Source organism: Liolophura sinensis, chromosome 10 (assembly GCF_032854445.1).
Source record: "Liolophura sinensis isolate JHLJ2023 chromosome 10, CUHK_Ljap_v2, whole genome shotgun sequence".
Classification (NCBI taxonomy): Eukaryota; Metazoa; Mollusca; class Polyplacophora; order Chitonida; family Chitonidae; genus Liolophura; species Liolophura sinensis.
Window position 1 is genome coordinate 15315905 of NC_088304.1, and position 232471 is coordinate 15548375.

A 232471-nucleotide genomic window follows, 5' to 3' on the forward strand; every position below is an offset into this window, starting at 1 on the left:
CTGATAATTTGGGTCATTAACTCGACACTATTCAAATACGTAAATTGTCCTGATTATCTGCCGTCCTGGAGGGTTCTTTCCAGGAGAATGCCTTTGATTTATGATGTATACATATGTAGGTATATGTAGGTAGAAACTGGTGTCCAGGGTTTCCATGATTTTGTGTGGTAGCTATAAAGGCAGTTTACGGCTCAGTTTCACAAAGATTAGGGTTAGGGTTAGGTTATGATGTGATGTGTGATCATTATGTGGTAACGGTGACGACAAATGTACGATAAAAAAAATGCCACTTTGTGAAAATGGACCCAGTAATCTCCCTTCTTCTATGTTAATCCTCTTAACTTCATGTAAAACCACATGAAACTATGCACGCACTAAATTTCCTCTGCTTATACCGTAAACTTTAATTCTTGTGCGATATGCATAGACATGTATGTAGTCAAGTATCCAGGAGCCTCTTACCATCAGTGTGAGTTCAAGTCCAGCTCATGCTGGCGTCCTTTTCCTGCGGATGGTCGTGGGTTTTCTCTTCGTGGCTTTATTCGGTTTTCTCCCACCATATTACTGGCCATCGTTATATAAGTGAAGTATTCTTGAGTATGGTGTAAAAAATAAATCAAATATATAAATAAATATACAGCCATATACTCTATATTCTCCATTTGTGGGAATGAACTGCTTTATTTGAACTAAAAGAATTGGTCTCAGATGTTGTTTGCTGATTTCTATCTGGATAGACTTTATAAATGATAATATTTATACTATCAGCGTACACCTAGTGTGTTATAAATGTGTGCAGCTTGTCATGTCCAGAGTCTGTGGGTTAATGCGTCAGAATTTGCATACGCTTCATGACCTATTAACATTTTGTCCTGGATCACACTGGACTGACCAGATTTTATTCTGAAAGTGGATAATTTGAACAATTGACTGTACAGAGGTGACCTTTTGTCTGCTGTACTCATACATCCTGTCAACTTGTCAGCTTCATGTACTGAAGGCTTTTGTTTGTCCTAACCATGCTAACCTCCCCCCCCCCCCCCCAAGATTGTGCATGAGCAGGAATTGAAACAACAGACGTAAATAATAAGTCTTTGTGATGCACTACACATTTATTGAAGCTTTATAGAAAATATATGTACATGTACATATACTGTAATTATTTTATATGTAAATTAGATGTTCATTTTGATTGTTTTTTTTGCTGCATGCATTTACTTGTTCATCTGTGCACTTTGTAACCTTGACACTTGGGACAGGTGAAACATTTCTGCACATTTTATTATCCCAATGGCATATTATGCAAGTTTTCAAAATTTGATGAAATCCGGTGCTGCATTCTCATAATTATTAACATGCAGAGCTAATCTGATCTGATCAAAGTTTCAAGTTGTGTTTCTGATGGAAATAACCCATTTATATTTCTGTAAATTTTGCAAATGTCAAGCTATTAAACCTGATGGGATTGTGCAAGTGTCAGGCTCAATTCTTGTTTCCGCCGTGCACTTCTTTAGTGTCCTGTGTTAACTTGGTCAATTCACAATATCTATTCTATAGCTACCTACACTAAAGCCAAGAAATCGGCTGTTACTTTTAATATTGAGTAATTTCTAGTTCACAGCCTGAAAAAATGTGATAAAATATCTGTAAATCGGAACAGAACCAAAACTTATGTGCCGTGTGCAAAATTCTGGTGAATTAATACATCGGCCGACGGCTTCATATCTCATTGTCTCATTCTGTATATATGAGCGATCAAAGCGCCAATTTCTTGTCATTTTAAAAGCATCTTGCACTTCATATTTTTTCATTCTAGAAGAAGCTATCAAAACAACATCGTTGTCCACTTACGTTTGTTGATCAAGCTGTTCTATAGCTTGGAATACTTATACACAAGGTTGTGACATATTTTTAGACAATGACAGTTTCTCAACATGATCGACAGTAGACATGATCGGATAGATATGGCGTCAAGTAGAAAGCAGCTCAAACCAGACCTTATTTTTTAATTGGACGGAGATTTCTGAGGATGCTTAAGATGCACGTGTGCATGTATGTTGGTTGTTGTCGTAAACCGGAAATCAGGTGGGGATCAATTTGAACCCAGTCTTGCATGAAATTGTGTGCAATGTAGTAACAGAATAGATGCAAATGTACCTCTCTTGTCATTAGCGTAAACTTTAGCTTTGATATTAATGCCTCCAGGTGCAAGTGGGTTACAGTTGCACCTGTTGATTTTAGTTTGAAAAAATATTTGTGTAACAGGCTTTAGGTGGCATGTAATGTAGACAGTATGCTGAGGTAAGATTGAATGTTCTAGACCTTCTATATGTGTAAACATTGTGAAGGTCAAGGCCATCAAAGCGAAGGTCAAGGCCTTCATGGTGAAGGTCAAGGCTTCATGGTGAAGGTCAAGGCCTTTATGATAAAGATTGAACTCCAGAGAGTTTGTATATACCTGGACTGCTGGATGTAACAGTATACAGGAAATTTTCAAAAATTTGGCACCATAAAGTATTACTTTTTGGTGCTGGAACTTATATTTTTCTGTTGGTAGCTGTTATGGTGTTGCATTCCTGGAACCAGGAGAGTGGGCTTTATGGATGCTAAGTGGTGTATTACATCTGAAGTTTGACCACTAAAGATGGACTTTCAGAAGTGTATTAAGGCGTTAAGATGATACCTTTGATGCCAGCATCCATGTTTTTTGTGGATAAATTAATCTAACCACAAAAAAAGACTCTATAGGGCCTATGGGCGATTCAAGTTCAGGGGAGTTCCCTGTGGGGGCACTCAAGTGTATACCAGAAGTATCCGTGGTTAGAACCCTGGCGATAAACAGCGCATGAGCGTTTTTCTAACCCCAACTTCTGGTATATGCGCGACCACCCCCCACCCCCCCCCCACCCCCCCACCCCCCCACCCCCCCCACCCACCCAACCCCCCCACACACCCACTTCAGAAATACTGGGAACGTCGCTCATAGGCCTTATAATGAAGTAAACGGTGTGGTTTACAAAAATAGCCCGAACTTTTAGGTGAAATACAGTAATTAAAGTAAAGCCACAGAAATGTTTGGGTTAATGTCAGACGTGGTGGTATTTTTTTCCACTTATGTAAACACCAAGTTTAAAGGGAAACTCCATGTAAAGGTAAAAAAAAACATTTTGGACAATCTGTCATTGCAATACATTTTATGGAGACTGATTTCTGACACACAACTGAAAGCACATCCAGGCTTCCTTTTTGACTGATCAGGATAGCCCTCAGACAGGACTCTCCTGTAGCTGTACAGTTTTATAAAGCAGTGTGGCCTAGAGTCTGCTTTAGATTGATACCACATGTGCTAAGTGGCTTATCACTTCAGACAGGGCCAGAGGGAGTTATTAGGACAGATCTAGTCTGCCTTCTCCAGATGGTGTCAGAAATGCTCTAGGCTGTTATCTTTGTTTGCAAAAATGGACATTATCAAAGCTACACTTGTATGAAAATGTATTTCATCTCTTAAAGATATAGACAAGAAGTTGTTTTGGTGTTGTAACAAACGATTATTGAGCACCGTGTAACTTGAAGAAAACAGAAATCTTTTACTGGCAGGATCATTTACATTTATATATGCTTCCAAGCTTGTATTAATAGCTAGTCTTCTTGCAGTATTAAAGCTACAAGTCAAATTCTCTAAGGAGATGTTGCTTCAATGTTGGTAAATATTCGAGGTCTAGGTTTTCAGACTCGGCATGTGGAATGGATATTACAGGAAGGCTGTTTTTGTGTACTGTGGTGTACCATATTTTTTTTTTATTATGTTCAGGGTTATTTGGAGAACATGGTTTAATGTCTACAGACAGTGTGCAGGTTACATTTAGATGGACTACTTTACCTTCCGGTACACGTTCTAGTAGGGTCCTTAACATACATTGAGAGTGGAGATATCATGTGGGGTGAAGTTTTATCTGGGCATTACCGCTTTTTCTCCCACTGTGTTAGGTAATACGAAAGAAATAATTTTTGTTTTGACAGTATTTTGTGTAAATACTTTGAAAACCCTGTATCACCGAATACACATAAGCATAAGTTTATCCGCTTACTTGGATCATTACAGCCCTGATGTTTGCTTTACCTATTGACTTATGTGCGAACCAGACATCCACATCTGGCAGAGATATTTTTTTCTACATCATGTGGCAGAGATGACGGGGGAAACTGCCCCAGTGACCGGACCGCTGTGGAGGTTGTGATATTACATAATATGCTCTAGTACATACATATGTGTATACGTTTATACAGTAGGTACTGCATTTCGTCTCAAGTTTAGCATTTTTCAGGTGCAACATTTTCATGTACTGGTAAATAGACAATGTACATTTATATATGCATGTGGGTGTATTCCTGATGCAAGTGGGCATATTCCTGATGCATGTAGGCATATTCCTGATGCAAGTGGGCATATTCCTGATGCATGTAGGCATATTCCTGATGCATATTCCTGATGCATGTGGACATATTCCTGATGCATGTGGGTGTTTTCCTGATGCATGTGGGTGTATTCCAGATGCATGTGGGCATATTCCTGATGCATGTGGGCATATTCCTGATGCATGTGGGCATTTTCCTGATGCCTTTTACAGTGCGTGTTTATTGTTATGGTGAAAAGCAATCCCATATACAGTTTGTCACCAGTGTGGTTGATGGGAGTTCAAATCTCCAGTTGTAAATTGGAAGGTCTGTAAGCAGCCTGCGAATTGTGGCGGGTTTCCTGAGGAATCTGCCCGGTTTCCTCCCACCATAATTCTCGCCGCCGTCATATACTGAGTGAAGTATTCTTGAGTACGGCATAAAAACAACTTATCAAATAAATAAATACATGTGAATAAATAAACAGTGTGTACATGCTTTCAAAGCACAAGCAATTCTAAATGTGCACTGTTTGAACATCGCAGAAAGATGTGTGTAAACTTGTTGTGTGACTACATTTAATCGGCATTTGCGTTCAAGGCTGAGCCACTTAACAGCAGATGTATGCGCCCTTTATGGCCTAAATGGGTGTAATCGTATAGGCAGTATACTGTATATTTTAACCTGTATGTTGCCTTGTCGCTGTGTGAAGGTTTAATTGTGAAGTGCCGTGTTAATTGTTAACAAAGCCACTGTGATGACATATAGCCTATATTAATGGGAGACGCAGATGTCAAATTACATATACACATGTACCTAATCGTCAGGTTCTAACCTGATCTCTGTAAGCTATAGTTGCACACCAGTTGTAGGCCTACATTATGTAACTGTGCACAAGTCATATAAACTATTAATATGTGCCTTATAATTAAGACGTACGTGCAGATATTTAACTCTTGTGGTGTGACCTTTAGTGACCTGTGGGCTTGTTGCTTGTCACAGGCATTGATTTCTTCAGTGCATGGATTAGGTTTTGTTCTGTTCTGTTCTGACCCTAGAAATTTTCAGGACGACATATATTAAACTATACTGCTGTAGTCTATAATCAAAGTACAGTGCATATACACTTTATAATTAGAACCTCTTCCAGGGCCTTATTACAGGAGCGTCTGCCTTGAAGGCTTGAGACCCGCGATCAAGTCTGCCTTGAAGGCGGGAGACCCGCAATCAAGTCTGCCTTGAAGGCGGGAGACCCGCAATTAAGTCTACCTTGAAGGCGGGAGACCTGCGATCAAACCAGGGTAGGGTCATACCAAAGACTTTAAAAAATGGTACTTGTTTTTGCCTCGTGTGGCACTCAGAGGTTAGAGCAAGGAAACGGGACTTGCTGGCCCAGTGGCTCTATAATGCGATTGGTCGGGGGATTGGGGGGGGTCACGCCTGGTGTCTTCAGGATGATACTTCAGTGGCGGCAGCACTTTGGGGGCATGGACTCGCCCTGCCACAAGAAGACACAATAAATGTATACACACGACTAAGGACTTCTTCTTGTCATATTACTGAAAAATTGTCACGTACGTGTTAGACCTAAACCTCAAGCATACATACCTGCATGATTCAGGAGAGCAATCATTTGGCTCAATTAAGGATTCATTAAAATAAAGCTTGCATGAACTCTTTGAAGTAATTCGCATTTAGTCTTGTATGGTACATGTATTTTGGTTTATGTGATTGTTTTGGCTTCCTGAAATGGATTTTTACTTTTTATTAAAAATCATTTTAATATTTTGAAAGAAACCTGACCTGTACTTTGTAGATCATGTTTTTTCCAAAAAAACTGTACAACAAACTGCGAGCACCTAATAAACCAGCCTGTAGCTGTATATTTCAGTCACACATGTGCACATGTACAGTTTCTCAGCTTTCTGTAGGTACATGTAATTTACATGTAATGTCAGAGGTCAGAGTAGGTCAGGTGACCTCACTGTTGCATGATGGGCAATGTGATGTCAAAGGTCATGCTGTGATGGGAAGATGCCAGCTGGGAGCAGCTCTTAACTAGTAACAACTCAAGTTCATGCTATCTGGACCTTGGAACAGGTCATTGTGATACGATAGTGTATGTACAGAGCAAACTGACTTTGTACATGTACTGTATTTACCATAAAAATTCATCAAGAAATGTACATTTTTTTGAGGTAAATAAAGCTTTTAATATTTCACTTTTGGTGAAAGTCATCCTACTTTCCAAACAAACAGTAAAAACCTCAAAGCACCTCTCTGAGATAAATAGAACTCGCGGAAGCAGGCAAATTGAGTGACTTAATCGTGAGCAAAATTTGAAATCAATTAATGCATATGTATGTAATCCATGTTGCTGTAAGGCTATACAGTAGCCAAAACTTACCCATATCACCTTGCACTGCGTGGCTGAGGGGCCATGCAGGCTTTAGGATACATGTACTTCTTGTCTTCCATTTGTGCTATAGAATTTCCATGAGAGGCAAACCATTTATTAATTTACATGAACATCTCAACGTATTAGTTACTGTATTTGTTACAGTATTTTATGCTTTAAAAAGGTTCATATTCCTCATTTAGATTGATTCACGATAGATGCGTTATATACATGTACATATTTTAAGTACAAGAACTGTTGTCCTTCACAGTACAGACCATCAAATACCGACCCTAGCTGGCAGACTTGAACAGACTTTAGCTATATGTTTATGTTGAATTATTTACTTATTTATATGATTGGTGGTTTACAATATACTCAAGAACATTTCACTTATACAACAGCGGCCAGCATTATGGTGGGAGGAAACCGGGCAGAGCCCGGCGGAAACCCACGACCGTCTGCAGGTTACTGACAGACCTTCCCACGTAATGCCAGAGAGGAAGCCAGCTATTTTGAATTAAGTATTCTTCATTATGCATAGTTTAAACTATTGATATGGTTGAAACTATATTGCCCTGTATGTAAATATTAAAAAGGCCCTTCTTTGTAAAAATATTTAAATCTCCTTTGAAAGACTGAAAAGTGAGTAACACCTGTTTAGATCTTTCGAAGCTGCTGTATTTCACCTATAGTACGTTAGCTGCTGTATTTCACCTATAGTACGTTAGCTGCTGTATTTCACCTATAGTACGTTAGCTGCTGTATTTCACCTATAGTACGTTAGCTGCTGTATTTCACCTATAGTACGTTAGCTGCTGTATTTCACCTATAGTACGTTAGCTGCTGTATTTCACCTATAGTACGTTAGCTGCTGTATTTCACCTATAGTACGTTAGCTGCTGTATTTCACCTATAGTACGTTAGCTGCTGTATTTCACCTATAGTACGTTAGCTGCTGTATTTCACCTATAGTACGTTAGCTGCTGTATTTCACCTATAGTACGTTAGCTGCTGTATTTCACCTATAGTACGTTAGCTGCTGTATTTCACCTATAGTACGTTAGCTGCTGTATTTCACCTATAGTACGTTAGCTGCTGTATTTCACCTATAGTACGTTAGCTGCTGTATTTCACCTATAGTACGTTAGCTGCTGTATTTCACCTATAGTACGTTAGCTGCTGTATTTCACCTATAATTACGTTATGTAAACATTACGTTGCTCCAGCATCGAATTCCATCAATATGACAGTGGATATGTAAGGACATCTGTGACCTGTGAATGTTTCAGGAGTGGGTTATGTGCTAAGGAAACTGGCCTCCACAGCCAAGCCCGAACAACATATCAGTGTTGATGGTGATAACTGGACCATTAAGACAACAAGCCTGGTGAAAAATACAGAGATCAAGTTTACTCTGGGTCAGGAATTTGACGAAACTACTGCCGACGGCAGGAAAGTCAAGGTATTGGGTATGGGCTTTAGTGTGAAAATAATTGTGGTGTTATAAACAGTTTGGGTTGTTTGCCCATATACACTGAGAAAATGTACATTTAGGTCTACATATATGTAGACATATGTACAACAGGGAGCTTCAACAAACTCTACATGTATGTATATTCTGCGTAAGGGGAAAATCATTGAATAAAAATAGTTGACTGCAGGGCCAAAAGGGGAGATCCAAAGTTTCAGGCCTCAAAAACCGATCTTTGTTACAGCATAGCTGCTGTCATGAGGCACGAGAGATGTCGAATATTATGTACAATTACAAAACTAACAAATTTGTGTCGTGTAGAGTGTGAGGAAATCAAGCAACCCATGACCATTTTGTTACAAAATTTACTACAGTCTTGAATTTATGTCCCTAAGGTAAATATTAATCTAAAAAATTACTCATTGTATTGGGCTAAATCGGTGAATTCCCGTGTTTCCTACAGGTGAGCTCTTTGGTAGCCATGCTAACTTTTGTGATTGCTCTGTAACCTTTTGACCTCTGTTCCCAGACTACAGCGACCCTGGATGGTAACAAGCTAACGATGAACCAGACGGGAGTGAAAGTGCCCTCCATCTTGACCCGGGAGCTGCAGGAGGATGGCAAGACCATGGTGATGGTGGGTAAAGTTAGTCCAGTACCCAGACCCTTCTTATCTCCCCTTGTTCTTACAACATAGGGTCCAGTACAGATAATCACCATTGCTCAGCTGACGCTGTTTGATTGGCTGAGATATTCTTCAGGCAGTTAAAAAGGGAGTAAATTCAAAATTGTGAAAACTGCTAGGCAGAGTGCAATTTTTTTTAAAATTCTTCTTGCAGAAATGTAACTATGCTAAGAGACTGCACCTCATTTTTGCAAGGTGAGATTCCCTTTTAACTATTACAGATGGGATAGACTTGTAAACATGGCGGACAACACACATAACAACATTGTGATAGTCAATGAGCTTCAAGCCAATTGCTTGTTGCTGTACTGGGCTATATTTCTAAAGATATATGTACTACTGTAGGCATATGTAGGCAACTTTGTTTTCCTATACTTTGCTTGGTTTTATATCCCTTTTGATCAGAGTGGTTGTTAAAAAAAAAAATAAAGTATATTATTCAAGTGTATGGCATAAAACTTAAATAAATTAAATTACCTGTTCATCAAAACTTGTCATCACTCTGATTTTTTGTGTTGTTTTTCAGACATTAGTTGCCAAGAAGGATGGGAAGGATGTGACATGCATTAGAAAATACAAACGAGCGGAGGAGTAAATTACTGACTGCAGGCGCCACTTTTCATCGGTGTAATGATAATTTTATTTTGACCAGTTGGCAGACTTTGGGCCGACTCAAGTATTTTTAACTGTACAGAAGTATTTCTGGATTTTTTTTTTTAATATACCATTACATTTGTGTATTTGGCATTTTAAGCCTTGATATTGATGTATTTTAAAGCATGGCATTGACATTTTTTTCTGTTTGGGCTAGACAGTGAGGGTAATGGTGATAGGTACACAGTATTTAGGAAGGGAAGAAACTTTTAGCATTACTGATTTACTCAGTTGTCTCCCTTGATTTAGGGTTAGCAGGTGATCTCTAGCTACTTGCATCAACATGAGGATTTAATTCACTCTGTCATATTAACTGTGACTTTTGGAAAGGTTGTGTTTATTTGCCTAGCATGATTTTTATATTTGGCTAAATCTAACTCGAAAAGCTTGAGAATCCAGGAAATGATCAAAGAAAATTGACTTTTCAGCTTTAGAATGAATATAACTTGAACAACCTTGGGATTAATAACAGAGTCGGAACACTCAATAAAACATTAAAGTGCAAAAAATGGTGAAAGTCTGTGTTTGCATTTTGCAATTTCTCTGGCATTACTGCTAAAGACCAGACGACTTAAATTATTTGTAGTGAAAAAATATGGTTGATCGCAATACTCACTCCAAGAAAACTCATTTTGATCTCTAACACAAAGTTAAAGGGTCCTTTTTTCCAGAGTATTCGACCCTGGGGAATAGTTTTTGTGCTGGCGTGCAGAAAGGGTGTAGCTAAGCTCACTGAAACATCAATGGACATAATTCATCTATTCCAGCCTGTAACAAATCGACTATATGAATATTCGAGTACCAGACTGGGAAATACCCATAAATTTGCCTTACTTGGCTTAGGATAGTTGCCCCCTGTATGTACAAGGCAGTTGTCACCCTGATGAACTTGTTGGCATTCGGTTTCATTTTTGAATTCAATTCATTATTGACATTTCTTAAAGTACTTAATGAGATATTGTGCATGTAATGAGATTTTTTTATGACTCCTTGTGAAAGTTGTGAATGTCACAGTTTTTAAATCTAAGAAAGAAATGACAGGGTAATTCTTTTGTAGTACTTTTGGTTACAAGTTGGTGCTGCCAGAAAACAGTATTCAAGGGGAGTAATTCTCAGAGTACGTGCGAAGTTTCCAACTAGATTGGAGTTGTCTCCCTTAGATTGTTTCTTTTTTTTTTTTTTCTTTGTTGTAGATCGTTCATATCTAGTCATTTTCTTATGAAACGCTTTAATTTACTAATTCTCATTAGTATACATTTACTGTTATTTGCGGCCTCATACAAGCATTTGGCATTATAATATACTTGTACTCTCATTTAGTATGTATCTATATGCATTAAAAATGCCTACTGATAAAAGAAATTCTATTGAAATTTATTCATGCCCTCTTATCAAAAGAATCAATTTTTTTACCTTAAAAGACTTGTATCAGTTGTGGAACATGTGGAAAATTATATTGTCATTCCGTGTACTGACCAATGAAATAACCTTTCTGAAACATATTTGCATTTCTTCTTATGTCATCTTGTGGCCTTGACCTTCCAAAATTTTGAAAAATAAGATGTATTGTTTGGAGGTAGGGGGGGGGGGGGGGGGATGAGCCCCGGTATCTGTCCAGAGCTTTAACACTCACTTTGTACTTACTGCTGGGATTTCACAGGATTTGTGTTTGCTTTATGGGCATTATTTTAAAGACGAAATGAAGTGTGTTCATTTTAATGATAGCATTGAATAGCGTACGGTACTTAAAATTTGTAGTATTATAAGTAATGAATTTGTCATTCACTTCTGTATGAAATGTTGAATGAAATAAAAGTTTACAGAGGTATGGAAAAAACTTTGGATATTCTGTGATGAATTTCTCCATTTCAAAAAAAGGAAGCAAACTTTTTTGGGGTATCAAATACTCTAGTTTGGTCGTGAAGAAGGATGAAAAAAGCACTAGTGCATGTTATCTTTCAGTGCAGAGACCAATTCAGTGCACCTGAGCAACAGTAGTTGTAAGTATACGTGTATCAAAAATGTTCAGGTGAGTCATTTTTACAGTCGCAAAGAAAATGTATCGCCATGGAGATAAATATAAATGGGGTCAAATTTAGACAGCCTTGAGTTATGAGAGTTATAGAGTTATGGGACCAGTCATTGTTTCAGTGGGTATAAAATGCTCATGTGTTGGAACACTGTTATTGTATGACAGTTGCGGAGCCTCCGTGGTCTGGTTGTTAGCGTGCTAGTGCAGCACGAAAAAGGTAGGAGTTCAAGTCCAGCTCATGCTGGCTTCCCCTCCAGCCGTTTGTGGGGAAAGTCTGATAGCAACCTGTGGATGGCCATGGGTTTCCTCCCACCATAATGCTGGCTGATGGTGTATGAATAAAAATATTTTTAAAAGGTGTAAAACCCAGTCGGATAAATAAATAAATAACACTGACAGTGGATGTTTGGCCCGCAGGCTCAAAACCATTATTCAGGAGTTTCTGTTGTTGCTTAATGTGAAAAATACAAAAACAAAAAAAACTAGTATATCGTTTGACGTCAAAAATGTTAAGTAAACTTTGTTGAGGTTAATATATTGATCACCTGTCTCACTGTGCTCAGAAGGTACAGGGGCCTCCGTGGCTCAGTTGGTTAGCGCGCTAGCACAGCGTAATGACCCAGGAGTCTCTCACCAATGCGGTCGCTGTGAGTTCAAGTCCAGCTCATGCTGGCTTCCTCTCCAGCCGTAAGTGAAAGGTCTGCCAGCAACCTGCGGATGGTTGTGGGTTTCCCCTGGGCTCTGCCACGGTTTCCACCCACCATAATGCTGGTCGCCGTCGCATAAGTGAAATATTCTTAAGTACGGCGTAAAATACCAATCAAATAAATAAATATATCAAATAAATCAGAAGGTACAAATGATACTTCTTTCATTCAGGAACATATCAAGTTCACAATTCAGCTCCTCGATTTTTTTCCATCATTCAACAGCTTTCAAGAATTTATTTGTGAAACTTTTTCCAGATGCCATGTTATACTACACTGTATTCAAGTGTAATCAAATATAGATACCTAACATTTTTGAGAGGTCACATGGTACTGTAGGGCTTAATATAAGACTATATATTACTGGCCTTATGAAGAAATCAGTTTAGACAAACAACATGGAAATTTAATATTCGAATTCTAGACAGATTAAATCAATCACAAAGTTATGTTAACATACATGAATATCACACCCGATGAGTATGTGTGGCAATCTAACTCAAGAACTCTCTGGTAAATGAGGGCCTACATTGGCTCAGTTTAAATAGCTTGCTCACTGTGAAAGTTAGGCATGTGACGAATAAGATAAGCTCTTGCTTTGATTGCCGATTTTAAGTTAGGAGGCTTGTCGAATACCTTTCAAAGGGTAGTGGAGCACTCCAGATTTCCTCTGTCCATAAATACTGGTGTTAAACACTAGTTAAATTAATAACTAATAGTTTTTTGAAGCATGAGCTTTGTTTGTGAGGCTTCATGGAATTCTGTGTGTACCAGTCAGACCAATTACTCATTCTCTGTACAATCATGATCAGACAGAACACCCATTCACTGTAGAGTCAGGGATCAGACAGAACACCCATTCACTGTACAATCAGGATCAGAGAGAACACCCATTCCCTGTACAGTCATGATCAGACAGAAAACCCATTCACTGTAGAGTCAGGGATCAGACAGAACACCCATTCACTGTACAGTCAGGATGAAGCAGACCACCCATTCCATGTACAGCCAGGATCAGACAGAAAACCTGTTCACTGTGCAGTCATGATCAGACAGATCATCCATTCACTGTACAGTCAGGGATCAGACAGAACACCCATTCATTGTACAGTCAAGATCAGACAGAACACCCATTCACTGTACAATCATTATCAGACAGAACACCCATTCACTGTAGAGTCAGGGATCAGACAGAACACCCATTCACTGTACAATCAGGATCAGAGAGAACACCCATTCACTGTAAAGTCAGGATCATACAGAACACCCATTCACTGTAAAGTCAGGATCATACAGAACACCCATTCAGTGTACAATCAGGATCAGACAGAACACCCATTCACTGTGCAATCAGCATCATACAGAACACCCATTCACTGTACAGTCATGATCGGACAGAAAACCCATTCCCTGTACAGCCAGGATCATACAGAACACCCATTCATTGTACAGTCGGGGATCATACAGAATACTCATTCACTGTACTATGAGGATCAGACAGAACACCTATTCACTCTGCAGTCAGGATCAGAGAGTCCACTCAATCACTGTACAATCAAGGATCAGACAGAACACCCAATCACTGTACAATCATGATCAGACAGAACACCCATTCACTGTACAATCATGATCAGACAGAACACCCAATCACTGTACAATCATGATCAGACAGAACACCCATTCATTGTACAGTCATAATCAGGCTGAATACCCATTCACAGTACAACCAGGATCAGACAGAACACCCATTCACTGTACAGTCATGATCAGGCAGACCACCCATTCACTGTACAATCATGATCAGACAGAACACCCAATCACTGTACAATCATGATCAGACAGAACACCCGTTCACTGTTCAGTAAGGATCAGACAGAACATCTGTTCACTGTGCAGTCAGGATCAGACAGAACACCCATTCACTGTACCATCATGATCAGGCTGAATACCCATTCACTGTACAACCAGGATCAGACAGAACACCTATTCACTGTGCAGTCAGGATCAGACAGAACACCTGTTCACTGTGCAGTCAGGATCAGACAGAACACCTGTTCACTGTGCAGTCAGGATCAGACAGAACACCTGTTCACTGTGCAGTCAGGATCAGACAGAACACCTGTTTACTGTGCAGTCAGGATCAGACAGAACACCTGTTCACTGTGCAGTCAGGATCAGACAGAACACCTGTTCACTGTGCAGTCAGGATCAGACAGAGCACCCGTTCACTGTGCAGTCAGGATCAGACAGAACACCCCTTCACTGTGCAGTCAGGATCAGACAGAACACCTGTTCACTGTGCAGTCAGGATCAGACAGAACACCCGTTCACTGTGCAGTCAGGATCAGACAGAACTCCTGTTCACTGTGCAGTCAGGATCAGGCAGAACACCCGTTCACTGTGCAGTCAGGGATCAGACAGAACACCTGTTCACTGTGCAGTCAGGATCAGACAGAACACCTGTTCACTGTGCAGTCAGGATTAGACAGTCTACCTAATCAGTGTACAGTCAGGGATCAGACAGAACACCTGTCCACTGTACAACCAGGACCAGACTGAACACCCATTTGCTGTACAGTCAGGGATCATACAGAACACCTGTTCACTCTGCAGTCAGGATCATACAGAACACCTGTTCACTGTGCAGTCAGGGATCATACAGAACACCTGTTCACTGTGCAGTCAGGATCAGACAGAACACCTGTTCACTGTGCAGTCAGGATTAGACAGTCTACCTAATCAGTGTACAGTCAGGGATCAGACAGAACACCTGTCCACTGTACAACCAGGACCAGACAGAACACCCATTCGCTGTACAGTCAGGGATCATACAGAACACCTGTTCACTGTGCAGTCAGGGATCATACAGAACACCCATTCACTGTGCAGGCAGGATCAGACAGAACACCTGTTCACTGTGTAGTCAGGATCAGGCAGAACACCCGTTCACTGTGCAGTCAGGGATCAGACAGACCACCTGTTCACTGTGCAGTCAGGATCATACAAAACACCTGTTCACTGTGCAGTCAGGATTAGACAGTCTACCTAATCAGTGTACAGTCAGGGATCAGACAGAACACCTGTCCACTGTACAACCAGGACCAGACTGAACACCCATTTGCTGTACAGTCAGGGATCATACAGAACACCTGTTCACTGTGCAGTCAGGGATCAGACAGAACACCTGTTCACTGTGCAGTCAGGATTAGACAGTCTACCTAATCAGTGTACAGTCAGGGATCAGACAGAACACCCGTCCACTGTACAACCAGGACCAGACAGAACACCCATTCGCTGTACAGTCAGGGATCATACAGAACACCCATTCACTGTACAGTCAGGGATCATACAGAACACCCATTCATTGTACTGTCGGGGATCATACAGGACACCCGTTCACTGTGCAGTCAGGGATCATACAGAACACCTGTTCACTGTGCAGTCAGGATCAGACAGAACACCTGTTCACTGTGCAGTCAGGATTAGACAGTCTACCTAATCAGTGTACAGTCAGGGATCAGACAGAACCCCCGTCCACTGTACAACCAGGACCAGACAGAACACCCATTCGCTGTACAGTCAGGGATCATACAGAACACCTGTTCACTGTGCAGTCAGGGATCAGACAGAACACCTGTTCACTGTGCAGTCAGGGATCATACAGAACACCTGTTCACTGTGCAGTCAGGATCATACAGAACACCTGTTCACTGTGCAGTCAGGATTAGACAGTCTACCTAATCAGTGTACAGTCAGGGATCAGACAGAAAACCTGTCCACTGTACAACCAGGACCAGACAGAACACCCATTCACTGTAAAGCCAGGGTTCATACAGAATAGCCATTCACCGTGCAGTCGGGATCTGACAGACAATCCACTGACTGGGCAATCCTGATCAGACGGAACATCCATTCACCGTGCATCAGCTTTAGGCTATCCGAAAGTAAACCAATTTACATGTATTTCAAGTTTGAGAATTCCATTAAACTTCAAATGCAGTGATAACAGGAAAAATGAACAGAGAAAACCTGATGACGTACGTAGATCCAAGCTTAAAGAAGATGATGAAATCAGCAACATGTTTCTTTTCATTCCTTCAGTGAGGCATTCCGATACGTAAATTATGTTCACAGGACTGGTTCACTCCAGGTTCTGTAGATTCTAAGCAATGCAACGAACCCTGTATCAAGCATTGCCTGATCAGTATGGGTTCTTGTTATGCACAAGTCTGCCAGCAACGTGGTCGTGCATGGATGTTTGCGGGTTCCACCGGGGTTCTGCCCGGTTTCCTGCCACCATAATGCTGACCGCAGTCCTGTAAGTGAAATATTCTTGAGTAAGGAGTAAAACACCAATCAAATAAATAAATAGTTTGCACAACCAGTTGTTTCTAATAGTACAGAAGCAGATTCAGAGTCTCATACTTCCTTTGTCTGCACAGCCCTGCTATCGTGGCAAACAGTCCCAAGATATTCAGAAAATTGATTAATGAGGTCGTATTTTCAAATTCATTTCCCGCTCATTGAGCTCTGGTCTGTTCATAGCGTAGTTATATCTCCAGGCAGTATATTTCTGCCTTCCGTCTTCAACAGGCAGCTGAATACATTAAATGTTTGCATTTAGTCTCGGTCTGTTTCGGTAAGGGTTTACGGCTTAACTGTTTTATGCTGGGGTACTAAATATAATCCTTTCGGTAAACGGACAAAAATGTGTACATATGTACTATACAGACCCTTATGTCAATAAAAAAAAACCCAACCCTATATAGGGATATAGGCCTACGTAATAGCCGAAATTCGGTATACTCATTGAAACACATTTACCAACACATTTAGTGAATGTAGACTTGTATGCTATATTTAATCAGCACTGGAAGTATAAATATTTCTCTTTCCAAATATAACTTTTAATGAATATATAGCCCTATGTATATATGTATTCATAAATATGAATGTTAATACACAGCATGTCACTGTGTGAATCACCAAACGTCGGCCTACTGGCAATACTTGCTGTTACATGTATACGGTAGGTTTATAAATAAAAATGTAAAATATGTTAATTGCATAGATATGAATGTTAATGTAACGTTGGACATTTATGGAATGAATGATTATGGCTTAACGCCATAAATACGTATACCTTCTTTGAAGTACCAAACTTAACACTTAGGTAGGGGCGTAAGAAGGTGGGGGGGCAAGGGACTCGTCAGTCGACTGAAATGGAGCTGCCTGACAAACCTCGTCGAGTTCAACTTTAAAATATATCCAGCCACCTGAACATCTACATGTCATGGAGTTTGACATATAGTTCAGTTTATTGTTTTCCTTTTTTATGAGAGTTACTTAGCGTTGGAGGTTTTTGAAGTACAAATGTTCATGTCACATGTACTGAAATAATGGTCTTTTTTAAATAACAATTTTTCTGCAACGTCGGTTTTGTATTTTCTGCATCCATGCAACCATGCCTGCAATTGTCGTAAGGTTGTGAATTTTGATTATTTCTCAAAGATTTTGCTCTTCCAGATCACATGATATAGTGTCACGAAGTTATACATACCTGTTGTTCCAAACTGATAACGTGCCAAAATTGCATAGATTTATGTAGGTTTGCTTGTTTTAACTTTCAATACACATATAGAAGTAACATATATTAATATATACAATTCTCCCATGGAAGGGCAAATCATCTACAGTGTCATTTGACAAAAAAGTGGACTGATTTGTCTCCAAACACAAGTTTTTTTTCTAATTTAGTGACTGTGCTTCAATGCGATGACGTTACAGTCCTATTCAGCCCAAAAAGCAGAATAATTAATATAATATATTTGTACAATATATGCACTCATCGGTGTTGAGTTATTTATTTCATTATGGTTTATTGTCATTCCAAGATCATTTCACTTAAGACGGGTTGCAAGATTCATCAGTGAAGGAAAGATAAGTAACCCTTGTAACCACCGACTTTGGCGCCTTACTGGAAATTCCCCTAGATCAGACGCACGCCTTTTTTCTCAGCCAAAGGCCTGATCAAAAAGTGTATGTATAGATGTGAATGACATTGATTTCAATCAAAAGCAAGCCAGCGGGAATAGGCCAGGAAGTTTACCACCAAGACCCAGCAAAAACATGGATGTTTCTTTCCATCGATCCTCCTTCATTCGAATTAAATGCTTGTATTAGTCAATCTACACCAACCTTTCTCCAACATGCGTTAATTTAATGTTGAATTCTGGATAAATTCTTACAATGTTCTTTGTTGAACCATGGTTCTCCAGGCAAAAGCGTCAACAACTGAGCTCAACGTCTTTTTCAATTTTTTCAGTCAGACCTAAATAATCAAAAACACCTCAATTGGCTTATATAAGACACGGCAAATCGTCTCTAAGACGATGTACCTCCTTTAAAACTTCCAGGGCCTTAGCGACCCCTCGACCCTCGCCGTTTTTGATGAGACTCTTGCCTCCCCCCCCCCCCCCCCCCAACTTTGAAATTACTTCCTACGCCCCTGTTAGGCTACGATTAGGGTGCATTTCTTCAGCGGTAACTAGTTAAAAATGAGTAGTCCTATGTAGGCATACGTAAGACAAACAACTGAGCGATAACTTGCTCATTGTAAATACCGCAACTGCAAGGAATTTACAGGCCATGAAACACCCTTCATAAGGATTTATTTATTTGTTTGATGGTGTTTTACGCCGTGATATTTATATGAATGGAAATGCCCTTAATTACATGTATTTATGGATAAGCTTATGTAAATAACATCTGTATGTTACGCTGTGTTTACTCATGCATTGACCTTGAACAAGGTCTTAACTCAAAGTAAAGCACATGTTCTAGTTCTGGCATTCGCATTTTGTCTATAGTGCGATTAGCATACATAATTGCAGGCGTCATAAGCTATACAGTTATAATTACGTAAACTGAGATGTTCGTATACCTAGTTGCATATATATATATATATATATATATATATATATATATATATATATATATATATATATATATATATATACACACATACTTAGAGATTCCTCCTAGCCTATATATAGCCTTATATATCGCCTATATATGTACACGCAGTATAATTAATAATTATTGGAGAGGCAATGCAGCAATGTCAAACTTGTGTTGAATGTTGATTCGGTCTATATTTGTCACAAGTGTGATTTGCAATTGGGTAAATTAGAATGTGCTCTCTTTTTTTTTCTTGACCACAGTGACATTTTGTAATCACTCATACATGTATAAATAAGCATAGTCATGTATATATGCATGAAAAACACCGACATCGGAGTATACATGTGTGTGAGACGAACTGTGAATGGTATCATATGGATACATCATTAATATTGAATTATATTTCTAAACTCTTCGGCCTTAGGTGTATAGATTTAACTGAAGAACACTTTCAGTTTCTAGAAATAAAACAGTTTCACATCTTTTCGGAATTTTTTAGTTGTAAGTAGTTATGAAGAGCGTTTTGTGTTGTTTTGTTTTTTTTATTGTGTGTGTATTTTCAGCATTTGAACATGACCGTGTAGACCCTCGTCGTGTGCACACACCAACACCGGAAGTTATCGTATGGCCGATGGCCCGGATGAAAGTGGCACAAGTTGGTGAGGTTTAGGGCAGGTGGCATTGGAAAATGCTCAACTTTGTTAGCTGTGTATAGAAGCACTTGTGTATGCGATCACAAAGACATAGTGTGCGAGTGTCGCGAATGACGAAATAAGCGGGAATCACTTTGTTATCATTTGTGGGCGTGATCTGTGGAAGCGATGTCAGACTGGGGTCGTCTCCACTACAGTTGTGGGACGAAAACAAACCCTGTGCTTCTCGGACTGAACACTGCGGAAGTAATCTCTCCCTATTGTAAGTAGAAATTGTCTCCGGTTGATTCGTGCTGGTTTTCTGTTTTCATTTCGCAAGGGACGCACCACCCGGATATTTCTGGGCTGGTCAGTGGTTTGTGTCTTCACTGTTTGGCAAAGTTCTTGGTTCCTATTACTTGTCTTGAACTACCGCAACAACAACAACAACATGTTCAGTTTTATGAAGAAAGACAAAGACCGGGAAAAGGAGAAAGACAAGAAGGAGAAGAAAGAAAAGGAGAAGAAGGACAAAAAAGAGAAGAAAGAAAAGACCAAGGAACGTCAAGGAATTACGCAGGAGGAGTTGAATAGACTTGAGGAGGTGAAAAAAGGTGTGTTTCGTCGATTCAGTGACCGCGACAAATCTCGAAAACGTAAAGAAGCTCATGGGGAAGGTGGCAGTGGAGATGGGACAGGCATCCCTACTGACAGTAGTGACAGCAGTCTCAGCTCAAACACACGGTTGTCACCATCACAGGAACTCCCAGATAGTCAGATGACAGCCGAGAAACCTGTTCTTAGCAAGCCTGTAGCTGCCCCACGGTCTCATGGCAAATCGTCCCATAAAGAGAAGATGGGGCCTCCACCTGTCATGCCCAAGCCAAACAAAAGCATTCTTAGAGGTGGCTCAGCTCCTGTGTCCAACAGTTACCACCAGAATGGGAACGGGCAAAATGGAGATGACTCGAACTTACTGCAGACCAATACAAAACTTAATGAACAGATGTCTGGTCCGACATCATCTGCCAGTCGAAAGACCATTCCGCAGATAAACGAGCCAAGTCCAGATGTGATTCCTGCTCAGGAAGATGTCATTGACAGCCCTGTTGAAAAGACATTTAAGGCTGATCTCCAGTTACCGGAAATAATACCTCCCAAGGCTCCAAAATCTAGAACTGTTTCTGTGAAACGTCAGCCTGGCGGTGACTTTGGATTTACCCTTCGTAAAGGCGTGATGATGGATGGTGATCGTAAGAGGAATGTGATATTTGCTGAGCCTGGGGGAGGGACACGAGGCTCTCTTACTGGGTTACTCCCTGGAGATCGGCTGGTGGAGGTGAACAATGTCAATGTGGAAAATAAAACGCGTGAAGAAGTGGTTGAATTGATTCGCACATCCGGAGATCATGTGACTTTACGCTTGCAGCCGATCCCGGAACTGATCGAGCTGAGTGTGCGCCCCGGGAGTGATGGGGCAACAGTTGATGTCGGGGAGCATGTTGTCAAAGGCGGCACCCTGAAGAGAAGCGGCAGTATGAGGTACAAGAAAGCGGTAAGTCTTGATCTGTGTTAAGTTTATACTTACCTGTATTAGACGGGTTGCCATGGTAATGTGTAAAACTCATGTAATGGGAGAGTATTATTGTCCCTTGACCAGTAGTCTTCTTCTATTAGATGTACCGAACCATAAAAAACAATATACTGACATTTTTCATGAACCTTTTTGCATATTTGTATGGTCTTTAAGCATATTCTGAAGACATTATTCTATGTAGAATGGTAAAGTTCCACTTTTTGTGAAGCCCTGGAATTGGCAAATCCAACCAATGTAGTTTTGTCTCTGAAATCATCTTAAAAATGTGTATAAATTGCACTTTAAGTTGCTCTTGCATATACGAAAAGGTTGAGGAAATGAAGGATTAACGCACATCACAATTTTAAACCACGATGTTTAAAGATAAACATACATGTACATACACATAAATCTGTATCCTTGCATACAGTAATGTTCATGTAGGTCTTTCAGACATTGATTAGCACATTCGTTTGCATATGTTTTGTGTACATATGTATGGCATGCATATGGAGAGTTGAAATATTTTCAAGTTGACTTTGGTTAAATATGTAATGTATTTCATTGACATTTTATTTATGTACATGAATGCATCCATATAGATCTATATGTCCATGTTCAAATATACCTGCCAGAACACTTACGATACTGTAACTACTTTGTAACTATTAATGTAACAATTTGTCCTATTTCAGATTTTAACACTGATTAATTTATCTTTTCGATCATCCATCACAGATATTATCTGTGTGCTTCAAGCTAAAAGCAGATACATGTATATGTTGAAGCCTGTTGCTTTTGATTTGAAAATTTGCCGATTAGAATCATAACTGTGAGATGGTGGGTGTGAGCTGAATATCAGTTGTGGCACTAGTTTATATTTACAATGAGTGAAGTTTTAACTTCCTGCACATGTACATATGACTTGAATAGCCTCTCTCCTGTGTTATTGTTTTTACCACTTGTGCTGTGATTGAGCCGTCAGCGGTAATCAGAGGGTAGAGATGGTCCTGCCTGATAGCTGGTCCCACAGTCTGACACTACTGTATTCTCCTATCCCTACTGCTGGCTGGAGGAGGAATGTGCAGTGAACTGTGTAAAGTCATGGTTGGTTAGGCTAGTGTTAATTCCTGTGCTTATTACATACCAGTAGTAACCCTTGTCACAGAATGGCCATCTCTCGCCATGTCAAGATATGTCATGTTTTCTGATCAATGTAAACAGACGGCTAGACATGTGCATGTACTGTAATTGTACTTGCCTACTATCAATATTTTCCCATATTAAAGCCCATATTAAAGGCAAAAACTGCTAAAAAGCAATGTAGGCATCACTAAATAGACCACTTAAAACTATGCATAAATATATTTTCATTTATTTTTTTATATTTTTGTAAAGATAGTTCAAACATTTGAATTCTAAGGTCTTTACAAACCCTGAAACCAGAGTTTAGGAAGTCTGATGTCACAGTAAGTTTTTTCCAACTCAAATCACGACATTTCAGGTGAACATCAGGAAAAAGGTGATGTGACGTCCAGAGTTCCTAGATACCGTCAGTGTGGCCCATAAAGCCCATCTTACTATTCAAATATTTAAATGCCTTTCAACACTTTACAAAAAATCTGACAAAATAAATCAAATTATTTTTATGCATAGTTTCCAGTTGTCAGTATGATGAACTTTATTTCACATTTTAGCTTTCTTTTACTTTAAAGAGCTAGAGTGAATTGTATTTGACCTTTCCCTAATTACAGTGTACAATACAGCAGCCACTATCACATGAACACATGGACAAATTTGTCCATTATGTTTTTGTGTGATGATCTCCAGTTACAATGCAGTGCTAGGATTTACAGGATATTAAGGATGTATGATATGGACGTGGAAGATTGGTGAAAGTGTGTATAACATGTATTGGTCACTGTACATAAAAGTCATGTTGTTGTCCATTTGCATGGATGTGTGTAGGTTTCTCCTATCATTTGGGTGGCATGATATCTATGGTACCTTCTTAGCTGGCATGCACACTGTTTTGTACCTAGGAACCATCCCTCTTGGGGATCCTCTTGGGACTGTACATGTATGCATGACATTGTGAGTGTAAGCAGATGTAGAGGGGCATCTGATGTAGAGAAAGCAGGCATGTATTGGTTCAAGTGGCACTGAAGCTGGTATCTGTAGATCTGCACAACAATGCTTGAACAAGCAAGATGATCTTGAATGGTGCCCGAATCTGCCAGGCCACTGCTGCTTCCAATAAAAATGTACTTGTACATGAAACTGCCAAGATGTTGTTATTCTCCAGTCTGTCCTGATTTGCTCCACCCAGAGGCCTGACCATGCTCAGAGGCCTAGTATTTATTTCCTTAGCCAATCAGTGGATAGTACATGTGAAACGACAGTCAGGTCCAAATTGTTTCCTTCACTCCCAAGACCTGACTGCTGTTGTATTAGTGAACTAAATCATAAGATATAAATTCTGTATAATATTGAAGTAAAGTACTATATACATGTATTAGTACTTAAAAAAATAAAAACAGATTAACCTGGCTCTAACCATATACATGTTTATTTGACTGTTTAATATCATAAGTAGATATACAAGTAATTGGATCATGGCAATTAACATTTAGTGCAGTGCTGGAAGCAGTTCATAACATTCCTGAGTGTGGACTGGGATTGGATGATAACCTTGTGTGTTGGGTGGAGAAACAAACATCAGTTAGTAGAGGAGGGAGGAAAGGGGAGGGGGTGGGGATTGTAGTTGAGAGTCCACTCATGCCACTTGCCTATGAGTGGGGTCTGTGACAAGGAGAGAGAGCAACCACATGGGCAGAAACTACATGTGCTAGCCAGAAAATCTGGTCTATTGATGGCTTATAGTTATTGATACGGTAGAGACCGTATTGATAGGGTGTAGACCGTATTGATAGGGTAGAGACCGTATTAATAGGGTTAGAGACCGTATTGAAAGGGGAGAGACAGGTGGCTTCATTGGACATATATAACCCAGTTTATTAAAAGTTTACAGCTGTTTTCTCGTCTATAGCTGTGCATGTATACGTGTGCGTGTTCTTGTAAATAATTATACAAGTTAATCATCTGCTAAATGAACATGTTTAAAGTAGAAAGTAGAACCTGAACAGTGGCGAAGGAAATGACACCTTTTGAATCAGAAAATCTGCATTCTGGAGCACCCATCAAAACAAAAAAAAATGCTGATCTGGTCCCATATTCACAAAAAAAAAAAAATTATAAGTCTCTTGTTTTCTAACTTTTCTGATGATTCACATTTGCTGCATGACATGAAAACTTGTCACTGACAGAGAAATTTGTCACTGTGGGCCCTGAGTATCAGCAACCTGATGTTCCTTTTCCCTCCCTCTGCAAAATCTTAGCCCAACAGGCCTAACATGCACTGTGAAATTAGAATTGTACAAAATGATTTTCATTGTGTATGTGTGGGATTCAGAAAATGCAGAGAAAGTGCGATTTTCTCTGTTGAGCTTCTGTGTTACATGTACGTGCATACAAGCCTGTTCTACTGTAGGCCTCTTGATCCAACATTCCTCGCTGTCAGCCTGACGACACATTTTCCTGTTCCACTTAATACAAGTAGCTTATAACCATATACATACCAATATTAGACATATTACAATATGTACATTTGGTTGTACAGTACGTGAACAGTGCTGTACAGGAGTACATTTGTATTTTAGAATGATTATTTTAAATCATCTAATATTACATTTACATTTATAAATGTAGACATGTAATATTACCCGGAGCCATTTTAGTTGTGGAAAACATTTGGGCTCCCAGTCTGTTGGTCAGCCAAACTGATAAAGTAAATTGAGCAAAAAAAAAGATGGTTTATCAATAAAAGGTTTAGTTTCCATACAAATTTCTTTTATGTACAGACTTAAAACCTCTCGATTTTAGCATCGTTTTGGGTTGCATGTTATAAACTTCTCTATGCGCAGTCACAATGTCCTCTTTAAAGTTTCAGATCAAAATGTTCAATTTTTTTTCCAGATATGTATATGCATGTATCAAGTATACATATATAGGGGCCTTTGTGGCTGAGGGAATTAGCACACCAACACGCTCAGCTCATACTGGCTTCCTCTCCGACCATATGTGGGAAGGTCAACCAGCAACCTGCAGATGGTCATGGGTTTCCTTTCACCATAATGGTGACCGTCATTGTATAAGTGAAATATTCTTGGGTACTGTGGGAAACACCTAGATGAGTAAATAAATATATGTATAAATCGGCAGTCAGCATTATGGTGGGTAGAAACCAAGCAGAGCCCGGGAGAAACTCACAACCATCCATAGGTTGCTGACAGACCTTCTCACGTATAGCTGGTGAGGAATTTCCAGATATGACCCAGTTACGGATCTTGTTACATGTACTTGTATTTGTGCAGTCTACAGTATTGAAGTGATATAATCTACAGTATTGAAGTGACATAATGATCTACAGTATTGAAGTGACATAATGATCTACAGTATTGAAGTGACATAATGATCTACAGTATTGAAGTGACATAATGATCTACAGTATTGAAGTGACATAATGATCACAGTATGGCTATGCTTTATATTCATCAGGCCATCAACCCTAATGTACCCTATACTGACATGTGCTGTCATGCCTATAGAAGTGTAATTACCAGCTATGTGTATGTGTACATATGTATCTGTTACATAGCCCTGGTCTGGTCTGCTGGAGTGGGACAGAGTCATCATGCTCCCCTCACACACCTGTTGATAATGTCAGTAGGAGTGAGTGAGTGCTTGGGGATTAACCGCGTACTTAACAATTTTTCTGTCGTAAAAAAAGGAGTCCTTAGAGTGCATATAATGTGCCTCCTCATTGCAGGACGGATTTCCACCGCACTTGTATCTAGGGCTGCTTCACTGAGACAACTTACCGAAGGCAAGTAAGCCCCCCTACCCGAGCCATTATACTGATACAAGTCAACCATCCCTTAATGCTGAACGACAGGGGAGATGATACAACTTCCTCTTTTAAAATGTCAGTAGGAGGGAACACCATCTGGCAGATACACGTACATGCATGTAGGTCATGATCAAATGATGTGACTTACGTTGTAACAGTGTTTATATCCTTCGTACTTTCGATCACTCTGTTACAAGGAGTTTCTATTGAGACCAACAATAAACGTGTTATACATTTGTATGCGTGACTGTATATTTGAACACTGTTTCCTCATTTGATAGACATGGCGCATGCATGTAAACAGGAAACTGGTCTTTTACTTAAAGGGAGGTAACTCAGTCAGGGCGACATTTATAAGATTTGTGTTTGTATGCAGTCATTTGTGCTTTTCTGTACTTTTCAATATTGTAATATTCATTAATGATGGCCAGATTTACATCATAATGTACACATGTATTGAGGAAAACATGAAAGGCATATTAAGAAAGATATGGTGAAAAATTGTTTCATTTTGAGACATATTTTATTTTTCATAATAACCCCTCTATTTTGTGCATGTTTTCCGTCAGTGGCTGCAAACATGTGGAGATGACGTCATTGTTGAACATACTGGGATCTTGGGACCAGTCTAGCCCCTTAATTAGGGCTGTTCCCCATTCCCCCCACTCCCTCCCTAACAAAGTTGTTCTGATACCTATGTCACCATGCTAAGGCCTGAACAAAACAGTAGATTAAAGATAATTTTATGCCCCAAAAAGAAAGCTGAGAACCGTTTTTGTACTTTATATTTTAGGCCACATCGTATTCTCTGTATTAGAAAAATACAACATACATGTGTTAACCCACAACATAATTGGCTTGAGGTAGATTGGCGCACCAAACGTTAAAGGTAGAGGTGTGATCGGTTGAGGAGAGTGTGAAACCCGGGAATGCCCCAGGATGTACATGGACTGTACATCATACATGTAGATAGTCATATCTGAGTGTAGTCATCAGTTTCCATCATGAATTTCTGTCCATTACCTAATGTTTGTACATCTGCCTAAGGTCAACAAAGCTTATCTATACGCAGTATTTGATTACCTACTTGTACATGTACATCATTGCAGTACCTTTTACAGCTGCTAATTTTAAAGTGAAACATTAGTTCAGGCCATGAAATTTGGGTGATTGACGTTACCAGAAAAGTAGATTAAGGGTTTTTAGTCTTGAATAACTGATCATTCGATTTCGCCACTGCGCGAAAACAGCCAAATCATTCATGCAAATTGGTTACGTGAACATATGCTAATAAAGTCAGCTGCAGTACTTCCTAGCAAAACCTATTAATTTGTGTATGAAGTTGTTGCATTGCAGTACAGTCCGCCATCATACACGTCCAGCAGAATCCTCGGATAGCACAATGGCTACATGGGGGGGGGGGGGGGTGGGCGCACTGCATGAACGGCGATCAGCATAGATCAGGGTGGATCAGGAAGCCAGTATAAAACATATTTGTAATACATGCTGAGAATCACATGGCCTCCCAAGGCCAGACTAGCATGTGTTATATTCCTGAGTATTTTTATTTTCTTTTGGTGATTAATAATTAGTTTTACAGTTAGCGGCTTGAAGTGTGTGTAATATCCAACTGGCTTATGGAGCTATCACCATCCCTGTCTGATAAAATGGTTTCATCCACAGGGTGAAATAATATACCCGTAGACACGACGGAATGTCAGCGATGACGAGTTCATGGAAAGTTGTTTTCTGGTGAAAGTTCAAATTAATTGTCATCTTTGTCCGCCAACCGCTAGCTCGCCAAGAGCACAGTATGTAACTGACGGATGCCGCCAGCTAGCACGTGTTGTGTGCATAACAAAGGAGACATATAGTGCGCATAATCACGGTGGGAAAATGTGACTGAAAGTCCAATAGTACTTTCTTAGCCCAAAGTTCTCACATTTTGTTTTAACTCGGAAGCCTTCTCAAGAGTAACCTTAGTTAATAGGTGGCTTGTAGACTGGATTGGACAGCACAAATCACAGAAGACAGTCCAAATGCTTCAACCAGATTAACAAATAGAGCGCAGACCTCAAAGAGTGGAAAGCATAAATTTTAGTGCATAATAGCATTGCGATCAAGTTTAATGCAACACTTTGCAGCAGAGAGCTTTCGTTCACAGTCGTATTTGCGCTTGTTTCTTGCCAATGGACAAGTATTAAAACAATGTGAGAAGAGGTAGCTGTAACAATGGACATGACTTCTACCTTGTGGTTCATGTAGCTGTTACTGAGGATGGCCGGCAACCTTGTGTATGTAACTCTAATACTTGTACATACCCATTTAGCGCTGTGAACTTTGTGGGAATGTTCTAGGGGACAAATCAGCATAACACATTTATCGGTCTGCAAAATTACACTCCACGCAATCGACACGCAAACGATGGTTTTGTTAGAGTCAAATTTCTTTGCCTATTATTCGTTATTTATACTGTGTAATAAAATTACTGCTTGCACTATAGTGAGTCATAAAACCAGTCAAACAATTGAGGCTGATATATGTACATGTACATTGTTATAAATACATGTATTTGTGAAATAATTTTTCTTTTCTGTAGTTAAATCTGGATGGGTGCAGCAGTTTGATAATTGCGAAAATAAATGTTACATTGTATATATTAAGGGCACATTGCCAGATTAAATTCCATTCTTGATCGCCATCATATGACTGAAAAATTGTTGAGCATGATCTTAAACCCCAAGCACTCACTCATTCACTCACTCACCATTCTTGATAATCTCACAGTTAAGCTGTCCAGACCTGCCAAAGTAAAATCTAGGCTGAAAAGGAGACTAGATATGTTTCAGTTTCATTGATGACAAGTTGTGGAATTGTGTAGAGAGCTTTGATTCTGTTGAATTATGTACATGTATATGTTTGTACATGTATATGAATGTCATCCATGTAAGGTATGTACAAGTAAAATATTGTGGGTTAAACTAAGGACTGATCTTTGAATACAGTGTATTTGTACATCAATGTTAACGAGATACTAATCAACTTTCACCTGTATCATGGATACTGTTCATTGTATTTAAACTATATGTACTCCTAAGTGTATAATACACTTTGCCTGTAGGACACATGAATGGTTCTGGAGACCCTGCGAATGCCTGTAACATTCTCCCTACCCTGTTACATGTGAGACCACTGCCTGTTGCCCCAGGAGCCTCGCCTCATTGTGACTCACCCCACACCAGACTATGGCCTGGGTTGATAAGACAAAGGCCGCATGTATTAGCTGCCTTATATCAGAGAGAGCTCAGCCTCTGTGGTCGTTACAAAATACAACTTGGGGATTAGCTTTTGGAACATCGTTGGGTGTGCTGTACTCAAGGGATACGTGTTTGTTTAGTTTCGTTGTCATGGTGATATAATCAAAAGCCCCCAACTAAGACTGACAAGGTTCCTAGTGCTGTTTTGTGGAGATACAGTAACTGTGATCGTTTGTAAAGTCGATATATCTAACCTATTATAGTTAGTACTGTTTGTCCTGCACTTGAAAATTGTATAAAAAGAGGATGTGGGAAATCTTATGAAATGCACATGGGGGTCAGGATTTCAGGTCAAGGTCCTGCATATACAGGAGACATGCATACTGTGGATGCTAGAAGTTTTGGGTGAATTAGAGGCCTCCGTGGCTCAGTCGGTTAGCGCGCTAGCGTAGCATAATGACCCAGGAGCCTCTCACCAATGCGGTCACTGTGAGTTCAAGTCCAGCTTATGCTGGCTTCCTCTCCGGCCGTAAGTGAGAAGGTCTGCAGCAACCTGCGGATGGTCATGGGTTTCCCCCGGGTTGTGCCCGGTTTCCACCCACCATAATGTTGGCTGCAGTCGTATAAGTGAAATATTCTTGAGTACGGCGTAAAACACCAATCAAATTAATAAATAAATTTTTTATGTGAATTCATGAGTACAAATCAATCATTGGGTCATTGATTCAGTCAAGAAATCAGAGTCTCATCTTTTCAATTGATGATGCCTATCAAACCCATTCCAAATCAAAGAGAAGACAAATTGAATAATGTAGACAGAAGACTTAAAAATTCAACCCGAAAAAAAGAATTTCCCCAGAGAGGTACATTAATATGTTCTGTAAAAACAAGTCCATGCTTCCATGTACATGTAGCTATATTGGACAGTGAATAATAAATTCATCCAGTCTACCTGCATGGCCTACATGTAGTATACTATACATGGTTCGTGCAGACCCAGGCTGTCAAGGTTTGACACCTGCCCTGTCTATTTAAAAAGCTGTATGATCCATTTGAAGAGGCACCTCTATATCTGCAGGGGCCACACGAGGTGCAAGTATGCCTCAGTCAAACACTGGTGATTTTTTAAAATTTATCTTCAGCCTGATAGGCAAAAAAAAAATACTTTCAACCACTTCATTTCTTGTTAGGTATTACTAACAGGGTTAGTGCATTTAAATCTATCACACCCGACACACACGTTGATTGTGAACGACATCTACATTTCAAAATATCACACCTGTTTGGATTGAAGAGTGGATTAGACCTATCCTTAAACCAATGCTTTAAATGCAAATTTTGCAACCTCATGCAAGCCTGGAAACAATAAGTTGGTGTGCATTCACATTATTAAAAAAGTTACAGTGTTGTTTACATTGTAGTTTTATGCTGAACTGAACAGTCAACCGCGGTCAAAATACAATTTGGTGCAAGACAAGGTCCTTGCTTTGCCACTTATTTCCAGGCTTGTAATGTTACGAAAATAAAGACTAAACTACACGTGCCTGGTTGGGTCAGTTTTATGACTCTACAGACAGGCTTCAGACACTATAAAAGGCTTTCAGGTTACATGTGTCTCTAAAAAAATTAAAACTATATGTTAAATTGTGTGAAAGACATTACCGTTTTGTGCGTTTTGTTGGAGTGCAAGGCTTAGGTTTTAGCATTTTTAGCCCACAATTGAATGAGGTACCAACTAGGTACATATTAAAAATGTGAAGGCCATTCCACACATTGATGGAATTCCTAAGTTTCAGGGGACTTTGAGGACAGTACTGTGTAATGTATAGTGTGGCTTATTTCTGCTTTCTAGCCATGTTAAAGGGACGACTAATGTAGACATGCACATGTCCTTATTTCACAATCATTAAAGTACTTGTGATGCTTTTTATTTTTCACCTGGGCTGTATTTTTTATTTGAATCCAGGAATCTGGTTCTCATAAAACCAAAAGGATGAGAATCTGCTTGGATTCTTGGAAAAGATGAACATTCTCAGGCTTTTCTCATAACAGAATATACATGTACATTGTTCCACGCCGTTAAAGATACGTGTATAGATACATCTCCGAAAATCTGTTTACGATGCCCTAAATCTTTCGTCGTAACTGCTCTATTTATGGGCCTGATTCTGACAAAATTACGGAAATGCACTTAGATACTGATAAAAAAACGATGAAAATGAAAGCCTGCTCACTATAATTAGCATAAATGTCAGGATGGCAGTTTACAGTATCTTAACGTATGAGTGAAATATCTGATATCACCGTACATGATATACAAGCTTTTTCCTAACAAAATTTGTATACAACAAAGGTGTGGCATTGTACACAACAGAGGTGTGGCACTATACATAACATAGGTGTGGCACTGTACACAACAGAGATGTGGCATTGTACACAACAGAGGTGTGGCACTGTACACGTGCCTGTTCATATGCATTTTTAGTAGTGTTTATTAAATAACTCTTGTTAAGCTAAAAAGGCAGGCTTTTTTGTTTTCATTGTGCATGTGTATTGGACAGCTTTGTTTTGAAAAAAAAGGCACCACATACATTTTTGGAAGGCTAGGTTGGGTGCTGACCTGTAAAATGTACATGTATATACAGTACCACACTTGACGAGAGGGTTTGGGATATTTGTGGGTGTTTCTGTAGGTGTAATAAATGCAAGACATATTTTAATACATGTTCACGTGTATTTGTACTGAGTTATAAGTGAACTGGGTTCAAACCCATATCTCATCCCAGTGCCCTGGACTGACCCCAGATGGAGGCCTTTGTCAGATGACACACCCCAAAGAAGATCAGCCGCAGGGAACTAATCGATTCTGAAAGCCGAGGTCATAAAAATTTACTGATATCTAAAATAAAACATGCAGTACGGTAATGTTGTGCTTTTAGGTAAATAGGTGCAGTGTCTGTAAGACTAAGGTACCCACACATATTTTATAGATAGGAGCTTTGCTGGGGAAATGTTAGCCTGTCAGGCTGGAGTTAACACCAAGATCACTACACCCTTTCTGTCCCACTTTACTCCCCTGCCTTCAGGTTAAAACACTCAGCAGAGTTTACATTTACAAGTTTGAAGTCAGTACTCTGATATTGTGCTTCTATCCATTTAACTGTCAAAGTCGGTCAACTATATGTGTAAGATACATCCTATTGCACATAATAACCATCCATGTTAGTGTATGTACATATACAACAGGTATGGGAATTTTCCTGTAGTTGGCTGATTTCAGACTTTTTTGATTAAAATTAAAAAACAAAACAAAACAAAAGCTGCTGAATTTGTCAGAACAGGTGATAGCTAGTGTAATTTGGAGGTAGGGTGAGGTATTTTCAGCCTTTTTTTTCTGGCCATCATTTCCCATGTGTGATATAGTTGTACAGTGTATAAGTGTACTGGAACGCCTCTAGCTATTATCAGACAGTACAGAATCTAAACGCTCACTTCAATGACTTCAGATTTCGCTCCCAAAAAGTGAATGTTTAGGGGCAGATAAAGTGAAATATTACTTTTGGTTCTGAAACTGACATTTTTGCCAGTAGCATATACATGTATATCATCTTCTCTTCCAAACAAACCACAAATCACCTTTCAGTGAAACTGTCAAAATCAGGCAAAATGAGTCCTAGAACAGGATGAAAGTTTAGGTTATTTTGATTTCAGTACAAGTCAGTGTACTTCTACCTACATATAATGTACATCCCTTAAGCCCCCCCCCCCCCCCCCCCCGAATAATATTAAACATGTAGATGTTTGGTACATTATATATCTGCAGTGTTCCAAGTTACAAAAGAAATTGAAAAAGTATGTGTGTATGGCTGTTCTACAAGTTTGGGATTATTAGCATGTGTTGTGAAAGTACGAAGGTTTTGAATCTCCACAAAGACCTGTCCGGTTTGTGAATTAGACTAAAGTGTGTTGTTCTGGCCTGTCATCTATTGAGGTCATTCTGTCCAGTCCAGCTCTAACATGTGGATGGCTGTAGCTTTATGTCAGTGGGTATATCACATACCTGATGGGGGTTGTGGGAAGTTTGCTCTCAGCACGAAACAGATAAAATACATGTACCTTTGCTGATTTATGTTCTTGTAGCACTGTACGTATGTGTACATGTACGTTTGCTGATTTACGTTCTTGTAGCATTGTAGGTATGTCTACATGTACGTTTGCTGATTTATTTTCTTTTTTGGCACTGTACTTATGTGTACATGTACGTTTGCTGATTTATGTTCTTGTAGCACAGTACGTATGTGTACTTGTACGTTTGCTGATTTATGTTCTTGTAGCACAGTACGTATGTGTACATGTACGTTTGCTGATTTATGTTCTTGTAGCACTGTAGGTATGTGTACATGTACTTTTGCTGATTTAAGCTCTTGTAGCACTGTAGGTATGTGTACATGTACTTTTGCTGATTTAAGCTCTTGTAGCACTGTAGGTATGTGTACATGTACTTTTGCTGATTTAAGCTCTTGTAGCACTTTACGTATGTGTACATGTACGTTTGCTGATTTAAGCTCTTGTAGCACTGTACATATGTGTACATGTACGTATATTTTTCTTAAATTAAGTATTTGTATCCACTGTGCTGTTGTGGTGGTTGGCCATATTAAACCACCACCACAGGAAAACCACAATGTTGACTTGAGCTTCCCTCATTTGGCCCATACGGTATCTATATCCAGCCCACATGTACAGTATGTACCTGTTGTTTGTGTTGAATTTGCATAGCCAGGAATCTAACCATAATGGGCAGATTTAATTTAGTTAAGATGTGTATGTGTGTTTTTTTTCTAGCTCAATGTGTACATGTATATGTATGCTACCATGTTTACCGTGCATGCTCAAGTCTGCTTGTTCGAGTTTTTATTGTCTGTTAATTCTATTCGCACTGTCTGAGAATCAGCCTAGATTTACCTCTCTAACTATAATACAGCCAATAACAAATGAAAATCCTGTTTTTATCCTTCATACAGTTGTACGTGCACATGTACATGTGCATACAAGGCCATGACGTTTGTACCTTTCAGATTCCTCATACAAGAAGAAACAAAGTCAGTGACCTTGAAGAATAGTTAAAACTGATTGTGCTGATATACAAGGACTTATTTATGGCTGCATTTGTATTTACACTCACCTGAACACTGACCTGTAAATGTGGTTTTCTTTGTGTGACAAAGTTGACTTTCATATACTGTCCTATACCTGCTGGCTACAAATTCCAGTTGTGGTTATGAACAACAGAGCTTAATTTCCTCTCTTTGTTATTTGTTTTGTTCGTGTTTGGAAGGGTGCCCTACTTTCTGCCTGTCTGTATACAACTATGCATGTATTGTAGATTATATGGATAGTGCATGCCGTGGGGTGGGACATCAGGAATTGTCAGCTCGACAGAAGTGATATTCAGTAAGGGAGAAGTCCGAGTTGAGTGTAACTTGTTGAGAGTTGACAATTCCTGATGTGCCACCCCACAGCATGCACCATATATTTCATTATGCCGAAAAAAAACAGCACCTTTAAATTGCCAAATTTTTATGTCGATAAGGGAGCTATAACCACCATCCGGTTGTTTACTTTACGAACAAGCAGACGCCAGAGAGCTCTCAAAGGGAGATAACTGCTGTGGAATAAATGTACGTGATCGTTGGATATTAGCACAAGATCATTGGATATTGCCTTGCAAATGTAGGATAATCCGTTGTGAGCATGACATTGCATTCCTTGGCGCGCGATCATTGTACATCATGTTTGTGGAATATCATGTGACCGTCTCTTAACCAATGGTAACTGAGAATTATCTTATGAGGTATAATAAAATTTTTTCTACAGAGTGGTGGCATGTCCTTGCTGAAGATCACTAACTTGCCTTTGGCGAGTGCCATTTGCTCAAATCTACCACAGGCCATTGGCCTGTATCATAAAATATAAATTTTAATTATCGTAAATATTTATAAATAAACAGTTATATACATATAGATTTCTAGATAAACTATTTTTAAAATATGCTGATTTTCGAGTTTTAACTGTAATTTTTCTTTTGTCTGATTTTAAACATGTCTGAAAGTTTTGTTTTACTTTTGATATTCACATATCATATCGAAAACCTTAACCGTCTCGTGTTGTCACTTTGTTCTCGCCACGATATGGCTGAAATATTGCCGATGTGGGGTTAAGCCATAATCATTCATTCATTCATTTAAATCTACCACAAGGTGTTTGAAAATGATGCAGTATACCCTTATTCAGGGCACAGTTTCTGCAAGTCATGAACATGACTGCTGTAAAAAGAAATTCTTAAGTGTGGCATTAAATGCAGTTAAATGAATACATGTAAATAAATACATGTAAATAAATATTTCCTCCACCTGTAAACTTGACCTCGGTCATGCAAGATATAAGGTCAGCATAAAGTCAGTGACATAAATAAGGAAACTAGTAGTTTAGTATTTGTTGAGAACATACATGTACATGTAGCTGTTATCCAGATTCTTATGAAAAAAATTGTGCATGTTGGGAAAGTTGCATTCCGAACAAAGCTCAGTGGCCTGAAAGTTACTTTCATAGCCGCTCCGATCTTCACAATGAGTCTTTTAGAAGTGAGTGTCTGATATCCTAGTGAAAAAAAAACAAAGTTGTCTTTCTGGCTGATACATGTAGATTAATTGCAGCATGCAATTTTACAAAGTTGATGAGTGGTGAAACCACAGAGTGGGATTTAATTAGATGTAGCAAAAACAATAGGCACATGTAGTTGTTCCTCAGGGCTATGACATGCTATATACATGTACATGTCAGTTGTTGCTCATAGCTATTACAGACTGCATGTATGTGTCAGTTGTTCCTCAAAGCTATTGAAAGCTACGTGTTCCTGAGGTCTGTTACAAGCTCCATGTACATGTCAGTTGTTCCTCAGAGCTAGTACCAGCTCCGTGTATGTGTCAATTGTTCCTCAAAGCTATTACAAGCTGCATGTACAAGTCAGTTGTTCCTCAAAGCTATGACAAGCTCCATGTACATGTCAGTTGTTCCTCAGAGCTATTACCAGCTCCGTGTATGTGTCAGTTGTTCCTCAAAGCTATTACAAGCTACATGTACAAGTCAGTTGTTCCTCAAAGCTATGACAAGCTCCATGTATGTGTCAGTTGTTCCTCAAAGCTATTACAAGCTGCATGTACAAGTCAATTGTTCCTCAAAGCTATTACAAGCTGCATGTACAGGTCAGTTGTTCCTCAGGGCTATTACAAGCTACATGTACAGGTCAGTTGTTCCTCAGGGCTGTTACAAGCTGCATGTACAGGTCAGTTGTTCCTCAAAGCTATTACAAGCTCCATGTACAGGCCAGTTGACTCGCTGTCATGGCCACACATACAGTACATGTACGTGTCTTTTAATATGTTAAATATGTTATTGGTTTATTTGATTGGTGTTTTACGCCATACTCAAGAATGTTTCACTTATATGATGGCGGCCAGCATTATGGTGGGGAGGAAATTGGGCAGATCCCGTGGGAAAACCCATGACGATCCGCAGGTTGTTGGCAGACCTTCCCATTTACGGGTGGAGAGGAAGCCATCATGAGCTGGACCAATTAATTTAATGATATACAATGGTGTAAATCTTTTCAGCTGCTGTAATATTTCATGAAGTTAATGTGAGCAAAACATTCAGCTGTATACACCTCCCAGATCAGGTTGTGATAATTAAGTTAGCTGAGTCTGCAACCTAGATTCAGGAACGGCACCACCCAACTACATGTACATGTTGCGAGTTAGGTTGACCTGATGACATGTTGAAGGGGGTGAGGGATGGTATGATTCACCAGATGAGGTCATGGAGACTAGGGATAGTGTCATGTGCAGGTATACATGGTATAAGGGGTAGGAAGTTGTGAGGGACATGGGGAAGGGAAGGGGCGCGCGTTACGTGTATGCCATGTACTTACCCCATCACCTGTTAACGAGGCTGTCTGCTACTTAAACCTCCCCCACTTCTTGTTTAACAGGTGTGAGGCGTCTTTAATTACATCTCAGGTACATGTGGAAGGCGCTTGTATTTGACAGTGCTACAAGCAAGTGCGCTCCACCTGATGTGTGTAATTAGTTGCCATGGTGACATGCTTAAGTTTTAAGTGGAGGGTCAGGTCAAAGATCTACATGTAAGTCACTTCATCATCAGTCAGGCTCAAGTTAAAATTGACATTCACTACTGTCAGTTTTGAACTTTCACCACGTCTGTGTCACGCACATTCATTCTGTTGTATCTATTTCTCTCTGCAGGCTCATTCATTAACACTGCAGTATAAACCTCAAAATGAGTTGGGACCAAGAAAGATTCTGATCTCAAACATTGAAAATGACATCTTCACTGCATGCAATTTTTTTTATGAAATACAGCTCAAAATGATGCTTTCTGAGAGCATGGGTGGATGAAAGAAATTCGTAAGGAAATTAAACTTTTATTGTTAAACCGTTTCTGTTCAGTTTTAATACTTGTTTTAATACAGCTTGATCAGTTTGGGCGCCAAACGTTTTGGTCGCCCAAAGCTCGAAATAAATAAATACAAGCCTTACACACTGTTGACAGGTCTTTGTTTGCATAGTGCTCTATGGTACTGACAATCCTTGCATTTATATATTTGTCTCAGTGCCTTTATATATATATATATATATATATGTATACTTGACTTCTTGCTGTGGATGAAAATTTGTGACAGTTTGTAAAGTTCGTCTGTTTGAATTTAATATATATACACATATATGTACTTGCCAAAAACCAAGGCATAGTTTACTGCCCAAACTGGTTTCTTCCACTGATATATCTGACAGCCACCCTGTACTAAAACTTTAAAATCATTACACTGTACCACAGCTACATTTAAACATAATTCAAAACTAAGAGTAAAAGTAAAAGTTTTGAATGAGCAGCCGTAGATATTTAAACAAATATATCCACTCAGTGAGCACTTGTGGATTAGCTCAGCCCTGAAGTGATTCATGCAATTGACGTGTTGTTTGACTCCTTCCATGCTCAGGTGAGCCTTACCTGACAGGTACATATTAAGTCGTTAATGCTTCGTTATCTCAGGCTTTCATCCCTGATCACCGGTTGAGATCCTGTAAGCATTATCACATTTTAACATCTGTGTGGAGATCAGTTCAATAAATCATCGAAATAAATTGATCTACGTCTTTGATATCCATTGTGATCAGCCATCTGAAAACATTCACAATGTGTAAATCAGATAATATTTTTTTGGTTTTCCTCAGTCATCTTTCACACATTTATATTGTATACTGAATACTGCCCTGACTGACTACAAGAAAGGGCCTGGCGACCTGGAGTTTTTATCTAGAACGGTGAATGAGGAGATATGGAAATCTGTGAATTCTTGTTGATGTGGCTATGAATTGAATAGCGTGATTATCCTAAACGACCTAAGAATTTGTCCATGACTAACTTACTTTATTTCGCCAGATTCTGCGAGTTTTATTGATTTTTAGAAAAGTGCTTTGAGAGGTGTTTGGAAGATAGGATGATATCCTGCTAGGAAAATGTAAATTCTAGCACCAAAAGTAATATCTTATGGCATTTATTTGCCTCCAAAAATTCTTTTTTGTGGAGGAGTTTTTTGGTCAATTACAGCATCTAACACGTTTATTATTACTTATACGTGTGCTTAAGTACAATTCATTGAGCCAGCCATGTACATGCACATCTTCCATCTTAATCTACTTCTCAACTAGATCTGTGTTACTTTTAATGACAACCATGTACCCACCTGGAGTTACTGTGTGTATACAGTATACTGTATTCATTGAATATTAGAGACTTCTAGTTAGAAGGTCTCTAATATGTCATGCCATCCTTCATGTACAATGTCATGAAATTAAAATGTTCACAACCACTGCTGTAGTTGTCCTCCAAATATAAACAAGGCTGCAGTGAGGTACAAGGAAAAATTTCTAGGCCAGTATAGGCAAAACTGGCAGTGTTTTTGTACATGTTTTGTACATGTGTATACATGTTTATATATCTGTACAATTGTAACCTTGTAAGTACTTATTGAATATTATATGTGTATGCATATACATGTATGTAACTCTTGTTGGAGTTTTCATACAAGGAGTTGTCCTGAAGACATTTCACCGCTGATCAGACAAGGTCAGTGCCCACTTTCACAAAACATTGTAGATCAAATTTTTCTAGTAAATGACGTGACTTTATGGGACTATAACCTGTAGATAACGTTTTTTTGCCAGCAAAGGTATGAGAAATATGACTTACGAAGTCTTGTGAAAGTGCCGCAGATGTTTGAATGCAATTCTCAGAGGGTTGGGTGTGACCTGCATGATGTCAGGAGACTTGTCAATGTATATATACGTGTACGCGTCATTCTGTTAGCCAGAGGGTGCCAATGCCCTGTTGAAAATTAATTCTGGTTAAATGAAAAATTTGTAAAACTCCTTCTCGTCTGTATCAAGATGGTCCAGAGCTGTGAACTCATTTGTTCTCCACATAATTACACCCCAATTATCGGTGTACGTGTGCTCAGAAAACATTGATGAAGTACACACGCACTGCAACGTCACAGAACAAAATGATGCATTATACTGTCATTTGGACCTTTCGTGTAATTTGTCCTTGAGTCTCTCATTCCTGGACCACTCTTTGAGTATGATGGAAAATTCATGTTCCTATCAAGTAAATAAATAAATAAATCCTGTTTTACTATTGATGTCATTCTTATTATCTCATCCTGAAGGTTGGTATGTACTGTACATTTCTACCTCTTGCAGTGCATGTACGTGCACATTTGTTATCAGCATGATCTATGTCTATGTAGGGCTGATGTTATCATCAAGAGTTGCCTCCCCTGAAACAGGCATAGATACCTTAACTTCTCAACCATTTCACCTATGAATGGGCAACTTTTAGTGCAGTTTACACACATTTTGAGACACAGAATATGCTTGAATAACACCTGGCAAACAGTCCAATATTTTGAAGAATTGCAGTGTGTGTATATATATATATATATATATATATATATATATATATATATATATATATATATACACACATGTGTTATAAAAGACATTTAATACAAGGTTACCAGCTACATATACAGTACTGCAAAAATAGTGATCACTATATTTTGGGCATATCTTTCACATGTGATCTCCGTTCTACGTGGGGTACATATTTGCGGTGATAATCTCTACTTTCTTGTAGTACTTGTACATGTTTTTATCAGTTTATGATGGATAACATGCACACAGCCATGCTTGATTGCCGTTCATGGAAGATAGAACTTAAAGAACCTGTGTAAAATAGATGTGATTGAGTTTATCATGGCATTGTTTAGTTTAAGATTCATTTCAGCCAACTTCCTAACAGGCTGTTGATCTGGCATAGAAGTGTAGGCATGTTTATGTATCAGGGTGTCCAGTAACTGCATGGGTATTTACCGTGACTTGTGGTTGATAGTACTCTCAGTCTTCTAGAAATGAATGTAATCAAGAATGTTTCAATTAAAGTTTGACTGACTGAGTAGTTGGGCTGTGCTAGGGAAGATTTGTTAATGTAGAATTTCTGGTAATAGAAATGAAATGCACATGACAGTCATCAAAGTACCGACAGATTCTGTCGGGGTTTTTTTGATCAAGCCTTCAAATACCATTTTACAGAACTATGCAGAATCAGTTTTCAGTTTTCTAAGCTGCTTTAATACATGTATGTACACGCTTTTAGACATTCATGTAGACATGTGCTTGCGTCTGTTGTCATGTTTTAATAATGGGAAAAGTTATAAACTATGGACTCCTTAGCAAGGCTGTTCCTTGTGACTTTCATATTTTCATGTAGCTAAATGTATTTATTTCGCCTGCTAATAGACACATAGTAGAGAACGTGGTTTTATTAATTGCCTACTGGACTAGATGTATTTTATAAATAATACGTGCGTTCATTTGTTAAATGAAATAATGGACTTGCACTGTACATGTGTGTATTTGTGTGTGTGCAAAATTGTAATTCAGGGGGGACAACTCTGATTGACATCTTAATAGTTTAATAGACTTGGCAGTCAGCAATCCATGTATGAAGTACAGTGTTTTTTTGTAAAGTGTTTATATTTTATATTGACATTGCGTACATAATGTACATGTGCATTTAAACACAGGCTTGGTAAACAGTTCTGCCTTGTGTAGTGGGTATGTGTGAGCATAGCCTCAGGTGGCTACTTCGACTCCTCTTTGTATTAAACTGACAGAGTATCACAGCCACTGGGGGAACCAGTGGTAAACCATACACCAATTCACGCCGTGTCCTCTAAGTCCTTTCCAAACAATCTCTGCAGTCCAAAAGTGGTTTTTACATCTCAGTTCGCCCGCCCATACAGCGTCTCATGTATATTCCACTTGATAAGGACACACGAAACCCAAATTCACCTCACAGTCATCGGTAAAGCAGCGGCCATTTTGCCTTCGCCGCAGTTATGGGTCTTGATAAAGTTATTGTTCCTCGATTGGGCATGTGCGTTAAACCCGAAAAGACAAGCCCATTGGCTGCCTTGTATAGAAATTGTCTGTGTATGGTTTACAATTGGTTCCCCCTGTGGCTACAATACTCCACCAGCCCAATGTAAAGAGATGAGCTGAAGTAGCCACCTGGGGCTAGTGTGAGCAGTGCTGCATTACCAGGAACAATGTATTACTTTAAGATCACAGCTTAGCTATGTACACATCCCCATCATCCTGTCTTGTACAGTGTCTGATTTCCTAAACGCTGTATCTGTGAATGTATTGAGGGCCAGCTGCACAGCTGGTCCATCTGTCAAGGCGAAAGACAAGAAAAAGGAGATATTAGTCATGTGAACTCCATCAGTATGCATTCCATCACCTGTGTTTGTGCGTCCGCTTCAGGGGAGGTAGATTCAGGGTCAACCAAGGGGGGTGGGGTGGGGGGTCACACCTACATGCACAGGTAAGACTTTAAAAAAGAGGAAGTTATAGCTTCTTCACTTGGCGTTCAGCATTAAGAGGATAGTGCATCGACAGGTTGACTGGTATCATTTTAATGGCTCGGACAAGGCGTTCCTTCTGTAAGTCGTCTCATTGAAGCAGCACTAGATAAAAGAGCGATGGAAGTCCATCCTGCAAGAAGGAGGCACATTACATTTACTGTAATGGCTCCTTCCTCATCACATGGCTGTAAAATTGTTAAGTATAACATTAAAACCCCTCAGCACTCATTCACCTGTGTTTTTCAGTGAGAGAGAACATGCATTTTTTTGTGTTCATTTTATTCATATGTGTGATGTACATGTAAGTAGAGGACAATAGTTGCATTTTACATTTTTTAAAAAATGTAAAATAGTATGAAATACTGTTTATAATGATTCATGTCACAGCTTATACATATATGTATACACAGTATGTACCTCCGGAACAGAAGAGTGTCAAGAATACAGTAAATCCTGTGTAATAGCATGGAATTTATAACCAACGAACTAATCTCCTTGCAATACTAAATTGTTGAAAAAAAACCCAACTTATTATGACATTGAAAGTGATCAACGGTAAAACACACATCACTTTATGAGTATGCAGAACGTATGAAAAACTACATCAAATTATCAAGGTTTTACTGTAAGGGTTTGATGGCCAGAAGAGATGGCTAAACCTTATGTCGAGGGAATTCTACGCACATACATCAGACGTTCAATTACTTGTCTGTCTTCTTGGCTTGTGCCTCACTGTTCATAAAAAAAAAAGAATGGTACACAGGATTGCACCATGGCAACAGATTCATGCTCTATGGGGCTCCCTGACTTAGTCAATGTGGGGTGCTTTTTTTTGGGTGGGGGGAACGCGGATTGTTTGATCACTACAGACACCATGGCTCATGCAGACTTGTGGTTTAGTAATTGACGTCTACTGTTGTGTGCATCAGCTATGTGTAAAACAGACCAGCTGGATAACTGATGTAGTCTTTATATTATTGAAGAATGTGGAGAAGAATCCAGCTGCTCTGAGATATGTTAACACAACCTGAAATCCTTACATTACACATGGACATTGACGTCAGTTTGTAATGTCAGAATTCACAGCGGAGACTTGTAACCATGTGTATTTTTTGGGGGTGCCATGACGGTGTCAGCATTGGAGCACATGTCAAATGGTTTACCTGATGAATTATAGCAAGAGTGTTTAATACTGCAATGTACAATATAAAAATATGTAATAACGTTTTATTGCTTTTGGCCGTTAACTTGGATGGACCTCACATTTCTATGTATACACATGGGAAAAAAAGTGAAATTGATTATATTCCTGTAGTTATGAAGTTTGCTGGAGTTTTTTTACAGAATACATTACGTACAAGTGACAGTCACATTTACCGTCATTGTCTGTATTTATCAGTATTCCCTGAACAATGGTAACACTATAAAGTGAAAGGATCAATTTTTAGGGCTTTCTGTGGAATTGTATGTCAGCTTTTGTACAAAAAATGTGTTTCTTTTAGTTTTGACTCAAATTACTGCTGCCATTGGTTACAGTACAAGAAGGCTCAAATCAATATACCTCTGCACATACATGCAATTCATACAGTATCTTATTCCGATATACTGTATGTCAGGAATATACATTGTATATTGTGAAGAAAGCGTGTAATACATTCAGGCTTACGGTGTTTCCTTGAGCACAGTATCTTATAATACTGGCCGCTGTTATGTAAGTGAAATGTTCTTGAGTGTTGTGTAGAACATAAATCAAATAAATAAAATAAATAAGGCCTCATTTTCTTCTGAGAGAGAATGAATGAATGATTATGGTTTACAGTTCACAGTTTTCCAGCCATTTCGTGGCAAACCTTTTGAGAGAGTGATAACGCTGTATTTTGAGAGTAAATACCTGTGCATCCAGCTGCTGTCAATACTTTGAGCATACCAGTGTACATGTTTACATGGCATACCAGTGTACATGTCTATATGGCATACCAGTGTACATGTTTACATGGCATACCAGTGTACATGTCTACATGACATACCAGTGTACATGTCTACATGGCATACCAGTGTACATGTTTACATGGCATACCAGTGTACATGATTACATGGCATACCAGTGTACATGTTTACATGGCATACCAGTGTACATGATTACATGGCATACCAGTGTACATGTTTACATGGCATACCAGTGTACATGTCTACATGAGATACCAGTGTACATGTCTACATGACATACCAGTGTACATGTTTACATGGCATACCAGTGTACATGTCTACATGACATACCGGTGTACATGTTTACATGGCATACCAGTGTACATGTTTACATGGCATACCAGTGTACATGATTACATGGCATACCAGTGTACATGTCTACATGGCATACCAGTGTACATGTCTACATGACATACCAGTGTACATGTTTACATGGCATACCAGTGTACATGTTTACATGGCATACCAGTGTACATGTCTACATGGCATACCAGTGTACATGTTTACATGGCATACCAGTGTACATGTCTACATGACATACCAGTGTACATGTCTACATGGCATACCAGTGTACATGTTTACATGGCATACCAGTGTACATGTCTACATGAGATACCAGTGTACATGTCTACATGGCATACCAGTGTACATGTTTACATGGCATACCAGTGTACATGTTTACATGGTTGACGACATACATGTATTCGCCTGTTGCAGATATAAGAACATGGATGTGTTGATTGCAAACACTAAAAGTAATGTACCTAAATTACCTCAAACTTCGTCCACAAAAGTGCATTTTTAGAGGCAAATAATTGTCATAAAATACTATGTTGAAACTGAAACTTGCAATTTCCAGTAGAATATCATCCCATGGTACAAACAAACCTCATAACACCTTTCTACAATCAATAAATAGCACTCTCAGGAATCAGGAAATATGGGCAAGCTAAGTCCTGGACAGAATTTCTGGCCATTTACGGAATATTTATGTATATATTAAGTTTTTCATTTTAGATAAGCTGAAGACTTTCTGGTGCTTACCCATAAACGTTGTTCATAAAATCAACCCAGGAAGTGCAATGAGCTTTCTTTCCTTCTCTTTGGTAAACAGGTACTTCCTTTTAATTCCCCCTGCTGAAGACCACAAGATTTATTGGGCTAATAAACTTGATTTACTGCTAACAAATGGTTCTTAAGACCAACCCTGTTTCCACTGGACAACTGGCTTGTTGACTAATCTAGACTTGACTTGAGATAGTGGCCAGTGGCCTGTTTTCATAGACTTCAGAAGCTTTCCAAATAAAACTGTAGATAAATATACCACCAGTAAAAAGGGGGTTTGATTCTCAAACACTCAAGAGAGAGTTCACAATACGGGTAACAACCAGGTAGCACCCACCCATTGATACCCTCAACGACTTTCTGAGGTCAGTGTTTTGGGTTTATACTTCAGCCACTGTTAAAACATGTTTTATTTTTAGCTGAAGTCTGAGCCTCTAATGACAGTTTTCCATTTCTCATTTGGCTGTATCATGTAAAAGACTTCCCCTAATGGGCTTAAGCACTTTGCTTGATAATTTTGACAGCTGTGACTTAGCCCTGCAGGGGTTTTATTGCATTTTGACAACTAAATAATAGTTTCTATCTGAAGGATAGATTATGATAGTTTTAAAAATTTTAACCATGGGTACATGAAATACATTTATTAAACTTATTTATGACTGTCCAGTAAAATGTAGACCATATTCAGTTGAGTGTGTTACTGTTGAATAAGTTAAGCTTGTATATATATATATGCACATATGTATGTATATATATATATATATATATATATATATATATATATATATATATATATTCATATAGGTACGTTCATCTACTGCTACTTCTACATGTATGAGTGGAGTGCACCCCCCTCTCTGTAGCCTCAGTGTACTGATCATGAATGGGGGTTTTCTGAAGATGCTTGTCTTAAGTTGATGGGTTAGCTAGGTCTGGTGTAGTGGACGGGCCTTAGACTTTGGGTACACAGCACTGATCCGTGGACAGCCCGTGGATTTAGGGTTAAGGGCAGGTAACAAGGCATCGTTGCCTGGCGTGTCCAGATATATTGATAAGGTGTTTTGTTGTGTACAACATACAACTGTATGTGTACATATAGAGGGCACTTGTCTGGGACAACAAGTTAGGAACTTGTGTTAGAATTCATCTAGTGTGGTTGTTAAGTCTTATCAGGTTTGGAGCAGGTATAGAGGAGGCGGCGGCCAGGTAATTTACTGTCACAACTGTCAGATGTGTCCTGAAAATGTCACCAAAGACGTTGGGATAAGCATCTACACTGGAATACGGGTAGCTGAGAAAATGTAGCAGGACATGACAACACCTGGTTAAGCACCTGAAGTTTGGGAGAGATTACATGTACCTGTCAGCTGTGATGACTGTCATTACCTGGTGAATTACAGAATAGTTGTTACCGCAGAGCGAAATGTGACTTGGATACAGAAGTCTTGGGGATGTGAACCGGAGTGCTCCCATTGTGGCTGCTCTAATGAAGTTCTTCAAGAGATTTGTCAAAGTGTGATTCTTGTGTCCGTGGAATCGTGGAACACCTCCGAGTATTGTTGGATGTTTTGGAATCAGAAAGGAGGATCTGTCTGATATATGTTAAAGATTTTACTGGCTTTTATTTCTACTAGGTGTAACCTACATGTACAAGTACCTGTCAGACTTGACACTGATGCTCCCTGATTTTCACCCCTGAGGCTTTGAAACCTGCCCGTTTAGGATGATAATGTACATGTACATCAGTAAAAAAAGAGATTTTTTTATATCTGCACAAAATACATGTCAACCAAAAATGTATTTTGCTTGATGTGTTAAAAGAGTTTCATCCCAAAAGGAAATAATATCTTAAATATTGACAAGTGTGAAGAATTTTGTATAATATCGTGAGAGCATGGCAGCGGCTACTGTCAGTCCCAAACAAGTGACAAACATGAGGTCAAAGGTCAAACCAAAGCCTCTTGGAATACCAAAGAGGAAATCCTGGGTAAGTTTGTCATGTATGGTATCACCAATGAGGTGCAGGCCTTCCTATCTTGATGTGTAAACATTTATAGCGATTGACAATTGCTGCCAAAGTACATGTACATGTATATATAAGTATTTTCCAAATATATATATATATATGTATATATTTATATGCCTTCTCAACTTTCTACATTCTGTTATATTCCAGAAATATAACAGAATGTAGAAAGTTGAGAAGGCGTTTTATTATTTTTTTCGTATGTAAATTCTCCTCACCAAAGGGTCTTTCTCTGTTTCTTCAAATATATTTATATATATATATATACATATACATGACATGTGCCGTTGAAATTTCATTGATGTATGTAGGTTATAGGAAGATTCCTCTTGAGTAACTGACTAGAGTTGCATAACAACTACACTAAATTGAAAGTGAAACTAAATGCACAGTTGCAGTCCACCATATTGCATGTGTTTTTAATTTGTGAATTATTCAGTATGAGCGTTACACACTTCGGGTGTGCTTCAGCGTTTGAAATTTGAGCTATGACAGACTCTTATGTTTCCAGTATAAATACAGCATGAAGGTTAAAATCTTTGAGTAAAGTCCTGCGTATTTATTTCCTTACCTGGAGCCGTCAACAGCTTTTAGACTAATTAGCAACAGGTCAGCAGACGAGCGCACAACCCACAAGTTTTGAGCCGGCTGTCCAGAGTGTTCGTGTAATTGAGAAATAGTTGGGGATTTGCGCTCATACATTTATGGCCAGGGGAGAAAGTTTACTTTGGAATTGTCAGAGGATAACGCTAAGATGCTGACAGAGCAACCACGAGTTTCCATGGAAACCCGCCAAAACAGATTGGCAATTTTTGTTGAGGTCTTGGAGGATTTGGTGTATCCATGTTAATGTACCTGTAATCAGCTGATGTAAGTTTGTTGGGGAGCAGGTGAAAAATATCAGGATAAATGGCCTTTGGAATGAGGATATTCAGGTTTTTGTCTCTGCTCTTGAAATGTATCCACAGGATTCTTGTGTTGATTTACAGCTTTGTTTTTGCTCGTAGAGACAAGGATTGGGTCATTATAAAGTTAAAATATATGCATGCATGTGAAATAGTTCTGTCAAAATGTACATTTATCCTCAGGAAAAGAAATAAGGTGGGGGAATTTTTTTTTTTTTTTCAAACAGTTGTCTGGCTATTTGTCACCTTTAAAAAATTCACGGCCACATTTTGCTGCAGAATTTTAGCTAGTTTTGTTGAGACAATGTTTTTGCATGTACATCTACATGTACATGTAACTGTCATGTGCAAAACAGATGGGGTTTTATACATTCTGCTAGAAGGTCCCTCCAGATGATAACCTGACAAACATCCCACACTTGGGCCTCAGCTGTACCCCCTCCCCAGCAGCATCCCTGCCCCTCCCCAGCTGTACCTGTCTGTCTGAGGTCAGTCTGCTAACCTGCCCTGACAGCTTGCCCTCAGGCTGTACACCCCACTATTCTGGGTGCTCAGTTATCAAGATCTACAGCTGTGCAGGAGGAATGAGGTCATGGGCGAGGGGGTTTCCACATTTTGACCATATGCATACCTATATATACATGTATATACCCCTTTCTTTGGCTTTCTGGTACAACCACATAATTTTAATATATGTACATATAACCATGCTTGACACTTCATACATGTACATGTAGCCGTGCTTGACTCTTCATACATGTACATGTTACCATACTTTATACTTCATACATGTACATGTTACTATGCTTGACACATACATGTACATGTTACCATGCTTGACACTTCATACATGTACATGTAGCTGTGCTTGACACTTCATACATGTACATGTTACCATACTTGATACTTCATACATGTACATGTTACTATGCTTGACACATACATGTACATGTTACCATGCTTGACACTTCATACATGTACATGTTATCATGTTTGACACTTCATACAGCAGTATTATTAGGGTTGTGTACAGCAGTGTTATCAGGGTTGTGTACAGTAGTGTTATCAGGGTTGTGTACAGCAGTGTTATCAGTGTTGTGTACAGCAGTGTTATCAGGGTTGTGTGCAGCAGTGTTATCAAGGTTGTGTACAGCAATGTTATCAGGGTTGTGTACAGTGGTGTTATCAGGGTTGTGTACAGTAGTGTTATCAGGGTAGTGTACAGCAGTGTTATCAGGGAAGTGTACAGCAGTGTTATCAGGGAAGTGTACAGGAGTGTTATCAGATTTGTGTACTGCAGTGTTATCAGGGTTGTGTACAGCAGTGTTATCAGGGATGTGTACAGCAGTGTTATCAGGGAAGTGTACAGCAGTGTTATCAGGGTTGTGTACAGCAGTGTTATCAGGGTTGTGTACAGCAGTGTTATCAGGGTTGTGTACAGCAGTGTTATCAATGTTATCAGGGTTGTGTACAGTAGTGTTATCAGGGTTGTGTACAGGAGTGTTGTCAGGGTTGTGTACCGCATTGTTATGAGGGTTGTGTACAGGAGCCTGTTTGTATACTTACTTCAGAAAAACGAACTGGTATACATGTACCGGGTAGGTCAAAGGAATCTTTAGATTTATGAATTTTGAGAAGTAAACATCAGTAATTTTTCTTAAACATATTCAGTTGATTTCATACTTGTGTCCTTTCTGAGGACACCAAAAGGGACACTCAAAAAGGACACCATAAGGCCCTATATGTACATGTAAATCAAGTACTGTTTGTCCAGTTTAAGTTTGTTCCAAAAGACCAGTTTTTGCACGTATCATTTTTGGGAAGGGCAGTTTGGGAGGCCTTGGTGCTCCTATTTCAGCAGTGTGACGAATGTCATTTTTAACTTTCCTGAACAACTCCACAGGTGAAGCTGTGCGTGTTTGTATTTTAGACGGCTCCTATTGTCTACGACTATGTAAGGCATTCAGAGGGATTAGGCTTGCATGAATCTAACATCTCAGGTCATAACTCATGTGCTGCTATGGGTAGGGGACCACCTGCAAATGACACAATGATCATAGAATGTTCAGTGAACAAGGAACAGGTTTTTCAGTTAAGTTTCTTTCTCTTTAAATGTTGCATAGGGGGTAATTTGCTTTTGTCAAAAGAAAAAAAAGGAGGTCCTTTATTTCATTTAGTTCTTTCACGAGTACATGTTACTGGCTACTTTTCCAGGATATAAGTTTGGTACTGAAAACATAGTGAAAATCTTAGCTGTAATATCTAAGATGATGCTGCATTTGTTGAGTTCACCAGATTCTGACGTCCACAAAATGTAGTGTTAACCATTTTAGACTAGCTGGTCAATACAACGTAATAATGTGTGTAAATCCACAACATTAAAAACCTGAAAACACCTGAAGAAACATGACAGTACTGTCATGGCACACAAGTAAGCTTGTTAAGTGTATTCAGCTAACTGTTGGCACTAAGGCAATCAAGGTATGATGATGAGTGTGGAGACGTGGTGAGTCGATCAAGGTGTTGTGATGAGTGTGGAGAAGTGATGATTCAATCAAGGTCTGGTGATGAGTGTGGAGAAGTGGCGAGTCGATCAAGGTGTGGTAATGAGTGTGGAGAAGTTGCGAGTCGATCAAGGTATGGTGATGAGTGTGGAGAAGTGATGAGTCGATCAAGGTGTGGTGATGAGTGCGGAGAATAGAGGAGTCGATCAAGGTGTGGTGATGAGTGTGGAGAAGTGTTGAGTCAATCAAGGTATGGTAATGACTGTGGAGAATTGAAGAGTCGATCAAGGTGTGGTGATGAGTGTGGTGACGTGGCGAGTTGATCAAGGTGTGGTGATGAGTGTGGAGAGTGGATCAGGGCATGGTGATGAGTGGTGGAGAAGTGGTGAGTCGGTGCCTGGTTAGACTTATGTGTTTTCTTGGGTTGGGCCTATACAGTGCACATCTATGTACAAGTTGAGGTTTAGAGTTTCATTTCATTGTACGCGTAGTTTCTTGTGCTCAAGGTTAGAGGTAAACTACATGTACATTTTTCCTAATGGCTGGGTTACATATTTGTTCTCATAAATCCATAAAAAGAAAACGGACTTGTTTAAATTGCTTACATAGTTGGCAAACCACAGTTTTCTACTGCTTCATTGACTGTCATAGCTTTTAGAACTGTATACTTAGGAAATACCAGTACATGTACCTGTTTCTTTGTGATAATTTTTTTCACTTCTCCTGTTTTAGTGCATGCATTTGTCAGATGTACAGATAAGATCTTGTAATAACTACATGTACCTTTTTGCTCGCATTTACATTCTCAGATATTTTGAGATGGCCCCTTGTGTACAATAGGTAATACTATCTGCCTGTGACAATAAAAGAAATGGGTCAGTAATGACTACAGGTAACAATGTACGGGGAACAGGTATTTGCCCCCACAATTGAGCCAATTGCCTTAGGGGTATCAGATCACTGCGGTACATTCTAAACAATTCGGGGTGTAACATATCACGAGTAAGGAGCGATAGGCTCTCGGAAGTGCAGATCTTCACCTGTCAGGCTGTAAGCTGGCTTTGAACGTGGGTAATTAAGGGATTAACTGTTCCACACTGGGGTACATTTTCACACCTGTGATATCGCACAGTTGTAAAATTCACGTGTTTTATTATGACCTCTATTATGTCGTATAAGTGAAATATGCTTGAGTATGGTGTAAAACGCCAATCAGATAAATAAACTGCCTGTACAAGACTGTATAAACATAAGCAAAGTTAAAGAATTTGAAGTGACTTTCGTGAAAACTCACCTTAAATGTGGTTTCTTATAAGTTTTCATCAATGACAACTTGGATTAATAATGACATGTAAAGGCCCATAAAATGTGGGCTATGTGTCAGCAGGCTATTAAACTTACATGTAATGTCAGTTTTAGAGCAGAAAAGGTAAACTTTTAGAGGATATACGGTATTTTCTGTCTGTTGGGCCATTTCATTTATGGATTAGCTAAGTCTGAACAAGTGTGCAGTCATCAAGTCTGGTAGGAATTTGGGAGGATACATGTCAGTATTGGTGTGTAATTTATCCCTGTCTAGTCTCTAATCAGCTTCGTACGTGGTCAGCCAGCTGCCTTAGGTATTAACCCAGAGATATTGATATAATATACCTGTACATGAACACAAGTGTGATTTAATACATTTGTCAGTGTATGTATGCCCCCCAGCAGAGTCATGTACATGTTACCTTGTGGGGTTTTAAATTAATTAGTATCTTTGGAGAGATAAGATAAAAAAAAATTAATTTGCTGAGAATTAATAAGTTTGAAGGTTATGTCAAGGTCATCAGATGCTGTTTCTCTCATGTTCATTGTATATGTGTAAGTTCTCATATGAAAGGAAGAATTCACCTTTCGAAACATTGAAATGTGTGTCAGGTTTTCTTCCAACATGCACATATAATATGCAACTGATAAAATTGTTTTAATTTAAGAATCCTGATTATCAGAACTAGGAGATTTGATTCACTCCCCCAAAATTTTTAAAAGTGCAATTCTTGGTGTTTTTCCACTAAATCCCCTTGCCTGAAGAAATTAAAAAAAAAAAAAATCTGTGATAGTGAATATACGAACATTTAAGATCAACTTGTTTCATTCTTATTTGGAGGGCACAAATGACTTACAGTTTTGTCTGAATCCTACGATATTACTGGCTCTGATGTCATGCCTGGTTAATTCAGCAGTCCCAAACTTGCAAATGAACAATCAGCAAAATAGTCATGTATTTGACATGGATATCAGGCCTAGAGCTTGTACGTGTAGTTGGAATTGCATATTCATGTACAGTATCTGTTTCTGTCATCAACCTTGCCAGCTTCAGGTCACCAAGGTCAATGTCTTGACCCCCCAGCGGTCAGAGGTTAATGAGGTCAAGGGGTAGCAAGGTCACTTCGTGTTTGTGACAAAACCTGCCTAGGGTGACCTTTTGGGCTGTTGATCAGCGCTTCGCCTGAGGAGAACATTGTCAGCATGGCATAGGTCTTAGCACTGTCAGGTCTGACCCTACCCCAACAGATTGTTACATAGAGCTGTCGGGGGAATTTGTACATGTACCTAAACTTGAGACGGGGCGTGTGAAGTGACATTGTCACCCAGAAATTGGTGCTTGCATTCTTACTTTAAGTCTCTTACTTTACAGTAGACGTATGTTTACATTCGCTTTCTAAATAACTGTACGTGTAGGCATGGTGATCTTGTGCGATGCAGAAATATGTATTAAAGCATGAATGTGCAGCTGTTTTTCATGCTAAATCTTAGACATGTGCATGTACACCTGTACTAATTACTTGGGGGTAGGAGTCTTAAGGTTACTTCAGTTGGTCAGCAGTTGAACTACACGTATACAGGTGCAGTATCTTTATAACAAGATGGGGTCTCCGTGGCTCAGTTGGTTACCGCGCTAACGCAGCGTAATGACCCAGGAGTCTCTCACCAATGCGGTCTCTGTGAGTTCAAGTCCAGCTCATGCTGGCTTCCTCTCCAGTCGTATGTGGGAAGGTCTGTCAGCAACCTGTGGATGGTCGTGGGTTTCTCCCGGGCTTTGCCTGGTTTCCACCCACCATAATGCTGGCCGCCGTCGTATAAGTGAAATATTCTTGAGTACGGCGTAAAACACCAATCAAATAAAGAAATAAATAAATAAATAATTATAATGAGATAAACCCTGAGAGCTCGCTTCTTTTCGCTTAACTACGTGTAGATACATGTAGTTCTTCATGTAATCGTGCATGGAAATATTTTGTTTACTTTACCGATAAGACTAGAATTCCAACTTGCTTGTGCATGGTACATACATGTAGTTCATACAGTGTAATCCAAAATGGTTACTACTGTACCTCGTGCATTCTTTGAGCCTTTGTCAAATATCATTGTTGTTCTAACGTAAAACCTCGCCTGACAGAGGGGAAGGGTTGTTGTGAAGAACATGTCAAGAGATTGCCGTGAAGGTTTCATTGTTTGAATTGTCATGCTGGTCCCATGATAAATGATCCATTGAGGAGATCATTCTTTCTGCGAGTTGTTCGATCACGCTCAGTCTGTGGTCAGATCATGTGGCCTGGTTGCCTGAAGGCTTCACGCGTCAATGGTCACAGCTACACAGGTTGTGTACTTTTCCGTTACGAAAATCGTTTTCTTCCTGTCCCCATGTTGCATGTAACAAGTACAGTTAAAATATATATATATATATATATATATATATATATAAGGACTTTATACACTCTATACATGTATATAGGATGTATATGTATATATATGTATATGTAAATTTGTCTCAAGCATTTGAGTAAAATTAAATGATCGTTTCATGCACATAACCATGTGGTTGATTTCTACGGCCTCACAAATTGCACATTGTGCAAATTTTCATAACAATGCACTGTATAAAGAAAACTGACTCAGTGACATTGACTTTCGGGTTTGTCAGATTCTCATTTCTATATGTATGAATCATGAAATCATTCAATTAATTAATAAATCTTTCTTGTAGGCTTATGATAGGTACCTAGTACAAAATTAAAAACAACCGTGGCAGCCTGTAGTGTAGTAGTTGGTACGACATTTATACTGGCTGTATGTTGGATTGACTGGGGCCTGTTTCACAAGGCACGTTTATCTCTGATTGATTGATTATAGCTTTAGTAATGCTTCTCTGCAATATTCCAGCCGTGTCGTTGTGAGAACGTGTTTAAAACGGCTGGCAGTGAAGGGTTTTTGATATGATAATGAGAACATTCAAAATAAAAACAAAAATAGATAGACATGTATAAAACCAGTTAAGGAGAGCCAAGCCTTGGTTAAGGCTAGAAAAATGAAGCATACTTCTGTAAAAATCATACACTGTATGTACATGTACATGTACAAAATATGTATTTGTGTACAAAACATGTAACGTGGGTATTTGTGTACAAAACATGTACTGTGGGTATTTGTGTACAAAGCCTATATATATTTGTATATATGACATGATTTTCTGAAGTGGCTACTTTTACATGCTTTTGTGTCCTTGGTTCACAATTGTTGATGTATCATTTTGAACCCTTAGTAAACAGAACAGTTAATATTGATATGGTGTAATAATGGGGGTTCAGTCAACGGATCACTCAATATCTACCTGTACCATATGTCCACAGGCTAAGAGTGAAGATGAAGTGTTATCTGAGAAGGCATGGCTGGATGCTGAACAGGTGTGGCTGGTTCATAAAGGTGGGTTTGCCGGGGCTCGTCTCCTCAAATCTAACACCAGCATGTCACCCATCCCCGAGGGGCGCGTCAAAATCAAGCTGGAGCAAAATGGTGAAGTCCTCGAAGTCGATGAAGATGACATCGAAAAGGTAAGCAGTATGGTTGAGAGAGAACTGTAAGGTTTAGCAGTGCAGGGAATTTGTAGATTTCCCCCACCCTCACTGCTGGTGATCCCTGGGGATAATAAGTTGTTGATATGTCTCTGGGGGTGGCTGTTTGTGCGGTAATAATAATTATAACTTGTCTTCCACAGGTGTGGTGTGAGTATACATGTATATCTGTATGTCACATATGGGAAAGTGCGTCAGTAACTTGCTCAAGTTGGGTGGTTTACCCAAGGCACTCTAGTTTCCTCCAGCCGTATTATAAATGGACTGCCATTGTACAGTTGATATTCTTGACTATGGGAGAAACAAATAAATGTGTAAAATATGGTACATGTAGAATTTATTTATGTAAAAAGTGCATCTTTCATCATGATGGTTTATTTCCTACTGCCTCAATTAACTGTCATTGAAAAAATATAAAGGCACAAATATTTGATTATCAGTCTCTGTATATTATCAACGGCTGTGATATTCATACCAGTATTTTTAAACAATATGTAATGTTATGGGAGTCAGTGATCAAATTATCCACCAGTTTTGGAGTTGTAAAGTTATATACTAAGAATTCAGATTACATTTAACTTGATGAGTCTTGGCTTTTGCCTGTGAAGTACATACACTTGTAAATCCTGATGTTTCAATATCATCTACTCCAGATAAATCCAGATAAATCCAGATCTGAATCTCAGTGGTCCCTGCTCTTTCATGTTTTAGGTCATCAGTAGAGGTTTTTTTTTCTAGTGATTTTAAGTTACCAGTAAATAACCACTGTACATTTACAATTGCTTATGTCAATAACTGTTGTTTTTATCGATGCATTTTTTTCTTTCCGTCTTTGATTTCTCATCCATGTTAATAACTACAATTCTCTGAGTTGAGCCATATGGATTGAACAGCTTGAATGATCTGATAATGTTCACTAACAAAAGAAGCAGAAAACTCACTGATGATGTTGTTGTTGTTGTTGTTGTTGCTGCTGCAGGCAAACCCACCTCAGTTTGACAAGTCAGAGGACCTGGCCGCCCTGAGGTACCTGAATGAGTCCAGCGTCCTGCACACCCTCCGTCAGCGCTTTGGTACCTCTCTCATCCACACTTACGCCGGCACATCCTTACTGGTCATCAACCCCACCAACCCACTGTCCATCTACTCAGAAAAGGTCGGTATTAGTTCATATTACAAGGCCAGATATAAGGCCACATTTATACCCTTTTGGAGCAGCCTTAATTGCAGTATACCCTAAAAAAAAGCCCATCATGGGGAGGACAAAATTTGGAGGTCTGCCCTTTGAGGCCATAGGCTTGAAGACAGCTCTAAATGTTCTTTAGAAAACTAGATCTTTGGCATGTTAATTCAGTGATGCAGCACTATATTGGAACAGTGTCCTAGCCATTGAAGTGTCTATTTCATGTAACAATGTGTTCTAAGTGTTTCACAAATTGTACTGGGTGTATATGTATACATATATACATATATATATATATATATATATATATATATATATGTATGTATGTATGTATGTATATATAAGGAATGTTCAGGTTGTGTTTTGTCAACTGTTCACGTTGTGGGTGTCACCCCAAATAAGTCATCTCTAGGGTTGGAACTACAGATGCAAAACAGGGTCTCGTTGAGTTTACGCTTGTTGTAGTATTACGTGGGGATGACATTACTTCAGTTTGTGCAGCATTTTTTTCCCACTATGTGTATAGATCGTTATACCTAGCCTTTAAAAGACTCCCTTCATCTTTATGTTTGACCACTTTTGTACATGTATAAATTATTGAGAAAAGGAAAACAGCTAATGATGTGATTAAATATTACCAGTAAAAACCTCTTTTTCAATGGAACAGGTCATTCAGATGTTCAAGGGTTGTAAGCAGGAGGACCTTCCACCTCATGTGTATGCCTCAGCTCAGATTGCATATAGAGAGATGCTGAGCTCGCGACGGGACCAGTCCATTGTCCTTATGGGGAGGAGTGGTAGTGGCAAGACCACCAACCTCAAACATGTGCTGAATTACCTGACAGTGGCAGCAGGGACTGTCGGAAATGTCTTCACAGGTAGATCACAAAATGTTCAGTTTCATATTAATTGCATGAATAAAAATAGCACATATGTATGTGTTGGAAAGTAGACTGATTATCTGTCACACTAATATTCATGGTTTTCTAACCAGTAAACACAATCAAGCATTTGAAATCTCGCTATCATATAATATAAAATCGCTAAGGGCACTGGGATGGCCAAGTGATTAAAACTCCAGCTTAACATTAGTTCAGCAAACCTCATGCTACTGTACATCTAGTGTAAGAGAAGAGACAAAGTATTTTGAATATAACAACAACATGCCTTTCAATTTTGATTGCGTGGTGTCAGTATGGAGTGACCAAATGAAGGTGTCATGGATGGTGTTTCTGGCCTATTATTTTAGTGAGGCAGCACTTGACATGTCATTGCTAGGTCAGGCAGTTACAATTATACATAATAGTACATGTAATTTTTGTACTTTTACAGTTAGTAAGCTGAATGCCATCAACACTCTCCTGGAAGCCTTTGGGAATAGCAGGACCATCCTGAACACAAATGCCAGCAGGTTCACACAAGTTACCTCCCTTGATTTTGATCATGCCGGCCAGATTGTTTCTGCCTCTATACAGGTAATTTATGTTATAATTTAGATGTAAGAATTTGCCATTATTAAATACCTATGACAAAAAGGTAAAGCTAGTTAGAAAATATTAATCGGAAAAGTCCCTGGTGTAGCAGGTAGTTACAAAATTGAATATCGGAGTTTCGAGTTCGAAAATATTTTTGACTAATCTTTCGATTAGAAACTTCTCAAGTTCACAAACGTTTAGCTCCCCAATTTTCTCTATTGTATTGTACTCTGAATAACTTTTTGTAAAACTTTTTTTCAGATGCCCATATTAGAGTAAATATAATCAGTAATAGTTGCCTAACATTTATGACAGATCTCATGAAACAGTAGGACTTTTTCTTATCTTTGGCTGTAATAAAGAGTTTCAATTCAAAACTCCCCTATCCTGTTTTATTATCCTTCCTGTGAGCAAGGATATCTCTATTACATGTACCTGTGTATTTATGCTAGAATCTGACTCTCATTGTGTAAGTGAAATATTTTTGAGTATACACCACTCATCCAATCTATTATTGAACTGTGTCTACTAATCTGTGTACAAAGGCCTTGATGTTTGAGAAAAGTCGTCTGGTGAGGAGACCAGAGGGAGAGCCGACATTCCATGTGTTTTATCAGCTTCTGGCGGGGGTTGACTCTGAACTCAGGTGAGATATGTACATTCATTTTTCTGTGGTTTTGACAGATAAGAGGCTGAATTTGAGTGCAGTTTGCCTTCCAGCATAATGCTGGCCGTCATATAAGTGAAATATTCTTGAGTAAAACACCAATCAAATAAATAAACTGAATGCAATTTGTGCACCTTAGTCATTATAGTGAGGTAACAATACCTTTAAACGTGAATGTCATCATATATTATCCAGTATTAAATTTACATCAAACAAGTAAATATATGTTCGATTTGCAAGGAGGCCTCCGTGGCTCAGTTGGTTAGCGCGCTGGCGCAGCCTAATGACCCATGATGTGTCTCTCACCAATGCGGAAGATCTGCCAGCAACCTGCAGTTGGTCATGGGTTTCCCCCGGGCTGTGCCTGGTTTCCACCCACCATAATGCTGGCCGCCGTCATATAAGTGAAATGTTCTTGAGTATGGTGTAAAACACCAATCAAATAAATAAATATATAAATCGATTTGCATGTATGCCCTCTTATACTAGTTCAGTTACAATCAGTTGTTTGGCCAAATTATGTTTTTTTTTATCTGCATACAAGTGTTTAGGTTAACATGATTCAAAAGGGTGATGTTTTCATTTATACATTTGTTTAAGTTTCCATAGAGAGATTGGTTCTTTGTCTTATTGTGTGTGACCTTCTCTCCCTCCACAGAAAAGAGCTTCAGTTGACGGTACTGAATGAGCCCAACATCTTCATGACTCCATTACAACGAGTAAGTACAAATACTTCACACATAAATGGCATGTAGCTCCGCTTGTGAAAGGAACATCAACATTGTCCCCATTTTTTCCCCATCACTAAAGCTATTTAAGACACAATCGCTTGGCTCAAATCAGCTGTTTTTATGTGGTCTTACATAAAGTTTTCATGGCGATAACTTGAAGCTGAATTCTACGAATATGGACATACAGGCTGAGGTCTCTGGTGGTGACGATGTGTGTATCAGATGGAAAGTATGCCAATATTTTGCCTGAGGCTGATGGTTCACCCACGGGCCTATGGGTTTCACCCGCCCATAAATCTGATCACTGTTGTATAAGTAAAACATTACTCAGTATTTCTTGAAGTTAGACAACATACAAGCAAATGCCTTAAATGACCGTAAATTTCGTCCAGGACTATAAACTTGCCCATATTTCTTGATTTTAAGAATTCTGTTGATTTTAGAAAGGTGTTTTAAGGTTTGCTTTTTAACATGGGATGATATTCTATGGAAAAAAAAATGTAAGATTCAGAATGAAAAATAATATTTCGTGGCTTCTGTTTGCTTATAAAAATGCTCACTTTTAGGTCATTTAGGGTAAATAAATAAACCCTGCTTAACATTCATTTTTTTTCTCAAATGTTTAAGTTTATAATGAATTTCTTTTTTTTTGTCTTGTTAGAATGAAGATCGTCAGAAGGCTGCAGCTCAGTGGGCTAAAATCCAGAATGCGTTTGACACGCTGAACTTCACAGACATGGAATCTAAGGCAATCTTCTCCGTGCTGGCTGCTATCTATCATTTAGGGGTTGCTAGTGCTGTCAAGGGTAAGAGTTGTCTTCCTTGTTACAGACCGTTAAGTAGTTAGCATCTGTACATAAACGTAGATGTAAGTGTATGTGAATCCGTGGTCAATCAAAGTAAGCAACTGAAAGATAAAAAAATGCTTTATTCCACGATTCTGATGAACAGTGGTAATATCAGATATCATACGCCATTTCTAAATGAGCAGTTTCGCAGATAACCTTTAAGTTATAACCCAGAGGTCGGTGGTTTACTCTGAGCAGTCTTTTCCCCCTTGCATAAACTTGATCACTGTCATTGAGTGAAAAATTCTTACGCATGTCTTAAAAGCTAAGCAACTAAATGAAGATAATCATTTATCCTTTTTAGGTATCTAACAGCTAAATCAATAGTGTGACCTTGTTATGTACATGGATCTCTCTCTCTCTCTCAGGTAATAATAACAAGTCTCAGTTTGCTCGGCCAGCGTCTGCCCAGAGGGCAGCAGCTCTATTAGGGACCAGTGTAGAGGAGATGGCCCGCATGATCTTTATCCCCAGCATGGGTGGCACACTTACTCGCAACCAGTCCTTCAGGTGAGCTTCACTGTACGAGTGATCGATTGCTCGGTGCGCCTTGAGTATAGGTACATAAGAGATGTGAATGAAATTAGTTGAAAAATGATGATTAGGCATATTTCACCTTGTAGTTTTATTGTTTTGTGCTGGAGAAAAATTCCTTTCAGTTTGTTTATTAATTAGTTTTAAAGGAAGTCGTGTGTTTTGTGACAAGATCATTGTCCCAAGTATAACTCAAATTTACATGAATGTTGGTGCTTATTTTAGGTCTAGTCCCGGAGACAGGTCAGGAGGAGATAACTCTTCAGCTGTGGAGTGCCTGGAGGGATTTGTTATAGGCCTTTATAGTGATGTATTCAATGCTGTTGTCTCCCTCATTAATAGGTAGGTCTACAGTGTTTTATCTTCCCTGGATTGGCACTTTGTTAAATAAGCAATGGTGAGTGCATTTCATGATCAGTTTTTCATCTTCTCGGAAATCTGTTTTCCAAGGTACCACGACATCAATTAATTTGATTAATGTGAGTGCTGTGAAGCTTGAATTGCACATGGGTATTTGTTACAACATTAGCAAAATTGGAATCCTCACAGTTGATGCGAGTTCATTTCAGCAGTTGTGTGGATTGCATGTCATTAACATGTGAATTTGGGGCCTCCGTGGCTCAGTTGGTTAGCGCGCTAGCGCAGCGTAATGACCCAGGAGTCTCTCACCAATGCAGTCGCTGTGAGTTCAAGTCCAGCTCATGCTGGCTTCCTCTCCGGCTGTACGTGGGAAGGTCTGGCAGCAACCTGTGGATGGTCGTGGGTTTCCCCCGGGGCTCTGCCCGGTTTCCACCCACCATAATGCTGGCCGCTGTCGTATAAGTGAAATATTCTTGAGTACAGTGTAAAACACCAATCAAAAAAAAAAAAAAAAAAAAAAACGTGAATTGTCAGTCCAATAACTGATTGTCATTTGGTTCCTCAGGATGTAAGAAATCTATTAAAATGGGCCAAAAGCTCACGAATTGATGTGTATTTCATACCTTTTGGGTGGAATTTCAGATTACAATAAGTGACCTATAATTTCAGTTTTTGTCACCCAGCTGTTCATTGTGCCGTGTGAAGTGCAGTATGAAAGATGGTTGGCCGGTGAAAAAAAATCGTGTGCACTTTTATCTGATTGCTATAAATCATGTTTTATTTCTTTCAGTATTTCTTCAACTCAGAACAGCAGGGTGATTGGTAGGACAAAGATTTCATGAAATTTTTGGTGACTTACTGTATACCTTTTCTAGTTCTGTCACTTCTAAATGTTCACCATTGATGTGATCTGTATGTTAATACCTTCATTCTGCTGTTGTTGTTGTTGTAAGGTCGCTGTCGTCTAACTACCGCTCCCTGACCTCCCTCACCCTTCTGGACATGCCGGGCTTCCAGAACCCCTCGTCCTGCGGTCGTAGTGGGGGCGCCACTTTCGAGGACCTATGTTACAACTACTCACAGGAGCGGCTGCAGCTGCTATTCCATGATCTGACCTTCACCAGTCAGCAGGACAGGTATTCACAGGTGAGAACGCTTGGTCTGGCTTTCGTGGCAATTCTCGATTTTCCAAAGAAATAATCAGTATTAGGGAGGCGGAATACTTATTAATCGTGTGATATGCCACTAGTGTGATGCGGGACCTGGAGCCATTGTGATCTCAAAAAATGACAACAGTGTTATTATGTAATATTTATCTATCTACTTAATTTGTGTTTTATGCCACACTCAAGAATATTTACAATGTAATAAGGTAATAATTTCTGTTGTAATGTCAGCTCAGTCTTAATGTGACGTCATGATGATGAGCTGTGGAATGGACAGCTAAAATGGCTTCGAGGCTGCTGCTGACAGGCGTTTGACAGGTCTTCCACTGGTATTTAGTTGATTACTGATCAAGCAGATCTGACCACCATCCCTTGTGTTTGCACTCTCTCTCCAGCAATATAAATTGGGCATACTGTGTGATTTCTTCAGCCCACAAGCCTGACTCTATGACATCTTTTCACTGAAAGACTCTTCATTGCCGAATATTCATTGCTGTATATAAGATAATGTGACAGATACAGTGTGAAAAAATGTCTTAAGTTTTGTACATTTTGATTTCTGTGAGAACAGAAATTTAAGGGCTGAGGCTGTGTTAAATGGTTACTTTGCTAATCAAGGTATTTGAATGAGTGAATGAATGAATGATTATGGCTTTATGCCAAATCAGCAATTTTACAACCATATCGTGGGGAGAACAAATTTTAAAGTGGACGATATTTAATTGAAGGTGTATTTATTAAAGGTAGTTGTTAAGTATGGTACTGTGCTCTTGTCCTCGTACCCAAAAATCAGAATGTCGTGCGTTGTTGAATAGAATTCTGTTCCTGTCTGTATGCTGTAAAGCAAAAGCCTGGGAAATAATTCTGATCAATGTTGAACTTGTGATGCATGTCGATAAATAATTCTGATCAACGTTGAGGTCGTGATGCATGTCGATAAATAATTCTGATCAATGTTGAGCTCGTGATGAATGTCGATAAATAATTCTGATCAACGTTGAGGTCGTGATGCATGTCGATAAAGAATTCTGATCAATGTTGAACTTGTGATGCATGTCGATAAATAATTCTGATCAATGTTGAACTTGTGATGCATGTCGATAAATAATTCTGATCAATGTTGAGCTCGTGATGAATGTCGATAAATAATTCTGATCAACGTTGAGGTCGTGATGCATGTCGATAAAGAATTCTGATCAATGTTGAACTTGTGATGCATGTCGATAAATAATTCTGATCAACGTTGAGGTCGTGATGCATGTCGATAAATAATTCTGATCAACGTTGAGGTCGTGATGCATGTCGATAAAGAATTCTGATCAATGTTGAACTTGTGATGCATGTCGATAAATAATTCTGATCAACGTTGAGGTCGTGATGCATGTCGATAAATAATTCTGATCAACGTTGAGGTCGTGATGCATGTCGATAAATAATTCTGATCAATGTTGAGCTCGTGATGAATGTCGATAAATAATTCTGATCAACGTTGAGGTCGTGATGCATGTCGATAAAGAATTCTGATCAATGTTGAACTTGTGATGCATGTCGATAAATAATTCTGATCAATGTTGAACTTGTGATGCATGTCGATAAATAATTCTGATCGACGTTGAGGTCGTGATGCATGTCGATAAATAATTCTGATCAACGTTGAGGTCATGATGCATGTCGATAAAGAATTCTGATCAATGTTGAACTTGTGATGCATGTCGATAAATAATTCTGATCAACGTTGAGGTCGTGATGCATGTCGATAAATAATTCTGATCAACGTTGAGGTCGTGATGCATGTCGATAAATAATTCTGATCAATGTTGAACTTGTGATGCACGTTGATCTCTACCACCGCTCACTCTGATGCAAGGCTTGTGATGAAATTAGATAAATAGAACAGTGTTGTCAGATTGTTGAAACTTAGTGACTGACTTTGTTCTATGTTTCAGGAGAACATTGAGTGTGACTTTGAATTTGTGACATCCAGTCCGCAGGCCATGGTGTCACTGATTGACAAACATCCTGCCCAAACGCTGGTCAGTTCTTCCTTGGTGACTATAATCGAACCTGTTATATGCTTACATATTTGTATGTTTACTTATATATGTATTTAGTAATTTCATGATCTAGACTAATGGAATTCTCTTAACTGCATGCATCTGAGCTTATTTCTGTGATTGAATGTTACGGGATTAGAAACAAAATGTTGAATATGTGTGGTAAAATCACATATAGTTTGGCATAACATAAAATTGAACAACTGGCATGATCATGTAAGTGAAATCTGAAAAAAATGTGCTTAAAGAAATGGAAAGATATTTAGAAATTGATAATGAAGCTTTTCCAAATAAATCGGCAACCTTTTTCTCAAACAGGTAAGAGGGACGGGTGGGGATCATTCCAAAGACATTGAGAAGAAAGGGTTGCTATGGTTACTGGATGAGGAGGCCATATTTCCGGGAGCGTCTGATGACTCGTTCATGGAGCGACTCTTCACGCATCATGGAGAGCAGAAAGCCAGGAGTAAGTCTTGTACTTAAGAATGAATGAATGATCGTGGGATTGAAGTCACATTGGGAATATTGCAACGGTATTGTGGTGACCCGCCTTGGTGATACTCATTTATTGTTATGTCAACTTCATTCATAACACACGAAAGGTGGGAGGGGGGTGAAGAAAAGGAACAAAACAAAAATTTAGAATCAAAATACCAAAGTGAAAATTGAAGCAGAAATGTACATGTACTGTATTACAAAGAAATTAGCCTGCAATTGAATATGTGGGATGGGGATGCTTCAGTTTAAACATTCTTGTTTTAAAATTTCTATGAAATATGGAAAAAAGCAAATGTCCGTTCAGTCAGGAGAAGTTCTTGAATGACCTTGGGATTCCTGTTTTGTAATTTGTTTTCAGAGGACAGCCTGCTAAGGAAGGGATCGCTGGGGGCATTCTTTATGCTGAGTCATTTCCAGGGGACAAACACAGTGCAGTACAATGCGACAGGCTGGCTGAGGATGTGTCGTGAGAACCCTATCACACGAGTGGCCACCGCAGTGCTGCAGGACTCCAGCAGGTAACAGTACTAATAAAACACCAGCTTTGTGGAGTGCCTTGTCAGCACCAGGGAGGGGCTTTCAGTTGCTTAGTCTGGTTTTCTTGTATGCACTCACAAAATGATATGATATCACAGTCAAAATGCACTATTGACAATAATAATAGTAGAACATAAAGAAATATGCAGTAAACTTCGATATCTTATCCAAGAAGGGACAACGTTGAGCTGCTAGACATACATGTTTGTGTTAATTTACCTGCAGATATTGGTAAATTTTGCCTTTATAGTCAAACTGGCTTGCCCTTTCACAAGTTTGCATAACATGTGTAATGATTTTGCAAAAAACTAAAAAAAAAAAGACCAGTGTTACTGTAGATCTTCAAAGTTTTCAACCACCAAAGCACTTTTTTTCAGTGAAATTTATCCACACTACTGTGCAGATTATTTCTCTACACACCATAGTCCTCAAAGAATGTTTCAGAATATTGATTGCAGAGGCATTTAAAAAGGTTGAAGAATTAGGGTTACTGCTAAAGTGCCACTGTAAACCAGAATTTTTCTTCGATTTAAATTGGGAATGTAAATTTAAGTTTGGAATGTAAATTTAAATTGGGAATGTAAATTTAAGTTTGGAATGTAAATTTAAATTGGGAATGTAAATTTAAATTGGGAATGTAAATTTAAATTTGGAATCTAAATTTATTTCCAAATTCTTGTTTGTCTATCTAGCAAACTAATGAACACTCCAAGAACGCTTCAAGATTTTTTGTAAAGAATCCAAGAGTGAAATCTCTGCTCAAGTAATAAGTATTAAGAACTTGAATTCCAACAAGTTAATGAACACCGAGTTATGTCTTTCCGCTGGACAGGTGTCCGAAATTTGGTCGAAAACTCAGCTTCAGTGGATACAGTGTTCTGATCATGATTTCTTGTTTCAGACCTGAGCTAAGTCAGCTGTTCACCTCTGTGCGGGGTCCAGTGTCCAGCACGGTTAGCGGGTCAATCGTAGGGATTGACGGATCGTCGTCGCTGCGCCGTGCTTCCAGCATGCGCAGAACCTTCACATCTGGTCAGGCGGGACTCAAGAGGAAATCTGTCTGTCTGCAAGTCAAGTTCCAAATGGTAAGTCATTGAATGTGCAAACTGTTTCCAAATTGTAAGTCACCTACATGTGATGTGCAAACTGTTTCCAAATTGTAATGTAATGTGCAAACTGTTGCCAAATTGTAAGTCACCTACATGTCATGTGCAAACTGTTTCCAAATTGTAAGTCACCTACATGTAATGTGCAAACTGTTTCCAAATTGTAATGTAATGTGCAAACTGTTGCCAAATTGTAAGTCTCCTACATGTAATGTGCAAACTGTTTCCAAATTGTAAGTCACCTACATGTAATGTGCAAACTGTTGCCAAATTGTAATGTAATGTGCAAACTGTTTCCAAATTGTAAGTCACCTACATGTAATGTGCAAAGTGTTGCCAAATTGTAAGTCACATGTAATGTGCAAACTGTTGCCAAATTGTAATGTAATGTGCAAACTGTTTCCAAATTGTAAGTCACCTACATGTAATGTGCAAACTGTTGCCAAATTGTAAGTCACCTACATGTAATGTGCAAACTATTGCCAAATTTTAAGTCACCTACATGTAATGTGCATACTGTTTCCAAATTTTAATGTAATGTGCAAACTGTTTCCAAATTGTAAGTCACCTACATGTAATGTGCAAACTCTTTCCAAATTGTAAGTCACCTACATGTAATGTGCAAACTGTTGCCAAATTGTAAGTCACCTACATGTAATGTGCAAACTGTTGCCAAATTGTAAGTCACCTACATGTAATGTGTAAACTTTTTCCAAATTGTAAGCCCCCTACATGTAATGTGCAAACTTTTTCCAAATTGTAAGTCACTTACATATAATGTGCAAACTGTTTCCAATTCGTAAGTTCCCTACATGTAATTTGCAAACTGTTTCCAAATTGTGAGTGCTGACCTATATGCAAATGTGGTCTGGTAGTCAGCAATATATTAATCACTTTTTAGTGGCTGATTTTAGATGCTAATTTTCCAGCCTCAACAAGGTTTAAATCATGTCATCAGATATGGCAGATTTATCCAAATGGGCTGACCACAGATTCAAACATGTCTGTTCAAAAAGATGCTTAAATCAATATACAACATTTGCTACTATAATTCTTTAACTTTTTCACAAGTTTGCAAGGTGTTCATTCAAACACGTCTCCAAAATCAAGTTTAAAATGTACATAAAGAAGGCTGAAAAATGCTCTTTTATATGTGAAAAGTTTGAAAAATTAGGGAACAGCTTTTCATGAAATTTTCAGGCTTCTTACCAAATAACAGATTAATTGACATAGCAAGCTCTGTACGTGTAAGTTGTAAATAGTATGTTGATTGATCTTAATTTAATCCTCAATTCTTTTTAATCTTATTATATGATCAATTCTTTCGTTTCATAATCGTACAACATTTATGTATTTTTCAGGATTCCATAATAGACACTTTAAGGAAAACCAAGTGCCACTTTGTACACTGTTTGTTACCTCAAGCTAACGCTGGCCTTTGTGAGCTGAAGTCCGCACAGTCGCCGGCCAAATCCTCGGGTCAGGAGGACTTGACACTGAGCGTACCCCTCCTCCGCTCCCAGATACGCGGAGCTGAGATGGTGGAGGCTATTCGCATACATCGCCAAGGTGAGGGCACTGCCAGACTAGTACATGAATAGTAAATCAGCTAAAGTCGCACCCATGACTAAGGTGCGCCATTTACCTGATTCTGAGAGTTTTCTGGATCTTAAAGGGGTATTTTAAGATTTGCTTGGAACATAGGATGTTGTCCTACCAGAAAAAGTAGGTTCAGCATCATAAGTAATATGGTACGTTATTTATTTGCCCCCGAAACTAAACTTTTTGTGGCAAAATTTTAGGTCATTTAACGTTCTTCATACTAGTACTGTCTAGTTAGACACTGATGTTGCCTTCAGTCTTCAGCCCTACGAAATTCGTTAATTCTTGCTTGTTTGATTTTATTTTGTGACTTTGATGAAAGTAAAGGAATGAAACACTATGACAGAGTTTAAGGAAGAGATAACGTATTCATGGCTGTGATGCAGATGTTTGTTTTGAACTCTTGGACTGATGTAACAAGAAGATTGGAATTCCGATTCTTCCTGCCACAATAATGGCTGATATTTTAAAGTATCTTTAATTGTTTCAGTTTCATTTTTGTCAAAATCTTGGTGTATCCTAAATGGTGTAAAAATGTGCTAACAAAAAGGCATTTTCAGAGGCAAATAATAAGTCATGAGATATTAACTCTTGTGATCAAATTTACATTTTCCCAGCGGGATATCATCCTACCTTCCGAACAAACCTCAAAACACCTTTCTGAAATCAATAAAACTCCCAGAATCTGGAGAAATAAACAATTTAGTCATGAACGAAATTTTATGTCACTTAGGACATGCATGTGAAAAAAAACAACAACAACGGTGAATAGAAAAGTTACTGTGTTAGATGGCAGTTTTCTGATTTTCACGTCTGCTCTGGAGAAAAAAGACTACATCCCTTTTTTATATTCATTACTTTGAATATTTGAATTTTTAAGTTAATGTTAATACACTCAAGATTGTCTTCGTAACAGACCTGTTGTAATATTTTTGCTCAAACATCCTCACAGGCTTCCCAGAATTTATTCCATTCAAGGACTTCAAGACAAGATTCCATGTGTTACTGCCTAACGACTGTAAGATTAATACCTCTTCTGGGGATGATAGACAGGTGAGTCCTTTGGATTGACAGGTATGAAGACAATACAAATCATGAAAGCCTGCTTTCACTTCAAGGACTTCTACATTTATTATCCTAAGTTGCAGTATGAAAGTTTTCCCGTGCTTTCTGGGAAAGTAAATAAAGCTGTATGATCATTCAGTAGACATGGTTCGCTTGCCAGGCCATTGGCTTAGCCAAATTCTAGCTCTTTCCAACATGCTGACAGTTTGTTTTCCTTCCAAACGGTTGCCACTTGACTGTGTAAGGGAACACTGTAAACTTTTGTAGGTCGAATTTTTTTTAATATAGAATCATCTAATATTTGGTGATACAGAGTATTTCCTAAAATCTTAAAAGATACTAAAAGTTGTTTCTTTTCACTGAGTGATGTATTTTGGGTTTGTCTTGTGGTGATATCTTAAATGTAAATTTGTGATAAATTTGTGGTTTTTCTTCAGGGGGTGTATCTTAAATATAAATACATGAAAGTTTTTTGGTTATCTTTAAATTGGCATCTCTAATGTAAATTTATGATACATTTTTCTTTTTTTCAGGTGGTATCTCAGATGTTGGATTACCTGGATGTGGACAAACTGAATTACAGGATAGGCTTAAGTCAGGTGTGAGGTCAAAACAGCACAAGATATCTTTATTGCACCCTGTGTAATTTTAGTAGTTTTGCACTATGTACATTCTTGCAGGCCTTGTGAATTTACTGAAGTTGGATTGGATTATCTCCCTTTGACCTCTCTGACAGTGGAGCATTAAATCTGATGAAGCCCTAAATTTTGACACAGTGGTTATGACAGATGTTTAGTCAACAGAACGAAGAGAACTTTACTATGGACTTTGTCCTGTTTAGTTGGAGTTTAGTTGTAAATTACATGTATGTATCACTTCAAGGGGCCTCAGTGGCAGAGGCTGTGCCAGTGCAGTGCAGTGCAGGAAACAGCTGGCTAAACTCAGGGTAATGAAGGGATTAAAAGCCTCTCACCAATGCGGGTGCTGTGAGTTCAAGTCCAGTTTGTGCTGGCTTCCTCTCCGGCTGTATTGTGAGAAGGTCTTGCAACAACTTGTGGGTATCTTGGGTTTCCCCCAGGCACTGCCAGGTTTCCTTCCACCATAATGCTGTCTGCCATCGTGTATCATAATAGTTTTGAGTATGGGGAAAGCACCAATGAAATAAATAAAAAATGTATCATTACATGTTGCTCTTCCTGGTTTATACAGGTATGGTGTGCTCTGCATTGACAGGTATTTTTCCGCTCCGGCGCGCTGACGAGTCTGGAGTTACAGCGAGATGAGAAGATCACGGGAACAATGCAAGCCTTCCAGGCTCTCTGTAGAGGCTACTTGGGCAGGAAACAGCTGGCTAAACTCAGGGTAATGAAGGGATCATGGGATAGGAGGTGGGAAAATTCCTAGTGGGAAGGGAAAATGGGAAACTGCGGGGCATGACTGGATCTAGTGTGTGGTAGGGGAATGGTGGGAAAACTGGGGCGTATGATGGGGGTGGCGGGAATGGTGGGAAAAATATGGATTTGATGGAGTGGTGGAAAACGCAAGAAAACTGTGGGTGTCCGGAAAACTGCAGGGATGATGGGGTGTCAGGAATGGTGGGAAAACTGGGGGGTATGATGGGGTGGCGGAATGGTGGGAAAAACTGGGGGTATGATGGGGTGGCAGGAATGGTGGGAAAAACTGGGGGGTATGATGGAGATATGGGGTTGCAGGAATGGTGGAAAAACTGGGGGGTGTGATGGGGTGGTGGGAATGGTGGGAAAAACTGAGGGGTATGATGGGGTGGCGGGAATGTTGGGAAAAATATGGATTTTATGGAGTGGCGGAAAACGCGGGAAAACTGGGTGACAGGAAAACTGCAGGGATGATGGGGTGGAGGGAATGGTGGGAAAAACTGGGTGTTTGGTGGAGTGGTGGAAAACACAAGAAAACTGTGGGTGGCAGGAAACTGCAGGTATGATGCAGTGGGTGGAATGGTGGGAAAACTTGGGGTATGATGGGGTAGAGGCAATGGTGGGAAAACTGTGGGTTAGCTAGGAGTGATGGAAAACTCAAGAAAACTGTGGGGTGGCAGGAAAACTGCAGGTATGATGGGGTTGGTGGAATGGTGGGAAAACTTGGGAAAATTTGAAAAATGGGGTATTTGGGGATGAAGATAAGGGAAGGAAATATGGGGGGGAGAGGTTTGAAAATACTAAATATATTGAAATCAAGAGGCACTTACATGTATGATACTTTGAAAGTCAGATGGGAAAACTAGAAACACTAATAGGATTTGATGAGGGAGAAGACAAGAGCTGTTAAGTGGAAAAGTGATGATCAGTCAAAAAGGGACAAAAATAAGTGTATAATTTGATTCCAAATCAGTCAGTTTTTGATTAGCACTGCCTAGCACTTGGTTACTGAAGGTGTACATTCAGTTATGGCTATCAGTGCACCTTGGTCATGGTTTTTCCATGCTAGACACCTACGTGAAATATTATGGCATAAAGCATGAATCAAATAAATAAATAAATAAATTTCTGTCCTTAGGTGCAGCATATGGCTATCAGGTTGCAATCCAGGTGAATGTGAAGAATTTCATGCAGATCAGGGACTGGGGCTGGTGGAGATTGTTCCACTAAGGTCAAGCCTTTGCTTAACGTTCACAGGACTGAGGAGGAAACTCAAGAGCAAAAGAGGTAACTACTTCATCTGTTACAGTAGTTGGTTCTTTTGTTTATCTACTACAATTCTAGGTCCCTCAGCAACACTGTGGATGGTCGTGGGGTTTCCTCCCCCGGGCTGTGCCCGGTTTCCACCCACCATAATGCTGGCCGCCCGTCGTATAAGTGAAATATTCTTGAGTATGGCGTAAAACACCAATCAAATAAATAAATAAATATAATACTACAATTCTTCCAGCTTTGTTCTTTGTGTTTTTCCACCCTGGGGCCTCCGTGGCTCAGTCGGTTAGCGCGCTAGCGCAGCGTAATGACCCCAGAAGCCTCTCACCTATGCAGTCGCTGTGAGTTCAAGTCCAGCTCATGCTGGCTTCTTCTCTGGCCATAAGTGGGAAGGTCTTGCAGCAACCTGCGGATGGTCGTGGGTTTCCCCCGGGCTCTGCCCGGTTTCCACCCACCATAATGCTGGCCTGCCGTCGTATAAGTGAAATATTCTTGAGTACGGCGTAAAAAAACACCAATCAAATAAATAAAATAAATTTTCCACCCTACATTTTTGTATATGGCTAGACTGATGAAGACACAATTTCAGACATTCACATGTAGGCCCAGAGTTTTCACAATCGACATGATGATCATATCTGATATTACATTTACATTTAGCCTATTTGTATACATTAATTTGAGAAAGGTCAGAAAAATTGAGTTAAAGTGTTTATTTATGAAACACATTGTAGCTGTGAACAACATTTATAACCTCCCAAAAAGCACAGAAAGTACTAACCTGATGTATATGTCAGAAGAAAGACCGTTAGACACTCTCCGTGAAAATAGTTTCATTTATTTTTTTTAGAATTTTTTTCAACCTAGTAGAGTGCATTTGAAAGTTTGGATTCTACGATGGCCTTTTCTGAACCATTGACGTCACATCAGGTGTTTACCACTTAACACACATTCACTGCTGAATTTTATTATTAAAAACGCATATGCGCATATAGATTTATGAATGCATTCGCTGAGTGAATGTTCAAACAAGCTATTTCAAGACAAAAACATGGATGTGAAGTCACTGATACCCTCTGGTTTACTATAGGTCATGGTAGAATCTGATGTTTTTAAACAGTTTTACTCGGCTAGAAAAATTGTATAGAAATAAGTCGAGATTTTTTCCTGCATTGTGTCAAACGGTCTCTCATCTGATATATACTTCATTGTAGTGTTTTCTCCGCCCTTAATGTACGTGCCACAGAAGGGGTTTGCCTTTGACTTTTATTCAGGATACTTGCTCCAGACATTTCCGTTTCTTCAGCCCATAAACCTAACCTCTGTTGTATGAATGAAAGTCTAAGTATGATGATGTATTAAATGAAATAAGCGCATTCCTGTCACAAACATGGCCACCATCATGTGTGTGGAATTGAAAGTTTGTTCAGTTTGGGGTAAAACACAAATCAAATATATAAATGAAATATACATTTAAGTACCCATTGTATGATGAACCAGATAAGGGTTTTGATAGAAATTTGCCAAACAGCAGTTTCACATGAGGTTCCTATGGGGAGTAGACTAGGGTGAATTGTCTGTATACATATACTATAGAACATTACCATTTTTTCCCGTAACATTCTCATATTTGTACTCACACTTCAACAACAAGATGCTGACCCATGTGGCAAATCTCTTCCATGCAGGGTAATTTTTTCCAAAATATGGGAGAGAAGAAATTAGGTTCATAAAAAGGTTGTTTGTAGTTGAAGCACTTTAGGCAAGCCATTGAAGAAAAACAGCTTTTTATGCTTCCCTTCTGAATAGCTTGTTAATTGACCAATCAGACTGGAGGAATTCATTTCTCATTTGCATACTTCCTGAGAATATTCAAAGCTCATGCATATGCATGTACATATGCCTTACAATTCATGTATGCTGTATTAGGGTCTAGCTTACAATAGGGTGCATGTAATTTGTGTCTCTCAGAGCTGAGTGGTCAGTGAGAGCTGATAATGCGTCCAGCCATCTTTGTGTCAATCTCAGCGTGTGCTGACCACTTCGGATGACTGACCACAAAGTAAACCTCTCCCTTAATTACCATATCTTGATCACAGGCATGCCATTCAGGTTAAATAGTTGTAGTACGTCTACATGTCTTCCCCGTTGAACAGTTTATGGGTATTAGTGCTGGGTACATGACTGGTGTCCACGTCTATAGCTCACACTCAAAGCATGCACATGAAGATTTATCCCATGATAATGACTTGAATGAAAGGTGAAAGGTACTGGAATTAAAAGAGAAATGTGAATTTATGCCCATTTCCTGAAGTTTGCTGATAGAAGTTTTTTTTTTTTTTTTAAATATTGTTGTAGATATGAAGTTTATTTAAATATTTGTTATGTAATATTTTTTTTTTCATAAGAGTAAAAAGTTATTTTAAGGAGATAAATCTTGACTAAGAGAAAGTTTTTCAGTATGTAATGTATACCTGTATACATAAACTAATTAAACATTCCATCAGATCTATGTACGCGCTAGCACAGCGTAATGACCCAGGAGTCTCTCACCAATGTGATCGTTGTGAGTTCAAGTCCAGCTCATGCTGGCTTCCTCTTCGGCCATACATGGGAAGGTCTGCCAGCAACCTGTGGATGCTCATGGGCTTCCTCTGGGCTCTACCTGGTTTCCTCCCACCATAATGCTGGCTGTCGTCGTGTAAGTGAAATATTCTTGAGTACGGCGTAAAACACCAATCAAATAAATAAATAAATACTGATATGTACTGATATGGTTTGGGAGCTGTATTTTGTTTTCATGTTTATTACTCACAGTAAAGTTACATGTATGACTTGTGTGTTACAAATCAGACTAGTGCTTATAAAGGCACATTGAGTATGTCCATACACAGATACATGTGCATGTGTTCAAACATAGGGCTCAGGTGAAATGTGTTTGTGCTCATGTATACGTGAATCCCAAATTTGCATACTACATGCATGTATTCATTGATAATGCTCATCACATATGCCGGTTTCATTATCAGTGTCACAGATCAGTTTGCATGAGTACATGTACCTGTGATTTATAGATTAGACAGGAGGGTGATAAGAAAAACCGTAGCTTCCATGTAACTGTGTTACCTGACCAGGTATAAACTTCGTTAGTGAATTCCAACTGATCAGCTGAGGCCAGAATCAACATGTTTTATGTAAATTAATAATGGATTGTCATTGTGGCTTTAATTAGAGAAAGGTGACAGAAGTTGTGTGGTTATAGAATATTCATAAAGAGCAGGCTGGGTGTATTTTATAATCACCTACCCTGTACAGTGCCCAATTTATTGCAGGTGATATGTAAATTTCCTGCTCTGTTCATGCGATGTGACATAAAGCTCCTCCAGTTTAATTATTATAAAGCCACCTGGTGACAGTACATGTTAACATATGTTTCTGCAGCAGTAGTTTTGTTATGGTGAACTACAGATTTTGATACAAAGGCTTTGCCAGTGTGTTGCAAGGAAAGCTGAGTGCAAAGTCATCTGGCTAATCCCATGTATGCATGGACATGTAGCTGAAGGCATCTTGAGGGATATGTGCATGGGACATTTTCCTGTAACAGTGAATTGTAACATGTGTCCTGGCACTGGATCCTCTTGTGTTACATATCAGGAAATACTGGAACCTGTGATGTTATGAACCTCACTCTGTACACAAGTTACCACTGACACAGTGCCACTGAGGGTGATGTGTTTACAAGAAATTTACCACCCCTTTGTGGTGTCTAGGATAAGAGCTGTTTTAGGTGTCCATCAGAGCAGTGTCTGTGATTTTGGTGTCTAGTCTGATAGGATCAGATGCGGTTGGTGTCTGTCCAAGCAATGTCCCAATGTGAAGTTCTCCTTCAGTCAATAACCAAATATATGAAGGGTAATTATCATATATACAGGTACTGCAGTTGCTCCTCAGAGAAGACACAAAGAATGAGAAAATCTCTTTTATTCAGAAGCATTGGCTGTATTAACAGTAAACATCTGCTGTAACAGTAAGTGGTGAGAAGTTTTCCACTGCGATTGTGAATTTGAGCAGTTGAACTGACACACTTCTGATTTCATTGTTTCTGTAACAGTGTTAGTTATTTATTCTGGTGTCTAAGTTCAGTAGACACAGGATTCCAATAGGACAGTGTTTTCAGCATGAGCTACTCCGGGCAAATGTCATTGTCATATTACGCATGTGCTCGCTGCTTTTGTTAGGGATGCAGTGAAGAAATAAGATTGATTGTGACGATTTGCCACCCAGTTGTAGTACGTGAAAATCAACTGTTCAATCCGACTTCAGCGTGGTTGTGTAAGTGTTGAGCCCAAAGTTGAGGTGTCTGTTTGGGAGTCTTCTGGCAACTCTGCTCTCACTGTGCATAGCCTTGGTGTCCAGTTTGGTGTCCAGTATGTGGGTGAAAGTTTGTCAGAAGTTTGAGTGTCGCTGTAAGAAGTGTGAAACGTCACAGATCTACAACCATGTCAACTGGTACCAGTTCAATGGTTCTCCAGATTTGGCTCTTACAGAAAGCCCGGTAAGATGTCTAATCGGTGGCTATGCATTAACAAAAGATTTGCTCATTTATGTTTCTATGGGACAAGAATTAAAATAACATATTGGTATGCTTAAAAATATTTCGCGTCCACATTGGCGATCAGGTTTAGGGTAAAGACAGGGAAATTGGGTCATTCACGTATCTGAAGACAGATTATAATTTGGCTCACAAGGAGGCATATTACATGCAATCTAAGGACTCATTCGTCGGCATGTGACTGAAGAATTGTTAAGTATAATGTTAAACCCAAAGCACTCACTTGCTCACTTAACAAGCCACAGCCATTTAACTGCTTGGGGCTACAAGCAGTTAATTCTTCGGTAAGGTTTCTTCGGTAATAGAAATGTATGTTACAATATAAATAATGTGTCAGTTTGGGAGAGGTTATCAGACACGTGTGTGGGAGAGGTTATAGGACACGTGTATGGGAGAGGTTATAGGACACATGCAGGGGAGAGGTTACAAGACATGTGCACGGGAGAGGTTACAGGACACGTGCATGGGACAGGTTACAGGACACGTGCATGGGAAAGGTAATAGGACACGTGCATGGGAGAGGTTATAGGTCAGTTGCATGGGAGAGGTGACAGGACATGTGCATGTGTGCAGACAGACCATCCGATATTTTAAGAGTCGGCACATGCTTGTACATAAAATCTCTAGTTAGTAGATGATTGACTGGAAGGCAGAATAAATTCTATCAATCTAATGACTCGTTTACTAATTCATGGTTTGTTATATTTATATATATATATATATATATATATATATATATATATATATATATATATATATAGTATAAATTAGATGAAAATATTTTAGATACAATAGCATGGCTTCCCATTGGGTATGGTGTATTTCTGTGAAGGGAGAAAGGTAAGGTTGATGCCTAACATTTGAAATTTTACTTTACCTAAAGTTTAGCATTTTTCAGATGACACATTTTGCATGAGACTAATCAATTCATCCACCTTATAGAGCAACTTAAATAGTTTTTGTGTGAAGTTTGATTAATTTTTCATGGCAAAAGACTTAAATGTTGCCATCAAAGGTATCATTTTCAGGCTTTCATTTGCATTTTTTTGTACGTACCAAACTTAAAGTGAAATAAAGTAATTATATACATTGGTTGTATAGTTTATGTACAGTCAGATGTCTGAGCTATGCTTGATTTAGGTCAGGTGAATTGTTAGATATTTATACTGTATATGTAAACTTTATTAAAAGGGAGAATGACTGTAAGAGAATTTAATAACTCTTCACAAAGTGAAGTTAGCAATGTGCAACTTTCTTACACAACATCTTGCTTTTGTTAAACCTGGGAAGGCGTGGGAAGGACTTCCAGTAGTTTTGTCTGACAAAGTCTTGTGGTAGGGCTACGTTTACTCAGTATTGTCTTAGGTTAGGTTTGGTTCTTTTTAACTGCCTTTAAACATGTTCATACATTCGGTCGTTTATTCTCCCAAACATCAGTCATGTACGTACATGTGGGTGCGTCTGTTATTCTTTGTTTACATGTATTCTGGGACAATTAAGTCACGCAATTTTCCAAGGATCAGTGTAAGGCTCCCGGAAGTTGCCAAAGGCTTGAATGTCTTGTTGTTCATTACTATGAGAATCTTTCATTTTGATTGGTATTACTTAATGTTGACACCTCAACGTTGTCTTCAACATTTTGTAAAATGTCAGTTGAACTGTTCTTCAGAATATTCAATATTTTTCAACTTTATGATTTAAAAATTCTGTTTCTGAAAATGTGAACTATGTGAAATAGAATGCAAGAATGACAAAAAGATTAGAGCCTCCTCCGTGACAATGTTAAGGGTGTACATGGATGTACTGGCAAAATCTTGCCCGAGAAGAAAATTTGTGCTATCAGCTGCCATTGAAATACAGAGGTTTCAATTCCTTCCCATGATTTTGTTAGGTTACTTATCTGCACCTGTGGGGGCCTCCGTGGCTCAGTTGGTTAGCGCGGTGGCCCAGTGTAATGACCCAGGAGCCTCTCACCGATGCGGTCACTGTGAGTTCAAGTCCAGCTCATGCTGGCTTCCTCTTTGGCCGTACGTGGGAAGGTCTGGCAACAACCTGCGGATGGTCGTGGGTTTCCGCTGGGCTGTGCCTGGTTTCCACCCACCATAATGCTGGCCGCCGTCGTATCAGTGAAATATTCTTGAGTACGGCGTAAAACACCAAATAAATAAATAAATAAATAATTATAACGAGATAAAACCTGAGAGTTCACCAATCAAATAAATAAATAAATCTGTACCTGTGGTTTAGCGTTTTACATTTACACCATATTTAATCTTTATTTTTTCTTGATATGTGATGGTGATCATGTTAAATTATTGTTGAAGTGCAGTTATGTCCGGCAGAAATGAGGGCACCTCTTTAGTTATGGATATGTCTGTGGAAATAAAACTGAATGGGGAGATTTAAAAGAAGGGGATTAAAAACCTTTGACCTCTTTGGTCATGGGCTGTAGTGGCCTCAAGTGTAACACACACTAAAGTGCTTAGCCAACAGAAACTCTGTATGTGTTCGTAGCTGACAGATTTATAGTGTATAGCAAGGTTTCCGGTACTCTGGAGACAAAATTCTTCTAAGACATACACGTGTATATGCATACATTCCTCTTAACTCACTGTGTACCATTGATTAGTACACATACAACCTAAGCTTACCATGCACACCACTATTCCATGCGTCAGCTATTTCTGCATGGCAATCTCAAAGTTATACATAAAACATTATAACCTGCCAACTCCCTGTGGAAACTTTCAAGTAAGTGGACTGGAATGTAGGACGGTACACAATGCTCTGCTATTAGTGCGGCAGACTATTGTTCAGCTTCGTTCATGTTTACTATGTGTGTGAAAATTAATCAAGGATGTCCAAATTGAACTTAAGACTCTCAACTGAGGGTCTAGTGGGGTGGGTATACACTGATACCGGAACCCGCTTTAATCTGCAGCCTTAAGATATACAGTCTTTATTTGGTAGTAATTAGCCTGGGATTATAGAAGCTAAGAACGTGTTCTGTTATAAACTCAAACAAACTTCTGACCTGGTTTATAACCAGGGTAGCTGGCTGAAGGGATTTACAGAATGTATAATTTATAATATAAGCTAAAGAGATATAGGACATTGTATTTGTATGAGTTAAGGAAAAGTTAATACCCTCCGTGGCAAAAGGTTTTGGAATGGTAATGTTTTTGTGGGGAGCCCTCATTGAGCCTCCATGTAACGTTTACATCTCAGTCACTTCCCCTTTACTTCTTTAAAACTTCGTCTCCCCGGTAACCGTAGCACGTGTATGATGTACAGATGAGCCTGAATTCGTCAGCAACGATGACAGATTTTTTATTAATGGGCTTATGATTTCATTATTACCTGGGTGTGAGGATATGATGTCTGTGGGTTCAGTACATCAGAGACATTTGGTGACTTCAGAGGACTTTGGTTTTGTGATTCAGGTGGAACTGGAACAAATGAAGATGAAGTCCGAGAAGCTGGAAAGGGAGAGGAACGAGTTGAAACAGCACTGTGACAAACTGGAAACAAGGGTAAGAGCAAGCAGTTAGGGGCGAGAGGGAGGGGTAGGGCTGTTCTGCAGGTAATCTGGCCATGGACTATGGGCCCCTTTCACAAACGTTCATCAATCAAACATTTCTGAGCTTTTGTATTTTTGAGTTAATCTAGCTGTACTTGTGGACCTTCTACACAAACGTTCATAGATCAAATTTTACATTAATTCTTTCCATAAGTATTGTTGTGTGGGTTATAGCGCTGTTTTATGACATGATTAATAATGTATAGGAAACATTCATTAACAAATTTGGAAAAGTCTTTTAATACTTACACTTGTTTTGGACTTTCATGAAAAGAATTTATGTTTAATTTCAAGCTCAGGAAAGAACATGGTAAACTTTTACTTGTACTGTTTTTCATATATTGTTTCAACGAAGTTGGCCAGAGGTCTTTTGAAATATGTCTTAGCTTCCATTTGGTAATTTATATTCTCTAAATATTTTCTAAGTAGGTGTCTGGAACTGTAATGGTTGTACTCTAATCAGTAAATGAAGAAACCAGTATCTCTCCACAGATCTTCATGGGAATTGTGTGAAGGCAACTGACTCATTATGTTCACCAAGATTTGTAGTCCTGTCATGATGTCTTCCATGATCTCATTTTAGATACTAATTAGTATTCAGTGTCATTGATGCACGTTGCTTTCATCTTCTTATTGCATATGCTATATTAATCAGTGCAAAGCTGTTCCTGATTTGCAAAGGCAGGTCATTTTTTGTAGTGCATCTTAAAACATTACAAAGTTTCTAGGTACAGTTTGCTCACCCTTCTTTGTACACCCCCCCCCCCCCTCCCAAAAGGCAATAGTGCTTTTGTTATTGCAAATACAGTGGAAAATGGAACATTGTTGGGAATCTTAGGAACTTAGATGTCTCTGCTGGTAATGTTTTGTGGTAAAGAATAGTAGGGATAAAAAACAAATCATTCTGCCTATAAAAACAAATACCTTGAACAATCATGGTTGTTCAACAACCAGTTAACATCACTTTTTAGGCACCAATTTGTAGTTCCCATTGACAGGTGGACAAGAGATTCTTTTGACCACTCACTGACCATGCCACTCTTCAGCATCTGAAGGTGTGAAAAATGTATTGAAGAGTTGTCTAAATATTAACACCTCCAACACTAAAGAACTACCATCTGATTTTTTAAAAAATCCATGCATAGATGAATATCCACACGCATAGATATAGCTCAATCCTTGAAGTAGTGAAGAAAGCCTTGTTTATTCTCACACCTGTTTGTTCATTGTCTATTTTTTTGCTGTTGTGCTCGGTCAGTATGATTATTGATGAGTAGACCTGGCATTACCTGAACACCATGAATACTGCATGTTGATTATTTTGGGGAAATAGGTCATCTGGTAGACATCCAACATGTATTATATAGTACATGTTACATACATGTATGTATTAAATGCAACCAGAACATCCTGATTTTATCGAGGATAACATTGCCATTGTGATCAGATTTGAATCCAGTGCGAAACTAAGATGTTCAGAATTCACACTGACAATCCCTGTTATTGAAGCCAACTGTGATTAAACCACGATATTTGCAGTTTACACCTACATGGATGTGGCTTATTATTCAGTTTTGGTTGGTATTACGGTATTTTTTATCAGGGTGTGGTGCAAGCATGAATAAATAATTTTGTTTGTATTGTGGGTCATCAGCTGTCTGAGATGACGGCAGACCTGGCTGAGGAGAACACAACATCAAGTCACGCGGCGGAGATGCTGGAGGTGGAGACTGCCGAGCGGATGAGGCTCGAGAAGGAACTCAAAGACTTGCAGGTAACTATGACAACTGTCTCCTGTTAATATTAGACAAGAAAAAAAATCTGTTTGAACTGCAACGTTTAATTTAAAGGAGAAGCTGATAGGTTTCCGGTGAGTTTTGCCAGTGGTTGCCCATGTAAACTCTGCTGAAAAGTGGACCAACCAAACGGATGATGCTCAAGAAGCAACTCAAAGACTTGCAGGTAACTATGACAACTGTCTCCTGTTAATATCAGACAAGAAAAGAAAATCTGTTTGAACTGCAAGGTTTAATTTAAAGGAGAAGCTGATAGGTTTCCGGTGAGTTTTGCCATTGGTTGCCGATGTAAACTCCGCTGAAAAGTGGAACTACTTTTTGGTACATTGTATACATGGTTTTTGAGAGTTTAGTGCAAAACACATTTGCTAACATGGTGCGAGATGATTTTGTTTTCCAAAAGAAGTGCATGTACATCAATCATTTTAGACAACAGGCCTATTTTGCGGTCAAAATTTTACGCTCATGTAGACAAGATAATTTTGACAGCAAGGTTGAAATATTGGCATTAGCATATACATGTACTTGTTTTGTTCATTTTCTTTCATAGTTGTTAGCTTAACATAGAACATATGGTAATAAAATGTGACCTAAATTTGTGTTGATTGAGCAACTGGACTTAGCTATACTTGACAAGCTTTTAAATGGTCAACTCTATATTTTTATTATCTTACAACATTGCTGGCCTGGAAAGCTTAGTATGGTACTGAATCAGTTTTTTTTCGGCCACTTGTTGTTGATCATAGCTGTTATCCTGTTGTGTTGTTGTTGTTGTTCAGGCCAAATACACGGCTGTAAAGAGACAGTGTGAGAAACATGAGATGGAGCTGATGCAGTCGCGACTGTGGCAGGCGTCGCTTGTGGAGGGGGACTTGGAGGATGATATTGACGGTCAGTTTCTATTGCAGGGGGAGTAAAACTCACGAGTGATCCATTTAGACATTTGTCTTTTAGTTGTTCATCACACTAGGTGTCTGTTTAATTTCATTTCAAATTGAATTTCCAGATTTCGCTGCTGCCACCAAAGGTGCACAGTGCTAGCAGGGCTGTTCGGGCAGTCTTACATGAAGCTTATGGAGACAGCTTGCCTTTCACTAATACGTACTGTATACATCTGCGGATGGAAATCTATGAATCACATGTGGGAAAGTTTCGCTACTTTATACTTGTCCATGACATGGCATCAGGCTCGCTGAGTTCATACTGACTTCCTCTGGAGCCGTACATGAGAAAGTCTTCCAGTAACCTGCTGATGGTCGTGGGTTTCCCCTGGGCTCTGTCTGGTTTTCTCCCACCATAATGCCGGACGCGGTCGTATAAGTGAAATATTCTTTCGCATGGCGTAAAACACCAATTAAATAAGAAAACAAACAGTTTACACACTAAAGTTCTCTACAGTTTTGGTGAGATGCTCAGATGTACATGAATATAATGTACTGTGCACCAGAGAACAAGCCAAGATTATGCAACAGTTCACAAAACACACCCTCCCCCAGACTCTTAAGTGTTAATAGTATAAACGTAAACAAAAACTTACTGCGTGCTTATGTTGTTCGCAATGGGCAACTGCTCACTGTGCATTATGCTGTGGTTGACATTTACATGTACATTGATTTATTTATTTATTTATTTGATTGGCACTGTAAGTCCAGCTCATGCTGGCTTCCTCTCCAGCGGTAAATAATTTATTTGATTGGTGTTTTACGCCATACTCAAGAATATTTCACTTATATAACGGCCGCCAGCATTATGGTGGGTAGAAACCGGGCAGAGCCCGTGGGAAACCCACAACCATCCGCAGGTTGCTGACAGACCTTGCCACGTATGGCACATGTACATTGAATTTGGCCTACGTATGTGGATTGTTGTAGTTTTAGTAGACATGTCTTAAATGTTAAGTATGATTTCTCTCAGCAGATATATGTACCCTGTATGAGAAGCTTCTTAAACTGTTTACGTTTTTCCTGTAGGAAATGATTCTGTGTACAAAGACAGATATGAACGGATCGTCCGCGAGCTAGATGTGACGAGGAAAAGATTACAACATCAACACAATGAGAACCTGGAACAAGAGCAGAACAGTCGGAAACAGGTGGAGAGGAGGGTGAGTTTGGTTATTTATATTGTTGAGTGGTGTTTTGCACCACTGTCAACAATGTTTCACCTAAACAGGGTGAGTTTAACCATAAGCTAACGGTAAAAGCCCTATCCCAGAAGCATGCCTTACCTGTAGATATGTGTCTCCCCCTCTCTCCCCCAGGTATATGACCTAATTAATTTGACGTGCTGCCATGTGTATATTTGATTTACTCAAGCGTGAAAGCCCTCAGAAAGTCAGGCATCCATATCAAAGTAGTGAGAAACAATGTAAAAAAAAAATTATCTTAGTATAAGAATATTGATGGACTATGGATGAGCGCACAGATAGATTAAGGCCACTTTAGGTAGTATGTTAGGTTCTGGTGATGGGCTAGAATTATGATCTTCATTGTATTTCTCAAGGAGTTGGGTTGGGTTGAATGCATCAGGGTGTAAGTCTGTGGTAGGCTACATGGATGATTTTAGAGGTTCTGTCTTATTTTTAGATGTGTGATGTCGGTATAGGGAGTCCAAGGTCAGAGTGAAAAGGTGTAAACCAAACTTTTGCTTTCACATGGCCTTCACCTTTTTTCTTACCAGTAATCAAGACCGTCATGTCAATTTTTACCAGCGAGAATTTATATATATATATATATATATATATATATACATATATATATATATATATATATATATATATATATACATAGCTAGTTTTTACCAAAGTGCATTAACTTCAGGTAGTATGTAGATTGTGGAGCTGGTGCTAGCACTGTGTGGTAGACCAGAGTGGACAGTGGATTTTTACCTTGTGGTCTGGTCAGGCTTACCACTCAGCCATAACCCGAGGTGTAAGGAGTCATTTTCACGGAATTGTGTGCGTAGAATTTCCAACCATGACGTCTATGTCTCATCCTATCATACGTCCCCAGCTTATCCCCGACCCTTTACACCTCAAACAGGTAATATTAATTATGTGTTGATTTGGTAGCTAATGAGCCAGATAATAATGTATCACTTGTTCTGAAGTTAATGACAGGTTCTGTGGGTTTTGTATGTACAAGTGGGAAGATACAGGTAGAATGGATTTGTCTTCAAGATTCTGGATGTCCAGTTGGATTCATGAATTATATTGCAGTGTTACAAGAAGCACAATGTCCTTTTAAAAACCTAATATTTTACCAAAACATGATTACGCCGCTTTCCTGTTTTGTAAACAGTATGTTTGTAGGTTCAGCATGTCAGTGGGAAACAGGACAAGCTTGTTTTTCTCACATAATTTTTAACTTCGGCAAATATTGATTGGCACACTACATCTGAAGCCAGTGGATATTTTACAAGATAAAAGCTATTTACCAGCTGGTTCATAGGCAACATGCTGTATTTTAGTCAACAGTACTGTGCTACAAGTAAATTGGCTTTTAGAGATGTACAAATGTAAAATGGTACAGTAAACAGGCTTAGTGATCTATCACACTGAAAGAATCATGGATGTATGTATTAGCAATGTACAGGTGAGCAAAACTAATGGGTTGGTGGATTAACTAATGTGGACGCACTCTTAATCGGTTGATCATGAAATGAAGGTTAATTAAGACATGTTCAGATGTCGAAAGTTGCATGTTTTGAGGACTGAAACCAGTTGAATATCCGCTTGATCACAAGACGGGTACATTTCAATTTTCTTTAATGGTCACTAAAACGTCTCAATAATGGAAGGCCAGCAGTACTTCAATTAATATATCTAATATATGTAAAATTTTGTATTTTAGCATAATACAACAGCATAAATACAAAAAAAAAACCAAAAACAGATGGAAAACAAAATTCCATTGAAATATTGAAACATTAAATGTGCGACTTCTCAGCTTTTTCGGAGTATCTATGCTTTTGCACTGTGGCACCCTTCTCAGTTTTTTCGGAGTATCTATGCTTGTGCGCTGTGCACCCTTCTCAGTTTTTTCGGAGTATCTATGCTTGTGCACTGTGGCACCCTTCTCAGTTTTTTCGGAGTATCTATGCTTTTGCACTGTGGCACCCTTCTCAGTTTTTTCAGAGTATCTATGCTTGTGCTCTGTGGCACCCTTCTCAGTTTTTTCGGAGTATCTATGCTTTTGCACTGTGGCACCCTTCTCAGTTTTTTCAGAGTATCTATGCTTGTGCTCTGTGGCACCCTTCTCAGTTTTTTCGGAGTATCTATGCTTGTGCACTGTGGCACCCTTCTCAGTTTTTTCGGAGTATCTATGCTTGTGCACTGTGGCACCCTTCTCAGTTTTTTCGGAGTATCTATGCTTGTGCACTGTGGCACCCACTACTTGTGCATGCACGCAGTGCTTGTAAAGTGTACATTGTACATGTACAGGATTTCAGGTCCATGGAAAATGGAGTATAGTATTAAAATAAGGTGCGTATTAAAACCTCAAAATTTCATTGGAAGGCTCTGTATGGAGGGAACTGGCATTGGAAAATTCTGATGCACTCATATAAGAGAGGGCAACTTGACAAGGAATCCAAAGAAATCATTGTTGTGTGATGGTTTGGGGGCTCAGGCATTGTCACGCCATAATGTAGATTTAACCTTTTATAGTAATTAGCTTGCGTATTTTTTTTTACTAGTGGTTAATGGGATTGCCTAGTGGCTTTGCCTCAGTAAACACTGTTAACTATCGATGAGGCCGTCTGAGTTGGTTAATCAGTCTGTCCATAGTCTGTTATAACTGTGCATTCAGTAGGCAATAAGGAAAAGTGACACTGTAGGAGACGAACTGCATGAAGTATGTTTTTATTGTGTTATGACATAGAAGGTATTCGTCTTGCGTATTCCTCATGTTTAAAATTATGCGTACGTGGACCTCATAGCATACAGCATCTCCTGTAGCATATTTTTGAGCGTACGTACGTGAACAGCTGTTTCCCATGCCTGTCAATACTGAACACGTTTCTGGGCATATACATGTAGTTTTTGATTTCCATGCATGGTTCAGAGGGTGTAGGATGTCTGTCTATGCATCTTTCAGCAGAAATCTGATAAAACTACGGGTAAGATTTTATAATGCAAATGTTACAATTGGCCGAAGTTACATTAAGCTCCTTGATTTTGCAGCTGATGAAAGGCTTGTTCCAGATATCATTTCGTTCTTCTTTGGCACAAAGAAGATTGAAATGCTTAAATCTACATCTTCACCATTACCTTATTCCCCATTGGTTAATGCTGTCCTCATTTGCATATCCCAGCTACATGAGGCTCAAGAGGAGGTGGAGGAGCAGAGAAGGCTGGTGACAGCGACCAAGAAGAAATGCCAGCGCTTAACTTCAGAGATGCAGGATCTCAAGCTGCATCTGGAGGAACAGATGTCCCGCAACAATGACCTGGAAAAGAAACAGCGCAGGTATGCATTCAGCATTCATTTTGTCATTATACCTATATCTTCTGTTCGTCTGAGCCTTAAGTAAGCTGCATGTAGGGTTGCTTCTTTCAAAGTGTCTGCAGACATTGATGTTTCTTAAATGATGTTTTTAAAATTGATGTTTTTAAAATGAGAATTCAGAATTCTTGTCTTGCTTCTGTTCCGTTGACTTTCTGTGGTAAATCTAGGTTTGCGCGACCTTCATTCAATTGTAAAACATTTTCTGCCAAAACGTTTATTTACACCTACTGTCTAGTGCATGCTGTGTATAGAATGGCCTTGCATGGAATAGTTAAAGCCTGTTTGCTTGTACACTCTGCATATATTTGATATATGTGGTAAAACCATATCTTAGTTTGATAGAAAAAAAAGAGAAATAAATTTTCAGCATCTCTTTTCACACCCTTTAACGTTGTACATGTAGCTGTCGTACATCTTTGTTCGAGCTTGTCTGTATTAACTCGCATGCTGTCTTTGCTTGCACTTTTTTTTATTAGCTATGACAGGAGGTAAGTTGGTTGTCATTTGATGTTAATTTCAAGGTCACGCCTGAGGTCAGCCCATCTCCTACATGTACATGCATATTCATGAGCCATATCCTGCCAATACCTAACACATTGCTACATCTCATTTTGTACTAGAGCGTTCACTTTGGAAAACTTAAGGTACATCACTGAAATACATGTAGCGAATACCCCCCCCTTCCACATCTCACTTAAAAAAAGGCAAAGTTTAACGAAATGAACTCTTCCAAATATTTTTATCTCTTTGGAGACGAGCCTTTTTTTAAGGGCACATTTTGCTTGACTCTGATTGATTCATCCAACACATTGAACCACAAGATTTTTTTTGTGTGCGAATTTTGATTAGTATGTTATCAGAGAACTTAACTGTTGGCATCAAAAGTAGGCCTATCATTTGGAGGCCTTTATAGGTCTTTGAAAGGGCATTTTGACATGGCAGACTTAAGCTGAAATACATGTATAGTAAGCTAAATTATGAATTACATTTTACATATACTTTAGCTGTAAAATTTTATAATTTCTGTACACTTGACTATTGGTACTCTTTGGTTTGAGTTAGTGGGAAATCATTTGTGTGTTGTGAATCTAAGAATAGCACCTTCTATATGCCACAACACCTTCTGTGTGCCATTCTTTAATTTGTGAATATGAGAATTTATTTAAAGCTTGCAATTTTCTTTCTTGATTTTTTCTATCTTCCAAAACTCTTATAACATTATTTGTTCTGTAAGAGAAAATAAGATAAGTTAGATTGATTGGTGTTTAGAGTGCCGTGCCCAAGAATTTGACTAATCGTTATGTGACTGCGGTGAGGTTTATGTGTGGTGGACACTGCAGTGCCCAAAGTACAGGCCCAATTAGGAAATTGAAATATGTTTTGCAGCAGTGACATTTGTCATACATCCAATGAAAAGAAAAATGCTTTCACTCCCTACATTAAATTTGCTTGTTTGTTGAAAATTCTTGAGAAATTTATTACTCAGGAAAAGAAAACCTAATATGCCACAATACTTTCTGTTAACCAAGAGTGTCTTGATTTCCTTGTGACCAGTTACAGTATTGGATAGCATCTATTAAATCTCCCCATGTATATGTAAGGCATTTTATAACAGTGTGCCATAGCCGTCACCCCTACAACCCACTTACCCCGTGTTGTCTTTTAGTTTTGGCGCTTGAAGATCACGTGCCTCCTCTCTCCAGAGATTGTCCCTTCATGCGTTCATATTACATGCACCATTTATATTATAAACCAAATACACTTCAGCTGGAAATGGAATTGAAGAAAATTAGGCTGGGTACACGAGTGTAAATTCTGGCCTTATTAGTTTTGGTGAATTAAAGGTAAATGTAACGACTCAAGCGCAGCAGATTTTTGATGAATGGCTGTAGTGCCAGTGAATTTCTCGTTCTGTATATTTTCTGTACGTATTCTAGTTTGTCATGATTAGGGGAGTGATACTGCTTTAGACAATCTTGGTCACTGCACACAGTTGACAAGCATGCCTCTGGTAGGTAATCTGATTGTGACAAGCCCAGTATTTATGTTACATTACATTATTAGCATGTGGACGAATCTCTCATCTAATTATCCTTTGCTTTATTTTTTGTTAGGTTTGATACAGGGAATTCCTTCTCTTCTGAAAGTGTGGTTGTTTTCTGACCGCTCCAATTAATTGTGCTGTGAACTCATGATTTGTCTTTGTAAAATAACATAGGTAACATTGTACATGTACTTATCTGTTGTGTCACTCATGATTACAAACTTGAACAACAAACATGAACTTATGTACCTCCATTCCAGAAGAGCTCATTCTCTTTAAAATGAAGATTTATTGTCTGGAGTATGAACTGATGGTTGTTGTTGTTGTTGTGTTTGCCAGGTTTGATGCTGAGCTACACAAGGTGCAAGAAGATGTCCGAGGTGAGAAGATGCTACGTGAGAAGTTACAGAGAGAGAGGGACGAGTTGATATCAGAGCGGATGAGTCTGGAGACCAGCATAGGGGTGAGTGAAAAACGAGGCTGAAGACCTGCATAGGAGTGAGTGAGTGAGAAATGAGGCTGGAGACCAGTATAGGGTGAGTGAGAAACTAAGCTGGAGAACAGCGTAAGGGTGAGTGAGAAATGAAGCAGGAGACCAGCATAGGAGCCAGTGAGAAATGAGGCAGGAGACCAGCATAGGAGTGAGTGAGAAATTAGACAGAAGACCAGAGTGAGAAACAAGGTGAGAGACCAGCTTAGGGGTGAGTGGAAAATGAGGCTGGAGACCAGCAGAGGGGTGAGGGAGAAAGGAGGCTGGAGACCAGCAGAGAGGTGTAAGGCTGGAGACCAGCCTCAAGCAAGCTATTGGATGACCGATTTGAGCAGATTTGATTTCTCAATCACTGCTCTTCCTCTTGAGGCATCGCTGTGAGAACCTGTAGTATTTGAGCCAGGACCTGAAGGCTAACCTTTCAGGAACAAGTTGTGCAGCATGCTGACATTTGTATCTTTGTCTATTTGCAGAAGCTGAAGGCTGATCTGGAGAGCCAGACTGAGCGCAGTGAACGGCTAGACAGAGAGCTGAGTGATCTGACCCTGACAGGACCCAAGGGAGATCAGGAGGTAAGAACTAAACATGCCACTGTCGGAGTGGCCTCCCTTTAATCAGCAAATGAGGTCATATGTTTGTTTGAAGTTTCTGACACCTTGGTAAATTGTGTAATCCCACTCGCACCTCTGGAAATACATGAAGTTAAGTCTTGTTTAAAAGAAAAGAAGAGGTGGAAATGGAAGGGTTATGCTTAAGGTTACCTCTTAAAATATCGCAATTTTCTGTCAGCAGTGATTGTTATATGAGTATTTAACAGTTAAACATTGAAGACTTAGAAGTCTCCTTTAGGCTGTTATTTTAACACATTACATACATCATCCAGCTCAGCTTTGCCGAGTAGCTCTGCAATGCATGGCATGCCAAACACAGTGTGGCAGACAACACCCACGCATGTAGGCATGATGTAGCCCTCTAGTACATCCCAAACTCTTCCTTTTTAGAGTTGGCTTTCATAATATTCACAATGATCAGGATATATGTACGCATGTAGCTGAGACTGGAAATGCACGTTAATTATATGGTAAGAGTAAAATGTTAAGCACAGTGACGTCATCATGAATATTCAAGAGGAGGAAAGGAGGCTTTTTATTGGACAAGCCTAAAACATGGCGGGACTTTCAGTGTACCTCATATCGGTGGAATTTGTAGAAAAGGACGATGTTTTAATCCGCTTTTCTCTCTTACAAAAACTTTTGAAAATCAGAAAAAGTAGAATTCCACACAGTTTGTACAGCTATTTTATCTAAGATGTAGGTGGTATGCATGTGTTCATTTCTTTTAAGGGTTAACTATAGAGGGATGGGTAGATTTGGATATGACATCATTTCATCATTATATTATTTCCAGTTAATGTGTTTCTGTACGGTTTTTTTTCCCCTAGAGTCCTTGCTGTCTAGCATGGGTGGAAATACTAGTTGTTAACTGATATTTTATGATCTTAAAAATCAATGACAAGAAATATATTGCTAATGATAAGCATTTAATTACTGAAATGCCATTGGAATAAACGTATTTTGCTCAGAGCTGTTTATACTGCTGTTGTTGTTGTATTAGCTGATGGCTCTGAAGAGACAGAAACATGAGTTGGAACTGAAAGTTAAAGAACAAGAGGAAGAGTTGGATGACCAGGCAGGTCACATACAGCAACTGGAACAGGTAAACATGGTGATAAATTAACATGTACAGGTGTTATTAAACAGTCAGAATTGCCAAAACTGTTCTGAAAATCAGTTGGCCCTGGAAACATGAGACTATAATCTTCAAATCAAAACTACCATCATATGGGTGAAAATTTTCAAGTACATGTGTGGTAGTTACCCTCATGTGAAGTAATAAAATGTCACAGTATACTGGAGCTTTCAGGTATGGAGTTTATCAGTTGCATTTCAATTCCCATCATTGTCGTTGATGGTATGTGTGATTGCTTTATTTGAAAAATGAAATAAGGGACAAAATTTTAATTATAATGATAATTAAATTAGAGGTGAGTATAGCTCACAGGAAACAAGAGTGTTATTCTTGAACTTCCATGAGCAGCGCCCACTAGTGAAATAACAAATGTGATATTTACCAGTTTCAGAAATCCTAATATTTAACTTAAGAATAAAAAATACTTAAAAAACATCTACAATGTGCTTTGTTGTTGCTGTTGTTTAGGGTAAGCTGAGGTTAGAGATGCAGCAGGAGAAATCTAGACAACAACATATCAAAGATCTAGATGAGAAAGAAACAGAGCTGGAAGAAATGAGATATACTACACAGAAAAGGGTAAGTATTGTGAAAATATTGAAGAAATTGAATTTGACTTTATATATATATATACCATTTTCATCTTGCAGGTATTTAGGAAAATTTCAAATTACAATGTCTCTTTATCACCTACATGTACCTACTGGGCTTCATTTTTATAAATAGGAGGAGAGTGATAAGTAGCTCTCCTGGTATACCCAAGGAGAGTGATGAGGAGAGCTGAATGTCACTCTCCTCACAGGAGCAAGGAGAGTGATGAGGAGAGCTGAATGTCACTCTCCTCACAGGAGCAAGGAGAGTGATGAGGAGAGCTGAATGTCGCTCTCCTCAGAGGAGCAAGGAGAGTGATGAGGAGAGCTGAATGTCACTCTCCTCAGAAGAGCAAGGAGAGTGATGAGGAGAGATGAATGTCACTCTCCTTAGAGGAGCAAGGAGAGTGATGAGGAGAGCTGAATGTCACTCTCCTCAGAGGAGCAAGGAGAGTGATGAGGAGAGCTGAATGTCACTCTCCTCACAGGAGCAAGGAGAGTGATGAGGAGAGCTGAATGTCACTCTCCTCAGAGGAGCAAGGAGAGTGATGAGGAGAGCTGAATGTCACTCTCCTCAGAAGAGCAAGGAGAGTGATGAGGAGAGCTGAATGTCACTCTCCTCAGAAGAGCAAGGAGAGTGATGAGGAGAGCTGAATGTCACTCTCCTCAGAGGAGCAAGGAGAGTGATGAGGAGAGCTGAATGTCACTCTCCTCACAGGAGCAAGGAGAGTGATGAGGAGAGCTGAATGTCACTCTCCTCAGAGGAGCAAGGAGAGTGATGAGGAGAGATGAATGTCACTCTCCTCAGAGGAGCAAGGAGAGTGATGAGGAGAGCTGAATGTCACTCTCCTCAGAGGAGCAAGGAGAGTGATGAGGAGAGCTGAATGTCACTCTCCTCAGAGGAGCAAGGAGAGTGATGAGGAGAGCTGAATGTCACTCTCCTCAGAGGAGCAAGGAGAGTGATGACGAGAGCTGAATGTCACTCTCCTCACAGGAGCAAGGAGAGTGATGAGGAGAGCTGAATGTCACTCTCCTCAGAGGAGCAAGGAGAGTGATGACGAGAGCTGAATGTCACTCTCCTCAGAGGAGCAAGGAGAGTGATGAGGAGAGCTGAATGTCACTCTCCTCACAGGAGCAAGAAGAGTGATGAGGAGACCTGAATGTCACTCTCCTCACAGGAGCAAGGAGAGTGATGAGGAGAGCTGAATGTCACTCTCCTCACAGGAGCAAGGAGAGTGATGAGGAGAGCTGAATGTCACTCTCCTCACAGGAGCAAGGAGAGTGATGAGGAGAGCTGAATGTCACTCTCCTCAGAGGAGCAAGGAGAGTGATGAGGAGAGCTGAATGTCACTCTCCTCAGAGGAGCAAGGAGAGTGATGTGGAGAGCTGAATGTCACTCTCCTCACAGGAGCAAGAAGAGTGATGAGGAGAGCTGAATGTCACTCTCCTCACAGGAGCAAGGAGAGTGATGATTCACTGTCCTGAATGTCTGTGTGTTGTATCTGTTTAAGAATCAGGTAAATAAATGTAGATGGATAAATAAATCTGATACCTACACATAGCTCAGTAATCATGTCCATTCATTATGACGTCCTGTTTTTTGGAACAAGACTATAAATGACAAGGAGAGACCCATCATTACCACGTGTTGACAGTTTTATGAAAGCATAACGTTACTTTTATGTGTGTTATCAGCAGTTTTTTTTTTATTGGCGAGGGCCACTGAGGCCCGTTCAGTTGCAGTGTCTATTTGTGTCTGTCATGGCATATTGACATTAACATCAGACCAAGATAATGCTGTTACTCACGACACCTACTCCTTGTGTCCAGCACATGTAGCACACCAGTTAAGCCTGTATCAGAATGACATTTTTTGTCCCCCACCCCCACCCCGTGTTACACTGGTCAAATATTTTACGTCACAGTTGTGATGGATGTGATTTTTCACCCCGAATATGACTTGTACACATTCTGTAATGCTGTCCATATAAAGTAACGGGCAAGGTACGCGATATGATTGGGCTGTGGTGATTTGTGGAGGGATTCCGACCTTATCCACTCAGAGGCTTTGTTAAGAAAGTCCCAGAGGCGTACATATTATTTCATAGCATTTCTGTATGAAATATTCTAACATGTTGATCTCGAAGCATGACTTAGGAACATTATTGGTTTGATTTTTGTTTTTTTCATTTTTTGTTATAGTTGAAGAATTTGGAGAGTCAGATAGAGGAAGATTATGAGGAGCGTCAGAACCTGATGAGGGAGAAGAGGGAAGTGGAGCTGAAACTACAGGAGCTGACGAGCAGAGCACCCAACAGGGACAAGGGTAGGGGTGACACTATTTATTTATTTGTTTATTTGATTGATGTTTTATGCCGTACTCAAGAATATTTCACTTGTACACTAGATCTAGTGACACTAGATCCAATGTTCTATGAAGTGTGGCCTTCACAGGCTGTGGTGGATAAAGGGCTGTTCTTACACTAGACAGTTAGCTTCTCACCAATAAATAGATATTAGATCTGGCTTGTTTGTTGGCTGCAGCTTCATGTCAGGAGGTGGTTGGTCAGGTAGTTGGAAACAGGCTGTGATTTACAACATGGACTGTCTCTTGATTCAACCTGACAGCTGGTGCATAAGAGAAATATTCTTGAGCACAACGTTTTGACAACATTCAAATTGAGAAATAATTTTGAATTTGGCAGAGATGCTAATGTTGGAAACAAATGGCCACTCATCTTTCTGGGCTCTTCTAAGTGCAAATGTACATGTAATATAACTGTAATAAACTGTAATAAAACTGGATCTTCTTCTTCCAGAAAGTTTTCTGGTTCTGTTAAATTGGCTTCGTGAACATACACATAAAGAAACTGAGATCTTCATATTGACATTTATCAAACCTTTTCACCCCTAGTTTTACATTTTTGTGTTCGGATTATTTTTTTTACTCTGTCATTTCCTGGTATAGTATACTAAGCTCAGACAGATTTGGTCAAGGGATCTGAATGCCCCTTATTCATTTAAAGGCTGGTTGTGTTCTCAGAGCATGAGAAGAGGCTGCGGCGAGACTTGCGACGCACAAAGGTGCTGTTGCGCGACGCAGAGACGATGCTGCAGAAACAGAGGAGTGGGGAGGGGACCAAGGCTACCATTAGACAACTCAGGAATCAGGTATAAGCACATTGTGTCCCCTCAGAGCAAAATAGAAACTGTACGGTAATATCTTCAACCTCTTCGCATGTTAGCAAGACGTTTATTTCAACATAGTCTGAAGGCATTATTCTGTGTAGACTGATAAAATTATACTTTTCGTGAAGTCCTGAAATTGGCCAATCCAACTGAGGTAGTTTTGTCTTCAAAATCTAATTATAAATGTGCATAAAATGTGCTGAAAGTTGCTCTTTCATATGCGAAAAGGTTGAAGAATTGGGGTATGTACCCAGATAGCAGAATTGCTGTCTTGAAATTAGCTTGTACCTATTGAATCACACCATAATTATATTTGACATGTTTTGACCCAAAACTGCAGGGTTTTGGCTTGTTCTTGTGTATCTGCCAAAGTTGTAAGACAGCTGTGATTTTGAAAGTCATTACGTTCACACATTTTGGGTTTTGATGATTCCACATTGCTTTTGGCATTTCTTGGTGCAAAAAGTTTTGGACACTTGCTTGCAAGATGAATAAGGGTTTTGTTGTTGAAGTTTCAGTATTTTTTGCCTACACTGATTTAGGCATCTGTAGTGTTAATTTGCATCTGCTGATGTTCTGCCAGCATTATTTTTGGTGTGGCTCCCTGTCATTAAACAGATAGGAATAATACTTACCTGAAAATTGAATTAAGAAAATCAAATAGTTTTTCGTTAATAAACATGTTCTCTTCGTTTATGATAGTTGGAGGATGCAGAGTTCACATCGGCTGCAGCTGTCAAGGCTAAGAAAGCGATGGAAATTGAGGTGCAGGAGTTACAACAACAACTGGAGGATGTGTCTAGAGCCAAGCAAGAGGTACGGCAGTTATGTGTCATCCTGTTACAGGACAGAGAGTGACCAGGGACCCTGAGCACAAAGGGATTAGAGACTACAATTTATTGTAAAACCCTACACTTTGCTTTAAATTGACTTTCAGTTGAGCTACACTACTTGCACAAAGGGGCTGTAAGGTGCTGGTAACTTTAGTTATGATTGCAACTGTAGGCCAAACTTGATTCGTTCATAAAAGTTGTCTGTAGAAGTGAACAGTGTACCAGTGAATAGCTTCTTTCTGGCCTTCATTTGCAAAAAAAAAAAAAGAGTCATGCAGTCATACTGTGTTTATCCATAATCCTGTGTTTTGTTTTCAGGTTGTGTCATCTTAACTGGCTTTCATGTCTCATTTTAGCTGTATTTCTTTATGTAATTTTTGTTATGTGTTGTATGTAAGTGTAGTATTTTTCTAGTTTATAATTGGTTGTATGCCTGTTGACCTTTGACATGGATAAATAAACAAACTAACTTATAACGGTACGTGTATCATTGTTTGTTCTGTAGGTTGAGAATCGCTGTATCATGCTGTTACGGGACAAAAGTGACCTGGAGAGTAAGATGGAAGAGAACGAGGAAGACACGGCGGAGATTATGAAGAAATATAAAGCTGTTGTCCAACAGGTAAGGAATTTGGTAAACAGGTGCGTTTTTTTATCCCACTAGAAGATCTTCTGTGAACCAAGCGCTAATCTGAATCTGTCCACCTTTCATCTCTTCGGTTTTTTGCAATAACTGCTAAAAATCTTTTTCAGTCGTATCCTGAAAAATGTTGTGGGCAGGTTCAGTTTATGTAATGTCAGATCAAGTTGAAACTAGCCATATCCATGCATAAGGTTTGTATATTTCTGCCAGCAACCTGCGGATGGTCGTGTGTTTCCCCCTGGGCTCTGCCCGGTTTCCTCCCACCATAATTCTGGCAGCCGTAGTATAAGTGAAATATTCTTGAGTACGGCGTAAAAGACCAATCAAATAAATAAATAAGGAAATCAAATGATGAAAGAATAATGCCGTGACAGGTTGAAGCAGACTAAATCAAAATTTGACCACAGACTGAAGACATGTTTACATGTATATGTATGTGAGAAACAAAGAATTAACTGTTAGGGCCGTTTCTCTTCAGTGGAAAAAACACTTTAGAACTGAATTAAATCTGTATTTGAATTGAACTTGGACATATATTGTTGGAGCTCATGAGAAGACCCCTACATGTAGTTCTGTGTTTAATGGCTCAGTTGTTGTTCTGTCCCCAGCATTCTGTAGACAGCATCACATTATCAGACAGATTACAGCAGATAGAAGAACTGGCCTCAGAGAGGAATATGCTAAGAGAACAGGTACAGTGTCTGGGCGGGGTGTCTTTTGTTGTTGTTGTTGTTGTACATACAGTGTATTGAAGTGAATAAATGATTATGGCCTAACACTAGGGCCTATTTGAGAACATTTGCAGATGAGTTTATGGGAAAAGTGTACTGAACATTTAGAGAAGTTTAGCTGACTAAATGACATGAAAAGACTTAAAAATATCACCAGCTTTATCTTACTGAATCCAAATGTTTTTTGACCCCATGCTTGTGGATGGACTTTCTTTTTTCTGTGTTGTATGTAAATCTAATGTATTAAAATTGCATGTAGCACTTGTGTATTGGTAGGCAGTTCTTTGGTTGCATTCAATACAAGGTTAATTTTTTACATACATGAACCTCAGAATATTAATACATCTTATGTGAAAGAGATTTAGATTGTTGCTCTTCTTGACTCAGGTATCAGAGTTGTCCACTAAGGTACAACTGGCTGAGGACTCCACTGTGGATAAGCATGTGGTGACTAGACTGGAGACCAAAATCAGAGACCTAGAATCCAAGCTTGAGCTGGAGGTCACAACCAAGACCAGGTTAGAGGTAAGGTCACAGAGCAAAGGTCATGCGAAGGTCAAATGTTATGAAATATCAAGGTCAAGGTTAAAATGATGACAAAGGTCATTTATATTCATTTTGCTGACTTACCATTAAAACTGTAAGAGCTGGAAGGTTTCAGTGATACATTGTATGCTGTGAGAACTGTGAGTTTTTGTATGACCCATTAGAATAGTTTGGAATGTAAATTTTGGAATATCAGATGGGTGTATTCGGTTTATGAGTAACATATTTCTCTCCTGTTATTGAGGACGAAAATATGTCGATGCCATGCACAATGACCCCGAAGCCTCTTACCAATGCATTTTGCAGTGAGTTATGTGTCTTTCTGGTCTTACGTAGAAATGTCTGCCACAAACCTGAGAATGGCTGTACTTTTCCCCCCACCATGATGCTGGCCGCTGTTGTATAAGTGAAATAATTCTTGAGTACAGCGTAAAACTCCAACGGAGTACATAAAAAAAGATAATACTACATGCTAACTTTGTAAATAGTGATAAAAGAAATAAAAAAATTACTACAAGCAAGGCTGAGAAATGATTATAAGACTCTTCTTCTTGATTGAAGAAACAGTCTACAGTAATTACCTTCTTTAGAGAAACACATATACATGTTGAATAATGTTGAATATCAGACATCTATGCTCTTTCAAAGCAATGGAACCTTAGAGGTTCTTTTGGGTACTTTCATAATAAGTTTCCTGTTCAGAAAATCCTGACCACCATTTGATCCACGAAATGTTTTTGAGTGTTTCGGGTGTAAAATATCAATCCAATAAACAAACAGATCAACCACTGTTACATTATTTGGGTAATGTGTACAGGCCAGTGTTGTTGATGTTTCTCAGACTCAGATAGTCAGATACAAGGACGCTGTGGAGAAACTGTCACAGGAAAAGGAGGACCTCGCCTCCAGGAGGATGCAGACGGAGGAAGTGTCGAAGAGGTCGCAGAAACAACTGCGGGACCTGAGGGAAGAGTTCACAGACACGCAGCGTCGTGAGATGGAGGCCAGTCAGCGCAAACAGGAACTGGTGAGTGGCATGGCATGGCTATGTGACTGATATCAGTGGTAACTTTTACAGTACATGTACTTAGTAAAGCAAATCTTTTTTTCTTTTGTAAATGCCCTCTGGATTGTAGTGTTATAAAGGTCATGTGATTTATGGGGAAAGTTACAAATTCATATAAAAAACTTCATTTACAAAGTTTAGTGAAAGGAGACCTAAGTGGATTTCTGTGTTGAATGGAAAGTGCATGTGTGTATTTTCAAATGACTTAACATTGATTTCAGTAAGTACAACTCACACTAGTTATGAGACTGGTATTGTGAGACGTACCCGCCCACTGTTCTGTGTGTTCTGTGGGGACCATTGGCTTTTGATAGCCTGTGACATATGTGTGCATACATTACAAAACACTCAGAACAGCACCGGATATTAATTGTGAACAAGTAATCGCTTTCACAGTACCTTCTTGCTCGTATTTGTCAGCATTTTTTTGTAAAGGACATCTTGGTTATAAATCTTGGTTATAAAAACCAAGATTTAAGTGAGGTGAAATACAAGAAAAGCTTAGAAAAATTGGTTTATGAAGTTGTGTGGAATTGAACCATACAGATATAATGTCACGGGACCATACAGATATAATGGCATGGGACCATACAGATATAATGGCACTGGACCATACAGATATAATGTCACGGGACCATACAGATATAATGGCATGGGACCATACAGATATAATGGCATGGGACCATACAGATATAATGGCACGGGACCATGCAGATATAATGTCACGGGACCATACAGATATAATGGCATGGGACCGGACCTTACAGACATGATGGCACGAGACCATACAGATATAATGGCACGGGACCATACAGATATAATGGCACGGGGCCATACAGATATAATAGCACGTGACCATACAGATATAATGGCACGGGACCATACAGATATAATGGCACGGAACCATACAGATATAATGGCATGGGACCGGACCATACAGATATAATGGCACGAGACCATACAGATATAATGGCACGGGACCATACAGATATAATGGCACTTGACCATACAGATATAATGGCACGGGACCATACAGATATAATGGCACGGGACCATACAGATATAATGACATGGGACCATACAGATATAATGGCATGGGACCATACAGATATTATGGCACTGGACCATACAGATATAATGGCACGGGACCATACAGATATAATGGCACGGGACCATACAGATATAATGGCATGGGTTTCATTAAACTACAACATAACTAAGACTCTGATTGAGAACAAGGCACATAATCTTTTGGTTGTCTTTAATGTGATGTTTGAAAGTTTGGTTAACACATGCAGTAACATGTGAGTGGATATTTGGGAGTCTTATTATTTGTAGGTATGTGGAATAAACGATTGTAATGATGCATATTGTAAAAATGAGAGAGCAGAGTACATTTTAGTGCACCCTTAATCTTAGATGAAGTCAACATATTTGCTGATTGGAAAAAACGGCATCCTGGAAACCAAATGTAAATCTGTACCCTTGTGTGATTGTGCAGGAAACGAGGATAGAGGAGCTGGAGACAGACTACGAGCAGAGTCAGTCTGATCTCAAACTGGCCTTCAAGAGAATCGCTGACCTTCAGGCTGCCCTTGAGGATGACATGGATAGTGATGACAGTCTGCTGCTAGACAGGTGAGCAAATTGAGTCTGCGTTAGCAGAAACAAGGACGTTAGAATCCAACCTTATGGATCTTTTGGGTTATCAAGCGTTCACTTTTTTTTATACAGGCTTGACTAGTGAGGTTGTAACGTATGGAGAGCAACTCTTGCTGGTTCGGCTGTTGCTTTTAGTGAAAAGAATTGTCAGGTAGTTGGTGAAGGACAATTGTTTTACTCCCTGACAACCCAGTTTCCCTTGTTATACCAGTGAAATGTTCTCCTTGACTATAGTAGTACGCATCATTCAAATAAATAATAATTCTCAGAGGGGTTGTAAGACGCTTATGGGAGGTGTGCTGATAGTTTTTTTCCATGGACCTGTTTTGTTTTGGTTTGTACTGCTAGACTAATAATGCAGCACAAAACAGTTGTCGAGCACAAGTCAAAGCTGGTACACCCCATTAGCCTGTGATAAACAAGTGTTTTAACCAACTGCTTCTGGAATGACTTGTGTTACCATTGAGTTACTTGGTTTCCTAACCATAATTCTGAGTGCTCTCATGCATAAATACATAGTAGAAACATTAATTTCTGTGCAGTGGCGACTTGAGTGGAATTTACAGTTGGTCTCTGGCAGGAATGAACAATAGAGTGTACAAAACTTGGCCTTGTTTATGCGGGAAAGGTGGTCATGGGTTTCCCCCAAGCTCTGCCCGGTTTTCTCCCATCATAATGCTAACCGCCATCGTATAAATGAAATATTGTTGAGTATAGGGTAAAACACCAATCAAATAAAATAAATAAATAAATTTTACGAATACCAGTCAAATGAAATAAATAAATGATGCGAGAAAGGTTTAGACGTAACTCACCAGTCAAGTAAGATTACATGAATGTGTAGCTAATTCAAACGAGTTTGCAAAAAGGATGGCAATGAATATGATTCTCATGTGTTCCCCAATTTCACGAGTTTCATTTCTAGGAGGCCGTTCATTGAAAATTTGTCATTATGCAAGTCAGTAGATACATCAGGTAATCTGTCAATCTGTTACTGAAGCCTTGCTGTTATCTCCCCACAGTGATGATGATGATGAAGATGACAGTGAGGATGACGGCCAGGACTTGGCCACCTTCATCAAGAACAACACGGGTCACTCGTCGCGTAGCCGCAGCTATGGCAGCAGCGTCAGCTCACAGTACTCCAAGGCCAACTCATCATTCACGGAGTTACAGCCTGACAGCCCCGTGGGCATTCTGCTGGAGCACAGTTAGTGTACAGCCTCGGGAGTGGTGCTGTTGGTGGTAGTGATGGTGGTGGGTAGCCTGCATGGGTTTAGAACTCTGGGTGTGGGCTGATAAACCCTGATTTCATAACCTCTCTTATAATTGTCGTACTTTGTGTTCTCACAAACATGTAGGGGGCTTCCCTGGCTCAATTGGTTAGCGTGCCAGGGCAGCATAATGACCCAGAAGCCTCTCACCAATGAGTTCGCTGTGAGTTTAAGTCCAGCTCATGCTGGCTTCCTCTCCAGTTGTAAATGGGAAGGTCTACAAGCAACCTGCGGATGGTCGTAGGTTTCTCCCAGTTCTGCCCGGTTTCCTCCCACCATAATGCTGGCTGCCGTCTTATAAGTGAAATATTCTTGAGTACGGCGTAAAACACCAATCAAATAAATAAAATAAATAAACAAACATGTAAGCTGAGGAACACCTTTATGTTTTTTTTCCTCTTAAGTAACAGTTACAAAGTTAGGCACCTCAGAAATTGTGTTCTGAACATTACCTCAGTGTTAAATTTTCTTTCTTATGAATTTTTACTTTTCTGAATGATTGCAAGTTTTAAGGAAGTATACTACATGGTTATATGATTCTCATGAATGAGAAAAAGTTTCACACTCGTGAAATATGAAGTTGTTCAGAAAAGAATTTATATTGTTCATATGAAATGCAGTTTTCATCGGACAAACATTGAAAGTCGAATATAAAGCAGCGACTAATTGTTAAACTTTTGAGTTTCACGAGCCTCTCACTTCATATTTAAATTTAATACAGAGAGGTTATATGCGTGGTTGGATAGCTTAGTTGGCCTGGTTATGGTGGCATCTGTTCTGAGGATGGACAATGTTAGGTGTCCAGTCAGTAAGGCCTCAGTGCTCTCCCCCTGGTTGTGTCATTTTGAATAGAGAAATGCTTACCCTTTCATCCCATTGCAAAAGAGATTGCCTTACATAAAAATTGTCAATATAAAGAACCAAAGAAAGAACACATTGGCCATAAAGATGAAGTGTAAAACCACCACTTCGCAGAACATTTGGACAGAAAAAATTATTTTAGTTGAATTCGTAAGGGATTTTTAAGTAGACTCAGTTCATAAAAGGTGAGGATTGTATAACATTGTGATGTAATGGTCTTGAAGGATTGGGCTTTGATGTTACTCTGGCACTTTTTCAGTCATATTGTGCCGAAGTTGGTGGTGAGACGAAACATTTGTGATGTGATGAACGTAATGTTTATGTCCTCAGTTGTATACAGAGTATTAACCTGACTGATGTAGTACATGGCACAATATCTTAACATGTCACCTAGAAATCAAGTACTTTGTAGAATGCACATGTTTAACCCATTAAAATAAGGAGGTAGGTTTCTAAAGCCCCGTTCAGACTATCCAACATCACTCAACATTTTGTTGACTCAACAAGAGTCAATTTAAAGTTGAATGAACAAGTTGAGACGTGTTGAGTAGTCTGGACATGTTCAACAACACTCAACACTATCCCACACAGTTGAATCGGAAACGTGCATGTGTATTTTTTGTCAACAAGTTCAGTGAAGTTGAGTGAAAGTAGCCAATCAGTGGGCGTGTGGAAATAACGTGACCGTCGTAAAGCACAGGAGCTGGGCAAAATGGCGACCAAAAGAGAGAAACTGGTCTGGCGATGAGATGTCCTCTGCGCGGAACAGCCATGACAGTGAGCGCAGCCAATAAACCCACGACATGATTCTTCTGCCTGCTTGCCAGTGTGTCTCATGCATTGGAGAGAAAATATGGGGATGTTTGTAGCGTGGATGGGACACTCAACTTACCTCAACAGCATTCAACTTGCCTTTGACTCTTTTTGAGTCAACAAAAGTTGAGTGATGTTGGATAGTCTGGACTCGGCTTAAATCCACACTGCATTGTGGGTGTTTGGGGTGCAGTAAGGAACAAATATCTGTCTGCTTCTTATCAGTCAACTTCTTAACATGTAGGTTTGATGCTGGTTGTGGTTAGGCGGTGGTAGAAATCTTGATTATTAACATTTCAAAGGGCATTTTCTTTGAAATTGTGCATACTGCAGTGAAATGGGAGCTTTAAATTTGACTTCTAGAAGACTTATTGTAAGGGAGATAACTCTGGAGACATAACAGTATGAAGCCTGTTCAGATTTCATGCAAATTGGTCTTGCTTCTTCAATTATGGTATATATGTTGATAATGGCCTTTTTGTTTTTTGTTAATGTAATTCTTGTTTTCTTGTATGAAATTAACTTTGGTCTTGTTGCTTTGTGTTCACCGTAGTCTTTTTTTCTGTTTGTGTTGACAGACTCCTCGACAGAGGCGTGATGAAGAGCCTGGTAGATCCTGTGTACATACCCCCCTGTCACTACTCAATACTTCACCTTAATCTAGGGCAGTGTGCAAATTCTCTGTTCTGGATTTTCATTGGACGCTTGTCATGCTTGTGACTATGGATTTCATTGGAAAATGCTGCAAGGCTTACACATGTAGTTGTAAATTATAATTAAGGACGTGTGAGAATGCGTGGATTAATGCAGACTCAGTTGAAGGATTTTTTCCACTTTCACAAGTGGAAATCATAGTGTAGTCAGTAGAGCTGACGGAACTCGAGTTCTAATCAGAATCTGCAGTTTCCATTGGTTGGATGGCTCAGCCAGTGGCAGAGCTTGTGTGTTAAAACCTCTGTAGCTTGTATATTTCCTTCCTATATTCTACCCTCAGTGATACATATTTCTTAGGTGCTTTGAATTAGATGTATAGCGTGATTTATTTTGGTGGTAGTTTTTTTTATTCTTTATCATAAACAAAACCATTCTAACTTCAGGGAATTCGCAAACTTGATCCATGTCTCATTTGCATCACTTGTATATTGTTTTCCTTTTTGGTTTTTTTTTTCTGTGTATCGTTTTGTCTTTATTTATTAACTGGTAATAACTACGCAAAGACTAATGACCTATATTCAGAACACATATTTTGCAAGATAAATGTAGATGACGGTTTTACAAGACAAGGATACTTCCTTGGATTTTGTGGAAATTAGTAAATTAGCAAAGAAAGATCTCAAGTACACCGCAGATTTGATCTTTGATTTTGTGTCCTTCATCATAGATTCAAAGTCATTTAATAACATTTCTTTATCAGGAAGGTGTGAATCTTTGAGAATGCTATCTCTTACCTAGAATAATGCTTTCCCAGGAAAGATGTGAAGCTTTAAAAATGATGTCTCTCCAAGTGTCCTCAATTTTAATAGCTGTCTTATTGCCGGAAGATTGTTTGCCCATGGTTAATAATTAAATTAATATTACATGTTCATATTCAATTAAAGATGTACAACATCTAAACAAAATGTATGGGATGTTTTAAACAAGTTTCGAAGGACTTTGGTATTCTATGCAGTTGAATGCATTTAACTATCATTGTTTCTTTAAAAAATATTTAGACTGTGGAGACCTAGTAGACTTATGACTCAGACCATGTAGTTCTCACAGAGGGTAGCGCATTTGCTGAAATTAGTAGAAACATTTGCTTACAAGGAATGATCTGTAACCGTAGTTAAAATATGTTACTGTCCAAGAAGTTTTTTTTTGATTTTCATCTGAAGATGAAGACTTCAATTTGGAAGAAAGACCACGTCTGTACAGACTTGAATTTTATACAAAAGTCGTCAGATCATTTAAATTGTAAATAGTACGTGAAATATATCCAGCCATTGACTTCTACAATATGATACTGCCATTAGGCCTCTTCAAACCAATTATTGTGAGCCAAGGCCTTATTCTCCTCCGTCGTGCCAGTTCAATTTAAAAGGAAGTAGGATGAGTGTGAAATCCTCATGCATGGGATAATGGGTGAAAATCACATTGAATTGAAACTCTTTACCAAAGATCGCCTCTTATCTGCACATATTGCCAGTGTCACAATATTGTCCAAAGATTTATCGTACACAGTTTTTTTTTATGAAGTTACTGCTGAAATTGCATATTTGCGAATGAAAATGACAGGTTTGTTTTCCACCGGCGATCAACTTATCTCCCCTGGTTAGCCAAAGCAAATTGGCGAGCAGCGGAAACGTTGGACTAGCAATTCCTCTACTAACAGAAGGTGCCTTATCGTATCACAAGTGCCAAGTTTAGTAAGATCTTCAACAAAAGGGACTCCCATCTAACGTAACCGTGGCATAATGGAGTCCTCAGAACATCGCTTAGCTTAAATAAGGCGTGCATCCAGCCTCAATTAGCGTGCCAGAGAATGGGAGACTCGTTAACCTGCTTTTAAACTTGAGCAGGCCTGTACAGAACCATGTTCTCTTTGCTTTATTGTGTCACACTTTTTTAGGTGCGACTTTGACCTCTCTGTGTAGCCAGCAAATGTAGCAGATTTAAAGGCTAACACTTCTGGAGTCAAACATAGGCAACATAATTCACCTTAGTAAATGGGATTGACGCATTGTCGTGACTACTTCGTGAAAGAGCCATGATTCTGCCACCATGTTCCAAAAAAACAAACAAAAAAAAAACAACCCAGTCATTCAGTGAATATGCATATAAAATCTTTTGTAACTATACTAAAATACACCAGCCAAAGTGCAGTTATCTGATTCTATCTGAGAAGCAGACATCTGTGCTTTGAATTCCAGGAAACCATAGCTTGTCGTTATAGCTACACGTACCGCTATTTTGCTGCCTCATTTTCATTGGGAATTTTTTTTTTCATAAAGAAAGTTCATTTTTCTCTGGACCAGTTTTTCTGTCGGTAAAACAGCATTTTTCCGTGAGGCCAGTTATACTACGCTTAGCTTACATTAGACAAGACTTGGGTTTTTTTTTTTTATATAAATTTCTAAATGGTTAGTTTTGTAAGACATTATATCCCCTCATTTCTGTGTGCGGTTTGAGAACGGTGGTGTTGTAAGTATCTAAGTTCCTGATTTGCGTTTTTCCTCATTGTTTTCATCACAACGTCGTTGTCAGAAATATTCACGTAGCTGCAAAGCTGTGTGTGCCGGTGGGCATAGGCTGCGTTTGTCTAGTTATTTGTTTCAGTGCACTTCGTGTCAATAGATTTTAACTGAAGCGGACAAAGAAACGATTGATCTGTTAAATGGGTACCGGAAGATGAGTGTTGCACAATTTCACCGAAGCCCAATCAATGTTTCCGGCTTGTCGTTAACTAGATTTGAAGAAATATCCATATGTATTTTTACAGAAGTTGACTCATTCAATATGTTGTGTATGTTCAAGCGGCGAATTTGTTTGGAAAATAATGTATAACTTCGCCAGCTTGACCAGGGTTGGGTCTTCGGACGTGCTGGCTGTAGACGTTTCTTCAGATCTAGTCAGCAACATGTTACTATACAGACAACCGTTACTAGATCTATCTTCACAGTGATATCAGATTATGACGTCTTTCCAATTCAGAGTCACGGTCTCCAGCAGTGTTGATGTGTTTTTATGACAAAATCTTTTACATCTAGGAATCCCTGCTGCTCAATATTGCTGCTTTATAAAATTCCTTGCCAAAACGATTTTTCGAGTCTCTTATGGCTTATTGTTTCCGATATGTTGTTAAAAATATGCTCAGAAAACACGCAAACTTTGACCTTCCATTGCGATTTTTCTTTGTTTTACCAGCAAATGTTTTGTTATAGGATATCTGTTGATAACTTGTTCATAATTCTGCATGATTGTTTTGCATACTTTAACTGCTGTTTGTCTCTTTTTGCCTTCTTGTAGTTATCAACATTGTTAACTTATTGGTTGGTACTACGGAAAGCTGCTCTCTCTTCTGGTATGTTGAAATGGACAGCAACTCTTTAATACCAAATTCACAGCTCAGACATACTGTACTTTTGTATTTTCTCACCCTGATGATATTAATTCCTTATGATTTCAAACGCGGTATCAAAAGAAATCAAATAACCCTTTCAATAGCATTTCTCAACCGGACATCAAGCGTTGGACTCGCAATATTTCAATAAAATGCCAGAAATCGAAATTTTGTATTGGTTGTCTGATTTTCTTTTCCTTTCAGCTTGTATTCTTAAGTTGTTGAGTTTTGCCCGTACGTCTGTATGTTAATCTGAAAGTTTACTAAGGCATGAGTCTAGAATTTTACTTCTAAAGAGAGATAGACAAGCTCAGGCTAGTCGTAGCCTAAGCTGTATGCTAGGTATGTTACATTTAATCAAGCGTGACGACGCGGTTAGGGTTTAACACAGGAAGCCTGATCTCCACTGTCAGCCAATCGGGATCGATTCTGTATCCCTTTAAGAGGGTAAGTCTCGTGACTGGGTGGTTAGGATGCTTGTCTCTCAGTCGCCAGGACACACAATGTGGGGGACGTAACGCGGTTGTGAACAGGGAATTTCTAGATTCCCCAGGCGCTCAGTGTTCGTGGGACCTCGCGATAATAAGCGATTGACGACGTTCGTGTGGCAGTCTGACGTTCATTAAAGATCAGTTGTCTTCAACCAATATGGTGTGTATAACTGTACGTAACATGTGGGGAAGTTTGTCAGTAACAGTTGGATGGATTTCAAAGAGCACTTAACCTGCGGATGGCTGTGGGTCCCCCCATGCTCTTTCCGGTTTCCTCCTACCATAATGCTGACCGCCGTCGTAGAAGTGAAATATCCTTGAGCACGTTGTAAAACATCAAAGAAATCAAATAAATGCCAAGGACTCTCCTTTTTCCCCATCCGCAAAACTGACCACTAATTGCCAGCAACTTGCGAATGGTCATGGGTTTCTCTACTGCCTGTCCGGTTTCCTTCCACGACAATACTGGCCGCCGTCGTATAAGTGAAATATTCTTGAGTACGGCGTAAAACACCAAATAAATAAATAATCCTGCTGCTAAAACTCCACATGAAAGACAGAATTAAGACAACTAAGGTTTAACAGCACATTGGCAACGTTACAGCCATACCGTGCCGACCATATGAAAGTTGCTATATCCTTCTTTAGAAACATCAGTTCTTTTATTTGATTGTGCTGGAAGGTGCTGGGAGTGTACACAATGAAGATTTCATTGTCCGCTGCGATCTTAGACTCTACTTCATAGTAACTTGTATGGCCGGCAGCTTTGGCAGATTCATGTTGCTGGGCATGCTTTTGTAAGTCACGTGTTCGTTGCTTTTGATGAAAATCACGTCACCTTATATGAAATTATAACCCAGATTTCGTCGTTCCCGAAACAATTTCGACGAAATTTTTTTGAATTTTCCGTCGGCTTTAACCCATCATTTAGCTTAGTTCAAAGTAAACAGCGTGTGACTTTATTTTCTGTCTAACTGTGCTCTCTGAACTGCTGTGCGCTCTAGACGCCCAGAGCACTTATTAATGAGAAGCTGTCGTTCTCGTGGCCGTTTGCAAACACAAAGGCCCAGCTGAAATTGCCAACCAGTTTATGCGAAGACTATTAAAGCACGTTTGCCCTTTTCGCATTTGTCTACACCTCCCTCACGTGATCAATTATAGGATTAGCTGATCGGTATGGATCATGCCATCGTCTGACCAGGAGAGGGAATCGTGCCCAGGTCTGATGTGGTACCCAGGAAGTCTAGTCCATTTCGTGTGGCAGGAATTGGTAAACACAGCAGGAGTGGTGTCGGGTTCATGTAGTCACGAAAGATTCGGGTTTTGTCCTCAAATATATCAGTTCATTGCCAATATGAGTAGATTTTCTTAGACTTTCTCATCCAGCAACTGGTGCCGAAACTGAGTAAAGAAAGCCAAACCAGCAACAGAGTTAGAGGGTAACATTTGGTTGTTTGCATTGTATATTGAATAAGGCTGTGTATTGGTTGCAATACAGAAAGTGTAAACAATGCAAGCTTTCTAGATCGCATTTGGTCACTTGAGTTGCAGTTGGATCTGGTTTGTTAAGTATCAACGATTTGTTGGATTGTCAGAACTGATCGCTTGCTCTTTTCCAGCTTTGTTTTTTTCTCCATTAGCCAAAATGGCTCATTTCCCTAGTGGGGCACATATAAAACGAAATGGCTTATTTCTCTTGTGGACCATACTTCAACAGAAAAACCAGATTTACTTTGTGTAGCATACTTGTACTTCAGCCTAATTGTTTCATTTTCCTTATGAAGAATGCCTCTAGCAAACTGCCGTATTCTCCTTGCGCGACATATACCTGTACTGAAATGCTGTATCCTTCTTGTGGAACATACCTCGAGTGAAATGCCGTGCCTCCTTCGTGGTACGTAGACCACTGAAATCCCGTTTACCACGCATGGAACATATCTCAATTTTCAAAATTGGATTGTCGGAAATGATGGCGTGCTTTTTTGCAGCTTTGTTTTTTCTCCATCAGCCAAAATGCCTCATTTCCCTTGTGGGACACATATAAAACGAAATGGCTTATTTCTCTTGTGGACCATACTTCAACAGAAAAACCAGATTTACTTTGTGTAGCATACTTGTACTTCAGCCTAATTGTTTCATTTTCCTTATGAAGAATGCCTCTAGCAAACTTGCCGTATTCCCCTTGCGCGACATATACCTGTACTGAAAGGCTGTATCCTTGTGGAACATACCTCGAGTGAAATGCCGTGCCTCCTTCGTGGTACATAGACCACTGAAATCCCGTTTACCACGCATAGAACATATCTCAGTAGAAATGTCGTATCCCTCCTCGTGGAACATACCTGAACTAAACTGCCGCATAGTATCCCTTGTGAAGGTTGTCTCAACTGAAATCGCGTTTTCGAAATCACAGTCGTAAAACGATATTCCCCGTATGCGGCATGAAGATGGTTTCTCAATTGAAACCGAATTTTCCTATGCATAATATAAACTTTTAAAAATAGTTTTCTGAAAGTTAGCCATAAAGCTGGAGACTCGGCATATACAAGTATATAAACAAATACTGGAGACAATAACACAATTAAGGTCAAGGTCGGACAGTTGGAATACTGGAGGACGACTACCACCTCCGGTGTAGTAAACAGAATTGCAGAATGGTAGCTTTGTTCTAAGATACATCTTATGCGTAGGTGTTCAAATTTGGTGTAGCTGACACACGTCAATCACACGCCCTTTTTACATGAAGTTGTGAATTCTGTGATTGACAGAGAGTAGTACCCGCCCATTAAACTAATGCCAGGTGTGCATTTTCTCCAGGCAATCGCTATTTATGCACAGTTACATATGTTGTTGAAGAGCTTAAATATAAAAGGAAAAAAAGTTAATGCGTGGACAGAATGAGAGTCAAACTGAGCGATTGATTTATTCTCATGTAAAGTCTAGACGTGAACTTGTATGACATCATACACGCTTGGCCATAATCAAAAGGGTATACCATAATCTATCTGGGTGATTAAATTTCACAAGGACGTTTAGTCTCGTGATAGATCGTGCGTTCCTATGTATCTCAAATTAAATCGAAAGTTTGTTGTCTTCCGATAATAGCCCAAACAATTACTTTTCAAAAAATAATACCAGCCTCGTCTGTGCACGTGTCTGTACCATTCAAAATCGGTAAGAAAAGCTCGTACAATTTATAAAGCGGGTCGTTTAAAACTTTTCAAACTTTAGAATAATTATGACACGATAAAGAGTACAGGTACAACAAGTCTGATATTTACTTAAACGCAATAATTTGAGTTATTCTGGGAAAATACTGGAAATTTGATTGGATCAGTGCACCAGTCCCTCCGTGGCCGAGGTGGTTAGCGCATCACAATGACCCAGGAGCCTCTCACCAATGCGGTCGCTGTGAGTTCAACTTATGATACCTTCCTCCCCGGCCGTGCGTGGGAAGGTCTGCCAGCAACCGACGGATAGTCGTGTGTTTCCCTTAAGGCTCTGCCCGATTTCCTCCCAGCGTAATACTGGCAGCCGTCGTATAAGTGAAATGTTCTTGAGTACGACGTAAAACACCAATCAATCAAACAGATAATAAATATATATCGTTCTGGTAAAGATCAGAGCCGATACCGGCATTTTTAGCCTAAAACTAGAATTTCTTTATCTGAGCCGAGATAATCATACGATTATTATTGTTGAGCAGAGTGAGCTATAAGCTATACACCAGCTTATTGATGAAGGGCATTCGATGCTGCCCTCGCCCTTTAATTTGTATTATGTATGGCCATGCATATTCATGTATATTCCTCCGGCAGCGGAAGTGAATCACCTTGTACAGCCCAGACTGCCAACGGGGAAGTAACATGAATATGGAAATTCATTCATAAGGTCCGTTTTCGTCTTATTTACCTTTCATTTTAATGCACTTAAAATACTTTTGACACTTTCCATATTCAGTTGTCCTGTCGTAGGCTATACTTAGCATATATATTATCGACTCTGGATATCTGGCTGGGATGATTTCGTTATAGGTCTAGAGTTGTCTGTGCGCAACAACAGTGTTTCAATGTCGGGAAAAAAGTAGCCCAACATCTTCCGCCGAGGTTACATAACATAGGCTCAGTTAAAAGGAAATGCAGGGCGTTTTACGTAACACGTTTTGCATACATGTTTTTATCGTTTTGTTTGGCAGCAACGAGGAAAAGAGAGAAAAAACTTTCAGAAAAAAAGCACAAAAACACAATGAGTATGTGTTGACACACCGGTCAATCCAGAGCTTCTGTTTTCTGTAAGGAGTCTTCTGCCAGACTGAGGAAGACATTCCATGCGCATGAAATTTCCACCAGTCGGCACGCAGCCTGAGCATCTACGGCCGAACTCCTTCCAAAAGCATCTGGTTCCTTGCCTAGACGTGCAGATGTATGATGCAGATTTGCACTAGATATGATTCCCTAAGGATAGGCCAGTACCTTTACAGTCTGTGTTTCATTTCCGCCTGGAAAACATCAGCAGGGGAAGAATTTAATTGGAAAACGCATCGATATATAAAGGAAGACGTTTAAGGTGGGTCTCAGACAAAGTTATTACTTTCTTTGATTGTTTGTGTGAATTATATATGTGTCTGTACTGTTCTGTTAGGAGACATACCTAAGAACATATGGTATATTCTTTCAGAAGATTGATCTTTTCATCAATCTATCCTGTTTTGCGTTTTTTACAGCCCTTCTCACAGGTTAATCAAGGTATATACCTGATTTATGTCACGTCTCTAACTAGAATTTGTGTGTACTTCTTTGAGTTTTGAAATACATGTTGACTGGCTTCTTTCCGATAACAGATTTGCCAATTTCTTTGGATATCCAAAGGGCTGTACGTGATGACCACAACTGCACAGTGTGTAAAATGTGCATTAATACCATGCATTCTAGATAAACTGTGTTGAGATAAAATGTGGCCATATAAAGCGTGATAATAAAAATGTATAGGATTAAATGTGTTGGGATCAACCGAGTTGAGATAAACTGTTTTGAGATAAAGTGTGGTAACATAAAGCGTGATAATATAGGAATTGCCCATAGATATGTTGATATAAACTCTGTTCTCTGTTGATATCAATACAGCATAATGAAGTGTTCAATCAAGAAGGCTAATCAATACTTTTGCGCAAATCGGACAGTCTTTTTCATCAGCTAGATGCTCATGCAAACAAGCACGTCATGCTATCTGTTACATTCGTTGATGAGCATAAAATTATATGTGAACAAGATAGTTTGTTTAAAAGTTCTTGCGTTGTGTCTGTCAGAGTGTGCAGTTGTATGACCCAGCATCACATATATTGTTTGATGTACTTTAAAACAAAGGGGCTGTTGGGAAAGCTGCAGATGTCTGCCATTGTGAAGTTGTTTACCTGCCTAGCCTATGGCGTCTGACTGACCTTTATATTATGCCTGGATCTAACGGGTTATATCAACGTGACCTTCACCTCCAGATGTTCTTCTTTAAAACCACGCAATATATGACGTTAAACAATCACCTGATCTTGTGCTCGAATATTCGAAACAAAATGTTTAAATATCCATTGATAGGTATAAAATTGACTTAATTCCCGCCAGAATTATTTTTGTAAGCTCTCGCATATATGAACAGTCCAGGTAAGTCCAGGTATGTCCAGGTATGAATATATGAGTTAAATGTTTATACAGGTATTTTCATGTGAACTTTTCACCTGCTAATTACCAGTAGGTCGCTTCGAATACGAGCTCTGTCATTAAAACTTCTCATGAATATTAAAAGGCGTTGATGCTAGTGCGGATTCGAATCGCCTTCATTGATTACACCTGCCGTCCTTATCGTATATAGCCTACAACAGTAATATATGGAATAGCACAATTATCATTGACGAACATGTGCAATCATTAGTACACATGTACCTGTGATAGTGCATACGGACATTGTACTGACAAAGACTGTATTACCAGCTTTTAGATATAGAGTATAGATGTTTATTGATAACCTTTGACCCTATGTTGACTGATTATAAGGAGGAACCTAACCCTAACCCTAACCCTAACCCTAACGAAGATATACTAGGATCAAGAGGAAATCTGTTAATTGAGGGTTTATATAGTAGCAATCATCTCTGCTTTTGGTTGCTTTGGTTGAATTTATTTGGAAGTACATGTACGTCTATTTTGCTTAACTAAGATCACATGTCCATGTATTTTGTGGTCAGTGTTCATTAATATTTTATGTGAGCCCTGCAGTCAGCCACTTTGTGAGAAACAGTTAGGTTTGGAAATCGTAGAACAGAGCATCTAATTGCCACTCCAGTATATCAAAGGTATATACCCAAGCCACGGTATTACTGTCGCTGTTTGCGTGAAACGCTTTATTCCATGCACGATCTCTGACCGGCCGTAAGTGGGAAGGTCTGCCAACAACCCGCGGATGGTCGAGGGTTTCCCCGGGCTCTGCCCGGTTTCCTTCCACCATAATGCTGGCCGCCGTCATATAAGTGAAATATTCTTGAGTACGGTGTAAAACACCAATCAAATAAATAAATAAATAAATAAATCTCCGAATGGAGGGCAATGAATGCGCGCTTTCGATACAAAATATGCTTAAACCAGTTTTAATTAACGTCATTTAATACAGTATGGATACTCACGTGGGTTTGTCTTACGGGTGGGCTGGTAGTGTGTTTTGTGGGCGGGGGGTATTACTCTACAGTATATTTGCAGAAATTTCACAATTTCAAGAAACTTGTCTTAATATATAACCACTTGATTTGATATACAAACAAGAAATACCTCTTTACAACAGTAACTGTGTTTTTTGCTCATTGAACTCTACCGGGACCCCAAAACGCTTTGCACGGTTCCCGCGCCAAGTCCCGTAACTATGGGCGTTTCGTAATTTTGAGGTCAAATTACTCCGCCGACGTCTTTGATTCAATGTCAAGATCTCAAGACTCTCGACAACATGCATGGGACGTTGTATACATCGCGATGGTTTGATGCAGCACACAACGTACTATCCTATGAATGTCTGGCAGTGTTTGTGCCCGTTTGTCTCATGCGTCCCTCATGATGTATAGCACACGCCTTAATACCTAAGATCGGAGGTAGATCTTATAACCGTATCAACAGACAACGTCAACTGCTAAACCAGACTTTATCTGTGTTGGCATCATCTGTAACATACGCCATGCTGATCTCGAGGGATAATGCGGAAGTAACTGCATAATGTATGACTTAACCAGACGTGCAGATATGGTGATTCAATACAAAACGCTTACCTTTTTTCGCCACTTGTGAGTACAGGTACTACATAAATTTCACACGCTTCCATAGAGCTGTAGTCATTTTTAGATTCCTTATATTTTGTGGTACTAGTCAAATAAACGAACTCCACGAGGTGAGATCTCTAAACTACATGTACAGTGTATGCCATATCCGGGCAATGCAGACTAGTAGCACTTTGCAGTCCCATTTGCAACCTGTATGCTGTATATATTGTACTATGTTTGATCTACGGTATTTCTTATGTTTTGCACTACATTTCAGGTCGGTTTAGAACTTACATCGGCCTCGGTGCAATGCAGCTGTTTAGCCGTTTCCATGCTTGTTAATATTCTTGTCATTGCATAAGCGTAGGCTTCATTAGATTTGGGTTTCCTCCTTTTGATTTATGCATCATACAAATAAACGTCACAAGCGGATAGTTTGTGTAAGCAGAAAAGCATAAAATGCAATGTCCACGAATGATGAATGTTAAAATTTACAATTTCTTCGTTTTGAATTAGACGCTTCAGCTCTACCGGTGTACTGTGTTTGCGGATTTACTCTGCATAACTGCATCAGACTTACAGATGAGGTTATGGTGGTCTTATCTCACTATCCCACACATCCATCATATATCAATAGACAAACTTATATACATATTGGTTTCTTCATAACAGCCGAAGTGCGGTTAAGATTGATGGATAACATTTCTGTCTACGCACAGTTAATCTTCAGCGACAAGACAAGTTTGCAGTGTGTTACATTTGCCGGCCTGAGCGTTCTTATATAATAATAATAATAACAATATATTCGCCTGATATTCATGTTGAGATTAACCCGGGTCGAGCTGATCATATCAGCTACATATGGTTTTCTTTGTATAAAATATATCCTATAAGCCAGTGTTCCGGCTCTCACCAGCTGGGCCTTGCATGCCAGTAATCAGTTGAGGCCAGCAGCTCCCCGTTAGGACGGCATTGTTGATGATGCTGTGGGAGAGCTGCTTTAAAGCGCTTTGTTAAACTTCATAGCATGTTTAATTTGGCAAATGCTTTAACGGATTCATGAAAAGTAAGTGTAAAAAACGAAGATGGTGACTAGTGGGAAATAAAGAAAATTATGCATACAAAATATATTTCAAAAATTTCATTTCGTCAAAATTACCCCTCGATTTTATACATATTGTTCGGAAAAGAAGTTAAAGATGAACTGACCACCTAAATGCCATCTCAGTTCTCCCTTCTCAGAGTTGTTTTGACAGTTTTCTCCACTGCGCGGTACTTAAATTCGGACTGACCACTGGGGCCTTTGGAAGACTGTAGTTCCAAACCATTTAACCGCACAAGAATAAGTTTGGTAATGTTTTCACTACTTTTATGTGTTATGACACCTCTTAAAGCGCATATTAGGACATAAAAATGGTGAAATAGCCTTTAGTAACCGTTTACTGTTAATGACTTGGTGGTTCATGGAGTCTCCATGGCCAATAGACCGGCCATGAGTTCGAATCCTAGATCGGCTGGCGTGGTTTTGAGTTTTGTCAGGTACATGTACCTGGTGATAGATGGTGGTTTCCCTCAACCATATGCTCAGTTTTCATACATATATTTAATTATTTATTTATTTGTGTTTCAAGTCGTATTCAAGTATATACTACGGCGGACAACATTATGGTGGGAGGAAAAGGGTAGAGCCCGGGAAAACCCAAGACAATCATAGTGTGTCACACCTGCCCACGTACTTTATATCTATAAATCTCAGTTGCGTTATGTTTGTAAAATATCCGTACCGCATAAAACATCCATCAAATGTACATCAATAGATTGTATTGGTGGGAGAGGCATCATGTCATAGAATTCTTGCAAACTGACTGTTACATCGGTGAAATGCCCGAACATTGCAGCCCGCCATCAGACACAATACTGTCGTGAACAGAATGACAGACATCCCAACTCTTCGCCCATCTAAACTTACCCGGGCGACGACAACAACATTGTCCACATCTTTCAAATTAAATCTACGTCCCCTCGAAGAAGAAAAAAAAGCCAATCCCATCTTCGGAGTATTCAATAGAGATTAACTAGAGTGCGTTGATCAACACCCTTGGTATGGAGAAGACAAACAGTGTGGGATGTCACAGTTTACCGAGAGCAAGCCTACCCCAAGACAGAAGGGCGTTCAATAGGCGCAAAAATACGAGAGCTGGGACGAGCACTGTAAGAGTGTGCTAGATTAGAAATCGTTATATAGGAAGATCTGGGTTAGTTCTTCTGGCAGGAGGATGGCCGAGACTGCTTTAGATCTATCCCATGAGTCTTGAAGGAATGATGTCATATGACTAAGTCCACCATGTGTAAGAATTTATTATTGCTCTGATGACGTGATGTTTGTGGATGACGGATATATTCGTCTGTAGTATCAAAGAGGCCGGGTTCGGCATATACCCGTGCATGTTTTAGAAACGCCATAGCTGGAGCTCTTGGTTTACATTCACGTACAATATTTTGATTTGATACTTACGATACCAAACAGCTGGCATTTGAAAAACGAACAAGCTCTAAAGATTCAAGGTAAGTCATTTTGCAATTCGTAACGACGTTTTGGAAAACTGTGAAGCTGTGATTCATTTTGGCGACAGAACATCATCTATACTTTGGTCTGTCTGTCATGTCATGTGATGTCAGTCATCAAAATTTTATCAGAAGTTTTGTATAAGGCCGATGGGTACTTGTTACATAATCACGCAAGCTCCATTACCTATGGCAAGTCGGTTAAACCTGTACGTATGGTCAGCCGATTATCACATGCCATGAACAGTCGCGATTCTGTGGTTGAAGATCTGAAAGTACAATTTGTATATTTTAACTTAATCGGGATAAAAAAAATGAACCTGACCTCCATGAAGCTGTATGAATGTCAGATGTTTGACGTATTGCGTGATTTTTTTTCTTTCCTGTAATAGGAATATCATCATTGCGGAATAATTTTTGAAAGCTCTTCGTGCGTAAACCAAAAGTCTGCTTTTTATTCTTATGTGTCAGTCTAAATCTCTTGTATATCCATTCTGTTTTGTATTCACGACCTGCAAAACACAAGGTTGCTGAAATTCCACAAAGTAGACGACACTATCGCAAATCACGTGACTAGCTGATCGAAAATCCCTGTCCCCAGTGTACTTGAGATTTGTTCTGGCTTTCAAAACAGACCCACTGTAATCGGTTGAGTATTTACACAGTTCATTTATCCAGCCAACGCTTTCTCTTATCCTTAAGTGGAAGCTCTGTTATCAACTAGGTGGAAATCTGGCATTGTTGATTTTGGCATAACAATGGCAAACGCACCTTGCTGGTTCCCCGCCAAGTTCCTCAAGGCGCGGTTTTCACGGGAGAGCCATCCCGGTTGTCTTATCTTCCTCTTGTTAGGTCAGCGCCGCTCAGCTTTCGGTGCCTCCGTCATATCATCGGGTGGGACACTCAGAGGCCGGTGTATTTACCTTACCACTATGCATCTGTCTCATGCCGGGCGAGAATTCCAGGAAAGCTCTTATTTCGGTGGGTTCTTGGAGTAGCGAATATTAGCTGACTGCCTCTGGTATATTACGCTCAGATGTGCCATGGAATGGTTTAAGTGGATTAACTGAATTTAACGCTCCTCGTGGCTTCTTCGGGTTTTTGATGAAATTCAGGCTTGGACGATTCGGCTGGCGGCCCGTATATCATCATCTCTAGGCGTTGTATGTGATTATAACTGTTCACTTAAGTCCTGGATGGAGAAGTGTATTCCTTCACCTTGGCATTGAAATATTCAAGACCGGTATAGTTATGGATTCAGAGCTATCAATATCTCATGTATATCATTTCTCTGTTAAAAGATTCTTCTTTTACGGAGCAGCTAGCTTTCGTTTCAAATTTTATTGATTTTTACAACAAGATGGCAAAGGTAATTTCACTAATTAAACAAGTTTTGAATAGGTTTGATGCCCTGTGCAACCCTGTCGGGATTGAAATCGACCGAATTATGTCATTAGTTCACTCAGACTCTCCAAATGTCACTGTTGACAATAAGTGGTCAACGAAGCTCACGTGGGTGTTTACGCGCCATAACGTTCGTTGAAGATGACTTATCTTCTAGGAATAACACGTATTGTCCGGAGTAAACCACCGCTACTTGCTATGCACCCGACACTCCGAAAGACGCAAAGCTAAAGTCGAATTATCGTCAACTGGATTTGACCAATGAATTTTTCGGTTCAGGATTTGAACGCGTGAACCGGGCCGATCGCCGAGGGCGAGGACAACGTTGTGTGTGGCTAAATCCGCTAAATCCGATAACGTTCGGATGCCTCTGGTATTATATATATATATATATATATATATATATATATATATATATATATATATATATATATATATATATATATATATATATATATATATATATATATACATGTATGTCGTGCGTATAGTCCAACAATAGAATCAGGGAGATTAATTCTCCGTGAACACGGCTACCGATCGAGTAAATGAATTTTTTGTCGTAAAGATGAGCAAATAACTCCAGGCCTATATAGGTTGGGATGGGATTCTAGTAGAATCAAATTTCTCCAAAATTGCTATCTCCTAGTTTCTCACATGTTCAGGCAAAAAAGGAGAGCTCTTGCAAGATAATTCTAGATGAAAAAACGCAATGAGTTGCAATTTCGGCCTGTGATAAATTTTACCAGCGGCAAACTTCTTGCCGGTAGGTGTCGCTTTGGGAATGACACATGCCTCATGCGGAGCGTATATCCATGAAATCCACTTAGAAGATATCAGGCTTTTGCAATCATGTGGAAGAAAAAGTTGGAACATTTTGTGGGGTTGCTGTAACTTTCCCTGGGTTCTTGCCGGTCAAAGAAACTAACGAGTTTTATGATGAACAAAGAGGTCACAGGCTTTTACTCTAACTACCACTCGTCGAAGGTTACATATTTTTCTCCACATATAAATTTGGCCGTCATCATATATAAGTAACGTTAAACAAATGAAAACAAAGACCACATTGCATCCCTCTATTCTTGGGAGGGCGATGGCACGAAGCGATGACACGATGGTACAGAGCGATAGTACGATGCTAGCATCGCGTCATGGCTTCGTGCCATCGCGTCACTGCTACGTGCCATCGTGCTATCGCTTTGCATCATCGTGTCATCGCTTTGTGCCATGGACGGGCGATGGAAAGATGGTACGATGACGGCCTTATCCGGCTCCCATATAAAACACATGCAAGTGTGTTTTGTGTCCAGTTAAGTGACAGCTATCTCAGGCAGTTCTTGGCGTTGGGCTGTAGGGATGTTTTTCAAGCGATTATGATGTGTTTCGCTTTCTTCATCTTCCCGCAAAGAGCTGTAGACGATAGACTTAGGTAAGCCACCAAAGTAATATACCCTGTGTGTGTAGACAATGAATCGCCCGTTTACGATACAGACGATTACGTAACTTGGGGTGGGTGGGAGTTGACCAGATGATGAATTCTGAGCACGAAAGGGATTTACCTCATTGGCCAGTTACGATCCTTCGTTAAGCACAAACAAATGTACCCGCACTGACTGGTACTGCCCTCTGTGCACATCATGGTACAGTCAGCCAATTAGAAATCAAAACACGGTTTTAGTGCGTCTTGCTATCCGCAGACGTCTGGCATAAAACCCTCGAGAGCAGACATGGGGGCTGTTATACAACTGCCACTGTTTTCAAATTCAGGGCATTAATTTGTAATCTTCAGTTTTCTCTTCAATCTTTGGCAATGCTATTATTGCATATTAACAACAAATGTTTACAAGTCGATTTCCGATTATATCTGACGTCAGTTTCCTCACTTATAAAATTCGTAACAGAGGTACTCATAAAATATCGCGTACAACAACAAACAAAAAAAAACCGAAAAAAGAAAAAAAAAAAAACATAACAGGTAAAAATGAAGCTCTTGCATGTGATATATCCAGGAGAATGACTTGCTAGGGTGAAGCTAGTGAATTGCACGATGAACGAAAACTCAGGTGACTATTATAACGTCATAATTGTACTGAAACCATTAACGCGTGTCATCTCTTTTGACCTTTTTTAAAAAAAGGTACAGTGAACAGTCATAATAAAACATATATATAGACATGCATTCAGTTATGTAGTTTAGCAACTGTTAGTTGTTTCCTGGCAAATGTAAACATAGAAATACGCTGTCAGGGATTTCGGTCTGTATATATATAGATCTTAATTAAACAAGACAAACAATAGTAATACCCTCACGATGAAACCCAGCTGTTAAGTTCAGGTTTGAATTTCCGAAGGAAGTGATGTTCCATATGAAGACGTTTTGTATTATCCTCTGAAAATAATTTTAAAAAGGGTAATATTGAGAATTTAATCATAACTGATATACTCCTCTTTGATGTTAGGTCGATTGGACAAGACACACACAGTGAAGGAAAACAGGCGTCGAAGTAACGACAATGACAAATAGCTGGCGAGGTACGAACATATTAATTCTTTCGTGTCAACGTCAAAAAAAAAACGTAATTCCAGCTGCTTATCCCAATACTCAAGATTGACCCTATCTTTTCCATCAAAGCTGGGACGGAATTAGGAGAAAGAGAAAATTGTTGATTAAAATGCCAACAATGAGTTACATTTTGTTGGTGACGAGTTAAACACTTGTCAAGCTCACCATCTCATATTATAGGAAAAGTAAGCATTCAGATCCGCAATATAAGGCCGCAGTAAGAACTATGTTGGCCTTATGAGAGGTCAACTACAAGTTGAAGTCATCGTGCTGAGGAAAAATAGCCCAGCAAATGTCTTTTGTTTTTTGACGGTTATATATACTGAATGAATTGTGAGTGAAGCGTAATTCTCGATAGAAATAAGCAGGTGCTGTTAGCGTCACTGACCAATTCCACTGAATACGTTCCTGCGAAACAGTGGCGTTAGAGCGATCGTGATAACACCGACGAAATACAGCAGAGGATGGATTACATGTTTTTTTTATATATAAACTTTTTTCTCAAAATTGTAAGAATGCAAAAAGTTTATGTGGAAAAGTTACGGACGTGACTTATTGGACGAATCTTCTCTTGTATAAAATCGGGTTATAAATACAGTATTTCAAAATCATAAGGTTGCTTCCGTTTGTCTGACGGAAAGCAAATGATCATGGTTAAAACGGACCATTTACCAGCTATCACATTATCGTCGCTGCTCTTTGTTTACTTTCTATACTGTATTTATTTATTTATTTATTTGATTGGTGTTTTACGCCGTACTCAAGAATATTTCACTTATACGACGGTGGCCAGCATTATGGTGGGTGGAAACCGGGCAGAGCCAGGGGGAAACCCACGACCATCCGCAGGTTGCTCGCATTCTATACTGTTCGTCGATGCTGTAATTATATTGTCTTCCATCATAACCCAGGATTCTGCTGGTGGGCTAAGTATCCCCGAGGCCTGGTCCCTTTGCTTTGTTTTAATATTATTGTATGTTAAATGTGATAACAACGCAGCAATTGAGTAATTCTACACCAGTGACGTCTAAGAAATAGCAATTAACATCACTTTAACTGCTCTTGTAAATTCGTCAATAGCAGCAACTTATACGCCCCCCTCGAACTGTCATTAAACCGAATAAGGCAAGAAACGCAGTGACTTTTACTAGGCCTCACTTGTCTAGAATTACCCAAATTGTTTTAATGAACAAGCACATGAAAACAACACAAAGGGTACACAGTCAAGCGGGCCTGGTTGATGCTGGGCCTGTAGCTCTATTAGCGATGATTTCAGGTTATACACCTCCGCGTTGTGGTGTCAAACCATCTTGTTCAGATTGGCAGTATCACCATATACTGGTTCCCCACAACCCACATCTCCCACACTCTCTCACGTTGCCAAGGTCTTGCTGGCTGACTCAGCTAGTACTGTCGGATATACATGTATAAACCCACCCGCACAATCGCTGCCACATGGGAACGCGATCCGACAGCTTATGCGCAACAGGTAACCTATATAGCTTCGTGGAAAAGAGCCAGGGTATTCGAGAAGAGAGGTGTGATTACGGAGCGTTTCAGGTTGGATGAGGGTATCGATGCACGGCTGGCCTATAGGTTTTAGGTGTGGTGCAATCCAAATGGTATTGCACAGGAATACCGATAAGTCCCCATTGTGAGTTGTTTAGACGTCCAAGCACGTTGTGAAGTGGCCTATAATTTTGGTAAGTGAGTTGACATTATGGATGCTGTATATTTCATTAAGTGGGGTGGGGTTGGGGGGGCTCCGTGGGTCAGTTGGTTAGCACGCTAGCAGCGTAATGACGCAGGAGCCTCTCACCAATGCGGTCGTTGTGTGAGTTCAAGTCCAGCTCATGCTGGCTTCCTCTCCGGCCGTACGTGGGAAGGTCTGACAACAACTTGCGGATGGTCGTGGGTTTCCACCGGGCTGTGCCCGGTTTCCTCCCGCCATAATGCTGGCCTCTGTCGTATAAGTGAAATATTCTTGAGTACGAGGTAAAACATCCAGATAAATTAATAAATTAATAAATAATATATTTCATGGTGTATGATGACCTAAGAAGTGGTGCTGATGACTTTGGTGTGTTGAATGATGCAGTCAGAGGACAGGTAAAATGCCTATGAACCTTACTCAATTCCAAACGGTTCCCCCCGTGTAATATGATTAATTGATGTTATTATATTAAATAATATGTGTATGAGCTTTTTCATTCAACGTAACGTCAAGCTGCAAAATCAGCAGATTATGCTTACGATACGATCAAGTAATGATCAAATAATAGTATAGGTAATATTTGTATGAGGGTTGATCAGATCAGCATAGTCATGTTTGTTCATTCCTGACATGTGACTGGACCAATTAATGACGTAATAATTGACGAAATTTGCATGAACGTAATTTTTCATTCCGAACATGCGATCAAGGGATGTTCTTATACTATAGGTAATATTTGGTTGACCCTAAATGGCGACAATCCTGTGTGTTCATTAAGCTGCTCTTGTCCGTGATACGATCAAGTAATGACGTACCACTATAAAAATGAACCTTAATCAATTCGTGTCCAAGCTGTTAAGTCAATCACGTATCCGTCTCATACGGTCAAATGATGAAGCACCATCATCTCCCCAGGATTCACGTGAGGAGATCTTAGTCGAATGGAGTGGCAGTATCTGTACTGTTGTTACATGTATCTAACAGTCCCCGTTATGCATGGGTGAATGTAGGCTTGGGGTTTAACGTCGTACTTAACAATTTTTCATACATATGCCGACGAGCCGTCATTAGGTGTGTACCACGTATACATTGTGTCTTCTTATGGCAGGGCGAGTCCATGCGGCCAAAGTGCTGCCACCACTGAAGTATCATGCGAGACATCAGATATGATACCCCTTCCCAGTCCAAACCAGTCCTCTCAGTGCTGAGCATCAAGCGAGGTATCCGTTATGGTTATTTTTATGTACTTATGTAGACATTCCCTTACACAAATTGTATTTTATTCCATGCGGGACCAGATTTAGGGCTACTTACCTCTGTGACAGGCTAAGGAACTACAACTGAAATGAAACTCAAAAGCCTTATACGGAACTGAACGGTTCTTGGATGTTCACTTTTTAACTGTTTACGTGACTATATGAAGTCACTTGCGAAGCACCACGTGGTTTAGTACAACTGTATAAGCTTTCTGCCGCCGTACGTGCAGCCGAGAATTTTAATGTAGGTCTACAATCAATTATAAACGTGCATTATCATTTGACTCACGAGCTGACAAGATCTAATTTGCATACCATAATATATCTGCAGTGTCACATGAAAGATTGCCATCTGAGCACTCATTGTCACATGAGACATCTCATCTAATTAATTATTTCATTCCGTGCATGATTTCAGTATTACAGTAATGACAGCAAGGTGATAATTAGTATCGATCTGGTCATACATAAGTGGTGAATAAGACATGACATTGTGATAATTGGTATCTGACCATTCATAACTAGTGTAGGCAAAGTAGTGAGGCACTGTGCTAGCTGGTATCTGGTAGTATATAACCTGCAAAGTATCGAGGACAAGGTGATAATTGGTAACTGGTCCAAGATAACCTCAAATAGGCTGACTATTTGGCATTTCTGTCTCAATCAGTGTATATTCTACAACCGTTCACAGCCAGGTGTAAATCTAAAAAGTAATGACTCTTATCTAGTCATTATTGTTCATTTTTTACCCTGTAAATGTGGAAGAATTTTTAAACTCGTACCTCAGTCCCCACAACAATGACTTGATAAACTTTTTTTTTAACTTTAGAGCGCAGCAGCGGTATAAAAAAAACATTAAATAAATTGCCTCACTACGGGCCTAATACATGTACAAGATATCCTTGTCGGATAGGTTTCAAGGGAGATATTTGAGGCACATTGGGTATACAATAAGTTCTGAATGTATTTTAGCAGCAGCGAAATGTCGATGTTTACATCTAACACCAAGGGCTATCTGAATGCAATATATTATGAATTAACCAAAAAAAAATGAATATTATTCACTTTAGATGGAGTATCCACCAATCAAATCGAGTCTCCTGGAGGCTTGTTTAAGCCATACTTCCCTGTATATCATTTATTATGTTTAGTCTACAACGGACAAGGAGTATTTACATGGCTGGTAATAACTAATAACGGAATAATAAAGGATTTTGGTGATGCCTTGCATCTGGTAGAGAATTTCCTGTGAGGGATAATACATCCAGAACGCCAGCTGTGTCTGTGGGGTGTGTTTGCTGGATATCAAAGATGTTCAAACTCAGCGCCAGCTATTAACCCGACCCCTTCGGGGTTTATCCTCGGGAAGTATTCCCAGATTGACCTTTACTATTGACCAGACACCAGACGAATACATCACCATACCTCAGCACAGTCACCAGACACACTCCCGGCAGACTACCGGTGATCATTCATCCTCCAACAGGTTATCTGTTCATTTCTCGGGTGTATGAAACGAAGATATATTGTCACGTATAGGCTTGGATGGTTTCCGCTTATCACTTTAGATTGCCTCACAGCTTTTGCTGTTCGAATCATTTCGGCCTTTTTATGGCAACATGAACCCCGAAATGTTTTTGACTATATTAGTAACCATAATCACATTTTCTCAAAACAATACTGTGTCCTTATATCCGTATCATTGTGTGAAAATTCCATTTTTTTATTGATTATTTCCTTGATTGATTGATTGATTAATACCAAAAATTTTTGTGCAAAGGTGGTTATCTTCATGGGTGGAGGAAAGAGGGCTGCAAGTTACTGACGGAGATTCCTACGTGTGTCGTACAGGCGAGCTCACCATAGTTGTGGAATGGTCGTTAACGAAAGGCATAGAATGCAAAATCTGCCCTTCGAATACTGTCGACAGCCTACTGTCACCAAGGTCCTTACAAAAAAGTGCATGAGAGCGGGGAAACCTGCCATATTTCCAAGTAGCAAAAATCTATATGTTATTTTTAAATAAAACATATAGGAAAAGTCTCCTGAATATTATTGATTAGGGTCAGCGACAGACTGATCGACTGACTGGACATGCAGTGAAGTCTCTCGTCAGTATTTCAAGCCTCAGTACTATAAGCCTACAAATGTGTGATCACGCCATAATTCCGTATATCTCTCACCAGTACAATGCATAACTTCTCGCGTAAATTTAGAAACCCAGATTTATTTAAACTTCTTAATTAGGGAGGGACCAAAAATTGATGTCATTAACAATTCAAAGTGTGTGAGATGTAATTACAGAGAGCACGTCTGAGTAGAAGGAATGTGCTCGCATTGAGTCAATTACTACTAATTAACAATATGTCTATTACTAATTGGTGTACATTAATTTTTACCTGTCACGAACAAGGACAAAATTAACATGGAATTCATTTGGACTTCCTTTTAGCTAAACAACTGCATATTTCTATTGATTAATTCCAGATGGAATTCGTCAGTTTTCATCAGTAAATGCTTTTATTTAAGCGCTTTATTAACATTCTTATGAACGTTTAAGAAATCGTTAACCACCCAACTCTTCCTGAAACGAAGTACAGACACTTAACGTCAGCCTCATTCGTACTCACGATTTCAACAACAAGACTTCAAAGAATATAGTAGATGAAGAAATAAGACATGCACGCAAGTTCTGAATATATTTTTATAATGTATAAAACGTTTTAAAGTTGAAATGCACGGTGCGTAACTGCCATTAAAATGGCGAAAACTAAACTATTTTCATCTGTATAGGCAAATTCTTGCTGCGCAATTCGAAGCACTTCAGTAGGACAACATAAGGTGGTCTACTCGGCCGCCACTTTTTTCACACGATTTCGAATATATTTTGAAATTAATAGTAAATTTTTGTAAATGGAGTACCTTAAGTGGCTATTACACTTAAGGTTTTCAGGCGCTTAAAATGATAAGAAAAAAAACTTCAGAAATTATTGTTAAAAAAAAAAACATGCATCTTGAAAAAACCGCTTTTGGAAAAACAAATGTAAAAATAATATTTAAGGTGTTTCTGGGCATGGTTCTTAATCACTTGAAGCACTTGAAGCACTTGAAGCAGACATTGTTTTTTTTTGACTTAATATGATGCATATATTGTTTAAACTATATATGGTTTGACTGAATAACCTTAATTATACATTACAGAGTCGCGTGAGAACGGTTCACTCCTATCTGGGACAATTCTGTTCTGCCACTTTTCGATCTTCCGTACTTCCGCCGATGCACCTGTCTGTTTCATGTTCTGGGTTTTTTGGGGTAAAAGGTAAAGATGATTTGCATGTAGCTGCCTAATAATTTGCCTATACCTGGAATTTGAGCGCGTTGATCCTGTCATATGTTTTATTTAAGAATTGTAAATATCATCTTTATTCTATACACGAACATTTTTAATACAGGTTCGCTTAATTGTAACTGTCACTGTTTTCTTTTCCATTCAAGTCTGCTCTGAAATAATTTGAGGCTTATATAAATAATATATATTGCAAATTCATTCGTGCGTGAAAAATTCGCTCGTACTTTGCTAAGAGTATTTTTGTCTAGGGAAACGCTAGTTGTCAATTAAACGATGTTTGTTTTTGCAAACGCACAGATTCATTGGCTATAAGATTTTTTGGTGATGAACAGAGCTGGACGTGTTTGAACAACTCTGACTACCAGCCCATTATTGTATAAATATCTGAAGGCTGACACTCCGGTTTCTTCCGTCAGTAAATCAGACTGCTCTATACGTGAAAAATGAAAACAAGTTATAGAATTTACTAGAGCGGTTCCGTCTCTTAATGTTATTTCAGAAACTGAACAATTGTCTACCTGCCATGTCTTGGTATAGAAGCTTCTGTTTCAAACTGCATAACGTCTCCCTCGCCTTCCTCTACCATCTGACTCCATGCCATTTTATAGCTATGAATCATACTGGTATATAAGTAAATGTACCTATGGAATGATTTTAAGTTAACATCGAAGCATTATGTTCATTGAAGGTTGTATAAAGCCGAAACATTGATGGCCTAAGTGAAGTGAAATGAAGGTTTCCACTGTTTTGTCTAAAACTAGTTTGTGAAAATTCTTAACTATTCGGGGTAGGTAGTTAACTAATATTTGTTCATCTCTGTAGTCTATAACTAATTTCAGATGGTGCCATTTTGGGTGTCAACTGAGTTGTCAAGACGCTTTTTCTACTCAGTGATCAATCAAACCGTGATCTGAGAATGGTTTGTCCCAACAACTGTAATCTGAGGTGTCGCGCATGTTTTGACGGCTTGGACGTCCGTCTGTCTGTTTGTCTATGTGCATATGTGTGACAGATAACACAAATCCGCGCGAAGATTGTCAGCAATGTGGCACTGTTGGCACTTTGCGAGGTTTCAAATTCACAGAAAAAAGCATTTCAGACGCCGCCAGAAACTTTGTTTTCTGAACGCGACGTTGACAGGCTAATTTAGGGCTGCTTTAGAACACTGACCTCACGGAGGCTCAGGGCGATGTAGGGACTTGCTTCACAAATTAGTTTACTAATACCCTAGGCCGGTGGGGACAGCTACAGCGTGGTTGTTCATTTTACGGTATTTCAACTGCCCTTTGATGTCAGCAATTAACACAGGTGGGCACAACACGCATTTTGTAATTCCGGGCTTGCTTGAGGCCGTCCTGAAGTTTTCGGAAAGGGATATTGGTTAAGTTTTTTCTGCGTGCTGTAGCTAGCAGGCATGACCTGTCAAACGGTATCGTGATTACACGCAGCTAATCTGCATTCCTGACCAGACTTCGGCTTATATCGCTGCACGCTATGACGTCGCCTAGTGCTCAGCAGGCCAGTCATCCGACGTTCTGTCGACAACGAACGAGAAAACAAAAAGCAGTAAACAGTTCAAACAATGCTGTCATTTGACAAATGTTAGTTACATTAAGGCGGCCCTGGCTAGGCCGAGGTGTCTTGTGCTTAACATTTAGAGAGAGCAGCTGTACGGTGCTTTTGTCTTATGTCTACCTGGTCGGATTTACCTGTAAAGGGTAATTATCAGGTAAGTTAAGGAATTGAACGGACGCTTGACGTTTATAAAATGTGTTTAACTGTAATCTAATACAGGTAGTTCAGGTACGCTTCGACTTTACCAACTAATTTCAGCTACATACCCGTCACTATTCCTTTAATTTAAATTTTGATTGAATTCACTGTGAAATGAGAAAGTTTACCAGCCGAGAACAAATAATGTTATATATCAGAATGCATATCTATGCTTTTGACATGCTACCAAGGATGCAATAGTACTGATGCGGTAATAAACATAAGCTATTACGATCTTGGGCCGTTATTGTAAAAAAGCTTTTAATTCGAATATCACATTTTGCAGCTTTCCTCACTCCTCGTACATGGGTTTCCCCCAGGTTCTGCCCGGTTTCCTGCCACTATAATTCTGGCTTCCATCGTGTAAGTGAAATATTCTTGAGTGCGAAGTAAAACTCCAGTCAAATAAAATAAACAAATCACTCCTCGTATCGCCTTCTATGAATGTTTACATCATTTGCGAAGAGTCAGGCGAATGTGAACAGACAAACTTTTGGGAAAATAAGCACTCTATACTAAGGTATCACGCTGTACATCCGGATTTTTCTGTTATTGTTGCCTCTTTCCGTCACGTGCCTATTGAGTATATATATTTAGATTGCTACAAAATCTGCCTTGGTCTTTCTCGTTATTATATATACGCTAGACAGATAATTGTGGTAAGCTATACACAGAACAAAGTGCACACCCGCCCTACGAAAAGTACATCTCGCTAATTCGATCTGTGCAAGACAAACGGATTTCAACATAAACATAGTTTGTTCTATTAAGGAAGGGGAGGCCATTAGGTGATCTGTTAGAAAAACAATCGAGCAAACAAAAACAATATGATTTTTACGTGCATACATACATAACAGGGTGTAGTCGTTAAGTGTTTCTTTACAACTCATTTGTGTCAAAAAATATAGAGAAATTGATGAATGATGGCACGTGCATGAACTTAAAAGCAGAACAATGTCCTCTCCCAGGGTGAATAATTAGTAACACAATTTCAAAGTTGCATGTAACTTGCAAATTCTAAGGTTTTCGGTCCTCGATAATTTACAGTTATGATTTAACAGTTCTACATTTCTTGGCCAAGTGGTTAAGGCGCTTGTGTTTCAATCGCTAAAAACAAACCATGGTCGGGTTCAACCCCAGCTAGTGAAATTATGTATTTTGTTCGTGGGTGACATTAACGATAGACGGCGCATCTGTGGTCGTCTGTACGGTTGTACGTTCGTTGAGGACCAATTTTCTTAAACCAATATGATATGCATATTTATATCTCCTTATCATAGCTCGGAAAGTTGTCAGTAACATTGCCAATGTTCGGTTTCTACCTCCCCCAAAAACTTGCCATCATGGTATAAATGAAAACATATGGAGTACGAATTTGAACTATTCGGCTTATTATTAAATTATGTGCTTCAAAAATAAAAAAAAATACGTAAATATATAGGATGGTCGAGTCAGAGGTTTTAGGAGTGACACCGCAGAAGTGATAGCAGCATAGCTTTTAGCGGTGAAATTCCCCTTATACGCCGATAGAGAAGTCCCGATCAACGATGGAACTGTTATTATAACCAATTTCTCAGCCAAATCAAGTAATCCTATACGTAGAAATCACAAGTTAAAACTTTGCATTTGCACTTGAAACCAACTTTTGAATCACATTATACTGACAACAGTGTTTGTTAAGGAATTGCAATTGACGCCCGAAGCAAAATTAAAGGGAAGTCAAGTGATGAATAGCGAGATGTCACGACCATTGTTAAAACAGATTAGTCATGAGTTTAAATGTAGCTTTAAACAAATAACGTAATGAGGGCTAAGTCATTTATGCTTAGCGTGTTCTCGCAACAGTCTGAGTCATCTGTGAAAACCATGCTCTCGCTACAGGCGACGGTGCATGGACCTTGGGAAATTGGGTCAAGTGTTCGAATCCAGACATAGCTGGTTTGACAGCTACGTTACGTCGGGAGTACCTGCCAAAGTGCAGTGGTTTACACTGGTTTCATCCAGCTTCAACCCTGATCTGTCGTATACATGAACTATTCTAAAGCACGCCGCCAAAAATCACATAAATAAATTCATAAATTCAGGCATGGTACATTATAGGGCATAGATTCTTAATAGCAATTGCAATCTAAACGCAGCTAAGATGCCTATATTTGTAATTGACCTGGAAATTGTTCGAGTATTTTTCGAACACGAGTTTGAAATTTAAATTGGATGTCATGTTCGGCATATCGATTGTTTCACCTGCATCAATGAACATTGATAAAGGTTCTCTCTGAAATGTTACCGATTTTATTTACCATTTATATATTATTTCTTACATATGCCTTCGGGAACTAATGTTTTATATTGTCGCTGGGACCAGCCATTATCGATACGGAACGCCCCTTTATGGATTACGAATGGTATATGAATGTTGGACGTCTTAATCCTACTAACAATTCTACTGTTCTCGCCTCTGTCTATTTAGGCAGCGTTCCAGAATATTCCATTCACTGGTTCGCCTACATCTTATAGGATAATGGGGCTTGCCATGCGCTCGTCGAAGGGCGATGGTTGACTCGATGGTCACTGCGGTTTTCTCCACCCGAAAATCTGGCGGCAGTCGTAAACGGAAAAACCGTCTCAAAGAAACTTTGCATACCTTAAATAATTCATTCCTAAGCTCGATTGGCCATGCTTGTGATGACAGCACAGGATTTTGAGTAATTCTACACCAGTGACGTCTAATAAATTTATTCAAAAAGGACTATGATGACGATGCGTGGACAAACTAGTACAGCACTGTGTAAGCGTTGCAAGAGAACAGCTTGGACCCGAGTCGCCATTGCGCGGAAATATGATCCTGATAAAATGGTTATAAAAAGGCATAGTTAAACAAATAAGTAGAACCATAACAATCGTGTGCAGTGCAAGTTAACTTAATTTTCCCTTAAAGAAACTAAATCAGAGCGGCCTTCAGGGTATTACGCAGCTTTTTCCACCTGTATTGTTGCTATACAAATTCATGTTAATTCTCTCAAAATTCACAATGCAATCTGAGGAAGGCCTGCGAACAATAAAACCTTTCATCAGAGGAGACGACAAACAAGATCATACCATACCCGGAAATATAAAAGATGCAGGTTGAGAAGGCTTTTCATCAGTCATACGAGATGGCGTAATGAACAAAGGCTCGCGGAATGAGTTGAAATACTTGGTGATCCTGTGCAATGAATGGGAAAGATTAAGCCTGTATCTTTACAGGAAGAGATCTGATGTAAGATATAAGCTCGTGTGATCTCGCCCCACCCCAGACGTTCCAATCCGCTCTCACATGTCCTCCCACGTCGCGAGCCACCAGACCGTGCGTTACACAGGCCTGCAAAGATGAAAACACGCCGTACCGCGAACGTCTTAAGAGATAACATATACAGCTCCACAAGACAGAATCCCGTCCTCTGAGCCATCAACGTAGACGTTTTGAGCAATATCCCACAGCTTACTCTAATACGGCTGGATTTAGCGTCTGGAAAAGACAAGAAAAAATCCGGCCTGGATTGGAATTTATTGTGTTTGACAAATGATGCGTGGTATTTGCATATAGATACTTACATATGCATGCACCGGCCGTTGAATGACGTGCGTGTATTATGTGTATATCTGCTGTTTTACATATGTATCTACACAGGTGACATGTGTCTATCTCAGTTTGTAGGTGTGTTATTCATAAATACCTGTGCACAGAGTATGAGAAGGTCACTGAGACAAAAATCTGTGTTTTAATTCTGTATTAGCCACTTCAGGTTGGATCACACCAAATGTCAGGTAAGGACTTCTATATAAGATGTACATGTTTCGGTGTGCTTCTAAAGCTCTGTGTTTTCTTCCCGCTCAGCACGGAGCCTGGTGGATTTCTCATCGCGTTGGTTAGTCTCTACTCCATCATCCCTGTGATGTCTGTAGCTTTAGCCTGTTGAATAGACTTTGGAGACAACTGAGAGGAGCCGTGGCTATATTTACTTATTACGGGGTTTATTTTTGTAAACATATTTAATCCGGTAATCGTTTTGCGAACGAGGAAGACATGCCCACGGCGTAGGGATGAGGAAAATCTGCAATAAACCAAACAGCAAGATCCTTTATCAAACAGGCCATGTTCGTTACATTGTTGTGTATATAAGGTATATGACATAATAGACTCTGTGACGTAGTCATATCTGCCTTAATCGCAGATGTGTTTGCCTCACCAAGAGAGGGTAAATCTGAACGTCTGCAGGGCGCGGTATCATGCAGCGCGGACCAAAGAGAAGACCGCCGATTTAGACTACCAGTGAAATGTAGTTATGTTGCATTTTTAAAAATATTTCTCGGATAACAATCTGTTTGCAGAAATGACATTTTTCCATGAAAGCGGTGAAAAAAAATGAATCGTACATAAGTTTTCTATTTATATAAAATCGGCTATTACATCTTGTGTTCCAGATCACGACCTGGCTGAATGAATTGACGATCCCTTGGAAAGTCATTACTGGCTACTGGGCCGGGACACTCCTCGCACGAGACGTGTAGGATTACTTTTACCTTTATTCACCGATGGTGAGAAGAGTTCACAAAGGGAGGTGATCACCGCAAGCACGGCATCATGGGGCAGACGTTGCCCAAGAACGGTAAGACTTAGTTCTTGATTTGTTCCATAACATGGGCCTCCATTTACTCCCTTTTTTTTTCGAAACGAAATACACGGTGAATGAACATTTTTTTCAAGTATCTTTCACTTAAATAGTAGTTTTCATTGATTAGAATGACCTGAATATATATGGAAAAGACAGATTATCCAAGATACCCGCTTCCTTTAAGGCCTATCTTAGATAGCGTTACATGAGTACGTGATATACGCTGTCTCTATGATTATTGATTAGTTGATGATATCAGGGTTAACTGGCATGTAAGTAAGTTTCTTCGTCAGATCAGTTGCTATTTTTCTTGATATCAGAAGTGATGGCAGTTCTGCCCGGACTCTAGACACGAACACTCTACACAACAAGCGTGTATATTGTCTACCCCTGTGTTTTGTAAAAATCTCATACTAATATACGTCAATACACGTCTGACGTTGCATATGTCACCCTGCCGAACACAAACATTCAAGATGTCTGCATTCAAAATACCGTACGTTCTATAGATTTGCTTGAGTCTCGAACGGACAAACATTATACAGACGGTTTATATTCAAAATACCAAACGTTGCACAGGTTTGTTCCAAGTCTCTAACGCCCAAATATTCTACAAGACGTCTGTAATCAAATTACTTAACGATGTATAGGTTTGAGTGAATCTCAAACGCACAAGCAATCCACAAGAGGTCTGTATTTAAAATATCGTAAGTTACATACGTTTGTGTACACGAGTCTTTAGTGCTCAAACATTTTACAAGACGTCTACATTCAAAATACCGTACGTTCCACAGGTTTGTCTGAGTCTCTAACGCAAAACCATTATACAAGAGATCTGTGTTCAAAATACCGTACGTTGCATAGGTTTGCCTGAGTCTCTAACGCAGAACCATTATACAAGAGGTCTGTGTTCAAAATACCGTACGTTGCATAGGTTTGTCTGAGTCTCTAACGCAGAACCATTGTACAAGAGGTCTGTGTTCAAAATACCGTACGTTGCATAGGTTTGTATGAGTCTCTAACGCAGAACCATTGTACAAGAGGTCTGTGTTCAAAATACCGTACGTTGCATAGGTTTGTCTGAGTCTCTAACGCAGAACCATTGTACAAGAGGTCTGAGTTCAAAATACCGTACGTTGCATAGGTTTGTCTGAGTCTCTAACGCAGAACCATTGTACAAGAGGTCTGTGTTCAAAATACCGTACGTTGCATAGGTTTGTCTGAGTCTCTAACGCAGGACCATTGTACAAGAGGTCTGTGTTCAAAATACCGTACGTTACATAGGTTTGTCTGAGTCTCTAACGCAGAACCATTATACAAGAGATCTGTGTTCAAAATACCGTACGTTGCATAGGTTTGTCTGAGTCTCTAACGCAGAACCATTGTACAAGAGGTCTGTGTTCAAAATACCGTACGTTGCATAGGTTTGTCTGAGTCTCTAACGCAGAACCATTATACAAGAGGTCTGTGTTCAAAATACCGTACGTTGCATAGGTTTGTCTGAGTCTCTAACGTAGAACCATTGTACAAGAGGTCTGAGTTCAAAATACCGTACGTTGCATAGGTTTGTCTGAGTCTCTAACGCAGAACCATTATACAAGAGGTCTGAGTTCAAAATACCGTACGTTGCATAGGTTTGTCTGAGTCTCTAACGCAGAACCATTATACAAGAGGTCTGTGTTCAAAATACCGTACGTTGCATAGGTTTGTCTGAGTCTCTAACGCAGAACCATTGTACAAGAGGTCTGAGTTCAAAATACCGTACGTTGCAGAGGTTTGTATGAGTCTCTGGCGCTCAAATATTCTACAAGAGGATTATATTCAAATGACTTTACCATGCATAGGTTTGAGTGAGTCGCAAAAGCACAAGCAATCCGCATGAGGTCAATACCCAAAATAACGTACGTTGGACAGGTTTATCTGAATCTCTAACGCCCAAGCCTTACGCAGATATAACGCATTAGTCTGGAGTAAACAGATTTACGCTGGCAAAGACACACCAAAATGTGTTAATATAACACAATGTCCCCAAAGATAAACCGGATCACGTCTGGCCGAGCGACGTAATCGTTCCTGACTACTGCAGCCTTTCACCAATAAGGTTGTAGGTTCAAATCAACGTCTCGCAGGGTTGGCGGCCACCTTTAAGTCAGGAACTTCGTTTTGCTACCATGAAAAATTTTGTAGTAACAAAAATTAGCCACTGTAAGCTGCATTTTACGTGGTTGCCAAAACCCGTTGTTTTTAACACATCCTGCCATTTTTGTGGTATGAATGTGTAAAAGAATCCCAAAAGCATAAAGTTATTTTCAGATTATGATGTTAAACCTTATATATTATGAAATATAACAGATATATTATGAAGCTAAATTAAAACAGCACAATTTAAGGATTTGATTGTTGCGAAATAATCCAAATAATCGTCAAAACACTAATAGCACTGTGCATGCGTTTTGTATGATAAGCACGTCAGTCTGGTTATGGCGCATTTCGAAATCTGCTTTCAGACTTGTCAATTTACATACATTCGGCTGATTAAATCACCAATGAACAGAAAGTGCTGTTGGCTTTGAAGGTCAGGGGTACATGTATCAGCGTTATTGATAAACTGTTTATCTACTTCAAGATATTGAATATTATTAAATAACAGTGATATATATATATATATATATATATATATATATATATTGATATATATTGATATATATATATATATTAACAGCGATATATATATATATATGTGTGTGTGTGTGTGTTTATAGGTTACCCTCTGCTTTTTATAATGATATGTCATGGTGTGCATGATCCTAACTGATATAAGTAGTATTTTCTATCCAAAGCTGATCTCTGACACATATTTTATTCTACAGCAACATACATTAACTGTACTAGATGACACGAAGGCCAAATACCCATGTTGTTTTTACCCTCGTTTTTGACAACCGTTTCATTACCTTCGTCAGGTATGCGGAAAATTTTCCATGGGAAATCTTCAACGGAGTTTTACGTACAAACTCGAGATATCACGAGCTCAAAACACTCTAGGGCACTATGAAGATGACGAAGCTTTTTTTCAGGTGAAATTTTGAGTTAATCAGAAATATATGACTGTCGGTTATTTTTCGGACGAAATCAGTTTTATGTAAGTAATTACGGTTTCTTTGCATAATTAACTCAAGATAAAAGTAGCAATTTGTTCAGAGAGTTTCTCAGTCCATAGACTGCACGGATAAAGCTGTAGGACACTACTAATGACATCAATGATACACACCTGGGCTTGAGCTCATTAAATATGATAATTATCTCAGGTAAAGACTTAATCATGTATACGACTTGTATTTATTTAGTTATTCATTTATTTATTTGATTGGTGTTTTACGCCGTACTCAAGAATATTTCACTCATACGACGGCGGCCAGCATTATGGTAGGAGGAAACAGGGCAGAGTCCGGGGAAAACTCACGTGGCTGCGTCAGGACCTTCCCACTTATGGCCGGAGAGGAAGCCAGCATGAGCTAGACTCACAGTGACATGACTTGTGGAATAATGTGCTATGTATATAGCTAAGTTCGCGTCCAAGTAGGGCCTGTTGGTTTTGTTCCAGAAACGGAGATTGCAACTCACTGTTGTGAAAGCACTCTACTTCCGTCGCATCCTCGCTCTCAGGATGGATCCCTTACGTTACCCAATCAATGGTCCTCAGCATTTTTCTGACGTTGATTAGAAATTCAGTTTTTAAGCGATAGAACCACTTTTAGCTAAGCCCGGGATAATGAATGAAATTTTTCTATTTTTGTATGATATATAGGTATATGTATTTGATTGGTATTTCAAGCGGAATTCAAGAATAATTCACTTATTCCACGCTGGCCAGCATCATGGTGGGCGGAAACCGGACAGAGCCCTGGGGGCAACCCTCTCATGTACCAGTGACTGGTAACAGCCTTTACGCCTATTTAGCCGTGTCCAAAAATACTATTTAGGGATATATGGTAACGGCCATTACAATCTGTTACAGGCGGAAGTACGCTATGAAGGCTACTGATCATGCTGTCTTGTCATTCATGAACTTGTGTGAATGTTAAATGCACACCACTTTGCATACTTCCATCGGAATGTTTAATTCACAAGAGGGCCTGTATAATTATTATACACGTGTATGTATACTGGATGTCCCAGTATGGGCACGTGTCTTTGTATGTCTACGAATGTCTACGTGTGTACTCTTGTATGCTCCAGCTTGGGTAACACAACTTTTTACTTGTAGTGTGTATTTTAAAAATAATCATTGGTATGCATTGAGTATGAACTGTTATGTTGAAATTCACAAGAGGCAGTATTTCATCGTTTATGACCATTTGGCATTTATCACACAGTCCAGTGTGGGACTATAGTTTTTACGCCATAGAGCCTGTTCTGCGGGGGGACTAAGCATGTGCGAGACCTCGTCCCTTTGCACTAAAAGTGAATCTGTTGTCTACGTGAGGCTAGGATGTATTCTGTTATTATAACATAATAGTGTGTCATATTCAACATAATATCCTGTTAGTCTACTAGAATCTTTACGTTGAATTAATACAATATGCGTGGTATATTTAACAGAATAACCAGTTGCAAATCTGGGCGTGTATTTTGCTACTATTTAGGTGAGAAAGTACCCTAACTGAAGTAAATGGGCAAGATTTATTTATTTATTTACTAGATTGGTGTTTTACGCCGTGTTCAAGAATATTTCACTTATACCACAGCATTATGGTCGGGGGAAAACAGGCAATTTGACAAGACACCGGGTTTAATCTATATACCGTAAGCCGTTTATATTTAATATGGTTTTATTAGCAAAGAGCACATGCAACCACGAGATCAGAAAGCTGCAAGGATTGCAATGATTCTATTTCGTCTGCTCCCTTCCACCGTAGCCCGGAAGTGGCAAGTCTGCTATATTGATTGCTGAGTAGTTACTATTTGTGGGAATAATGTTATAAGAATGTAGCAATATCGGCGCAGTAAAACTTAAGCAATTGAGCTAATGTTTATTCATGTGTAAGACTAAACATGATATATCAATTAAGATGTACCGGAGAAAAAAATCTGCGTTATTGAACTGGTGGATCGATGATCGATAATAAGCGTTGATACGATCAAGAAGACTAATTACAAATCGCTGTAGCTATTTACTGATGAATAGAGAACGGACTATATGTTGTGAGCAAACAATAAATCAAATTCGATGTCCGAGTTCTGATGATAAGTCGCGTACACGACAATTAGGTACCATGGGGGAAACACTTGGTATAGCCTTTAAAAGTTTACACGAGTTAGAATTAAAAAAAGATAAAGCAAGTTTCGAATTTAACGTGTTTGTGCGTAAATATTTGAAAGAGTCACGTACAAAGTATAACGAATAGAGGGGATTTTCAACTTCTTATTGAGCAAAGTTTCGAATGAACTGGTGCATGCATGGACGTGAGCAATTACATCGGTTATCAAATTTTGGTCGTTTTATGAACCCAAGTTTGACTTTTTACCTTCCGTCGATTTCAAAAGGACAACTCTAAATATGACCCATCATGCTGAACCCAATCAAACACAATGGGACATTGTTTATTTTTTTATAATAATAATAATAATAATAATAATAATGAAATATACAGCCTGCATATTTCTGGTATGAACACGTTTTGATCAGGTTTGTCTGTAGCTTTTTCCCTTGTGGTGCGACGATGTATCAATCACAATGCAGGACACTGTCGTGACGGAATCCCCTGCAGGACAGAGATAAAACAATAGAAAAGGCTGGTTTGTTTAGAAGTCCTCTCCTGGTTGTTTTCCTGGTTATTGTTTTATATTGTGCCGTTTCCCTCGTGTATTATATAATCACTCACAGTCAATGTTCAGAATACAAACCAAAGCAAATTTGTGAGACTGGTCTGGAATACAATAGACAGCAACACAGAATGTAACACCAGAGCAGTGACGGTAGTGTAATATTTGGCGAACGATCACACAGGGCTTTTATCGTTATGACTAATTTGTCCAAGAAGTGTTTCATGCATTCGCACATTTTTAAATCGCTAGAATGGAGCCGTCATCAACACGATTCATCATCATCCCATATTTTTGGCACCGGCATGGACGTAACCATTATACAAGAGCATGCATCCGTCATTTTTGTGACAACTTGCAAAAATAGGCTAATATAGCAGTTAGTATGCTGAACGTGGGCTGCTCATTTCAAAACCAGAACGCCTAAAGCAGTGCCACATATGCGCTATGGTTAATAATCAAAGTTATTTGACGTAAACAAGAACGAATTAATGTGTTCGTACCTCCCCAGCTATCTACCATTGTCGATAATTCGACAAATGTTTTCCTTCACTGTATGTCTTGTGCAATCGACCTAACATCAAAGACCTAATCGACCTAATATCGTAGAACGTAGAAAACAAAACCAGAGCAGCGACGACAGAGTGATAGCTTACAAATGGTCACACATTATCGGTGAAATACGGCCTGGTGTCAGTTTATCTCAGCCAGGGCTTCCATTTACCTTAGTCGGGATATGTTAGAGGTATATATCATGACGAAAATATGATGCAGCTTACATTGGTTAAGGCAACCAGCAAAGATCCAAGCACATGTCAGGCATATGTCATTGAAATGTTCTACTCAATGTGTCATGAACTGTATCATACTACGCTTGTGGTGAACCGTGAGCCCCCAAAATATCTCAGCTTTGGTTTGTTTTTGGGTGTTTACCAATATAAAGAGACTACAACATGGGTAGTAAAGCATAAGCAATGAAGACAGTGTGATATTAGTTGGTAAAGAGATGATCACACGTTACCGGTAAAACACGACCTCTTGTCAATATACCTCAGTTAGACGTTTTATTGTAACTGGTTAGTAAAAGCTTAAATAGTGTCAACTTATATATCCCCAAGTGTGTTTATAATGATGAATGGTTTGCTGCAAAAATATTAAAACAAAAAACAAACACACAAAGCATGGAGCATATTTCCTGAAAGATAAAAAACATATTTGAGCTCTTTAGCAAACAACTGACATGGCGTGAGAATTATTGTCCATCCGTTTTCTGGCAAGTTATGATATAATCTTACGTGACATTTACAACGAAACAGTCGCCTGAAAAATTCGCTTTGGCCTGTGAAAAGATCGCATCGTGATATAATCCACAAATCCCATGGCCTTTAGACGCAGGTGCGAACACAATAAAAACAGTTTAGAGCCGAGTTGACAAGTTGACGGAAGGTTTAGTACCAGATTGGGGGCGGACATGGAAGGGAGTTAACTCCAAGATCGTTACACTAAGAGGTCAAGTAGGAGATACAAAATTCATCTTTGTTGACAGTTGAACGCTGAACTGTAATTTACACTACCTCCTAGCAATACGTTGCGCTAAATTGAGGTCCAAGTATAGTAATTAATCATTCCATTAATTAACAGCTAAACTGACCACACGAATTTGTTTGAAGCACATTCGTTCTTATTAAATTGTGGGTTAAATAACAGCATTGTTATTGTTTAGGAATAAAGCCTCTGTCTCTGAAACCTGCATGAGGCTATTCCCGGTTTCGAAACAGCCAGTTTTCTTGACAAGAATCTGTGCAGTCATAAGGACTTCTAAATACCAAATAAAGATAATCCCATTACTTTTTCCCTGCTCAGTATACTGTATGTATCTACTATTTACTTGAATAGTTCTCAATAGATACTTTAATATATTTCTCAGATAGTGTTATATTTTACAGAAAATATTAAATATTTTACGGGTTTACGGAAAACCGATGAATGTTTCTCTTTGCGTGGAAGTAACCTGTCTTATTGTTGGATTTAAATGTCAGTTATATTTTCCCAACGCGCTGGGCTGGAAAAGGGTCTTACAGCTGTTTAAAATACAAGAACTAGCTTTGGTTTGGTATGCTTTAAGTTGTCTAGGTCCAGTTTTAGGTCCAGAGGATTTCAGTTTAACTCTGACTGTGCTTTCTACTCCGACGCTGTGTAGTCCACAGAAACGCACGTGATATCCTATATAGAGTGAATGAATGAGTGAGGGCTTGGGGTTTAATTTTTCAGCCATATGACGACGATGGGGCCCTTAGAGTGTATATAATGTACCTCCTTGTTGCAGGACGGGTTTCCACCGTTCTTTTGTCTAGTGCTGCTTCACTGAGACGACTTACCGAAGGCAAGTAAGCTGCTCCGCCCGCGCCGTTATACTGATACGGCTCAACCAGTCGATACACTATCCCCTTCATGCTGAACTCCAAGCGAAAAAGTTACAACTTCCTCTTTTAAAGTCTTAGATGTGACTCGACCCAGGATTTACCTTGGATCTACCGCTCTCGAAGCGGACGCTCTACCAACTGTGCTATCGGGGCCGGTATCCTATGTAGAAAGATACCGTTAACGCACGCATCTTTACCCTGAAATCAGTCATTGCGGTGTCTTGTCCTGCAGAAATTTCAAAACAAAAAATAACAATGTGTTAATTTTAACAGATACCCCGTTGTCTGAGGGATGCTAGAATGTATTATACTACAAGTATTATCACATAATTCTGTGCCATGTTATAGGTTATCACATAACCTATTAATCTAATACAATATTTATATTGAATTAATAGAATATGTGTGCTATATTTAACAGAATATATAATCTACTACAATAATATAAAGTATTCTAGCATCACTCAGGTAGCAGATTTTCTATTAGATTTAACAGATTCTTTTTGAGAGTAAGCTAAGATGCTATGTAACATTGTATACATTACATTTTGTGATAAACAAATCGCAGTTTGTGAGATTTTTGGGAACTGTATGATACCTGTTGTTGTGGTTTGTGATTCGATTTTGTCTGGATTCAAAGATCAATGGTGAAAGACTATATGTATGTATGGATGCTTGGGGTTTAACGCCGTACTTAGCAAATTTTCAGTCATGTAACGACGATGAAAGATTATACTTCACAGAACATAAATGCCTTTATTTTCAAGAACAGTCATAACCCTTGTTATCACAGCGAGATAAACGTGATTTACATTCGATGTATGGTTTGCCTCATTTTTCCTCTCTTAATTCTTAACATAAAAACACCCTGAAGCGACGTCTGCGGAAAGCCAGACGCCTTTAATCTTTCAGAACAATTAGGGTGACTCCTCTTTTTACTGTCAACACCCCCACCCCCTCCACCCCACCAACTTATCTTGTACTCTTCAACACGGATCCGAGAACTGTTCCGACGGCCTTGGGCTTTGTAATATAGATTTATGAAGCCTACGTTTTTCATGAGACATTCCTTAATTTTGACTATATCTTTGAGGCAGAACTTTCGCAATGTCCTAGTCAGGCCCTCTCCGCGGGCTGATGTAAATTGAAGTCCCGCAGTAATATAATTGTGAAGGTAATACTGAAGGTTCGTTTATGGAAAACAGTACATGATTAATGAGTAACAGAAATATATGTATACATATAAATGTAATATAGTTTTATTGAGTGGAAGCTAAGATCATCCGAGCTGCTTTTGGTTCAGATAATGAGGTACTTAACCATAGTTTTGCAATTTCCAGACAGACGTAAATTTAGAAATTAAGTGTACTCCCTGATGAAAGTGAGTGAAAAGCGTGACCGCTTTTTTTTGTGAGAGGTGAATCATATTGTGGGAACTTCTTAGCATTCATGGGAATTTTGAATTTTGCTGTCGGAACAAACAGTTTTTTGAGAAAAAAAGAATTTTCAGGAGACGTTGGTCATTTGCTTTGAGAGTAATGTATACTGTATACTTGTCCGGTTCACTGCAATTTCTCAAATATTTTGGTTTACTTTTGAATTCCTTTTGACCACTTTCGGTTTTTGATTAATCTCATTAATGTCTTCTGATAGATAAGGCTTCAGTGACAGTTAACTATTTCATATCTCACTGCCATTAGATATCAGACAGGATATCATCGTAATATCGTAAACTCCCTGTATTGTGGCGAACTTGATATCACGTAACTGTGAAACCGTGTAACAGTGGGCAGATATCACTTGTGAAACTACATCAGATTGCATGTAATATGACAGACATAATAACACTTATCATATAATAACACTTATTCTGACCCAGTTGATAGCACTTGAGTGTGACACCATCTCACAGTGTATGTGACCTGGCAGACGCGATATCACTTAACTCTGGCACAGTATAATAGCGCTTGTATTCTGATAGTCTTGATATCAGACAACATGTCATAGTGGATATAGTTTGGCAGACGTCATATCGACAAGATACTACTTAAGGCTGACCCCCTAGAGCGCTGAGTCGATTCTTAGGTTTAATGTCCATAATACTGACAGACATCTCCGGACGTCGCTGGATGACGCAAGGAAACGTAATGAGACTCTGGATCACTTTCACATCCCACCCTTCCCGACCTGATCAATGCCTAATTACCCTATATCTGCTTGTCGATTACCTGTTCATTTACCTGGGCTTTCTTCGGCTCCGCTAAGTCTTAACTCTCAAACACCAACATGTGGCCAGTCTTTCATGTTCGTCTCAACTGTACCACTTCTGGGCTTTAGCCCGTCTCTAAGGCTTACACGGGGTCGTCTCCGTCACATGTCCCTGTGTAGTTACAAGTATGAACATATTTACGGTTGGATAATGAGTCAATAGATTCGTTACACTTGCTAATTTCGTGGGTGCAGGGACAATATATTATGTTTTTCTGTGTGCAGTCGTTTGGAGGATTAACTAAGCGATGTAAATGCGATTGTTAAAAATTTTCCCTCAAGAGAGACATTTACTTTTGGGGTTCTCGTGAAATGAGAACAGAAGTTACAGTAATTGAATATTTACCTGGTAATTCATTCCCTTACAGTTTGATGAGGTTATGTTTTTGGTTGCTAATCTTTGTTTATAAGCAGTGGTTAATTAACTCCTTTACTCTCGGTCGAAGAGTAGCACTTTTTTTGTTAATATGCCTTAATCAAGTTGGAAGAAGTGTCATTTAGGAAAATTGCTTGTGTGTTTTTGGCGTTGTTGCTTCAAATGTCTTCAACCTATTGGAAACTCCGACGGCCTACAAAATATGACGCCAATCGTTGTTTTCTTCCCTAAAGCTGAACTACATGTATATACTACAATAAATTGTTTTATGCTCAAATATCCACTCGAAAGTGTGACTATGGCTAATGCTGGAAAAACTACAGAATACACGTTAAATTTATTTATTTATTTCATTGGTGTTTTACGCCGTAGTCAAGAATATTTTCCTTATACGGCGGCGGTCAGCAGTAAGGTTAGAGAAAACTCGACAGGGCACAGGGGAAACCCGCGACTATCTGCAGGTTGTAGCCAGACCTTCCCTTTCGACTTATTACCCACATTCACAAATCAATGCGAGTTATTGGCAGCGATATTAATTGGTTTTTGCGAGAATAACCGGATGGGAAGTTCCATAAAAAATTTCCACAAAACTTTGATACCTCTTAGCTCACCACAACCATGCATTCACACATAATCTTCTATTCCCGTTATGATGAATACCTGACTGTTGACAATTTTTATAGAATGTTTTGAGAAATGTTTAATGTTTTCTTTATGTTCAGCTGGACACGTTATGGAATGTGTCTGTGTATCCTCTGGCTCTCGTCCATTTCTTCATATCAGGTGAATATTTGTGGGCATGTTTATAAGAAGCAGTATTTCCTTCAAGAAACGCATTCTTCGCATGCGTTGAGAAGCTGAAATATGTTCTGCATATGCGCAGAGTAAAGTTCAACTGACCAGTCGACCATACGTCCTTCTCATCTAAACCTGAACCAATGAAGTTGGCTTTTGTTTTCATGCGGCCCTGTCTTCTTTGACCAGGATTTTCCTCTCTTACCCGCTTCCGTTAAGTTAATTCACCGGCTTATCCATCGCTCTGGATCGCCATGTTCCCAGAAGGAACGAGCAGCATTTTGTACAAACGGATTTACAGTAGGTCAGATTCACATCGTATCTCCTTGCCCTGTATACTCGCCGGCCATTTGAGAGAAGGCCTGGGGACACTGCAGATCACGTTTTCAGTTTTTATTGTTACGTCAACAATTCCCGCCTTGAACGTTCAACTAGAAGCTAATTTGCACTGCATCCTGAGAATCGCGAAATGGAATGTTTTTTCTTCTTTTCGTTGCACTTTTGAGAACTTTATTGTGTGCTCACGGCTTTGCAGGAATGACATGCTGTGTACAAGCGTCCTGGATATGAGGATTCAGGATTCAGTCTGACACTGCATATAACCAGTAGGCCTACACTACTTTGTGGCAAACATTTCAAATTTTGCAACATTTTGCTAATATAGCAAGAACTCACTTTTGTCGATAACAATCGGTTTCATTCAAAATGAAGTGTTTCGTTGCGTATCAGTGATGGTGAAAATTCAAAAAGTTTTATCATAAGTCCAAGGAAGTACACACCAATATCGACTGAGAGGACAAGTTTTCCCCAGAAATCTGTACGTCTAGAGCACCTGTTTAAAAGTTTTAGCACGTAGCCACCGGACCTATCAGCATGCAGTTTATGCCCGGCGAAACATCTTCGTCACACTCCTCACGATGGTACCGCTTCTTCCGGGGTCCTCTGGCTAACCGGAAGTTAGTACTGGTTTTGGGAAATGGACATCATTTATCTATTGGTGAGTCACGTCGTGAGTTTTGTTATAAGGTTTTCACACTATGTATTATTAAAACAAATAACGGCTGAACATTTCATAGGGTTCCAAAAAAGAAGTTCATAAGGTAAATTGTGACATGATAAATATGCTTTAGTACAAAGAAAATAAATGATTTAATACAGCCAAGTGATTTACAGCCAAGTTACACAACAGGAAAGCCAGAAGTAATTATAAGATAAGCGACAGAAATTCGTCTAGGGTTTCACCAGATCACAGGTGGATGTTTATCACAGGATCTCGTGTCACTTGTGTCTCCTATACTTGTCTTACTGTGGGAGAGTATAGGCCTACATAACTAACAGATTAGGCTAGGCAACAGGCCGGAAAAGGGAGAGCGCTGAAAGGAATATTAAGCATTACAGGAAAGACACGTCGGAAATAATGGATCACATGATCGTAATATTACGTTAACTTTCTTACATATCATAGCTTCAGACATTCATGAATTTTCATACACAGAAATGTATTGTTGCTGCATATTATCATTGCGTATGTAATATCATTACTAACATTTGCAATGTTCTTTAATGAATTCGAAATTAAAGCAAAAATTGCAGTCTGATATTAATGTCCACGACAATCATGTAGAGCTGTATGTATTGTTTTGGTATTTTGGCATTTTCAAAATGCAAAGCGTTATTTTGTGGTATCAAATCATTGTTGTGATCAGTATTGATAGCGTGACGTGTTTTATTAGAGATACAGTTGGTTTGATGATCAAGCGAATGAATTTATTGATCCGCTACAGTTGATTTGATGATCAAGCAAATGAATTTATTGATCCGCTACAGTTGATTTGATGATCAAGCGAATGAATTTATTGATCCGGACACACAAGCTGTAAGGTTTCAGTTACTTTTTCAATATGAGTGATGTGGCGATCAAAGATTAAACTATTAGTATGTCTTCTTAGGCGGGATACATATCATCTGCGTTGAGCGAACACTTCGGGTCAAAAGTTCAAAGCCCTTACGTTCAGCCAAGTATTTTTCCTTCGGTAAACGAAAACCAATCTGTGGGAAACATCAGGCGCCAGATCAATCTCCGCAACAGGTAATATTCCGATCCCAAACAGACCGTTATGTTCCATGTCACCGAAATTTTGATATATATTGATAGCGAGACATGTGTTATAACAGAAGAAGTTGATTGTAGATCAAATGGATGAAATTATTGATCTGAACAGGTTATAATTCTTAAGTTATTGAGAGAGTTCTGTGTGGCGATTGAGGACTAAAACAAGAAGAAAATTTAAATATTAATCAAATACCATTGAAAGGAGTATGCATTTCCTCGCAGGTGCATGCCATAAAATATTCTAATATGTACCTCAAGTTGATAAATTATAAATAAAGTCAGCGCCAAAATCCGCTGTGGGCGACTCTATTTTGCCTGAGAACTAGTCCTGAAACCTTCTGTGTTAGGAGGAGAATTGCCGTCGGAAAGCGCCGAAGTGCAGTTCATACATTTCCGGTAGAAGTCTTCTTCTCAGAGGGTAGCGAATAGTACAGTTCGCTTCAAACTGCAGTTCGAACAAGCCGGCAGTTTTAACGACTCTCATTGGCTGAGAGGCAACACACCCCCAGCATAAATTACAGAGTTTTAAAGATGGAGGACGCCATGGACTCAGCAATTTAAGCCAGCTTTATCGTTCTCAGGCTTTACGTGTATGGCGAGGAAAAATGGCAAAATTATGCAGCAGGCACCACCAGATAGAAAAAATGTACTCTTTTCGGCCTATAGTGTCATGTTTTAAAGTTTTTTTCTCCTTTAAGGATCTCTTCCGCAGTGTGATACATATCACCTTCGTTGATGCAACACTTCAGTTCGAAAGGTCAGTGCTTACATCCAATCATTTTTTCCAGTATCATGGCTTTCCCAGTTGACCTGCCATATTCGAAACCATTGGCCATCTACCATTTGTGCCAAGTTGCCCTTACAAGTACGAAATTTTTGGCCCTCTACGATTTTGGACCCATTGTGTCGCTTTGCCATCACTGACTGACTGGATAACACATTCATGTTATATTTTTTCAAATATATTGATTTATTCATATTCCGTGCATGGCTTATATACATGCCACAATATAGCAATATTCCATCCAACATGCACCATACGTGTATGCTTCTTTATATGGCACCGAAAACGTGTACAATAAAACTTGAGGTAAACGGACAAGAGGCCGGATTTGGCCCGTTCGTGTGATCATTTGTCACTTATCATACTGTGGTCACTGCTATAGTTTTACTGTCCGTGTTTTTCGAAATTGTACAAATATTAGTTAATCGAAATTAGCAGCATCTGCTTGCCGATATAATGGGATCCGCCTAGTTCACCAGGGGAGATAACTTAAGTTAGACCACCATAGAAACTATATACCGACAACCTACTGTATTTTTTTTTTTTTTTTACAAAACCCAATGAATCATGAAAGTATTTTAATGCCTGTCGCCAGTATGGAAGCTAGCGTAGAGACGGAGGTAAAACGGTTTACTTTTTAGGAATGTACTTTTCTAATTCCCCCGTGGGGCCAAGAACATGGTTGTTTGCCATTTTGTAAATGAAACTGACTGAGAACACAAGCCCCCTGCATTGGCTAGGGGATTCCGCGCCGATTATTTGAACTCCCTAACCAAGTTAACAAAAGCCAGATCGATTCGTCGGCAGATGTTCTAGACGGAAGTCAATCATGGAGAGAAAACAGTTATACAGCCTGTGAGCTGCATTAACGATTGAACTGTTATACGTTGCTGCTGACCCATTAAATCGAGCGTAATGTGAATCACTGTAACAAGGTGTTCTTACACATCCGATGTCAATTTTCCGATTGGGAAAATCTGGGAGTTTGGGTTTATGTGTGAATTAATTCCTCCTCCGCTACCATATCTGTGTCGAGAAACAGAAATAATAAACCTACAATGTCACTATGCTCTGTAATTAGCAATACGCTGGAAATTGCTAAAACATCAAACACCTTTCAAAATGCATTTTACAACTTTCGCTAAGTGTTTATTTTTGCTATTTTCCTTTTTCTGATCCCTGTCCTGTTTCCTCCAATCAGTACCTTGAATCTATATAGTTCTATAATTGTAGTAAATAAATAAATAAATAAATAATCATGTTGTTGGTATACTCATTTACTATCGGATACGCTACGTACATGTAATTTTCTTAGACGTCCGTTAAATGAGGCTTAATTTAGTTTTGAGGTACGTTTTTTTTAAATAAGACGAAAATGGCCATTTGACTGTTTAAAACTGTAACAATACAGATGTAAATTAAATGTCTTTAGATCAATGAAATTTGGGATTTTTGGTTGGGGAAAATGTAACATTCTGTTTCTTCAAAAGCAATTTTTTTTTGTATGGCGAAGTGAGGCCAGGTGTGATCAGAGGGACATCTGAGGTCCCTGTAACACATGTTCGTGTAACTGGGCAGATTTCATTTTTTTTTTTTTTTTTTTTTTTTTTTTTGATTGGTGTTTTACGCCGTACTCAAGAATATTTCACTTATACGACGGCGGCCAGCATTATGGTGGGTGGAAACCGGGCAGAGCCCGGCGGAAACCCACGACCATCCGCAGGTTGCTGGCAGACCTTCCCACGTACGGCCGGAGAGGATGCCAGCATGAGCTGGTCTTGAACTCACAGCGACCGCATTGGTGGCAGATTTCATACTCTGGCTGGTAATAACATGCCTGGTGTTCTTGTGAGATTTAAATCAAATATCATCACCAGGACATACGAGTGCCTCGCAGTTTTATCAGCCCATTTGTTGCTCATATAAATTATCCTGAGTGTACACTTGACCCATATCACAGCAGGTCATAAATGTGATCTTTTATGGGTCAAGCAAATATAGTTGTGTAAATAATAAGGTTCCAACCGATACATTCCGTTAACTGTTAAAAACTCAAAACGTTGGGGCATAGTCCTAAATTGCGCCATGCTTGTTTGGTTTGGGTTTGAAATAGGTTATGTCAATGTGGGTGGTTTTACACTTAGGCTAGACGTCTAAACCATATATATTCTTTCATGATAGTTCATCGCGGATTATGTGCAAATACCAGAGCGATTGTACGTTGCAACGATATTAAGGAAGCATTTTGACTTACATGCTGTCTAGTTTATTAATAGTTCAGGGCGTGTCTGTTCATCATAGGAGTGGAGATCCAATTCGCCCGATAAGTCTGCGTGTACGTCGTTCTTGGGAAGGTTTGTCAGTAAGCTGCCGAAGGCGAGTGGCTTAACCTAGGCACGCCTGCTCCACCACAGAAAAAGCATCGGCTGTAGTCTCTGTGTGTAATCACTTACTTGAAGAACAACTATGACGATTTAGGGAAATTGAAACTCAGATTTATTTATAGAAGCTGTAACTTAAATTTATTTATGGAAGTTGAAGCTATTTTAAAGCATTCTAATGCAGATTGAAGTTATTTGGTGCAATAAATGTGCTGTTTAGGTTTTTTTCTTTCATTTGCGGCATCCATGTTACTAGTGTTACTAGTATTTTGTTGTTTTTGTTTTAAATCCGTTCTGGGGGTATGGATTGTAGTATGTACAAAAGTGTGCGTGATTGAGTGTTAAAATTTGACCACCTATGACATGGCGACAATTTCTTCATGAGCTGGCTGTACAGTCATGAAACAAATTTACACATGTACATCTATATAAGGAAGTGTTATTACGGAAGGAACCTTCTCTCGCACTGATTTTGATCACTCAGCCATATGTCCATCAGCATTTTAAAGAATGCAGCTGTCCACTTACAAACGGCCTTTGTTCTCTACGAGCTTTTATATTTCCCGTGTCATTCATATTGCATGTTCACTCCATGGCGCTGTTGTTTGAGTCGAAGTAATCAAAAGCCAGGGTAATTAACAAAATTTTGTTACATAGCTAATGAAGATATAGCATTGATCAAATTAATCACTGAAACGACCTTTAGAGTGACAGCTTGTATACAACCAAATTAAAACCAATCCCATTCGGAGATACCCAATTTGTTAAAACATTAATGGGTAAAACAGGATTTTGAGGTTGAATGCCTTGCAGGCATATTTAGAACATAAATGTGAATCTTAACTTAAAGCAATAGCTTACGTACTTACGTATGTGGAGAGCATAGCTTTTGTGGAATGTACTTCGCAACTTTGAACACCTGTATAGCTTACATAGAAGACAAATCATCTTCTGTTTAATTAAAAAAGAAATGACACCTATCGTGGTATTGTTAACACTTATACGACGGCGGCCGGCATTGTTGTGGGAGGAAACAGTTTAAGCACAAGACGAACTAATACGAAAGTATGAATAAAAAAAAACGAAGATATACATATACGTGTTTTAGATATTAGTTAAAGATTTCTCACTGAAGCAGCTAAGTGTGACTATGTTGCATGGGGAACTAGTTAAGATCGAGTTATTATGTGAATAGCTCGCTGTATTACAGATGGTTTGTATCCTTCTGAAAATGACGATGGTAAAAAGGATAATGCTGATGAGAAGGTTATAATAAGAGTGACGACAATGTTGATATTGATAATGATGTTGCAGACAACGACAGCAGTGATGATGGTGGTTATAATGATGCGGATGATGATGGTGACAAGACTGAAAGGGTCACATTGACATAAAACTACGCCTGTGTAACCTGTTTGGTAAGCGTACCTGGGGCTCAGTGTTGCGGCCCACAGCTTACGTAAATATACATATAAGGCTTACAGTTTGCTTGTACTGATAAACCGGAGACGTTAGACACCCATACCTACATCCGGGTTCTACATTCTTCTCATCTCGAGGTTACATCTCCTTGGTGCTTCTCATTCTTGTCACGTTGTCTTGCGGTATTTATGTCGACAGCATTTCACTGCACTATTAAAACGAAGGTCTAAAAACCCCTCTTCCAGATTATGTTAACGGGGATGTGGGTTTTTAATTAAAATGCAAGGAGCCGGTTTGGACGGGTTCATTGGGGGGAAAAAAACCCCTTAATTTTCTGTGACTGACCACATGACCACGTGACTCATACCGGAAGTACGTGATTGTATCCGTGAGTGGACGTATTGATCGCTCGTGTAGTGTCTTACGTCTGTGTTTTCAGGCAGCACACGCAGTTATGTGCAAGAGGATTATGTCGGCTGTTTGAAGATCACAGCGTGGTTCAGATGTTATGAAAACTGCCATGTAATGTTACACCATTTCCTCGTGTTTTCTCGGCCTTTGCGAGAACCACAAATTTGACCACAGGTATGACTTGACGCCAGCTACATGGGTCACACTAGCTTTGCTTCATGGGAGTACATTTACATTGTTCTTAATGAGCTAGAATTGAACAGTGGCGTATCACTATAATAACTACATGAAGTACAATGCTGTGGTAGATGTATTTATTGGAATGGCTTCTGGCTATAAGGCTTCTGTGCACATGCGTAATACCCTTCGTGACAACACGACATTTCAGGCCAACATTGGTCATATACCATTGTTCATTATTAACGCCCGTCCATTTGTTAGCCGATGTATTGTATGAAACGACCGGCCGATGATACAGAAGGTACTGTCTGGTGGAAATCTGTATGGTACATCACGATAATACCGACACGCTATAGGCCGTAAGTTTTTATGCGCTCAGAATTTGAGGGACCCCTTAAAGCTACTGTGTATCTGCACATAAGCAAGGGGGTTTGCTTTAGGTTTACGCATGCATACCAATATTGCCGCCAAAAATTGTATAGATTTTTTTATGATATTGCAAGGATGTATTTATGAGGAAGATAACAGACAAAAACAAACTGGTCCAAGTGATGAACTCTTTCCCTCTTTTCTGCGATACTTGAGTTCGTATATTTATTTATTTATTTATTTGATTGGAGTTTTACGCCGTACTCAAGAATATTTCACTTATACGAAGGCGGCCAGCATTATGGTGGGTGGAAACGGGGCAGAGCCCGGGGGAAACCAACGACCATCCGCAGGTTGCTGACAAACCTTCCCGCTTACGGCCGGAGAGGAAGAGTCCGTATAGTTCTGCCCCGAAAGTTGAAGAGGTAGTTCACGAGAATTCCAACGTAACAACAGAGAAAAGTATGTCGCTTGCTTGCGTGGGAAATGACCCTCCATTCCACTCACGGCTAAATTTAAATCGTCACTAACACACAAATATGTCTTTGTAACTAAAACTTGTGCATTAAAATGAATGGTTTGAATTAATAACTAAACATATAATACAAAATGTATACCATCGTGCATGCGTTTCTAACATCTTAAAACTGCTAAATACTTCTCTAAATTCCTCCTAAGTTTTCTTTTTTTTTTTTCAAACGAATTTAGAATAGGTTCCGAGGTGGGGAGTGGCGATGCATTTGTAAGGGAATATTATGCAGGAATATGTTGATACACGTGGTATATTCATTTTGCCGTATACGATTGTCTGTGACTTGGCATTTAGATTCCTACGCTTTGTATTGACGCATTGTTGTTTTCTCAAATCTACACCAATTTACAGTAAGTTAAACATTAAGACAGCTGATCAGTACATGGAGAGAGTTTTTCATGACGATGATGCCTTGATGATACGTTCTCGTGTCATATTGTCATTCAGTCGTACAGACTCCACAAATTTTTATATCCCGTTACAAGTAGCTCAAAACCTGTTGCCTGTTTGAACATCATTAGAAAATAGCTGGCTGGTGACCGCTATAAATGAGTATCAACCTTGCCAATATTGTAATTAGATTTGTAATGTTAGGACATATTCATGCTGTGCTGTGCCCGGTTTCCTTCCACCATAATTCTGGCCAGCGTTGTATAAGTGAAATATTCTTGAGTACAGTGTAAAACACGAATCAAATAAATAAATAAATAAATAAATAAATAAACCGACTCAAAAGCTTTACCCAATTACAAATACGCCTTCTTCGTTCTTGGAGATGTTTCTTCTTCTTCATTAGTATATACCTGTGTGAAAAAGCTGTTGTGAATCATGAAACACGCTTCGTCACTATAACGTTTCTTTGACAGAAGGGCGATTTGAGACATTTGACTTTTAATAAATCAACAAATCGAACAATCATTCAATTAAACAGATAATGTATCTGAATGTTGTTGTTGTTAAACTGGCTTTCTCTTGATGTATGCCGTGACAGTGTTGTCGTTTCGGTTGGCTGCAGGGAAAAGACGCTGTATGGTAGAGAAAATATCAACGTATTAGTGTTATTGTGTTGTTTCAATCACCCGATTCAAACTTCACTGTGTTTTTGCGTGTAATTTGTGAACACAGCAAACAATAGAAACCTTGATTTAATGATGCTGATGAGTTGTGAAAACTCCAATAACGACCTGATCCCATTATAGTTAAGGTCACCAAGTCACGGGCTGATTTGTGTGCACGGTGTGATGTCGTCCGTGAAATAGAATGTGTAGATGTCACATTTGAGGAAGAAGCGGTGGGGGGGGGGGGGGGGGCGGTGTCGTGGGATTGAGTTTAATTTCTAGGTTGCCCCAGGTGACCTTCCGCATTATGTTTCCCTGTACAATGAATGACTTATTATAACACCCGAGTATAGATCAGTGATAGGATGTGTCGTAAAGAAACAGGTGGCAAAATCCTTCACAGGCCCCCTGCATTACAAGCGCATCGATCCGAAACGCTGCCCAGTTATTGCAGTGTTACAACGATAAAGGCGAGTTCTAGCGGCCTAATACCAGCAGAGCGGTGGGACGCATTCAGCTGTGTTAGGGATAGGGTGTGAGAAGCCTGGGTGTGAGATCTGTAGCAGTGTATGTGGGAGTCATACGGTCACCCAGTGTTCACCTGTGCTTTTAAGACAAGAGCCTAGAGAGACGGGCGACGTCGATGCCCCGTGTATTCCCCGATCACAAACAAGCAGGACCGATTCGCACTCTTCTGCACTCTCAATTCTCTCTGCCTGAACCGTTCAGCTGTGGGGTTTACCTTCACATACCTGTGCTGTCCATGACCGTCGATCCCGCCCTACACACGCGCACCTGCCCGCCAAGGTGCGTCTCCCAGACAGCGTCATTTAAACCCAACACCAGTGCAAATCTGGCGGCTGGTTAACAGTTAACCCACGTCTCAGGTAAGACAACCTCTCTGGGGACATATCCTATGATGACGCGTTCGTACAAGCCGTAGGCATGACAATGCGCTTCACAAATATGTAATGTGGTAGACAAATTTGTTCTTTATTAATCGCCATGTGTCCATATCGACTATAGCCTGCAGACCGTTGGTAAATCCAGATCATGGCGTATCAGAGCCATAACCCCGTCCATCCTGTTATACGTGTGCCCGAGGATGGGGATATGTAGTTACCCTTCATATCAGGTTTACACCAGAGCCTCACTGTAGTTGAGTTTTCAGGCATTGAAGTTATGATGAAATCTGGGAAGAAAAAGAATCAAAGCATTAGCCAGTATACGCATACTTCCGTTTACTGTATATCCAGCTTGCACAATGCGGTGCTAAAGAATGTGTAAACCGTAAGTTTCAACACCTGTAGTTTTGTTCAGCCTGTAGCCGTGTTTTCAATCATGAATGAGCAAATTTCAGTCCTGTTTATCTAATATTGGTCCCCATCCGTGATAATTTTAACAGTTGACACCTTCGTCCCTAAGGCTGATAATTGATTTTAAAATTCGTCAATTATTGGCTTGGGTTAGACAGGCTTATTTCTCAAAGCAGTGTCACGAGCGATGATTACTTCGACGAATGACAAGTAGCTGCATTTGTGTTTGTGTTCGATTGTCCTCAGCGGGATAAGCCAAAAGTATGTCGACATTTAAGATCGGGTGTAATCAGCCTTAAGCAAACTTCAGGATTATTGCTTCGGTATTTTGAAAGGATTTCAGCATCTAAAGAAAAGTAGAAAAGTTCTTTTTTTATATTATATAATTATGTTAATTCGTATTATATATCTGGCTGGTCCTTAAGGTTTTGTTCACATTAACTAGCAGGCTTTATAAGAACATCATTTCCTCGCATGAAATTTTCGGAACAACCCCTGCGTATCCTACCGAGGCATATCGAGGATTTCGGCTGACATGTACGAAAATTTCTGTAGGTTTGACGTTATGCAATGACAGCATTAAAACCAGGCTAAAACGTCGTGTAAATACAGCATTATCATCTTGTATATAACCGCTGGGATGTATCTGCCCGCAGGTGCTGATCATTATCTCGTAATGGACTAAGCGTAAGGCTATATTACCTGTTAGACAAGCCACTTTACCGGCACAACGTGCAGCTTCCTCGTGTCCCTGCTCCTAAATGTGCCTTCTTTTTTGGGCAGTGACCGGAGTTGACAGGATCGACAATTGCTCTAGCCTTGGGCAATACAGATCTATCATGATGTATGACGCTGTAAAATATAGCACGAGCTGTAAGTGTAACTTCCGTGAAAGCCATTATGCCATGATGGTCCATTTGTTCCAAGCCTTTCATACTGCATGATGTTGCGTACGTTGGTTTCAATAAACCAGTTGAGAAATGACCAGAAAACATCGCGTGTTATGCTTACGACATTTTGTGGTAGAACCTCCGTGGTGAGTGGCGATTGATATTTAATTGGGCGCGTGGTCTGGGGGAGGGGTCTCGAAGAGAAGCGTGCAAACGGGAAGGGAGTGAGGTGTACAACTTGGGTCGGAAATGAAGGGTTTGTCTTTCATCAGAAATATTTGCTAATCAATGATCCTGATGTAACATTGGAAACGCCTTGTGAAGACATCGATCAGTAACCGTGCCATCAGATTCTAAGGCACGATTCTGGGCGAGAGGGCTTACCGTTAAAAATCTGACTATATAACACCTACGGGAAGACACGCGTGTGTAGGCGAACTTGATAACGGATCAATACATCAATAGCTATTGATCTGCTAAAGTAGATTGCCTTGGAATATTACACACTGTAGCTCAGGAGTCAAGAGCTGCCTCTGTCAATGCCTGCATGTGGACGTCGAAAATACAAACGGTCATGACCCAGTTCCTGAGCGCATTCGCGGGGCAAGAATACAAGCAAACTATGCCAGACAAAGTAGTCGGCATAAATCATTTGATCAGTCGATTCTCATGGATCAGTTGAAACATGCCTGTATTTATGAATGGAGGTGTGCGGATTGTTCTGACAAAACATTCCTGATAAGTTTGTTCAACTGCTCCAGTGGCCTAATTGTTAAAATCTGCTCTTCGTAGGGCTTGGTCATTGGAATGAACAATCTGCCTTTGTGAACGTTCATTGGAATGAACATTTTGCCTCACATTTTACTGTTATATTTGACGTAACATTTTATCTCAATCCAACAGGTGTTTGTAGAATTTTAGACCTCTGCCGAGACTAGACATTGTTGAATAGTTGATGTTGTCGTCAGGCGTTACTGGCCCCTGATAACACGAAGTTATCAGGGGCCAAAAGTAGGCATCTAATTCCACACGGGGCAAGGTAGGGATTTTCTCATGAAGTATATGTGTCATTATTTAACGGGAAACTCGTAAAGCAACAAAGGTGTGAACCCTTTTGTTATTTCCTTTATTAAGTCACAATTATCGGTGTATGTGTACTCATAAAACACACATGAAGTACACGCGCACTGCAACGTTACAGAAGAAAACGTCTCCGGCCATACGTGGGAAGGTCTGTCAGCAACCTGTGGATGGTGGTGGGTTTCCCCCGGGCTCTGCCCACCATAATGCTGGCCGCGGTCGTATAAGTGAAATATTCGTGAGTACGGCGTAAAACACCAATCAAATAAATAAATGAATAAATCAGAAGAAAACGATCTACAGCGATTTGTACCTTCTGTGTGGATCGATATTCTTCGAGTTTTCCGTTTCTTTTTTTTTTTTTGCAATTTGCTATGTAAATGAAATACTTATGCTGAGCGATCTTGAGTGATATAACATGGTGCTTTGAAGTTTATCACTCCAAAAACGATTAATTTATAACATGTAGCTACTGTGACAGTTATCACCTTTTCCATTTGTCACTTTGGCTAACATTGCTATAGTCATAAAAATTCGCTTCGATGGACAAGGCCCTAATTTATTTTCCGGAAGTGCGGAAGTCAACGCGTGATCTGGTGGGTGTTTAATTGCTGCAGTACCTATAGTTCGTCACGTGACCTAGAGTCATGCTGTGAGCCAGAGTATACCGGTTGAACTCGACGGCAACCAAGAACCAATTAATGATCTGCGCTATTGACCTCTTCTAGCCCGTGTGTGTGTTCCCTTAATTAATATCCGAACAGATAACCCATTAATGTGCCCCAGTGTTTGATTTCTCGTTAACTGTGATAAAACGGTTCAGCTCCAGATCGCTTTGTTTCTATACATTAACACTTTTAGCTTATCGAAAAGCCATAAAAACGCACACTGTAACTGGTTAAGGCTATGTCTGCATGGGGCGGGACTGAGAGATATAAAACACTTACGTATACATATTTCATAGATGCAATCACCTGTTGACCTTGATGGTGTGTTGTGATATGTGATGGGTGACTAGAACCTTTGTTACACCAGCATAAAGACCATAGCAATAATCCGTAACACTTTTCTGGGTATTTCTGTTTATTTGCTTAGCGGTCCTTGTCTGTCAGCTTAATAATTCGCATCGTGAGTCTATATTCGTCTTCAACCCCTATATTTTCATGAATGGACTCTCTTGTCTTAACACCCCCCCCCCCCCCCCCCCCCCCACCAACATCCAACATCACCGCTTCCTAGTACAGCAGTGGTGCATCTATCTTAAATATATGTATATCTCGCACACATATGTGTTAGGACATACAGAGTCGTTGTTAGCGCAAAAGCGTCAAAAGCGATATCTCATCCCTGAAGCCCTACTTGTGAAAAGTGCGTCTGGCGTAACTTCCATGGCAACATATATTGAAGAGATACGTCACTGTGTAAATGCGCTTGACGTAGCGTTGCAGTAGGTTTGTAAGACGGGTGCCAGATGTTTTACAAAGTTGTCACAACGCAGCGTTAAGCACAATTACTAGAGTGACGTATCTCTGCATGTTGTCATTTATTTATTAGATTGGTGTTTTATGCCGTACTCAAGAACATTTCACTTATACGACTGTAGCAAGCTTTAGAGATAGGTTCCTGTGTCATTGTGCCGCGTTGGCGAGTTAATCGTTAACCTCTGACCCCGGTTCATTTATTTAGTAACAGAAGCAGAATCATACTAGCGTTATTTTGTTGGATATTCCTGGTCAATACACAAGGCTGTCAAGGCAAACATTTAGCTGTTTTCAGATACTTTAAATGAGATACCCCTCAACTTCACTTTCATGCTATAGAAGAGTCCTAAACTTCTAAAATCATATCATCAGCTATGGAAAACATGTGTGCAGTGTTTATGATTAGTGGACATTATTAGCACATTTAGCACCATACAAGATTGCATCAAATTCAGAAATACATGCAACATGATAAAAGGCGACATTCTCACTCTGTAAAGAACTGAAGCACATGTGGGCATCAGACTAGTTTTATGAAGGGCAATAGTGAAGTAACTTATAATAGTTTTAATTAAACCGAAATATCGACCTAAATGGCGTCATTATTTGGAGTTACTTCACGTTTCCTCTTCATCACAGAAGTAACACTTAAGCTATGTCGTTTTCAGTTTGCCTAGCGGCTCTTATTTTGTTCCATGTCTTATCGGTTAATTTACAAAACCCACCAGCTTTATGTCTGACCCCGGTGTCTCAAATCCGCTGTGCATTTACCTTATAAGCAAATCATGCCGTACTGGTCTCGTACTGCACAAGGTGTAAACTTGTAAACCTCACCCTCAGGCTAGCTGGCCTCGAATTTGTACCCAGGTCTTATCGGAACACCCTCGGGCTGTATACTAAGTCTATTACCATGTCGACAGCGAGGTGAGCAGGACTGTAAAGAGGGGCTTAACATGGTTATACTCCAATAGCGCCTGCTTGTTATTAAGTAAATACACCCTTCGCCTATTCGATTTGCACTTGTAGGTGGTTGTAGAATTGCCAGGTAGCAAGCCTTGACCACACAGGTGCACCCATGGATGCGGCTTATATGTTTTACATGCACACAAGAGTATTTCACCTGCCTGGAGCGAAGCAAGCAAAGGAATCATTCCGAATTTGTCGATGACATGCCTAATTTGCATATTTTGCTATGTATGTCGTGATTGATTATTAATCTGCTTGAAACAGGTGCTGTAGTAGATTGCTAGGCATTGGATTTTGAACAAAATTGAATATGAATCGAACCCTTAAATAATCGAACCTGTAAATAATCGAACTAATACATGTTTGATCATGTACTGTACGTATAATTTTGTAGCCTAGTACGTTTAAATGCATTTTCATATGAGAAAGACATTAAGACTCGATTAATAATACAGTGAACTGTCCTTAAATAATGCGTAAGGTTAGTACTGTTTATTCTTTCCTATCTGAAAGGATGAGTGCATTTGACTTAGCGTTGTTGCGAAATACAATGCAAGCATATGTGTACTCCGGATTCCTTTATTCCTAATGGTTATCTTACAACATACTTCCTTATGACGTTCTCTTTGGCTGTAAACTGGGAAGGTCACTTGCGGTTTTAATGAACTTAATACACAGGCGTGTTACCACCTAGAATGATACCAAATGCGCCTCCAGTGACAAGAGAGTGCGCGCTAATGGCGTTATTACAACGTTTAGGTAATAATTATCACATAATTTGAAGTAGTCTAATAAGCCAGGCTAGTTATACACAGTTTAACTCTACTTCCCCCTGCAGGCATCATTAGCAAAATCATGTATTGTTATGTTTGACATAATATAGTGATCACACGGTACATGTAATAGTACTTTAGCCACTCAAAATATACTTGAGGCCAGTTAAGTCAATAAAGGATATTTTTCGGGTTCTTCTTTTACATTTTGTCATCTTCTTCAGAAACCCATCTGTAAAAGACCCTCCTTTGCACTATGTAGGCTCGCTATTACGCGCCATATTTGCTGTATGTTTTGTTTAGTAGGTCACTGTTCTGTTTTTCAGTATAAGTCCCCCTTTTTCAGTGGGCCCTCTATTTCCATAAAGGGCCGTCTTTTTCAGTATCTCCCATGTTGCAACAGGGCTCTCAACCTTAGTAAAGTTTAGAAAGACACCGGCTTTATTCTGTTGTTATATGCTAACATTCCTGGCTGTATACGTGTATCTACCCATTAGGGCAAATCTCATGTAGACCTCCAGAATATTCAAAATCGTTGTTATTGTAGAACATATGAAAAAACGATAATCCTACTCTCTCCGCATTAGATCTTGCATGCGTGTATGGCTTGGATCAAATGCAAAGCGGGCTATGACGGCTGACCTCAGAATAACTGTAACGTTTGCCTTCGATATACGTGACAGACAAAGCAAACCGAGGCAAAGCCATATCCACAGACGTAAGGCTGAACAAGGACAACTCATATATTTGTAAGGCATACATAACGTAGCTCCGATTTCAGAGGAACTTTATGACATTAGGGACGTCATAAGCTCTATAGCTTCCGGGTTATGGTGAAGCATGAGGTGGTCACGTGATCCTGTGAGAGTACTGCTTCCATTCTTCCACGGGTGACCTTGTGCAATAGCTTCTATTATCAAAGATCTATCAAATGCACAACAAATAAATCAGTCAGTCAGCCAATCAGTTAATCGAGAAGGCAATTAGTGAGGGAAGTGATGACCCATTCCGACTAAGGCGTACTTACAATAATGTACAGAACCACAGCCAGCCAATCAACCAATCAACCATTTTTCTTTCAAAATGTATAAAAGGTTGTCATCGTGACTTCATGCACACACAAGTACATGTAGACGTAAACAATCGCCACTGTTGGCTTGTTCTATTTCCTGTACACTTTTACATTATAGATACTTGCGCTTAAGTAAACGCTGTGGCCAAACAAATGGCGAAACAGTCATGTTTTAACTTGTCATTCACATTGCTATTTAAAAATTTATATATGTATGTATATACGTGGGTATGGGATGTACGTCCAACTTTTCCAGTGCGCGTTTTTATAAATATGCTAATTCGATATTTATGAGCTAATTCAGGTATTAACTTTTGTGGAGATAAACAGAAACTGCTCAGCCAACAGCGTTACACGAGAGAACATGCACATTCACTAAACTTTTTGCGGTGAGAGTCCGAGATATCACAATGGAATATCTCCAGTATTTGTACTGCTCGTGTGGGATCAATTCATATCTTATAATAATGATGTATGCGTTTTTTTACCACTTATGAAAGTGTTTTTGGAAATATTATATGTATTTTTTATTAGATTTAAAACCTGAACTATAATAGGTATATTGTAGGCAAGAAAATCAGAGCAGGCTTTTTTATGAAGATACTTGAGGGCGTTCTTTTGTGCACAGGCATGTTAATAGGATAAGTTATTGTAAGTATACACCGTAACCTGAGAGTAAGAAAAGAAAATGAGGAAAATAATAAACATAACTACGAGGAAATAAAATAGTTGTGTTTGGAGTTATAGAGCATTGAGTCTGGGTGTTGAACTGCTGGAAGTATGTCGTTATCAGGTCTAACTATGGTCGTCATTTTGACAACATAATGATAACTGACGTTACGGAAGGGTGAATCCGTTTTTATTTTTATTTCTATAACCGCTGTCGGCTAATAGAAACAACCCGTATATAAAGTTCTTGTAAGCTTTTATGTTTGTGTAAAAACCCAATTCTGGTATATAAAATAGCAGTCACCCAGACCTGTGTTGTCTAGGGGTATATACCAGGTCGGTGAAGTGGGGTATGTCGTGGTAAAGTGTCTTACACTTCGGAAGGCGGAGCCGTTGTAAGTTAAACGGTTGTAAAGAAGTACCATTATCATTCTACAAGAAATAGGTTGATTCAACTGTAAGTAAGTGTTGATACATGTACGATGCACCGTGCTGGTAAAAAGCGTTTATTACAAGGCTGCGTAGACTGACTAAGCTATTCACTGAGATGACATCGTTCACGGATCATAGATATTCCTTCAGTATAAATCAATGTTAGATCTTCAAAGGGGTCATTGCTTCTCTGCAATCTATATGGAGGCGACATGTATAGAACGACTGTGCGGTTACTGTCAGGTTACCTATCTCTGAGCGTTACAATATCGTACTGTATTCACTGATAGCCGTACGGATGAACCCATGCATGGTTTTTTTTTATGTCAGAATGAAGTATGTCAGAGCTGTCATGTATTGCTCCAGTGCATAGTCTCGAGTAACACCCGCAAATGCCATGGCATTACCCTCAGTCCGCAGGCTGACCAGATACAAATATTGCCCCTGTGTCTACGTTTACATTCTCTGCCAGAGGCCGATCTTTGCTGGTGATACCCCTGAACAAACATAGACAACAGAAATACGTGGGAGAGTTTCGCTGCAAAGGAGACAAATGTTGGCCTGTCAGTGTATTTACCTATTGGATCTATGACAACCGTGCATGTATATAGCAAGAGTATAGCTGTTAGCAATGTTGTAGCGCTGTCCATATCATTCACATGAGCTGTACATTGACTCTTCATGCATAAAATAATTGCATCATTGATTAATTACTCACTAATTTGTTTGATTGTGGGCTTTGGGCAGCGCTATATGAGAAAATACTGAAGATATAGGGAGTACATGGCAGTGACGACAGTGTGTTATTTGGCAAATGATCACTCGTAGCCGGTGAAATACGGCTTCCTGTCAGTTATACTTAATATCTCCCTTATACGACCCTTAAGGAAACTTTAGGAAACCACATCATCAACATAACCCAACATTAGTATCAGCAAGTGCTGAATTGAAACACTTCGTTGGAAAGAAACCATCAAGAAGCCCGACGAGGGACAGCCTAATAACGCCTGGAATTTATAATGTATAATGTAGAAGAATCCAGGTTAACTACATCAGCATGGAGCTTTTGTGAGGAAGTTGAAACCAAAGCATTACAGATATATCAATATTTGTTTTCGACCTGGAAATCATCCAAGGACGATGGGTTTGAAATTTTAATTGGCTGTCATGCATAAAATATTTCCCTTATATCACTGAAAACTGATAACGGCTGCGTAGGCCGGAAGTAGTTGCAAGAGTACCCCATTGCTTCAGCTTGATGTGATGTAGATTTGAGGTGATGTTATCTGGTGGAACATTTAATGCCATTTTGACCATTTCGGCACATGCCTTATTCGAGTGATGTAACTAGTCGAGTACTATTGACTCTGAACGTCTTTTTTCGGCTGGCGAATGGTATACATGCACGCTCACGTGCTTTTTATTCTATTTTATCGCATGCATATTTGCTCAGTACGATTGTAGATAGACACCTTGGTGAAAATATCAGCTGTGCGTCTGGAAATGTCTATTTCTAATTTGTAACACTGGATTTTGTAAGCTCCATTTTATACATATGCTTTTCCATAAATCTTCAGAAATACTTTCCTGATTCCTGTCATTGTGTGATGTTGCACCAATGCATTCCAGTGATCACAGGATGCGTGGACGATGAGTGGGTTATACCGTCTTGAATCTTAAACTCCTAATGCGGATAATGTCATGTTACTGAGGTCCGGCTGATGTTTGTTTTGTGGAGACACACATATACATATCGCCCTTTCAAACATTAGACAATCATATGGCATGATTTGTGTTAATATACTCACCAATTTTCAAGGTCATAACTTAAATAGTCTGCACACAGGGTTAAAATGAAAACATACCCTCAAAAACGCACGTTCCGGTGACCCACACTGCATCATCTGTCAGGTGTCATGAGTATGGCGCGCGCTGCACCTGTGTGACACGCGTCAATCAGGCGTCGTCTGGAAAAATTGTCTGGCTCTAGTGTCAGAGAAACCCTTCTACCAAATAGGCACAAGTTTTGCTGAATGAAGATGGTTTTCTTTGCGGCGGACAAGGAATTGATCGCAACATGTTTCACTGAAAAGGGTTGGAGAGGGGCAAAAATTGTGAAGGAATTCCCACTGAAAAACTGGAATAAAAGTTCCTTTAACAATGTGATCAGAAAGTTAGAAAGGACAGGTTCTCTAGAAAGGAAGTCAGGCAGTGGACGACCAAAAACTGTTTGCTCGGAAGACAATCTTCAGTATGTGAAAGAGGCACTTTGTTCCCAGGAAGACAATCCCGGCACTCACAAATCGCAGAGACAGATTGCAAGGAGCCTTGGAGTATCTCGGACTTCTGTGAGAAATATGACAAAAGAACTGGGATTAAAATCATACAAGCGAATACGGACTTCAAAAAGGGATGAAACGGTTCGACAGAAAGAAAAACGCGCTGCAGAAACCTTGATGATAAGTTTTCCATGGAGAAGGTGAAGAAAATTGGCTTCAACGATGAAAAACCCGCCTACATTTTATTGATAACGAAAAGACTAAGGTGAATTCCGAAAATTACACGAAAGTTCTCGATCGTGGCCTTCTCCCTGATTTTCACCGGTTGTACCCAGAAAATGACTTTGTCTTCCAGCAAGACATCGCGCCATCCCAGCATCTTGAGGAAGTGACTTCTTCATTCATAACTCAGGACGAGTGGCCACCTCAGAGCCCCGACTGCAATCCCATGGACTACTCTGTGTGGACTTCTCTTAGCGAGAAGGTTTATGAGGGTCGCACGGAAAAATTCACTGAGGATGAACTAAAAGCACGCATCAAGCACTGCTGGAAAAAAATTACTCTTATGGAGATTATGGAAGAAACGTTTGCGCGCCATCTACCGAGAAGATGGAGGATCAATGGATCACCATTTCAAGTAAAACATTTCAAGTAAAACAAGGTAGAACATGATTTTGAAATGTTCGGAACATGCGTCTTTGACTGTATACTTAGGACATAATGAATTTTGAATGTGTAAATTTTTAGAAGTTGACGTAAGAGGGTTTGGGAGATATTGAATGTCAAAGCACGGCCCATTTTTATGCCCACCCGATATATAGAGTACACATGACACGAGAATAGTTTGAAACAGCTGTTGTTCATTTCTCTGAATTAATGTACGGTGGCAAAGCCGGCAGTTTAATCTTCCCCGATCAAGCATATATATGAAATATTGATTTTCAGGCTGTATAACAGCTATATATATATATATATGGTCTATATGGCTATATATATAAATGTCCTCGTCCTTGTACCCGCTTTTATGTATATCGCTTTGATATGTTATCGTACTGAGCTATGCACGTATTTTACATTTACATCCGGTCCTTGTAATTCCCGTGTTGTGCGAGATAATTATTGTTATTAAGGTGTCTTGATGTGAATGCATGAGTTGGATGGAATATCAACAAAACACAGTATTGATTAAAACTTAGCGTAAAAATAACCGCAGCTGTCTTCCGGTTGGAGATTAAGGATTAATGTCTAATGATGTACAAACGAAACGATGCAAATACCATTTTTACTGGTGTCATTTGGAATCCCATGTGTGTTTGTCAACGCTCATCAAAAGTTTTTTCTGGCATTGCGTGTCGTCTGATTCACATCATGCTAGAACATCCCTTTCTGTAATGCGTCTCTCTTGCATACGAGTAACATGTGTATGTTTTGTCCAGTCTTCTCTCAAAGTCTTGGTAACTTTATTTTTGGAAGTCAGAATGTATTAATATGTCAATCAGGTTATGTAATTTTGTAACTTGTTCTTTAGTGTAAGCGAGCCTATAAGACAAATAAGTCTGTTGTTATCTCAATGGCAGTAAAGGAATGCCCATGTCTCATTATTTAATACTAAAACCATATTGACTAAGGTGGTCATTATATCTAAAGTCTTCTGGATTATCGTATGAACTATTTACCCATCTTCCAGTTAGTTCCGGTGCTTTTCGGACCGTTCCGATCTCTAAGCAGCAACTGGGGTCTCACTACCAACCACAATTTTTACATTTATGGCAACAAATCGAATGTTTATCCTTTAATTAATCACGCCTTTAATACTGTTTGATATCAACGAACCCTTCATGCGTTTCAACAAGGACAAAACTACGACAGCGGGAGTAATACATAAAGACCGTTGGGTCTCTTACTGCTCCTTTTCAAACCCGGGTCAGATTTAATCCACGTCAGGACAAATTTGCCATGCTGGTTCATTAAGCATATTGTTTACCGCAATGTTTAATCAATAAATTAATAGGCCAAACAATTGTGTTGAGCCTCAGGCAGGTTTCAATTCAGATTGTATACTGCTTTGTCTCTTCATTGGTTTGGAAAATCAGGCCAGTCTGGGTTGAGTCGATGTCCATACTGCGTTACGTGATATGTTATTAGGCCTTTGTTTTGACATTCAAGTTATTCAGTTTACAAATTACATCAGTTTAGAAACATAACAAACATTTTTCTGACCCAAATTTATATGAAAAATGAGTAAGGTACGGATTATTTAAAATATTCTAATACATTTGTAGAAAAATGGGCTTGATGTATATATTGTTTAATAAAACATATTATAGGAAGCAAGTGTTTGATTTGTGACCAATAAACACTGCATCTGTAAATACCGTAAAAACAGTGATTATGTCGATGTTTAGTGATCACTATCACTACAGAGCTACGACAAGCTAAGTTTCAAACTGTTCTGAGAGATGCAGGCATGTTTACTTCAGAATGATCAAAACCTCACTATTCTCACATCCTTTGTCATGGACTGACTCTTATTCTGGGGTTATAACAGACATAGCATCGCAGCCTGTTACCCATAGAAGCTTACATGTCTAAGACTGGCGCTATATAATGACTACAGTAATGCGTTTCCATGTCTAATACTGTACACCCATATACCTTACCCCTATATGCGTGCACGTTTACATATTACTCTAACATACGGGTGCCCACGTCACAGGAATGCCGCTGTGTGATATACCTATTTAGCCGCCCAAGCCCCCCCCCCCCCCATCCCTGTCCACCTAACTCCCATTATTACCCTATGGTCGGGTCCAGGTTTGCTTACCTTCTTGTCAGTATTTTATTATCTGATTCATATTTTGTCCCGTACTCAAGAGCCTTTCACGGCGGAAACTGTTTCATTATTATTAGGCCAGTATAAGCAGGTATGCCATTTGTCGATTGTATGGTGCATAATGTAAACGTTGTGAAATCGCCGTCTGCGTCCCTGTATATTTGTATTTCGTCTCATACTGTATAAGAGAGGTAACTTGGTCAGACTAACCCATGATATAAGACACACGGGTCTGTGAGTCACCGGTAACCTACCTTTATACCTGAACAGCGCCAAAGTTTGAACAGATATGGCTTATATGTTTATGCCTGGATATGAGTCGGTTATCAAATACCTAAGACGTCGCGTCTATATTTTCACACCACTAATGTCTGTATTAGTTGAATTCTATGTTTAGCGCATGACAGGAAAACACAGCAAGGCGCTGCGAATTTATGCTCGCACATATATCTGGTTGCAAGAATTTGATGCACTCTGTAGACTACGGGTCATGATGATATAAACATCAGGCAGATGAGCCTTCCTCATTTTGCTATAATCCACACTTTAATTAACATGTATTTGGTGAGTTTATAAAGCATATCGAAAGTACTTGAACCCTTTTGTTACGGCATGCGGAAGTATATTATTAAACAGTGGCCATTCGCTGGCAACGGCTAGTTTCCGTTTCCTGTAGCGTTTAATTTGATGGTAGGTTCTCGGCATACCATTTGTGTACATTGAACGTTAAACGAGTACATGAACGAAAAAATTTTGGGATTTTTGTCTACATAGCTGTTGTTATGGTCTGTCTCATGCGACGTTTTCCGGACGGCCTCGGAATACTGTATCTGGTGTAAAAGTTTTGAGATATTTCCTGTTTCTGGGATTATAGAAGAACACGTGTCTTGCATCTCACGTGTCTTGTGAGTATAAAGTTGTCCTGCTATACATGATGTTCCTTCTGCTATACATGATGTTCCTTCTGCTATACATGATGTTCCTTCTGCTATACATGATATTCCTCTTCTGCGTGCAATAAGCATTCTCTCGTTTTACGAGGGAACATTCTGAGCGGGTTGTAAGGCATCTGAAAAACTTCATCCGAAGCTGTTACAGCGTATTCTTGATATCATAGGCCTAATAACTATACAGACAATACAGGACCAATCTAAACAGTGTTTAGATATCAAAATAATACTTTGTTTCTCCGCTTCTAAAGAATGTGTAATGATTGAAACAACATTGTCTTTTCCCGTTTCTAAAGGGCGTACACCTTCTTTCCCCCGTGCAGAAGGCCATATAACTTTCAAAAATCAGATTTCCTCTCCCCCAGTTCAGAAGAGAAGATTCTATAAGATGTACCCGGTTGACTTCACCTCATGTGAGGTCCCACGGTCGTGTTAGTATGGACTCCCCCTGTAAGACATGTAGCACATCCCGAATAGTTGTTATTGAATGTTATAAGGGGTTTACACTCACGTTGGTGGCATGAAGGTTATATTTACACCCACATTCTGGCATATGGAGGTCGTGGGATACACTATAAAGCGAGATATGTTACTTCTCATGTTGCTATTCTGTATGGACAGCTTACACAGAGTATTTTCGGAGAATTCCACATGTCTGACAGTACAACGCTGTTGTTGACTTCTCTAACGAAGTGTTCATAGCTGTCTTCTGTCCACGTGCCTCACAGGTCACGTCACATAACTCTGTGTCTAATCACCGAAACATTAACATTGCATATATTTCGCCTGTATTTTGTGTCGATCATTTCGTTCTGTTCTGTTGACACACTGAATCAGGAATATTTTGGGCAAAACCCGGAAAATAAACTCCTCGCATGAAGCGAAATGGACATCACCACAAGATTACAGAATTTGTCCAAACTCTTAACAGTATTATTGGTATTTAGGAATGTACACTTTCTGTCTTTTGAATGGTTTGGATATCTGACATGTATTCCTGGCGACAATAGGTGCCTATTGTCTTGGTAACTCGAAACCCACGGTGGTCTCGGTGCTCTCCATTAATTATAGCGATAATATTGCTACTGAAACAACTTTCAGCATGACGTCCAACCAAATCGTGTATTTTCTATTTGTAAGCGAGGTTATCTCCCTTATGTATACTGCTGGGCGAAAAAAATCGTCATTGATCTACCGAAAGCCAAAAAGAATGGTGACGGAATATGTGAAACTGTGCATGGTCGTTCTCATTACAGAGACCATAGCCTTTTAAACTGCCAGCATCTTTGACGTACCTGACTATTGGAGGGTTTGATTTCACCTGACAGTGAACTCAGAACAACAGGTGAAAATTTCAGACCCCACGGGCTCCACGGAATGTAAGCGATTATTTCGCGACATGTTTACCTTTTGTGTTGACTCAGGACCACCGAGGTTAAAGGCTCTTGTTTTCCCCACTTGTGATATTTGTCGCCCTGGATACCAGGGCTGTGGGGACGGAGAGCTGAAACATCTCTCATAGCTCTGACAGATCGTATTTCAATTCGGTTTCTCCCAAATAAGCAGATGTTACAGAATCTATTAAACTCCCTAGCACCGAGAATCTACGAATTTTTTCTTCCGTAACTAACATGATGGTATATGTAGTTCTGCAATAAGATGATGACGAAGGAAATTTCAGCGAAATACCAAATTGATAACTGGAAAAACGCCACTGAGATACATATACTGATGTTAGACATAGACCATACCCAAGACAATCTTGAATTTTCATACATACATTCCACCTTAATTAGCAACAATTTGTATTATTTATTTAATGCACTGCCTTTGTGCGTTCTTTTCACTGTGTCTTATTCAATCGTATTTATACCAAACAAGTATTGAATAAAATTGTTACCTGAAAATTTCCCAGAACATTCTGTACGCCCTTGTATGCTTGTATACTGTGTCGTAGGTATGGTAGGTGTACTTAGCTAGAACCTTTCGTGTACCGGAGAGAATAGGGTCAGTATGAATAAGTGAACTTTCCTGCTCGCCGATGAACAGATTAATGAGTCTGTGACGTCATGAATTCTGGTGCGGACGGGTGGCGGTAATCCTGTCACCCTCTCGCCAATGTGAACTTAACGTCTATCTGCGATCCCCTTAGCATTGCCAGGACCGGACCAAATTTGGGTAACGAGATGCTGGCATTTCAACATAGCCACCTGACATTTAAACTCCCGACTTTTAAGAACATGGGTAGGATAAATTACTCAAGCAGAGAAAAAAAAAGCCATTTGGAGCCACCTGGACGAAGAAGTGTTAGTGAATTAGAGCCAACTTTTTTTACCGGTGGTTTACGTCTTGAAGGGTTCGACATAAGCAGGCCTATTTGAGACAACGTTCGGAATATCCCAGAGATTATCGTTGACTTTAACCATGGCACAGGCAAGGCGAAGGCTATTCATGATGAAAGGTTTGTGTGAGAAAGATCGACTTCAGATCAGTCCATGAGGACAGGTGTTCTTGCACCTGTTATTTGGTGACCAATTGTCGTCAGGCACGTGGACATAGAACGAGGCTCAAAGCAGATACATTTCTAAGCCCCTACGTCCGTTACTTCAGGCATCACGGCTTTGTTGGTACTTATCATAAACTAAAGTATTTTCAGGCCTATGTAAGGAAATCACCGTGAAAGCAGAAACTGTAAGAACTGAACGCGGTTCTTTGATAGCCAGTGTCGTATTTAGGACAGTTGTATCAAAGATCAAAGATCTATTTCGGATTGCAGTCTATGTTGGAATGATCAAATTTCCCTGGTAATTTGTCTTATGCGCCCTTTAATTTTCTTAGGTGTAGATTTATCGTAGTGCTAGGGTTTTAGCGACTCGATTGGTTGACACAGAATTAGCGGATGTGTCATGCCGACACGAGTCGGCCATCTGGGCAACTGAAGGGTAGTATATTGACCGTGTCGTTGATAAATGTACGCGACACTCGTTAGTTGTCTAAGGATCATTCTTTCAGGTGATCCAAGTTAGGGCCCACAAACAGTTTCTCCATGATCTACCTGTTGTGATTAGTGTCCAGGCGGGTGAGGCAGTCTCTTTGATGCTGATTAATGCAATTTCCAATCGATAGACACACCTGAGTTTTATTGACTGAACCTTATGCATAAGTATATGTAAGTAAAGACTACCCAAGGTTATAGAGACTGGTGAGAAAAGCACGAAATGTCTGTCTGACGTTATCAACATCTATTTCGTGTCCGAGTCATTAATCACTGCGATTTAGTATTAGAATTTCATCAATTTACCGATTTTTTCAAAAGATTTGGTATCTGACAGAAAATTTCAAATTGTACAGTTTGAGATGAACGTCGTTTTTTGGAGAACCACTGAAATATGCGCGCCGGGTTTAACTGCAAACAATGTCACTCGGACTGAAATCTGGACGTGGTGTGCTGTTTCCATAGATGTCCCACGACGAGGCTAAATACTTTCTTGTTGCTTTAAAACTTGCAAAATATAGACACTACAAGTTCCATCTTTACAACCTTAAAGAAAACACAGCCTGATGGGAGGGTCCCTTGGCAAAATATAGACACTACAGGTTCCATCTTTACAACCCTAAAGAAACACAGCCTGAATAGAGAGTCTCGATTCATATCATGCGATATTTGTCTTGATGCTCAGTAGAGTATCCAATTTGATTGATTTTTTAAAATTACTCTTGTGTTTTATTGGATTTGCATAGAATGAATACACATATTCATTATATTGGTTGGGGCGTTTGTTTCGCCCCTTGTCGCAATTTAAATGTAAATAAGCATTTCTGGTGTTAAGCGTACGCTACGGGTAAACGGTGAAACTTGTGCGTAAACAATGATGGATGACATTAGCCAGGTAAACGATGACAGTCTGTTTTCAAAGGCACAACGAATGTCAGACTGGTGGTGCGAATCACTCCACAATTTGTGCACTAATTAACTGAGGTGTTTCGTGTGTGGCAGGGATGTATTGCCACCTCTGCTATATACATGTAACGCACTTCCATTGCACAATACCTGCCCGAATATTTCCGGCTTCATTAATCGTAACATTACTATTGTTATTATGGACTACACTTGTCTGGATGTTTCACAGATAGGACAATATCTGTGCTATATCAAGAAAAGTGTAACTCTTGGTAACGATTGACCTGTAACCTAGAATCCATAACCTCGGATGATCGTTTGTTTCCCCTGGGCTCTACCCGGTTTCCTTCCACCATAATGCTGGTCGCCGTCGTGTAAGTGAAATATTCTTTACTGCGGCGTAAAACACCAATCAAATAAATAAATAAATAAATAAAATCCATGACATGTACCAAATTGACACTGTACTGGTTCAAGCTATGTAGTGAAAAACTTTTACTAATTAGTGCATTTTGAGACTGTGAACTGTTATTATTAGTGTTTTCACGATTAATGTTATTTGTACGTCGATGATACACGCTGTCCTTCTGTTTGTGATTTACATCGTGTGTTCATTATACTTTCAGGCGGTAGCCGCTACGACGCAGGTGGCAAGTACAACACGATTGGCGGCATGGCGGCTAACATGATTGAGGAGTACACCTTCAAGGTGGAATATCTGGGGAGCCTGATGCTGAGCAAAACGGCCACGGGCTTGGCCGCCATTCAGAAACCGCTACGAGAACTTTACCTGAACAACATCCGGAAAAGCGACACGAAAATCCAAGCTCAGGAGAGAACCATCAAAGTTCGGCCGGAAGGGATTCTCATGATCTTCAAAGACTCTTCCGGCAGTGGTCAGGCCAAACACGTTTTTTACGAAATGTCCTCGATTCACTTTAAGGATTCTGTGACCTTCGTGACCCGCCGGGGATCCGACAAAAAGCTGAGAGGCGGTTTCGAACCATTGGAGGAACACCGGCGTGGAAGCGCTGACGGCTTTTTCACAATGCTGGACAAGAAGTTTTACTACCTCTCCGACAAGCGCCACCCCGCTCTCTTTGTCTGCGTCATGAGGCGACCTTTAGGTGTCAAAGCCTTAGACTGTCACGTGTTTGTCATGGCCAATCACAAAGAGGCTGTGCAGATCGTGGATATCATTAACCAGCTGCAGTGTAAAGAAGTGGCTTCTGTTCACGAGAGCTCCAAAACTCTGCCCTATCATCAGAGCGGAGGAAACGGAGTAGAAATAACCAAATTACCCGCCTTCAGACCGACCGACCATCCCGCTCAACAAACCACTGGTCAGCGTTACGAGTTGCGAGACGAATTCTTCCGGCCGAACGCCTATGACGCCTATAACTCCGACAACAGACAAAAGTACCGGAACTCAAGTGACACCAGGTCAAACCTGTCCAACGAGGTCAGTATGCAGCCGTCCGGAGTGACGGTATTCCACAACACCGTGGATGATTTCGGCAGGCCCACCCAGCCTGATCGTGAAGACGCCGTTAGGTTGAGACATCCCGGGAACCGCAATCTGAACACGTCTTTCGACGACAGGAAGTACCTGAGCGTGAACACTTCCTTCGACGACGACAAAAGAAGGCCTAACGGGAATTTGTCCTTCGACGAAACCAGACGTCCGTTTTCAATGTTCCAAGAAGGTTATGACAGACGCGCAGAGGTTGTGTCGAGCCCCCCGGGCTACGGGCAACGTTATTCTCCGGACGACTCAGCGCTGGGCGGCAGATCCCCTGTGGGAGGGAGGGGAAACCTATCCACACCGATCAATCGGTCGCTATCGCCCATCCCTAGGACGGCCCCAAAACCAGACCGAAACTCACAGCCTGTGTCCCCGATTTCGAAAGGAAACCCGTCGACAACGCCGTCCTCACCGGGATGGGGACCGGTGGCATCGATGTCTAACCTAGAGAGTAGACAGGAACTGGAGAGAGGTAAGCGTATCAGCGATCCTCCAGTCAGCGAGGTCCAAGAGGAAAAGTCTAGACCCATTGCCAAAGTTCCGCCTCATTTAGTGGCCGGTGTTAAAGTGCTTCCCACGGAATTCAAAGTGCCACTAAGGAAAACAAGTCCCCAAGCGTCCCCGCGGTGCGAGGATCCTAACCGCTATAACAATCTCTCCGTCAACCCCAACTACGACGACGATTACCGACTGAAGGGAGATTACCCGATGAAAAACAACCACGACAACCGCAACGAGTTTCAGTACAACAACTACAACAATCAACACAACAGCCAACAACAAAGCCACAATCGAAACAACAGCTCTGGTAACTATGGAGATCACGGTTACAAAGAGATCCCGTACAACCACGGCGGTCCCGGCAACCATTCTTTCCAGGGCGTTGGTTCATCACCGAAGGGCTACAGGGATCAGTCGTACAACTACAACAAAGCACCGCCTTACGACAATCCTCCTCATCATCAGGGAAACCGGTTCAATGACTCTCAAGAATGGGGCTATAGAGAAGGGCCATACAGGGGACAGGGATACGGGAGCCGGGGGGAGCCCATCCGGGATCCTGCCACGGGAGAGATGGACAAGCCTCCTGGGTCACTAAAGGACAAAGAAATAGCCTCCCTTGTGTCTAACATATATATAGGCCCCAACTCCAACGTGGACACGAACTTTGAGCAGTCCCTTGGGTACTATCCTTAATGAACTCCTATGAGGTCAACATAGCTCTCACACGGGACTTGCCCATAACTTTGAGGTGCTAACCATAATTATTTCGGATACTACCCTTGACATCATTTCGGACGTTCCTATAAATCATGAAAGCGCTATAGTGAACTTTGTCAGATGGCCTCCATTGTTAATGAGCGCAGGTAGAGTGTGTCACCATCGTTTTTGTGACAGCAGGGTGTGATTCTGACAATGTGCAAATGTGATAAATGTGTGTCTCTGTGTAGACTGATCATTTGTTGTACGCTGTCGCTGAAACAGATTCCGTACAGATATACATCATCCACGGAACAGAGAGTGTGAAAGAACACCTAAACTGTGGTAAATCGACTGTAACTTGGTGCCTGTTATGGATTGTTCACAAAGCATACAGAGCCGGTTCCCTCTCAGACACGTGCCACTATCTGAGTAGTATCCAACGTGGTCCTGTTGTAGCATAATGTGACGTACCACAGCCGTGTAACCTATGAATTGCCTGCTCGGTCTAAGGGTGAGCGGGATTTAAACTGGTGTGTGCTGGCAAACAGGGTTCAAACTGGTGTGCTGGCAAGCGATGGAGACTCAAACTGCTGTGTTGGCGAGCAGGATTCAGACTACTGTGTTGGTGAGCAGGATTCAAACTGCTCCTTTGGCGAGCAGGATTCAAACTGGTATGTCTGCCTGAATGCCAAATTAAGCTTGGACCACAAGGCGGCGTCGTAGACGTGAACAATATAACAGTTCAGACAGCGTTTGCTTTGTGTTCCATGTACTCTCCATTAACAATATTGATAACCACAAAACCTAGAAAAACCCCTACGAGAGCCTCGTGCTTGAGTTCTTTCCTGGATGACTGCTCCATCTTCGTTAAACGGATTGAATTTATGTTAAAATTCTCTTGTGAGAAGTTCATATGACGAGAATTTCATTCCACAGAATCTGGAAGTTTTATCTGGGAGTAAGCTTATTGCTTTCGTCAGCTCTTGGAACGAGAAAACCTGATAAGAGTTATTATCTGCTTAAGACTCATAGTTTTGCATGGGTTCAATAATAATAATGAAGTGAAGGCATCACCACGTAAATGTAACAAACGTTTCACAAGCTTTCAATCCACATGCCGGGATCATTATAAAGTCGAGATAATGATCTTGGCATGTGGATCGAAAGCTTGTGAAACCTTTGTTACGTTTACGTGGGGATACCTTGACTTAGTAGAACATAACGGGGCTTTATTTTACAATCATACATTGGCAGTATAAAGTACCCTTTATACTATAAAGTGTATAAAGTGTTTCATCACTTAACCTTGCACAAAACAGCAACAAACTTGTGCATTTACAAATAACTCTATTCAATACAAATTTCATAAGGAATACTTTATCAGGATGACCCAGTTCAAAACAGTACTATTTTGTGCTATATATATATATTTCCTTTACAAATAAGAATCGTCAATTACTGGTGTTTTTAAACGCAATAAGAAGTAATTACTTTGCAAACAACACAAGCAATTATTGTTATAATTGGCTAGGATTGATTGCGGGTGAATGTTGAGTTACAGTATACTTAGCCTAAATCATTATACTTCCAAAACTATCGTGAAGGCGATCTGATCCCCGGGATGTGATAATATACTTGTACACACAATACAGCTCTTGTCATAATGCCTTTGTGCTCATGTTGCAGTTAAGCATATGTATGTATATATATATATATATATATATATATATATATATATATATATATATATATATATATATATATATATATATATATATATATATATATATATATATATATATGTATATATATATATATATATATATATATATATATATATATATATATATTATGTCTCTGTTGACAACTTAGTTATGTGTGCTGTATAGGGACGCAATATAGTACACGTATGCTAGACTTCGTTTAGAGCTTGCATCGTTCGTTTTTTGCTGCCATATGTTTCACACTTAATATTATTCATAATTCAGCTTGACCATTACGGGGTATCAGGTTCTTAAAAATTGTGCCTGGTGGGGAAGTTACAGTTGAGATCGTGTCAGGTACTATGTATTCGTCATATTGTACATTATGGTATGTAATATTAATAGCAGTGATGTGGATGCAACTACGCTGGCATAGTGGCCGAAGGCGCTGAAAAGACAAATTCCTGATCAGTGAGAGTGCGTGTTAGAATCCCGTGTGGATTTACGTCAGGCGGTTTATTTCCTCTGGGGGGCATATGGTTTGATCCATCCATAGATGTAGTATCTAAAACAGCAAAAAAAATCAATAAGATTAAAAAACATGTTGTATCGTCATAAGCTGTAGACTCATGAATATTTGATTTATGTGACGGCGGCTGGGTATCTGGATTGCGGGAACTGAGCGTACGACGGGGGGAAACCTTGCACCTCACCATTCTAAGTAATAAACTCACTGACACAAAGCTGCAGCCGATAAGGTAAGAGGTGGATTCGAACCCGTGACCTCATTGGCACAAGGCTACTGATCTGTACAAAAAAAGTCTTAACACTCGTTCAGGACGAGTTTCGAAAAACTGTACATGTACGGCCTGTAAATTGTTATCCTACATTCTGTATTGTATATATGTAGAAGTTAGATATGTATATATGACTTCTAGATGGAAGCTATGTATATCAAGAATTAAGCTGAAAACGTTTTTAACCTTAGTTATATTCGTTTGTTAAGCCCATATATCGGCCCTAAAATGACGTCATTGCGGACGGTTTTGTAAATACTCTCTTTACAGGTTGAATATGTGATACTGGGGGCGTTATCTGTGACTGACCATTCGCTTATTGGTATACAGATTGTCAATTTGTATAAATTCTGAAAAGAAATCAAATTTGTTGTGAGACCAGCTGAGATCATTATCCTTATAATGAATATTTATACACAGATTTCTTTTGAATAAAAAAAGCAATCAGACAAAACTGTGATGTTCTCTGTGATATTTAAGCACTTACATGAGAGTTAGAATAAAACCAGGTAGATTGACAAGTTGCCGTATTTCACAACTTAGGTGTCACCAGTTGGTAGCTATCACAAGGTCGTCGCTGCTCTGGTTTGGCTCTTTGTTGTACCTCTTTAGTAATATTATGAGACTGTGAAATACCAGAATGGCGTAAGTTCGTAAATGTCACCTTTCCAAAGATGCTGAACCCCTAAGAACGAAATCTTGACTCCAGTTTATTTCGCCGCGAGCCTCTCCTCGCCCCGAGGTGCGAGTGTACGCAGCATTCAAATGAAACTACACACGCAAATTCATGCAAATTTCAAACGAGGGAAATTCAGAGATTTTAGTACGCCGTTTTACATTCAGGGTTTTATTTGACAAACATATACCGCTGTGTTAAGGGATGAAATCTCAAACCAGAATAAATATGAATATGTGGGTCGAAACAGGCAGATATACCAGCCGTCAACGGAGATGGACATTCCAGGTCAATAATCACAAGGCCTATTTCCAAAACGACGATTTGAGAAAATCAGATGTAACAACCATGACCATGGCTGCAACCTCTTAGCTTAGTCTACGATAAGTCTCTAGAAATGTATTTGAATATGTCGACCTCAAACATGTCGACTTCACTGTAGGACATGCCATAGAAGAATATTCTAAAAGCATTATGTATTCCTAGCGGCCTTAGAGCAAGGAAACAGGACTAGATGGCCTGGTGTCAGTATAATGTGACTCAGAGGGTTGCGTACCTGGTGTACTCGGTGTGATGCTTCAGCACTTTGGCGGCATGGGCTCGTCCTGCCACAGGAAGACAATATATAAACGCACACACCCAATGCTACTTCGTCGTCATGTGACTGAAAATAGTTCGGTACGACGTAAAACCCCTAGAATACATACATGCAACAATTATTCAATATCTCTGATATGACAAGAACGGTGGTTCTAATGTTAAAGGAATGGTACAAATTCGTTAATGGCTGTTTATAGCAATCGCTTATATTATGTACACACCTTGTGTGCGCTCACAGGGCTCGGAACATACATCCATCAGCGCTGATCTGAATATCTCATCCAGTCGTCTGTTGTTCTCCCTAATCAACTAAATCTATCCATTTTTGAAACAAGTCTGTCTAGACAAAGTGCACTGTGAGTGCACGTTCCCATTGCATATCATTACCGCACGGTTCGCATCACCGTAGATGTGCATAAACAGATCTGTATAACAGATGATCGACGTGGTTCATTGTTTTATTGAGCATATGGATTAAAATAACAGCTGTCTAAAACATGTGCTTATAGGACATAAATCACAATACGTTTAACACACAACATATTAATTTTGGTATACTAAATGTACCGTACCGAATGTACCGGGTGAAAACAGCTATTGTAGGTGCATCTGCCTTGCAGAGATAATACACTGCCGTATACAATACAACAAAACGTTTTACCAAGAACGCATAATGGTTTGTGTTCTTTTCTTATTTATGGGCTATTCGTATTTAACGCTGTGCACAGGAACACTTCACTTAATACACTAATACATGAAACCGATGTGTTAAATGGTATTGTTTTAAGTAAAAAGAAACTGTCGAGTTTATCTTTTAAAAGGACGGAATATGTATTAATTGAAAAACATTTATTTATTTATTTATTTATTTGATCGGTGTTTTACGTCGTACTCATAAATATTTTCCCTTACACAGTATGGTAGGAAGAACCGGACGGAGCCTGGAGGAAACCCACAGGGTGCTGGCAGATCTTTCCAGGTTGAGCCGGAGAGAAAGCCAGCATTAGCTGGACTTGAACTCACATCGACCAGGGAGGGCTAATCCTAAAAATTTCTAGTGAACCCAACATTAGCTAAAAATAGGCACTATGGTCTATGTAACAATGTAATTCAATTAATCAGCTAACGTGTGTTTATTCCTTTCTTACACTTCATGTTGAAGTCGGTTGTGTCCGGGTGCATTTCAAACGGACCATTACCAAAATCAAATCAAACACTAACAGATAGATATTGTCAAACAATGCTACATACTATGTCGTAGCAACGCGAGATTCATTGAATCCAAATTGAGCCATCGTCAGGCGTTTTTATGTTAAATTAGATCGTTGTTTGGAGACTCGATATCACTGCTGATTTGGATGTAGAAATGATCACGTGATCATCCGCATTGAAATTCCTGTTATCGTTGGCGGTTGGTGTACAGATTTACAACATGTCTGCTGTTAAAGCAAGGTTTATGCACAACAACTAAATAAAGTGAGTTAATTCAAACAGGAACAAAGCCAACAGACTCATCACACGCTACTTCAGGTGTCCAATGACTCACGCTAGCTTACATCAGAGACAGAGTTGTGCAACGTGCAACGTTTTTGTGAAACGCCTTAGTGCGTTTTTCTCACACAGTGCAATTCGACCTAGTTAATTGTATCGGCACATGTACTGAAATAGGTGTGTATGGTTCCGTATCAAGTCCGAGTGCATGTTGGCTCCTAATCTCTTGGCAGACAGTTACACAGGCATGCGTTTCAAGTAAAATGCAAAGGGAGCTAACAACCATGACATGTAGACTCGACGAGAGCATCGAACGTTGTGTGTTTTGTTCGTTTGTTTACGGATTTTGTGGTTGTTGTCGACAAGTAATTCGGTCATGCCACATCGGGCTGTCTCCTGATATCATACCGCTCTTAATATTTACATATTTCGGGTACTGTGAAACTAGAACGTCCCGATTTAACGCCCCGCCTATATTCTCAGTAGCATAATCTACTGACTGTAAGTGGGAAGGTCTTGCAGCAACCTGCGGATGGCCGTGGGTTTCCCCCGTGCTGTGCCCGGTTTCCACCCACCATAATGCTGGCCGCCATCGTATAAGTGAAATATTCTTCAGTACGGGGTAAAACACCAATCAAATAAATAACATAAATAATCTACTGAGGCGACCAGCATATCCTTTCCTCATATGCTCAACGTCAGTTAACGGCGAACAAGTTTTAACATGGTCCATTAAAAAATGCTCTCCACAATCCAGACATGTCTCTAACATGAAGAACAACATCGTCGTCCTCGTAACCCTGAATGATGTATTTATTTGACTGATTGGTGTTTTACGCCGTAGTCAAGAATATTTCACTTATACGACGCCATCCAGTATTATGGTGGGAGGAAACCGCACAGAATCCAGGGAAACCCCCCACAACCATGCGCAGGATGCTAGGAGACCTTTTCACGTGTGACCGGACTGGAAGCCAGCCAGAGTTGGCATTAGGCTTAGGGGAGACCCCTAAACCTAATTCAGGTGAAGTGATAAAAAGCCGTGTATCACCTGTTACGTGTGACCATTAGCTACCTATTGCACTGTTGTCGCTTCTATAGTTTTACTGCCGATGTTGTAGTTTTTTGCATCATGCAGAGTTGTTATTCGCAGCTAAATGCGAATCTGATCTATGCGTCGAAACAGACACTTGTATACCAAGGCTAATTCCGCAAAACGGCGTATAACACAGACCAACAAAGAACTAAGAAACACACTCATCGCCAGGGAGCTGCAGTTTGCATGTTTGGTCCTGTCTTTTAGGCTGTTCGTCAGTTGTTTTATTTCCAGACGGTCAGAACTAAACCAAAACTAATTGCCATTGTCCCTTCTTAATCAGCTACAGGTTTGTGATTACTTCACAGGTAGCTACATCGATGCGAATGTATTTACAATTGGAGTTGTGTATGGATCAAGGCGGCATGTCACCCATGGGTTCCACTTGTCGTCTGCTAGCTCCTTTCTTGGCGTTTTCATGAAAAGAACAATCTCTTTACGGAAAAAACTTCCTCACACTTGAACAAGTAATATAAAACAGGGTAAGAAAGTTGACATGTCCACCGACCCTCGTTTACCCTGCTTGTGTTAAGGTTATTTATAATCTGTGTTATTGGTAAACTGTGGGGCAGGTGAAGTTTTGCACCCGCACAGCCAGGTACGTGCAGCAATCAAAAACATTTATAAACAGGTCAACTGTAACTGTCTGCTCTGGGCATGTGTGTACATCTAGAATTCAGTAATAGGTAATGGCTATTAATAAATGAGGCCTTATTTAATGCCATGACAAACGTCAGTGCCATCGAGCACCATGTCAGTAAAAGATAAAGTGAACTTTTCAGTCAATGAAGATACGAGTAGGGGCCTTCGTGGCTCTGTTGGTTAGCGCGCTAACGCAGCGTAATGACCCAGGAGTCTCTCACCAATGCGTTCGCAGTGAGTTCAAGTCCAGCTCATGCTGGCTTCCTCTCCGGCCGTACATGGGAAGGTCTGCCAGCAACCTGCGGATGGTCGTGGGTTTCCCCCGGGCTCTGCCCGGTTTTCACCCACCATAATGCTGGCCGCCGTCTTATAAGTGAAATATTCGTGAGTACGGCGTAAAACACCGATCAAATAAATAAATAGAAGATACGAGTAAAAAATTTTCCTTTATTTTCACCCCTTTACAGGGTGCTTCATATCAGTTGTTTCCTATAATATGTTATAGTGTCTATGTCCGCGCATGAGGCAGGTGATAACCAAAAACACCTTAACCTGGATGTTGCAAAAATAATAATTAACTGCAAGAACATTATCCAAGCAAAACGTTTCCCAGGAATGTGAACATTGTGAGCCAAATATTGCTGGAATAATTGTTGATACTTCATGGGCCTGAGGAAACCACAGTGATTCGAAAATACTTAGGATACTGTGTAGATATTAAAAAGAAACACGAAGGGACACTCTCAATATCTTTCTCTTACATAGCCTTCAAACAAAATTCGACATAAACTAGTTTTTGCCCGAACACATGTAATCGTTTCCAAACATACACGCCGGAACTAAAGGAGTTTAGAATAAGTTTTCCTCATGGCGTATTGTATTGATCATACTTTACTATTTTCTCGTCACGTAATACCAGAAATTTTAGCGAAAATTGGGCAAAAATTATTGGCCCGTTTTAGGCGTTAATTTCGTTAATAAGACTTACTGTATTACTGTTTTGGAACCGTTGAAGTCATGTCATACCATGGATTAAATTTGCTGACAGGCATTTGCCTTCACTCGTTTGTTAGAAGGCTATCACGTGAGATGCGGTGGATTCCTAGATGACCAACGTCATATAAGCGTAATGCCCTCGAGAGCACAATGGAATCCCATTCAAATATATAAACAGCATGGTTACTTGTAATTATTTTCATTGCAGCTAATAACCTGCGGATGGTCGTGGGTTTCCCCCGGGCTCTGCCCGGTTTCCTTACACCATAATACTGGCCGCCGTCGTATAAGTGAAATATTCTTGAGCACGGCGTAAAACACCAATCAAATAAAATAAATAAATAAATAAATAAATAAAATAAATAATTCCTGCCACACATACGTACTAATTTCATCGCCAGATTTTGTCTTTGACTTACACTTACACCCATTTCCCCATCACCCAGATGTCGATGAAGCCGGTGTCATTGTCCGTTAGGAAAGGGGGGCGGGGAGGTACAAAGTCAGCCGCCTGAACAAAGACGCACAGCTTATGTCACACGACAGTCAAGTTTGTTTTCAGGGTGTCTTCATGACACGACTGTTTACGTGGATCCCGCAGTGTGCCTAACACAGTGGAACGAAAAACTCATACTATCTTCCGAACCTGTTTTTATAGCCAGGCATCTGATTACCTAAGCGCATGCGCATGAATCCATATCTTCGAACTTTTGTGATGACAACAAGGTACTCTGAGGTGTTCTACACAATTGACTAACATCAGTCAAAGTAACATCACTACATTTTGTCCCCTTAATCCTAACCTAGCCATGGGGCTATGGGCCGTAGCATCCCTGCCGTAGCATTTTTATACCTTACTGCTTACACATAAGAAGTCTTCTATTCATCTAACTGTGGCTTCATATAGGCTGTGTCAACTGCACTATTTACATGTTTAAGAACTTTCTAATACACATTATAAATTATCACTTTCTCAACAAGCATTCTTGATGTATTGCGGAAGCAATAGATGCCCAGTATGGAATTAAGTCACACAGGCTAATAGCTATTTCACACTCCAATACATATGAATTAAATAAGAGTTCATTTGAGGTCCCGCATATATGCGTGGGTTACCTGTAGATTCTTGAGTACGGCGTGAAGTACCAATTAAATAAATGAATAAACGAGTTGATTGGAAGTGGCTATATGGTGGCAGAATGAATTTAAAATTTATTAGTTGAGGGTATCTTTTTAACCTATTGAGTGATGACTGGGTTGCCTTTTGACCCCTGAAAATCCGGAATAATTAAACTATAAGAGATTGAATAAGTCAGAGGAGTGGGTTTAGAGTGCATTTCCATACTTTCTTGTCTTACTTATACTATATTCCATACTCGATTATTGTAGCAGAGTGAGGTTAGAAAATAGGGAATAAGTAATTAACTGGAGCCAGGTACTATCGAGGCACTAGGCTAGGTACTTTACAGAATGTGCATGTGGTGATAGGAGTTACCGCCCCTGAACCGTAAGCAGTATCGTTAATTATTTTTGCCCTAGTCATGTTTGCGAATACGATGATGTTCCTTTCTTGTCCCCTATTCCCTATTCGCGAATTTTTTTGCTGTTGGCTGTTTAAAGCCGCCTGCCCCTTGATGACCGCAGGGAGAGAGAAAGATGGAAAGTGATTTTACGCTGTGTCAGTCCCGCCTGGATGGATGTTTGTTTGAACGTTGAAAGACATGGAATAAAGTATAAGTGAGCATTAAAAGCATATGTCTTTCACTAGTGGCTTCAGAGCAATGGTTTAATTTATTTATTTATTATTTGGTACTTAACGCCGCTCTCAAGAATATTTCACTTATACGACGGCAGCAAACATTTTTGGTGGGAGGAAATTTGATTCTTAAAGACACATATATTCAGTTCCAGTGGATTAAAGTGGAGTCTTTGGACTGTTCAGACGTACACGACATGGGTATCTATGATGGAATTGATAAATAAATCAAATAATACAGTGTTATGGAGAATTTTGATGGTAAGATATTGTAGTTAGTGTAGTACGAAGATGTATCAGTCGTGATTCATGTGCTATTGCCGTCCCGCCATAGGTATTCATTTGGAACGTTCACGTTTTATCTGTATGTGTCCAAGCACGTTTTATTCAAGGTTCACTACTCCTGTTACTATCTCAGCAGTCTGAGTGTATTTTTGTAACTTTCTGCACCTCCGTATCAAAATTGGACTCGCCCACATCAGTCTGTATCAATCCTGTTTTATCTATTTTTTAAAACGCAGCTTTTGATTATACAAACCGTCGATCGATTGTTTATATATTGAGCATCTTATTTTCTGCTCTTACGAAATACCTGCTTGTTATCTTTAGAAAATTGTAGTTTTCTTATCTGCCTAGAAACTGCAAACCGGTGCTGATATATTTTGCACCAAATATATATCTCACAATAACAGAGACCTGTAAATGTGGAAGATTTAAAAGTTTAGACCGAGGCGCCGCAGGCACAAAGCAGAGGGATGAAGCATGTGCTAGCAGCAAATCATTTTGTCTTTCTTCAGTTTTTAATCATTTTTTCCAAACATATGATTTCAAAGCTGACACCGGAAATAAACGTTGTCTTGTTTATGAATTAGCGTGAGTTTATTGTCGTCTGCGTTACTGACTGAAGACTTGTGAAATCCCCCTACTTTGAAATTGTCTCGTCCAAGGTGGAGTGTTGTGACGCAGGTGTGTTCCAAGTCATGCATCTCTGATTTTCTACCCGTTGACGTTCAGCGATGCATGCAGTAGGAAAATCCCAAGTATAAAAGAATATTACTTTTAGTGACAAATGACCGACGAAGTGGGACCAGTTTAGTATTTTACCATGGTGAGCAGCTGTAATCTGACTTCATCAGGCTATTTACACGATTGTTGTTTATGTTGGAGAAGTTGGAATGTCCGGAGTAAACCATCACATTTCATGGACAAACTTTCCTGTCAAGGTGTCATTTGTTGTACCAACTTGTAGCATACAAGCGAGTCGAACCGTCAGAACACCCGAATCGTTTTGACATTCGTCGCATTCAATGAGTTGTAAGCTGGTCAAAAGAAATAGAAGAAGCTTTATTGTCATGCTACAAATGGCATGCACTGGCCAATCAAATCGCTTTTTTCCACTATTAGTTACGCCCCTTTGTGTTACCAACCAAAACTTGTCAACAGCCATGTCCGAAGAAGCAGACGATACAAATATTTGTATCGGGAAAAGCAGACTTGTGTACTTTCATTGAAACCGATCAATTTATTACTTACATCTCTGTCAAGACCTACTATGAAATTACACATCTTGTAAATTACAGTAAATAACTCATCGTAACAAAAACGCCAGAAACCGATCTTAACGAATTAAAAAAAGGCGTTTTCCGAGACAAGCCGCATGCGACCATGTTACATGCGATTTTTGTGGGACAAACAAGTCGAATGCTTCAAGTTGGTACAACAAATGGCCTCGTGAGAACGGCCCTTATGTGTGTTCGTTCAACACAAGTGGTCGTCAAATAGTGTTAGACCGGCGAAAAAGCCACGCAAGCCTTGGCGGTCATGAACTCGCTGTTACTCAATGCTCAATAGCGACTTGACAGAACAGAAGGTTCTGTTGGCATTCACCCAAAAATAACTGTTCAAGACGTAACTCACATTAATTGGATGTGACGTTAAATCCCAAGCAGACATAACTGGATAGGCTTTAAACGGAAGTATGGTCCTCAATGGTCTGTTGAACTATTCACACCGTTATGTACCTGTGAAGAAAGTCTAAATATAATCGTCAAGTCCGACATTTATACACCATTCGTAGTCCGTAAAAGGCGTTCCAAGTCGATAATCGCAAGATCCATTTCCAAAACAACGTTTAACACTAACTCCCAAAGACAAAGGTATGTAATAAATTATACAAATAAGAAATAAAGCCGGTAACACACCAGAGAGAAGCGGTCATCAGTTTTCAATGATGCCGGGCAGACAATGAATATTCCAGGCATGAATTCCATATCAAAGTTCATATTCGAAGTCCGTGAATGAGTTCTATGTCAAATGACAATTAAACAAGTATCTCAGTCGCGCTTTAATTGCAACTGTTCATAAAGGCATCATGCTGATGTAATGAGCATGGCTACCTTTACGGCCCCTAACACCGAAGACAAGAATAATCCTCTTACATGACGACCATGAGGATTATTGGTGGAGAATACCAGATCTAACCCACGGAAAAAACCACCGACCATGGTCAATTATAAGAGAAGCCTTACGATGGCGCTGCAGTTCAGTGTTAAGCAGATTCTGCCTCTTACTTAAAAGAAATCGTGTGAAAGGGAACAAAGAAATCCTTTGTGGTTGTACGTCTTTAGCCATGTTAACGGTTACGTTTCAGTATATTTTCCTCATTGGTATTTCTAAGCAGGGATCAATATCACCTGGCCATGAACGGGTAGCTGACACACCATCTGACAGATGCATCCCACACAGCGCAATGATGGTGCTGAACATGTTTTACTGCCATTCATTAGTAAACACTTCATGTCCATCAAACAGGTCCTGTATATAGTACAAGAACCTATGCTTCACCACAAGTGACAGCTTTGCCATCCCTTTCCTCTGTCAGAAACTAACTAACGGTTAGTGATAAAGAACAAGACAAAGCCAGTTTATACCTTCCGTTTTCAGCCTGATAAAAGTTAAGTAAATCCAGCACCATTTGGAGATTATAAAATCGAAATGCTCAGAATATTTTGTACGACGAATGTAATTGATTTTTAATGCCTTCCTTCAATAGATAAGCGGCCCGGGTCATGTCATACAAAAGACTTTAAACATAGTACTTATTGCTGCCTCGCTTGGCTCTCAGCACTGTGAGGTTAGAGCAAGGAAACAGGACTGGTTCGCCCGGTGTCAGTATAATACGACTTGTTGGGATGTCATGTCTGTTGTCTTTGGCATGATACTTCAGTGGCGGCAATACTTTGGCGGCATAGACTTGCGCTGCCACAGAAAGGCACAAGCTATATTATATACTCTCCTTGTCGTAATACGACAAAAAAATTCTTAAGTACGACGTAAAACTCCAAGCTATCATACTATTGATACACGACTTTATAAAAATATAAATAAAATAATGAAATTATCCTGGACAATGTGCTGCTTGCATGATGTTGCGTTTACTGGGTCGGCGCTGATTTGTTTTCCGTTTAGGTGTTATCGGAGATAGTATACGAAGACTGGAATATATTATTTTCATACACGTTCTTAAATCGGACAACGTGTTTGGATTTAAATATGCTCTTCCCTCTCTATAATGAAGAGTATGAGATCTTGCCTTGGAAATCAGGGCAGAACATACAGGTCTCCTTAAATAATGTTCAGGTCAGAATGGAATCTTGCTGGAATTTTCTTGCTTTAGAATTACTTGCACAAAGCAGTATCATTTTGTCTGGCACGGATAAGTCATAGATGTTCTTTCGTGCAGAACTAACTCAAACTGCGTCGTTCTTTGGCTGTTAGAGATAATTCATGATGAAATCTACGGAAAGACGGGTAAGTCGCGATGAGGTAGCTTTGACATTTTCACACAGGTGCTGCTGCCCTCTACAACTCAGCGGCCTAGCCGGCTTTCTGTCACCGGATACAGCCTGAAAAGGCTCAAGACTGATTAGCCCGACAGGCTGTGGACCCCTGTGAGCTTAGAAAGGGGAAAGATGTGCAGTTATCACTTGCATTAGCTCACCACCAAAACTGACCGACTTCTTTAAATGATAAATGAACAGGAACTCTAAAATGAAGATTGCGGTTTGAGGGAAAATGAAGAAAGCGTTGCTATCGCTACTGAGCGTTGCACTGACAGTTGGGAGCTGTAGTTTTGCTCACATGAGAAGAAAGGTGTGAAACGCTTTTGTATTTAAATATGTTGTGTTAAAGGTTACATATTCGCCCTAACATCTGCAGAGATCCTTGGATCATAATCGTAATCATACAGTACCATTCCATGAATTTCCGTATGTGGGAAGGTTTTCCAGCAAGTTGCGGATAGTCGTGGGTTTCTCCCGGACTCTGAACAGTTTCCTCTCACCATAATTCTGGCCGCCGTCGTATAAGTGAAATGTTCTTGAGTACGGCGTAAAACACCAATCAAATAAATAAATAAATATTCTAGGGTTTTCTTTGCTCCGTAAGCATCATGCAAACACACGACTTGTTACGCAAGTCCAACAAGAGATCATGCAAATCGGCAAACTGTAGATCCTCTACAGGCTCTCAAAGCGATTTATTTTCAAGTGACCCAAAAGGTATACAGTCAAGAAAACACAGTCACTTTCACTGCAAGTTGTAAAAACCGCACAGGCAAATTCCCGGATCACACCCATAATGCTTTGTATGCCTTCCTTCGAATATACAGCAATGGTTGGAGCGATAAAGGTGTTAAATTTATTTATATCTACAAATCCTAACCAAATAAACTTCCACTATTACCTATACTAGAAACTGCTTTTTTTCGCCTTTTTCATTCATCTACTTTTATCTTCTAGATTCAGTGCGCACTCTTTTTACGTAAGCTGTACGTTTTATGTATATACCGTATTGTTTTATTTTGATTCCCTGTTTAAATGACCTTGTGCATCCGCAGGTTAGCCTTGGTAAATAAATAGCTTGAATAAATAATATCGCTATAGAAAAGTAACAATTATTCTTGATGGAAAACAAGCCTATCCTTTCTAGCCCCTCATTGTGTTTACTTGTGTTTCTTTTGAATTCAATTATGACTTGACAACAAAAAAATAGTACACTTCAAAATTAATGAAAAACAGGTTATATACCAGAAGCTACAAACACAAATGGCTCACTAATATGAGACCAACACGAAGTTGTAATCAAAATTATTGAATTTGTTCTAAACAAGTTATTTGTCATCCTATGTACAGAACAAACATTCATCCGCCTAGGACGAATGGACTCAATTAATAAACAAAAAATAACTTTCCATTACATTGACATTAAACGTTCCATGGGACACTACAGCTTTCTGTAGTGTCTATCAAGGCGAAATACAAGCAGTAAACATTGCCAGTACATTAAAGCCGACAGAATATGGAGTATTATAGGGCTTGACCTAATTACCGCCAGGACTAGCTGACTCTGGTCAGACAGCTCGGAGCTTAATGACGACGGCTAAAGCCATAGGAAGGACAATCCACTTAACAGGCAGTCCTCTATCTCCTCGAGAAAACGAAAGGCCCCAGTTTTCTTGACTGTGGCATAGATTTCCGCGACCCTCAGATGTTTGTGTTTATCCCTCAGAAAGTATCCGTTTTTCTAAGCGGCACTTGTCAGTCTTGAATCCCTCATCCAGAATTTGTGCATAATGATATTGGCTTTTTAATTGATCCCTAATTACTTTCATTAGTGTTGCGGGATTTAAGAGTGCAGAAAGAGTATTGATCCTATTTGGAGGGAGATTCCTGGTTAGTGGTGTGTGTTTACCATTCTCTGTACAGCGTAATTATTGTATCCCTGCAGCGAAGGACAAAACCCCCGGATGAAACTAACATGATATAAATACGGAAAGTTTCTCCTTTTACAGATAAGGACAAAAATGTGGAAGTTGTGCAGGTTTGAACCCATGGCGAATGTTGTGAAAGGATACAACGGATACCATTGTAATTATTGCATCAGCTGAATACATGCTACATACACAGGCTTAAAATCCAAGAAGGTTTTGTATGTATATATGTATGCTTGAGATTTACGTCGTAGTTAACAATTTTTCAGTCGACGACGAGGAATCATGTGATGTGTGAACATATACTGTGTCTTCTTGTGGCCGGGCGAGTCCATGCCACCAAAGTGCTGCTGCCACTGAAGCACCATGTCGAAAACACCAGACATGACACCACACCCATTCACATTATGCTGGCGCCGGGACAAACACTCATGTTTCCTTGCCCTAACCACAGAGTTCTGAGCGCCAACCGAGACAGCAACAAGTATCATTTTCAAAGCTTTTGGTATGACCCGGCCCAGGTTTGATCCCAGTTCTCCCGAGTTCGTGGCAGACGCACTAACCACTTGGCCACCGAAGCGCATTGTTTACCCTGGCACTCCCCAAGAAATGACCGCAGTAGTATTCGTGAAAAAATCATGAGTCAATTATCAATCAAATGAATAAATAAATAAATTTCAGGCAATACTTTGAACGATGATTTCGCAATAGAAACTCTAACAAATCCTCCTAAGATGAAATACCTATCATCCTCTTAAGCCTATTGCAATCACTTCGCCTGGAAAAAATAGTTGATCGATTGACTGTAAACTGGTTAACGCCATGCATGCACACTCAAAACTGTGTTACACTTTTTGCCCCGGGGTAAACCAGCGACCTTTGGCAAATTACTAACGAACTTCCCCACGTAAACGGTCATTAACACGTCAAGGATCACTTATTGCCACCGTGGCCTATACGAACAGAGAGAGTGAAAAACAAAAGCCACCAATTTGATAACGGCAAACAAAATGGCCAGTGGTGAATGTGATGTTGATCAAACCCATATCGCAGGATATGTCAAGGCCTTTTGATTTCACCATAAAAGTAACCATACTTTTTGTTGGTATCATTCCTGTTATGTTTGCGGGAAAGAAAGCAATAGTCTATCGCCTTGTGCATGAAATATAGACATGAGGACCGTTTAGCAAAGCTGTCCCGACTGCTTCCTACAATGGTCTTCTGATAGACGCTCGCAAGCCTCTATCTAACGTGCCATACTGTGATTCCAAGCAAAATCCAAGCAAAATCACATCTACTCTGTGCACTACTCAAAACAGGAAATGGTCGCCTCGAGTTTTCGTGTAAACGACTGAGAAAACCGATGCAGCATGATTGCGGTACAATAAAAAATAAACGTCTACAAACGGCTAGGACACGTGAATTGGTTATTTCAATAACTCAATGGGACTCATGTGGCTGGTCACATGAAAACTTCGTTTTCGACAAGGAACAAACGAACCATACTTTTAAATAATACATTCGCTTAATTCTTAAGTGTCTTTTACTTTAATCATTCTTGGATTTACTCAGGCCTGTTCGTTAAACTCCTGTCTACTTAAACCACCCTATCTGTGGCGGGAAAACGCAAGGTCGACTTGGATTCGTGTTAAGAACCAATGCAATCACGGGTACAGTGCAAGGGCATTCGAAGATTTTGTCCCACTGGGATTTGAACTCTGATTTTTACACCCGATTAAAACCAGCACACCGGAAATTCCAGTCTGAAGCTGTTTGAAAAAATAACCTGAAATGTCTTTCAGTGGTACATGAATAGCCCGGTAAGTGTAAACTCATACGTGTCAGTTTGATTCAAAAGCAACTATCATATGCAGATTATGCATGAATTGATATTAAATATTAAAGGTGTTTACATCTTTACATTATAAACAACAGGAATTCCACACAGGCGTATTTAGAATTGCTATAATGTAAACTATTTTTTCACATTAGTTTTACGTTTCACGTTTTCAGATGCATTACGTTCTCTTTGCACATCAGCTATTTGTTATGTGTTCAAGTACACCTTATTGGTTCGTATTTTTGTGACTATGTAAATAGGACTTGCTCTCGTAGGTTATCCTTGGGAAAATTAAAATATATGCGAGAGAGTGTGTATGAATCACTGATGCTGCTGTTGAGTGGTTTGACTGTACTATGTTCTGCAGTGGGAAATTCCAAACCTGGTTTATGCAGTATAATACCATTGTTTTTCACCAAAATGGGCTTGGGCATCTGTGGTTCATTAAGCAATTAATCCGGAGTCGGTAAAACACAAACAATAAAGAAGTATATGAGGTATGAAATTAAGACGGATTCGTGCAAAAAGAAGGCTCAATAGTTTTGAATGATGTTGGAAGATATCAGGCATATGTGCCATAGTAAATATAGCCTACTTACCGCAGCGTCGCGACTGCTATGTACCACAGACTAAATTGAGAATCGTTTTGCGCTCCGCTCTTCGTACGTTTTCCTTCAATGGGCTGTCTGCTTCACGGAAAAGTTTGATAAGTTTTACGAGTATAGTGTTTTTGTAAGTAAATATGGACAGAGCGTCCAAAATCTCTGGACGGCCCGGATAGTACGGTTGGTAGAGCGTCCGCTTGGTATGTCCACCGTAGATACAGGATCATTCCTGAGTCGAGTACCAACTAAGAATTTAAAAGAGGAAGTTGTATCTTCCTAGCTTGGCGTTCAAAATTGAAGGGGACAGTGCAACGACTGGTTGACCTGTATCAGTATAATGGCTCCGGCAGGGCGGCTTACTTGCCTTCGATAAATGATCTCAGTGAAGTAGCACAAGTAGCAAAGGAGGCACATTACATACACCCCAAGGATTCCTTCGTCGCCATATGACTGAAAAATTGTTGAGTACGACGTTAAACCCCAAGCTCTCACTCACTCATTCCAAAATCTTTGGCACTCCGCTTCATTGTGTCCATTTCCGCTTAAGGCGGGTCTAGGGAATGCATATTCATCGTGCTGAATTAGATCGTCACCATAGATATATGAACAGTTGCTACCAAAGCGCACCTGAGATACACATTTTATTACTGACATCTTATATCCCAGCATTGAGCCTCCGTGGCTCAGTCGGATAGCGCGCTAGCGCAGCGTAATGACCCAGGAGTCTCTCACCAATGCGGTCTCTCACCAATTCAAGTCCAGCTCATGCTGGCTTCCTCTCCGGCCGTGCGTGGGAAGGTCTCAGCAACCTGCGAATGGTCGTGGGTTTCCCCCGGGCTGTGCCCAGTTTCCTCCCATCATAATGCTGGCCGCCGTCGTATAAGTGAAATATTCTTGAGTACGTCGTAAAACACCAATCAAATAGATAAATAAATAATTATCCTAGCATGATAAATGATTTGAATACTGGTTTCACTCATTCGCCAAGAAATGACCTTGCGTCTTTCTAACATCATTGAAAACTGAAGTCTGTTTCTCCTTGCAAGATTTCTGATCTTGGTCTTGGTTTTATATGGAAGCACTGAACATTAGGTAATGTACCAGTCTTGACCAATGAAGCAACAGGCTCAAGGTGAGCCGCCTTAAGCGGAATTGGACACAGTGAAGCGGAGTGCCAGAGATTTTGGACGCTCTGTTCACATTTACTTACAAAAACATTATACTCATTGTAAAACTTATCAAACTTCTCCGTGAAGCAGTGTAGTTTGCCTGAATTCAGTTTCATGCCTAACAGTATAGACTGCCTTCCCTGCATCATTGGATAGTAAGCGAGGTATCAAAATCACAAGTCAGGAAAAAAACTATGCAAAGTCAAATTCTCCAGATTCATTAACAAAATTACCATCATAATCTCTTAAAATATATAATTTATGAAATTTCGATATGAAAGCTGATGATTGTATCTGCCTTTTGGAAGTATAGTGTTTTATGTTATTGTGGAAATGGATCTTAAGACTTGGTATGTCCCTTTATGGTTTACGAATGGCGCACGGACTAGATGTAAGTCAGGGGGGTTATTGGTTTCTTGGCAACGTAAGATGGTTGGCTCTATTTGAGAATGTGATCGTATTGGTCGACTGATTTCAGTCATGCGCTGATATCCAAAGCAACATCTGTTGTGCAGGAAGCCATATCTATCTTATATTGGGTACTTAAAACCCTCATGAAACCCATTAGTCTTTTTACGAGATGTTACCACTAAGTGAAATGCATGTTTTCTTCTATATCTGACACGAAGTTTTTCCCAGACAATTGGTTACCAAATATAGCATTTATGTCCGAAATATAGAGTCGACAAATGATTGCCGGTCTATATCCCACGGCAACAACATTAATGCATATTGCCTTCTGCCTCTGAGTCACTTTTGTTTAACTTCACATTTAGTCTGTATGTCAATCATTTCTGGACAAAGTTGTCTGTTTCGCCTTTTACCCTTACTGGCGGTGATGTTGGAGGTGATAAGAACTGGCGTGGCTTTAGCAAAGATCGTTAACAATGATGAAACACATATTTTCTTATTTCTTTGGTGCTTTGTGTTGAACGTTGTTTTGGGAATTGGCTTTGCAATTACTGGCCTGGGGGATCAATTTTGGCTGACTGATGGTATAGGACTGTGTCTTTTGACGCCTAGATTCGGACAATGTATCCGTCAGATTCTTATGTAATTTTCTCACAGCACCGGAAAAATCATTTATGTGGGCTTACATGCAACTCACTTTTCATCAATACGGTAAACAAATTATTTATTTATTTATTTGATTGGTGTTTTATACGCCGTACTCAAGAATATTTCATTTATACGACGGCGGCCAGTATTATGGTGGGAGGAAACTGGGCACAGCCCGGGGGAAACCCACGACCATCCGCAGGTTGCTGAGACCTTCCCACGTACGGCCGGAGAAGAAGCCTGCATGAGCTGGACTTGAACTCACAGCGACCGCATTGGTGAGAGACTCCTGGGTCATTACGCTGCGCTAGCGCTCTAACCGACTGAGGTAAACAAATTAAATTCGCTCTGCAGGTGAATTCTGCGAAATTATTTAGTCACTGAAATTGAAAGTCACTATTGAAAGTCACTGAAATATTCTTAAGAACACAGTTAAGCACCAATCAGTTAAATCAAATTTACTCCCTTCATTCATCCATGAGGACTCAATGGATAACAATACAAAGGTCACCCTAACCCTGCATAACGGTAGCATTGGAATGGTCCTGTTTTCGTCGCGACCACAAAACACCTCTGCTTTGGTATCTTCACTTCCATCAAGCCACAATAAATTGGAGTTGAACACCAATTATCAACAACAATCGCCGCTAGGGGACGCTCTGCCAGACATTGTACTCAGTATCAAGGACAGCGTGTGTTGGCTAGTCGGCGAGGCTGTCAGAAATACTCCACTCTGCGGCAGTCAACGTCCACCGAGCTCACTCCAGGGGAAACGTTGTCTCTATTGGAAAACATGAATAACGGAATTTTGGGCTGATAGCTATTCCTCATTGATTTCAGCGGCCAGCGACAGCACTGAAGCCTTATGGCGTCAGCCGACAGTGCAAGTTAAATAAAGGATAACAAAGTCACCTGACACCTAACAGTCCAGGCGGACTTTCCTCCGTCATGATCACATTTCAAAGCTCTAACGGCGGTCCCAAGGACATAGATGCTCCAGACGGCAAGTTGGTCGTTTTTCATTCAGCGGATGGATTTGTTATAGTCACCGCCATCAAACAGTAAGCTTCAGTTTAGAGGAAGTCAGTATTTCCCATAAATTGGCCAGCTGGGCAGATTGAAGAAAAAGAAGTAGACGGACCAGATGAGATTGCTCAGACAAAGAAACCCTAAACATCTGTCGTGTACAAAGCCGATGTCACCCTATCACCTCTAGAGCTTCGCGGCCTTTCACTGGCTAAGACACACGAGCTGTGGGTTCAAACCCAGTTGTGGACACGGAATTTGCAGAATGTGTATTGAATTTGTAGGCTCTCACTGCTTGTGGCACGTTCATGACAATAAGCGATCGCGTGGCCATTTGGACAGTCTAGCGTTTGCTTAAGGCCACTTATATTCCACTTATATGGAGAGCATATATGTCATATGTAGGAAAGCCGTCAGTGACTTGCCAGAGGTCGGTAGTTTTTCTCGAGTACACGGGCGAGTTCCACCCATAAAACTGACCGTTATCGTATAAGTGAAAAGACCATTACATTAAGTAACAGTCAATGAATCTAAGTTTAATGGATGTATGTTTGCAAGCTTTGGATTTTGCGAAGGACTTTTTTCAGTCGTATGACGACGAGAAGACATTAGCCGTGTGTAAATATATTATACAGAGTGTGCATTCTGTGGGGTGGGACACAGGAATTGTCATCTCAAGTTGAATATCACTTGTCGCGGGCTGACAACTCCTGATATCACACCCCACAGCATGCACCATGTGTTTTATTATGCCAAAAAAAAAAGCAGCTTTCCGAATTGTACTTTAAATCATCGAATTTGTACGTCGAAAAAGGAGCTATAACCACCGTCCGGTTATTTACTTTACGAGCAAGCAGACGCCAGAATAAACGCACGTGGTCGTTGGATATTAGCACGAGATCGTTAGATATTGTCTTATGAACATGGGGTAATATTTTGTGAGCGTGACGTTGCACTCCTTGGCGCGTGATCGTTGTACATCGTGTTTTGCGGAATATCATGTGAGCGTCTCTCGACCAATGGGAACCGAGAATTTCCCTTTACGGTACAATTGCATTTCTTCTTGAGTCCCCTAAAGTGCTGCCGCCACTGAAGTATTATGTCGAAGACACCAGACATGACGACCCACCCAGTCATATTATACGCCCATCCGCAGGTTGCTGGCAGATCTTTCCATATACGGCCGCGATTACAAGAGACAAAATGAAACTACTACTCGGGATCAACGTTAGACGATAGGGTTTAACAATCTGAATCCATGGCCTTTGTTGTTCGCATAAAACCAGAGATCTCCAGAGACGGGGAAAGTTACATCCGTTTTACGTTTCCTTGGACGAATGTGACCGAGTTTAAACCAATTACACAGCGAGGGACACTAAAGCGCTGGTATTACCATATTGAATGTAACGACCGGAGAGGCTCGTAATAAGATTACATTTATACGGTGTCTGTTATGGCAACAGGGGATTCACTGGCAAACACGTCATTAGCGTCATGTGAACAACTGCACCAATTCGTAAAGGGCAGTGTGCTAAAGGTTTTTTGTGGTTAGGTCAACTTTAACACGGTTAGACCGGCCTTTGACTGGTGTTAACAAACAAGCTGGAAGCTTCTACCTAGTTTTATGCAGGAGGTAACACAGGTTGACAAATACCTTCGTAACTGTATGCAATGCTGTTTGCCTTCCAAGATGTTCTTTCAAAGACAAGTGCTTGTACACTGTCGAGTGGAATCTAATTTATTTTTAAAAAAAATCAATAATACTGGTGTGCGGTAACTGAATTCTGGTAGGCAATTTAGGGATTCACTAGCTCTCACTCTCCGTGGGCCACAGTAACAACAAGCAGTCGACGACTCTCGTGCGACGATTTCAACACTGCACATTCTAACACTTTCTGAAGGTCACGTGTATTCTAATAATATGGTATGCGTACACATGAACATGTATGTACGTCACACGTGGAAACAGTCGTAAATAACTTGTCAAACATCAGTGGCTTACTCCAAGCACTCCCATTTCCTTTACTCATAAAAATGACGGCCTTGGTATAACTGATAAATTCTTCAGTATTGCGTTAAATGCCACTCGAAACAGTAGTTTAAATAAAATGTGGCTGAAGTGAAGACAGCGAAATCAGCTGATTACGTTATATATTATAAGTGGTTTGGAAGTTACTAAGCGCGACAATTTATTTACATGCAGGGAACCTTAGTGCTGATCCCTGAAAATTGTTATTAATCTAGCCATGGCAATATGATGGTATTTGGATAAATCTGGTCTACAGACACGTCTCTAATTGAATTCCGTCTGGAACTGAAGCGTATTTACCGCCCTTAATGCTTGTCTTTGTGCGACCTAATAATTAATAAAGGCTAAAGGGTCGCGATCTGACGTCAATGATTTACTTATATAAGGTTTTCTTTGAACAAATATGTCAATTAAAATGTTACCGGAGGTATGGCGTGCGTTTTAGTAAAGTGCTTTGATGACGAAAGTAAGTCTTTATTGTATTTAGAAGATCAAAGCAAGGACAACCTGAAGGACAGAACAGTTGTGATAATCCCGGTATGTTACTTGTATTAGCCGATTCCTAAGGCTGGTTTGGATTGTTGACAAAACCACACATGAGCAGAAAATTCAAGTAACCTGTTTGTAGAGCACGTGCTCGTGCGGATCGTGATAGGCATGCATATATTGTTTGTGGTAAGATAACTGTCATGCTCCATGGTACTCCGCGTGAGATGTGCCGACTATCTGACTACACTGTAAATAATATATGCCCGTACTCTCACAATTGGTCAACCGGCAAGATTACTAAATCCAGAATGGACTATCTTAGTTTACAACTCATCAACCTTTAAAGGAGACTAGATCTAAACATATATGTTGACTATCGGATAAATCGGATTAAAACTAAAGGGTGTTATTATTTATGCATTTACATAAATAAAACCCTAACTGAGGTAAAGTGACAGGAGGCCATATTTCACCAGTTACGTGTGACGATTTGCCAGATGTCACACTATCGTCGCTGCTCTGTTTTTTCTCTTCATGCTATACGTCTTAATTATATTACATGTAAGTTTGTATGTCAACATTCGCACACAATTCCTCATCTGTAAAAAAGATTACATCTAAACATAATGCTGGCCGCCGTTGTATAAGTGAAATATTCTTGAGTACGGTATAAAACATCAATCAAATAAATAAATACATCTAAACATATATGTGGACATGATTATCCAGCTGGTCAGTTATAAAGAGGTCTACATCTAAACACGTATGTTGGCAGTCGTATACACCACGTCATTCATAAAGGGGACTACATCTAAACATATATGTCAACATTATTATCCAGTTGGTGAGTTATAAAGAATGAATGAATGAATGATTATGGCTTAACGCCACATCGGCAATATTTCAGCCATATCGTGGCGAGAACAAGGTGAAAACGCGAGACGGTTAGTTATAAAGAGGTCTACATCTAAACATGTATGTTGGCAGTCGTATACACCACGTCATTCATAAAGGGGACTACATCTAAACATATATGTCAACATTATTATCCAGTTGGTGAGTTATAAAGAGGTCTACATCTAAACATGTATGTTGGCAGTCGTATACACCAAGTCAGTCATACAGGGGACTACATCTAAACACGTATATTGGCAGTCGTATACACCACGTCATACATAAAGGGGACTACATCTAAACATATATGTCAACATTATTATCCAGTTGGTGAGTTATAAAGAGGTCTACATCTAAACGCGTATGTTGGCAGTCGTATACACCAAGTCAGTCATACAGGGGACTACATCTAAACACGTATATTGGCAGTCGTATACACCACGTCATTCATAAAGGGGACTACATCTAAACATATATGTCAACATTATTATCCAGTTGGTGAGTTATAAAGAGGTCTACATCTAAACACGTATGTTGGCAGTCTTCTACACCAAGTCAGTCATACAGGGGACTACATCTAAACACGTATGTTTGCATTCGTATACGTCACGTCATTCATGAAGAGGTCTACATCTAAACATTTATACATGTCGATACTTATACAGAGTTGGACATCTTCGAAGGAGATTGCATCTAAACATGAATGTCGAGATTCGTATTCAACACCTTATCTACATGTATAAAGCTGACAAAACCTATACAAGTATCCCCACATTCATGCACGGGACAGTTTGACATCCTTAAAGGAGACTTCCTCTAAACACGTACGTTTGACAGTCGTATTTAAGTAGCCAGTCCTAAAAGGGACGACACCTAAACGTGTATGTTGACTACTGCATTCAGATAGTCAGTTGTAAAAGAGACTACATCTAAACATGTTATGTTGATATTCGCAGTTAAGTAGTCAGTCATAAAAGAGACTACATCTAAACATGTATGTTGATAATAGTATTCAAGTAGTGAGCCGGAAAAGAGACTACATCTACACATGTATGTTGATAATAGTATTCAAGTAGTGAGCCGGAAAAGAGACTACATCTACACATGTATGTTGATAATAGTATTCAAGTAGTGAGCCGGAAAAGAGACTACATCTACACATGTATGTTGATAATTGTATTCAAGTAGTCAGTCAAAAAAGATACTACATCAAAACGTTTGTCTCGATACTCGTATACTACTCGCAGACAACAAAGAGGCCATATGGACATAGATAGGGGATGTCTCCGCCCGTGTTAATATGATGATAAACACGTGGGCAACGTATACAAATAGTACAATTACTTGCTCTATACAAGATGTGTACTATGGTTCATCTGCTGTTGTTTTGACACACAGCATTTTGAAAGTTTCTGTATTTACGGGAATAAAATGCCGCTAGTTTGAAATAAAGCTGTTGTTTCCATAAATAACCACAGTTTCGGCTGGACACCTATTCACATACAAAAATCAGGAAAACAGTTTTGAATGCCGTTTTACATAGGGGAAAGGCTACAAGAAAGCATTCTTAAACTGAATTGTTAATCGAGAGGGGTTTTTTGGGGTGTAAAGCTTTCGGTTTCAAGGCTTATCTCAGAGACACGAATCCAATTGTACTTATCTAAACATGTTGTTTATGTGAGTTTGAAAGCAATTCAGAATCCCCTTCGGCTGTAACAAGTATGACGTCATTTACATAACACCGTCTCATTGGATACTCCTGACTTCTTTATTTCCTTTAAAAGCATGATCCTAGCCCCCACTTCCCTGCCGGCAGTTTTATTCACCATGGTAGATAACCAATGGACATGTCCCGCACAGTCGAGAATCGCTGCCTGGTCCAGCAAGAACGAAAACATCGAGGCACTGAGTGGAAGAAACCTAAGTGCACGTTCACCCACAAAAATTCCTACTGGGAATTCCTCGTCCCATGACGACTTGAATCAAGTCTTGTGTATGATAGATAATCTGAGCAGTCGGTTCAGGTTTCCCACACCCCAGATTGAGATGGCCGACTTCGGTGTTTCCAGGTATGTATGTAATACTTTAATGTTTATTTTTTTTTAAAATTCATTTAATTGGTGTTTATTGTCGTACCCAACAGCTTTTTATGCACGGCGGTTACGTTTATCGAGAGAGAAGACTGGAGCGCCTGGAGTAAACCACTGACCTGTGGTAGGTCCCTGGCCAATCACTTGTCTGTAAAGACTACTCGTGTTCTTGGTGTATTGGTGACGATAAGGGATCCTGGGTCGAGTCACACCTAAGACTTTAAATTTATTTATTTATTTATTTGATTGGTGTTTTACGCCGTACTCAAGAATATTTCACTTATACGACGGCGGCCAGCATTATGGTGGGTGGAAACGGGGCACAGCCCGGGGGAAACCCACGGCCATCCGCAGGTTGCTGGCAGACCTTCCCACATACGGCCGGAGAGGAAGCCAGCATGAGCTGGACTTGAACTCACAGCGACCGCATTGGTGAGAGACTTCTGGGTCATTACGCTGCGCTAGCGCGCTAACCGACTGAGCCATGGAGGTCCCCCTAAGACTTTAAAAGAGGACGTTGTAACTTACTAGCCCGGCGTTCAGCATGAAGGGGATAGTGCAACGACTGGTTGACCCGTATCAGTATAATGGCTCAGGCAGGGCGGCTTACTTGCCTTCGGTGAGTCGTCTCAGTGAAGCAGCACTAGATAAAAGAGCGTGGAAATCCGTCCTGCAACAAGGACGCACATTACATGCACTCTAAGGATTCCTTCGTCCTCATAAGACTGAAAAATTGTTGAGTACGACTCTAAACCCCAAGCACTCACTCACTCACGATAAGGGCACAGCGATGCTCGTGACATCCGTTGAACAGCATTAGGACCTTTGTTCCACCAGTGCTTGCCTGTGCGTCAGTGCGTTGCCAAAGGTGGTTGGGTTACCTCCTCGAACACCAATTTCTTCTGTGTATGCTAAGTAATAATTAATAGAAAACCAACCTTAATATGTTACATGGTCAGGTTTTTTTTACTGCAAGCATTTTATGAAAAAATAAAACAGCGAGTTGAACACATAGTGAAGAACATAATATAGGTGATCTGTTTCTTGCAGTCTTACCACTTCAACTAGAGCAAAGTGCAAATGGGCAGCCGATTTGTTCGAAGCATGGCGACTAAGGCGTAACGTTATAGCAAATATGGACGATGAACTGAGCGTGATTGAATCGGAATTAGCAAATATGACAAAGGAAGAAATCTGCAACGCATTTTCAAGATTTATTTCTGAAGTGAAGAAGCAAAATGGCGAAGAGTACTCGGCCGGTACTGTCTACAGCATTGTCAACACTCTACAAATTGTCCTTGAAATGCAGGGAAGGCCTTACCAACTTCTACAAGATCCGTCTTTTTTTCAGCTGAGAAAAACTCTCGATTGGGTGATGAGGATTCGCGGTAAACAATGCATCTGTGGCGCAAACGAAAACTCCGATGTACTCACAGAGGAGGAGGAAGATTTGCTGTGGAACAGCGGGGTTCTGGGAACGAGTAATCCTAAACAGCTGCTGGACACCATTCTCTTTCTCAATGGATTTTATTTTACGATGAGAGCCGGGGAAGAACACCGAAGCTTACGATGGGAAAACAGCCAAATTAAAGTAATGACGGACTCGGCTGGGATGCGCTACTTACGTTATGCGGAAGATACGAGCGACGCAAATCAAGGGGACTCAACCGCTCCTGGAAGTCACAGGAAAATTCTGTATGCCTACGAAAATAAAAGAAACCGGGAGCGCTGTATTGTCACCATTTTCCAGCTGTATAACAAGCACTGGTAAGATCGTGTGTTTAGATCTCTCAGTTCTAGAAGGAACATTGTTGTCTTTTTGTTACATAACTGTTGAAATTAAAAATCGCTACCGTGATAGTTTCTTATTTGCCCTGTAATCTAATTAAGCAGTGACTTAAAATTTTTGCCTGATGATTAGGGCAGAAATGTGAAATCACACTATAGTAGGTTTATGACAAGTTTATGCCATTGTGAATGTGATTGTTATCATGGAACGCTCCTCTCCAGTATGATTCTACTCGCTGAATAAACCATGGCTGTTCACTAGTATTTTGTATTTACTAAATTTCAGCCCAGAGACAAGGAAGGCGTTCTACCTCCGACCACTGGCGAAACCAAAAGGACCAGTGTGGTTTTCGACTCAGCCCGTAGAGATGAAAACTCTGTCGCAAACTGTAGGTCGTATATGCCGAGAGGCTGGGATTCATGGCCACCGTAGTAACGAATCCCTAAGACCTACCCCTGCCACCCAACTCTTCCCAACAGAAACTGAGGAACAGAAGATTACTGAGATTTATGGTCATGACCACAAAGCGGTGCGAAAATACAAACGAAACGGAACGAAACAGCGTCCTGCTTCGGAGTTCAGTCGTGAAGATGACCCCAACGAAGCTTCAGAGTTCAATCGTGATGACGACGTGGATGAATCTTCTGCTGCCAAATCCCCGTCAGTTAAGCTTACAGACGACTAATGGAAGGTGGCGACGAATGTTCATATTGACACGAGATAGGTGAATTCTTCTTTCTTTCGTATCTTTCTTTTTCTCTCCTTTCTTAGTTTCTAGATTTCTTTATGTATTTGTTTAATTTGGGATTTAACGTTACACTGAGCACTTGTTCGCCTTTGCCGTCGTGCTTAGGTTATGCTCCGTGCGGAGTCAGGAAAAAAACGACAGCCCTTCGGCACATACCTGACCAGCCTTCTGACGCTTGAATGGAGGGTTTGGTAGAGAGCCGCTCAGCTGAGGAAATGAATATTGCTGCCTGAAAGGTGAATAAAGTCTATAATGTGTGTGCATATATTCCAGTGTTTGACCTTGTATTATCAGGTGTCGTTGTCTAAAAAAGAATCGAAATTATCAATGTAAATGTCGCATCGATGTAAATTTACATCAACAAGAATAACATATAACACAATTTGTAAAGCATTAGAAAATTAAACAAATGTTTCGTAATGTATTACATTTGCAGGGTGTCGTTTGTTACTTGTCAAAGCTTGGTATTTAAGTTCGATCAGCTATCGTAGCCAGGTCTTCTTTCAATGGCATTTAGAAGCTGGGTTTAATAACATAACAAATGCATGGATAACAAGTATGTTTTATGTTTGATAACAGTTTTAGTACTTATACGGAAACGTCACTCAATGAATAAATAGAAGCTGTGATCCATATATTCGTTATGTTATCGTAACGAGGTGTGATTAATTGATTTGTCATAAGTTTCCCCAACTAAAACATCTAAATTCAATTAGTTTAAATCATTCAAAATTTTCACAAATATTTCTTGGTGCACAATCGTGTAAATATGTATATATCTCGTGAGATTAATGAAAAACTTCTTTACGCTTTTAACAAAGCGGTTCAAAGTCGTATACTCCTTTGACTTTTAATGTGGTACGTCACATTTTTTCCCCATTAAATATTATCCTACATGACTAGATAGGATACAAAGGATACGCACATGTAATATTGTCCTTGCTTGTGGTATTTTCTTTAACACTTGTGTATATATTGTGTATAAATTGCTGCAGTATTATTATCAATCTATGATTGTAACAATGCGTTGGTAGCTTCATCTGTGTAATGGTTTTAACCGTAGTTCTCTGTAGCCATTAAAATCCACGCCGTCTTATCATCACTCCAAGGTAGGATTTGCTTACCCTCGTTTTGTTTATCGGCTTTGGGTAAATTTATTTTAATATTTTTTTTTGGATACATTCCTGCATCCAAGGCCAGATATTGTTGATAACTTATCTGAAAATATTGTATTTTTTAAAACCGCCCCATCAGACGCCATTCACTGGTCTTTCGATGGGTCGAGTTTTAACCGCTAAATCCAATGTTTAATTGATACGTACAATTAACACAGCAGCTAAGCATACATTCCACTTGGAGTCACATCTGTATGTATATATTATATCTTGAAAAATTTAGAAAACGTAGTTCAAGGCTGTAAAGTATGTCTACTGAGCGGAAAGTGCCGTAGAGTGGACTATTCCTTTGCTTAAATATGGTCGCTACATGTACTGTTAACTTTTCACACATGTAACTGTTTTCTCGCTTTTGTCATGTTCTCATATATATCTACATACATACATAGAAATTTATTTGTATTACTTTTCAGTCAGTGAATTGAATATGATGTAGACTATTAGTGGTCAATGAGCTGGATATGCCCATAGTTTCCTAGCTACTGAAATCCGCTATATACTCGGATATATAGCCGACTCCAAGGCCCTTTCCGCTCAGTCGACATTATTTACAGCTTTGATGTACGTTTTCTAAATTTCTCACCACTCATATTATGGAGCCTACACGCCGTTGTTTATTGTTTTATAATGTCTGTTTAAACTGACCAATCTGGTGCTAAATTCAGTCTGTGTACCGTTATTTAATACAGTAATTTACCGATATATTTGATAAATTGTATAAAGCCCAGTTAACGTCACGCACAGGTTTGATAACACATGTACACGTATATATATATATATACCTGTTTGTTACGTGATTGTAAAAATATAAATTTGTTCAAATAAATCGGTATTTGTCCTTAAATGATTTCTCTTCGATTATTTTCCATTAATCAGACAGGAAACCAATAATTTTGAAGAACGTTTGCATGGTTCTGAATATATAACGATACAATTATTTCCTGATTTTTAATTCGGTCTGGCATATTCAGTTTGAATAAATTAATGAAGACACGTTCTATTCAGAAAACTTTTGACACTAGTGGAAAACAATTATTAGGATTGCTGTGAGCTTACTTCAGCATAGTTATCTCTTCAACTCAAGTAATTTACACGCCCCCAAGTAACAAGGTTTAAGCAGAATTAAATAAAAAAAACCCCACACCATCCAAAAGAAAGAACATCAAATTGGACATGCCATACAAACCGACAAACAAAAACTTTTTAGTGCCAGACACCATTCTGGTGACGCAACCTCGCCTCAAAAGCAAATTGCATCGTATCAGTATCAGAAATTATACTAATACATATTACATAATGTGTCTTGTGTGCGGTATGGTAAACAGGGCAAAGCTTTTTTACAATGCGTCTTTTGAACAACAAAAAAACAAAAAGAAAAAGACGCAGGTGAGCTTGCTAATGGTGGCAGCATTGTGACAAGCAGCAGTCCAGAAATTCCTGAGATATCTGAGTGGCGTTCGATCCCTCCTTGTAGTACAGAACAAACGATTTTAATAACACGTCTTTTCAGCATCAACTGAGTGAACCCTACCCATTGGGAGGAATTATATCAAAAGTACCATTTAACATCATATCACTGAATTGCCTCGCATAGTATCTTCTAAACCATTGCTAATATGTAAGTTAATCAGGTGATCTGACCATTTCCACAGTTCTCACATTACATTTATTCATTTTTTTTGTTTGATTTGATCAAGAAGTTTTTTTTTAATGAAAACAAAGTTTAGTGTAACTTAACGATTGAAAGCGACGACAATACATTAACAGAAACATTCAACATTCAAAAAGTGATTTTTGGTATACAGGGCAAAGATTTCTTTACAATGCGTCTTTTGATTTCAGGTTTAAGATTTTGTTTATGTACGTCCGTGTAAATAGCGATAATTACCAAGCCAATGGACGTTAAGGCTCAATAAAGCCTGTAACTCAAATTGCCAAAAACTAACGTTTTATAATTAGGTGAACAGCCCCCCCCCCCACCGTCCAAAAAAAACATCAAAAAACAAAAAGAAAAGACGCAGAAGCACTTGCCAATGGTGGCAGCGTTGTGACAAGCAGGAGTAGAAATCCCTGAGATATCTGAGTGGCGTTCGATCCTTCTTTTTAGTACAGACCAAACGAGACGCAATTTAATAACACGTCTTTCAGCATCAATTGAGTGAACATTAAAACTTTTGCTCCAAGGCTTGTCATCAGGACAGGTAATTATTGTCTAACGAGCTAATGGGATTTCAATTTTATTTTACCTCGAAGGCTTCGTTGGAGAACAAGGTAATGTCGGTTATAAAGATACCAAATCAAAGCTTTTATAGAACGGATAACTGCGTGCGGTGTTGGAACTCATGGGATTTATATTTGACGGCATCGTATAGAAACTAATAAAGTGCGAAATCTTTGGACATCTTAGCAGTGTTAATGGGCGGACAATAGCATCATACACCTAACAAGATGAAAGATTGCGCACGGAATTGTCAATTTATATATGCCGGCTTCGTGTGACTAATTTAATCCTTATTATGCATATAACTTAACGCCAAATTCAAGAATGTTTTACCCATACGATAGTAGTCAAAGGTTGAGAAGACCGGAGTGATCAACGTAAGCCACCGATCTTTGGCCAGTTACTGGCAACCATGTTACATGTCCACGTGTTACGTTCAATCTTGCATGTCAGAATTGTGGAAGACAAGAGGTTTTTAGCAAACGTCAGGCTGTGCGCAATGTCCCACAATAACGGCCCCATTAAGGCTACGATGAAATCAGGATCCCTTTAGCACTTCCGCTTCTCAGGAATGTGATTCTGTGTAATTCAGGGTGTAAAGTCTTTTTTCGCTTCCAGTCTGTCATTTTTTTGGAGTACAGGTACATGCTTGGTATCAAAATGATGGCAATTGTCTATGCTTTGGGCAGGTATAAGCTTTAATGAAATTCTTAGCGAGAGGACACAAGAAGATAGATGGAGATGAGGCTGCGAGTGACGTCCCCTTGGTATTGCAATTCACTCCTCCCAGCTGCTGGCATAGAAAAGTCGAGATTTTGACGGTCAACCTATATAAAAATTTTTACGGCTGCTTTCTCACCTGCTGGGCCAGGTATGCCCAGCAGGTTGACCACGGAATGTACTTTGATTATCGGGGATCTTAGGCCTCACAATGTAGATATTTCCAATCCAAGACTGTTCCCTTTATAGGTTACAACAAACACAGTGGTTAAAGTGCTCCGATAACCTTGCGCGTATATAGTTTTTATTTCTCTGCACATATCGCTTTTCTACATGTCGCTCGTCTTCGTGTAAATGTTTAGCAAATGACGTTGTACATATATCGTTTTTAACTCTAAAGGTAACCCTTTTCTATACGTCGCTCGTCTTCGTGTGACAGTTTAGCAAATGACGTTGTACATATATCGTTTTTATCCGTTTTATCTCTAAACATAACGCTTTTCTACATGTCCCTCTTCATTGTGTGACAGTATAGCAAATAACGCTTTAGATGTATCGTTTTTAACTCTATAGATGGCGATTTTGTACATGTCGCTCGTCTTCTTGTGACAGTATAGCAAATGACGCTGTACATATAACGTACATATATTCTTCGTGTGACAGTTTAGCAAATGATGTCATCATTTTACGAAGACAACGCCATCATTGAGCAAGTTCGTCTGGCCATCGATGGCAATCTTATTTGTGTGGCTGCTCTCGCCATGGCTTTCGGGCATTGTCAGTATCCTTGAGAAAAATTCTATACGTCCAGCTGTCGCTATTGGTAGTCTGTCGTCGTCTTGTTCAGTTGTTAATTGCAGGCTCAACGCTACGACAGAATACCATTCAAATAGCTTGCAGTTTTCACAGCAGAGCATGTTTAACATCAAGTTAACGCGTTTAACGTGGTTAACGAAAAACTTTTTCGTTAATAAGTGAAACCGTTTCTTCATTAGCTGTTGATTAGTCTCACGGTTTCTCTACTGTGCGCAGTTATCACTGGGAACTAGTTAAACCTCAGGCACCCTCCGCACTTTAAACTACATGTAGTCGATCTGATTCGCCCAACGGCAAGCTAGACAAGAATGCACCCTCCCGCACTTTGAGCTACATGTACTCTGTTACGCTGAGCCGCAAGGTAGGCAAGCATGCATCCTCTCGCACTTTGAGCTACATGTACTCATTTACGCTGAGCTGCAAGCTAGGCAAGCATGCACGCTCCCGAACTTTGAGCTACATGTACTCTGTAACGCTGAGCGGGAAGCTAGATAAGCATGTAGCCTCCCACACTTTGAGCTACATGTACTATGTTACACTGAGCGGGAAGACAGACAAACATGCACGCTCCCACACTTTGAGCTACATGTACTCTGTTACGTTGAGCGGCAAGCTAGTCAAGCATGCATCCTCCTGCACTTTGAGCTACATGTACTCATTTACGCTGAGCTGCAAGCTAGGCAAGTATGCACGTTCCCGAACTTTAAGCTGCATGTACTCTGTTACGCTGAGCGGCAAGCTAGTCAAGCATGCATCCTCCTGCACTTTGAGCTACATGTACTCATTTACGCTGGAGCTGCAAGCTAGGCAAGCATGCACGCTCCCGAACTTTGAGCTACATGTGCTCTGTAACGCTGAGCGGAAAACTAGACAAGCATGTAGCCTCCCACACTTTGAGCTACATGTACTATGTTACGCTGAGCGGGAAGACAGACAAACATGCACGCTCCCACACTTTGAGCTACATGTACTCTGTTACGTTGAGCGGCAAGCTAGTCAAGCATACATCCTAACGCACTTTAAGCTAAATGTACTCTGTTACGCTGAGCGTCTGATTCTCCCAAGATCTGACCAACCGTCTGATATCTGTGACACCCCAGTGCAGTTTCGGCAGTTCCGATTCAGGAAATTTATTGTAAATAGCGAGGACTTGAACCTTAATTTCTTCTCGGCATTCGCATATAATTGTCGGACCTTTTCAAGATATTCATGAAGACAATGTATCAAACGGGATCGACCGAACAGTTAGCTATTCATCGGAACCGACTGGTCCGTCCTTGGGAAGAACAAATGTTCAGTTATCTGATGGAAAGCATTTTTAAACATAATCCTCCGTAACCTAACTACGTTCTTATATACATAGCGGAACCTGACGTTGAAGGTGGCTTATACTGAAGATTCGCTGAACAATCATATAAAAAGGTTATATAACGCTTATATCATAGACTGATATGGCTAGATCAGTGATACTCTCTTAAAACCTTATCTTAACAGCGTAAAGATCACGAGTTGTGACTGCACTTATAAGACTTACATGTATCTGACCAATTATAAGACTTACATGTTGTTACGGTATTTAAAACAGCAACAGAAAACAGACTCAGTGACACAATATTACAATGTAAACAATGCTTTATATATAAAATGAGACGTACAGTTTTACAGACAGTTCAACAACAACAACATAAAAAAAACATACACATCAGTATTACCGGTCTTTAAAAGTTTCCAGTTCACCTTTGCATCCCAAGGAACGTATTCCAGGAAATCCAACGTAAAGACCATGGGATAAACACACAATTCACACAAGTTGTCCCAGTCAGGTACTTCGCTAGGTTAGCGAACGCGAACACAGTACACAGGTTACACAGAACTGGAACAGTCAAGCCTTTGAATGACGTCACACCCGCAGAGCACAACACAGGGTAAATACAGGCATGGAGGTATAATCCACTTTAGAACGGTCACAGCTCCCGCAGAAACTCACAAACGAACCATTCAGAGACGTAGAGTAATGTCACCTTGTGGCAGAACGAACGTCCTTTGCAAAACTGAAAACTTCAGTTTAGAGTCCTTGACGACCTTGTCGGTCAGGTGAGGTCAGCGTGTTAAACAAATTACACAGTCAACACTGTATAATCATAATAAAGATCCGAACACCAATAAACGTGACTTCCGCAGAAATTCACATAAACCAGACATCAGTACAACTGTGGTACACAAACGGTGCCGGCATAAAAATCTGACCTCCCAAACGAAACTGGCATCACCAGCTCATATCAATATAATGGACTCGATACGAGAGCGTCGCACACTCTCCTGGCTCCCAGTGGATGCAGCAAAATACCTCCTCTCTGCACAGAAAACACGGCTTATATACGTTCCAGGTGGATTCAACTATTTTTAGATACAGAATTAACAGCCATTGAAATAAACGAAGCAGTGCTTTCAATCAGGTCCGCGCTGTACACATATAACAGGGCCTGTTATGCTTTCACAAAGGTCCGCAGACTAGCAGTACATGAAAACGTTAAATAGTCATACATAACAATGTATCTGACCAATTTTTGGAGTGTTAGTCATTCAATACTCTTCAAAAGTGTTCATATTCCAACACCTTTAAAAGTGTTAAAAGTGTTCAGATAACTTGTATAAGTGAACTCACTCTTCGTGATATATACAGTGTTAAATATTAGGCTTTAGTTTTAAGAGTGTAAAGTGCTCGACTACAAACAACTGGCATCATGCGGAACCAACCCTATCACTGCATGGGCTGTGGATTTTGTAATCCCTGGTTCTCATTTTTCGTTCGAGACAATGTTGGTGACATAAACGGTAGTTTAGCATAGACAAGCGCATCAGCAACTGGTCTGTGAAAGGTGATTTTGAAAACACATGTAATAAATAATGGAATAAATACGAGTCATCTGCCCAAGAGTCCAGATACACTCGATGTGATAGCAGAATGACTTGCAAAATGACAGCAAATGTTCAATATGAAATTCCTGGATCGCAAAGACTAAACTAATTCAGGCCCGCTAAAAGGCCTGAGTTTGTTCGTCATTGCGGGAATGATTAAGCCGTGTGAATGTCTGTGTTGCCGAGATAATAAGCAATGTTGTCGGTACCACCAGACTACCTGGATACTGCCTTTCGTAGTGGATTTCATTTAGCGAAAAATTTAAGAGCTTAAGTTATGTTACGTGTAAATACTGCAATTTTTGGACGACCATGAAACTTGTCAAAAATCAACTTCATTATAAAACTTCAGAGGACAGTGAATGTTTTTTTTTTGAGTCGACCATTTACTGACGACGTTTAACCAGTTATATTAGCATGCACGGTATTAATAAATTTGTGGGGGCCTCCGTGGCTTCGTTGGTTAGCGCGCTAGCGCAGCGTAATGGCCCAGGAGTCTTTGACTAATGCGGTCGCTGTGAGTTGAAGTCCACCTCTGCGGATGGTCGTGGGTTTCCGCCGGGTTCTGCCCGGTTTCCACCCACCATAATGCTCTCCGTCGTCGTATAAGTGAAATGTTCTTGAGTACGGCATAAAACACCAATCAAATGAAAGTGAAAATTAATAAATTTGTTGTTGATTTTTTAACTTACCAACATAGAACCTCGTATATTATCCTGACACTAAGATCGAAATATATTCCTGGCGTGTTTAATTTAGATAATTTTGGGAGTAATGAGTGGGTACTTACTCACTGTGAAATTGACTATGTGCAGGTGTAGATGTTAATTGCGATTCGATAAAAAACACTCTCTCTCTGATTTAGTAAGAATTCTATGACCTTACAATAGACCCGCACAGCTGTGCCAAAGCACCAAGAAAAGTGGCATTTCTTGTTTCCACTGAGAACAGTTGTTTCCGAGACAACAGTTAAGTTAATTCGCTGATCCGACTTTACGGTATTGACTTGCAGATCATAGCATGTCATATTTGTTTTGCATAAGTGGAGGCCTCTGTAGTCGAGTTGTTAGCGTGTGAGTACAGTACAATGACTCGGGAGACTCACTAGTGTGGCTGGTATGAGATGAAGTTCATTTTATGCTGGCTTCCTCTCTGGTCGTACATGGAAAGGTTTGGCAGAAACCTGTAGATGCTCGTGAGTCTTCTCTGGGGTCTGTCGGGGTTTCCTCCGAACCTAATGGTGGCTGCATATACGTGAGATATTCTTAAGCAAGGCGTAAATTTATTTATTTATTTGATTGGTGTTTTAGGCCATACTCAAGAATATTTCACTTATACGACGGCCGCCACCATTATAATGGGTGGAAACCGGGCAGAGCCAGGGGGAAATCCACGACCATCCACAGGTTGCTGGCAGACCTTCCCACGTACGACCGGAGAGGAAGCCAGCATGAGCTGGACTTGAACTCACAGCGACCGCATTGGTGAGAGACTCCTGGGTCATTACGCTGCGCCAGCGCGCTAACCAACTGAGCCATGGAGGCCCCAGCAAGGCGTAAATCACCAGTCAAATAAATAAATCAATTCCTTGCATAAGAGTAGTTTTAAGTACAGTGAAAAGACATTAAGACATATGTTGCCAAATTCTTCAGGAGAGTTAATAGCCTGTATGTGAGTCAATGCTGACTTTCTACCACTTTATGCACGCTGCTTTCTGTTGAGCCAAAAGATTCCACTTCATCGTCCAGTATATGCTATCAATAGAGATCAATATCTATTAACAAATCATGCAAATTTTATCGTTCAGTCGTGCACAGTATATTATACCTTACAAACCCGGAAGTCAAAAGTGTGATTTGTCAACAGTCAATTTCATTCCGACAGGTTGATGTTATTTGTAATCCAAATAAGGAAACATACAACGGAAGTTAGGGAACCAAAGGTCTTCAGCAAGCTGAAAAGCGGAAGCGATTTTCTGAATTAGTTCATGAGAATAGCTCATGTCTTACAAAAGTTGTTTAAAGGCTTCTCCGGACATTATAGTCTGATCGACGTCAGTAGGTCAGGTATTTAGGCCCCTCCGCGTGCAGTGACGTCACTGTCCTTGAAAGCTTTCAGGATGACGTTACGCAATTATGACAGTATTTAATATTGTCTTGTCTATTGTGACATTTTAAAGTTAATCAGAAAGCCACGCCTTTCAATCATCCGACAGTCTCTTGCACAATATAACGTCAGGTTATGAGAATGAGGAAAAAAGTTAAAAGCAAATGACATTATCAATCTGATTTCGAATAAAAACAACGTACCTGAGGTAAATACACAAAAGTAGTCGTCAGAAAAATATGGTTCACATAATAGATACGACCAGAACCATTTTTAATTCATGATTTTGTACTTTTTTAGTTTCTAGGATAGACCACTGGACTTCACTGTATGTAGTGACAAATACGGTGTCATGGTTCATTGCACATAATATACAAATGCGTTTGATCCTTTTGTTACCTTTTGTTTTCATTCGTCAATGTCTGACCTACATTTTTCCCTCGGTCTACGCTATAACATGCACTATTACTCAGTCGAGCGTTCTAGAGGCTTGTGTGTTTATGAATTTAGTGTCATTGTAAAAAAGTGTACGTTCTGAAAATATGCATCGGTGTTGTAAACATCTTTACGATCAAACCATCCAGAATTTTCTTTACTTTAGTATATAAATATGAGTGACGGAGCTCACAGTCATTTAATCAAGTCCACTTGAAAGCTGTCATATTTACTGTCATCCACTGTGAAGGATTTTGCCGGGTTTGGAGACATCGGCTTTCACGCCCTTCGTCATTTGTACTCCATTTTCTGTACGCAGCACTTTGTGAGCTTGTGTTTTGCCGCTTGCTAGTTTTTGAGACGTTATTTTGGAGCTTGTATAGCTTATTGTCTCTTTGTGTCATTACGTACATTTCATCCCAGTTTACCCTAAAAGTGACTTAGTGTATATTTCGGAGGCGTCACACATACATCGACAGTCCGACATCACGGACCCGACTGTCAACTCGTCAGCCCTGAGAAGTTCACAGGTAATTGGGGAATTCATCTTGATTGTGGATTCTATACTTACGTGGAATGACTCACCTTTGAAACCCGGAATATTCCATTTGGACTATTAGAAAGAGACTATTTATTTTTGTACTTACTAGTATTGTTTGGCATAAATGGGATCAGTTGTATTATTTGTCTATTTTGTTAAAATATATGTATTGGACTTATTCAAAACTCTTTGTTGTTCTTTGTTCAATCTTGCGTAAAGCCTTTCACTGATCTGAGAGATGATCAAACCAGTTATTTCTCATCTTTACTCTGCGGTAGTGGTGCCTAACACTTTTAAGGGAGGTATTCCTTATATATTTGACGGAGTATTTTTACGTGAAGGCGGTCAAGTTTATGAGTGGAGAAAACCGGGCACATCCTGAAAGATGCCCTCATCACTTGACTTAAAGCCACGTTCCACCCATGCAGCGAAAAATGGATTCGAACCCGAGACTTCATCGGTCAGGCACGGGATAACTTCTAGCAGATTGCAGTACTGTCCCAGCGAAGGAGCATCGTACACTTTATACAACACAAGACACCAGTCCGCGCAAAACCGCGACTTATCTATACTGACTAGACTGGTTTTAATTCATCACCACCTTTTCAGACAAAAACCAATACAGTTGAGGTTTGTGTGAAGTCGGGTTATATAAGACATGTGGCAATACGTCCATGAGATGGGTTGGTTATGACAATTACGTAACGTTGTGACATAGAGAGTACAGTTAACGATCAGCTGTAAAGAGACACTGAGTCCGCCGAAGGGATGATGTCGCTAGACACGGGTTTTTATCGTCCGCCCTAAAAGATGAGAGAGAGAGAGAGAGTGTGTTTATAAACGTGTAGCTCGAAAATGCCGTTTGACATTTAGAGAACTATTTATTTTTCCAAATTAGATTACAGTGGTGTACGCCAGGCTCTCTTATGCATAAACTTGACTGGCGCAGAAAAAGTGAAAACTTTAATGCGGTCTCAAACGCTAGTCTCATAAATAAATAAGTATATATAACGCTTGAACGTCCTTTTATGGGAAGACAGCTCAAAATCAAAAGGACGAAGAACTATGCAAATAAAAACCGATGTTTCCACTTCTCTTTAGAAAAATGGCAAGTTTCGTCTAAAATCGGCATAGTATTGTAGGACGAATGCATGGACAAAATCGAGCCCACAGATAGATGGACAGACGAACAGGCTTCGTTGACAAGGGTATAATACTTATAGATAAATTAGGATGCGAACTGGTTTGAAATGTTAGGCATGCGATGATTAACCTTAAAAATTCCGCTTGACAAATAGCGAGGATATTGTTTGCTCCGCTCCATTATCAAGATATCTAAAATGAAGATACCTTTCCATTTTAGGGTGGTAGAAGGCTCTAACACGTCTGAACTTCATTAAGGCTGTCTGGCTGATTGTGTCCATCCTAAACATGGGGACAAAACGACATCATTCCACACGTCATTTGTTGTTCGAGCAATGAGTATTGAGTGAATTTAGAGATAACAAGTCTTCACTGAGGCAATCTGAAGTTGTAACAAAATCAGTACAAAAGATGGGGCCAGAATCCAGTTATGTACAGCATATTCGTACGCAGCTAAAATGGCGCAACACGTCAGCAGATTTTTTATTTTACACATTTTCCCCAAGTATTGGTTTTATTGCATCGTTTTCTGCAGCATAAATAGTGACAAAATTTTAACATGCCATCCGTAGCAACTCTATTCTCAGAAATTGTTATGTAACCAAAAAGCAACTGTCTATTCAGTGAAATGTGAACACAGCTGCAACAAATTGTCCGCAATAAGCTGACAGTGGAGATCTATACACCTGATTCACGATTCTCGAAAACCTTTTCAAAGGTCTGACTGTAGTTGAAACTGAATTTTCATGACACTGGGCCTAATATCCAGCTGTTTATTTTGATGAAGTTTATATGCGATCTGTATGAGAGACCATAGGCAAGAGTAAGTGCATACAGCGATGTACTACAATCAGATACAATGTGTAAGATTCAGTACAGACTTTTTGTTACAAAAGAGAAAAAAATGTACAGCTCACTTGCTAGCAAGTGTGCTCTTCTTTGCATACGCAAAGTGAGGTTTCTGAGCGAAATGCTTTATACTACATTTCCCAAACCATTCGATGTCAAGACTGTGCCACCCAATTTTTTTAATTGCGTTAACGCCGTGCTCAAGAATTTTTCACTAATAAAATTACGATGAGATTTCTGAATGGAGAAAAGCGATAGTGAAAGATTGATAGTAAACCATGGAACTAACACATCTCCAGGTATAATGTATGTACATGGAAATCTCGAGGAATGTTTGATCCCAGTTTTGTCGTACCTGTACTCAGTTTATTGTAAATTCACATGTCACTGCATATTTAACCCTGCGTGAGGGTACCACTATCGGAGAGTAAAGATAAAAAACAACTGGCTTTTTCAACTCACAGATCAGCGATAGGCCTTACACAAGATCAAACAAAATCAAAGAAACACGAAGACGCTGGAATAAGTTCAATACATATATCTGAACAAACTAGACATATAATACAACTAACAATAATATACAAAACAATGTAAATAATTACAAAAATATGAAGTCCCTTAGCGTCTAAATCCGGATGGAATATTCCGGCTTACACAGGCCAGTCAGTCCACGTCAATATAGAATCCACAATTAAGAGAAATTCTCCAATCGAAGGGTGACAGTCCGATAAATGAGGATGATGGTTAGTCCACAACTGCCTGTGAAGGTGTAACTTCTCAGGGCGGACGGGTTGACAGTAGGGTCCGTCATACCGGACTGTCGATATATGTTTCACTCCTCGGAAATATACACTAAGTCGCTTACAAGGTAAACTGGGATGAAATGTAAGTAATCACAAAAGCGGACAATGAGCGATACAAGCTGCAAAATAACGTGTAAAAAAAGCAAGTGGCGAAAGACAAGTTCTTGTGTTGCGTACAGAAAATGGAGTACAAATGACCAGTGTGAAAGCGTGAATAGCCGTTATAGCTGATATCTCCAAACCCGGCAAAATCCTTCACAGTGAATGACAGTAAATATGACAGCTCTCAAGTAAATGACCGTGAACTTCACAACTCCGTCGCTCATATTTATATACTAACGTAAAGAAAATTCTGGGTGGTTTGATCGTAAACATGTTTACAGCACCGATACATATTTCCAGAATGTATACCCTATGTACAATAACACTAAACTCATAAACACCGAAGCCTCTAGAACGCTCGACTGAATTACAGTGAGGGCTATAACCTACACAGAAGGAAAATGTAGGTCAGACACTGACAAATCCAAAAACAAAAAAATCTATCCATAATACAATGTTTAAAGATAAAGTTCGTAACACCCCCTATTCTGACCGCTTAATAGGAAAGTCAGATCAAGTGAAATTGAATTTCTCCCTCTTAAAACTTATGCGTTACATTTAACACTGTATCATTAGTAGTGATCGCACTTTTAAGAGTTGCATGCATTTGACCAGTGTTTTTTTAGTCCTAATGTTTCAACGCTCTTTAAAGGTGTTCATATTCCAGTTTCGTTAAAAGTGTTAATGATACCCTGTTTCATGTGTTGGTTTAAAATGTTGGTTAACCAGCTTTAAATGGAGATAGAATGTGAATATTTCAACCTGTCTGCTAGTTCCCAAAATGGCCGCTGTTTCCTGGGCTACTGATGGGCATATTTGTCAAGGAACCCGGATTGTGCATGTGATGGGCGGCCATCTTTATGAAGTTTAAGCGAGCGGAAAAGTTAAACTTGCTGAAATATGGATGGATATTTCTCTTTGGGGTGATCGACAACTCAGGATTTCAACAATTAGATGCCCTGAGACACTAGCCATTGTGAGAGAGTTCCTGGACAGGCCGGAGAGGTTTGTAATCGACTGTTTTCTGAAAATTTACGACGCTACCGCTATGGATAAATGGGAGCAATCCATAATTACGCGAGCCACAGCGAAGTGTAGTCATCCAGGGCTAATCATGGCAACGCATAAACGGTTGGCGTCACCAAATTTTGTACTAATTTATTTCCGGTAAAACGTCATAAGGATGGAATTTTGTTTCTAGACAGTTCAGTTTGCCTATCTCAATGAGGGCTGTTAATTCTATATGCCCTCATCAGCTACGGCTCTACCGCCAAATGACGTAAGGGATAACGTTGTTTTTTCCCTGTGTTTAGGCAAGACAACTTTATTTATGAGATTTTTCATCGTTGGCCGATACAGTGAGCGGAAATCTCACACTGATCATGATGACATCACTGATGCGCTCAGCTTAATGGAGTTCAGACGTGTTAGAACCTTCTATTATCCTAAACCCAAAGTGATGTCTTCACTACAGGTACGCTGGAAATGAGAGCAAAGCGAAAGTTGTTCTCGATTTTCGTTAAGCGTGGTTTTTAAGGTTAACCATCGCATAGCTGACATTTTCACATCCCACACGTCATCTGGCCCTAGAGCTGTCGCTGATGTTTGGATATAGAATTAACAGTCCTTCATTGAATTAGGCAAACTGAACTGTCGAGAAACGAAATACCATCCTTTTTAACGTTTTATTGGAAATAAATTATTAGTAGTAAAAATTTGGTGACTCCAACAACTTATGCAGCTAAAACAAAATGGCACAACTGGCTCTCCAGCATTTCTATTTTGCACATTTTCCGCCAAACACTGATTTTGCTGCATCATTTTCTGCAGTATAAGAAGTGGCAAAATTTTCCTATGCCATCCATAGAGACCCATTCATGCAAACGTGTATTCTTTGAAGTCATTATGTAATCAAAATGTCAGCTCTCCAGTAAGTGCAGTGTGGACACAGCTGCAACGAATCTTCCGCAATATTCTGACAGTGGAACCTCGGATCTATTCACGTGATTCGTGATTCTCGCGAAACCTTTTGAACGGACTGACAATAGTAAATATTTGAAATTGTATTTCCAGGCCGCTTTATATTCAACTATTTATTTTACTGACGTTTTACGCCGTGTTCAAGAAATTTTCGCCTATGCAACCTATTAAGGTCCTTGAGTGGAGGAGACGGATTGCCAAGAGTAAAACCACCAGCCTAACAAAACTTCAGGCATAATACTATGAAAACGCGAGAAACACTGGACCTAGTTTTGTCGTACATGTACTCTGTTTATTATATATTCATTTATTACCGTGTGTATAACAGTGTATTCTGGCTCTTTAATATAGGTAGGGAAGTCAAGCCAAATCAAGCTGAATTTCTTTAGTGGCTTTTCTGTCTGTTCCATTGGGTTTATAGTACCTTTCCGGAAATTATTTCGATCATATCACAATGTTGTCTCCACGTAGCAGACACTTGGTCACGTCTATAGTGCTGTTATATGTACACTGGAACGCCATGCCTATGACACCGCATTCAGTCACGGCAGACCGACTACTACCTTTAAACTGTACCACTTAAGCTGAGCGCCTGCTCCTGGACAAGGCAGGACTAGGCTCGAAGGCGGAGTTGACTCGATTCAAGTGTAGCATTGCCAAATACCATGCTAATCACCAAACCTGGACTGGTGAATTTGTAGATGCCACTTTAAAGGCACATTAGATGGATAATAAGTAAATGATGCTATGAAAATTCAAGGAGCAAAGAGCGGTATGAATAACCGTGTGAAAACATTCATCTCAGCTGAGCGATTTGCTTCATGTACGTTTAAATCTTGCGTTGTGTAAACATATATAAAAGACTGAGTGAGTGCTTCGGGTTTAACATCGTACTAAAGAATTTTTCAGTCATATGACGACGAAAGTATCATAAGAGTGCATGTACATGTGCTTCCTTGTTGCAGGACGATTTCCACCGCTCTTTTATCTATTGGCTGCTTCACTGAGACGACTTATCGAAGGCAAGTAAGCCGCTCTGCAGAGCCATTATACTGATACGGGTCAACTAGTCGACAGTCGTTGCACTACCTTCTTCATGATGAACGCCAAGCAAGGAAGTTACAACTTTCTCTTTTTAAAGTCTTAGGTCTGACTCGACCCAGAATTCATCCTGGATCTATCGCTTTCCGAATCGGACGCTCCACCAACTGTGCTATCGGGTCGGTAGATGTAAAAGAGTACTAATAGTCAACCATAACGAACAGGTCGATAATCGTAAGACGAACTTCCAAAACAACGTTTAACATAAACCAGACCTAAGCAAGTATTTAGAATTGTGCAGAGGAGCAATGGACAGCTTTCAACGATGTCGGAAACGCACAAGAATTGTTCTAGTAATACAACTTTGATCCAAACCCTGACCATGATAGTATATAAGTTGTCAATGATCAAAGTTATTTTGAACACTTCGTTTGGATTTACTTCCTGTAAAATTTAAGGAAACTTGAAGGCGTTTGATGGAATATCCTCAACACAATAGTCCTTGGAAGTATTAACTTGTGATGTTGATTTGAAATCGACAAAAGTCATAACCTCTAAGAACTACGTACAGGTCACTTTGATTAACTTTCTCGTACATTGCTTTTCAAGTAAGATAATTATGTTAAAATTAACACTATCCCTCTTGTCATATAGGCTGTGTGACAGGAACCTGTTGTCCTTTCATACAAATATTCTGGCGAGCAAAGAATTATCATGTCATTCAACAAATATGCATGCCCCACATGCCCAGTTCATTCTCCTCGTCAGTGTGTTTTAGTGCATTTCATTCATAGCGTTTACTATACATTGTTTACTTAAATGTAGCAGATCATCGATATATTGTCTGGTATTTAAAGAGCTTGTTTAAAATTTAATTTTTAATAACGTCTTCATACGAGAAGAAAAATAGGTCTACCAAGAGGGGCACAATTTGTACCCATCTGAATACCAGTACACTGTTATTATATATATGGTGCTCCACGAATTTCAATTCCATGTTACTGATAAAAAATTCAAGCAATTCGGAACCAGTGAATAACAACTTATACCATGATGAATCATACTGCACTGGGTACAAGGCAGAGTTAAATTATTTGAATGACGATTTGAAGCTGAATGAAACTAAATGTCCTCGCTTGTATCTATCTTCTCTTGAAGGACCTTCTTTGCGTGCGAATTCAAATCTCAACAGACCAAGAACAATTCTCAAGCTTTCAAAAAGAAACAACGCTGATGGATAAGGGAATCCTTTGAAATCTTCAATGTCCGATTTGGTGGCGTACGATGGTCGCTGTGTATCAATGATTCCGCTTTCTTGTCTCAGGAATTTGATACCACATCTCATGCAGCAAACCAGCTTCAGTTGATTACTAGGTCAATCTGTCAGCCTTGTCAGTTGATTACTAGGTCAATCTGTCAGGCCTTGTCAGTTGATTACTAGGTCAATCTTCTATGGGTTATCAGTATTGAACTACTTGTGAGAAAGATATTTTCGGAGAAAGAGAATACACGGAATCAGTATCAAAGTGAGTTCAACGGAGGGGCGAAGACGTTCTATTAATTTCTGTCTTGATCAGACACGAGAGGTACGGTGCATCCACATGAGTTCTTCGCATCTGTCAAGATTTTATCCGAACTTTTTGTCGTCACACTATGACGATTTAGCCAGCGTATGCTAACGTATGAAAAATTTTGCAAATTCGCGAGTGTACGTCGAATAAGTTATGGGCAAGTTTTGTTTAAGTTAAGAGCACGTCGTAGTGCGGTGAGGTCGTGGAAACATTTTCTGAATACACATGCACAAAATTTTCGACGTATGCCAGTGCATGGCTCATATATTCCGCAAGTTGTAGGTAAGTTATGCGATAGTGGACAAGCTGTCAACGTCGGCAACACGCTAAGCATTCGTCCGCATACGTTATCTACATGTTATCGAAACGTTCTAGTTCCCTTCACACAAAGCCAAACTGAAACTGAGAGAAATTACAAAAGCAAAATGTTTAGGCGCAAGAAAGCATTTCAGTTTCATACGAGCGTCATGACATGAGTCACACTGGCAAGACATGCGCACTCTTTGTATGTGCATACAAGCAAACGGGCTTTATCCGCCACAAGCTGGTCTTAGCTTGGGTCAAACTGTGGGTTTGCCATCTGATAAACTTTTAATTATAATAAGCATTATTAATTTTACAGCAACGCTATATAGACCAGTGTGTGAATTCTTGGGATGAAAACATTTGATACATACAAGCGGATTTTTTAGGCAAATCTCCAGGATCATTTCATCTACGTGTAGAAAACTGAATTCAACATCATCGTGTTTCCTTGACCTAATTCAGATTAAGCCATGCTACAAGGGGGCATCTATGTTGCTATTTTTTAGGCCATGTTACTTGGGGGCATCTATGTTGCTTTTATAAGCCATGTTACCAGGGGGCTTCTATGTTGCTATTTTTTTTAAGCCATGCTACCAGAGGGCATCTATGTTGCGATTTTTTTAAGCCATGTTACCAAGGGGAATCTATGTTGCTATTTTTTTAAGCCATGCTACCAGGGGGCATCTATGTTGCTATTTTTAAAGCCATGTTACCAAGGGGAATCTATGTTACTATTTTTTTTAAGCCATGCTACCAGAGGGCATCTATGTTGCGATTTTTTTAAACCATGCTACCAAGGGGAATCTATGTTGCTATTTTTTAAACCATGCTACCAGGGGGCATCTATGTTGCTATTTTTTTAAGCCATGTTAACAGGGGTCATCTATGTTGCTATCTTTTAAAGCCATGCTACCAGGTGACATCTATGTTGCTATTTTTTAAGCCATGCTACCAGGGGTCATCTATGTTGCTATTTTTTTTTAGCATTTACAAGAACAGTTAGCGTATTTTGTATATATCTTAACATATCAAACATTTCGTCATACCACTGCGGAAAAAAAATTATTTGTAAACTGAAAAATTGAGTTTCATTTTAAGTCTTTGAATACCCCGTTACTGGGTGTTACGTTGTTCATACACCTAGGAGATCTTTTTTTCGCTATGCTATACCTTGAGCTTTGCCCTGGTGTATACCGTTGCTGAATTTTTCCATGGGCCGAATTAACACGACAGCCTCCCATCGTTTCTCCGCGGAGCGTAATTTACGAGACTGTCTTAAGACATTATTTACAACTTGCAGGTGACCGGATGTGTTAGTATTAGAGCAAACTGCCATTAAATAGCATGATCGGAAGTGCTTCGTTTTCAGGCTTTTAACACGACGTCAAGTTTAAAGTACAATTTGACACGGCTGCATGCTTGGTTATCTGTGTCAGGTTTTATGTCTCCCATCCAACTGAGGTCCTAAGGTGTTTTATGTGGAGTAAAGTACATGTGTCACACGACAAGATATATGGCAGGAATGCTCTTGGGAGCAAACAAAACAGGAGTCTGTTGATGGGCTTGGCCGTGTCAATTTGCATTTTGGGGGGGGGGGGGTAATTTGTAATGGCGTTTCCCCATCCAAGTTGAATGATGCACGCCAATAAGGGAACGCTGAATAAATTTTTTTCCCAAGAGAACTAAGCCTTTACACAGCTGTCGTAAAGAACACCGATGGTATAAGGATACAAGCGTGGACAGTAAAGAGGGGGATGTTAACACACTGAGTCCACAGAAAATGCTAGGCTTTGACCCTTGACAAATTACGCATGTTCAAACAACGATAGATAACATTTCAAGACATGCTTAGGTACACCGTTAAGTACACATTTTAGGTGTTAGAATCTGTAGCAGCGAGTGAGAAAATTGGCAACAGCCTGAAAAACTTTGTTGTGATTTCTCACCGGTTTTAAAACCGTGTCTTCTGACGGGTTCCTAACACGAGTTAATTTTGCGTAAAATATGCGCCTGGCGTCAATATGACGCCTACAACGAAAAAGAACATGCGCAACAGTATCTTGTACAAAACGTTCCTCACAATGACCCGTGTCATGGAGACTGATTTTATGCAAATAGCTGTTTGTTTTAATGTGACCAGACAAGAGTATAAATACGAGTATTTCGTCACAGCGACAGTTGAGAGAGAGATTGTACCTTACAGAGATTTGAGGGTTGTGAGAGTAAAAGAATCTTCCTGTAACAGAGTCATCCCATTCATTTTGCCATACTGGTATAAATTTCGGTTTGACATAACTAATAGCTTCTTGTACAGACAAAGGGATGGTGTGGGATATATTGGGTAGATCAAGGGCCTTTTTGGCCAGTTTGTCGGCCAACTCATTTCCGTCAACACCAATTTGCATTGTTTTCATGTGATTGTTTACAAAATGCGATGACAGCACAGCACATTTAGCTTACTGGCGTCTAATAATTGCAACTAGCACCATTGCATTTTATCCTAATTTTGCTTATACCATAGCCTTAGGTAATGTGGATATTGCCACATTTTAAGCATTTACACGAACTGTTAGACTAAAACCTTAAAACCAGATTTCACCGGTTACGTGTGACAATTTGTAAGCTACCACACTGTCGTCGCTGCTTTGGTTTTATTCTATATAAAAGTTGGCGTTTTTGATCGAGAATGCATTTTTGGCTGGTTATTAACAAGCAACCATTTCTCTTACGGCCATGTGTGCTTTGGCCAAAATTTAAACTCCTGATTTGGAAATTTACAGAATTGTGCTGGGATATTGAAATTTGCACTTACTTATCGTACCTCTCTGGGGCCGATTCTCCCCCTTACCCTCCCAAATCCTTTGTGAGTTACCAACATCGCTAAAACTGCCAGATGCTTTTGTTTTGTACAGGCCATCGGTAACATACAGAGAAATGAAAATTAGAAGATGTCCGTAGTTACCCATTCATGTTTTATTTCACGATAATGAAATAAGCCTAAAGCAATTCACCTCGCCCTAGATACATCAGGTGAAATCAGGTTGACAAGACATTTTGCTGTGAATTAGATACATTCATCGTCAACGATGTAGTAATTAAAACCGGTAAATGGCACAATAGCAGTTAATAAATCGCAGCTGGACTTCCCGAGAACGGCGTCCGGTCTACGTTGGCATGTCTTCTGCTCGTGTACGTCGGCCGAGGTCGACACGTAGGCCCTGAATGGTACGTATATATGCGGGGTTGTTTACAGAACTAATACCGGGCAAATGTCGGTATGCGGAAGTTGTCCGGCACTGCTGAGGGAAATTCTTCGTTGTCCTTTGACCAAAAGTAAATTGTTAACACCTGTTAATTTACTTAGGCTGATTTGGACGATAATGTAACCCTTTCAACCAAGGAGTAGATTGAAACGTAACAGAGAAATGGATGAGACTAAATGCCTTCAGCCTTTGAGGCTTTTTTTAAATATCTATAAGTAATGCCAATGCACTGAGCACTGTATTAATTTATTTAGTGTTTAACAGCGTATTTCCATTTATATGTATACGATGGAGGTAAGCTGTGTGCGTCTAGAAAACCAGAACACCAAGGGTAAACCATACAGCAGATGTTCATAAGTAACTGGTGAACTTAATGAAAGGTAGTCTAGTACTAAAGTAGCGGGTTCAGTGAGAACATCGTTTTGGTGGAATGCAAGTTATCACCAACGAGCTTCATGTACGACGACACAGCGTGAATGTGAGTGAATTTAAGTTTCCACGCCCAAACGCTCCACTGGCCGTGCTAGCTCCGTAGGCAGCTTAATGCAAGTAAAGCCCGGCGCATATGTGATGATTCGGCTTGGTTGAAAGTTGTCCGAGGCCCGAATCTCACTCTTTTGTCATTGCAAAGGGAGAGATATCGTCTGAGCATACCGATACTTAATCGTGCGCTATTCAGGGCTCAGTCATCACTCTCCTTGCTAACTAAATTGGTTAACCAGTAAATGAGAAGACGAAAGACGTCGCATCCATGGAAACAGCAAATTTCGGATTCATGTGACAAATTTCAACGACCCTGAGTGAAACGAGATCAGATCATCGAATGTATTGATGTGAATATCTATCTTGTGTTTAGAATACTTAGTGGACAAAGATTTTAACCCAGAAGATCAGTCATATTTTCAATTGATTTAGGAGCCGCGATCAAAATTTGGGCAGTTTGGGGCAGTTTTGGGCTTGAAAGTTATATAATTACTCCCATTCTGTATGAAACATGCATGTCGCTTCTGTATGTGCTAAAACAAAAACCATTAAATGTGTTTTCTTGTTGTAGTTACGTCATACCAAACTCCGATGTTAGTTTAGGGCTTTCCCCGATAGAGGGGCACTTTGAATGTAAACATTGCATTGAAAGTAGTCACTGTTTTCAGAGGATGCATATACTGAAAGTTATAGGATGCCTCTGTATAAGTTAGCTAACGGCCATATGTATATGATAAATACAAATACAATGTACAACAGTTTATAACGACTTCACGGCGTACGCTCTGCCATTGCCCTTTAACATGTAGGCCCGCACGCACACAAAATAGTGTGATTATGAAATGCTCTGTATAACAGGATCGGTTCACAGGATTAGTTAATTGACTTTCATACGAACAGTACAATTAGGTGATTGGCTTCTATTTGACTGACCATCCTGCGATCGACCAGTTGGCAATTCATCTGACAGCCAACCTTTACTGATGCCTTTTCCAATTAAGCTAATTACGAAAACCTCAATTATACTCTTTCACCTGAACATTCCAAACAACAATTTAATCAAGAATGATGTCTGTTTCCGAACAAAGTTACGAGATCTCAGGCTAAGAAATTAACGTACGGATGCTCTGTTTTTGTTGTGAAAATAATCGTGGGCATTCCAAGCGCGTCTAGATTTTTTCATCTGCCTCATATTTCGTAATATTCGCAATTATTGCGTTGTAGAGTCCTTTCGTTGTATGTGTCGGGAAATCAAATCTGACTGCACATAATTCACGTCTATTGGGACTGATAACCTGACACAGCATATGATACGTAGCCAAAGGTTACAACGACAACCTTCGTGAGTGCTTACGACAAGCTACCAATAATGGCCAACAAAGGTGTAAGTGCAACAGAACTTAGAGAGTTATTATGTGTAGTACTGTCCCATATTCTTTATTTTAGTGTGAAGGAATTTATTACCGAAATGGCACACAGTGATGGCAGGATTACACACATCGGACAGAGTGCGAAATCCACGACCATCCGCAGGTTGCTGGAAGACCTTCCCAAGTACGCCCAAAGAGGAAGCCAGCATGATGGCAGGAATACACAGGCGGACGAAGTATTAAGTATAGCAGGATTAACTGAAGGAAATTATCGTATATATAGTGAGTGTACTCACGTTCATAGACAAGTTATGACAAAGTGTTCATGCAGAATTAATATACCTCAATTTGTATGTTTGTCTACCTCTTCGCTCTCATCGTTTCGTCTTTTTATTGCTCACATCACGGCAGAGTTTCCTTGTAGAAGGTCAGGCACTGACATATTTATTGATTATTTCGCAATAAGGTGACGAGATCTACGAAAAACTAATTTACGAAGTTTTAGAAAAGTGGATCTGTCTAAGTGGCGTTGTTTACACCTTTGCCACCATAAGGCTGAAATGCTGCTTACGTAGCGTTGTTTATACCATGGCCACCATAAGGCTGAAATATTGCGTAAGTGGCGTTGTTTATACCATTGCCACCATAAAGCTGAAATACTGCCTAAGTGGCATTGTTTATGCCATGGCCACCATAAGGCTGAAATGTTGCCTAAGTGGCGATGTTTACACCATGGCCACCATAAGGCTGAAATGTTGCCTAAGTGACGTTGTTTATACCACTGCCACCATAAGGCTGAAATACTGCCTAAGTGGCATTGTTTATGCCATGGCCACCATAAGGCTGAAATACTGCCTAAGTGGCGTTGTTTATGCCATTGCCACCATAAGGCTGAAATACTGCCTAAGTGGCGTGGTTTATACCATTGCCACCATAAGGCTGAAATACTGCCTAAGTGGCGTTGTTTATACCATTGCCACCATAAGGCTGAAATACTGCCTAAATGGCGTTGTCTATACCATTGCCACCATAAGGCTGAAACACTGCCTAAGTGGCGTTGTTTATATGATTGCCATCATAAGGCTGAAACACTGCCTAAGTGGCGTTGTTTATACAATTGCCACCATAAGGCTGAAATACTGCCTAAGTGGCGTTGTTTATACCATTGCCACCATAAAGCTGAAATACTGCCTTAGTGGCGTTGTTTATACCAGTGCCACAAAT

General features: G+C 39.7%; 3 protein-coding genes across 12 annotated transcripts in view; all 3 read left to right on the forward strand.

Annotated features, from left to right (window-relative positions):
• Nucleotides 1-11443, forward strand: part of LOC135476244 (sodium/calcium exchanger regulatory protein 1-like) — a 17071-nt gene extending 5628 nt beyond the window's left edge. Inside the window, exons 2-4 of the mRNA XM_064756195.1 lie at nucleotides 8086-8258; nucleotides 8797-8904; nucleotides 9479-11443. Of these exons, the coding sequence (XP_064612265.1) occupies nucleotides 8086-8258; nucleotides 8797-8904; nucleotides 9479-9547 (350 nt within the window). The 3' untranslated portion in view covers nucleotides 9548-11443. The remainder of the gene's footprint in view (nucleotides 1-8085; nucleotides 8259-8796; nucleotides 8905-9478) is intronic.
• Nucleotides 11444-19974: 8531 nt separating this feature from the next.
• Nucleotides 19975-105468, forward strand: LOC135477237 (unconventional myosin-XVIIIa-like). The gene is given in 41 exon segments (XM_064757409.1): nucleotides 19975-21495; nucleotides 55971-56171; nucleotides 57172-57348; nucleotides 58043-58253; nucleotides 58708-58850; nucleotides 59396-59496; nucleotides 60176-60236; nucleotides 60910-61054; nucleotides 61465-61606; nucleotides 61856-61972; nucleotides 62944-63136; nucleotides 65103-65189; nucleotides 65529-65676; nucleotides 66067-66226; nucleotides 67147-67330; nucleotides 68713-68920; nucleotides 69906-70006; nucleotides 70552-70617; nucleotides 71252-71380; nucleotides 72551-72571; nucleotides 72574-72636; nucleotides 72638-72694; nucleotides 80737-80829; nucleotides 82531-82650; nucleotides 83452-83563; nucleotides 84643-84776; nucleotides 87986-88140; nucleotides 90563-90686; nucleotides 91187-91285; nucleotides 92328-92429; nucleotides 92931-93041; nucleotides 95255-95378; nucleotides 96096-96223; nucleotides 96944-97057; nucleotides 97580-97696; nucleotides 98326-98409; nucleotides 98836-98973; nucleotides 99836-100021; nucleotides 101562-101698; nucleotides 102745-102932; nucleotides 105249-105468. Coding segments are annotated over 41 exon segments (6105 nt in total). The 5' UTR covers nucleotides 19975-20391; the 3' UTR covers nucleotides 105269-105468.
• An 8294-nt stretch (nucleotides 105469-113762) lies between these two features.
• Nucleotides 113763-179837, forward strand: LOC135476256 (uncharacterized). 10 transcript variants are annotated; one of them, XM_064756220.1, is made up of 3 exons: nucleotides 113763-113826; nucleotides 135640-135824; nucleotides 176037-179837. In XM_064756220.1, the coding sequence occupies exons 2-3, from the start codon at nucleotides 135800-135802 to the stop codon at nucleotides 178130-178132; spliced, it is 2121 nt and encodes a 706-aa protein (XP_064612290.1). In that variant the 5' UTR covers nucleotides 113763-113826; nucleotides 135640-135799; the 3' UTR covers nucleotides 178133-179837. The 10 variants fall into 10 exon arrangements, with proteins under 10 accessions (XP_064612290.1, XP_064612291.1, XP_064612292.1 ...); XM_064756221.1 differs by lacking the exon at nucleotides 113763-113826 and adding an exon at nucleotides 119096-119116; XM_064756222.1 differs by lacking the exon at nucleotides 113763-113826 and adding an exon at nucleotides 120022-120097.
• Nucleotides 179838-232471: the final 52634 nt, after the last annotated feature.

Coding starts and splice junctions, on each gene's coding strand:
- LOC135476256 (XM_064756218.1), top strand. CDS start 166,773: ATGCCTTATTCGAGTGATGTAACTAGTCGAGTACTATTGACTCTGAAC. Junction 166,843..176,036: donor CTTTTTTCGGCTGGCGAATG/GTATACATGCAC, acceptor TTATACTTTCAG/GCGGTAGCCGCTACGACGCA.